The 287,783-nt window shown below is 43.1% G+C and overlaps 8 protein-coding genes, 1 long non-coding RNA gene, 10 other non-coding genes and 3 pseudogenes across 35 annotated transcripts; 15 read left to right on the top strand and 7 right to left on the bottom strand.

The window, feature by feature from the left end:
• Positions 1-631: 631 nt before the first annotated feature.
• LOC112912210 (interferon-gamma-inducible GTPase 10-like) lies at positions 632-2,240 on the bottom strand (annotated as a pseudogene).
• A 9,589-nt stretch (positions 2,241-11,829) lies between these two features.
• Positions 11,830-16,491, bottom strand: LOC112912217 (interferon-gamma-inducible GTPase 10-like). The gene is made up of 2 exons (XM_025988964.2): positions 16,285-16,491; positions 11,830-13,638 (listed from the first exon to the last, which is right to left on the bottom strand). The coding sequence occupies exon 2, from the start codon at positions 13,616-13,618 to the stop codon at positions 12,359-12,361; it is 1,260 nt and encodes a 419-aa protein (XP_025844749.2). The 5' UTR covers positions 13,619-13,638; positions 16,285-16,491; the 3' UTR covers positions 11,830-12,358.
• Positions 16,492-29,291: 12,800 nt separating this feature from the next.
• Positions 29,292-76,402, top strand: LOC140594837 (immunity-related GTPase family M protein 1-like; annotated as a pseudogene).
• On the bottom strand, positions 52,899-57,005 carry LOC140594603 (interferon-gamma-inducible GTPase 10-like; annotated as a pseudogene).
• Positions 76,403-80,075: 3,673 nt separating the features above from the next.
• LOC112912224 (uncharacterized) lies at positions 80,076-151,624 on the bottom strand. The gene is made up of 4 exons (XR_011995623.1): positions 151,572-151,624; positions 85,010-85,179; positions 84,453-84,670; positions 80,076-80,349 (listed from the first exon to the last, which is right to left on the bottom strand). It is a non-coding gene; the product is annotated as an uncharacterized lncRNA (long non-coding RNA).
• On the top strand, positions 85,953-102,709 carry LOC112912222 (immunity-related GTPase family M protein 1-like). The gene is made up of 2 exons (XM_025988971.2): positions 85,953-86,392; positions 97,280-102,709. The coding sequence occupies exon 2, from the start codon at positions 97,301-97,303 to the stop codon at positions 98,492-98,494; it is 1,194 nt and encodes a 397-aa protein (XP_025844756.1). The 5' UTR covers positions 85,953-86,392; positions 97,280-97,300; the 3' UTR covers positions 98,495-102,709.
• On the top strand, positions 139,420-149,298 carry LOC112912211 (uncharacterized). The gene is given in 4 exon segments (XM_025988947.2): positions 139,420-140,044; positions 140,118-140,382; positions 140,384-141,044; positions 145,991-149,298. Coding segments are annotated over 4 exon segments (1,713 nt in total). The 3' UTR covers positions 146,153-149,298.
• Positions 151,625-151,630: 6 nt separating the features above from the next.
• Positions 151,631-156,261, top strand: RACK1 (receptor for activated C kinase 1). Its single transcript, XM_025988972.2, has 8 exons — positions 151,631-152,166; positions 153,104-153,275; positions 153,808-153,955; positions 154,170-154,265; positions 154,685-154,795; positions 155,210-155,350; positions 155,720-155,830; positions 156,154-156,261. The coding sequence occupies exons 1-8, from the start codon at positions 152,058-152,060 to the stop codon at positions 156,217-156,219; spliced, it is 954 nt and encodes a 317-aa protein (XP_025844757.1). The 5' UTR covers positions 151,631-152,057; the 3' UTR covers positions 156,220-156,261.
• On the top strand, positions 152,443-152,510 carry LOC112912229 (small nucleolar RNA SNORD95). The gene has a single exon (XR_003233475.1). It is a non-coding gene; the product is annotated as a small nucleolar RNA SNORD95 (small nucleolar RNA).
• LOC112912228 (small nucleolar RNA SNORD96 family) lies at positions 153,578-153,656 on the top strand. Its single transcript, XR_003233474.1, has one exon. It is a non-coding gene; the product is annotated as a small nucleolar RNA SNORD96 family (small nucleolar RNA).
• Positions 156,262-156,919: 658 nt separating the features above from the next.
• Positions 156,920-169,160, bottom strand: TRIM41 (tripartite motif containing 41). 8 transcript variants are annotated; one of them, XM_072728852.1, is made up of 7 exons: positions 168,066-168,188; positions 165,690-167,429; positions 161,728-161,823; positions 159,822-160,052; positions 159,271-159,293; positions 158,946-158,993; positions 156,920-158,510 (listed from the first exon to the last, which is right to left on the bottom strand). In XM_072728852.1, the coding sequence occupies exons 2-7, from the start codon at positions 166,497-166,499 to the stop codon at positions 158,489-158,491; spliced, it is 1,230 nt and encodes a 409-aa protein (XP_072584953.1). In that variant the 5' UTR covers positions 166,500-167,429; positions 168,066-168,188; the 3' UTR covers positions 156,920-158,488. The 8 variants fall into 8 exon arrangements, 6 of the variants coding, with proteins under 6 accessions (XP_072584953.1, XP_072584950.1, XP_072584951.1 ...); XM_072728849.1 differs by having other exon boundaries at positions 158,946-159,073; positions 168,066-168,181; XM_072728850.1 differs by having other exon boundaries at positions 165,690-169,160.
• TRNAV-CAC (transfer RNA valine (anticodon CAC)) lies at positions 168,307-168,379 on the top strand. Its single transcript has one exon. It is a non-coding gene; the product is annotated as a tRNA-Val (tRNA).
• TRNAK-CUU (transfer RNA lysine (anticodon CUU)) lies at positions 168,766-168,838 on the top strand. The gene has a single exon. It is a non-coding gene; the product is annotated as a tRNA-Lys (tRNA).
• A 2,820-nt stretch (positions 169,161-171,980) lies between the features above and the next one.
• Positions 171,981-172,053, top strand: TRNAV-AAC (transfer RNA valine (anticodon AAC)). The gene has a single exon. It is a non-coding gene; the product is annotated as a tRNA-Val (tRNA).
• A 389-nt stretch (positions 172,054-172,442) lies between these two features.
• Positions 172,443-189,839, top strand: TRIM7 (tripartite motif containing 7). 10 transcript variants are annotated; one of them, XM_072728858.1, is made up of 8 exons: positions 172,443-172,476; positions 182,860-182,955; positions 183,853-184,083; positions 185,051-185,073; positions 185,360-185,475; positions 185,994-186,029; positions 187,461-187,998; positions 188,462-189,839. In XM_072728858.1, the coding sequence occupies exons 3-7, from the start codon at positions 183,859-183,861 to the stop codon at positions 187,970-187,972; spliced, it is 912 nt and encodes a 303-aa protein (XP_072584959.1). In that variant the 5' UTR covers positions 172,443-172,476; positions 182,860-182,955; positions 183,853-183,858; the 3' UTR covers positions 187,973-187,998; positions 188,462-189,839. The 10 variants fall into 10 exon arrangements, 8 of the variants coding, with proteins under 8 accessions (XP_072584959.1, XP_072584957.1, XP_072584958.1 ...); XM_072728857.1 differs by lacking the exon at positions 172,443-172,476 and adding an exon at positions 172,842-172,995; XM_025988969.2 differs by lacking the exon at positions 172,443-172,476 and adding an exon at positions 181,035-181,681 and having other exon boundaries at positions 187,371-187,998.
• Positions 178,133-178,205, bottom strand: TRNAK-CUU (transfer RNA lysine (anticodon CUU)). Its single transcript has one exon. It is a non-coding gene; the product is annotated as a tRNA-Lys (tRNA).
• TRNAA-UGC (transfer RNA alanine (anticodon UGC)) lies at positions 178,655-178,726 on the bottom strand. The gene has a single exon. It is a non-coding gene; the product is annotated as a tRNA-Ala (tRNA).
• A 2,124-nt stretch (positions 189,840-191,963) lies between the features above and the next one.
• On the top strand, positions 191,964-192,036 carry TRNAT-UGU (transfer RNA threonine (anticodon UGU)). The gene has a single exon. It is a non-coding gene; the product is annotated as a tRNA-Thr (tRNA).
• Positions 192,037-194,200: 2,164 nt separating this feature from the next.
• TRNAP-UGG (transfer RNA proline (anticodon UGG)) lies at positions 194,201-194,272 on the top strand. Its single transcript has one exon. It is a non-coding gene; the product is annotated as a tRNA-Pro (tRNA).
• Positions 194,273-194,582: 310 nt separating this feature from the next.
• On the top strand, positions 194,583-194,655 carry TRNAV-AAC (transfer RNA valine (anticodon AAC)). The gene has a single exon. It is a non-coding gene; the product is annotated as a tRNA-Val (tRNA).
• A 45,144-nt stretch (positions 194,656-239,799) lies between these two features.
• On the top strand, positions 239,800-240,747 carry LOC112912214 (olfactory receptor 2V1). Its single transcript, XM_025988951.1, has one exon. The coding sequence runs from the start codon at positions 239,800-239,802 to the stop codon at positions 240,745-240,747; it is 948 nt and encodes a 315-aa protein (XP_025844736.1).
• Positions 240,748-275,020: 34,273 nt separating this feature from the next.
• Positions 275,021-275,971, top strand: LOC112912212 (olfactory receptor 2V1-like). Its single transcript, XM_025988949.1, has one exon. The coding sequence runs from the start codon at positions 275,021-275,023 to the stop codon at positions 275,969-275,971; it is 951 nt and encodes a 316-aa protein (XP_025844734.1).
• The last annotated feature ends 11,812 nt before the right edge of the window (positions 275,972-287,783 follow it).

A 287,783-nucleotide genomic window follows, 5' to 3' on the forward strand; every position in this document is an offset into this window, starting at 1 on the left:
GATTGGTGAAGAGGGTATTGATATGAGGTCTGAGGAAAATCGTTCATAAAAAAACCAGAGACAACAATCTCTTGGTTGTACCTAACGTTTATTATCTGAGTAAATCAAACAAATGTAAACTACCTCATAACAGAGATTAAGGAAAAATGTGGGTGCAAATAGCTAAGGGAATCCACGAAGAGCCTATGGTGAAATCCCCTTTGCATAGCAATGGATTCTCTGTATGGAGCAATGGGTTTTCTCCAATGAAGACATTCTCTCCACTTTAGGGAAGATATGGCCTTGGTGGTAGGTAGATGACCACAGTTCTACTCATAGAACACAAGATCTGAGAAGCTTTTCTTATTTATTTATTTATTTATTTATTTATTTATTTATTTATTTATTTATTTATTTTTAGAGAATCAATTTTTTAAAGATTTTATTTATTTATTCATGAGAGACACACAGAGAGCCAGAGAGAGAGAGAGAGACAGAGAGAGAGAGAGGCAGAGAGACACAGGCAGAGGGAGAAGCAAGCCCTATGCAGGGAGCTCGAGATGGGACTGGATCCTGGGCCTCCAGGATCACGTCCTGGGCTGAATGTGGCACTAAATCGCTGAGCCCCTGGGGCTGCCCAGCTTTTTTGTTATTAGTTAGTCTCTGAACTATGTGTCTGGCATCTTCTGAGACTTATGTTCTCTGAAGTCTTATGCAAGAAAATTCTAGCATCATCAATCACTTTGTCCATGAATTTCAAATGTAGAATATAGATTTTCAAAAGCTGGAAAAGATTGGATGACAGGCTTCCATTCATAAAGCAATGGCCTTCAGTACACTTCATGGCTTTGGCAGCTATGCAGTTATTCTTCAGAAGTAACCAGAAATTTAAGGACTTGATAAAACTCTTAATCTCCTCCACAGACATTACCAGCTTTCTGACAATCCCTTTGACTTATTTCTCATCCAAACCAAAATAGTTCTCATAAACATTCAAACACTTCTCTTGTTGGGACTAATCAAAGTCACTGAAGCAGGCCATAAAGGGGATGGAAGTGAAAGCCAGAGATTTCAGGGAATCCAGCCAAATATTTTCCTTGAATAAAGTTCTCTCCATCTCAATGGAAGCCTCACACAAATTGGGCAACAGAATCACAAAGGTGTAGCACTTATGAACAGGGAGGTCCTTCAGCAGAGTCTCCTCCAGTATTGGGAAATCAAAGTCATCCAGGTCAAACTTGGAGACCAAGAAGTTGCCTGGCTCATGCACTCTGATGTTGCTGAGAGTAGTCAGGCAGCTGTCTCATATCTGCTGAAGCATTCTCTCCCTTTTCAAGGACCTGGCCTTGTTTTTCCCTTCATTATATAAATCATTATCCACCTTGGTTCTATCAAAGTGGAATTTCTTGCCTAGTTCCCTAACATTTTGGTTCAGCAAAACATCATTAAAGTTATACCATGAAGAAGAAACAATGATGAAGAAATCATAGTTAGCAAATCCCACCATTTTGAGATATGTATGCAGAAGGAAATTGGGGGTTCCAGTTCCAGGCAGGTCCCAGAAGGTCATACTGGGATCCTTTGGATGTTGATAGGGGGGTTTCTTCATGGTGGTCTTAAAAATCCCAACAGTTGCAGAATTCTCTTCATGAATATGACCTCAAAGGGCATTGATGAAACTGTACATCCTAGTTCCAGATTCCTCGAATACAGACATATACAGAGGAGTATTCTCTGCTTCCACAAGTAATTCCTGAGTTATATCAGCCACATCTTTTATATTAACCTCTTGATGACTTGCTTGAATTCTAGAAAGGTTTTCTGAAGAGAGGATCCCCCTGTCTTACTGAGTAATGTGATGAGATAGTCACAAGAGAATTTATATGAAGGAGGTAAGGTTAATCACAGAAAAGGAGATGAGATGTTGGAAGCAGAGTTTGGAACGAAAATCCAGAAATACAGAACATGTAAGAAAGGCCACTAACTAGGGAATTCAGGCACCTTCTAATACAAAGAGAAGACATAGAAATGGATTGTATCCTGGAACTTTTTGAAGGAACCAACCATATGGACACCTTTATTTTAGCACCTGTAAGATTCATTTTAGACAACTCACCTCTAGAACTATAAGCTAATAAACCTGTGTTGCTGTCTTAAGTCTTAAGCCAATAAGTGTGTATTAATTTGTTGCACAAAAATGGGAAACTAATGCAGTCTTAATTTTCCTGAAGCCTCAATACAGGAGCCCAATACCTTTCCATTCTATAGGAAAAATCATTCTATAAGAAAAATCAGGCCAGCACATTAGGGAGCACAGAAGAATTGTAGACATAGCTCACTTCCAATCCCCAACAGCAAATAGGGGCATGGATTTTCCTTTGGAGGAGCCTAGAGGCAGAGAAAAGCCCACCAGGATGTATGTTCCACAAGGGGATAGCTCAGCACATAGTCCTTGTGGTAATAATTTCCCTATGGCAGCTTAATATTGATTTACCTCAGCTAATGGGAGAATTTGGGTGGGATTTGGAACATGTGACAGGAAGGACTGAGAAGGTAAATAAGAGCACTAATTCTCCTGATTCAATTCTGCACTTTGTGAAACATAGGTACCCGATTATATCATGGCAATTCAAGGATGCCATTAGATGTTATTTATGGGGCCTCTTATCAACTATGAGTGAGGAAACAGTGAATTAAAAATATTTGTAATAGGAAGGGGGGCAAAATTGTGGAGGAGTAGGCGTCCTCAACTCACCTGGCCCCACCAACTTACCTACATAACTTTCAAATCATCCTGAACACCTAAAAATTCCACCTGAGATTTAAAGAGAGAACAGCCCAAACACTACAGACAGAGGGTTTTTGCTTCTAGCAAGGTAGAAAGGTAGAAACAACCAATACCCACTATTTGCTTCAATGTGGGTAGAACTGGAGGGTATTATGCTGAGTGAAGTAAGTCAATCAGAGAAGGACAATCATCATATGGTTTCACTTCTATAGTGAATATAAAAAAATAGTGAAAGGGATCATAGGGGAAAGGAGAGAAAATGAGTGGGAAAAATCAGAGAGGGTGACAGAACATGAGAGACTCCTAACTCTGGGAAGTGACAAAGGGGTGGTGGAAGGGGAGGTGGAAGGGGCATGGGGTGACTGGGTGACAGGCAAGGAGGGGGGCACTTGACAGGATGAGCACTGAGTGTTATACTATATGTTGGCAAATAGAACTCCAATTTTAAAAATAGTAAAAAAAAAAAATCCAGAATGAAGCCTTGCCATTTGAAATGACATGGATGGAGCTAGAGTTATGTTAAGTGAAATAAGCCAGGTAGAGAAAGACAAATATCATGTAATTTCATTCATATGTGAAATTTAAGAAATAAAACAAATTAGCAGGGGGAAAAAGAGAAAGAGGCAAACCAAGAAACAGACAGGTAACTATAGAGAAATGATGGTCACCAGAAAGGAGGTGGCTAGGGGGATGAGTTAAGTTGGAGATGGCAATAAAGGAGTGCACTTATTGTGATGTTTATGGGATGTTGTATGGACATGCTGAATCACCATATTGTACATCTGAAACTAATATTTACACTGTATCTTCACTAACTCATTTAAATAAAACTTCCAAGAAAAAGAATTTGTGGATTCATAACAGAATGTCAGGAACACCAAAAATGCACTATGTATGCATTTTTTAAAAATTCATTTTTCAGGACCTACTATATGTATTTTCTACTAGTATTTCAGTTATAAGACCAGGGTTTTGTATGAAGTAACCATAACACTGAGTTATTCTCTCTGCTAACTAAAATATTCCAAATTACTGTCATTCCTTTTCACAAGGAGGAAGGATTTTTTAGAGCTGTTTTTCACACTGTCAAAAAAATCACTAAATTGATATTTGGTTCAAGAGTGAGTTATGGAAATGTCCCTGAGTACAGCGTTTATTATCTGAGTAAATCAAACAAATGTAAACTACCTCATAACAGAGATTAAGGAAAAATGTGGGTGCAAATAGCTAAGGGAATCCACGAAGAGCCTATGGTGAAATCCCCTTTGCATAGCAATGGATTCTCTGTATGGAGCAATGGGTTTTCTCCAATGAAGACATTCTCTCCACTTTAGGGAAGATATGGCCTTGGTGGTAGGTAGATGACCACAGTTCTACTCATAGAACACAAGATCTGAGAAGCTTTTCTTATTTATTTATTTATTTATTTATTTATTTATTTATTTATTTATTTTTAGAGAATCAATTTTTTAAAGATTTTATTTATTTATTCATGAGAGACACACAGAGAGCCAGAGAGAGAGAGAGAGACAGAGAGAGAGAGAGGCAGAGAGACACAGGCAGAGGGAGAAGCAAGCCCTATGCAGGGAGCTCGAGATGGGACTGGATCCTGGGCCTCCAGGATCACGTCCTGGGCTGAATGTGGCACTAAATCGCTGAGCCCCTGGGGCTGCCCAGCTTTTTTGTTATTAGTTAGTCTCTGAACCCGCTGCCACGATTGCTGTTCCTCCTGGTGTCACCCTGTGCCTCAGAGGGTCGGGGGTGCTAGGAAATAGAGGCCCCTTGGGATAAACAGCTCCCAATGAGCTGTGCACCTGGCAGCAGGTGGGGCAGCTCCCCCAGGTGCACACACACAGCACAGCAGGCCCCTCCCCCAGAAGACCAGCTGGAAGACAGGGGAAGAGCAAATTCTTGACCCAGTAGTGCTAGAAAGCTCCAGGGGAACTCGAGGGATTTACAGTATACAGAACCGGAGAATAACCCTCCTTGTTTTTTGTTTGCTTGTTTGTTTGTTTTTCCCTTTCTTTCTTTTTTCTCTTCCTTTTTCCAGTATAACTTGTTTTTAGCCACTCTTCATTAAGCAAAATGACTAGAAAGAAGAATTCACCACAAAAGAAAGAATCAGAAATAGTACTCTGTCCCACAGAGTTACATAATTTGGATTACAATTTGATGTCAGAAAGCCAAACCAGAAGGACAACTATAAAGCTACTGGTGGCTCTGGAAAAATGCATGAGGAATTCAGTAGAATTCATGACTGCAGAATTTAGATCTAATCAGGCTGAAATTAAAAATCAATTAACTGAGATGCGATCCAAACTGGAGATCCTAATGACAAGGGTTAATGAGGTAGAAGAACAAGTGAGCAACACAGAAACAAGTTGATGGCAAGGAAGGAAGCTGAGGAAAAAAGAGAAAAACAATGAAAGTATCATGAGGAAAGGTTAAGGGAAATAAATGACAGCATCAGAAGGAAAAATCTAGTTTAATTGGGGTTCCAGAGGGTGCCGAAAGGGACAGAGGACGGGAAAGTGAATTTGAACAAATCATAGCTGACAACTTCCCTAACCTGGGGAGGGAAACAGGCATTCAGATCCAGGAGATAGAGAGATCCCCCCCCTAAAATCAATAAAGACCATTCAACACCCTGACATTTCATAGTAAAACTTGCAAATTCCAAAGACAAAGAGAAAATCCTTAAAACAGCAGAAACAAGAGATCCCTAAATTACATGGAGAGAAGAATTAGATTAACAGCAGACCTCTCCACAGACACCTGGCAGACAGAAAGGGCTGGAAGATTATATTCAGGGCCCTAAATGAGAAGAATCTGCAGCCAAGAATACTATATTCAGCAAGGCTCTCATTCAGAATAGAAGGAGAGATAAAGAGCTTCCAAGATAGGCAGAAACTGAAAGACTATGTGACCACCAAACCAGCTCTGCAAGAAATATTAAGGGGAACTCTGTAACAGAAAGAGGAAGCCCAAAGAAATAATCCACAAAAACAGGGACTGAATAGGTATTATGATGACACTAAATTCATATCTTTCAATAGTAACTCTGAATGTGAATGGGCTTAAGGACCCCATCAAAAGGTGCAGGGTTTCAGACTGGATAAAACAGTATGACCCATCTATTTGCTGTCTACAAGAGACTCCTTTTAGACCTAAGGACACCTACAGCCTGAAAAAAAAAGGTTGGAGAACCATTTACCATTCAAATGGTGCTCAAAAGAAAGGAGGGATAGCAATCCTCATATGAGATAAATTAGAGTTTATCCCAAAGACAGTTGTAAGAGATGAAGAGGGACAGTATATCATACTTAAAGGATCTATCCAAAAAGAAGACCTAACAATCATGAATATGTATGCACCGAATGTGCAACTGCGGAAGGAGCCTCGGTGTCCATCGAAAGATGAATGGATAAAGACGATGTGGTCTATGTATACAATGGAATATTACTCAGCCATTAGAAATGACAAACCCACCTATGCTTCAACATGGATGGAACTGGAGGGTATTATGCTGAGTGAAATAAATCAATGGGAGAAGGACAAACATTATATGGTCTCATTCATTTGGGGAATATAAATAATAGTGAAAGGAAATAGGAAGGGAGAAGAAATGGGTAGGAAATATCAGAAAGGGACACAGAACATGAAGACTCCTAACTCTGGGAAATGAACTAGGGGTGGTGGAAGGGGAGGTGGGCAGGGGGTGGCGGTGAATGGGTGATGGGCACTGAGGGGGGCACTTGAAGGGATGAGCACTGGGTGTTATTCTGTATGTTGGCATATTGAACACCAATGAAAAAATAAATTTATTATTTTAAAAAATGGAAAAAATAAAAATAAATAAAAACATATTATGAACAGCTATACACCAATAAACTAGGCAATGTAGAAGAAATGGACGCATTTCTGGAAAGCCAAAAACTACCAAAACTGGAACTGGAAGAAACAGAAAACATGAACGGGCCAATACCAGGGAGGAAATTGAAGCAGTCATCAAAAACCTCCCAAACACAAAAGTCTAGGGCCATATGGCTTCCCTGGGGAATTCTATCAAACATTTAAAGAAGAAACCATACCTATCCTACTAAAGCTGTTTGGAAAGATAGAAAGAGATGGAGTACTTCCAAACTCATTCCATGAGGCCAGCATCACCTTAATTCCAAAAGCAGACAAAGACCCCACCAAAAAGGAGAATTACAGACTAATATCCGTGATGAACATGGATGCAAAAATTCTCAACAAGATACTAGCCAATAGGATCCAATAGTACATTAAGAAAATTATTCACCAAGACCAAGTAGGACTTATCCCTGGGACACAAGGCTGGTTCAACACTCGTAAAACAATCAATGTGATTCATCATATCAGCAAGAGAAAAACCAAGAACCATATGATCCTCTCATTAGATGCAGAGAAAGCATTTGACAAAATACAGCATCCATTCCTGATCAAAACTCTTCAGAGCGTAGGGATAGAGGGAACATTCCTTGACATATTAAAAGCCATCTACGCAAAGCCCACAGCAAATATCATTCTCAATGGGGAAGCACTGGGAGCCTTTCCCCTAAGATCAGGAACAAGACAGGGATGTCCACTCTCACCACTGCTATTCATCATAGTACTGGAAGTCCTAGCCTCAGCAATCAGACAACAAAAAGACATTAAAGACATTCAAATTGGCAAAGAAGAAGTCAAACTCTCCCTCTTCGCCGATGACATGATACTACATAGAAAACCCAAAAGCCTCCACTCTAAGATTGCTAGAACTCATACAGCAATTTGGCAGCATGGCAGGATACAAAATCAATGCCCAGAAATCAATGGCATTTCTATACACTAACAATGAGACTGAAGAAAGAGAAAATAAGGAGTCAATCCCATTTACAATTGCACCCAAAAGCATAAGATACCTAGGAATGAACCTAACCAAAGAGATAAAGGATCTATACCCTAAAAATATAGAATACTTCTGAAAGAAATTAAGGAAGACACAAAGAGATGGAAAAATATTCCATGGTCATGGATTGGCCAAATTAATATTGTGAAACTGTCAATGTTACCCAGGGCAATTTACACGTTTAATGCAATCCCTATCAAAATACCATGGACTTTCTTCAGAGAGTTGGAACAAATTATTTTAAGATTTGTGTGGTATCAGAAAATATCCTGAATAGCCAGGGAATTTTTAAAAAAGAAAACCATATCTGGGGCCTCACAATGCCAGATTTCAGGTTGTACTACAAAGCTGTGGTCATCAAGACAGTGTGGAACTGGCACAAAAACAGACACATAGATCAATGGAACAGAATAGAGAACCCAGAAGTGGACCCTCAACTTTATGGGTAACTAATATTCGATAAAGGAGGAAAGAGTATCCATTGGAAAAAGGACAGTCTCTTCAATAAATGGTGCTGGGAAAATTGGACATCCACATGCAGAAGAATGAAACCGGACCACTCTCTTTCACCATACACAAAGATAAACTCAAAATGGATGAGACATCTAAATGTGAGACAAGATTCCATCAAAATCCTAGAGGAGAACACAAGCAACACCCTTTTTGAACTTGGCCACAGTAACTTCTTGCAAGATACATCCACAAAGGCAAAAGAAACAAAAGCAAAAATGAACTATTGGGACTTCATCAAGATAAGAAGCTTTTGCACAGCAAAGGATACAGTCAACAAAACTAAAAGACAACCTACAGAATGGGAGAAGATATTTGCAAATGACGTAGCAGATAAAGGGCTAGTTTCCAAGATCTATAAAGAACTTCTTAAACTCAAAAGCAAAGAAACAAACAATCCAATCATGAAATGGGCAAAAGACATGAAGAGAAATCTCACAGTGGAAGACATAGACATGGCCAACATGCACATGAGAAATTGTTCTGCATCACTTGCTATCAGGGAAATACAAATCAAAACCACAATGAGATACCACCTCACACCAGTAATAATGGGGAAAATTAACAATTAGGAAGCCACAAATGTTGGAGAGGATGCAGAGAAAAGGGAACCCTCTTACACTGTTGGTGGGAATGTGAACTGGTGCAGCCACTCTGGAAAACTGTGTGGAGGTTTTTCAAAGAGTTAAAAATAGACCTGCCCTATGACCCAGCAATTGCACTGTTGGGGATTTACCCCAAAGATACAGATGCAGTGAAACGCCAGGACACCTGCACCCCGATGTTTCTGGCAGCAATGTCCACAATACCCAAACTGTGGAAGGAGCCTCGGTGTCCATTGAAAGATGAATGGATAAAGAAGATGTGGTTTATGTATACAATGGAATATTCCTCAGCCATTAGAAACGACAAATACCCACCATTTGCTTCAACGTGGATGGAACTGGAGGGTATAATGCTGAGTGAAGTAAGTCAATCGGAATAGAACATACATTTATTCAGGGAATATAAAAAATAGTGAAAGGGAATTAAGGGGAAAGGAGAGAAAATGAGTGGGAAGTATCAGTGAAGGTGACAGAACGTGAGAGACACCTAACTGGGAAATGAAAAAGGGGTGGTGGAAAGGGAGGTGGGTGGGGTTTGAGGTGACTGGGTGATGGGCACTAAGGGGCAGGGCACAGAGGTATAGAGGAAACCAGTTCTGGTCCATAATTTCCTCGCTACTCCTTGGTATCCCCTTGAAAGAATGAGCACTGGGTGTTATGCTATATGTTGGCAAATTGAACTCCCATAAAAAAAATATACAAAAGAAAAAAAAAGAATCTGTTGTCTAATCCCACTTTCCCCATTATTAAAACTTGTGACATTGAGCAAATGACTCAACAATCTCAGCTGTATTTGAAAAAAGTGGATTATAAAAGTACCCATAACTCAGCTTGTTCTGATAGTCAAATATGATAGCATTAGCCTGCCCACAATTAGATTTCAGTAAAAGTTCTCTATGTTTACAATTATGCAGGAGAAAAGGTATCCCAACAAGGTTTACTAAAGTCTACTACCCCCTTTCTTGTTGATGACTCCCCGGAAACTGATTTCATTTGTCCCTTGCTATGTTCACATAGGGCTGCTACAGTAGGAGAGAAAGGCTCAGCTGGCCTGGGGACTGGACTTTTCATATCACTTGCTCCAAAAATGTTCTACTTCAAGTATCAATATGTCATCTCACAGGCCCTGAACTGTAGAGAACTTAGGACAGGGGCTGTACTACCACTGGCCCAGCTGGTAAAAAAAAAAAAAAACAAACAAACAAAAAAAAAAACAAAACCTGCAGGATGCATTCAGACAAGAGCAACGAGATCAAGAGAAAGGAATTTCCATTTTCATTAGGACCTAAACTCTAGTGATCTGAGTCATGACTTCCAAATTTAGGTCAGGAAAAGGAGTTTTGTTTTCAAGGGATGGTCACAATGAGAACACAAAAGTTCAAAAAAAACTCACAAAAGTTAAGGCACAGAGAAATGGTATTGAGTGTCGTTGAATAATAGGACTCTCCCTAGATGCATAAAATGATGACCAATCATCATGGCACCGCCTGGAGGAGCATCAGAAGCCCACAGACAATGACTGAGTCTTGCAAGGTGAAATGAGAAACACCCAAAATTGCTCACAATCATTGATTGGCTAGGCTCACACATCCTGGATTGCAGACGCCTCACAGCTCTATCTTCTCCTCCTAGACCCTAACATCTCTCTCTTCTTAACAGGTCCCTCTTTCACACTTTGCACTGCCAGGAGAATCTTTTAGGCCTTTCATGAATGCCAGCAAGGCACATGAATGCTCTTGTTAACCTTGGGGTGAGTTTGATAACAGCAAAGCACTAAAATGTTTTCCCCTACTTCTACCTTCTTCTGGGTTTTTCCTCCCCATTGTAAAAGATTCATTTTCCTGTTTCATCTAAAAAAAAATGGAGAACTTTTAAATAAACCCCACAGCTCTAAGTATTTAATAACTCTGCTCTAATCACAAGTGTCTTCATAAAATGACCCATAAAGACCCTTTGGAATTGTCTTTTTCTGTCTTACTTTAAGGCCACTGTATTGGAAAGAAAAGGCCCAGGGAATCTTGAGAAGTTCATGACTTCTGGAGGAGGGCAAGGTTGTCTAAGACCAGTGCTGGCCACATCTGGCTGATGATATGAAAAAGAAGTATTTGTTCACTGTTCATGCTCATTATAAGGATAGATGGGGTCTGGTGGCAAAATGCTAGGCAACCTGGCTCCTGCTAATGTGAATTTTGCACTAGGAATGCATCAAAATCTAAGGCACATTTTTAAATGCAACATGACCATACAAGATTAATAGCTCCTTTGCTTTGAATATTTCACATATCTGTTATGCTTGAGGGAGCACAAACAATCCTTCACTTTATCCATTACTGACTCCCTTCTGCCCTCCCACAGACCTCTACTGCACAGTTGTCGAGCAAGGAGTAGTCAGGAAATTATGGGCCAGAACTGGTTTCCTCGGTACCTCTGTGCCCTTCATTCTCTAGGGTAAGCCTTCAGAGTAATAAGGGGTCTGAGGGATAGCCTCCTCCATGTACATCTGTTACACCATAAAGCACCTACCCTATACCAGTGATGGGGAAGAAGTGAGATCTCAATTACAGTAACAGCAGGAATAACAGTACTTGAGCCTTAAGGTAGATGTTGATTTTTGCTGGTCCCATTTCACAAGTTTGATATGGAAATTTGAGCAAAAGCAAAACACATTATTCCCCTAAATTGCCTAATTGAGTTCATCTTTACTTCCCAGTCTCTTTCCTAATTCACTTTCACTCTCTCATATCTCCTGTCTCTCATTGTCCTGTTCACAGATCTCTCATCCTGTTTGCAAAATCTTAGAAATATGAACTCTTTCTTCCCTTCCCTGAGTTCTCCTGTAGTATCTGAAAATATGACATTCTAGAACATTTCCATAATCCTCTTTCAACCTCCTCCTCCCTGCTACAGTGTGTTACTGCACACTGCAGTATTTGCTTAGACATTTCCCTGGCTCATGCATTTCCATTGGTTTGGTGAGAAGGGTATTGATTTGAGGCTCGTGGAAAATCATTCATAAAGAAATCAAAAGGCAACAGTTATTTTTTTCAATTTTATTTTTATTTATTCATGAGAGACCACAGAGAGAGGCAGAGACACAGGCAGAGTGAGAAGCAGGCTCCATGCAGGGAGCCTGATGCAGGACTCGATCCCAGGACTCCAGGATCATGCCCTGGACCAAAGGCAGGGGCTAAACTGCTGAGCCATACAGGTATCCCAGGACAACAGTTATCTTGATTGTACCATACATTTATTGTCTGAGTAAATGAAGCAAATGTAAACTACCTCATAACACACAGAGATTAATGAAAACTATGGGGTGCTTTTCTGTTATAATTTCAGCAAAATAGCCCAAGCGGTGCAGAAAGAAGCCATGTTCAAATCCCCTTTGCATAGCAGTGGAGTATCAATATGGAGCAATGCTTTTGTCCAATGGAGAGACATGCTCTCTGCCTTAGTGAAGATCTGGCCTTGGTGGTGGATGGAAGAGGACTCCATCGCCACCTATAGAACACAAGACCTGAGGCCCATTTGTTATTCAGTTAGGCATTCTGACCCATCTCTCTGTCATTTTCTGCTACTTAAGATCTCTAAAGTCTTATGCAAGAGAATTTTAGCATCATCAGCCACTGTATTGATGAATTTCAAATGTAGAAAGTAGATTTTAAAAAACTGGAAGACAGTGGATGACAGGCCTCCATTTACTGAGCAATAGCATTCAACACACTTCATGGCCTTGGCTACTATGCTGTCATCCTTCACAAGTAACCAGAAATCCAAGGACTTGGTGAAACTCTTGATCTCCTCCACAGACATGTCCAGCTTCTCTGCAATCCCTTTGACCAACTTCTCATCCAAACCAAAATGGCTCTGGTAAAGGTTCAAGCACTTTTCCTGCTGGGGAAAGTCAAAGCCACTAAAGCAGGCCATGAAGGGGACAAAGCTCAAAGCTGATGATTTCACGGCATCCAGCCAGATCTTTTCCTTGAAGAAAGCTCTCTTCATTTCAATGGAAGTGTCAGATAAATTGGGCAACAGAAGCACAAAGGTGTGGCGCTTATGAACAGGGAGCTCCTTCAACAGGGTTTCCTCCAGTCTTGGGAAATCAAAGTCATCCAGGTCAAAGTTGGAGACCAAGAAGATGCATGGCTCAGGCACTCCAACATTGCTAAGATTAGCCAAGCAGTTGTCTCGTATCTGCTGAAGCACTCTCTCCCTTTTGAAAGACATGGGTTTGCTTTTCTCTTCATTATATAAATCATTGTCCACCTTGGTTCTAACAAAGTAGAACTTCTTGCCTATGTCCTTGATATTTTGGGCCAGCAAAGCATCATTGAGACTAAACCGGGAGGAAGAAATAATGATGAAGAAGTCATACGTAGCAAATTCCACCATTTCTAGATATTCATGTGGATGGAAATTGGGGGTTCCAGTTCCAGGCAGGTCCCAGAAGGTCACCTTGGGATATTTTGGTTGTTGATAGGGCGTTTTCTTCATGGTAGTCTCCACGGCTCCAACACTTGCAGAACCCTCCTCTTCATAACTAAGTCCTCGCAGGGCATTGATGAAACTGGACTTCCCAGTGCCAGATTCCCCAATCACAGCCACATCCAGAGGAGCATTCTCTGCTGCCACAAGTGATTCCTCAATTATGTCAGCCACATCTTTTAGCTTGGCCTCCTTGAGGGCTGCTTGAATTCTATCAAGGTTTTCTGGAGAGATGATCCCTCCTACCTTACTGACTAATGTGGTATAGTGAGGGATAAAGTTGATAGCCAATTGCTGAAAATTCTTTCCTACCAGGAAGTCACATATGAATTGATCCATAGTAGTTAACAGTGGAATGTCTGTAGAAAAAGGAAAGTGAATTAGGAAGACAAAAGGAGCAGCAGAACAGACACATAGTGTCAGCTGAGGAAACACACTGGTCTCAACAGGCCATTCCTGTTCTCTCACACTTACTTGTGTTTCTCTGATTTATTTTTCCTGATGAATTTTGTTTTCATGCTACAGAAGAAACTACTTGTGTACTCTGATGATTCCTATGATACAAGAGTCAGGACTTGTGGAATACAGAATAACAGTACTCAAAGGTATTAACACCTTGGAGCCTGTGATTATGTTGCCTTGCATAGCAAAAGGCATTTTGCTGGTATGATAAAATTCAGGATCTTCAGATGAAAAGATTTTCTTGAATTATCCAAACATCTCAATATAATCACAGAGAACCATATAAGAAGGAGGCAAGGCCAAATGAAGAAAAGGAAATAGGACGATGGAGGCAGAGACTGGAGTGAAAATCCAGAAAGATGTAAGAGGGGCCACTAGATAAAGAATTTAGGCAGGTTCCAAAAGCTGGAGAAGCAAAGAAATAGATTGTCTCCTGGAACCTTCAGAAGGAATCAGCCTTCCTGACTGCTCTTTTTGATTATTTTATTTTATTATTTTATCTTATTTTACTTTCAAGTTTTTATTTAAATTCTAGTTAGTTAACATATAGTATAATATTAGTTTCAGGAGTAGAATTTAGTCAATTATCACTTGCATACAATACCCAGTGATCATCACAGCAAGTGCCATCCTTAATACCCATCACTCATTATCAGCTTGAATTTAGCTCCTTTAAGATTTATTTTTGACAACTTCCCTCTGGAACTATAAGACAATAAATCTATGTTGTTGTCTTAATCCATGGATTCTGTGTTAATTTTTTACATGGCAATGAAAAAAGAATGTAGATAGTCTGCATTTTCCTGAAACCACAATACTGAGCCATACCCCTTTCCATTCTGTAGGTAGAGTCCATCAGGTCAGCACATTAGAGAGCACAGAATAGTAGAAACACTTCAGTTCACATACCCTGCAGCAAATAGGGGCAGGACTTGTCTTCTGGGAAAGACAGGGGGCAGAGAAAAGCCTGCCAGGATGTGTACTTCCATAAAGGAGATAGCCAAGCACATAGTCCTTGTGGTAATAATTGTCCCACGGCACCTTAATATCCATTTACCTCACATAATGGAAGAATTTGAGTGGGATTTAGAACATGTGACAGGAAGTGGCATAGAAAGTAAATAAGAGCTCTAATTCCCTATTCAATTCTGCACAGTCCTTTTTAAAAAAACATTTATTTATTTATTTATTTATTTATTTATTTATTTATTTATTTATTTGACAGAGAGAGCACAAGCAGAGGGAGAGGCAGAAAGAGAGAGAGAGGAACAGGCCTCCTGCTGAGCAGGGGTATGATGTGATGCAGAGCTTGATCCCAGAAGTTTGGGATCATGACCTGAGCAGAAGGCAGACCCTTAATTGACTGATCCACTCAGGTACCCAGTTCTGCACAGTCTTAAAATATAGACATCTTATTAAATCATGGAATTCAAGGAAATCATCACTACATTACTGATGGGGCCTCTTCTCCATTATGAGTCAGGAAACTTTGATTTTAAAAATATTTACACATGTAAGATTGTCTCAGGGACAACCAGTGGGCTGTTAAGAGTAGAACAATGCTCAGTGCTCGTGTCCTTCTACATGTCCTGCAAAGACAATTTTCAAAGAGGAAGTATCATGAGTCTCAAATAAATATAAAATAAATATGTGTTAAATATTTTATTTATCTGATTACTAATGAAGGAACAAGGCAGATGACATTACTGGTTATATGGGTATTCCCAAAGAGACATTTATAGTTCAAGAACATTGAAATTAATATTAAAATGATGCAAGTGTTCTGTATTCTAAAGTGAGGGTGGGAAGTCAGTTGAATGTGCATAGACAGATATTAGCTATATAACTGCTATGGACTGAATGTGTCCTCCACGAAATTCATAGATGACACACGAGCTCAAAGTTCTGATATTAGTCGGTGGATTTTTGGATGGTGACTTAGTCATGAGGGCAGAGGGATCCTGAATGGATTAGTCCCACATACACCACAGATTAAGAGACTGCAAAGACTAGCTTGCACATTCTGCCATGTGAAGTGTCAGGGAGATGTCCACCTCAGAAGTGAGCTCTCACCAAACACTGAAACAAAGGTGCCTTAATCTAAGTCTTCCTATCTTCCAGAAGTTTCATATGAAAAGTATATTTCTGCTCATAAGCCACCCAGTCTATGGTATTGTGTTATAACCTGAATACATGGGAAGAAATTCCCAACAAAAGAATTATTTTGCATTGCTACCAATTATTAAGACTCAGTGAGTTTTGAAATAGCTCTGTGGTATGAAGGGTGAGATTGCATTTAAAGATGACATAGTTTCCAATGGAGACACCCAGTAAAAATTCTGCTTATTACAAATTTTCTTACAAAAAAAGAAGAGGCATCCTCAGACCATGGTTCTCTCTTCTCCAAAGAGGATGGCATAAGAAGCTAGATGAAATATTACCCCTGAAAAATGAAACTTACCCCTCAACCCATCTCTATACCTCAACCCTCCAAGCACAAATCCAATATCCCATCACTGCAAGTACACATTTTGCTCACTCACCAGCTTTGGAGAGAAAAGAGGTTTCTGATGATAGAGTTCAGGAATGTTTCCACTAACACAGCAGACAATGCTGAGTGTTTTCAAGTACTCCCCAGAGCCCCTGGCACAGGAGCAATCCAGAGGCTAATACTTCCTGGAAACTGCAGGCTTTGGGTACTTTCGAGGTCACTGCCCTAAGCATGGGGCCGAAGAGCCTCTGTACTAAGTAAAATGTGAAAGACAAAAGGAAGGATGACAGCCTCTGAATTGAGCCCCTCCCTCAGGAAGACTTGGCTGATAGTTGTGGGACCATATTTATAGGACATGAAAGTGAAACCGTTGTTTCTCCACAAAACAAGCAGTTCCAGGAAAAGAAGCATAAAGTGTTTGTGACTTTTGTGGCTTAGGGAGTGGGGGGAGGGCAGAGAGACACCAGAGGCCATGAAAAGCAGGTCTCTGATGATCCCTGTGTGGTCATCCAGCCAAGATTCCCATGGGAGCCATGGGGATAGGGAGGAAGACTGTGAGCAAATTTTCAAAGCTTCCAGTGAAAGAAGTGTCAGAAAGAAGAGGGAGTATTACATTTCTCTTTCTGTTTCTTTCATTTTTAGGAGCCCTGTTGCTCACTGCCATATTGTCCTACTTAGGGATGACCCTGGCAGGTCATGGGGGTCACATCTCATGAATATCTTAATCTACCAGGAGGCACTCTGAGGAAATTTGACAAGCAGCTTGGAGGGATACCCAGAGGAGGATGAAGGAGACCAGAATTTAAGATTTATGTGGAAGATCAAGAGGAAAATACCAAAATTTCTTTAGAAGAGGAACAGAAGATTGGCTGTATTAGATAAGCTTTATTTCAATGCTATAGTACCTAAGACAGTTCGATGTTGGCACGAGGATAGACCATCTGACCCACAGACAGGGACACAGAGCCCTGTATTGGATTCAGGCATGTGTGGAGTTCTGTGGCATTGGATGTCAGGGACTAGCACTATAATAAATGGAGCTGACAAACCAGTTCTGGTTCTTCATATGGACAGAGGTTACTGAATCTCTGCATACACCACTTATGATAATCAACTCCAGATAGATTTAAGACCTAAATCTCAAATGGAAACTGTAGATGAAAATATAGCTGTTCTTAGAGAAAGATTTCTTAAATGAGATGATACTCATATAGATACCAAGATGACAGATGTATAACACAGATTGACCAATGTGATATCTTTGACTACATAAAAGTGAAGAGTTTGTCTTTATGAAAGGAAATGCAAAAAGAAAGTTAAAAATCTCCACAAATCTGGAAAAGATATTTGCACAAAGGTAGTCAACTAAGGATCAGTGGAAGGAACATACTTAAAAATTTCAGAAATCACTAAGAAAAATGAAACAATCCTGCATCAAAGTGGGCAAAAGACATGACAATAACCTTCTGAGAAATAGAAACATGTTAGGACAAAAAAATATAGATAAAGCACCACAGATTAGGAAGAGGTAAATGCACATCCGCACACTGCAAGATGACAATGTACAGTAATTCAATCAGAAAAATTAAAAGTTGGACAAATTCAGGTATTGATGAGAATGTAGATTGTTAGAATCTCTGAAACATGGCTGCTAGGAATGTAACAGTACAATCACTTTGAAGAAACAATATGTCTGAACCTTATAAAATGGCACATTCATGCACCTCAAGACTCGCATTTGTACTCCTAACACTATACCAAAGAGTCACTCTGCAAAAATGCACAGGAGACATATGGACAAGTGCTCCTAGCAGCAGTCTTCATGACTGATCAAAGAGAAGATAGGCATTGACAGAGAATGGATAAATAAGTTGAGGTATACAATGTTGAAAGGTAAGAACCACAGGTATCTGGCAAGGAATTAATCTTTTAGTATAACGTTGAGATTAAATATTAAGAACCAAAATAATACTTCTTAAATAAAGGTTCAAGAAAACTAAATATATGTGCTATGTAAGCATACATAAGTGGTAACACAAAAAATAAAAGAAAGAAATTATAAACACATTCTTTATGAAATCTTTACCCAAAGGCTGTGGACAGAACTGGAGTGAATAAGAACATAGAAGTACATATGAGTTGTTAGAGTTGTCCTATTTTTTCTGGTGATTTTTCAGTGTGTAAGTGATCATTACAAGAATGTAAAAGCTTTAAAATAGAGGAATATGTCAGATCTTTTCAAATTGTTGCTGTATGTATTCTTTTGTGTGTACTCAGTCCTGAATCTCTCTCTCCTGCTGTATCTTGGGGACATCAGAGAAATATTGTCTGTCTGACATACAGAGACAATCACTGCTGTGATGGGAGAAAAACTGAGAAATCATTCAGGAAGGAAGCAGAGGACAAGAACCTGAAATTCCAGGTAGAAACAAGGCAAAGATGCAAGCTCACACATGAACTTGACACCTAGCTGTGGATGCAGAGGAGCACACGAACACACAATTACAGCTCTCAGTAATAAGGTAGGAAATACCTCTGAGATTCAGGTACCCTGGCAGTGATGAGGCCTTTGTAGTGGGTGACAGAAAGCTCCCACTTGGTGTCCCCCGGTACTGGGATGCTCCCCAGCGGTGTGTGAGAATCACCCTGGGGCTGGTGCTCTGGTTGGCTCTGGTCTGCAGTGTCCTCAGCACCCAGTGGGTGGAAGCCTGATGCCCAGTATGCCCACCTCAGGGTCCAGAGTCAGACTTGCTGCTCCTAAGTCAATGTTAAAAGATCAGGAGGTACGATTTATGAGGACATTTTCTCTGTTCAGAAAAGGAAAATCAACTCTTCTCAGGAATGAATAATCTTGGAAATACTTTCCATCCTGGTCCCCCTCAGATGAATAGAGGTCCAGTCAGTGTAACATACAACCTGCAGAGTTTTTTTTTTTTTTAGTTTTAAATTTATTTTTTATTGGAGTTCAATTTGCCAACATATAGCATAACACCCAGTGCTCATCCTGTCAAGTGCCCCCCTTAGTGCCCGCCACCCAGTCACCCCCACCCCCCGCCCTCCTCCCCTTCTACCATCCCTAGTTCGTTTCCCAGAGTTAGGAGTCTTCCATGTTCTGTCTCCCTTTCTGATATTTCCTACCAATTTCTTCTCCCTTCCCCTCTATTCCTTTTCACTATTATTTATATTCCCCAAATGAATGAGAACATATAATGTTTGTCCTTCTCCTACTGACTTATTTCACTCAGCATAATACCCTCCAGTTCCATCCACGTCGAAGCAAATGGTGGGTATTTGTCATTTCTAATGGCTGAGTAATATTCCATTGTAGGAGCCTCGGTGTCCATCGAAAGATGAATGAATAAAGAAGATGTGGTTTATGTATACCTCCAGAGTTTTGTACAATGGAAATCTCCCCTGCCCTGGCTCAGTCCCTCTTCCAACTGAGCGAGACATCTACATCAGGGACAGGAAAAAAAAAATCAATTTCTTTCTTCCTCTCACTGTCCCCACTATATGGATGAACTTGGATAGGAGACCCACAAAGGTAGGAAAGTATTCACTCAGTAGGATAGGACATTTGCAATCCAGCTGATGGCCTGGTGTAGTGTGAGATCCCCTTCCCACCCCAGGAAGGGGATCTATGGAAGGTTCATGCTGATGTCCCTTCTGGGACCTCGGGGCAGGCATAGTCCAGGCGTTCTAGGCTTCCACCTCCTCTGTGGTGTCAGTAACAGAAGGGCAGCTCCACCTCTTTCTCCTCATCCTACCCAGGAAGACCATGTGCAGCCTTCATTGTAGGGCATGTACCTGTAACAGGCTCACTAAAATGATGTTTGCCTTCCCTCTCCTCAACCTTTCAGCTGTCATTTTCTGCCCCAGGGGAAGAATCAAGGATGACAATGCCAAATTCACAATCTCTAAGCCAAAGAATGATTTCATAACTTGTTATGGACATTTGTAATATTGGGGAAAACTTTGTAAATCAGATCTTCCTTTATTTTTTATTTAAAATCAATTTTATTAACATATAGTGTATTATTAGTTTCAGAGGTAGAACTTAGTGATTTGTCAGTTGCATATAGCACCCAGTGCTCTTTATATCATGTGCCCTTTTAATTCCCATCACTCATTTACCCCATCCCCCGACCCATATCCCCTCCAGGAACCCTCAGTTTGTTTCCTATATTAAGAGCCTCTTATGATTTGCCTCTCTCTTTGATTTTGTCTTATTTTAGTTTTCCCTCCCTTCCGTTATGATCCTCTGTTTTGTTCCTTAATTTCCACTTATGAATGAAATCATATATTTGTCTTTCTCTGGCTGACTTGAAATAAGTCAGTTAGCATAATACCCTCTAGTTCCAACTACATCATTGCAAATGGCAAGATTTTATCCTTTTTGACAGCTGAATAACATTTCATTGTGCATAGGAACATGCCCTGTACACATACACACACCACACCTTCCTTATCCATTCATCTATCAATGAACATCTGGGCTCTTTCCATATTTTGGCTATTTTGGACATTGTTGCTATAAACATTGGGGTTCATGTGCCCCTTTGAATCACTATATAACAGACCTTCCTTATCACCCTGTTGTAATCACACAGCACCCTCCATGGGGCCTCACTCCTAACCACAATCAGCCTGAGTTGCTTCTCCTTCTGCTCTCATGAGAATGTGGACATAGAAATCACTGAGAGGTTAAGCAGATACCCAAAGTCATCCAGAGAATAGTGAGCATGCTGGGACTTGCACTCTCACCTGGTTGGGACAGGTATATTGACACCAGGTAAAGTCACAGCTGGGGTCAGGAAGAGAATTCCAGCATGGAAGTAGCATCTGCACTCTGATCCCCATGGATGGAAGGAAGTTAGCCCCTGAGGTGGGCACACTGGGCAACCTAAAGTAGCAACTTTGTAGACAGGGTCTGCACCCACCTGAGAGGCCAGACTCACAAGTATTGTAAGCAGACTTCTCACTGGTGTGGGCACTGACAACAGAGGAAGCATCGCAGGTAGGTCAGTAGGGCTGGTCTGAGAACACCCCACCTTCTTTCTGGGCCTCTCTACTGAAAATGCTCAAATAATCTTGCATAAGCCTCAGGCAAATGCTGTAGGAGCCCTATCTTCCAGAATGAAGAAAGTGAAGCTGGTTCAACCCCATTTTGAAGAACTGGAGTCATTTACAGAAATAGGAACTGAAAGTGGCCCTCTCCAACTACCCTGCTGGGGCTGTAGCCCTCTTGCCACCTTTATCCAGAAATTACACAGCTCTAAGCAGGAAAGGCACTTGAGAAGAAAACTCTGAAAGACCTTCCTTTCCTTCTCAGCACGACTCCCTGCCTTCTCTTCAGGCTCTTCCTAGGACAATCACAACCCAACACAACTTGCTTCCTTCCTTTTGGAGTATCCTTGGCTGAAGCCAGTTTTGGATAGTCCCAGAGGGAACTGTCTCTGCCCAAGGGCTGGACTCTTTTTCCTCAGGAAAGGGTAACTCATCTCCATGTTCATGCCCATGAGAGTCTTCTAGTAGAGACCCAGTTTGGAAAAGGACAGCACGATTTCCATTTATAGTCCCTTAGAGTCTAAGCAAGACATAAGTCAATGGCAATTTCTGGGGTAACCTAGAATTGGGAGAGTCTATCTGGAGCAGCATTTGGATCTCTTGTGGATTAGGAACTAGGTGTAGGGTTTTAGGACAATGTATAACAACACACACATATATCTGTATTGGAGAAACTGTCCCTATTGCTGGATACCAACTCCATCCTTTACAGATGATGTCAGTGAGGTAGACTCTTGAATACTCTCTTCTCAGACAAGATTCTTTCTGCTTTATGCCCATTAATGATGTGGATGCTTATAATATTTTCCCAGAATAAACCAATATGTTGCTATGTCCCCATCCTTTCTTTATGATAATCAAATGGGAAAAAATGTGGGACTTGGCTCACACTGTGTCAATCTCACAAATGTCCTTGATGTGTTGGATTTCTAGTCTGGTCCAAAGCTGATCCCCACTTCATGACTCAAGATAATTGGGCATGGCACGAACTACATAGGATACTGCATAGGAAATCCACTAACTAATGAGTGTTTTTATTCTACTTCTTATGTTATGAAATCTTTTTGGTGCATTAAAATAAGAATTTAGAAAAATTACCCAGTAAATAGAATATAGTAGATTAAAATGGTAGATAAATTGTTAGTAAAATACTTTTCAGATATATGAATGTGTTTCTTTACATGTGAATTGAGTGTGTACTTAGTTATTATGTGAAGTGCATCTCTAAATGCTGGTCTCATTGAGAAGACATTGAAAGATTTTCTCACAAATCTTTCAATGGTCTGATTGTCTTTGCAAGCGAAACTGTCCTCTAGTTAAATCTGCTCCCTGGGTTCCCTCCATAAAGGCCTGTGTTTCTTTACTCAGGGATCCTCAAACCTTGTTTAGAGAGGGGACACCAGAGGTAAACATGAGTAAGATCAGCAAGTTGGGAGCTTGGGTGAGCCACTTTAATTCTAAGTTGATCTCTGATGGCCTCTCCTCAGCTTCTGGATCAATGTCCTGCAGGCTTATACACACCAACACTTGCACATGGACCACTCCTGGAAGACCTGAAATCTCTCATGGAGTTAATCATGTCCCACCTTGGCCTGACAGTGACATGTGGGAATAATACTGTCTTAAAAAATCTCATGTGCAGGGTTGTCTATCATTAGGAGCAGAGCAAGTAATTAGAAACAGGAATTTGTGGCTGGTGCTGTGTGACTTCAGTCGCTCCCATCAATAGGGCATAGCACAGGTACTCAGGTGAGCAGACATGTGCAAAGTCCACAGTTAGTTGAGATATGGCCTTAGAAATGTCCTGGAAGAGTGTAGGTTTGTGTTCACCACCCACAGCCACCCTGGACAAAAAAGGTTGTACTCTGCTCAAGGGTCAACTTGTTTTGCAAAAGGCTGTGGCAGAGCTGGCTTCAACATTTCAGATGACAGCTTTAGTAAACAAAGTTAATTTATCCATCAGCCAGTAAGGGTAAGACTTGCAGTGGTACACTGTGCTTCATTCATCTAATAGAAATGTGTCCCAAAGCTGCTGGGCACTAAGGGCACCAGGCAGAGCCTAGGGAATTACTTACTGTAAATGCCAAGACCTGCATGTGTACATTTGTGATACCAAGCATCTAACATGGGATGACACAACACTTTCTCAGATTTTAACCTTTGAAGAGATAGGGTTTTTCAGTTGATATTATAGTCTAGAAGTCAAGATGATATTGGTACATGTTAAGGTTATAATGGGATTTAGATAAACCAGGAGAAAGATTCATGGAATGTAGCCCAGTTCCTATGTTCTGGCTGGCTTGGGCCCTACAGGACTGCTGATAAGGACTTCCAGCCTTTTCTATCCTATACTAGGGCAAACTTATAGACAAGCAGATTATAGCATGCTCAAGGGGAGAAGAAAGCCCTCTCTCAACCAAGTCAGTGATCCTGGAATTTATGCAGATCCCCTAGAGTCATGATGGTAATTGAGACCTCCAGGACCCTTCATGTCCTCCTCCCCCCCAAAGAAGAACTCGGGCTATTATTGGGAATGGTCAAGAGAAGTCTCAAATGAAGTTTTGATTACAAGGGCAAAGGAGGGAGACTCTTAAGTATTTCAGTCCAGGATGTTAGTTACTCCATCCTGACCCAGGCCAAGGCTCCATCTTTCTGGATTCTAGTCAGCTTTATCCATGCATGCTTTGCCCAACCATCATGTTATTCACCCCTCTCTGAGCTCAGGGCACATCCACTCTCTGCAGGAAAAAGCACCATCCTCACTGACCTATTGTACCTTGAGTTTGTCACAGGAGCCCCTGGTGTAGAGCCCTGAAGACTTTGTGGGCACATCCCTCAGGGTATTCTAATCATGAAGATGGGATAGTGGTCACATAATATTCCATCAGCTTCCTTACCTCTGAACCCCCAGCATCTCTGATCATTTCATTATTTCATTAGGCATCTCTATTTCTCAATGGGGGTCAAGATCCCTGCAACATTTTCTGAGACGTGGGGACACATTGTGGGATTTCCCCTCACACTTGGAAATCCATGAGATTTCTGTGATGTTAAGTGAGGATGGGAGGACTATGATTTCCATTCTCTCCCTAAATTAGAAAGGGTGCATCCAGGGAAAGGTAAATGGTAGTCAATAGCAGTAAGTGGACCCATGGTCTCAGGAGAAACATCTGAGCATCCAGCAATCCCTCATCCCCTGGAGGTGAAGATTCAGCATTAACTAGGATCGTCCTCCCCTCCTGTCTAGACACAGAGAATCATATTGGGTTTAAATCTTGGATCTCCCAACTTTGCTTTGTAATTCAAGGCTTGTTTCTTGTCTGTGAGACACTCTTTCCTCATTTGTAACCAGTAATAATATTTACCTAATAGAGTTTGGGGAAGATTCATCAAGAAAAGGCAAGCAGATGATCTAGCCCAGACATACTCACAGATCAGAATCTTCATACACTGTGGTAAGAGTTGGGAGGAGTAAGAAGAAACAGAGGAAGATTTTTCTCAGAGATCATAATAGACCATAAATGCTTCACCAAGAGGTTTTGGGAGGCCTTCCCAGAGCTTTGCCTGGATCATACCATGAAGCCCTCTTTGGAGTCCTGTAAAATGGGTAGCATGGCTTCTCTGCTTCACAGGATCAAACACTGGGGCTCGGTTTTCAATAAGAAAATGTTCACATTGCCCTGGGGCTGAGTTGCCCACAAACTCAGTTGGGAAATTTGATAGTTTTCTCAGGATGAGTGTGAGTTCAGGACTTACGTTGGATGAAAGTACTAAGAGAAGTCTGGAGGGCAGTAATACAGGCAGTAGGACCCAGATGAGGAGAGGAAGTGGTAAGGGGTGGGTGGAGGAGGAGAGCAAGAAGCTGGACTTTGGTCCTACTGAGGCAGAAACCTGAGCAGTTGGGTGTGAGAATTCATCTCCAGGAGTATCAGGAGACCCCAAAGATAACCCTGGAAGGGAAACTCTCATGAACAAGTAAGCCTCATGGAGTATACAGGGAAACTCTTCATCAAGGAAGCAGTCTTGAATTATAAAGTGTTTTTAGATTTATATTTGTGCACATAGAAATAGTAGATGTCTTAAGGAAAATTATCACAGCAAATTCTCATAACTTGTGGATTATGAAAGCCCACAAGCCATCACTATGTGTGTAGCCCACAGGAGGAGAGTCCACTAGATAATATCAACCAATTCTCTTCCCCAATCTTGCCTTATAAAATGTTTGCAATCTTACTTCAGAGCTCAGCTTACAAGAAAAAGTTCATGGGAGAACTTGAATTCTTATAATAGTAGTCAAAGCAGTGACAAAGGTAGTCATGTTGTGCAAATATAAGTGCTGACTTTAAAAATCAGTAGGATATTATTTGGAAAGCTTGTATAACTTAAATATTGAAATGCATGAGGGACAAAGATTTCTTAGGTATGCAGTTAGTGGTGAAAGATATGGAAAATGGGGAAAATGCACTTTTCACTGTTAAAAATAATTAAATGGTTCTTAACTCTAAAGCCATATGCAATTGAGGATGTGTGGGTACTCAGCGTTAAAGGACATGGAGAGTTGTCACAAGGTTGCTTCTGCCCTGCAAATATCTCTAGTGGGACATTCTGGTCACTCAGTCTGGGCAGGAGAGTACCTGCAACTGCCTGGCTCCTGACTGAGGGATCCTCATTGTGCTCTTGTGCTCAGTCCATTCTGTCTATATCCTTAGGAGCCAACTATTGGCACCACACGGCAGAGCATTCCTCAACAGTCTTCTCTGAGCCCCTAACAGGTGCACACCTCCTAAATGAGCACATTTGCTACTCTTCTTTAACAATTTTGTGATATAATTTACACATTCTACAATCCATCCCTTTAAAATTTTCAGTAGCTTTTAATATATTCACAAAGTTGTACACCTGCTGTAATCAAATTTAGAACATTTTCATTATCCAAAAGCTATCTGGCACTTCTTGACTGCTACCTCTCATTCCCTTCATACCATTTGCCCTACATATCTAGGAAATCCCAATATATTTACCATGACTGTGGATTTGAATTTTCTGTATATTTTAATATGAATAGAAGAATCATACAATACATGGTTGAATGGGCTGTCTACTTTCTCGGAGCATAATGTTTTGGGGTTCAGCCATGTGGTAGGTATCAGTACTTCATTTATTTTTTCTTGCTCAATACTGATGTCTTGTATGGATTTATCCACTGAACTGTGGGTTGATAACTATGTAAATTCCACCTGAGAGCTATTGTACATAATGCCACTATGAAAATTTGCATGCAAGTTTTACATAGATGTAGGTTGTCCTTGCTCATGGTTATATGCCTAGCAGTGGAAATGTTGGGTCATTTGGTGGCTTGGTTTAAATTATTTTATAGTTTAAAAGAATTTTTTAAAAAGATTTTATTTATTTATTCATGAGAGAGGGGGAGAGAGAGAGAGAGAGAGAGAGAGAGAGAAGCAGAAACATAGGCAGAGGGAGAAGCAGGATTCCTGTGGGGAACCTGATGTAGGACTCAATCCCAGGACTACAGGGTCACACCCTGTAGTGGAAGGCAGATGTGTAAACACTGAGCCATCTGGGCATCCGTAAATTATTTTATAGTTTAATTTGAAAAATAATTGATACTATGGAACCAGAAAAGACCCTAAATAGACAAAGAAAAGTTGAAAAGAAGAACCAAAGCTGGGCACATCACAATTCCAGACTTCAAGCTATATTACAAAGCTGCCATCATCAAGATAGCATGGTACTGGCATAAAAACAGATGCATAATCAATGAAACAGAATAGAGAACCCATAAATGGACCCTCAATTCAATAATCAAGTAATCTTTGACAAAGCAGGAAAGAATATCCACTGGAAAAAAGGCTCTTCAACAAATGGTGTTGGGAAAATTGGACAGCCACATGCAGGAGAATGAAACTGGACCATTCTTTTACACCATATACAAAGACAAACTGAAAATTGATGAAAGACCTAAACATGAGACAGGAATCCATCAAAATCCTAGAGAAGAACACAGGCAGCAATACCTGTGACCTCAGTCACAGCAACTTCATCCTAAACATACCTCCAAAAGGCAAGGGAAACAAAAACAAAAATGAGCTATTGGGACTTCATCAAGATAAAAAGCTTTTGCACAGCAAAGGAAAGTTGACAAAACCAAAGGACAATCTACAGAATGGGAGAAGATTTTTGCAAATATTTTATCAATTAAAGGGTTAGTATCCAAAAGCTATAGAGAACTTATCAAATTCAACACCCAAAGAACAAAGAATCGGTCGAGAAATGGACAGAAGACATGAACTGACATTTCTCCAAAGAATACATACAAATGGTTAATGGATACATGAAAAGCTGCTTAACATCACTTGCCATCAGGGAAATACAAATCAAAACCACAATGAGATAGTACCTCAGACCATTGAGAATGGGGAAAATGAGTAAGTCAAGAAACAACAAAGTTGGCAAGGATGTGGAGAGAAAGGAACCTTTTTACATTGCTAATGGGAATGCAAGCTGATACAGCTATTCTGGAAAACAGTATAGGGGCTTCTCAAAAAGTTAAAAGTAGAGCTACCCTATGACCCAGCAGTTACACTACTAAATATATACCACAAGAATACAAATGTAGTAATCTGAAGTGGCACCTGTACCCCAATGTTTATAGCAAGAATGCCCACAATAGCTAAAATATGAAAAGAGCCCAGATGTCCATCAACAGATGAATGGATAAAGAAGATGCGGTGTATGAAAACAACGGAATATTACTCAGACATCAGAAAGCATGAACTCTTACAGTGCCGTGACATGGGTGGAACTCGAGGGTATCATGCTATGTGAAGTCCATCAGAGAAACACGATTCTCATATGATCGCGCTTATGTGTGGAATTTAAGAAACAAAACAGGATCAGAGGGGAGGAGGGGGGAAAATAAAGATGAAATTAGAGAGGGAGACAAATCATTACGGAAAATCAAGCATGGGAAACAAACAGGTTGCTGGAAGCTGGTGTGGAGGAAGGGGTGACGGGGTGAAGGGCACTGGAGCACGCACGCTGGAACGAGCGCTGGGTGCCGTGGACCACTGAGGAGTCATCCAACTCCACCCTTGGAACTAATAGCTCACTGTGTCAATTGATCGAATTCAGATTCAAAGCGGTGGTTGGGGTTTCGCCAGCACAGAGCGACGTCTCAGACTTCGTCCCCGTCCTGGCAGAGCCCCCGGCAGGGTCTGCGCCTCGCCGCCCGCGTTGGCTGGTCCGCGGCTCCCTCGCCTTCTCGGCGGGCGGCGCACGGCGGGACCAGGCCAGGGTCCCGAGAGACGTGGAATCGATGGGCTCGCGTCGTGGAAGGAGGGAACTCGAGTGCCCGCCCAGCGGCTGCCCCCGGCCCCACGTGGCGGCCCCGGGCGGGAGGGCCGAAGCCGCCGCCGCGCCCCGAACCATTCCCAGCGCCTGCGGGCCCCGCCGCTTCGGAACGAGCCGGGTCGCGGCCAAGGACAAGGACGCGTGGCCCCGGGAGCAAGGCTGGCCCTCGCCGGACCCCCGTTCCCGCGCCACGGCCAGGCGCGGCTCCGCCCGCGGGCCCCGGTGCTCGCCGACCTCCCTGGGGTGTCGGCGCCTGTGGCAGGGCGAGCTGCGGGAGAGCACCCGCGGGCGTCCCCGGGGCCGGCCCCCAGCCCCCCAGCCCCCCGGCCCCCCGGCCCCCGGGCCCCCCGGCCCCCCGGCCCCCCGGCCCCCCAGCCCCCCAGCCCCCCAGCCGGCGGGAGGCGCCGTCCAGCGGCCAGCCCCGGCTTCGCGCGGGCCCCTTCCCCAAGGACGCACGGATCCCTCCGGCCCAAGTGTCCGTGGGGGCAGAGGCAGCAAGAGAGGCCTGCCAGGCTCACGGAGAGGATTAAAGGAGAATTAAAGGAGAATTAAATGCTTGAGCCCCCCCCCCCCCCCCGACAGCGGTCTGAGTCACTGCCGTGCCTGCCCACAAACCGACTTCTCACGGGGTGTCACCCACCGGGGCGCAAGCCTCACTGTTACTTGAACTTTCCGAAACCGAGAGAGGAAAAGTGCGATGCGTGTTGTATACACAGAGGTAACTATCAATATTTAAGTTCGTTGCTGTCAGAAGATTTCTTTTTGTAACTTCAAATATAAAGATATTTTTGTACGTTATAAATTGTATTAAGGGCATTTAAAGACATCGCATTGTCCCCCACCCCGCTTGTTTTAATACGTGAGTGTCTCAGCGAGGTGCAACGTTGTTTTTGCTGCGTTGTTTTAGAGTGTGTGAGTGTGCGTGGGAGACTTACTACCTCTTGTGGAAGAAGGAACTCCGTGTCTCTGCATTATCTATTTACATAAAATGGGTGATATGCGAAAATAGCAAATCAATAATAAACGGCCTTGATGCTGATTAAAATAAATAAGTAAATAAATTTTAAAAGTTTCACAAAGTTCAAAGAACCAAAAATAATTGGCATACATCAGTGTATGAGTTCAAGGCATACAACATAATGATGTAATTTACATATATTGTGAAATGACTGCTGCAATAGATTCAGCTAAATTCACCATCTCATAAATACATAAAAAGAAAAGAAGGAAAAAGATAAAATTTTCCTTGTGATCAGAACTCAGGATTTATTCCCTTAGCTTTCCTTTAAATCATACATCATTGTTATGTATAGTCATCGGGTTGTACATTACATCCATACTACTTATAACTGAAATCTTATGCCTTTTGAACACTTCCTTCAATTTTTTCACCTCTCATCCTGTGCCTCTGCCTCTCCAAAAGTCTGTTTTCTTTTTCTATGAATTTATCTTATTTTACTTTTAGATTCCACACACAGTTGGATCATGCAATATTTGTCTCTGTCTGATTTATTTTACTTAGCATTGATGCTTTCAGGTCCTTCCATGTTGCCACAAATAATAAGATTTCCCCTTTCGATGGCCTAATAATGTGTTTAAATTTTTGACAAACTGCTAAACCTGTTTGCAGGGGCTTGCTGCTTCTATTCTAAATGTCTTTGTATTGAGTTGAATGTGCATCTAACACCCTCAGTTTGGAATAAAAAATCTGATGATTCCTCTGACATTTTGTGTACCTGGTCCTCCTAACTCCCCTGCTTTTCCTATTTATGCAGGTTACTCCACTGATCAGAGATATGACACAGCCCACCCAGTCCCTTCACATCCTATTATCTACATCTTTCACTTCTGCTGTGCCATACAATATGGGCTGGACAATCTAACCTACGGCAACTGCCATAAACATTGAAAAGACTTTGTGAGAACAGAGGTTGCTGGAGGTGATCTCTGTGATCAGAGGGACTCTGGAGACCATATCCAGTGCCCCAGTGAGTGCTGCTGTGACTGGGGACTCTGGAAATGGCATGTCCTCCTTCCTCAAAGGAGGGAATTGGACATGAGGAGGAGGACTCCACTTCCACTGGAGTGGTGAGGGCCACTCAGATTCCCACTTGCTACTCTTTCTCCCACAGTCCCAATGTGGAGCTGTGGGGACCTGCCAGGAAGACAGGCACCAACCAAAGCTTGGAGGATTACAATTTAGCCAGCATGACCTTTTCATCATCATTGTATCCAAATAGTTCAGCATGAATCTCATGAAATTTGACCAGGATACACTGAACACCAGGAAGCTTGGCCACTGGGGATATCTGCTCGGGGGTGGGGTAGGGATTGAGACCACTTAGTTTAACATACAGGAAGCCAAAATAGAAATACAAAGATGAAAGAAGAGAGACGATCAAATGAGACAAGCAGAAGATGAAGTGATCAGAACTTTTGGTATACAGCTTCCCTCACAGTGGAATCCCAGCAGGAGTGGGGCCAAAGAGGAATGGAAAACACAATCTTGACCTACCCCTAGATCATGGGTAGGCATGTTTAAGGTGGCCCCAACATCATCTCCTATTTTATTGGCTTTGTTTAACCCCATTCCCTGGAGTAATTAATGGAATATGGAATCAATAATGGAATGTCCAAGAATTCCAAATTTTTTGTTATGAAAAGTCTGCAGCTTTTGTCTTATAAAGATTCTCTGTTCATTCATTCACCTTCATGGTCTCTTGTTCTCTTTCTCTCTACTTCTGTCTTTATTTATGTTTCTGGCTAATACACATAGAAAGTTCAAACTAACATGCTGGGGAGGCCCTGAAGAATCAGGGGCCACGTGGAGAACAGAGGCAGCCTGCATTAACTGCCAGCCATGTAAGTCATCTTGAGAGCAAACCCTCCAGCCCCAGGCATGGCATCAGAAGATGCAGCTAAGCTGATAACTTGACTGCCACCTCATGAAGGACCCTTATCCATAACCACACAACTAAAACTACTGGATTTCTGACCCTCAGAAATTATAAGCAAACAAACACTTGTTTAAAACCACTAAGTTTCAGGGTATTTATTCCACAACAACAGATAATACCATTAAGAAGCTCCTTATAGAACTGGGAGTTGTGAGTGACCTCTTTCCTCTGTGATACTCACTCCTGCATGGACTCAACATGAAGGAGTCGAACCCTCTCCAATGACAGCCCTTCCATCCTTCACCTCTGGACGTGTACTTCCCTGATTTCTACTGAAGAAACCGCTGCTGCCAACATTCACAGGTCATTTCATCCAGCCTCAGGTCATAGAGAGTCATCCAGTTTGAGGCACAATATGTAAGAATAAAAAGTAGGAAAATAAAAAGAGAAGAAAAACAGAGCAATGCTCAGTACTGAGACAGAGGGTAAAAGATAGCAGAATGTGAGCACTCCCCGGAGGAAGAACAGGCTGAGGTTCTCCCTGAAAGTGTCCTGTGAACACCTATAATCCTTATTCTCACTTGAACTAGTTGCTCTCCTAGTCTGGAGCACAGGCCGCACTCTCATCCATCCATTGCCATGGTGGTGCTGGTACTTCTTGGATTCCCTGTTCATTTATATTGGCTCCATTTTTTTAAAAAGTGAGAAAAAATTTCTCTGAGTGGTAAACTTTCTGAGTCTTTGGATTTCAAATTAATGTCTTTATTTTGTGATCACTTTCAATAAATAGTTTGAATATTGGATTCTGGATACAAAATTATGATCTTTTATAATTCTGAACACTTATCTCTTTCCAGCTGCCCCAATGCCAATTTCATACTCATTCCTTGAATGATCACCTGAGTGTCTCCATGGAAAATTATAGGAACTCTTCATTTCTGGGGTTCAGATGTGTCACCAGGGACTAGTGACCTGAAGCATATTCACTCACCATTCAGCATTCAGAAGGCTCCTTAAATGATAGCTGACATGAAAAGACATGGAGGAAATTAAAATGCATATCATATAGAGAAACCAATCCAGAAAGGCTAAATATTACACAATTCCAGCTGTGCAACATTTTGAAAAATGCAAAACTGTAGAATTGATGAAAAGATCAGTCGTTCACAGAGAGGGGAGGGAGGGTTGAATAGGTGGAGAAAAGGCCTTTAAAAAATATACTATTTATTGGACACAAGACAGCAGAAGAGTAGGGGATTTCATCTCATCTGGTCACTTGAATTTAGCTAGGTAACTATCAATCATTCTAAACACCCATGATTTCAATCTGAGATATAAGAAAAGAATTGCTGGAACGCTGCAAGTAGAAAAGTGACCATTTTTTGCAAGAGAGCTGTGGAAAGCCTTCAAGGAACAAAAGCTACACAGAGAACCAAAAATGGTTTACATTGGAGGGGGCAAGACGGCGGAAGAGTAGGGTCCCCGAGTCACCTGTCCCCACCAAATTACCTAGATAACCTTCAACTCATCCTGAAAATCTACGAAATAGGCCTGAGATTTAAAGAGAGACCAGCTGGAATGCTACAGTGAGAAGAGTTCGCGCTTCTATCAAGGTAGGAAGAGGGGGAAAAAGAAATAAAGACACAAAAGGCCTCCAAGGGGGAGGGGCCCTGCGAGGAGCCGGGCTGAGGCCAGGGCGAGTGTCCCCAGGACAGGAGAGCCCCGTCCCGGAGGGGCAGGAGCTGCACCAACCTTCCCGGGGGGAAAGGGGCCCGCAGGGAGGTGGAGCAGGACCCAGGAGGGCGGGGATGCCCTCGGGCTCCCGGGGACACTAACAGGCACCTGCGCCCGGGAGAGTGCCCCGAGCTCCCTAAGGGCTGCAGCGCGCACGGCGGGGGCGGGAGCGCGAATCCAACCGCGCAGGCCCCGGAGCACAGGGTGCCGGGACACAGCCCAGGATCCGGCCTCCCCCGGGACAGGCAGAGGCCAGGAGGGCCCAGGACAGCAAGGACGCTCCTGCCCCGAGCCGAGCAGATCAGCGGCCCCGTCCCGGAGACTCCGGGCCCTGCAGACGGAGAGCCCTGGAGCTACTGCGGGAGCTGACTCCAGGGCTGCAGACCTGGCCCCGCCACTGGGGTTGTTCCTCCAGGGGCCTCACGGGGTGAAAAACCCCCTCTGAGCCCTGCACCAGGCAGGGGGCAGAGCAGCTCCCCCAAGTGCTAACACCTGAAAATCAGCACGACAGGCCCCTCCCCCAGAAGACCAGCTGGACGGACCAGTTCCAGGGGAAGTCAAGGGACTTAAAGTAGACAGAATCAGAAGATACTCCCCCCGTGGTTGTTGGTTTTTTTTTTTTTTTTTTTTTTTTTTTTTTTTTTTTGATTTGTTTGCTTTGCCCACCCTTTTTTGTCGGGAGCGGCCCCGTGGTGCGAGGAAAGGCCCCAAGTTGAGCTAGAGGTTCCCTGCAGCCCTTAGCCAACCCACAACTCCGCGGTGCCAGGCTGGGGCTCCGGGTTGAGCAAGAAGCTCCTTGTTATGCCTGACCAACCTGCTGGGGTGGCGCCTGACCCTTCCCCTTATAGTACAAGGAAGTGGTTAACAAAAATACTTTAGTAAGCAAACTTATTTTCCTTGATTTAAGACTACGTCGCTTTCGCATGACTGTATAACCTTTATGCACCATTGCTTATATCAATAATAGGAAACCGCGGTATTTTAGCTATTGTTAGTTTTAAAACAATGTATGTTTCTCCTTAGAAAAATAGGTCATATCCTTACAAGAGGCTATATAAACTTTACATGTAAAAATAAAGCTTGTCCATTGTGGCCATCAGCTACATGGAACCTCCTATCCCATGAACTTTTAGCTTCTTATTTGTTTCTCATCCCCTTGCCCTCGGTTCCTGAATCCGGACCTTCTCGCGCCGGCCGCGACAAGTGGCGCCCGAACAGGGACACGAGACAGAGTGAAAGAAGAAGTGCTTACGTTACAGGTAAGGGGATCACGGCGGCTCCGTGAACGATAGGAGTAAAATAATCGTGGGACAAAGGCAATCTGTGGAACATGGGTATTTTTTAAAAGTTCTACAGGCTCTTTTAAGGGAGAAGGGGTTTAAGGTTTCTCATAACTCTTTGGATAAGTTTTTTGATACAGTTAGAATAATATGCCCCTGGTTTCCTGATCAGGGCTCGGTAAATCTTTTGGATTGGCAGAGAGTTGGACAGACTCTGAAAAATGAATTAAAAATAAGAGGGGAACAACTGCCTCCTGATATATGGACTACATGGAATTGCATAAAGGAGGTTCTGGATCCTACAGACTCTATTGAGATCATCTCCTTGAACTCTAAAAGTGAAAAAGAATCTCCACCCTGGATGGGGGAGAGCTTAAAAAATCAAAAAATCCATGCTCCCCCTTTACGTAAACTGTCCCTTAGAATAGATGATGAAGAAGAGGATCCGTTTGATGGTCCCTACCTTGAAGATAGAAGGGAGGAGGTTTTTGTTTTAAATCATACTGAACCTCCTCCCCCACCTTTATTACACTCCTCCGCTGTGCAAACTGAGAAGGCTCCTCGAAGCCTTTTTCCTGTCCAATCAGATGACTCTTACCCAATAAAAGGAGTTACTCCATTACAAAGAACTCTATTTCAAGCCTCACAGAGGGGAGAAGATGTATCTGAGTTTCAGTTATTTCCTGTTACTGTGCAGGGGGGACAAAGAGCATACACTGCCTTAAGCTTTAAAGTACTAAAGGACTTGAAACAAGCATGTACTCAGTATGGCCCTACAGCGCCCTTTACTCTATCTATGTTAGATAATTTGACACGAGAAGCGTTATGTCCTGGAGATTGGAGGGTCATTGCACAAGCATGCCTCTCCCCGGGGGACAATTTGTTATGGAAAACGCAATTCTCCGAAAATGCTGAAAAACAGGCCAGCTACAATAGGAGAACTAACATTCCTGTTGATTACGACATGTTAACTGGTTCTGGTCCGTATTATGACGTAGGCTTGCAATTGGATTTTCCTGAAGTAGCTTATACCCAAATTAATAGTTGTTCTCTGTCAGCATGGAAAAAGCTACCTACCACAAATACAAGGTCACAGGAACTGTCAAAAATCAGGCAAGGTCCCGAGGAAAATTATTCTGATTTTGTGGCCAGATTGTTAACCGCAGTCAGTAGAATAGTCACTGATGTGGAAGCTGGCACTTTGATAGTTAAACAACTGGCTTATGAGAATGCTAATGCCGCCTGTCAAGCAGCCATAAGACCCTGGAAAAACCAGGGAACTCTTGAAGATTATGTGCGCCTTTGCGCAGATATAGGGCCCTCGTATTTGCAAGGAGTCACCTTAGCTGCTGCTTTCAAAGGCATTCCTCCTGCAAAATTGCATACTCAGATGCTAAAACAAAATAAGAACCCGAACATGAAAATAAATCAAAAATGCTTCCTTTGTGGCCAATTGGGGCATTTTAAAAATCAATGCCCTCAGAAAAAGACTTCTCAAACTACAAAAAAACCTCAAAACCTTTGCCCTAGACGCCACAGAGGATATCATTGGCCTAATGAATGTAGATCAAAGACTGATTCTAACGGGAAAACCCTTTCGGGAAACTGGAAGGGGGGCTTGCCGCGGCCCCAACAAACAATAGCGGCCCTCTTTCCCCAACAAACATCACTCCCGTCTCCAACACCGATGACCTCCCTCGAATTGACAGATTATACCGCGGTACCCCCGCCAGTGCAGGATTAGATTTAGCTCCTGTTCATACTCACTATTTGGAGGGAGGCCAATTACCTAGAAAAATTCCTACAGGCATATGGGGGCCACTGCCCAAGGAAACTTTTGGATTACTCCTTGGGCGTTCTAGTTCCACCATGAAAGGTTTAATTGTTTATCCAGGTGTTATTGACCCTGACTATACGGGTGAAATTAATATTGTGGCATCCCTGAAGACTGGTACTCTCTCTCTAGAACCTGGGATGCCTATTGCTCAACTAATATTGCTCCCTATAATAAAAACCTCTAATCAAGCGCTTACTAGGGAGCAAGGAGATAAAGGTTTCGGATCCACCAACATATATTGGACCAAAATGATTTCTCCTGATAAACCTCTTTTTAACCTGGAAATAAATGGAAAGGTTTTTCCGGGCCTTTTGGACACTGGAGCAGATGTTTCAGTTATATCTAATCATAACTGGCCTAAAACTTGGCCCAAGAAGACGGTTGATGTACCTATTCGAGGGGTAGGCTTTGCCTCCTCCCCTGAACAAAGTTCTGATTTACTTACATGGAGAGATTTGACGAGTGATTTACAAGGAGTATTTCAGTCCTTTATATTAGATATAGAATTAAATTTATGGGGCAGAGATGTTTTGTCACAAATGAATCTCTCCCTTTCCAATGATTGGTCTTTTAATCACTTGATACAGCATGGATATCAGCCTGGAAAAGGTTTAGGAAAAAATTTGCAAGGGGACCCAGCCTTTATAGCCCCCATTCCTAATCCGGCCCGACAAGGTTTGGGTTTTCCCCAGGGCCATTGAATCCTCCCCATGCATTGCCTCTCAAATGGAAAACTTCCATTCCTGTTTGGGTAGATCAATGGCCCTTAGTGAAAGAAAAAAGAGAGGCTGCTGAGATCTTGATACAAGAACAATTAAACCTCGGCCATTTAAAACCCTCTACTAGCCCATGGAACACCCCTATTTTTGTCATTAAGAAGAAAACAGGAAAATGGCTGCTTTTACAAGACCTAAGAGCAGTCAACCGGGTAATACTTCCCATGGGGACCTTACAACCTGGCCTCCCTTCTCCCTCTGCCATTCCGCTAAATTTTCAGATGTTGGTTCTAGACCTAAAGGATTGCTTCTTTACCATATCTTTAGCCCCTGGTGACGGGGAGCATTTTGCATTTTCTTTGCCCTCTACAAATTTGCAAGAACCCTACTATCGATATGAATGGACTGTTTTACCTCAAGGAATGATTAACAGTCCCACCTTATGTCAAGAATCGGTAAGAAGAGCTATAATCCCTTTCAGGAAACAATTCCCTGAGGTATATTGTATTCATTATATGGATGACCTATTACTGGCAGCAGAGACCAGTGAACACCTGGCTAACGCCTTTTGGGTTCTTTCCCAATGTCTTAGCTCTGCTGGACTTCAAATAGCTCCTGAGAAAGTACAGAGAGAAGCTCCCTTTGAGTATTTAGGATATCTTATTAGTAAACAGAGTATTAGGCCACAGAAAATCGCAGTTAGAACCTCGCAATTAAAAACTTTAAATGATTTCCAAAAATTATTAGGTGATATAAATTGGCTCCGCCCTTCGCTGTCTCTCACCACTTCTCAGTTACAGCCCCTTTTTTCTATTTTAAAAGGGGACTCCTCCCCTTCATCTTTAAGACAGCTTACTCCAGAAGCAGAGGATGCCTTGGCTTTAGTAGCAAATAAAATTTCCTCTGCGCAGCTTCAACAAAGAGATCTGACAGAAAATGTTAACTTAATAATCTTAAAACTTGATGCTCTCCCTATGGCTGTGTTATGGCAAACCCATGGGCCTTTGGAATGGCTCCATTTAGCTATGCATGTTTTACATGTCATCAACCTGACGATTTCCCTTATATCTTTATTAATTGCTAGAGGACGGAAGAGATGCATCCAATTATTTGGACATGAGCCTCATAGTATTATATGTCCTCTTTTAACCGCCTCAATGGTAGAAGATGCATATCAAACCTCCTTGGAATGGCAAACATCTATGGCAAATTTTCCTGGCCAATTTCTTTTTCATCTCCCCAGTGACAAACTCCTTCAGGGGCTCTCCATCATTCCTACTATATTTGTCTCTCCTATTTCGAGTCAAGCGATTAGGGACGCTCCCATCATATTTTCGGACGCCAGCAAAGACAGGCACATTGCTATTGTCTATCTGCATAAACAACATAAAAATGTTATTCAATTGTCCTATAAGACAAAGTCTGTTCAGAGGGCTGAGCTTTATGCTGTAAAGAAAACTCTTGAAATCTATCAAGAACCCTTTAATCTCTATTCAGATAGTCAATATGTCGCCAGAATATTACCCATTCTTGCTGATTCTTTCATAAACTCTAATGATGAAGAACTCTCGTGCCTTTTTCATAAAATACAACAGCTGCTCTTAAAAAGGGTCTCACCTATATTTGTTTCTCATATTAGAGCACATTCTGGTTTACCTGGGCCTTTATCCTCAGGAAATGATTTGGCTGACAGATATACTCATTTATATTCTGTCATTGCTAATAAGGACTCTGTCAGTATAGCAATGAAAAGTCACTCTCTTTTCCACCAAAATGCTCGATCCTTACGAAAGCAATTCCATATAACTAGAGAACAAGCCAGGCAAATTGTTAAAAATTGCTCCATATGTCCCCAATATGTTAACACCCCTTCTTTTGCCATTAATCTGTGGGGCATTTTGCCCAATGATCTCTGGCAAATGGATGTAACACATTATTCATCTTTTAATAAATTACAATTTGTGCATGTTTCTATTGATACCTATTCTGGCATGATCGTAGCTTCCGCTCATTCTGCTGAAAGTTTTACTGATGTTCAAAATCATCTTTTTCACGCTTTTGCTTACATGGGAATGCCCAAACGATTAAAGACTGATAATGGGAGCGCTTATATATCCCAAGCTTTTAAAACCTTTTGTGAAACATTTCACATCCAGCATACCACAGGCATCCCTTACAACTCTACAGGTCAAGCTATTATTGAAAGAGCTCATCTTACACTTAAAAATACCTTACAAAAACTAAAAAAGGGGGAAATTATGGCAGGAAAAATGAAATATTCCCCCCATATGCACCTAGACTTAGCAATATTCATTTTAAATTTTTTGATTGTGCATGATGATGGATATACACCATCAGAAAAACATTGGGGAAAAAATACTGATCCACCCCTTATGGCAAAGTGGAAGGATCCTATGACAGGACAGTGGAAAGGCCCTGACCCCTTGCTAAGACAGGGTCGAGGATATGCTTGTATCTTCCCACAGGATGAGGAAGCGCAGCGCTGGGTCCCAGCCAAATTTGTTAGAGATATCAAAACTGAGAAGGAAGATGAGTCGGCTGAACTTATGCCCTCCTCGGAGGAAGAGGACTCCTAAGACAGACTTGCCAACATGGGGACAAATAAAGAAGTTAACCTCACAAGCCACAAGTTTGATAAGAAGATTGATTTCAACACAAAGATATTCCTGGTGCAACAACCTCCATATTGGATGATCCCTGTTGATGTGAGAGGACCTTGGTACACGAACTTTGGTATGCAGTTAGCTCAAGAATTGGTGAAGAAGCTAAGAAGAACTCGAAGATTTCTTGGACTTTTAATTGCAGGGATAGTGGCTACTGTTGCTCTTATTGCTTCTGCTACCGCATCTGTTGTGTCTTTGCATGAAAATGCCCAAACTGCTGAACATGTAAATGAACTTGCAAGGAATGTAACTATCGCTCTTGATGCTCAGAAAAGAATCGATGAAAAAATTGAAGCACAGATTGAGGCTCTGAAGGAAGCTGTTTTGTACCTTGGTGATCAGTTTATTGTACTTAAAACTATTACCCAGTTAACTTGCCATGATGCTTATAAACATATTTGTGTTACCCCACTCCCTTTTAACGGAACATGGGAAAATGTACGTGTGCATTTGCAGGGGGTCTGGAATCATGCTAATATTAGCCTGGATCTCTTAAAATTGCAACAAGAAATAGATGCCATTAGTCAAGGTATGTTACACTATTAAGACCCCGGTGATTTAGCCAGAGAGATCTTAAATCAATTGAATGGTTTCAATCCCTTCAACTCACTGAAGCATTCCTTTTGGATATTCTTGGCCTTGATAATTGGGTTGATTATGCTATATGTATTGTTTGCTTGCTTTTATAAGAAGTTTAGTAGTCAGCTAACCTCCTCTAAAATACAGCTTCACTTTTTGCATTTGAAAACCATAGGGGGAGATGTCGGGAGCGGCCCCCGTGGTGCGAGGAAAGGCCCCAAGTTGAGCTAGAGGTTCCCTGCAGCCCTTAGCCAACCCACAACTCCGCGGTGCCAGGCTGGGGCTCTGGGTTGAGCAAGAAGCTCCTTGTTATGCCTGACCAACCTGCTGGGGTGGCGCCTGACCCTTCCCCTTATAGTACAAGGAAGTGGTTAACAAAAATACTTTAGCAAGCAAACTTATTTTCCTTGATTTAAGACTACGTCGCTTTCACATGACTGTATAACCTTTATGCACCATTGCTTATATCAATAATAGGAAACCGCGGTATTTTAGCTATTGTTAGTTTTAAAACAATGTATGTTTCTCCTTAGAAAAATAGGTCATATGCTTACAAGAGGCTATATAAACTTTACATGTAAAAATAAAGCTTGTCCATTGTGGCCATCAGCTACATGGAACCTCCTATCCCATGAACTTTTAGCTTCTTATTTGTTTCTCATCCCCTTGCCCTCGGTTCCTGAATCCGGACCTTCTCGCACCGGCCGCGACACTTTTTCTTTTTTTCTTTTTTTCTTACTTTTTTCTTCTTTCTCTTTTCTTTCCTTCTTTCTCCTCTCTTTTTCTCCTTTTCCCAATACAATTTGATTTGACCACTCGGCACTGAGCAAAATGACTAGAAGGAAAACCTCACCTCAAAAGAAAGAATCAGAAATAGTCCTCTCTCCCCCAGAGTTACAAAATCTGGATTACAATTCAATGTCAGAAAGCCAATTCAGAAGCACTATTATACAGCTACTGGTGGCTCTAGGAAAAACCATAAAGGACTCAAGAGACTTCATGACTGCAGAATTTAGATCCAATCAGGCAGAAATTAAAAATCAATTGAATGAGATGCAATCCAAACTAGAAGTCCTAACGACGAGGGTTAACGAGGTGGAAAAGCGAGTGAGTGACATAGAAGACAAGTTGATGGCAAAGAGGGAAACTGAGGAAAAAAGAGACAAACAATTAAAAGACCATGAGGTTAGATTAAGGGAAATAAATGACAGCCTGAGGAAGAAAAACCCACGTTTAATTGGGATTCCCGAGGGCGCCGAAAGGGACAGAGGGCCAGAATATGTATTTGAACAAATCCTAGCTGAAAACTTTCCTAATCTGAGAAGGGAAACAGGCATTCAGACCCAGGAAACAGAGAGATCCCCCCCTAAAATCAATAAAAAACATTCAACACCTCGACATTTAATAGTGAAGCTTGCAAATTCCAAAGATAAAGAGAAGATCCTTAAAGCAGGAAGAGACAAGAAATCCCTGAATTTTATGGGGAAGAATATTAGGGTAACAGCAGACCTCTCCACAGAGACCTGGCAGGCCAGAAAGGGCTGGCAGGATATATTCAGGTTCCTAAATGAGAAGAACATGCAACCAAGAATACTTTATACAGCAAGGCTCTCATTCAAAATGGAAGGAGAGATAAAGAGCTTCCAAGACAGGCAGGAACTGAAAGAATATGTGACCTCCAAACCAGCTCTGCAAGAAATTTTAAGGGAAACTCTTAAAATTCCCCTTTAAGAAGAAGTTCAATGGAACAACCCACAAAAACAAGGACTGAATAGATATCATGATGACCCTAAACTCATATCTGTCAATAGTAACTCTGAACGTGAACGGGCTTAATGACCCCATCAAAAGGCGCAGGGTTTCAGAATGTATAAAAAAGCAGGACCCATCTATTTGCTGTCTACAAGAGACTCACTTTAGACAGAAGGACACCTACAACCTGAAAATAAAAGGTTGGAGAACCATTTAACATTCAAATGGTCCTCAAAAGAAAGCAGGGGTAGCTGTCCTCATATCAGATAAGCTAAAATTTACCCCGAAGACTGTAGTGAGATATGAACAGGGACATTATCTCATACTTAAAGTATCTATCCAACAAGAGGACTTAACAATCCTCAATATATATGCCCCGAATGTGGGACTCCCAAATATTTAAATCAATTAATAACCAAAGTGAAGAAATACCTAGATAATAATACACTTATACTTGGTGACTTCAATCTAGGTCTTTCTAACCTCAACAGGTCTTCTAAGCACAGCATCCCCGAAGAAACGAGAGCTTTAAATGATACACTGGACCAGATGGATTTCACAGATATCTACAGAACTTTGCATCCAAACTCAACTGAATACACATTCTTCTCAAGTGCACATGGAACTTTCTCCGGAATAGACCACATACTGGGTCACAAATCGGGTCTGAACCAATACCAAAATATTGGGATCATCCCCTGCATATTCTCAGACCATAATGCCTTGAAATTAGAACTAAATCACAACAAGAAGTTTGGAAGGACTTCAAACACGTGGAGGTTAAGGATCATCCTGCTAAAAGATGAAAGGGTCAACCAGGAAATTAAGGAAGGATTAAAAAATTCATGGAAACTAATGAGAATGAAGATACAACCATTCAAAATCTTCAGGATGCAGCAAAAGCAGTCCTGAGGGGGAAATACATCGCAATACAAGCATCCCTTCAAAAACTGGAAAGAACTCAAATACAAAAGCTAACCTTACACATAAAGGAGCTACAGAAAAAACAGCAGATGGACCCTACGCCCAGCAGAAGAAGAGAGTTAATTAAAATTCGAGCAGAACTCAACGAAATCAAGACCAAAAGAACTGTGGAACAGATCAACAGAACCAGGAGTTGCTTCTTTGAAAGAATGAATAAGATAGATAAACCATTAGCCAGCCTTATTAAAAAGAAGAGAGAGAAGACTCAAATTAGTAAAATCATGAATGAGAAAGGAGAGATCACTACCAACACCAAGGAAATACAAACGATTTTAAAAACATATTATGAACAGCTGTACTGGGAGCCTTTCCCCTAAGATCAGGAACAAGGCAGGGATGTCCACTCTCACCACTACTATTCAACATAGTACTGGAAGTCCTCGCCTCAGCAATCAGACAACAAAAAGACATTAAAGGCATTCAAATTGGCAAAGAAGAAGTCAAACTCTCCCCCTTCGCTGATGACATGATACTCTACATAGAAAATCCAAAAGACTCCACCCCAAGATTGCTAGAACTCATACAGCAATTTGGCAGCGTGGCACGATACAAAATCAATGCCCAGAAATCAGTGGCATTTCTATACACTAACAATGAGACTGAAGAAAGAGAAATGAAGGAGTCAATCCCATTTACAATTGCACCCAAAAGCATTAGATACTTAGGATTAAACCTAACCAAAGATGTAAAGGATCTATACCCTAAAAACGATAGAACACTTCTGAAAAGAAATTGAGGAAGACACAAAGAGTTGGAAAAATATTCCATGCTCATGGATTGGCAGAATTAATATTGTGAAAATGTCAATGTTACCCAGGGCAATGTACACGTTTAATGCAATCCCTATCAAAATACCATGGACTTTCTTCAGAGTTAGAACAAATTATTTTAAGATTTGTGTGGAATCAGAAAAGACCTCGAATAGCCAGGGGAATTTTAAAAAAGAAAACCATAGCTGGGGGCATCACAATGCCAGATTTCAGGTTGTACTACAAAGCTGTGGTCATCAAGACAGTGTGGAACTGGCACAAAAACAGACACATAGATCAATGGAACAGAATAGAGAACCCAGAAGTGGGCCCTGAACTTTATGGTCAACTAATATTCGAAAAGAAGGAAAGACTATCCATTGGAAAAAGGACAGTCTCTTCAATAAATGGTGCTGGGAAAATTGGACATCCACATGCAGAAGAATGAAACCGGACCACTCTCTTTCACCATACAGAAAGATAAACTCAAAATGGATGAAAGATCTAAATGTGAGACAAGAGTCCATCAAAATCCTAGAGGAGAACACAGGCAACACCCTGTTTGAACTTGGCCACAGTAACTTCTTGCAAGATACATCCACGAAGGCAAAAGAAACAAAAGCAAAAATGAACTATTGGGACTTCATCAAGATAAGAAGCTTTTGCACAGCAAAGGATACAGTCAACAAAACTAAAAGACAACCTACAGAATGGGAGAAGATATTTGCAAATGACATATCAGATAAAGGGCTAGTTTCCAAAATCTATAAAGAACTTATTAAACTCAACACCAAAGAAACAAACAATCCAATCATGAAATGGGCAAAAGAAATGAAGAGAAATCTCACAGAGGAAGACATAGACACGGCCAACAAGCATATGAGAAAATGCTCTGCATCACTTGCCATCAGGGAAATACAAATCAAAACCACAATGAGATACCACCTCACACCAGTGAGAATGGGGAAAATTAACCAGGCAGGAAACAACAAATGTTGGAGAGGATGTGGAGAAAAGGGAACCCTCTTACACTGTTGGTGGGAATGTGAACTGGTGCAGCCACTCTGGAAAACGGTGTGGAGGTTCCTCAAAGAGTTAAAAATAGACCTGCCCTATGACCCAGCCATTGCACTGTTGGGGATTTACCCCAGAGATACAGATGCAGTGAAACGCTGGGACTGCTGCACCCCGATGTTTCTAGCATCAATGTCCACAATAGCCAAACTGTGGAAGGAGCCTCGGTGTCCATCGAAAGATGAATGGATAAAGAAGATGTGGTTTGTGTATACAATGGAATATTACTCAGCCATTAGAAATGACAAATACCCACCATTTGCTTCAACGTGGATGGAACTGGAGGGTATTATGCTGAGTGAAATGAGTCAATCGGAGAAGGACTAACATTATATGTTCTCATTCATTTGGGGAATATAAATAATAGTGAAAGGGAATATAAGGGAAGGGAGAAGAAATGTGTGGGAAATATCAGAAAGGGAGACAGAACATGAAAGACTCCTACCTCTGGGAATCGAACTAGGGGTGGTGGAAGGGGAGGAGGGCGGGGGTGGGGGTGAATGTGTGACGGGCACTGAGGGGGACACTTGACGGGATGAGCACTGGGTGTTATTCTGTATGTTGGTAAATTGAACACCAATAAAAATTAATTTATTAAAACAAAAAAAAAGAAACGACAAATACCCACCATTTGCTTCGACGTGGATGGAACTGGAGGGTATTATGCTCAGTGAAGTAAGTCAATCGGAGAAGGACAAACAGTGTATGTCCTCATTCATTTGGGGAATATAATTAATAGTGAAAGGAAATGTAAGGGAAGGGAGAGGAAATGTGTGGGAAATATCAGAAAGGGAGACAGAACATAAAGACTCCTAACTCTGGGAAATGAACTAGGGGTGGTGGAGGGGGAGGTGGGCGGGTGGTGGGGGTGAATGTGTGTCGGGCACTGAGGGGGACACTTGACAGGATGAGCACTGGGTGTTATTCTGTATGTTGGTAAATTGAACACCAATAAAAATTAATTTATTAAAAAAATAAAAATAAAAAAAATAAAAATAAAAATAGCAAACATTGTAAAAATAAAAATAAAAAAATAAAAAATCACTGTATATTTATTTTTAATAAATATTTAAAATATTAAAATATATTAAAATATAAACTATTTTAAATAAATAATCACTGTATATTTATATTTATTTATTATTGATTGTATAATTAATCACTGTATTGCAGCTTACATCCCCACAACTTATTTATTTTATAAAGGTTGATTGTACCTTTTACTGCCTTAACCAATTTTGCCCCTCAGCCACCAATCTATCTTCTGTATCTAGGAGCTTGTTTTCTTGTTTTGTTTTGTTTTGTTTTGTTTTGTTTTGTTGTTTAGATTCCACATATAGTGAGATCGTTCAGTATTCTCTTTCTCTATATGACTCGTTTCACTTAAAGCCCTCAAAGTTCATGCACATTATTGCAAATAGCAAGATTTTATTCCTTTTTTTAAAACTGTATTTATTTCAAAGATGCAGAGAGAGAGAGGGTGTCTCAAGTACACACCCTGCCAAGTGCAGAGGCCAACATGGGGCTCAATCCTACAATCCTGAGATAATGACCTGAGCCAAAAACCACGAGTCCAAGCTTCAACCAACTGAGCCACCCAGGTGCCCCTTCCATAAAGGAATAATATTCCAGTGTGTGTGTGTGTGTGTGTGTGTGTGTGTGTGTGTGTGTGTTGTACCACTATTACATCTTTACACACATTTATATGCCACAATTTTATATATCTGCATACCATAATATATATAATTTCCTTTAGCCATTTATCCATTCATGAATACTTAGGTTTTCATATCCTGGCTCTTGTAAATAATGATGCAATGTTTATGAGTTGCTTACATCTCATCAAATTAACACTTTTCATTATCTTTGGTTGAATACCCAGAAGGGGACTTCCTAGATCACATGGTAATTCTATTTTTAGTTTTTTGAGGAAACTCCATGTTTTCCACAGCATCTGCATCCTCACATTCCCAGCAACAGTGCACATGGGCTCCTTTTTCTCCACATCTATATCAATTCTTATTATTTTTAGCCTTTTGGATAATAGCCATAATAAGTGTGAGGAGTATTTCACTCTGATTTTGATTTGCATTTCCATAAAAAGTGATGATGCTGAGGATCTGTTTATGTACCTGTTGGCCATCTGTATAAGCATTTTTCCTTTGGAGAAAATAATACCTATTCAGATCCTCTGCACATTTTTTAATCACATAGTTTAGTTATTGTTATTGTTGTTGTTATTGGTTCAGTTGTATAAGATTTTTAAAAGTAATCTTGGATGTTAACTCCTTATCATATATGATTTACAAATATTTTATACCATACAGTAAGTTGCTTTTTAAAATTTTTTTTATATTTTATTTTTTTATTCATGAAAGACACAGAGTGAGAGGCAGAGATACAGGAAGAGGCAGAAGAAGGCTCCCCACAGGGAGCCCAATGAGGGACTCCATTCCTGGACTCCTGGATCAAGACCTGAGCCAAAGGCAGCTGCTCAACTGCTGAGCCACCCAGTCATCCCCAGTAAATTGCTTTTTATTTTGCCGATGATTTCCTTTGTTGTGCAGTTGCTTTTTAATTCTATGTAATCCTGCTTGTTTATTTTTGCTTGCATTGCCTTGTTTCTAGAGTTAGACCCCAAAAAATCATCGCCAGGATTGATGTCAGGGAGTTTTACTGCATATGTTTTCTTCTAGGAGTTTTATGGTTTCAAGTCTTAAACTCAAGTCTTTGATCCATTTTGAGTTCGTTTTGGTTTGCCGTATAAGACTATAGTCTAGTCTCATTCTTTTGCAAGTGGCTACCTATTTACCCAATATCACTTATAAAAGAGATTTTCCTTACACCATTGTACATTTTTCTGTCCTTTGTCATAAATAAATTGACCATATATTCTTGGGTTTATTCCTAATATGTTCCATATAACTATGTGTAAGTTGTTATGTCAATACCATACTCTTTTGATTACTGTAACTTTGTGATATAGGTTAAAACCAGGAAACATGGCACCTCCAGTTTGTCCTTTGTTAAGATTGTTTTGACTGCTCAGCTTCTTTTGTAATTCCATACAAATCTTAGGATCATTTGTTCTGCTTCTGTAAAAAATGCAAGGATTGATTGAACCCATAGATTGCTTCATGTGGTATGGACATTTTAACAATATAATTCTTCCATTCATGTGCACAGAATATCATACATTTGTTTGTGTCTTCTTCATTATCTTACATCAGTGTCTTAGAGCTTTCAGTGCACCTGATTTACACATGTTCTTGGTTAAATTTATCCCTTGGTATTTTATTCACTTTCCCCCCTTTTTTGAAATAGAACCAAATATCTTTTGCTATTATAGCAGGAGCATATTTTTATTGAAATGTCATTAACATATTAGTTTCAGATATACAATATAATAAATCCACAGTCCTATACATTTTTCAGTACTCATCACTGTAAGTGTCCTTCTAATCTTCTTTATCTGTTTTACCAATCACTGAACTCACCTTCCTTCAGGCAACCAACAATTTGTGTTCTGGGTTTAAGGGTCTCTTTCTTTTTTAATCTCTTTTTTCTTTGTTTAATTGTACGTATGAATGAAATCATATGGTATTTGTCTTCCTTGGTCTGACTTATTTCACTTAACATTTTCCCTTTAGGTCCATCCATGGTGATTCGAATGGCAAGATCCCATTCTTTTTTATGGCTAAGATTTCATTATGTATATTTGTAGTGTGTATATGTCTTCTGTATCCATTCATTCATTTATCTAAGGATGGTATTTTACTTATTTTTTATGCAGTTATACCTGGGATTGTTTTCTTAATTTGCCTTCCAATGAATTCATTTTTAGTGTACTTAAATGGAACAGATGTTTGTATACTCCTTTTGTATCTTGAACCTTTACTAAATTTATTAGTTCTAACATTTATTGCTGGAATCCTTAGGGCTTACTTCTTCCTTTGTGATATGAATGCTTTGTATATTTTCTTGCCTGGTTGCCATGGCTAGAACTTCCAGTACTAGTTAGAATAGAATTGTTGGTAGGTATACTTGTCTTGTTCCTGATCTTAAAGCAAAAGATTTCTGTTTTTCTGTTGAGTATAATATTACCTATGGGCTTGTCCTTCATGGCTTTTATCATGTTGAGTTCCATTCCTTATATAGACAATTTATTGAGCATTTTTATCATGAAAAAGCAGTCAATTTTGTCAAATACTTTTTCTGCTTCAACCGAGATGACCATATTATTTTCATTCTTTGTTCTGTTTTGTGATGAATTATGCATGTTGATTTGCTCATGTGAAATTATGCTTGCATCACAGGGATAAATCCCACTTTATCCTGTTGTGTGATCTGTTATATTTGGTTTGCTAGCATATTGGTGGGGGAAAAATGCATCTATATTCCTTAAGGCTACTGGCCTATAATATTTTCTCTTCTAGTGTCTTCTCTGGCTTTAGTTCACAAGTAATTCTGGCCTTGTACAATGGAGTGTCAACATGTTTTTGGTGTCCAGTGTTTTTTGAAAAGTTAGAGAAAAATTAGTACCAGTTTTTATTTTTAGTATCAGTTTTTCTTTAAATATTTGGGAGAATTTCCCTTTTGATTTCCTGTTGGTCCATGGGTTGTTTAGAGCATATTATTTAATATGCACATACTTGTGAATTTTCTTTCAAAAACCTTCCTCCTTGGGATGCCTGGGGGGCTCAGTAGTTGAGCCTCTGCTCAGGGCATGATCCCAGAGTTCTGGGATCAAGTCCCATATCAGGCTCCCCGCAGGGAGCCTGCTTCTCCCTCTGCCTATGTCTCTGCCTCTTTCTCTGTGTCTCTCATGAATAAATAAATAAAATCTAAAAAAAAGTTCCTCCTCATTTCATTAATTACTTTGAGTGTAAATGGACTAATGTTCCAATCAATAGATATACGTCAGTGGAATGAATAAAAATGAGAGTAATCTACTATACACTGCCTACAAGAGACTCACTTCATACCTAAATACATATGGAGATTCAAAGTGAGGGATGGAGAAGCATTTATCATGAATATGGGTTCAAATAGAAAGCTGGTGTAGCAATGCATTTATAGACAAAATAGATTTAGTAACAAAGACTAGAACAAGAAAAAAAATAAGAACACTACATAATCATAAACAAAATAATTCAACAAGGAAATAAAACAGTTGTAAATATTTACGCACTTAACATAGGAGCACTCAAATACAGAAAGTAGCTAAAAACAAACATAAAGGAAGTAATAGATAATAACAATAATAATGGGGACTTTAACACCCCACTTACATGAATGGACAGATCACCAAATCAGAATACCACCAAGGAATCCATGGCTTTGAATGACACATTGGACCAGATGGATTTCAATGATATATCCAGAGCATTCCATTTTAACATCAGAATACACATTCTTTTCAGGTGCATAGGGAACATATTCCAGAAGAGATCACAGTTTAGGCCACAAAACAAACCTCAACTAATTTTAAAAGATCGAAGTCATACCATGCACCTTTTTGGACCATAATGCTATGAAACTAGAAATTTACCACAAGAAAAAATCTGGAAGGAGTATGAGTACATGGAGGTTACATAATATGCTGCTACACAGTGATAGGATCAACCTAGATATCAAAGAGGAAAACAGAAAATACATGGTGATAAATGAAAATAAGTACACAGTGATCCAAAATCTTTGGGATGCAGCAAAACCAGTTCTAAGAACTTAAGTTTATACCGACACGTCTACATCAGGAAGCAAGAAAAATCTCAAATAAGCAACCTCACTATACATCGACAGGGGTTAGAAAAATAAGAGCAAACAATCCCCCCCCAAAAAAAAAGGAAAAAGAAGGAAATAATATAGATTACAGCAAAAATAAATGAAATAAAACTACAAAACTCAAAGAAAAGATTGATGAAACCAGGAGCAAGTGCTCTGGTCAACAAAATTGATAAGCCTCCAGCCAGACTCATAAAAAGAGGGTGTGAGGGAAAGAGAGGGAGAGATTTTGCCAAAAAGATCATAAATAAAAGAGGAGAAATAGCAGGTGACACCACAGGAATGCAAAGGATTGTAAGAGAATATTATGAAAATTACATACCAAGAAATTGGATAACAGAGAAAAAAATGGATGAATTACTAGAAACATGTGATCTTCCAAAACTGCATCAAGAAAAAAAAATTAGAAAATCTGAACAGACCAATTCCCAGCAATGAAATTGAATTAGTAATCAAAAAAACTCCCAACAAACACAAAAGTCAGGGCCAGACAGCTTCAAATGTAAATTTTTGTAAGCATCTTGGGATTGATAGCATAGCAATATATAGTGTATTACTCACTCCTTTGTATAGCTGTCAAGTCATATGTTTTGTGGCTGTAATATTTCCTATTGAAGCACATTTGAATACTGTGTTTTGCTATTTAAAATAGTGCTGTAATTAATAACTAAATATTTATGTTTTGGAATTTTTCCAGCTTTTTAATTCCTCTCCCCCATCTTTAGGTAAAACTGACAAAATCATATATATTTAAAGTGTACAATGTAATGATTGTATATATATGTGATATATATATACATATAAACATACATATACATATAGAGGAATGATCACCGTAATCAAGTTAATTAATACATCTCTGTGTGTGTGTGTGTGTGTGTGTGTGTGTGTGTGTGTGTGTGTGGTGAGAATGCTTAGGATCTACCGTCTTAGCAAATTTGAAGTATTGTTGTTGTATATTATTATTACACAGTATTAACTATAGTCACCATGCTATACATTCACCTTATAACGGAAAGATGTGTTCTTTCAACAGCATTGCACATTTCCACCACTTTCCAACCCCTGCCAATACCAATCTACTCTCAATTTTTATTGCCTAGATTCTTCAAAGTGAGATCACCAGGGCAAAAAGTAAATGTGTATGTAATTTTCCTAGAGATGGCCTAATCTGCCACATTATAGGCTAGATCATTTTGTGTGAACAGCAACATTGTATGACAACACCTATTTTTCTACAATTTTACCTACATAATGTCAAACTTTGTAATTTCTCCCAATCTAATAGGAAATAAGTGATATCTTAGTGTACATTTCTAATTTGCCTTTCCCTTCTTAGAAGAGGGATTGGATATGTTTAAATTTAATTTCCACTTAGATTCATCACAAACCTCTTGTCTCTTATTCCCTAACCTCTCGAGTTCAGACACAAAGTACACTGAGAGCAGCCAAGGGCTGTCTAGACCTGCAACAGGCAAGCCCTTGGATTATATTCCGATCTTATATACTTACTTGTCCCTCTCATAGTGCACTCCAGATGAAGTTTCTCTTTTTTTTTTTTTTTTGTATTTTTTATTGGAGTTTGATTTGCCAACATATAACACCCAGTGCTCATCCCATCAAGTAACACCTCAGTCCCCGTCACCCAGTCATTCCATCTCCCCTGCCCACCTCCCCTTCCCCTACTTCTTGTTCGTTTCCCAGAGTTAGGAATCTCATGTCCTGTCACCCTCTCTGATATTTCCCACTCATTTTCTTAGCTAATGTTTCTCTTTCATTTCCTGTGACACATGGTCAACTATCTTTTATGTTTTTAAATAAAATGATAACCTTAGAAAGGACAAGGAGAATAATCACTCAACATTAATTGATGATCTATTAATGATCAGAATTTATGCATTCACAACAGTATGCAAGGAATGCAAAATCCAAACTATGTATGTATTTATTTAAAAGTCAGTTTCAAGGTTCTACTGTGTGAACAGCCATTTTTTACTATGTCAGTAGAAAGACCAGTGCTGGGTATGGGTATGTAGTAACCATGACACAAAGTGTTAATCTCTCAACTGAGCAGAAAATTCCAGATTCCTGTCCTTGTGTTACCAGGAAGGAATGTGTGAAAGAATTCTTCAGAGCCAATTGTTCTCACTATCAAATAATAGTCTACTAAGATTGTGGTTTGTTCAAGAGCGAATTATGGAAATGTCTGTGATACACCTGGAGGGCAATGGATCAGGATGTTTGAAGGAAGGCCTAAATCAACTTTCCAGGCACCAGTGCCATGCCAGCACCAAGAATAATTCAGGAGCTGGACGCCTCGCTTTTCCCATTTTTCATTCCCGACATTCAGATGCAGATTGGTTTGCCCAGAGCCCTCAGGGTCCTTAAAAAATCTTTCTTTAAAAGAAGAACTTTCACATCATTTGCCACAATCTCAAGGAAATAATTTTGCAAATAGAAAATCTTCCTAAAGTAAAAACCAGTGGCAATGAGTCCTCCACTAACAGAGCAGAATTTTTCCACATATCTCAACAGTTTTTCCTCTAATGACTCATCCTCCTTCTCAATTGATAGCAAATGGGGAGACATAAGGTTTGCCTTGAGTGTTTCCACTGGCACATGAAAGTCCTTAAAAAAAAAAAAGAAAGAAAGTCCTTGGCCATGTTTCCAGGAATGCATTATCCAACCCCAAGTAAAACCTGTAGAGGTGTAAAGTATCCCCCAGCTTCTCCACCTCGTTATCACTGATCAAGCAACACCCTCAAGGGATGGTGGTTGTTGCTCCAGCCTTCATGGCCTCCAGCCAGATCCTCTGTCACAGGGAATCCCTCTTCCGGCCAATGGCAGACTTGGTAATATTGCATGAAGATGTGAGGTTTGTGGGCTGGGACCTCCCTCAGAAGGGTGATCTCCAGGCTTTGGAAATCATAGTTAAACAACTCAAAGCTGAAGATGAAGATCTGAGCATCACTCATATTGGCCTCCATCAGATGTTTCACATAGTCATTGCAGATCATTTGCAGAATTTTACCCTTATTGAAGTTTTTGGGTTCGCTAATTTTTATATTATGTAAATCACCGTCCACCTTAGTTCAAGGAAGATATTCTTCTTCACTTTTCTAATTGTTGTAGCTAATTGTACATCACTGATTGTGAAGCATGTAGAAGAGATGGTAATAAAGAAATTATACTCCCAATATTTCATTTTCTTCAGATACTCATGTGGTAGAAAGGTAGTGGTCACCATGCCAGATAGGTTTCACAATATCACATTGGGAAAATATTTGTGTTTATATTTGGCTCTCTTCAAGGTTGTCTCCACCATCTTGGTGGCAGCCACTTCTACCTCTTGTCCCATGCCCCTCAGGCATTGATGAAGCTGGACTTCCCTGCCCCAGACTCTCCAGTAACAGCAAAGTTCAGAGAGGTATTTTCAATGTTTCTCAATGCATCACTAATCATAGAAACCACTTTCTGAAGGTCCCTCTCCTCTAGATGTGATTGAATCAAATTGATGGTTTCCTGAGAGACGATTTGGCTTCCCAGCTTGAATTCCCTAAAAAACTTGCCAACTCTGGAGTCCAAACCACCATACACCATGTGACAGAATGTGGTAGAGGAAGAGTGACCCATGGCAGGAACAGTAGAAGGCACTACGGGGAGGAGAAAGGAGGGAAGGAAAAAGAGTTAGTACAACAAGGGGTGGTTTGTGTTGTTAAGGACAGGTGTAACATCAGTCCTGGCCACAATATTTTATCCAGGAGCCCTTCTCTTCCTATACTGGCATTGTGTGGATGTCAGAATTGGATGTAAAGTTTGCCCTTGCTCAGTCTCTTCCCTTATCTTGTAAAGTCTTTTTTCTTTAGGATACTCTTCATTCTTCCAGACTAATTTCAAAGCCTGATGTTTCTATCCAAACTTTCCTGTCACAATTACTCTTTATTTATCTTGCTTTAGTTTTCCTTATCTATAATGTTATGAAAATAATACTTCCTTGTGATGTAAATCTAATAGGACAGCACCAGCATTTACCCCCAAGCCCCTTCCCACCTGTGATTTAAGAACCTCCAGAAATTCCACTTACGATAACCTCCAACCTCATGTCATAGACTTTGGGTCTCATATGAGCAGCTAAATATGGATGAGTGGCTCTTTTCCTTCTCAGAAAAGATGTTGTATATCTTCATTGGGATATAAAAACTTTTAATGATTGTAAATGTGTTTTCTTTTATCTAGAAAATATGTTGGCTCATGAAACGAGGTGTTGAAAGGACTCTTTCGGTTTTTTCTGGAGCTAAAACAGCAGGCGGCATGGATGCCCATGTTCTAAGAAGTCATGTTAGCCTATCCATTTGCTATGAGCCACCTCAACTCTCCTGAGACCCCATCCATCCCCTGCTTCATACCTGTGTTTTAAAGGGGACAGAAATTAAGTTAGGGAGATAATTCACCTAGTGGACTGACTGCCATATAAATTGTCATTGATGTAAAAGATGATGTTAGCAAAAACTGAAGCAGGAGCTGAATGGGATGTAAGAAGTCAGCCATGATAAGGAGATCTCTCGGGATCCCTGGGTGGCGCAGCGGTTTGGCGCCTGCCTTTGGCCCAGGGCGCGATCCTGGAGACTCGGGATCGAATCCCACGTGGGGATCCCGGTGCATGGAGCCTGCTTCTCCCTCTGCCTGTGTCTCTGCCTCTCTCTCTCTCTCTCTCTGTGACTATCAAAATAAATAAATAATAAGTTCCTTTAAAAAAAAAAAGATAAGGAGATCTCTCTGTCACCTTCTCTGATGTCAGTGAAACTGAGGTGGTTTTGGAATCCTGGACCTATTCAATCACTGGAGACTTATACTATGAGAATGGGGCACCATAATAAATCATATACCCAGGTTATGTGAAAGACTTGCATACTGTCTTCTGTGGAGATTGAGAGCAGAGATTTATTTTTTCTTTTTTAAGATTTTATTTATTTATTAATGAGAGACACACAGAAAAAGAGAGAGGCAGAGACACAGGCAGAGGGAGAAGCAGACTCCATGCAGGGAGTCTGATGTGGGACTCGATCCCAGAACCCTGGGATCACGCCCTGAGCCAAAGGCAGATGCTCAACCGCTGAGCCACCCAGGCGTCCCAAGAGCAGAGACTTAGACCAGGAAACAAGTCACTTCAAGTCACCACTGATGTCTGTGCAGCATGCAGGTTGGAGAGGTATGCTTTGGCTAAAAGTGAGGGATCAGACATATCCTCCAGGTGTTTCCTGGTAGCAATAAGCTGCAGAGCAGGAGAGGATGGCAAAAGGTTTTTCGGGAAGACAATATTCAGACCAAGGGTACGTTGTCTGGACTGGTACACATATGAATATAGTGTGCAAACATTCTTAGGAAAGAGAAGTGTGGGAATTTAGTTTGTCAGGGGCAAAGAACACTAAAAACTGTCCTGATAAATACCCCACTTTTCCTTTAGAAGGACAACCTTAACCAAAACAATGGATTCTTTGCTAGAATTATCTTTCTGCTTTCTCTCCTCACTTAAACACCTTTCAATCTCTACATCTTAATGGAGATCCTTATTATTTGCTAGGTGGAACACCACTCAATTAAAAAATTATTTAATAAAGTCAATTAGGTTTTTAAAAATTCACTAGGCTGACTATAATTTTTATTTTTTGTATATATTTTTTATTTGAGTTTGATTTGCTAACATATAGCATAACACCCAATGCTCATCCCAACAAGTGATTTTTTATTTTAATTTTTAATTTATGTGCATGTAGGATAAATTATCTTTGTTTTTTTATAGTTAAATCACCAATTTTTATTTTTTATTTTTTTATAATAAATTTATTTTTTATTGGTGTTCAATTTGACAACATACAGAATAACACCCAGTGCTCATCCCGTTAAGTGCCCCCCTCACTGCCCGTCACCCAGTCACCCACACCCCTGCCCCCTCCCCTTCCACCACCCCTAGTTCGTTTCCCAGAGTTAGGAGTCTTTATGTTCTGTCTCCCTTTCTGATATTTCCTACCCATTTCTTCTCCCTTCCCTTCTATTCCCTTTCACTATTATTTATATTCCCCAAATGAATGAGAACATATAATGTTTGTCCTTCTCCAATTGACTTACTTCACTCAGCATAATACCCTCCAGTTCCATCCACGTTGAAGCAGATGGTGGGTATTTGTCGTTTCTAATGGCTGAGTAATATTCCATTGTATACATAGACCACATCTTCTTTATCCATTCATCTTTCGATGGACACCGAGGCTCCTTCCACAGTTTGGCTATTGTGGATATTTGTGGATATTTGTGGATATATCGTGGATATTGTGGATCTTTGGATTTCTGTTCAGGACAGGAAAGGATGTTATAAAAACTTTGAGTTTTTTCTTTTTATATTGGAGTTCAATTTTCCAAAATATAGCATAACACCCAGTACAGATCCCATCAAGTGTCCCCCTTCAGTGCCCATCACCCAGTCACTCCAACCACCCACTCACTTCCCTTTCCACCACCCCTTGTTTCTTTCCCAGAGTTAGGAGTCTCTCGTGTTCTGTCACCCTCTCTGATATTTACCGCTCATTTTCTTCCCTTTCCTCTTTATTCCCTTTCTTTTTTTTAAAATATTTTTATTTTTTTAATTTTTATTTATTTATGATAGTCACAGAGAGAGAGAGAGAGAGAGAGAGGCAGAGACACAGGCAGAGGGAGAAGGCAGGCTCCATGCACCGGGAGCCTGATATGGGATTCGATCCCGGGTCTCCGGATCGCGCCCTGGGCCAAAGGCAGGTGCCAAACCGCTGCGCCACCCAGGGATCCCTCTTTATTCCCTTTCACTATTTTTTATATTTCACAAATGAATAAGACCATATAATGTTTGTCCTCCGATTGACTTACTTCGCTCAGCATAATACCCTCCAGTTCCATCCACCTTGAAGTAAATGGTGGGTATTTGTCACTTCTAATACTTGAGTAATATTCCATAGACTTGGCCAACAAGCACATGAGAAAATGGTCCGCATCACTGGCCATCAGGGAAATACAAATCAAAACCACAATGAGATACCACCTCACACCAGTGAGAATGGGGAAAAGTAACAAGGCAGGAAACCACAAATGTTGGAGAGGATGAGGAGAAAGGGGAACCCTCTTGCATTGTTGGTGGGAATGTGAACTGGGGCAGCCACTTTGGAAAACGGTGTGGAGGTTCCTCAAAGAGTTAAAAATAGACCTGCCCTATGACCCAGCAATTGCACTGCTGGGGATTTACCCCAAAGATACAGATGCAGTGAAACGCTGGGACACCGGCACCCCGGGTTGTAGGGTAGTTCTATTTTTAACTCTGTGAGGAACCTCCACACAGTTTTCCAGAGTGGCTGTGCAGGTTTACATGCCCAACAACAGTGCAACAGAGTTCCCCTTTCTCCACATCCCTGCATAACCCTTTATCTGATAGGTCATTTGCAAATATCTTCTCCCATTCTGAAGGTTGTCTTTTAGTTTTGCTGACTGTATCTTTTGCCTTGCAGAGGCTTTTTATCTTGATGAACCCCAATAGTTCATTTTTCCTAGTTTCCCTTGCCTTCATAGATGTCTCTTGCAAGAAATTACTGTGGACAAGTTCAAACAGGGTGTTGCCTGTGTTCTCCTTTAGGATTTTGATGGAATCTTGTCGCACATTTAGATCTTTCATCCATTTTGAGTTGATCATTGTGTATGGTGTAAGAGAATGGTCTAGTTTCATTTTTTCTGCACATGGCTGTCCAATTTTCCCAAAACATTTATTGAAGAGACTGTCTTTTTTCCAGTGGATAGTCTTTCCTGCTTTGTCAAATATTAGTTGACCATAGAGCTGAGGGCCCATTTATAGGTTCTCCATTCTGATCCATTGATCTATGTGTCTGTTTTTATGCCAATACCACACTATCTTGATGATCACAGCTTTGTAGTACAACTTGAATTCCAGCATTGTGATGCTCCCGGCTCTGGTTTTCTTTTTCAATATTCCCTTGGCTATTCGGGGACTTTTCTGATTCCACACAGATCTTAAAATAATTTGCTCCAACTCTCTGAAGAAAGTCCATGGTATTTTGATAGGGATTGCATTAAACGTGTAAATTGCCCTGGGTAACATTGACATTTTCACAATATTAATTCTGCCAATCCATGAGCATGGAATATTTTTACATCTGTTTGTGTCTTCCTCAATTTCTTTCAGAAGTGTTCTATAGTTTTAAGGTTATGGATCCTTTACCTCTTTGGTTAGGTTTATTCCTAGGTATCTTATGCTTTTGGGTGCAATTGTAAATGGGATTGACTCCTTCATTTCTCTTTCTTCAGTCTCATTGTTAGTGTATAGAAATGCCACTAACTTCTGGACATTGATTTTGTATCCTGCCACACTGCCGAATTGCTGTATGAGTTCTAGCAATCTTGGGGTGGAGTCTTTAGGGTTTTCTACCTACAGTATCATGTCATCTGCGAAGTGGGAGAGTTTGACTTCTTCTTTGCCAGTTTGAATGCCTTTAATGTCTTTTTGTTGTCTGATTGCTGAGGCTAGGACTTCCAGAACTATGTTGAACAGCAGTGGTGAGAGTGGACATCCCTGTCTTGTTCCTGATCTTAGGGGAAAGGCTCCCAGTGTTTCCCCATTGAGATTGATATTTGCTGTGGGCTCCTTGTAGATGGCTTTACAGACGCTGAGGAAAGTTCCCTCTATCCCTACACTCTGAAGAGTTTTGATCAGGAATGGATGCTATATTTTGTCAAATGCATCTCTGCATCTATTGAGAAGATTATATTGTTGTTTCTTCTCTTGTTGATATGATCTATCACGTTGATTGATTTACAAGTGTTGAATGAGCCTTGCATCCCGGGGATAAATCCCACTTGGTCATGGTGAATAATCTTTTTTTTTTATATTAATTAATTAATTTATTTATTTATTTATTTATGAGAGAGAGAGAGAGGCAGAGACACAGGCTCCATGCCAGGAGCCCGACGCGGACTCGATCCCGGGACACCAGGACCACGCCCTGTGCCAAAAGAAGGCAGGCAATAAACTGCTGAGCCACCCAGGGATCCCCGGTGAATAATCTTCTTAATGTACTGTTGGATCCTACTGGCTGTTTTCTTGTTGAGAATTTTTGCATCTGTGTTCATCAGGGATATTGGTCTATAATTCTTTTTGGTAGGGTGTTTGCCTGGTTTTGGAATAAGGTAATGCTGGCCTCATAGATGACATTGGAAGTACTCCATCCCTTCCTATCTTTCGGAACAGCTTTAGTAGAATAGGTATGGTTTCTTATTTAAACGTTTGATAGAATTTCCCTGGGAAGCCATCTGGCCCTGGACTTTTGTGTCTTGGAAAGTTTTTGATGACTGCTTCAATTTCCTCCCTGGTTATCAGCCTGTTCAGGTTTTCTATTTCTTCCTGTTCCAATGTTGGTAGTTTGTGGTTTTCCGGAAATGCGTCCATTTCTTCTAGATTGCCTAATTTATTGGCATATAGCTGCTCATAAAATGTTTTTTAAATTGTAGTATTTCCCTGTTATTGGTGGTGATCTCTCTTTTTTCATTCGTGATTTTATTAATTTGAGTCTTTTCTCTTTTGTTTTTATTAAGGCTGGCTAATGGTTTATCTATCTCATTAATTCTTCCAAAGAACCAACTCCTGGTTTTGTTGATCTGTTCTACATTTCTTCTGGTCTCTATTTCATTGAGTTCTGCTCGAACATTTATTTTCTCTGTTCTTCTGCTGGGTGTAGGTTTATTTTCTGTTCTCTTTCCAGTTCCTTTAGGTGCAACATTAGCTTTTGTATTTAAGGTTTTTCCAGTTTTTGGAGGGATGCTTCCATTGAGATGTAATTTCCTCTCAGGACTGCTTTGGGATACTTTGCTGTATCCCAAAGATTTTGAATGGTTTTATCTTCATTTTCATTAGTTTCCATGAATCTTTTTAATTCTTCTCTAATTTCCTGGTTGACCCATTCATCTTTTAGCAGGATGGTCTTTAACCCCCATGTGTTTGAATTTCTTCCAAAATTCTTCTTGTGATTGAGTTCAACTTTCAAAGCATTATGGTCTGAAAATATGCAGGGGATAATCCCAATGTTTTGGTATCAGTTGAGACCTGATTTGTGACCCAGTATGTGATCTATTCTGGAGAAAGTTCCATGTGCACTTGAGAAGAATGTATATTCAGTTGCATTTGGGTGCAAAGTTCTGTAAATATCTGTGAAATCTGTCTGGTCCAGTGTATCATTTACAGCTCTTCTTTCTTTGGAGATGTTGTGCTTAGAAGATCTGTCATTTACAGAAAACGCCATGTTGAAGTCCCCCAGTATAAATGTATTATTATCTAAGTATGTCTTAACTTTGGTTATTAATTGATTGATATACTTGGCAGGTCCCACATTAGGGGCATAAATATTCATGATTGTTAGGTCTTCTTTTTGGATATACTATACCTCTTCATCTCTTACTACTGTCTTTGGGATAAACTTTAAATCATCGGATATGAGGATTGCTACCCCTCCTTTCTTTTGAGGACCATTTGAATGGTAAATGGTCTCCAACCTTTTGTTTTCAGGCTGTAGGTGTCCTTAGGTCTAAAAGGAGTCTCTTGTAGACAGCAAATATATGTCTTGCTTTTTTATCCAGTCTGAAATCCTGCGCCTTTTGATGGGGTCATTAAGCCCATTCACATTCGGAGTTACTATTGAAAAATATGAATTTAGTGTCATCATAATACCTATTCAGTCCCTGTTTTTGTGGATTATTTCTTTGGGCTTCCTCTTTCTGTTACAGAGTCCCCCTTAATATTTCTTGCAGAGCTGGTTTGGTGGTCACATATTCTTTTAGTTCTTCCAAGTGCCTATCTTGGAAGCTCTTTCTCTCTCCTTCTATTCTGAATGAGAGCCTTGCTGGATAGAGCATTCTTAGCTGCATGTTCTTCTCATTTAGGACCCTGAATATATCCTGCCAGCCCTTTCTGCCTGCCAGGTCTCTGTGGAGAGGTCTGCTGTTAATCTAATATTTCTCCCCATATAATTTAGGGATCTCTTGTCTCTGCTGCTTTAAGGATTTTCTCTTTGTCTTTGGAATTTGCAAGTTTCACTATGAAATGTCAGGGTGTTGAATGGTTTTTGTTGATTTTAGGGGAGGATCTCTCTATCTCCTGGATCTGAATGCCTGTTTTCCTCCCCACGTTAGGGAAGTTCTCAGCTATGATTTGTTCAAATAAGTTTTCTGCTCCGCTGTCCCTTTCGGTACTCTCTGGAACCCCTATTAAACATAGATTTTTCCTTCTGAGGCTGTCATTTACTTCCCTTAACCTTTCCTCATGGTCTTTCAAATATTTTTCTCTTTTTTCCTCAGCTTCCTTCATTGCCATCAACTTGTCTTCTATGTCACTCACTCGTTCTTCTACTTCATTAACCCTCATCATTAGGACCTCCAGTTTGGATTGCATCTCAGTTGATTGATTTTTAATTTTGGCCTGATTAGATCTAAATTCTGCAGTCATGAAGTCTCTTGAATTCTTTATGCTTTTTCCAGAGCCACCAGTAGCTTTATAATTGTGCTTCTGAATTGACTTTCTGACATTGAATTGCAATCCAAATGTTGTCACTCTGTGGAAGAGAGTACTGTCTCTGATTCTTTCTAGTCATTTTGCTCAGTGCAGAGTGGCTAAAAATGAGTTGTACTCGAAAAAGAAAGGAAAAAAAGAAAAAACAAACAAAAACAAAAACAATGAGGGGTATCCTCTCGTTTTATATACTGTAAATCCCTTGACTTTTCCTGGAGCTTTCCAACACTGCTCAGCTAAGAACTTGCTCTTCCTCTGTCCTTCCAGCTGGTCTTCCAGGGGAGGAGCCTGCTGTGCTGGTTCTCAGGTGTGTGCACCTGGAAGAGCTGCCCCCCCCCCCTGCTAGGTGCATGGCTCAATCTCAGGTCTACTTCATAGGTTTTCAGGATGATTTGAAAGTTATCTAGGTGAGTTGGTGGGGACAGGTGACTTGGGGACCCTACTCCTCTGCCATCTTGCCCCGCCCCCCAACTTTTATTTTTTAACAGATTTCGTGACAATGTCTAGATCCTATGGTAACTTCTGCCTCTTTTTGTGGACAAAAAAAATACAAATATAGTGCCCTATGAGTCCTATGGAGTTCACTATCTTTCAACATTTCCAAGGCCATTTTAAATCAATCTTGCTTTGAGTTCTATTTTTTTTGTTTTTTTTTAATAAATTAATTTTTTAAATTTAGTTACCCTATTTATTTCTTATTTTTTTAAATAAATTAATTTTTATTGGTGTTCAATTTATCAACATACAGAATAACACCCAGTGCTCATCCCGTCAAGTGTCCCCCTCAGTGCCCGTCACACTCCTCCCCTTCCACCACCCCTAGTTCATTTCCCAGAGTTAGGAGTCTTTATGTTCTGTCTCCCTTTCTGATATTTCCCACACATTTCTTCTCCCTTCCCTTATATTCCCTTTCACTATTATTTATATTCCCCAAATGAATGAGAACATACACTGTTTGTCCTTCTCTGATTGACTTACTTCACTCAGCATAATACCCTCCAGTTCCATCCACGTTTAAGCAAATGGTGGGTATTTGTCGTTTCTAATGGCTGAGTAATATTCCATTGTATACATAAACCACATCTTCTTTATCCATTCGTCTTTCCATGGACACTGAGGCTCCTTCCACAGTTTGGCTATTGTGGACATTGCTGCTAGAAACATCGGGGTGCAGGTGTCCCGGCATTTCATTGCATCTGTGTCTTTGGGGTAAATCCCCAACAGTGCAATTGCTGGGTCATTGGGCAGGTCTATTTTTAACTCTTTGAGGAACCTCCACACAGTTTTCCAGAGTGGCTGCACCAGTTCACAGTCCCACCAACAGTGTAAGAGGGTTCCCTTTTCTCCGCATCCTCTCCAACATTTGTTGTTTCCTGCCTGGTTAATTTTCCCCGTTCTCACTGGTGTGAGGTGGTATCTCATTGTGGTTTTGATTTGTATTTCCCTGATGGCAAGTGATGCAGAGCATTTTCTCATGTGCTTGTTGGCCGTGTCTATGTCTTCCTCTGTGAGATTTCTCTTCATGTCTTTTGCCCATTTCATGATTGGATTGTTTGTTTCTTTGGTGTTGAGTTTAATAAGTTCTTTATAGATTTTGGAAATCTGCTATTTTTTTGAATTAGATTTCCTAATTGAATTGTCTTTCCAACCCAGGGTTAATGGATCACAATGTCACTGACACAGAGGCTGTGACAGAGCACCAGTCTTTAGCCTTTGGCTCAATCCACAAGTCCACATTGGTATCCTTTCCCCAGTTCCAGTCCACAGTCTGTATTTACTGCTCTTTGCTGTCTTAGGCTGTTCCCATTTCCTGTCTGCAGTCTTCATTAATCAAACCTGCTGGTTTTGTCCATGATGGACATTGGTGGTGATGTGTAGAGGGCACTCTATAAAACAGTCCAGAGTAACTTCTAAACCTAGCCCTTGGTTCACAACTCAGATTCCAAGGTGGGAACTATTGGTGGCAGCGACAGTTCTCTATGTGTGTGGAATTGTGCTGCAGTCCCCATTCTTGGAGGTAGGCTGATTCAATCCTTGCTCTAGGCCCTAGTTATTTGGTTACTGTTGGTGTCTGTAGTTCCTCTACCTCAGTAGTTTGGTTTCCCTTAATATGTACATGAGGGAAAGGCTTAGCTTAAAGAAAAATAATAAACAAATGAATAAATAAACAAGCAAAAAATAAATGGTATCCTTAAAAACCCAAATAGATAAGTGTTCTACCCTTTATACATTGTTTATTTTATACCTAAGAACTATGGTTCTGCCCCTTACCCTGTTGGTGGGAATGCAAAGTTGAGCAGCCACTCCAAAACACAGTGTGGAGTTTCCTTAAAAAAGTTAAAAATAGAACTACTGCATGTTCCAGCAATTTCAGGACTAGGTATTTACCAAAAATGACATGAAATTACTCATCCAAAGGAGCACCATGGACCCTGAAGTTATAGCACCTTGATCTATAATAGCCAAATTATGGAAAGAGCTCAAATGTCTATCAACTGATAAACGGATAAAGAAAAGTGATATATATATATGTGTATATATATATACACATATATATACACATATATACATATATTACACACACATATATATACACAAACACATATATATAGTCATCCATAAGAAATATTAGCCATTAGAAATAATGAAATTTTGCCATTTGCATAATCATATATGGAAGTAGAGAGTATCATACTAAGTAAAATAAGTCAGTGAGTGAATGAAAAATGCCATATGATTTCACTCATATATGGAATTTCAGAAACAAAATAAATGATCATAGGGGGCAAAAGAGAGAGGTAAACCAAAAAACAGACTCTTAACTATAGAGAGCAAACTGATGGTTACCAGAGGGGAGGCGCGAAAGGGGATGCATGAAATAGGTGATGGGTATTAAGGGGTGCATATTTTGTGATAACCACCAGGTGTTGTATGTAAGTGTTGAATCACTAAATAATACACTTGAAATTAATATTTCACTGTATATTTACTAACTGGAATGTAAACAAACACTTAAAAGGAAAAGAACTATGGTTCTGGAAGACATAAAAACCTACAAGCTTGTTTTATGTCCCAAATAACTTTACTTGGTAACTTTTTGTTTGGGAAGCACAAAATAAAGCCAGATGAAAAATGTGTCAGTTGCCTCCTATTTGCTATTAGATATAGCTGGACAGAAACGTGTGTTAAGGGTGCCTGGGTGGCTCAGTGATTTGGTGCCTGCCTTCCACTCAGGGCATGATCTTGGGGTCCCAGGATCCAGTCCCACATTGGGCAACCTGCATGGAGCCTGCTTCTCCCTCTACCTATGTCTCTGCCTCTCTTTCTGTGTCTCTCATGAAAAAAATAAAAAAAATCTTAAAAAAAAAAAAAGAAATGTGTATGAAACTTCCATTTATGGTTAAGGTTCTACCAAACTGCTGCCAGACCTCAGGGATATTTCAACTGAGAATTACAATGGCCATTATACATAACAGATAAAGGGCTAGTATCCAATATCTATAATGAACTTATGAAACTATGCACCCAAGAAACAAACAATCCAATCATGAAATGGACAAAAGACATGAACAGGAACTTGATGGGATGAGTGCTGGGTGTTATGCTACATGTTGGCAAATTGAACACCAATAAAAAATTAAAAAACTAAAAAAAGACATGAACAGAAATTTCACCAAAGAAGACATATACATGTTTTTTGTATTCCTCAAATGAATGAAAAATAGTGAAAAGGAATAAAGGGGAAAGGAGAAAAAATAAATGGGAAATATCAGAAAGGGAGACAGAACATGAGAGACTCCTAACTCTGGGAAATGAACTAAGGGTGGTGGAAGGGGAGGTGGGCGGGAGGTGGGGGTGACTGGGTGACGGGCACTCAGGGGGGCACTTGATGGGATGAGCACTGGGTGTTATTCTATATGTTGGCAAATTGAACACCAATAAAAATAAATTTATTAAAAAAAAAAAGAAGACATACACATGGCCAACAAGCACATGAGAAAATGCTCTGCATCACTTGTCATCAGGGAAATACAAATCAAAACCACAATGAGATACCACCTCACACCAGTGAGAATGGGGAAAAATAACAAGAGAGGAAACAACAAATGGTGGAGAGGATGTGGAAAAAGGGGAACCCTTTTGGACTATTGGTGGGAATGTGAAGTGGTACAGCCACTCTGGAAAACTGTGTGGTGGTTCCTCACAGAGTTAAAAATAGAACTACCCTATGACCTAGCAATTGTACTGCTGGGGATTTACCCCAAAGACACAGATGCAATGAAATGCCGGGACACCGGCACCCCAATGTTTCTAGCAGCAACGTCCACAACAGCCAAACTGTGGAAGGAGCCTCGGTGTCCATGGAAAGATGAATGGATAAAGAAGATGTGGTTTATGGATACAATGGAATATTACTCAGCCATTAGAAATGACAAACACCCACCATTTGCTTCAACATGGATGGAACTGGAGGGTATAATGCTGAGTGAAGTAAGTCAATCGGAGAAGGACAAACAGTGTATGTTCTCATTCATTTGGGGAATATAAATAATAGTGAAAGGGAATATAAGGGAAGGGAGAAGAAGTGGGTGGGAAATATCAGGAAGGGAGACAGAACATAAAGACTCCTAATTCTGGGAAACGAACTAGGGGTGGTGGAAGGGGAGGAGGGCAGGGGGTGGGGGTGAATGGGTGACAGGTACTGAGGGGGGCACTTGACGGGATGAGCACTGGGTGTTATTCTGTATGTTGGCAAATTGAACACCAATAAAAAATAAATGTATTATTAAAAAGAAAAAAGACATCAGGGCAATCCCACACCTCTAGTTTTCGGGGTTTCATGCAGGCCCCACAATGACACCCACTATGGGGTTCATGCTGGCCCTGAATTCTCCCTGCCGTCTACAACAGATGTGTGTCCAGTGCACCCCTTTTTTGAAAACTGGAATCATTTCCAGGAATAGAAACCAAGCCCTCCCTGAGCTCCCTCCTGCTGGGGCTGGGCCTTGCCATTTTCTTTAACCAGAAATGATGGAGCTCTGCCCAAGAGAGATGCTAGAGCAGTAAAACCTTCAAATTCCACTCTCCTTCCCAGCTTCACTTCCCTCCTTCTCTCTAGTCTCTTCCTCGGGCAACCCCAAGCCAACACAACTCCTTTCCTTCTTTCTAGAGCTACCTGGGGCTAGAACCAGTTTTGGACTATCCCAGAGGGCACTGAGGCTCAGCATTCAATGTGAAAAGGTTCACATTGCCTTGGGCAGAGCTTGCCTATAACCTCAGTGGGAAGGGTGAGTCCAGGCCTTAGGGCTGGTTCAGGCAGAGGAGTCTGGGGGTAAAATGAAGCAAGCAGGATCCATCCCAAAAGAAGTAGCTTGGCTGTCCTGAGAAGGAGAGCATGAAGCTTCATGATGAGGCCTACAGATGACTGTTAAATTTTACCACACAGGAAACAGTTGGATATGATGGCAGAACAGTGGCAGGTGGGTGTGAGGATGGGTCTCCAGCAGCATCATTGGGCCCCACAGGTTGGCTGAGCAGACAGCCCTTCATGGAACAGAAGGGCCTCATGGGGCTCCCAGGGCAACTCCTCAGTCAAGGAGGCAGTCTTGTACTTTAAAAACTTGCATTCATGTATGTAGAAGTGGTAGATTTTTTTTAAGACCTATTAGCTGGTAGGCACTCATAACTTGCGGGATTGTAAAAGCACACAAGGCAAAAGCATTGTGTGTAGCAAGCAGAAGAAACTATGAGGTGATCCCAGCCAATTCTCTTTTCTATTCCTGTCCTAAAAATGCTTGCAATCTCTCTGCAGAGTTCAGCCTACAAGAGAAACTTATACTCATGGAAGACCTTAAGTACTTATAACAACAGACACAATGACAAACAATCATGTGCAAACATGAGTGCTGCTTAAAATAGATGGGAAACTACTTGGGAATTTTGTTGTGACTTAGATGTTCAAGTTAAAAAGGCACAGGCTAAAAAAAAAAAAGGCACAGGCTTTCCTTAGGTATGCACTTTGTATTAAAAGATGTCAGACTGGGGGGGGGAGGGGCAAGATGGCGGCAGAGCAGGGTCCCCAAGTCACCTGTCCTCAACAAATTACCTAGAAAACCATCCAATCATCCTGAAAATCTACGAATTCGGCCTGAGATTTAAAGAGAGACCAGCCGGAACGCTACAGGGAGAAGAGTTCGCGCTTCCATCAAGGTAGGAAGACGGGGAAAAAGAAATAAAGGAACAAAAGGCCTCCAAGGGGGAGGGGCCCGCGAGGAGCCGGGCTGAGGCCGGGGCGAGTGTCCCCAGGACAGGAGAGCCCCGGCCCTGAGGAGCAGGAGCTGCACCAACCTTCCCCGCGGAAAGGCCTCCTGGGGAATTGGAGCAGGATCCCCAGAAAGGCGGGGACGCCCTCGGGCTCCCGGGGACAGTAACAGAGGAACTGCGCCCCGAGAGTGCACCGAGCTCCCTAAGGGCTGCAGCGCTCGGCGGGACCGGAGCAGCTCTGAGGGGCTCGGGCGGCGGCTCCGCGGAGGGGGCTGCGGGGCGGGAGCGCGAATCCAACAGCGCAGGCCCCGGAGCACAGGGCGCCGGGACACAGCCCAGGATCCGGCCTCCCCCAGGGACAGGCAGAGGCTGGGAGGGCCCAGGACAGAGAGGACGCTCCTGCCTGGAACTGAGCAGATCAGCGACCCGCCCCGGAGCCTCCAGGCCCTGCAGACGGAGAGCCCCGGAGCTACTGCGGGGGCTGACTCCAGGGTCCCAGAGCTGCCCTCGCCACTGTGGCTTCCTCCCCGGGCCTCACGGGGTGAACAACCCCCACTGAGCCCTGCACCAGGCAGGGGCCGAGCAGCTCTCCCAAGTGCTAACACCTGAGAATCAGCACAGCTGGCCCCTCCCCCAGAAGACCAGCGACACGGACCAGTTCCAAGGGAAGTCAAGGGACTTAAAGTACACAGAATCGGAAGATACTCCCCCGTGTTTTTGTTTTTGTTTTTGTTTTTGTTTTTGGTTTGTTTTGTTTTGTGCTTTTTTTTCCTCTCTTTCTTCTTGATTTCTGATTGCTTCCCCCACCCCCCTTCTTTTTTCTTTTTTCTCCTTTCTTTCTTTTTCTTCTCTTTTTCCCGTTTTTTTTTCTTCTTTCTCTTTTTTCTTTTTCTCTTTTCTTTCCTTCTCTCTCTTTTTCTCCTTTTCCCAATACAACTTGTTTTTGGCCACTCTGCACTGAGCAAAATGACTAGAAGGAAAACCTCACCTCAAAAAAAAGAATCAGAAACAGCCCACTCTCCCACAGAGTTACAAAATATGGATTACAATTCAATGTCAGAAAGCCAATTCAGAAGCACTATTTTACAGCTACTGGTGGCTCTAGGAAAAACCATAAAGGACTCAAGAGACTTCATGACTGCAGAATTTAGATCCAATCAGGCAGAAATTAAAAATCAATTAAATGAGATGCAATCCAAGCTAGAAGTCCTAACGAGGAGGGTTAACGAGGTGGAAGAACGAGTGAGTGACATAGAAGACAAGTTGATGGCAAAGAGGGAAACTGAGGAAAAAAGAGACAAGCAATTAAAAGACCATGAGGATAGATTAAGGGAAATAAATGACAGCCTGAGGAAGAAAAACCTACGTTTAATTGGGGTTCCTGAGGGCGCCGAAAGGGACAGAGGGCCAGAATATGTATTTGAACAAATCCTAGCTGAAAACTTTCCTAATCTGGGAAGGGAAACAGGCATTCAGATCCAGGAAATAGAGAGATCCCCCCCTAAAATCAACAAAAACCGTTCAACACCTCGACATTTAATAGGGAAGCTTGCAAATTCCAAAGATAAGGAGAAGATCCTTAAAGCAGCAAGAGAAAAAAAGTCCCTGACTTTTATGGGGAGGAATATTAGGGTAACAGCAGACCTCTCCACAGAGACCTGGCAGGCCAGAAAGGGCTGGCAGGATATATTCAGGGTCCTAAATGAAAAGAACATGCAACCAAGAATACTTTACCCAGCAAGGCTTTCATTCAAAATGGAAGGAGAGATAAAGAGCTTCCAAGACAGGCAGGAACTGAAAGAATATGTAACCTCCAAACCAGCTCTGCAAGAAATTTTAAGGGGGACTCTTAAAATTCCCCTTTAAGAAGAAGTTCAGTGGAACAATCCACAAAAACAAGGACTGAATAGATATGATGACACTAAACTCATATCTATCAATAGTAACTCTGAATGTGAACGGGCTTAATGACCCCATCAAAAGGCGCAGGGTTTCAGACTGGATAAAAAAGCAGGACCCATCTATTTGCTGTCTACAAGAGACTCATTTTAGACAGAAGGACACCTACAACCTGAAAATAAAAGGTTGGAGAACCATTTACCATTCAAATGGTCCTCAAAAGAAAGCAGGGGTTGCCATCCTTATATCAGATAAATTAAAATTTACCCCGAAGACTATAGTGAGAGATGAAGAGGGACACTATCTCATTCTCAAAGGATCTATCCAACAAGAGGACTTAACAATCCTCAATATATATGCCCCGAATGTGGGAGCTGCCAAATATGTAAACCAATTAATAACCAAACTGAAGAAATACTTAGATAATAATACACTTATACTTGGTGACTTAAATCTAGCTCTTTCTACCCTGGATAGGTCTTCTAAGCACAACATCTCCAAAGAAACGAGAGCTTTAAATGATACACTGGACCAGATGGATTTCACAGATATCTACAGAACTTTACATCCAAACTCAACTGAATACACATTCTTCTCAAGTGCACATGGAACTTTCTCCAGAATAGACCACATACTGGGTCACAAATCGGGTCTCAACCGATACCAAAAGATCCGGATAGTCCCCTGTATATTCTCAGACCATAATGCCTTGAAATTAGAACTTAATCACAACAAGAAGTATGGAAGGACCACAAACACGTGGAGGTTAAGGACCATCCTGCTGAAAGATGAAAAGGTCAACCAGGAAATTAAGGAAGAATTAAAAAGATTCATGGAAACTAATGAGAATTAAGATACAACCGTTCAAAATCTTTGGGATGCAGCAAAAGCAGTCCTGAGGGGGAAATACATCGCAATACAAGCATCCATTCAAAAACTGGAAAGATCTCAAATTCAAAAGCTCACCTTACACATAAAGGAACTAGAGAAAAAGCAACAAATAGACCCCACCCCCAGCAGAAGAAGACAGTTAATTAAAATTCAAGCAGAACTCAATGATATCGAGACCAAAAGAACTGTGGAACAGATCAACAGAACCAGGAGTTGGTTCTTTGAAAGAATTAATAAGATAGATAAACCATTAGCCAACCTTATTAAAAAGAAGAGAGAGAAGACTCAAATTAATAAAATCATGAATGAGAAAGGAGAGATCACTACCAACACCAAGGAAATACAAACGATTTTAAAAACATATTATGAACAGCTGTACGCCAATAAATTAGGAAATCTAGAAGAAATGGACGCATTCCTGGAAAGCCACAAACTACCAAAACTGGAACAGGAAGAAATAGAAAACCTGAACAGGCCAATAACCAGGGAGGAAATTGAAGCAGTCATCAAAAACCTCCCAAGACACAAGAGTCCAGGGCCAGATGGCTTCCCAGGGGAATTCTATCAAACGTTTAAAGAAGAAATCATACCCATTCTACTAAAGCTGTTTGGAAAGATAGAAAGAGATGGAGTACTTCCAAATTCGTTCTATGAGGCCAGCATCACCTTAATTCCAAAACCAGACAAAGACCCCACCAAAAAGGAGAATTACAGACCAATATCCCTGATGAACATGGATGCAAAAATTCTCAACAAGATACTAGCCAATAGGATGCAACAACACATTAAGAAAATTATCCACCATGACCAAGTAGGATTTATCCCCGGGACACAAGGCTGGTTCAACACTCGTAAAACCATCAATGTGATTCATCATATCAGCAAGAGAAAAACCAAGAACCATATGATCCTCTCATTAGATGCAGAGAAAGCATTTGACAAAATACAGCATCCATTCCTGATCAAAACCCTTCAGAGTGTTGGGATAGAGGGAACTTTCCTCGACATCTTAAAAGCCATTTACGAAAAGCCCACAGCAAATATCATTCTCAATGGGGAAGCACTGGGAGCCTTTCCCCTAAGATCAGGAACAAGACAGGGATGTCCACTCTCACCACTGCTGTTCAACATAGTTCTGGAAGTCCTAGCCTCAGCAATCAGACAACAAAAAGACATTAAAGGCATTCAAATTGGCAAAGAAGAAGTCAAACTCTCCCTCTTCGCCGATGACATGATACTCTACATAGAAAACCCAAAAGCCTCCACCCCAAGATTGCTAGAACTCATACAGCAATTCGGCAGTGTGGCAGGATACAAAATCAATGCCCAGAAATCAATGGCATTTCTATACACTAACAATGAGACTGAAGAAAGAGAAATTAAGGAGTCAATCCCATTTACAATTGCACCCAAAAGCATAAGATACCTAGGAATAAACCTAACCAAAGAGGTAAAAGATCTATACCCTAAAAACTATAGAACACTTCTGAAAGAAATTGAGGAAGACACAAAGAGATGGAAAAATATTCCATGCTCATGGATTGGCAGAATTAATATTGTAAAAATGTCAATGTTACCCAGGGCAATTTATACGTTTAATGCAATCCCTATCAAAATACCATGGACTTTCTTCAGAGAGTTAGAACAAATTATTTTAAGATTTGTGTGGAATCAGAAAAGACCTCGAATAGCCAGGGGAATTTTAAAAAAGAAAACCATAGCTGGGGGCATCACAATGCCAGATTTCAGATTGTACTACAAAGCTGTGGTCATCAAGACAGTGTGGTACTGGCACAAAAACAGACACATAGATCAATGGAACAGAATAGAGAACCCAGAAGTGGACCCTGAAATGTACGGTCATCTAATATTCGATAAAGGAGGAAAGACTATCCATTGGAAGAAAGACAGTCTCTTCAATAAATGGTGCTGGGAAAATTGGACATCCACATGCAGAAGAATGAAACTGGACCACTCTCTTTCACCATACACAAAGATAAACTCAAAATGGATGAGACATCTAAATGTGAGACAAGATTCCATCAAAATCCTAGAGGAGAACACAGGCAACACCCTTTTTGAACTTGGCCACAGTAACTTCTTGCAAGATACATCCACAAAGGCAAAAGAAACAAAAGCAAAAATGAACTATTGGGACTTCATCAAGATAAGAAGCTTTTGCACAGCAAAGGATACAGTCAACAAAACTCAAAGACAACCTACAGAATGGGAGAAGATATTTGCAAATGACATATCAGATAAAGGGCTAGTTTCCAAAATCTATAAAGAACTTATTAAACTCAACACCAAAGAAACAAACAATCCAATCATGAAATGGGCAAAAGACATGAAGAGAAATCTCACAGAGGAAGACATGGACATGGCCAACAAGCACATGAGAAAATGCTCTGCATCACTTGCCATCAGGGAAATACAAATCAAAACCACAATGAGATACCACCTCACACCGGTGAGAATGGGGAAAATTAACAAGGCAGGAAACAACAAATGTTGGAGAGGATGCGGAGAAAAGGGAACCCTCTTACACTGTTGGTGGGACTGTGAACTGGTGCAGCCACTCTGGAAAACTGTGTGGAGGTTCCTCAAAGAGTTAAAAATAGACCTGCCCTACGACCCAGCAATTGCACTGTTGGGGATTTACCCCAAAGATTCAGATGCAATGAAACGTCGGGACACCTGCACCCCAATGTTTCTATCAGCAATGGCCACAATAGCCAAACTGTGGAAGGAGCCTCGGTGTCCATCGAAAGATGAATGGATAAAGACGATGTGGTCTATGTATACAATGGAATATTACTCAGCAATTAGAAACGACAAATACCCACCATTTGCTTCAACATGGATGGAACTGGAGGGTATTATGCTGAGTGAAATAAGTCAATCGGAGAAGGACAAACAGTGTATGTTCTCATTCATTTGGGGAATATGAATAATAGTGAAAGGGAATATAAAGGAAGGGAAAAGAAATGTTGGGAAATATCAGGAAGGGAGACAGAACATAAAGACTCCTAACTCGGGGAAATGAACTAGGGGTGGTGGAAGGGGAGGAGGGCGGGTGTTGGAGGGGAATGTGTGATGGGCACTGAGGTGGACACTTGACGGGATGAGCACTGGGTGTTTTTCTGTATGTTGGTAAATTGAACACCAATAAAAGTTAATTTAAAAAAAAATAAATAAACATAAAAAAAAAAGATGTCAGACTGGGATGCCTAGGTAGCTCAATTGTTGAGTATCTGCCTTTGGCTCAGGGTGTGATCCTGGAGTCCCGGGATCCAGTCCCACATTGGACTCCCTGCATGGAGCCTGCTTCTCCCTCTGCCTATGTCTCTGCCTCTCTCTGTGTGTGTCACTGATGAATAAATAAATGAAATCTTTAAAAAAAAAAAAAGATGCCAGATTTTTATGAAGAAATGTCTCAAGAGGAAAGAAAATGCACTTTTCAATATTAATCAAAATAGTTTATTCTTGACTCTAAAGACAAATGTAATGAGAACATATAGATCCTAAGCACTGAAGGATGTGGACAGCTGGCACAAAATCATCACTGCCCTGCAGGTATCCACCATGTTGTTCTGCTAAATCAGTTTGGGTGGAGGAAGAACCTGCATCTTTTTGAGTCCTGACTGAGTGACCCTCATGATGTTTTGCTGCTTAAATTCTCTCGTCTGTAAACTGCTTTGGCACTGACCCTGGCATCACAGCTACAGAGTATTCCTCAATGGTCTCCTTCCTTACATGTGTGCATATTCCTGAATGAGGGTTTTACTCACTCTGTACTCAAAATATCTTTGTTAGCAGCATGGGTGTGGATCTGATGGCGTGAACTTGATGCTGAGGCTGATATTCTTGTTTCTCTGTTCACCCATGCTTCTAACTCCTCTGTTCTTCTTTCTTCAGGTTACTCCACTGGTCAGCAGTGTAATGTAGCCAGTCCTATCCCTTCACACCACATTACCCACATCCTTCACCTCTGCTCTGCCATGCCAGAGGGTGTTATATGCAGCAGGTGCCATGACCATTGAAAAGGCCTTGGGAGAAGGCACACTGCTGAGGGTGGTTTCTGTGGTCAGGGGAACCCTGTAGACAGCATCCAGTACCCCAGTGAGCATTGCACTGAGTGGGGACTGTGGCAGCTGCCATGTCTCCTTCATCAATCCATTGCAAGGAATTGGGTAGGAGGAGGAGGACTCAGCTCCCACTGGGGTGGTGAGGACCACTGACACACTTGCCACTATTCTCATTTCACCATTGTGGTACTGTGGGATGTGGCAGTCATGCAAAACCTGTATAACTGTGAAGGAGATGCAGGTTAGCTGATACGACTTCACCATCAGCCTGCATCCAAGAGTTCCGCGTGAATCTCAAGAAGTTTGCCAAAATCATATGTAACCTGGAAAAGTGGTTCCATATCATCAGAGCAAGCTGAACAAGGATCTCAGCACAAGTGCATTCTGGGAGGAATGACTCCTGCAGAATATCTGGGAGATTATCCTTGAAACTCCCCCAGAAGAAGTGGGTGTGTGAACCCATCATATCCTAGGTCTCTAGTCTTGACCCTTGATTGCCTGACTTCTAAGAACTTAGGAACACCTTGAACAAGGGTCTCTCTGACATCAGGAAACATGTTCCACTAAAAAACCTGTCTACATCAGTGAGAAGATCCTCAATGACAAGGCAATCTCTCTGCAGATGGGAATCACCAGACAGTGTTTGCAGGACACCCTTGGTGTTCAAAATGAAGATGATTTGGAGTAGTGTCTGAATACCTGCTGTTGTTTCTTTGGAATGGGTGATGAATCTCTCTAGAGTGTGGCACAGAGTCTGGGATGCCCATGAAGGAGTACAGCACCATCATGAAATCCTTAGATCTGTACCCTCTCTATAAAAATGAACTGGGGACTGACTTCATGACTTCTCCACTAGTGAAGTATTCCTTAGTCTTCTTAGGTACATCCACTTCTTGGGTGACCATGGCATTCTCTGCTTTAGCTGACTGAAGAAATGATGCACCCTTGAATTAGATGCCAAGGAAATGAAGACCATCCTGAGGAAATCCTTTCTTCCAGAGCTAACCACCTGGACATAGTCCAATAGGTTCATTCTCAAGTGGAAGTCAGGTTGCCTTCAGATCCTCTTCCAGGAGGATACAGTTTTTTCTCCACTAGAAAGGAATGGATTTAACCTAACACTTTCTTTTATCTCTAAGAGTTTCTTGAAAGCAATTTTTAAAATGATCTGTCTTCCTAAACCCAATCCTAATGCACTGTTCCCTTGAAAAATAACTATTTGTTAAGTCATTAAATAAGTTCTCTGGGTTTAGAATATAGAAATTTTAAGTTGCAAATTGTCATGTATGTCTGGAGCAATCTTTTTAATCTCAGAGCCTATGGCAACAGCAAGCACATCAAAACTACTCAGCACTAGTTTCGTGAAGTGCACTCCCCACATGCCACAGAAGATGTCCACCTCCCTAAAGCTAGTTAGAGTTGAGGATCGGACAGGAGGATGGAGAAACTCTACCAGCATCACCCCAGGGTGGGGGAAAGACATGGAATTTCAGGGTAAAGGGGCATGGAGACCTACACAATTGAAGCCAGTGATGTATAACAGTGGGAGATAATACATTTTTGTTTGTTTATTATTAAAATAATAATAATAAAATAAATGATAATAAAATAAAATAATTTTTTATAAATTTATTTTTTATTGGTGTTCAATTTGCCAACATATAGAATAATACCCAGTGCTCATCCCGTCAAGTGTCCACCTCATTCCCCTTCACCCAGTCACCCCCACCCCCCACCCCCCTCCCTTCCACCACCCCTAGTTCGTTTCCCAGAGTTAGGAGTCTTTATGTTCTGTCTCCCTTCCTGATATTTCCCACTCATTTTTTCTCCTTTCCCCTTTATTCCCTTTTACTATTTTTTATATTCCCCAAATGAATGAGACCATATAATGTTTGTCCTTCTCCGATTGACTTATTTCACTCAGCATAATACCCTCCAGCTCCATCCACATTGAAGCAAATGGTGGGTATTTGTCGTTTCTAATGGCTGAGTAATATTCCACTGTATACATAAACCACATCTTCTTTATCCATTCATCTTTTGATGGAAAGAGAAAATCTTAAGCAGGCTCTATACTCAGCACAGAGCCCAATGCAGAAAAAAAATGCTGCAATTCTACAAAGAGAAAAGCAACCACTTTTTCTAAGGAAGGAGGTACAGAGACTTGAATCTGGGCGATATATTTGAGGATATGGTGAGGGGAGAGATTGGCTTAAGGAAGGTTTAATACCATAAAGTATAAGCATCAGAATGCAAAATTAGAACTTTTAGAAGTCTACTACAGTGAGGGACGTCCGTGGCTTAAAGGTGCTCAGGTGACGAACTGGGGCAGAATCCCAAGTGGACAGCATGGTCTCAGGATCCCCAGGGTCACAAGAAGAAGGGGGTGTCTGAGTGTAGCAGAGCTCCCAGGCACTGGACTGGGGTAGCTGGCTGAAAACAGCAGATCTAGGCACCGCGTTTCTGCTTGGTGTTACCATAAACTGCAAACAGCTGTGCGGTCTCTGACTGCTTTCCTGGGAGGGGCCCAGCAAAAGGCAGAATCATGGTGAGACCCCCCCTTTCCTTCCCCAGGAGGAACTATGCAAGTCTATGCCTCAGGAGTCTGTAAAATTTGGAGACTTGAAACTCAGGTGCCTGAGATTAAAAAAAAAAAAAAAAAAGCTCAGTCACAGGGCGTGTGAACAGAGTAGGGATATGACCTCTCACTCACTGGACAGTGGGGATACGACCTTTCAGATACAGGGCTATAGACCCTGGTGCCTCCGTATTCCTCCCCTCATCCGTGCTGAAAATCTTCAGGGAGCAAAACAGTGCCACACGGTGGATTACATTGAGCCTGGCCTCCTGGCAAGGGAGGTGCATTTCCACAAGTACAGAGGGATTTGAGAATCAGTGCAACAGGCCCCTCCCCCAGAAGACCAGCAGGAACAACTGCTTAGTACCAAGTTTGCCAATCATAGAGAATTGAAAACATCAGCTCTTGGGGAAAACAGTGTATAGTATTTGTGGGTTTTTTCCTTCTTCCTTTAATCTTTCAGTTTTCTTTTTTTCCCCCAGCTATTTTCTTATTTTTTTCAATTTTTTTTATTCTTTGTGTTTTTATTTATTTTGGTTTTGTATATATATATATGCTGTTCTTTCTTTCCTATTTTAGTTCCTAATTTCTTTAAATAAGCAGACCAAAATAAAACCAAGATCTAGTATTTTGTTTTGTTCTGTTTTGTATCTGCTTTGATTTTTCCTATTTGGTTTTGTTTTTGTCTTCTTCTAGTTTGGTTATTTTTTTCTGATGTTGGTAGTGGTGGTATTGCTTTCTTTTCTTTCTCTTCTTTTTGTACATAATGATCAGACAGAAATTCAACAGAAAGGAAAGAACAGGTGGTAATACAGTCAGGAATTTAATCAATACAGATATAAGTAAGATGTTGGAACTAGAATTCCAATGATTATAAAGTAGCTAGCTGTAGGAAGGAGTCCAAAATGGCAGAGGAGTAAGAGACCTTAGTTTTGTCTGGTCCCAGGAATTCAGCTATTGAATCATTCTGAACACCTGCAAACTCAAGCAGAGATCTAAGAAAAGAATTGCTCCAATTCTACAAATAGAAAACTGACCACTTTCTAGAAAGTGCAGAGAAGTGAATCCGAGGTGATATATGGGAAGAAAAACTGGGGGGGGAATGGAGCCTCTATAAGCAGACTACCAGGAAGTGACATAGCACTAGAGCACAAAAGCAGAACTTTTAGAAGTCTGCTCCAGTGAGGGATGTTCCTGCCTGAAAGGTGCTGAGGTGCTGAAAGGGGGCAAAATCTTAGGTGGGACAGTGGTCTCAGGATCCCTGGGATCACAGAAAGAACAGTGGTGCCTGAGTGTGGCAGAATTCCCAGGAATGGGAGCAAGGAGCCTGTCTGTAATCAGTAAGCCCAGGAGTGGGCATTCAGCTAGGTGTTGCCATAAACAAGGAACAGGAGCAGGGTCCAGTGACCGCCCTCCCAGCAGGGGCCCAGCAAGCCTCAAAAATTCTGAGAGACTGCCCACACTCCCCCCCACTCCCAGGAGGAGCGGCAGGGATGTGTAATGCAGGAGTCTGCAGGGTTTCCAGAGTTGAGCTAAGTCACATTCCTGAGAAAGAAATGCTCGGTCACAGGCTGTGTGAGCATGGAGTGCTGACCGAGACCAGGGAGATGGGAATGATTGACTGCTTTTCCCTGAGGGTGCTGAGGAGTCTGGGGGCGGGGCGGGGGGGGGTGAGCTTTTGGCTCCAGGGCTGGAGATTGGGAGGCCACCATCTTTTTTTTTTTTTAATAAATTAATTTTATTGGTGTTCAATTTACCAACATACAGAAAAACACCCAGTGCTCATCCCGTCAAGTGCCCCCCTCAGTGCCCATCACCCATTCATCCCACCCACCCCCGCCCTCCTCCCCTTCCACCACCCCTAGTTCTTTTCCCAGAGTTAGGAGTCTTTATGTTCTGTCTCCCTTTCTGGTATTTCCCACACATTTCTTCTCCCTTCCCTTATATTCCCTTTCACTATTATTTATATTCCCCAAATGAGTGAGAACATACACTGTTTGTCCTTCTCCGATTGACTTACTTAACTCAGCATAATACCCTCCAGTTCCATCCACGTTGAAGCAAATGGTGGGTATTTGTCGTTTCTAATGGCTGAGTAATATTCCATTGTATACCTAGACCACATCTTCTTTATCCATTCATCTTTCGACGGACACCGAGGCTCCTTCCACAGTTTGGCTATTGTGGACATTGCTGATAGAAACATCGGGGTGCAGGTGTCCCGGCGTTTCATTGCATCTGAATCTTTGGGGTAAATCCCACCATCTTTATTCTCATCCTCTAAAGTGGCACAGAAAGCCTTCAGGGAAGAAAGACACGTAGAGCAATTGGGAGCAGATTACCTACCCTGGCCCCCTGGCAAGGGAGGTGCAATTCTGCTTGGGCCAAGACCCCTGAGAATCAGTACAACAGGCTCCTCCCCCAGAAGATCAACAAGACCACCTGGCTAAAACCAAGTTTACTGATTACACAGAACTACAGAACTTCAGCTCTAGGGGTAAATAGTATATAGAATTCATGGGTTTTTTCCCAACTCTTTCCATTTTAATTTTTTTTCTCTTGCCTTGTCAACCAACTTCTTATATTATCAACTCTTAAGTCTTTTTTAACTTTCATTTTCCAGTTACATGCTATCCTTTCATTGTATTTAATCTTATTTTTGTACATGTATAAATTTTTCTTTCTTCAGAATCTTGGGATTCAGTTACTTCTAACAAACAGACCAAAATACACATAGAATCTAGTGTAGTATTCTGTTCTCTTTACCAGTCTTATTATATTCTCATTTCTTTTTAAAGTCTTTTTTGGGATGCTAGGGTGACTCAGTGGTTGAGTGTCTGCCTTTGGCTCAGGGCATGATCGTGGGATCCAGGATAGAATCCCACATCAGGCTCCCTGAGCAAGCCTGCTTCTCTCTCAGCCTATGTCTCTGCCTCTCTCTCTCTCTCTCTCTCTCTCACGAACAAATAAATAAATCTTTTAAAAAATAATAAAATTAAAAAGGCTTTTTTAATTTTCATCTTTACAGTTACAATCCTTTCAATGCATTTATTTTTATTTTTAGTTTAGTTTTTCTTTCTTTACAATTTTGGAATGTACTTTCTTCTAACAAACAGACCAAAGTAAGCTCAATATTTAGTGTATTGTTCCATTCTGATAGCCTGTTTATATTCTTTCTTTTATCTCTTTAAATTTTCATTTTTACACTTATATACTATTATATACTATTGTATTGTCTTATGTTCTACTTAGACTCCAAAAGAATATGAATGCCAAATCCTACTGTCCTTTTCCAAACCTGGTCCCATTAGAAGATCCCCAGAGTCCCTTCTGCCATGGGAGGTGACAGGAGGAAATGTTCACCTTGGATATGAGCTCTCAGTAAATACCTAAATCTATACATGCCTTTAACTGGTTCTTCCTAACTTCCAGAAGTATGAAATATAAATTTCTGTTCATAAGCCTTGAGTCTGTGGAATTTGTTAGGGCCTGAACAGATGAAAAAAGTGTCCAACTAAGGATTGTTTTGCATTGCTATCATTATGAAAACTCACAGAGTTTTAAAATAACTCTATGGTATGAATGGCTAATTTCCATGATAACATGGCTTAGTTTCCAATTGTAGTCATCTAGTACACATTCTGCTTACTTCAAATTTTCTTACAACATTCACATTTTAAAAATGAAGAAGAAAAAAGACATCTTCAGACAATTGTACTCTCTTCTCCACAGAGGTTGGCATGAGCAGCTGGATGAAATCTCTGCTCTCCACTTGCCAGCTTTACTGCTCAGTTCTCCAAGTTCAAAGCCAGTATCTCATCATTGCACATGCATAGTTTCTTCACTCACCAGCTCCAAAGAAAAAAATAGGTTTCTGATGTCAGAGGTCACACATATTTCCACTAACACAACAGAAAATGCTGAATCTCATGAAGTATCCTCAGAGCCTCTGACACAGAAACATTGCACAGACCTGTCCTCCCTGAAATGCAGGCCCTGAATGCTCCTGAGCTCACCACACAGACAAGGGGTTGGAGAGCTTAAGTCCTGCCTGGGTAGAGCGTGAAAATAACAGGAAGAATGATAGCTTTTGACTTGGGCCCCTCCCTCTGGAAGAGTTAGGTGATAGTTGTAGGCCCACATTTATAGGATGTGAAAGAGAAACTGTTGTTTCTCAACAGAACAAGCAGTTCCAGGAAAAGAAACATGAAGATCTTGTGACTTCAGTGGCTCAGGGAGCAGGGGAGGGCAAGAGAGACACTGGAGCCATGAGAAGCAAGTCTCTGATGATCCTGTGTGGTCATCTAGCCAAGACTCCCATGGGAGCCCTGGGGATAGACAAGAAAGCTGTGAGCAAGTTTCCAAAGCTTCCAGTGAATGAGAGAATTACTTCCCAACAGGAAGAAGAAGGACTTACTTTTCTGTGTCTTTCTGTTTCTTTCATTTTTAGGGGCCCTGTTGCTGGCTGCCACCTCACCAGACTTGGGCATAGATTTCCCTGGTAGGTTATGGGAACAACTCATGAACAAAATACCAGGAGAGGCTCTGTGGAAACTTGGTAATATACCAAGGAAGGGGACACAAGCAGGGAGAAGGGTGCCTAGATTCTAAGATTTATGTGGAGGATCAAAAGGAACATACCAAAATTTCTTTAGAAGGACATAGGAGGAATTGCTGTATCAGACAAGATTTATTTCCATGCTATATAGTATCTAAGACAGTTGGGTGCTAGCACAGGAGTAGACCATCTGACCCACAGAAAGGGACACAGAGCCCTGTATAGGATTCAGACATGTGGGGGAGTTCTGAGACATGGGAGAAGCACATGGAATGTCAAGGATATGGAAGGCACCATCTAGTAAATGGAGTGGACTAACCGGTTCTCCATATGGACAGAGGTTACTGAATCTCTGCTTACATCATTTATGATAATCAACTCCATATGGATTTAAGATCTAAATTTCTAGTGGAAACTGTAGAAAGAAATATAGGTGCTCTTATAGAAAGATTATTTAAATGAGATGATACCTGTATAAAGATAGAAAGATGACAGCTGTATAAAACAGACTGACCAATGTGATACCTTTGACTCTATAAAAATGAAAAGTTTCTCTTCATGGAATCAAATGTAAAAAAAGGCTAAAAATATTCACAAATCTGGAGAAGCTATTTGCACAAATGTAGTCATCTAAGGATCAATGGAAGGAAGGATTTTAAGATTCCAAAAATCACTAGGGAAAAGGGAAAAAATTCAGCTTGGAAGTTGGCAAAAGATGAACAGAACTTTCTCAAAAAAAAAAAGAAATATATTTGGGCCATAAAAATAGAGAAAATACTGCACATTACTACTAAGACAAATGCATCTCTCTTCACTGTGAGATGATATTATTATTAGTTCTATTGCAAAATTTTAAAAGGTAGACAAAATCAGGTATTGGTGAGAATGTAGATTGATAGAAATCTGAAACATGGCTGCTGGGAATGTAAATCAGTACAATCACTTCGAAAAAACCATACAGCTGAATCTTATAAAATGGTACATTCATGCACCTCAGGACTCAGCATTTCCATTAGTAACACTATACCTAGGAATCACTTTGCAAAAATGTGCAGGAGACACGTAGATGTGTGTGCCTAGCAGCAGTCTTCATGACTGTAAAAAAGGAGAGGATAGGCATTTATAGAGAACAGATAAATAAGTTGAGCTACACAGTATTGAAAAGCATGAGCCATACATTCTTTTAGTATAGTGTTGAGATTAAATATTAAGAACCCATAGAATACCCCTAAAATAAAGTTTCAAGAAAACTAAGCAATATATTATATAAACATGCATATGTAAGTGATAACATCACAAATAAAAGAAAGGAATCATAAACATGTACAGCATGAAATTGTTACCCAGGGGCTGTGGACAGAACTGGAGTGAATAGGAACACAGAGGGAGGCATATGTTGTTAGAGATGTTCTATTTCTGGGATGATTGTTCAGTGTGTAGGTGGTCATTGTATTACACAAGTAAGTAAAAGATTTAAACTAGAGAAACATCTCAGAGATAAATAAAGAGAAAAATCTCTTTCAGATTATCGTTGCATTATTCTTCTGTGTGGAGTTGGTCCTGAATCTCTCCCTCATGCCATATTTTGGAGACATCAGAGAAATAGTCTGTCTGACATACAGAGACAATCACTGCTATGATGGGAGAAAGACTGAGAAATCATTCAGAGAGGAAGCAGAGGACAAGAGCCTGAAATTCCAGGTAGAAACAAGGCAAAGATGCAAGCTCACACATGAACTTGACACCTAGCTGTGGATGCAGAGGAGCACACACACATACACACACACACACACACACACACACACACACACAATTACAGCTCTCAGTAATAAGGTAGGAAATACCTCTGAGACTCAGGTACCCTGGAAGTGATGGGGCCTTTGTAGTGGGTGACAGAAAGCTCCCACTCGGGGTCTCCCCAGGGTTGGGCTGCTCCCCAGCGGTGTGTAAGAATCACTCTGCGTCTGGTGCTGTTTGGTTGGCTCTGGTCTGCAGTGTCCTCAGAACCCAGTGGGCTGGAGCCTCAGGGTCCAGAGTCAGACTTGCTGCTCCTAAGTCAACACTAGGAAATCAGAAAATATGATTTATAAGAATATTGTTATGTTTTCTCTGTTTAGAGAAAAGGGAGATCAATTCTTCTTGGGTATGAATGGCTTAGGAAATCCCTTGTCTCCTAGTCCCACTCAGATAAGTACAAATGCAGTCAGTGTAACATACAACCTCCAGACTCTTGTACAATGGAAATCTCCCCTGCCCTGGTGCAGCCTCTCTTCCAACTGAGTGAGACACCTGCAGTAGGGACAGGAAAAAAGTAGATGTCTCTCCTCTTTCTTCCTCCTACTGCCTCTATTACATGGAGGAGCATGGCGTAGGGGAACTACAAGAATAGGAAAGGACTCACTCAGGACATTTGCAATCCAGCTGAATGTCCCTCAGGTAGGAGTGTCCAGTGAAGGCTCATGCTGATGTCTCCATTGGGGTGATGGAGCAGGCATAGTCCAGACCTTCTAGGCTTCTACATCCTCTGTGATGTCAGAAATAGAAGGGCAGCTCCACCTCTTTCTCTTCACCCTACCCAGGAAGACCATGTGCAGCCCTCATTGTTGGGCATGTCCCTTGAAACAGACTCACTAAAATAATCCTTGCCTTCCCTCTCCTCAACCTGTCAGCTGTGCTTTCCTGACCCAGGATGGGAATCCAGGATGGCAATGATGTATTAACAATTTCTTAGCCAAGAAGAGACATTGTTATGAGAAGAGACATTGTTAACTTGTTATGGACATTTACAATCTTGGCAGAAACTTTGTAAAACAGATCTTCTTTTTCACCCTGTCACAGTCACATAGTCCCCTCCCTTGGGCCCCTCTCCTGAACACAGACACCCTGGGGAGCTATCACTGCAGCTCCCACATGAGAATGAGGACAACATAATCACTGAGAGTTTAAGCAGCTGTTAGAGTCACCAAGTCAGTAGGGAGCTGTGTTGAGTTCAGACCCTCACCTGGTTGGGGCAGGTGCATTAACTCCAGGGAAGGTCACAGCTGGGGTCAGGAAGAGAACTCTACCACGAATGTAACTTCTTCAGTCTGATCTCTGTGGGCAGAAGTGAGTTAGCCCTTGAACTGGGCACTTGGGCAACCCAAGGAGCAGCTTTGCAGGCAATGTCTGCACCCATCTGAGGGGCCAGCCTCAAGGGGGCTGAATGTGGACTCCTCACTGGTCAGGGCACTGGCCTCCAAGTAAGATTATCAGGTGTGAGGCGGCTGGTCTCAGAGCATTCCCACCCTACCCTGGGCCTCTGGGCTGAAGGTACTCAAATAGCCCTGCATAAGTCACAGGCAAATACTGCAGCACCCCACTCACTAGAATGAAGAAACTGAAACCGGTTCAGGCCTATTTTGAGAACTGGAGTCTTTTCCAGGAATAGAAACTGAAAGTAGCCCTCTCTGTGGTCCTTCGTGCTGGGGCTGGGATCCTGCCACTGGCTTTATTCAGAAATTGCACAGTTCTGAGCAGGAAAGGACTAAAGCAGAAAACACTGTAAGATTGCCTTCTCCTTCCCAGTTCCTCTTCTCCCTCCTGTCTAGGCTCTTCCTAGGCCAACCCCACGCAGCACAACCCCCTTCCTTCCTTCTGGAACAATCTGGGCCTGGAACCAGTTCTGGAGAATCTCAGAGGGAACTGTCTCTGACTGAAGGCTGGACTCTTCCCCAGGGAGGGGAAACTTGCCAGGAGGACCACTGACATCTGCCTGATCACGGTCACCCTGTGCTTCCTGGAGCAGGTAAGTGAGAGAGCTCCTATAACCCAACCTGGCTAATAACTCTGCTGCAGTGAAGACATGAAGGATGGAGCCTGAAACCAGGGCAGGGGAGCTCGGGGACTGGCTTACCCAATTTAGTGGTATTCACAGCAGGGCCCTCTCTGACATTCTTCAGGGACAAAATTCAGCACCCCTACTCTTTGTTTGCTCCAAACCAATTCTACCTTCCGGTGTGGAAGCAATGGGCCTTTCATCTCCTTGTTCATGGCAGTGGGGGTCTTTGATGGGACCAGGTTTGGAAAAGGAGAGTAGGATTTGCCATTCATATCCTCTTGGAGTCTAAGTAGAACATAGGACAATGGCAAATTCTGTGCTAATCTGGGATTGGGAGAGTCTATCTGGAGCACCACCTGGACCTCCCTGTAGATTAGGGACTAGGGGTGGATTTTCAGGGACAAAGTACCTAACAGACCTTAGGCAATGTGTAACAATGCACATGTATATCTGCATTGGAGAAACTGTCCCTGTTGCTGGACACAAGCTCCATTCTTCACAGATGAAGTCAGTGAGGTGGACTCTTGAATACTCTCTTCCCAGACCAGGTCCTTCTATACTTCATGCCCATTGGTGATGCAGATGTCTATTATACTTTCCTAGAATAAATCAGTATGTAGATTTTTTTTTCCTCATCCTTTCCCTATGATGATAAACTGGGAGTGGGGGGTGAAATATGGGGTTTCACATTGGGTTCAAACTCACAAAAATTCCTGATATCTCAGACTTCTAGTCTGGGCCATGGCTGATCCCTACTTCATGGCTCAACATAATTGGGCATGGCATGAACTATCATAGGACCCTGTGTGGGAATTCCACTAATGAGTGCTTTTCATTCTGCTTCTTAAATCATGAAATCCATTTGCTGCATTATAATAAGAGTTCAAAAAAGTGATCCATTTGGAATAGATACAGTAGATCAAAATGGAGTGTAGGCAAATTGTTGGTAAAATATTTCTTCATGTGTATGCATGTGTACTAAATTGATACTTAGTTCCTATGTGAAATGCATCTCTCACTGCTGGTCTCATTCGGAAGAGTTTGAAATATCTGCTCACAGGATCTGGTTCTCCTTGCAAGCACAACTGTCTTTTCTTGTTGAACCTGCTCCCTGGGTTCCCTCCATAAAGGCCTATGTTCCTTTATTCAGAGACCTTCAAACTCTGTTCAGAGAGGGGAGATCAGAGGTATAACATGAGTATGATCTGCAAAAAAGTGAGCCTGTGGGCCACTTACATCCCAGGCTGATTTCTGATGGTCTCTCCTCAACTTCTGGGTTATCCTCAATGCCCTAGAGGCTCTCGCACACCCCAACACTTGCACACTGACCATTCTTGGAAGACCTGCATGGTCTCATGGAGTTACCCTTGTCCTCGCCTGGGCATAGTACTGCCTAAAAGGATCCTGACAGGGTCCCACGTTCAGGGTTGTCTAGCATGAGGTGCAGGGCATGAACCAGATGAGCAAGTAGTGGGGGGACAGGGAGCTGTGGATAGTGCTGTGGGGCCTCAGTCACCCCTACAATAGAGTCCAGCACAGGTGCTCAGGTGAGCAGACATGTGAAAGTCCATGGTTGGGTCGGATATGGTCACAGAAATGGTCTGGAAAAGTGTAGGTTTATGCTCATTTCCCATGCCTACTTTGGGGTGAGGGGGGTCATACTCTTCCCCAGACCCTGCTTGTTTTCCAAAGGGATGTGGCAGAGCTGGGTACAACATTTCAGATGACAGCTTTAGGAAACAAAGTTAATTCATCCATCAGCCAGTAAGTGGGAGATATGCAATGGTACATTGTGCTTCATTCATCTAACAGAAATGTGTCCCATATCTGTTGGCCACTAAGGGCACCAGGCAGAGCCTAGGGAATAATTTACTGTAAGTGCCAAGACCTATGTGTATATTTTTAAGATACCAAGCATCTAACATGGGATAACAAAATACTTTCTGGGACTTTAACCTTTTGAAAAGACAGGGTTTTTTTTCAATCAATCTAATACATAAGAAGTCAAGGTGAAATGGATACATGTGGAGGTTGAGATGGGATTTAAACAAACCAGGGAAAGGATTGAAGGGCTCTAGCCCAGTTCCTATGTTCTGGATCTCCTAGGCCTCACTGGCCTGCCAATTAGTACATCCAGCTTTCTCTATCCTATACTAGGGGCAAACTTACAGGCAACCAGAATCCAAAGTATGCTCAGGGGCAGAAGAAAGCCCTTCACACAATCAACTCAGTGAGCCTGGGATTCATCCAGAAGATTGTCTCCCTGGAGCCATGATGGCAGTTGAGGCCTCCTGGAACCTCTATGTACTCCATAAACTTGGGCTATTGTTGGGAAAGGTCAAGAGAGGTCTTAAAGTAGGCTTTGAGCATAAGGGCAAGGGAGGGCTACTCTTAGGTATTCTTATTCCAGAATGTTCCTCCAGCCTGTCCCAGGCCAAGGCCCTATCTTTCTAGCTTTTAGCCAGCTTTGTCCATGCATGTTCTGCCCCCACCACCATGTTGTTCACCCCCTCAGCCAGGTCAGGGTGCCTCCACTCCTGCAGGAGTAGACATCACCCTCACCAACCTATTGCATTTCGAGTTTGTCCAGGGGCCGCTGGGGAGCCTTGAAGACTTTATGGGCAGAGACCTCAAGGGATTCTGGTCTCCAAGCAGATGAGAAGGTGATCACATCATAATCCATCAGCTTTCCTCCCTCTGAACTCCCAGCATCTCCTTATCATTTCATTAGGGATCTGTCTCCCAAGGAGGGGGTGGGGTTCAAGTTCCTTGCAGCAGTTTCTGAAAATTGGGGACATTTTGTAGGACTTTTCCTCATACTTGTGAGGCAGTAAGTTTCCCTTAACGTGTAGTGAGGATGGGAGGTGACAGAGGACTGTGATTTTCATTCTCTTCCCAAATTAGGAAGGGTGTATTGAGGTAGGGGTAAATGGCAGTTGATAGCAGTTGATAGCAATAAGTGGACACACATCCCCAGGAGAAGCACTCAGCATCCAGCCAACCCTCAGCCCAAGGCTGGAGATTCAACATTAACTAGGACCATCCTGCCCTATACATAATGTATTATTAATTACAGGGATAGGATTTTGTAATTCACCACTTGCATATAATACCCAGTGCTCATCCAAACAAGTGCCCTCCTTAATGCCCATCAAAGATTTAGCCCATCCCTCCACTCCCCTCCCTCCAGCAACCTTTAGTTTGTTCCCTATAGTTAATACTCTTATGGTTTGCCTCCCTCTCTTTTTTATCTTATTTACTCTATTTTATTCAAATTCAATTAATTAACATATAGTGTATTATTAGTTTCAGAGGTAGAGTTCAGTGATTTATCAGTCTTTTAATAACACCTAGTGCTCATTACATGCCCCTCTTAATGCTCATCACCCAGTAACTCCATCCCCTTACCCCTCTTCCCTCCAGCAACCCTTAGTTTGTTTTTTATGGCTAAAAGTCTTGGTGGGTCTCCCTCTCTGATTACATCTTGTTTTATTTTTTCCCTCCCTTCTTCTATGATCCTTTCTTTTGTTTCTTAAATTCCACATATGAGTGAGATCATAGGACAATTGTATTTCTCTGATTGACTTATTTTACTCAGCATAATACACTCTAGTTCCATCCACGTCATTGCAAATGGCAAGATTTCATTTTTTGATGACTGAATAGTAGTCCACTGTGTGTGTGTGTGTGTGTGTGTGTGTGTGCGTATCATCTTCTTTATCCATTCATCTGTCCATGGACATCTGTGCGCTTTCCATATTTTGGCAATTGTGGGCATTGCTGCTATAAACATTGTGGTGCAAGATACATCTGTATCTTTCAGATAAGTAACCAGTAATGCAATGGCTGGGTTTTAGGGTAGCTCTATTTTTAACTTTTTGAGGAATCGCCATACTGTTATCCATCGAGGGTGTACCAGCTTGCATTCCCACCAACAATACAAGAGGGTCCCCCTTTAGGCACATCCTCACCATTTGTTGTTTCCTGTTTTGTTCATTTTAGCTATTCTGACAGATGTGAGGCAGTATCTCATTGTGGTTTTAATTTATAATTCCCTGATACTCAGTGATGCTGAGCATTTTTTTCTGTCTGTTGGCATTGGTATGTCTTCTTTGGAGAAATGTCTGTTCATGTCGTCTGCCCATTTGTCAACTGGATTACTTGTTCTTTCACTGTTGAGTTTGCCAAGTTCTTTTTTTTTCTTATACATTTATTTTTATTGGTGTTCAATATACCAACATACAGAACAACACCCAGTGCTCATCAGGTCAAGTGCCCCCCTCACTGCCCGCCGCCCACTCACCCCCACCCCCCGCCCTCCTCCCATCCACCACCCCCAGTTTGCTTCCCAGAGTTAGGAGTCTTTATGTTCTGCCTCCCTTTCTGATATTTCCCACACATTTCTTCTCCCTTCCCTTCTATTCATATTCCCAAAATGAATGAGAACATATGTTTGTCCTTCTCTGATTGACTTATTTCACTCAGCAAAATACCCTCCAGTTCCATCCATGTTGAAGCAAATGGTGAGTATTTGTCATTTCTAATGGCTGAGTAATATTCCATTGTATACATAGACCACATCTTCTTTATTCATTCATCTTTCGATGGACACCGAGGCTCCTTCCACAGTTTGGCTATTGTGGACATTGCTGCTAGAAACATCGGGGTGCAGCAGTCCCAGCGTTTTGCTGCATCTGTATCTTTGGGGTAAATCCCCAGCAGTGCAATTGCTGGGTTGTAGGGCAGGTCTATTTTTAACTCTTTGAGGAACCTCCACACAGTTTTCCAGAGTGGCTGCACCAGTTCACATTCCCACCAACAGTGTAAGAGGGTTCCCTTTTCTCCGCATCCTCTCCAACATTTGTTGTTTCCTGCCTGGTTAATTTTCCCCATTCTCACTGGTGTGAGGTGGTATCTCATTGTGGTTTTGATTTGTATTTCCCTGATGGCAAGTGATGCAGAGCATTTTCTCATGTGCATGTTGTCCATGTCTATGTCTTCCTCTGTGAGATTTCTCTTCATGTCTTATACGTCATTTGCAAATATCTTCTCCCATTCTGTAGGTTGTCTTTGAGTTTTGTTGACTGTATCCTTTGCTGTGCAAAAGCTTGATGAAGTCCCAATAGTTCATTTTTGCTTTTGTTTCTTTTGCCTTCGTGGATGTATCTTGCAAGAAGTTACTGTGACCAAGTTCAAAAAGGGTGTTGCCTGTGTTCTCCTCTAGGATTTTGATGGAATCTTGTGAGTTTATCTTTGTGTATGGTGAAAGAGAGTGGTCCAGTTTCATTCTTCTGCATGTGGATGTCCAATTTTCCCAGCACCATTTATTGAAGAGACTTTCTTCCAATGGATGGTCTTTCCTCCTATATCGAATATTAGTTGACCTTAAAGTTGAGGGTCCACTTCTGGGTTCTCTATTCTGTTCCGTTGATCTATGTGTCTGTTTTTGTGCCAGTACCACACTGTCTTGATGACCACAGCTTTGTAGTACAACCTGAAATCTGGAATTGTGATGCCCCCAGATATGGTTTTCTTTTTTAAAGTTCCTCTGGCTAGTCGGGGTCTTTTCTGATTCCACACAAATCTTAAAATAATTTGTTCTAACTCTCTGAATAAAGTCCATGGTATTTTGATAGGGATTGCATTAAACGTGATTAGATTAGATTAGATTAGATTATTAGATTGCCCTGGGTAACATTGACATTTTCACAATATTAATTCTGCCAATCCATGAGCATGGAATATTTTTCCATCTCTTTGTGTCTTCCTCAATTTCTTTCAGAAGTGTTCTATAGTTTTTAGGGTATAGATCCTTTACCTCTTTGGTTAGGTTCATTCCTAGGTATCTTATGCTTCTGGGTGCAATTGTAAATGGGATTGATTCCTTAATTTCTCTTTCTTCAGTCTCATTGTTAGTGTATAGAAATTCCACTGATTTCTGGGCATTGATTTTGTATCCTGCCACACTGCCGAATTGCTGTATGAGTTCTAGCAATCTTGGGGTGGAGGCTTTTGGGTTTTCTATGTAGAGTATCATGTCATCGGCGAAGAGGGAGAGTTTGACTTCTTCTTTGCCAATTTGAATGCCTTTAATGTCTTTTTGTTGTCTGATTGCTGAGGCTAGGACTTCCAGTACTATGTTGAATAGCAGTGGTGAGAGTGGACATCCCTGTCGTGTTCCTGATCTTAGGGGAAAGGCTCCCAGTGCTTCCCCATTGAGAATGATATTTGCTGTGGGCTTTTCGTAGATGGCTTTTAAGATGTTGAGGAATGTTCCCTCTATCCCTACACTCTGAAGAGTTTTGATCAGGAATGGATGCTGTATTTTGTCAAATGCTTTCTCTGCATCTAATGAAAAGATCATATGGTTCTTGGTTTTTTTCTTGTTGATATGATTTGTCACTTGATTGCTTTATGAGTGTTGAACCAGCCTTGCATCCTGGGGATAAATCCCACTTGCTCATGGTGAATAGTCTTGTAAAAATACTGTTGGATCCTATTGGCTAGTATCTTGTTGAGAATTTTTACATCCATGTTCATCAGGGATATTGGTCTATAATTCTCCTTTTTGGTGGGGTCTTTGTCAAGTTTTGGAATTAAGGTGATGCTGGCTTCATAGAACGAATTTGGAAGTACTCCATCTCTTTCTATCTTTCCAAACAGTTTTAGTAGAATAGGTATGGTTTCTTCTTTAAACGTTTGATAGAATTCCCCTGGGAAGGCATCTGGCCCTGGACTTTTGTGTCTTGGGAGGTTTTTGATGACGGCTTCAATTTCCTCCCCAGTTATTGGCCTGTTCAGGTTTTCTATTTCTTCCTGTTCCAGTTTTGTTAGTTTGTGGCTTTCCAGATATACATCCATTTCTTCTAGATTGCCTAATTTATTGGCGTATAGCTGTTCATAATATGTTTTTAAAATCATTTGTATTTCCTTGGTGTTGGTAGTGATCTCTCCTTTCTCATTCATGATTTTATTAATTTCAGTCTTCTCTCTCTTCTTTTTAATAAGGCTGGCTAATGGTTTATCTATCTTATTAATTCTTTCAAAGAAGCAACTCCTGGTTCTGTTGATCTGTTCCACAGTTCTTCTGGTCTCGATTTCGTTGAGTTCTGCTAGAATCTTTATTAACTCTCCTCTTCTGCTGGGTGTAGGATCTATCTGTTGTTTTTTCTCTAGCTCCTTTATGTGTAAGGTTAACTTTTTTATTTGAGTTCTTTCCAGTTTTTGAATGGATGCTTGTATTGCAATGTATTTACCCCTCAGGACTGCTTTTGCTGCATCCCAAAGATTTTGAACGGTTGTATCTTCATTCTCATTAGTTTCCATGAATCTTTTAAATTCTTCTCTAATTTCCTGGTTGACCCTTTCATCTTTTAGCAGGATGGTCCTTAACCTCCACATGTTTGAGGTCCTTCCAAACTTCTTGTTGTGATTTAGTTCTAATTTCAAGGCATTATGGTCTGAGAATATGTAGGGGACAATCCCAATCTTTTAGTATCGGTTCAGACCCGATTTGTGACCCAGTATGTGGTCTATTCTGGAGAAAGTTCCATGTGCACTTGAGAAGAATGTGTATTCAGTTGAGTTTGGATGTAAAGTTCTGTAGATATCTGTGAAATCCATCTGGTCCAGTGTATCATTTAAAGCTCTCGTTTCTTTGGAGATGTTGTGTTTAGAAGACCTATCGAGTGTAGAAAGTGGTAGATTGAAGTCACCAAGTAAAAGTGTATTATTATCTAAGTATATCTTAGTTTTAGTTATTAATTGATTGATATATTTGGCAGCTCCCACATTCAGGGCATATATATTGAGGATTGTTAAGTCCTCTTGTTGGATAGATCCTTTAAGTATGATATAGTGTCCCTCTTCATCTCTCAGTACAGTCTTTGGGGTAAATTTTAGTTTATCTGATATAAGGATGGCTACCCCTGCTTTCTTTTGAGGAAACCTTTTTTTTAAGGCTGTAGGTGTCCTTCTGTCTAAAATGAGTCTCTTGTAGACAGCAAATAGATGAGTTATAGCCAAGTTCTTTATAGATCTTGGTTACTAGTTCTTTATCTGATATGTCATTTGCAAATATTTTCTCCCATTTTGTAGGTTGTTGCCTGTTAGTTTTGTTAACTGTTCCCTTTGCTGTGTAGAAGCATTTTATCTTGATGAAGTCTCAATCGTTCATTTTTGCTCTGGTTTCTCTTGCCTTTGGAGATGTGGTTAGCCAGAAGTTGCTGTGACTGAGTTGAAAGAGGTTACTGCCTGTGTTCTCCTCTAGGATTTTGATGCATTCTTGTCTCACATTTAGATCTTTCATCCATTTTGAGTTGATCTTTGTGTATGGTGTAAGAGAATAGTCTAGTTTCATTCTTCTGCACATGGCTGTCCAATTTTCCCAACACCATTTATTGAAGAAACTGTCTTTTTTCCAATGGATATACTTTCCTGTTCTGTCCAAGATTAGTTGACCATAGAGTTGAGGGTCAGTTTCTGGGTTTGGTATTCTTTTTTTAAAAGTTATTTATTTAGATTCCTTAACAAAGATGGCAACGAAGGCGAAGAAGGAAGCCCCTGCCCCTCCCAAAGCTGAAGCCAAAGCAAAGGCTTTGAAAGCTAAGAAAGCGGTGCTGAAAGGTGTGCACAGTCACAAAAAAAAAGAAGATCCGCACGTCACCTACATTCCGAAGACCCAAGACCCTGCATCTCCGAAGACAGACCAAATATCCTCGAAAGAGTGCCCCCAGGAGAAATATGCTTGATCACTATGCCATCATCAAGTTCCCCCTAACTACTGAGTCAGCCATGAAGAAAATAGAAGACAGCAACACACTTGTGTTCATTGTGGATGTCTAGGCCAACAAGCACCAGATCAAACAGGCTGTGAAGAAGCTCTATGACATTGATGTGGCCAAGGGCAACACCTTGATCAGGCCTGATGGAGAGAAGAAAGCATATGTTCTACTGGCTCCTGACTATGATGCTTTGGATGTTGCCAACAAAATTGGGATCATCTAAACTGAGTCCAGCCAGCTATAAATCTAAATATAAATTTTTTCACCATAAAAAAGTTATTTATTCATTCATTCATTCATTCATTCATTCATGAGAGACACAGGAGAGAGGCAGAGGGAGAAGCAGGCTCCCCACGGGGAGCCCAGTGCAGGACTTGATCTCCAGTCCGGGGAGGTCAAGTCCTGAGCCAAAGACAGATGTTCACCCAGGCATCTTGAGAGGAAAGAAGATGTACTTTTCACTGTTACCAAAAGTGATTAAATTCTTCTTGACTCTGAAGACATATGCAATGAGGATGTGTGGGTCCCCAGGATTGAAGGATATTTAGTATTGTCACAAGCTTACTTAATGCCCTGCTGACTCCCCAGTGGGACATCCTACTCATTCAGCTGGAGCAGAGGAGTACTTGCACCTGCCTGACTCCTGACACAGAGACCCTCATAATGCTCTTCTGTGCAAGGCCACTCACATCTGTAACCTGCTTTGGTGCTACCTACTGGCACCACAGCTGCATGGCATTCCTCTTCTGAGTCACTAACATGTACGAATCTCCTAATATGGGGATATAATTTACACATTCTTCAATTTGGGCCTTTAAAGTTTTTCATAGCTTTCAATATATTCACAAACTTATAATGCCATCATAATCAAATTCAGAAGTTTTCATTATCCAAAATATATCCTGCATTTCTTGACTGCTGCCTCTCAAATCAATGTCCTACGTATCTAGGAAATCCCCAATATATTTTCTATGTCTATGGATTTGCCTTTTCTAGACATTTCACATTAATAGAATCATATAATACATGATGCAATGGGCTGTCTGTTTTCACTGAGCTTATAATGTTTCTGGGTTCATCCATGTTGTGGCAGGTATCACTACTTCATCTTTCTTTCGTTTTTCTTTTTCCAAATGCTGTTCTCTTGTATGGATAGACCACTTTTGTTGATCCATTGAACAGTGGGTGGACAGCTGTGCTTTTTCCACCTGAGGGCTATTATGAATAATATTGCTATGAATATTTGCATGCAGGTTTTTCATAGATGTATGTTGTCACTGCTCTTGAGTATATATCTAGCAGTGGAATTGCTGCATCATTTGGTGACTCTATTTAAACTATTTTATCAGTTCTATGGGGATATTATTGACATACATCTCTCTGTAAGTTTAAGGCATACATCATGTTGATTTTATTTACATATATTGTGAAATGATTACTACAGCAGGTTCACCTAACATCTATCATCTCATAAAAATACAAAAAAAAAAAAAGAAAGAAAGAAAAAAGAGAAGACGCTTTCCTTGTAATGAGAACTCTTAGGGTTTATTCCCTTAACAACCTTCCTATAAATTATCCTGTGGTGTTATCTGTAGTCATCAGGTGGTAAATTACATCCCTGGTACTTACTTTTCTTAAAACTGAAATCTTGTACCTTTTGGACACTTCCTCCTATCTCCCCTTCTCTCACTCACTTCCTCCACCTCTCCCCAAGTCTGATCTCTTTTTCTATGAATTTATTTTATTTTATTTTATTTTACTTTTAGATTCCACACATCAGTTAGATCATTCAGCATATATCTCTGTCTGATTTATTTTACTTAGTATGATGCTTTCAAAGACCATGTTGTCACAAATGATAGGATTTGTTTTCTATGGCTGAATAATATGCTTAGATTTTTGAGACACTATCAAACACTTTTGCAGAGCCTTGCTGTTTCTCATCTGAAGGTCTTTACAATGAGTTAAATATGGAACTGTTACCGTCCATTTGGGATACAAAATCTGATGATTCCTCTCTCACCCTGTGTGCCTAGCCCTCCTAACTCCCCTGTTTTTCCTATTTCTGCAGGTTACTGCACTCATCAGATACATGGCACAGCCCACCCAGTCCCTTCACACTCCATCACCTACATCCTTCACTTCTACTGTGCCATACCATAAGGGTGGGAGCATCTTATCTGAATCGGGTGCCATGAATATAGAAAAAGCCTTGGGAGAAGGGAAGTTGCTGGACATGGTCTCTGTGGTCAGGGAGACCCTGGAGACAGCATCCAGTGTCCCAGTAAGCATTGCAGTGACTGGGGACTCTGGCAATGGCATGTCCACATTCATCAATGCATTGCGGAAAATTGGGCACAATGAAGAGGACTCAGCTCCCACAGGGGTGGTGAGAACCACCCAGATTCCCACTTGCTACTCTTTCTCTGACATCCCCAATGTGGAGCTGTGGGACCTGCCTGGCACAGGCGCTGCCACCCAAAGCCTAGAGACCTATCTGGAGGAAATGCAGTTTAGTAAGTATGACCTCTTCATCATCATTGCATCCGAACAGTTCAGCATGAATCTCGTGAAGCTTGTCAAAATCATCCAGGGACAAGGAAAGAGGTTTTACATCGTCTGGACCAAGTTGGACAGAGACCTCAGTACACGTGTCCTTTCAGAAGAACAACTCCTGCAGAATATCCGGGAGAATATCAGGGAAACTCTCCACAAGGAGGGAGTGTGTGAACCCATCATATTCCTGGTCTCCAGCTTCAACCCCTTCTTGCATGACTTCCCAGAGCTCAGGAAAAGCTTGCACAGAGACATATCTAACATTGGGTACCGTGATCACCTAGAGAACCTAACTCACACCTGTGAAAAGGTCATTAATGGCAAAGTGACCACTTTGCAGGGGCAAATAGGCTCAGAGTCTTTCCAGGAGATCCTTGGCATCCAGAATGCAAATGATCTTGGGGAGTTTTTGAATGCCTACCACAGGCTTTTTGGTGTGGATGATGACTCTCTCCAGGAGGTGGCCCAAAGTATGGGAAAACCCAGGGAGGAGTACAAGGCCATCATGAAGTCTCAGGATCTGCACACTGCCCTAGCCTGGGACTGGGCATTATCATGGATGAATTGTAATGCAGCCTCTTACTTATATTCAGTTCTGAGCTACATCCCAATCTTAGGTACCACTGGTATCCACTACCTTAAATGGTGGAGTCAGGGACACCTCCTTGAAATAGTTGCCGAGGACACCAAGACCATACTGAAGAAAATTCTGGCAGATGCCATCATCTAAACAGTGAGGTCTCAGAAGATCCTTCTTGGAGAAAGTCAGGACATCTGAGGTCCTCTCCTCACACTGTACCCTTTCTGAATTCTCAGTCAAGCTCAGTTACTTCCACTTTTATCAGTTCTTAGTTCTTTAATGTAAATGAGCTGACTAGATCATTTTGAACCCATATCTCAGCAAACTTTCAAATACGCCCTACTTCTTATCATTTATTAAATGAGCTGGGATCCAAAGGTGGAAACAAATTGCACAGTGTGACATACAGTCTCATTCTGACATCCCCATAGCACTTAATGTTAGGATCATTTTTCCCAGGCCTCTTGGTTTGCCCCTGTTCCTTCACTTCTCACCTCTCGGTCCATGGACTTATAGAGGCACACCTAGAGGCAGAGGACAGAACATCCTTTGGGATATTCCCTTTAGGGAAACATGATGGAGAGTATCTGTTTAGCTGTTCTCTGAAAAGTATTGTGTAATGGTGCCAGGATCCAAGGCCAGTCTGGTATTCTCTAAAGCTCTGCCCTTATAACTCCCCTCAGTAGATGCCCATATCACTTTATCCAAAAAAGGATACAGGAGATAGACTGAAGGGTCGCTATTACTGGCATGGGAAAATTGTTGAGTGGAAAAGTAAACCTGACTATTGTAAATACCAAACACTGACCCTCACACCTCTGAGAGGTCTCATGCTCTTCACTTACACATGCTGATAGTAGGCTTGTCATAGGAAGTAGTACCTATTAAATTATGTTTGCTAAGGAGAAATGCTTTTTCACTTAAGGTTATCTGTTATGTTGTGTTATTTGCCAAAGTTACCCCCAATGTGGTCAAAGGAAACTAAATCTGACCATCAGTTTTGAGGGAACTAACCCATGGTCTATGATCTCACTATTTATACAGTTAACCGAAACTATATAGACTCTATGAAAATTCTCCTAATTGGAAACCATTCCAGACCCTAGATCTAGATTTTTCTCCTTGCTGGGCATATAAGTAATAAAAATGGCTTTTTATAACAATTTTTTCAGATAAAATTTGAAACCTCATTCTCCACCTCCTGGTGGAGAAGTATCATAACTGGGTTCTCACCACTGTGGGAATTATTCAGTCCTCACAAGAGCAACTGTCCTTCCCTGCATCATTCCCCATCACCACCATCACCTTACTCTATTTACCTGGGAATATTTCCCCTAGTGTGGAGTCCAATCTGGATTTGGTAGACATCTGAACTAGCCCAATGTGTAAAATTTTGGACAATCTTCAGACTTCTGCTCAAAAAAGAGTGTTTATCAGAAGTTATCATAAATATTCACTGGGATGGAGAGTGAAATTAGCATTGAATGGAAGTGAACTGAAAGAGGCATAATGGAGTGGTTAAGAATCCTATGGTCAAATCCTGGCTCCAGCATGCCCTTGCTGTGTGACCTTAGGCAAGTCAGCTGACATTTCATTGTCTTAGTTTCCCAATAGTTAATATGGTGATAATGTATCCATCCACATCCAGGCAATGTGAAGATTTAATGAGTTAAAGCATAAAGGACTTAGAATGGTGCTAAGCATGTAATTCTATATATGTTTGGTATTATCATTCCTTCTTTTCATGGATAAGAAGGGATAACACTGAAAGACAGCTTCACCAGAAAGTGAGTGTCCTCAGATTGTCCATCCAGTGGAAAAGGAAGAGTCTGCTGGGAGAAACCTGCAATCACATGAAAGCCTTGAAGGCATAGTTGCATCTTTCTTTTTCAATTCACCTTGTTCAGTTTTCCTTTAGAAAATTCAGGAAACAGATTACAGTCCTATACACAGCATTATCCTGCATCCTGAGATCACCAGAGAATGAGGTAAGAGGGAGAGAATTGTAGATGAGTGGTCAAAGGATTTTAGAGGTCACAGTGGTTATAGGTGCAGAGTTCTTAGAGTAAACCCAACCCTAACCTGCTTCTCCTGGATGATCATGATGAGAGGGGGTAAAGAAGAACTCAAACCCACTGGAGCCTCCCATAGCTGAGCCAAGAAGAAAACCAGGTCAACACCAAATACCAGAAAGCCTGAGGTCTACTGGGGAATTTGAGACCATGTATTTTACCACATAAGAAGCTAACATAGAAAAGCAGTCAAAGACAAATTAGGAGAGATAATCAAGAAGACAAAGTGATCAGAACCTTTGATGAAAGCTTCCTCCTCAGTGTCACAGGGAATCTCAGCAGGGGTGGGATCAAATAGAAATGGAAAACACAACCTAGACCTGCCCTTAGGTCAGTGATAGGCACTTTTAGATGGCCTCCAACATTATCTCCTATTTTCATGGCTTTGTTTAATCCTTCCCTGGAGTGACTAATGGAATATGGCAGCAAGAATGGAATGTCCAAGAATTCCAAAATTTTGTTATGAGAAGTCTCCAGCTCCTGTCTTATAAATACTCTCTGTTCACACACTCACTTTCTTTTACCCCTGTTACTACTCTCTATCCCCCAATCTCACCCTTTCTTTCTCCCTCTTCCTCTCCCTCTCTCTCTCTGTCCAGTAACCATAGAAAGTTTAATCACTTGCCATCAGGGAAATGCAAATCAAAACCACAATGAGATACCACCTCACACCAGTGAGAATGGGGAAAATTAACCAGGCAGGAAACCACAAATGTTGGAGAGGATGCGGAGAAAAGGGAACCCTCTTACACTGTTGGTGGGAATGTGAACTGGTGCAGCCACTCTGGAAAACTGTGTGGAGGTTCCTCAAAGAGTTAAAAATAGACCTGCCCTACAACCCAGCAATTGCACTGCTGGGGATTTACCCCAAAGATACAGATGCAATGAAACGCTGGGACTGCTGCACCCCGATGTTTCTAGCAGCAATGTCCACAATAGCCAAACTGTGGAAGGAGCCTCAGTGTCCATCGAAAGATGAATGGATAAAGAAGATGTGGTTTATGTATACAATGGAATATTACTCAGCCATTAGAAACGACAAATACCCACCATTTGCTTCAACGTGGATGGAACTGGAGGGTATTATGCTGAGTGAAGTAAGTCAATCGGAGAAGGACAAACAGTGTATGTTCTCATTCATTTGGGGAATATAAATAATAGTGAAAGGGAATATAAGGGAAGGGAGAAGAAATGTGTGGGAAATATCAGAAAGGGAGACAGAACATAAAGACTCCTAACTCGGGGAAATGAACTAGGGGTGATGGAAGGGGAGGAGGGCGGGGGGTGGGGGTGAATGTGTGATGGGCACTGAGGGGGACACTTGACGGGATGAGCACTGGGTGTTATTCTGTATGTTGGCAAATTGAACACCAATAAAAAATAAATTTATTATAAAAAAAAGAAAGTTTAAACTAATCCCCTAGAGAGGCCCTAAAGAATAGAGACTATGTGGAGGAGAACAGAGGCAGCCTGCATTAACAGCTACCCATGTAAGTCATCTTGAGAGTAAATCATCCAGCCCCAGCCCAGCTAATAGTTTGACTACCAACATCTCAGGAGAGACCCTTATCCAGAGCCACACAACTAAAACCGCTCCTAGATTTCTGACCCCTAGAAACAGTCAGCAAATAAACACTTGCTTTAAGCCACTAAGTTTGAGGGTATTTGTTCCACAACAGATAACAGATAATACCAACAAGAAGCTCCTTACAGAACTGGCAGTTGTGAGTAACATCTTCCCTCTGTGATACTTACTCCTGCATGGACTCAGCATGAAGGAGGACTTCAATCACAGCTCTTCCCTCCTTGACCCCTGGATATATCCTTCCCTGCTTTCTACTGAAGGAGCAGCCACTGCCAACATTCACAGGCCATTTCATCAAGCTTCAGGCCACACAGAGTTATCTAGTTTGAAGCTCTATATTTAAGAATAAAAAGCAGGGAAAAAAGGAAAGTGATGCTTTGTAGTGGGAGGGAGAGTAAATGACAGTAGAATCTGAGCACTTCCTTGAGGAAGAGCAGGCTAGGGTTCTTGCTGAAGTTGCTCTGTGTAACGCATCCAATGCCCATTCTCACTTGGACTAGTTGCTCTCCCAGCCTGAAGCACAAGCCTCACTCATATCTGTTCATTACTTTGGTGGGGCTGGTGCTTCTTGGATTCTCTGTTCATTTACATTGCATCCATTCTCAAAGTGAGAAAAAAGTTCTCTGTGTTGTAAACTTTCTGAGTCTTCATATTTCCAATTAATGTCTTTATTTTGTGATCACTTTATCAATAAATAGTTTAACTGACTATAGGATTCTGGATACAACATTATTTTCTCTCAGAACTCTGAAGATCTATCTCTTTCCAGCATGCCCAATGCCAATTCCATACTCATTCCTTGGATGGTCACCTAAGGGTTCAGAAGTGTCACCAGGGACTAGTGACCTGAAGGACTTCCACTTACCATTAAGCATTCAGAAGGCTCCTTAAATGACAGCTGATGTGAAAAGACATGGAGGAAACTGAAATGCATATTACCAAGTGAGCGAAACCAATCTGGAAAGGCTATATACTGCATGATTCTAACTGTATAACATTCTGAAAAAGCCAATAGAGCTTTTATTAGATAGAGTCAATAAAAATACCAATGGTTCCCAAGGGTTCAAGAGAGGGAGGGATAAATTGGGGAAGCACGGAGGCCATTTGGAGCAGTGAAACCACTTTGTGTGACATGATAGTGGTGGATCAGTGGTGGATAAATTATACTTTTGTCAAATCCCATTGAATATACAACACCAAGAGGGAACTCAATGTAAACTATGGGCATAGAGAAATAAAGATGGGTCAGTTTTGATTCATGAATGGTACAATGGTGTGAGTTGTTGACAGTGGGGAGATTGTACTTCTGTGAGGGCGAGGGGTACATAACCTTCTGCTTGATTTTGCTGTTTACCTAAAACTGCTCTAAAATATAGTCTGTTGAAAAAGATAATGTCTGCTGACAATGTTCTTCACCCTTGGCATTGTCTTTTATTACATTTTCTAAGTGTTTATGGATTCAGCAGCTAGCTACAGTAGGATATATATTACTCCCATACATACACACAGAATAAAGCAAGATATAAATACCTGTGAACTCAACTCCCAAATTAGGAAGTAGAGGTTTCTTATATCACTGAATATTCCCACAAGCTTCACCTCATATCCTGTCTCTCTACATCTATTCTCAGAAGTACAAATTCTTCAAATTCCTATGTTGAAGCCCTAACTCCCATTGTGACTGTATTTATAGGAGGTTCTTTAAGGAGATAATGAAAGTTAACTGACCTCAGATGGATGGGACCCTATTCAATAGGACTGGCATCCTTAGAAAAGGGAGAGACACCAGGGATGCACACATAGAAAGGCCATGTGAGGACACAGCAGAAGGTGGCCATCTACAAGCCAAGGAGAGAGGCTTCAGGAGAGGCGAAAGCTAGTGGTGGGTGACTGGGTGATGGGCACTGAGGGGGGCACTTGGCGGGATGAGCACTGGGTGTTACGATATATGTTGGCAAATTGAACTCCAATTAAAAAAAAAAAAAAGGAGTAAGAAAAAAAAAAGCTAGTGGAACCTTGATCTTAAACTTCCAGCCTCCCTAAGAGTGAGAAAATCCACTTCTGCTGTGTAAGCCCCCCCAGTCCATGGTATTTAGTTGTGGCAGCCCTGGCAAACAAACCTCCTGAAATTAGGAACAGTTTCCAGAATACAGTCTGACTCCCAGTAGGTTTTTATTCCATTTCAGTACCTCCCTTCCCCATTTCATTGGATGTGTGTTTTTACTCAAGTTTGAGGAGGGATCCAAAGAGCTAACTCCCTATTCCTTTGTCATCGAAGCCTTGAAAACTCTCTTTCTCTGCCTGCTAGCACCATGGCCAGTCTTGGGGAGCTGCACCCTTGGGTGTATGGGTTCAAGAGGCACCTGGCTTGCCTCTACCCAACTTCCCACAGAGGCTCTACCATCATTCCTTCACCATCACCATCCAACACTGGTTGGGCTCCTATGTGTGACAGAGCCAGAGTGGCCCACTGAGACCCTGAGTGTGCTCTGAGTGCTGAGGCCACAGGGCTGAGTTTATGGCTCTGGGCCATCTCTGGAAGCATGGTGAATGCAAAATACCCTGACAATGGCAGCTATCATTTGATTTGACCAAATAGTTTGTGATTCATGTACCATAAAAGACATTTTATGTCTTTTGCCTCCTGCCAATTTGAGAGAATCCAAAAGTTGACTACCCAAAAGACATGACATCACCTCATATTGAGTACCATTTTCAAATTTAAATATAGTTAAGTCCCATGAAGTCAGCAATAGGAAAACGAGTGTGTGATCTGAAAAGGAATCTAAATGACTCAAGAAGCCCACAGAAGCAAATGTTGGTAGTCTAATTGCAAGATAGGTATGGAGTGGAAATGTTTCCTATCCTTCCTAAGGTCTGAATAGAACTTTATTTCAGACCACCACATTTGCCTTCATTTCATAAACCAGCATGTAACTGTGATCCTCAGCACCTCTGTATAAGGGAAGATGGTGACAATGGAAATATTTCCTGCCCTCAGTATTCTCAGAGGCCAGTGGGAAGAAGTAGACAATAGAAATGTACACAAAACATTCAGAATGAGGTTACCCAAAGCAAACTCTGCTGTTCAGGGGAGGAACATATCTCTCAGGTTAAAATTGTCTCAGGACTAATAGTAGTTGCAGTGTATGGAAAATGGTCAATGAGATTGTAGTAGTGGTGTATGGTGTCATCTTGTAGCTACACTAATAATAAGCACAGCAGAATATATAGAGTTGCCAACTCATTATGTTGTACACCTGAAACTAGTGTAACATTATGCATCAACTATATCAATTATGGAAAAAGTGTGTTGCAGCAATTTAATTAAAAAGCAAAATGAGGGAAGACCTGGCTTTGGGGATATGTGAAGTCCAGATGAAGCCTATCTCCTTCCCTGCTCTCTACAGTGATCAATCCTCCAATAATATAGGACCTAGAGGTCTCCTGGCTACCCCCAAAAGCAGCTGCCTCTTACTCTCTTTCCTCTAACACCAGATTCTGGCTCAGGTCCTTCACTGACCAGGCCGGTCATAACACCACCTCAGATTTCATTACTTATGCATAAAATAAGGAATTGGAGGATTAAGCTATTTGAGAATTCCTCCTACATCAAAGATTTTTTGTTCTGTGACTCCTGAGACCACAAGAAGACAGTTTCCCTGTACACCTGGGTATAGATTCACATATCTGTTGACAGCAGGCTGGACTCAGTCAAGGGCTTCAGCTGCCCTTAAGGGCCTGACACTTTACAGCTGGAACATACAAATACCTAAGGACTGACTTGAGATTTTCTTTCAAGTCTGTGGATCCAGAGGCCTGCTTCAAACAGAGCAGCCTCCCTCCTAAGGTCAACTATAAGGGCACAGGGAGTGATGACAACCGCTCCCTTCTGTACAAGCAGCAGTAAGACCACCCCCAATTCTTTTCCTCCTTCCTCATTTGGCTCCAAAAATCCTGTGTCCTTGTATAGACATGGTTTAGCTGGTTTCACTCTTACAAGTGGGTTCACCTCAGCCTGATTACCAGACATCAGCACTAGTCCTTTCATCAGTATTATTCCTGTTGCAAGAGCTTTGTCTGCTCAGACTGCCATAACAAAATCTCACAGTTTGGGTAGCTTAAACAATAGAAGTTTATTTTCTCACAGTTCTGGGGCTAGAAGTCCTAGATCAAGGTGTTTTCAGGGTTGGATTCTTTGCGGCCTCTCTCTTTGATTTGCAGAGGGCAACCTTCTCCCTCTGTTCACATGGTCTTTCCCCTGTGTACCTGCTTGTCTGTGTCCAATTTTCCTCTGATTGTAAGGAATCATACTGGATTTGGGACCATCCTAAAGATCTCATTTTAACTTCGTTGCCTCTTTGAAGACCTTATCTCAAATTTTGTTACACTGTTTTGTTTTAAAATATTTTGTTTTTTCAAAGATTTTATTTATTTATTCATGAGAGACAGAGAGACAGAGAGAGAGAGAGGCAGAGGGAGAAGCAGTCTCCATGCAGGGAGCCTGATGTTGGACTCGATCCCAGGTCTCCAGGATCAGGCTCTGGGCTGAAGGCGGCGCTAAACCGCTGAGCCACCTGAGCTGCCCTAAAATGTTTTATTTATTTGGTCATGAGAGACACAGAGAGAGAGGCAGAGACACAGGCAGAGGGAGAAGCAGGCTCCCTGCAGGGGAACCCCAGGAACCCCAGGATCACGTCCTGGGTTGAAGGCAGGTACTGGACCACTGAGCCACGCAGGCATCCCAAAATATAGTTACATTGTAATGTATTGAGGGTTAGGATTTCATCACAGGAGTTGGGTTGGGAGCAGGGACACAATTCAGCCAAGAATGGCCTTCAAGTAACTCCAACGGACTAAAGCACAGAGGAACAAATGGGGCTACCTCATTGTCATGTTAGGGTTTTGCTTTCTTAGACTAACTAAATCCCTTACCACTCACTCATCTGTTTCCCAGCTTCCCTCATTGTCTTTTTGCTGTCTTCTCCCCTGGATAGTGTGTGTCTGTGTGTGTATGTGTGTGTGTGCGCGTGCACGTGCACATGCATGTCCATGTATCACTATTTATTTGGAATGGCTTTGTCTGTGTATATAGGAAAGGGAAGTCAAGGATCACAGCCTCTGATTAAAGCCCCTAACAGTGATGGCAGCAACACAGACTGCAAGGCTGTTGCAACTCAAGAGGTATCAGAGGTAAATGAGGGAGCAAGAGGAAAACAAACCTCTCATTAGTGTCAGAGAGATAAGAAATTACTACACTATCCCCACACTGAAGTCATTGTCTGGCACATAGTAGCCATTCAGTAAATACTAGCTGGTTAAAAATTATATCCACAAAAATCAGAGGCCATACATAAGGAACATTCTGAGAACAAGAAAAAAACCCTTGAAAATACAAAAAGGAGAATCAGAAGGAAAGAAACTGTACAAGGCTTGGAAAATCAGGGAATCCTCCTGAAGGTAAACATAAAGTTCAAAAACAATGGCATTTTCCAGGCCTGCCAAGTCCAGGTTGAGCCTTCAGAGCATTCTTTTGATAACTAATGTTGCATTGATGGGACAACTATGCCTCATACCTCTGGCCCATGAAGTGGGATTTCCATGCATTCTTCTGAGTGCTCATCCACTCCTTCCTCCTTCCAACAAAGGTGTTTGGAGAGAAACAGTCATTGGTTCTTTATCTAATGAAATATCTTTTAATCAAAGGCCTTGGGTTCATGGAACTAAGGGTCTCTTTTCCTTCTCTTTCACCAGGACTGGCAAGAGGCAGGACTTTATCTCAAGAGGACTCTTCCAGTTACACATTGGGAGGCAATGGATAGCAGGTTCTCTTTAATTCTCACATGAACTTACCATCTATAGCCTATTCAGTATCTACAATTACTTAAATGATCTATTTCTACAGAACAAACTACCCCAAAACTTGGTGGCTTAAAACTAGGAACAGGTCATTACATCTTATAATTTTGGGATCAGTAACTCAAACAGGGATGAGCTGCTCCATGCAGCATCAATGGCAGTCACCAGGTGTTCAGCTGCAAACATCTGGTATAGAGAGTCCAAGATATCTGCACTCATGTGTCTGGCTCCTTGGCTGGCATGACCAGAAAGCTTTACTCAGCCAGCACTGTTACAGAGGCATCTACATGTGCCCTCTCCAAAACACCCCACATGGCAGAGCAGGCTCCTAGAGAGACTATGCAAGAGATCCAGGTGGAAATATTTCATGCTCCAACCCCAGAATCCCCAGAACATCACAAACATCACAAATCACTAAGGTGAGACCAGATTCAAGGTGGTGAGAAACAAATAACTTGTTGGCATGTTAGTTGAACCAAAATTTGCTTCGCTTGGAGATCCCAATGAGATAGATGAAAGCTAATGCAACTAATGATCTATCCTATTTTGGTGAATTGAAAGATATATTCCACCATCATGCAAAGCAGATGTCAAGACACATCTGATTATAGTATAAGAAAAGGATTTACATTCTGTGTTTCTAAATTAATATGCTATAAACATATCTCTGATTTTTAATTTTACAGCTAGAAGTTTTGAGGCTAAGATTTAAGGAATTTCCTGATTACATACTTGATGTAGCCATGATTACATTAAGTTCAGATCACCCAGTGGTCTTGTCACAAAGCTTGGGAGAAAATGTGATTTTTTTGTCATGCATCAATTATTACATTAAATATAATAGTAAAAATCATCCAAAACTAGAATTAGTGCAGAAACATGATTACATGTCCTTTCAATATCTGCTAGAGTCATCTGACTTGGGAAAGTAACTTACACAGTTAATAAAGGCTCAGATATTTTATGATTAAATTGATGAGGAACAATAAAAAGTAATAATAGATTCATTTGCTTTACACTCAAGAAAACACAACTCCAGATTTAAAGTTACATATCAAAGCTGTAGTGATCAAAATAGGACGGTACTGGCACAAAAATAGATACACTGATCACTGAAACAGAATAGAAAACCCAGAAATGAACCCACAAGTATATGGTCAACTAATCTTCAACAAAGTAGGAAAAACTACCCAATGGGAAAATGATAGTCCCTTCAATAAATGGTGTTGGGGGGAAGCCCCGGTGGCACAGCGGTTTAGAGCCGCCGGCAGCCTGGGGTGTGATCCTGGAGACCCAGAATTGAGTCCCATATCGGGCTTCCTGCATGGAGCCTGCTTCTCTCTCTGCCTGTGTCTCTGCCTATAAATAAATAAATAAATAAATAAATAAATAAATAAATAAATAAATAAATCTTTAATAAATGGTGTTGGGAAAATTGGACAGCAACATGAGAAAAATCAAACAGGATCACTTTCTTACACCATACACAAAAATAAATTCAAAATGGTTTAGAGACCTAAATGTGAGACCTGAAAAAACCTAGAAGAGAACATAGGGAGTAACCTCTTTGACATTGGCCTTAGCAACTTCTTACTAGATACCCTCCTGAGGCAAGGAAAACAAAAGCAGAAATAAACTATTGAGACTTTGTGAAGATAAAAGGTTTCTGCACAGTGACAGAAATATAATTAACTACTTCAAAAGACAGCCTATGGAATGAAAGAATAGATTTAAAAATGACATAGCTGATAAAGGGTTAGTATCCAAAATATGTAAAGAACATATAAAATTCAAACAATCTGAAGAAAACAAATAATCTGATTAAAAATTGGACACAAGACATGAACAGACATTTTTCCGAAGTAGACGACCACATGGCTAATAAACAGATGCTCATTATCACTTATCATCAGGGAAATACAAATCAAAACTACAATGAGTTATCACTTCACATTCGTCAGAATTGCTAAAATCAACAACACAATAAACAAGAGGTGTTGGCAAGGATGTGGAGACAAGGGAACCCTCTTGCACTGTTAGTGAAAAGTCAAACTGGTACAGCCACTATGGAAAACAGTACAGAGATTCTTCAAAAGTTAAAAACTATCTCTATGGTTAGGAACATGAGAGGGATGTCCACTATCACCTCTGCTATTCAATATAGTACTAGAAGTCCTAGCCTCAATAATCAGACAATATAAATAAATAAAAGGCATCCAAATTGGCAAAGAAGTCAAACTACCACTCTTTGCAGCTGAAATGATACAATATATGGAAAACCCAAAGACTCAACCCCAGAAATGCTAGAACTTATAAAGCAACATAGCAAAACATAAAATCAATGCACAGTAATCAGCTGCATTTCTATACACTAGTAATGAGACAGAAGAAAAAGAAATTAAGGAATCAATCCTATTTACAATTGCACCAAAAACTATAAGATACCTAGGAATAAACCTAACCAAACAGGTAAAAGATTTGTACTCAGAAAACTATAGAATACTCAAGAAAGAAATTGAGTAAGGCACAAAGAAATGGAAAAATGTTCCATACTCATGGATTAGAAGAACAAATATTGTTAAAATGCCATGCTACCCACAGCAATCTATACATTCAGTGCAATCTTTTTTTTCCTAAAGATTTCATTTATTTATTCATGAGAGACACAGAGAAAGAGAGGGAGAGGCAGAGACACAGGCAGAGAGAGAAACAGGCTCCATGTAAGAAGCCTGATATGGGACTCCATCCCAGTACTCTGGTACCATGCCCCGAGCCAAAAGCAGATGCTAAACCACTGAGTCACCCAGGCATCCCTCAATGCAATCTTTATCAAAATACCATCACTTATTTCACAGAGTTTGAAAAAATAATCCTAAAATTTGTGTGGAACCAGAAGAGACCCCGAATAGCCAAAGAATAATTGAAAAAGAAAACCAAAAAACTCACAATGCCTGACTTCAAGCTATATTACAAAGCTGTAATTTTTTTTTTTTTAACATGTCTTCCTCGGGTTTATTATTTTTTTTTTTAAATAAATCTCTTTTTCCGCTCCGTAGCTCCGCCCCCACCCGCCCCCAGCTCCCCCACCATCCAGAAGGGTCAGCCCGGCAAGAGGAGCTGGCCTGGCTAGCCAAGCAGGACCTCCTGCTCTGTGGCCTCAGGCTAGGGCCAGGCCTGCAGCTGCCGCTGGTCATACTCGGCAATGAGCCTCTTGATGTGGGCCAGCTTGCTGTGCAGGTACTCGCAGCGGTGCTTCTCCTGGCTGTAGTTGGTATTGGTCTTTTTGATTTTTCGATATTCCTGCAAAATCTGACCCCGAGTAGTCTCGTATTCCTCAGAGCCCTGGGAGAGCTGCCGGAGTTGGGCATCCAGCTGCGTGAAGCGCCGTGTGATCTGCTCAATGCGAGCGTGCAGATCGCGGTACTCGCTGTACTCAGCATTAAAGTCATTCTTATAGCTTTGGCGCTGCTCCGAGGAGGAAATGGTGGCATATTTTAGCAAGTAGTCGGGTGTCTCTGAGGTTGATGTGGGGACGCTTGAGCTGTTGCAGGTCCCATTCAAACCCGGGGCATCTGGTGGGGCTCCAAGGGGGTTGGGAAGTACTGGCACAAAAACAGACCCATAGATCCACGGAACAGATAGAGAACCCAGAAATGACCTCAACTCTCTTTAAAAAAGCAGAAAAGAATATCCAACGGAAAACAGTATTCAACAAATGGTGTTGGGAACATTGGACAGCCACATACAGAATGAAACTGGACCATTTTCTTACACCATACACTAAAATAAATGCAAAATGGATGAAAGACCTAAGTATGGGACAGGAATCCATCAAAATCATAGAGCAGAGGGGAGGGGGCAAGATGGTGGACGAGCAGGGTCCCCAAGTCACCTGTCCCCACCAAGTTACCTAGATAACCTTCAAATCATCCTGAAAATCTACGAAATCGGCCTGAGATTTAAAGAGAGACCAGCTGGAATGCTACAGTGAGAAGAGTTCGCGCTTCTATCAAGGTAGGAAGACGGGAAAAAAGAAAAAAGACACAAAAGGCCTCCAAGGGGGAGGGGCCCCGCGAGGAGCCGGGCTGAGGCCAGGGCAAGTGTCCCCAGGACAGGAGAGCCCCGTCCCGGAGGAGCAGGAGCTGCACCAACCTTCCCGGGGGAAAGGGGCTCGCAGGGAGTTAGAACAGGACCCAGGAGGGCGGGGATGCCCTCGGGCTCCCTGGGACACTAACAGGCACCTGAGCCCCGGGAGAGTGCGCCGAGCTCCCTAAGGGCTGCAGCGCTCGGCGGGACCCGGAGCAGCTCGGAGGGGCTCGGGCGGCGGCTCCGCGGAGGGGGCTGCGGGGCGGGAGCGCGGATCCAACAGCGCAGGCCCCGGAGCACAGGGCGCCGGGACACAGCCCAGGATCCGGCCTCCCCCGGGACAGGCAGAGGCCGGGAGGGCCCAGGACAGCGAGGACGCTCCTGCCACCGGGAGGCCCCAAGCTGTGCAGATCAGCGGCCCCCGCCCCCCGAGCATCCAGGCCCCTGCGGACTGAGAGCTGCGGTAGTTACTGTGGGAGCTGACTCCAGGACTGGAGAGCTGGCCCCGGCCACTGTTGTTCCTCCTGGGGCCTCACGGGGTAAACAACCCCCAGTGAGCTTCACAGTGGCCTCACAGGATAAACAGGATAAACAACGTACACTGAGCAGGGCACCAGGCAGGGGCTGAGCAGCTCCCCCAAGTGCTCACACCTGAGAATCACCACAGGAGGCCCCTCCCCCAGAAGACCAGCTAGACGGACAGGGGAAAAGCAAGTTATTGACCAAGCAACACTGGAAAGTTCCAGTGGAAGTCGAGGGATTTACAGTATATAGAATCAGAGGATACTTCCCCCTCTTTTTTGTTTTCTGTTTGCTTCCCTTCACCCTTTTTTTTCTTTTCTTCTCTCTCTCTTTTTTTAATTTCTTCCTGTTTTTTCTTTTTTTCTTTTTCTTTTTCTTTTCCTCTTTCTCTTCTCTCTTTTTCTCCTTTTCCCAATACAACTTGTTTTTGGCCACTCTGCACTGAGCAAAATGACTAGAAGGAAAACCTCACCTCAAAAGAAAGAATCAGAAACAGTCCTCTCTCCCCCAGAGTTACAAAATCTGGATTACAATTCAATGTCAGAAAGCCAATTCAGAAGCACTATTATAAAGCTACAGTGGCTCTAGAAAAAAGCATAAAGGACTCAAGGCACTTCAACACTGCAGAATTTAGATATAATGAGGCAGAAATTAAAAATCAATTAAATAAGATGCAATCCAAACTCCAAGTCCTAACGACAAGGGTTAATGAGGTGGAAGAACGAGTGAGTGACATAGAAGACAAGTTGATGGCAAAGAGGGAAACTGAGGAAAAAAGAGAAAAACAAAAGATCCTGAGGATAGATTAAGGGAAATAAATGACAGCCTGAGGAAGAAAAATCTACATTTAACTGGGGTTCCCGAGGGCACAAAAGGGACAGAGGGCCAGAATATGTATTTTAACAAATCATAGCTGAAAACTTTCCTAATCTGGGAAGGGAAACAGGCATTCAGATCCAGGAAATAGATCCCCCCAAAAATCAATAAAAACTGCTCAACACCTCGACATTAAATAGTGAAGCTTGCAAATTCCAAAGATAAAGAGATGATCCTTAAAGCAGCAAGAGACAAAAAGTCCCTGACTTTTATGGGGAGGAGTATTAGGGTAACACAAGACCTCTCCACAGAGACCTGGCAGGCCAGAAAGGGCTGGCAGGATATATTCAGGGTCCTAAATGAGAAGAACATGCAACCAAGAATACTTTATGCAGCAAGGCTCTCATTCAAAATGGAAGGCGAGATAAAGAGCTTCCAAGACAGGCAGGAACTGAAAGAATATGTGACCACCAAGCCAGCTCTCCAAGAAATACTAAGGGGGATTCGGTAATAGAGGAAGTCCAAGGGAACAATCTGCAAAAACAGGGACTGAACAGGTATCATGATGACATAAACTCATATCTGTCAATAGTAACTCTGAACGTGAATGGGCTTAATGACCCCATCAAAAGGCGCAGGGTTTCAGACTGGATAAAAAAGCAAGACCCATCTATTTGCTGTCTACAAGAGATTCATTTTAGACATAAGGACACCTACAGCCTGAAAATTAAAGGTTGGAGAACCATGTATCATTCAAATGGTCCTCGAAACAAAGCAGGGTTAGCCATCCTTAAACCAGATAAAGTTTATCCCGAAGACTGTAGTGAGACATGAAGAGGGACACTATATCATACTTAAAGGATCCACTCAACAAGAGGACTTAACAATCATCAATATGTATACCCCGAACGTGGGAGCTGCCAAGTATATAAATCAATTAATAACCAAAGTTAAGACAAACTTAGATAATAATACACTTATACTTAGTGACTTGAAAGTAGCACTTTCTAAAAGGGACAGATCTTCTAAGTACAACATCTCCAAAGAAACAAGAGCTTTAAATGATACACTTGACCAGATGGATTTCACAGATATTTACAGAACATTCCATCCTAAGGCAACTGAATACATATTCTTCTCAAGTGCACATGGAACTTTCTCCAGAATAGACCACATACTGGGTCACAAATCAGGTCTTAACTGATACCAAAAGATTGGGATCGTCCCCTGCATATTTTCAGACCACAATGCTTTGAAATTAGAACCAAAACACAAGAAGTTTGCAAGGATTTCAAACACATGGAGGTTAAGGACCATCCTGCTAAAAAATGAAAGGGTCAACCACGAAATTACAGAAGAATTTAAAAGATTCATGGAAACTAATGAGAATGAAGATACAACCATTCAAAATCTTTGGGATACAGCACAAGCAGTTCTGAGGGGGAAATACATCGCAATACAAGCCTCCATCCAAAGACTGGAAAGAACTCAATTACAAAAGCTAACCTTGCACCTAAAAGAGCTGGAGAAAAAAAAACAGCAAATAGATTTTACACCCAGCAGAAGAAGAGAGTTAATAAAGATTTGAACAGAACTCAGTGAACTAGAGACCAGAAGAACTGTGGAACAGATCAACAAAACCAGGAGTTGGTTCTTTGAAAGAATTAATAAGATAGATAAACCATTAGCCAGCCTTATGAAAAAGAAGAGAGAGAAGACTCAAATTAATAAAATCATGAATGAGAAAGGAGAGATCACTACCAACACCAGGAAATACAAACTATTTTAAAAACACATTATGAACAGCATACGCCAATAATTAGGCAATCGAGAAGAAATAGACACATTTCTGGAAAGCCACAAACTACCAAAACTGGAACAGGAAGAAATAGAAAACCTGAACAGGCCAATAACCAGGGAGGATATTGAAGCAGTAATCAAAAACCTCCCAAGACACAAACGTCTAAGGCCAGATGGCTTCCCAGGGGAATTCTATCAAACGTTTGAAGAAGAAACCATACCTACTCTACTAAAGCTGTTTGGAAAGATAGAAAGAGATGGAATACCTCCAAACTCGTTCTACGAGGCCAGCATCACCTTAATTCCAAAACCAGACAAAGATGCCACCAAAAAGGAGAATTATAGACCAATATCCCTGATGAACATGGATGTAAAAATTCTCAACAAGATACTAGCCAATAGGATCCAACAGTATTTTTACAAGACTATTCACCATGAGCAAGTAGGATTTATCCCCAGGATGCAAGGCTGGTTCAACACTCATAAAGCAATCAAGTGACAAATCATATCAACAAGAAAAAAACCAAGAACCATATGATCTTTTCATTAGATGCAGAGAAAGCATTTGACAAAATACAGCATCCATTCCTGATCAAAACTCTTCAGAGTGTAGGGATAGAGGGAACATTCCTCAACATCTTAAAAGCCATCTACGAAAAGCCCACAGCAAATATCATTCTCAATGGGGAAGCACTGGGAGCCTTTCCCCTAAGATCAGGAACACGACAGGGATGTCCACTCTCACCACTGCTATTCAACATAGTACTGGAAGTCCTAGCCTCAGCAATCAGACAACAAAAAGACATTAAAGGCATTCAAATTGGCAAAGAAGAAGTCAAACTCTCCCTCTTCGCCGATGACATGATACTCTACATAGAAAACCCAAAAGCCTCCACCCCAAGATTGCTAGAACTCATACAGCAATTCGGCAGTGTGGCAGGATACAAAATCAATGCCCAGAAATCAGTGGAATTTCTATACACTAACAATGAGACTGAAGAAAGAGAAATTAAGGAATCAATCCCATTTACAATTGCACCCAAAAGCATTAGACACCTAGGAATAAACCTAACCAAAGAGGTAAAGGATCTATACTCTAAAAACTACAGAACACTAAAAACTACAGAAGATGTGGAGAAAGGGGAACCCTCTTGCACTTTGATGGGAATGCAAACTGGTGCAGCCACTCTGGAAAACAGTGTGGAGGTTCCTTAAGTAGTTAAATATAGAGCTACCCTATGACCCAGCAATTGCACTACTGGGGATTTACCTCAGAGATACTGATGTAGTGAATCGCGAGGACACTTGCACCCCAATGCTCATAGCAGCAATGTTCACAATAGCCAAACTGTGGAAGGAACCACAATGTCTTTTGACAGAAGAATGGATAAAGATGCGGTAGGTATATACAAAGGAATGTTACTCAGCCATCAGAAAGGATGAATTCCTACAATTTACATTGACATGGATGGAACTGGAGGGTATTATGCTAAGTGAGATAAGTTGTTCTGAGAAAGATAATTATCATGTGGCTTGTCTCATATGCAGAATGTAAGAAATAGTGCAGGGGACCATAAGGGAAAGGAAGGAAAACTGAATGAGAAGAAATCAGAGAGGGAGACAAACCATGAGAGAGTTTTAACTCTGGGAAGCAAATTGAGGGTTGCTGAAGGGGAGGTGGGTAGGCGGAATCGAGTAACTGGGTGTTGGTCATTCAGGAGGGCTTGTGACATGATCACTGGGTGTTATATGCACTGATGAATTATTGAAAACTATAATGTAATAATGTAATGATGTATTATATGTTGGCTAATTGAATATAAATAAAAATTTTTGAAAATAAAATAAATAAAAACTATATATGAATGTATAGTTATCTCAAAGTAATGTTTTATAAAATAAGATAGATATTTTTTTTAAGATAGATATTTTTTAATCCATAAACCAAAAACCCAGAAACCACCCAGGTGAAAACTATTATCCAGAATATGAGCGTCTCTGGTGAGCATTCAGGGGGTCTGTGAACCTGGACAGGAAAAATAACCTTTATTTTCACTAACCTTTAGCAGAAATTTAGCCATTCTTCCCCTAAGGAATGGAAGTAGCAAAACTCAGCAGTATTAGCAAGATTTGTGTTTTTGTCTCCAGTGGAAACCTCAGGTATTTTTCAGTCACATGATAGTTATTGCAGACACCTGCCTAAGTTTGCAAATAACAGTAACCTTAGATCCATCTCTGGGTGTCATTTCATTAGAAAGTGAAACATCATAAAAGCTATATTTGACAATTACCAACAAGTCTGCTTTTCATATATATAAATATATAAAATAGTATATAAATATATAATATATATCTTATTTAATATATTATTATTCATATTATATATTATTATTTATATTATGTATATTATTTTTATATTATTAATCTATATATAATGTATATAGGTATATATAATTTCTCTTTTTTTTGGAGAGGGGAGCGGTGTTCTACTTCGGGCCCAGCAAAGGGGACCGTTGAGGAGCTGTGCGGTGGGGGTGGGGGAGCCGGAACCCAGAGGGAGCCTGAGTCGGGCGGGGCTGGGCCGCCAGCGGGGCCTGGTCGGCTGAGGTCGCTGGTACGCCACCTGCGTAACACCGAGCGCTGCCTCGGGGGCTGGCGCCGAGCCCACCCCCACCCCCACCCCCACCCCCACCCCCGGGGAGCTGAGGACCCACTCCGCCGAGACCTACGTCCCGGGCTGAGCGCAGGCCGGCTGAGCCTGGACGCCGCTGCGGGCCAGGCTGCTGCTGCTGAGGCTGCTCCATCAGTGCCGGAGCGCGCAGCAGGTGACAGGGCAGAAACCAAGGAGTCGCCCACCAGAGCGCTGGTGGGGCCAGGGGAGGCCAGGAGCGGTCGGAAGCCACCGGGTTTGGGGAACCGGGATGGCGAGTTGGAGAGCCGACCCAAGACCGCAGGAGGTGCTGAGCCCTAGCTGAGAGCCCCCATCCCACTGTGCACCCGGATCCGGCTTAGTCCTGCGGGAAGCCGGCGGTGACCCCAGCCTGGATGCAGCCGACGCCGTAGCTTCTCGGGAGTCCTCGGGCGCCGCTCAGTTCCTTGGTAGGGGTCTTCCAGGCAAGCCCTGGGGAAGTTCTGTGGGGCAGGAATCTAGGGAGCGGGCAGGTCTCCTGGCATCTGGCTCGGGCAAGCGCCCGCTCTTCACGGTGGGTGTCCCTGGAGCCTTGGCCAGGGTCTCTCGGGTTCCCAGAGCGTCCCCTGGCGTAGTTGCTGGGCGAGGAGGTGCAACGAGGAGGGCTCTAACCTGGCCCGGAATTTCCATTCTTTCCCGTTTTAAATTCGTTGGGCATTGTAGCTGGTCCTGACCTCATGGGGATTCCCCCACCGCTGCCATGGGGCCCCGCCCCTTCCGGACCCACAGATGCAATAACATTTATTAGCACAGACAGGGAAGTGTCCACCATCACCTAGTAACAATTGCTGGTCACTCTCACGCCAGTCTCTGTTGTAAGTGCTTCACATACAAGAAGCCAATTCAACTCAGAACAATCCTCAATTTACCACTTATAAATTTAAAATAGGGCCCTGAGAGGACGCTTCGTGGCAGGATCTAAAGTCGAAGTTCTTAACCTTTTCTATGCCTTGGACCCGGTCTCAGAATATTTTTTATTTTATTTTATTTTATTTTATTTTATTTTATTTTATTTTATTTTATTTTATTTTATTTTATTTTATTTTTATTATTATTTTATTTAGAGCAAGCACAAGCAGGGCGGAGCTGCAGAGGGAGAGAAAGAAGCAGGTTCCCCAAGGATCAGGGAGCCTGTTGCTGGGTTCCATCCCTGGACCCTGGGATCATACATGACCTGAACCAAGGCAGACCCTTTACTGACTGAGCCACCCAGGCGCCCTCAGAATGTTTTTAATACATAAGATGAAATACACAGGGGGGTGTCTGGGTGGCTCAATCGGTAAGCTTCAGACTCTTGATTTCAACTCAGGTCATGATCATAGGGTCCTGAGATGGAGCCCCTTAAGATTCTCACTTTCAGAGACTGGGTGGCTCAGTGGTTTATGCCTTGAGATTCATATTTCCCTCAGCTGGTTAAGCATATGCCTTCAGCTCAAGTCATGATCCCAGGGTCCTGGGATTGGTCCACTTCAGCCTGGAGAGTCTGCTTCCCTCTGCCTTTTTTTTTTTTTTTTAAGATTGTATTTATTTATTTATTTATTTATTTATTTATTTATTTGAGAGAGAGAGATAACAAGCAGGGGGAGCTGCAGAGGGAGAGGGAGAGGGAGAAGCGGGATCCCCACTGACCAGGGAATCTAATGCAGGTCTCCATTCCAGGACTCTGGGATCATGACGTGAGCTGAAGGCAGACACTTAACTGACTGAGGCACTCAGGTACCCTCCCCCTCTGCTTTTTCTCTCTGCCTGTGCTCTGTCTCAAATAAATAAATAAAATCTTAAAAAAAAAAAAAAAGATTCTCACTCAACCCTCTCTCTCTGCCCCTCTCCCACTACTGTGCTCTCTAAATAAACAAACATAAATAAATAGAAATACATAGGATTACAAAGAAATATAATTATGTTTCTATAAAGCTATTAAAAATATTTAACTAGAAATATGAATGTGTGAGATGTACTATGTATGCTTTTAAGGTAATATTAGATAATGCACTAAATAGCAACAATTCCCAGAATTTGGAAGTAGTAAAGTGTATTTCCAAGTGTCTGCAACAACTGTCATGCGATTCAAAAGCACCTGTGGCTTCTGTTCAATTCCAAAGCACAGGTCCTGCTAATTCTGCTGAGCTTTGTTGCTTCATTCATTGTAAAAGAAAAGCTAAATTTCAGCCAGAGATTAGTGAAAGTAAAGAGGTTCTTTTTTCCCCCTAAGCTGATGCTCCTGAAGTCAACAGGATGGACCTACAGGAGGATTCAGCCCTCAGCTCCCCATGGAAAACACTTGAAGGAGAATCACCTTGGATGTCTAGAAAGAAGATTAGAGGGGGGTTGGTTCTTGGAACAGGACCCAGGGGCATGAGCCACTGTATCTCTGGGCCAAGACTGTATTGGTTTTCAAGTTCATACAGCCCCCCCCAACCCTTCCTGGGTGTAATATTGGGGCTTATCGGTGATTCTGATTCTGTGTGACAGGGATACTTATGGATGTTTGCACATATACCCTATAGTCTTGTGGAGAGAATGGCCAGGGTTGACCTAGGGAGTCACGACCCCAAGCCAAGAAGGAGGGGAGGAGTGGAGAGATAACCCCAGAGCGTACCAAACTATAGAAGAGAGATGGCACATGGAAAGGAGGTAGCCAGGGGTTTGGGGCAGGCACCATCACAACACTCTTGGATGCCAGGCTTTCCCTTCAGAAGCTAGGGAATGAGGAAGTGGCTTTCATGGGGCAGTTTGAAGTGGCTCAAACTTCAGAATCACCTAGATGGCTTGTTAAACTACAAAAAGCTGGACCCCACCCCCAGAGCTTCATATTCAATAGGGCTAGTTTTGGTCCTGTGAATTTGCATTTCTAGCAAGTTCCCAGGTGATGCTGATGCAGCTGGTCCTGGAACCACACTAATTTCACTAGCCTAGAATGTGCTTTCTTCCTTACCCACCCCACTGCCTCCTAACTCACAGCTGGTGAGGTCCCTTCCAGGTTTCAGGCCTATAAGGCCCCTGACCCCAACACCTTCTCACCCCAGGGTGTTCCTGGTACCTGGTACTTCCTGCACCACAACATTCATAAACCTTGCTCACCTTATTGGACCTATTTATTTATTTGTTCAATTATATCCTCCCTATCAGACCTGAGCTTTTTCAGCCCATGACTGTCTTGGTTTCTCTGTCCCCACATACGCCCCCACCTAGCTCAGTGCCTGGCTTGTAGTAGGTGCTCAACAGATGTTTGCCAAATAATATTGCAAGGGCCGGCACAGCTGAGCAAGTGGACAGAGCTGGGCAGGACCAGCAGAACCAAGTGGGCTTGGACCCTCCACCTGGCAGCACATGAGCATTAGCTGGGAGGTTTCAGTGCCTGCTTGTGTCCTCTCCTCTTCCCTCCAAACCAACTAAATCCATGTCAATAGCAGAATAGTCACGGCTGCCAGGAGGTGCTGGAGCAGCTGGATGGAAAACTCTGACAGAGGTAGGGGGCAAACCAGCCCTGGCTTCCCTCTTAAATGAAAACAGTCAGGGCCTACCTCACAGGAATGCAATAAAAAGCCATGAATGGATATTTCTAAAGCTCTGGCACCAAGACCCAGAACTCAGCCCTGTTGGTTTTACACCCACATGCTAAAGAAGTTTCCAGTCATTCTTGAGACGCTCCCTGGTGGTCTAGTGGTTAGGATTCAGCGCTCTCCAGTCATTCTTGAGACAAGGCTCCCATGTCCCTCTTCCCTTCCAACACACCTCTCCTTGTCATTTCATACCATCTGTCCAAGCAGAGATGAGGATGTGTAGGATATTTATGCCTTGAGATTCACATTGCCCTCCTCCATTTCCCCCTTACAGGGAGTCCTTGGGGACTGCCTGAGGTAGCCAATGGCTCAGCTTCCTTAGTGAAGGTGGTGATGGCAGAACTAGCCAACCTGAAGCTAGAAGATAAGCCATGACCTGGAGGTAAGGCACTGCCTATCTTCTGAAAAGGGGGTAAGATGGCAGAGGCCAGGAGCCCCCAGCATACAAGAGGGTACCTCAGTCTGGGCATCTGGTAGACTGTCTTTGCTCAGGTGGGGGACAGAGAGGCCAGACCCACAGGGGGGTGCCCTGGGGGGCTTTACTCAAGTATCTTTCCCTACCCTCACCCCCCCCCACACACACACACACACACTCCAATTCTCTTTTTCCCATGCCCACCTCTCCCTTCCAGATAGGAAAGGACTAAAGCTATGCAAATCACATCTGCTGCACCCTTCCTCCATGCCTATACCTTCTTTATTTTTGTTACCTCACTGAATCCTCCAGTGCTGTGGAGCAGGTCAAGTAATTGCCCTCTCTTACTGGTGAAGAAATCAAAGCCTGGAACTGTGGAATAAGTCCACACAGCTAGAAAGTGACAATGCCACATGGATTGTAGGGAGGTAGATCACAAAAAGGTCTTCTGCACAGGGGTGGGGGGTAGACAGGAAAGGGGTGGGGCACCTCACTTCCCCACCACAGTCAAAGAGAGAAGCTGTGCATAAGAGGGCAGGACTACCCCTTTTTGAGGGGCTGGTGATGTGGCTCAGTGACCAGGATGCAGCAGTGAGGAAGGAAAGGGTGGCTGAGGCAGGGCCTGAGACAGCAATGGACATGTGGCTACTTAAGCCATGTCACAACAGGAGCAGATTCCTCTGGACACCTGCCATATGACCCCCATCTCCCCCTGCTGTGGTCTCACAGTGCCTGGCACTGATCCCAGCCTGGCAGTGGTGTTACCTCCAAAACTACAGAGGTAACCTGATGATGGCTCAGCTGCTTTTACCTCACTCTGGGCTGGAGCACAAGGCATGAGGATCTCTTTTGGATCTAATTAGCAGGTAGGAATCTAGTCTCAGTTCACAGCTAATGCTCATGTGCTGCCAGGTGGAGAGCCGGCCTCCTGGAGCAAAAAGACAGGTGTGGGCAGCATATGAGTCCCTACAGAGAGCAAGCTGAGCTCCCAGGATCATCCAGTAGGTAGAGTAGACAGCAGTAGGATTTTCAGGGAAGAAGGGATGGTGGCCCCCTCACTGGCTATGTGGGAGGCAGTACCTGGAAGCCAGCTGAACGAGGGGCCACAGTCATCAACCTGTCTTTAAATAGTTTCTAACTCCCAGGATGGGCACCAGATGCCAGGGTATAGACCATGGGTGAAACAATCCAAGGCAGAGCAGATGCCTGAAACCAGAGCCCCCATGGTAGGGGGTGGGGGAGGCCAGAGACTGCATCCAGGCCATCCAGATACCATCTGGACAAGTCTAGGAAGGATTTGGGATTTAACCCTTTCTCTCACCCCTACTGATACCATCTACAGCTACTGAGTCATACTACCATTTTATTTTTCTCCTACGTTATTGCAAAAGCCTCAGAACACCAGAAGAATACTACTGCCTCAGGACCCTTCCACTGGCTTTCCCTTCTGCAGACCTAGAATGCTCTTTCCTAGACCTTTACATGGATGGCTCCTTCAGATCTTTAGTCAAGAGCTTCCTTGGGGAGGGGGTCTTCCCTGCCAATTCTATCTAAAATTTTAAACTCCACCCCTAACATTTTGTATGTCTCTGCTTTATTTTCTTTCCACTCAGAACTTAGCACTGTCCAGTGCATCATACATTTTATTCATTTACCTTGCTTATCCTGTTCATATAAACTTCCTAAGAGCAGGCACTTGGAGCTGTTCTGCCTTCCCAGCGTCCCAAGAACCTCCAAGAGGGCCAGACAAACAGCAGGGGCTCAGAAAGTCCTTGCTGAGTGGAGCAACAAGGAGGGCCCCACCTGGCCATCTGGGCGAGGGTGGGCAGAGCTGAGCTCATTTAAGCCATGTCCAGGGTGGTCTGTGGAGGTCAGAGAGTAGGGAGATGCCATGGGGAGAGGGCTGCTCATGTGTCCCCAGCCAGCCACACAGTGTCAGCCTTTTGTGGCCTCTCATGCCACTTTGCTCACCATGCCAAAGGGCGGGTACAGGCCAAGGGACATCTTGAGAATCTGGGTGTGCACTCTGGCCCTTTTCACTACTGGTGTGAGCTTGGCAGGTGACTCTCCCCTTTTGGGGCTCAGCTTCCCCAACTTGCATAGATTAGCACAATAGTACCTGCCTGATAAAATTGTTGTGAGAGTTACCTGAGCTGAAATTTTGTAAAGTGCTTGAGACAGGGCCTGGCACCTAAGTGCTTTAGAACTATTTTGTAACTTTACAAAAAAAACACATTGATAGAATTCCCTTCCTTTTTAACCAAAAGTAACTGGCCATTAAAGCAGCTAACATTAATAGTGATATTACCTAGCAAGCAAACTGTGTACCTGCCCCAACAGAACAACCAGATGTGTGTGTTCCCTTTCCTGCAGGCCCAAACTTGGATTACTTGCTCTCTCCCACCTTCCCACACCAAAGGAAGAGCATCTCAGCACCTTCGTGGCCTCTTTGCTTGGGCAGTGGGAATACCAGGGTCCTTGCACCCTTACTCTGCAGCCCTCAGGCCTCAGGCCTCCCTCTTGGTGGCAGCTTGAAGACTGACACAGCTTTCCGAGGACGTTGTCCTTCCCAGGCTGTGCATCCTCCTGTCTCAGGATGGCAGGACCTCCAGAACCCATGGGTTAGAACTACCCACCAAACTCACAAGACACAACAATCTCATATGATGTATATTTGTTTTCAATACCTGCTGTAACAAGAGGATCACAACTTGGTAGCTTAATGATAACATACATTTATTTTCTTATGGTTCTGGAGTTCAGAAGTCCAAAATGGGCTTCTCTGGGCAGAAACTAAGGTACTGCAGGGCAGCTCCCTACAAAGGCTCTCGGGAAGAACCCATTTCCTTGCCTTTTCCAGCTTCTAGAGCTGCATTCCTTGGCTCATGGCACCTTCCTGCCTTTTTCTCTGTTACATCTTCACATCATCTTCTCTGATAGTCATGGAATGTCCCTCTGTTCCCTTTCATAACAACAGATTTAGGGCCTGCCTAAACAATCCAGGATAATCTCCCCATATCAAGATCTTTAATTTAATCACATCTCCAAAACCCCTATTACCACATAAGGTAACATTCATAGGTTCCAGGGATATCTTGGGGGCGGGGGGGACAGAATTCAGCCTACCACACTGTGCTCCCTTAGCTGTGGAAGAGACAGGATAGAAAGTACAACATCCATGGCTTCCCCACCACCCAGGAGGCAACTACCCAAGGACACAGGCCCTTTCCCACCCCCACACCCAGGACAGATAGCTGCCACGGATCAGAGCCAAGGAGCAGGTGGGTCACTTTAGCACAGAGAAGCCACAGCCTCTGTTCCTTTCAAGACCTTCATGCCTGTTCACAGCTCCCAGTCCAGGAGCACCCCCACTAATCTTAACTCTGGTTTACAAGGAAACAGCACCCTGAGCGTCAGTCATTTCCCAGAACACCTATATCAGGTCTGATATCAGCCCTTTAGTCAAACACTTTCAATGTTGATCCCTCTTGCCTCACAGAAGGTTTCACCAGTGCAAGAAGAGAGCTCCTTGTCCTTTTCCTAAGCTTAGAAAAAACAGGCTTTGGGGAGAGAATCCAGGCTCCTTTCTTTCTAGTGCATGACTTTGGATGCTTTACTCGTCCTCCCTTGGGCCTCAGTTCCTTCATCTGTGAAATGGGGTCAATTACACACCAACTTCATAGGATCATCTGAGATAGTGAATGAAAAGCACTTAGTACAAGGCACACAATGGTTACTCTGCAAACATGACAGCTGCAATCATCACCATTGCCTTTCATGCTCTTGGGTTTTTTTGTCCAACTTGATAAATGCAGTCAGTGTCCTCTGTGTGCCAAGCATGATGTTCTTCCCAAGACCCATGGAAACAGTGGTGACAGGTGTATTGCCTGCCCTCACTCAGTCCACAGTTTCCCAGGGAGCACAGAGATTGTTCTGAGGGATATCAGGGTGGAATCAGGAGAGTGCCCTGAAGGAAGGGACACCTGAGCTGCAACCTGAGGGATAAGACAAATTGGTTGAGAGAAGAGGGAGAAGCCTAAGGCAGAAGGAACTGCAGGTACAAAGGGCCTAGGCAGAGTTTGCTGTGGTTACAATGGAGCTTAAACTGAGCTATGAGTGTGGAAATGCATTTGACTCCTCCTTTCACACTTGAATACTCAAATGTTGAGCACCTATTGTGTTCCAGAAGCTGTTCTAGGCTGGGAAGGCACAAGGATCCTTAGAGAAATCTCTGCCCTTAGGGAACTGACATTACAGGAGAGAGACAGAGAAAAACTGGGGAGTGCTGGGGGTGTAAATATTTAATAGAGTGGCCAAGGAAGGCTTCACTGAGAAAAGAGCATTTGAGAAAAACCTTTTTTAAAAAGATTTATTTAGGAGGGGCGGGGCAAGATGGCGGAGTAGGGTCCCCAAGTTACCTGTTCCCACCAACTTACCTAGATAACTTTCAAATCATCCTGAAAACCTATAAATTCGACCTGAGATTTAAAGAGAGAACAGGGGATCCCTGGGTGGCGCAGCGGTTTGGCGCCTGCCTTTGGCCCAGGGCGCGATCCTGGAGACCCGGGATCGAATCCCACATCGGGCTCCCGGTGCATGGAGCCTGCTTCTCCCTCTGCCTGTGTCTCTGCCTCTCTCTCTCTCTCTGTGACTATCATAAATAAATAAATAAATAAATAAAATTTAAAAAAATAAAATAAAATAAAGAGAGAACAGCTGGAATGCTACAGTGAGAAGAGTTCAGCCTTCTATCAAGGTAGGAAGACGGAAAAAAAAATAAAAAAGAATCAGTGGGGGAGGGGCCGGGCTAAAGCCAAGCAGCAAAGGCCTCCCGGGACAGGAAAGCACAGAGAAGCAGGAACTTTAAAAATCCGCACTGGGTTCTTCCCGGACAGAAAGGCGCTCAGCAGGGAAATCGGTCAAAATCGCAGGAGGGGCAGAGGAGCCTCCAGTCTCCCAGAGTCACTAACAGGAGGCGGGGCAAGATAGCAGAAGAGTAGGGTCCCCAAGTCACCTGTCCCCACCAAATTACCTAGATAACCTTCAAATAATCCAGAAAACCTACAAATTCAGCCTGAGATTTAAAGAGAGAACAGCTGGAATGCTACAGTGAGAAGAGTTCAGCCTTCTATCAAGGTAGGAAGAAGGAAAAAAAAAAAAAGAAATTAAAAAGCATCCAAGGGGGAGGGGTCCCGCGAGGAGCCGGGCTAAGGCCGGGCAGCGACTGCCCCCAGGACAGGAAAGCCCAGTCCCGGAGAAGCAGGAACTTTACCAATCTTCCCGGTCGGAAAAGTGCTCACAGGGAACTCGGGCAGGATCCCAGGAGGGGCAGAGATGCCCTCAGGCTCCCAGGGGCACTACCAGAGGAACTGCGCTCCGGGGGAGAGCGCGCCACACACCACAGGCCGAGCTCCCCAAAGGGCTGCAGCGCGCTCCCCGTGGGGCCGGGAGCAGCTCCAGGGCGGCTCAGGCGGCAGCTACGCTGGGAGGGGGCTGCTGAGGCCTGGAGTGCAATTCCAGCAGTGCAGGCTCCGGAGCCCAGAGCGCTGGGGGATACAACCCAAGATCCGGTGCTCCCCCGGGACTGGCGGAGGCCGGGAGGACACAGGACAGCAAGGATGTCCTGCCGCCGGGGGGGCCGAGCTGTGCAGATCGGCGCCCCACCCCACCCCGCCCCCGGAGCATCCAGGCTCCTGCGACTGGGAGCTGCAGTAGTTACTGCGGGAGCTGACTCTAAAGCTGGAGAGCTGGCCGCCGCCACTGTTGTTGCTCCCCCTGGTGTCACCTTGTACCTGGGTCTGAGCAGGGTCGCCAGGGAGCAGGGGCCTCACAGGATAAATAGCCCCCCCTGAGCCGTGCACCTGGCAGCGGGCTGGGCAGCTCCCCCAGGTACACACACCGGAGAATCAGCACAGCAGGCCCCGCCTCCAGAAGACCAGCTGGAAGGACAGGGGAAGAGCAAGTTCTTGACCAAGCAGCGCTGGAAAGTCTCAGGGGAAGTCGAGGGATCTACAGTATATAAAATCAGAGGATACTCCCCCTTGTTTTTTGTTTTCTGTCTGTTCCCCTCCCCCCCTCCCCCCCCCCCCCCCCGCTTTTTTTCCCTCTATCTCTTTTTCTCCTTTTTCCAGTACAACTTGTTTTTGGCCACTCTGCACTGAGCAAAATGACTAGAAGGAAAAACCACAAAAGAAAGAATCAGGAATGGTAATCTCTCCCACAGAGTTACAAAATTTGGATTACAATTCAATGTCAGAAAGCCAATTCAGAAGCACAATTATAAAGCTACTGGTGGCTCTAGAAAAAAGCATAAAGGATTCAAGAGACTTCATGACTGCAGAATTTAGATCTAATCAGGCTGAAATTAAAAATCAATTAACTGGGATCCCTGGGTGGCGCAGCAGTTTGGCACCTGCCTTTGGCCCAGGGCGCGATCCTGGAGACCCGGGATCAAATCCCATGTCAAGCTCCTGGTGCATGGAGCCTGCTTCTCCCTCTGCCTGTGTCTCTGCCTCTCTCTCTCTCTCTCTCTCTCTCTCTGTGTGACTATCATAAAAATAAATTTTAAAAATATATCAATTAACTGAGATGCAGTCCAAACTAACGACAAGAGTTAATGAGGTAGAAGAGTGAGTGACATAGAAGACAAGTTGATGGCAAAGAAGGAAGCTGAAGAAAAAAGAGAAAAACCATTAAAATACCATGAGGATAGGTTAAGGGAAATAAATGACAGCCTCAGAAGGAAAAATCTATGTTTGATTGGGGTTCCAGAGGCCGCCAAGAGGGACAGAAGACAAGAAAGCATATTTGACAAACCATAGCTGAGAACTTCCCTAACTTGGGGAGGGAAACAGGCATTCAGATCCAGGAGATAGAGAGGTTCCCCCACAAAATCAATAAAAATCATTCAACACCTCGACATTTAATAGTGAAACTTGCAAATTCCAAAGATACAGAGAAGATCCTTAAAGCAGCAAGAGACAAGAGATCCCTAACCTTTATGGGGAGAAGTATTAGTTAACAACAGACCTCTCCACAGAGACCTGGCAGGCCAGAAAGGGCTAGCAGGATATAGTCAGGGTCCTAAATGAGAAGAACCTGCAGCCAAGAATACTTTATGAAGGCTCTCATTCAGAATAGAAGGAGAGATAAAAAGCTTCCAAGATAGGCAGAAACTGAAAGAATATGTAACCACCAAAACAGCTCTCCAAGAAATATTAAGGGGGACCCTGTAACAGAAAGAGGAAGCCCAAAGAAATAATCCACAAAAACAGGGACTGAATAGGTATTATGATGACACTAAATTCGTATCTTTCAATAGTAACTCTGAAGGTGAATGGGCTTAATGATCCCATCAAAAGACGCAGGGTTTCAGACTGGATAAAAAAGCAAGACCCATATATGTGCTGTCTACAAGAGACACATTTTAGACATAAAGACACCTTCAGATTGAAAATGAGGGGGTGGAGAACCATTTAACATACAAATGGACCTCAAAAGAAGGCTGGGGTAGCAATCCTCATATCAGATAAATTAGATTTTATACCAAAGACTGTAGTAAGAGTTGAAGAGGGATACAATATTATACTTAATCAGTCTATCCAACAAAAGGACCTAATAATTATGAATATTTATGCCTCTAATGTGGGAGCAGCCATTATATCAACCAACTGATAACCAAAGTAAAGAAACACAACTATTAATGTAGTAGGAGACTTCACTCCAGTCTCAGAAAAGAACAGATCTTCTAAGCAGAATATCAACAAAGAAACAAGGGCTTGCTTTGAATGATACAGTGGACCAGATGGATTTCACAGATATATACAGAACATTCCATCCTAATGCAACTGAATACACATTCTTCTCAGAAGTATATGGAACTTTCTCCTGAATAGACCACATACTGGGTCAGAAATCAGGTCTCAACTGATACCAAAAGACTGGGATTATTCCTGCATATTTTCAGACCACAACGAGTTAAAACTAGAACTCAATCACAAGAAGAAATGTGAACAGAACTCAAATGCTTGAAGATTAAAGAGCATCCTCCTAAAAAATGAATGGGTTAACCAGGATACTAGAGAAGAATTAAAAAGACTAATAGAAACTAACAAAAATGAAATCACAACTGTTCAAAACATTTGGGATACAGCAAAGGCAGTCCTAAGGGGTAAGTACATAGCAATACAAGCCTCTCTCAAAAATTAGAAAAATCTCAAATATGCAAGCTAACCTCGCACCTAAAGGAACTGGAGAAAGAACAGCAAATAAAGCCTAAACCAAACAGGAGAAGAGAAATAATAAAGATTAGAGCAGAACTCAACAAAATAGGGCAATTTACACGGTCAATGCAATCCCTATCAAAATACCATCAACTTTCTTCACAGAGTTGGAACAAATAATCCTAAGATTTGTATGGAACCAGAAAAGACCCCGAATAGCCAGAGGAATGTTGAAAAAGACAACCAAAGCTTGAGGCATCACAATGCTTGACTTCAAGCTATATTACAAAGCTGTGATCATCAAGACAGCATGGAACTGGCACAAAAACCAACACATAGATTAATGGAAAGGAATAGAAAACCCAGAAATGGATCCTCAACTCTATGGTCATCTAGTATTTGACCAAGCAAGAAAGAATATCCAATGGAAAAAAGATAGCCTCTTCAATAAATGGTGTTGGGGAAATTGAACAGCCACATGCAGAAGAATGAAACTAGACCACTCTCTTATACTATACACAAAGATAAACTCAAAATGGATGAAAGATCAAAATGTGAGACAAGAACCTGTCAAAATCCACAGTCAACACCTTTTCTGAATCTGGCCACAGCAACTTCTTGCAAGACACATCTCCAAGGCAAGGGAAACAAAGGCAAAAATGGACTATTGGCACTCCATCAAGATAAAACACTTCTACACGGCAAAAGAAACAGTGAACAAAACTAAAAGGCAATCTATGAATTGGGATAAGATATTTGCAATAACATATCAGATAAAGGGCTAGTATCCAAGATCTATAAAGAACTTAGCAAATCAACACCCAAAAAACAAACAATTCAGTCAAGAAATGAGCAGAACAGACATTTCTGCATAGAAGACATACACATGGCCAACAGACACATGAAAAAATGCGCCACATCACTTGTCATCAGGAAAATACAAATCAACCACCATGAGATACCACTTTACACCAATGAGAATGGCTAAAATGAACAAGAGAGGAAACAAATGTTGGCAAACAAACAAATGTTATACTCTTAAACACTGTTGATGGGAATGCAAGCTGTTGCAGCCACTCAGGAAACAGTGTGGAGGCTCCTCAAGAAGTTAAAAATAGAACTACCCTACGACCCAGTAATTGCACTACTAGGTATTTACCCCATGGATACAGATGTAGTGAAACGCCGGGACACCTGCACCCCAATGTTTGGAGGAGCATTGTCCACAATAACCAAACTGGCAGGAGACACATTGTCCTTTGACAGATGAATAAATACAGAAGATATAGTATATGTATACAATGGAATATTAGCCATCAGAAAGGATGAATATATACCATTTACATTGGCATGGATGGAAGTGGAGGGTATTATAGTGAGTGAAATAAGTCAGTTGGAGAAAACAATTATCATATGGTTTCACTCATATGTGGAATATAAGAAATAGTGAAAGGACCATAAGAGAAGGAGGGGAAACTGAGTGGTGAAAAATCAGGAAGGAAGACAAACCATGAGAAACTCCTAACTCTGGGAAACAAAATTGTGGAAGGGTGGGGGATAGGGTAACTGGGTGATGGGCAGTAAAGACGGCATGTGAAGCAATGAGCACTGGGTGTTATACTAATGTTTGCAAAGGTAATTAAATTAAAAAAAAAAGAGAGAGAGAGAGAGAGAGTATGTCTGGGGATGGTCCAGGTGCCTCACCTCCGAAGTTTCAGTGATTCAGAAACCCCATGTCTCCTTTGTGAACAAGAATCTCCTAGGCACACAGATTATCGTTTATTGAGAAAGCAGTTCCAGTCTCATGGCCACCTGATGTGCTAGGAAAGAAGACTCCAGAACCACAGCAGCAGGGCCACTCCACTCTCAAAAAGGACCCAAGGCTGGAGCCTCTTTTGGGACTTCTAAAACCTACATGTCTGCATCCCTGTAATGCCCCAAGCCCAAGAATATGAAAGATTTGTGATACTAAGAAATAGTTAAACCTGCCCTGGTGGCCTGAATGGCCTCAGCAGTAATCTAACTATATGATTGTACTCAAAATGTGTATTAAATGTCTGTCTGCCAAGCTTCATGAGGCCATGATAATCCGTGCATACAAAGCAGCGTTCTTAACACTTTACATATACTAAGCTTTCAATCATCATGGCACTCCTGTACAGAATAATCCTCTACTATAGGAGAGGAAATTGAAGCCAAAGGTCCTATGGCTGGTTCATGCCAGAGCCAGGACATGAGGTCAGGAAGTCTGGCTACCGTCTGGGCTGGGTACCTCACCATTGCACCGAAACAGTGTCATTCTGTAAATGGGCATGTAAGTAAAGGTCTGCAATCCCTTATTTCAGTTCTGAAATCCAAAACTCAAAACCAGAAGTTTCTCCCTAATTCTGGAATCAAAACCCAACCAGTGTGCCTTTTCACAATTTTCCATGTAAGTCTTTGATTATGGAGTGTCACCCCAGACAACTTCTGGAGATGTTATGTAATGTTCAGCATCTGCACCTTGGCACTTTCTAAAGCCCAAACAATTCTATATTCTTAAATATGTCTGGCCCCAAGGGTTTCAGGTAAAGGCTGTGGACCTGTATTAAGGTTTTGTGGCAATAAAGGTTTTATTTTTACAGTTGTCTTACAGTACAGTGTAAAAGTTGGAGCACAAAGTGGGTCTGGCCCTCACCAATAGAAGGGCATGAGTGCCTGTAATGGTCCCCAAAGATGTACTTAGGGCCTCCTGAGCAAAGGTCAAAACTTCCCAGAGGCAGGGTGAAGGCCTAGTCTATTTGTGGAGAAGCAGATGGTGGAGAGGCTGTTCTCCCCTTTCCTGAGTCCTGTTTGTCCTTCCTCTGCTAGAACAGTTCACACCCCTGGCAGAATCTGGTCTTCCTGCTGCCAAAGGGAGGGATCTTCAGGGAGTATCTGCTCTGTAACTGGATTATGAGATCTTGGAAACTGAGCATCCCTATGGCTTTATCTTGTTTCATATTTCTCTTACAGGCTACTTCAGTGTTTTGCCCATGGAACCATAGAATACATTTTAGACCTTAAGGTCTAGATGTAAAGCATCTCTACAAACCCCTGCTAATTTGATACTCTCAGTCCCCTACAACCCCCACCATCATACTGCCTCCCTCTGCCTCTCACATTAGAGTTCCTCCTGTCCAGGATATCCATTCTCTCCACTGCACCTCTCTCCCTCTCACCCTCACCTTCCACCCATACCCCAAGCATAAATTTGTTCAACTGTGGCACCTGCAAAAGCGGAAGCAAAGGAACATCCTTCAATCAGCACTCCATACCCCACAGCCAGATCAGAAGTGAACTTGAGAATCCTGAGTCTAATTTCACAGAGAGATGAACAGGCCCAGAAAGTATGGCAGTCTGCTCTAACCCAGGCCTTGCTCCTATCCTGAGCAATGGCTGGTCAGTGATCTCAACCAAAGACAGGGTCCCTCGGCCCAGCTGGACCAGCCCAGATGCCTGCCTGCCTCCCTGGTTCTTTCCTCAGCACTCCTGCCAGGAGAGAAGCTTATGACAGGACAGAAGGCAAACACAGAGGGAGTTTGTTTTAGCCTTGAGTATTCCTGGAAGCCCCCAGATAGCTGCCACAGTCTCTTAGCAGTGGACAGAGGCAGGAAGGAAAGTGAGGAGGGCTCTGGGCACCCTTGGAAGCAGTAAAGGGGCTTACAAACCTGGCAGGGGCAGGATGACAGCTTTGCAAAAAATTGCAGACCTGCAGGAAAAGCATCCTTCTCACCCAGCAGGACATCACTTCCACTAGCTGCTCCTGAGAACTGCTTCCCTCTCTCAGCCCACACTGGGCTGGCCTTGGCTCATAACCATGGGATCTCCACCTGCAGACCATCCCCTTGCTCACAGGGACCAGGATGTCTCCCCTGTGGGAGGAATGCTACATCAGACTTCTAGTCCTCAGGATTCCCTGACATACCCCTACAATGAGACAAACCCTACATGCTAACCCTCTGAAGTCTGGTCCCAGACCACAACGTTTTTTAGGCCACCATATTTAGGACAGAATTTATTGTACCCTAGCTGGAACCATGCTTTGTGATGATATGTCAAAGGAATGAATGCATTGATTAATAAATAATTAATATTCAGTGAATGATATTAGATTCTATGCCCACCAAACACAAGGCTTTCTCTTTTCTTTTTTTAAAGGTTATGTATTTGAAAGAGAGAGAGAGAGAGCACATGAGCAGGAGGGGCAGAGAGAGAGAAAATTTGAAACAGACTCCACACTGAGCACAGAGCCCAATGCAGGGCTCAATCCCACAACCCCGAGATCACAACCTCAACAGAATCCAAGAACTAGATGCTTAACCAACTGCACCACCTAGGTGTCCCCAAATATAAGGCTTTCTTACAAGCCATCTCCAATGCAGCCTTAGTCTCCTCAAGTAACTGCACTGCTCCAAACCCAAAATGCTATGCCCATGCCCCTACAGCCTCCAGGAACTCTCTGAAACTTGTGCTCAAGCCACCCTCCTAGAAATCCCTGCTCTGAGGTCCCACAATGCCCACAGCATATGTCTCTGGGGTATCTCCAGAGCATGTCCAGGCAGTCAGGGTCTGGCCAGCAACAAAGGTCAGCAGGAAGGGTTAGTCTTTTTTTTTTCTTCTAACTTCCTGAAGAAGCTCACGACCAAAGTAAATATTGAAGACACGGGCTGTTTCACTGGTGTCTTTTTAGCCTCGTCCCTATATTGCCACACAACTGAATAGAAAGTTCCAGAATGGAATCACACAGCGTCACCTCAAGGCAAACAGCGGGAGAGAAGGGAATCAATCAGCCTACCAGCTCCCTATGTCAAATGGCTGACCATCAGCCAGGCTTCTCCAGGCCTGCTTGTGGGCTGTGTTGACAAAGCCACATACTAGAGCAAGTCCAGGACAGGAAGAGACTCAGAGAGTCAAAGCATTGCTGTGGGGATGGAAGAGAAGTTGGTCCTGAGTTAAGGAAGAGGAAGGCTGTACAAAAATCCACTTTCTGCTCACAGCACCAACTCAGAGAGAAGGCAGAATAGATCCTTGCAACCACGTCCTGAGGCATTTGCCTGGGAAGAAACAGAGAAGACAGACAGCGGGAGGGAGCTGGGGAGTGTCTGGGAATATTGGTGGGGCAAGAATCCTGCAGGCTCCCAGGTGAGTCTTTTACCCAGGTTAGGCCCCTGCCTGACCATGTATCAGATGGGGCTGGGTCGGGGGCCAGGGAGGTTCTTCTCAGGAGCTCTCCAGCAGATTCTGACACACAGCCTCCCTGCTTTTCTCTGCCTGAGCACCAGGGAAGAAGGCACAGGGGAAACTGTCCTGAATCACCTGTCCTCCATCCAGCCTTTATCCCCATCAGGAGATGAGGTGCCTGGAACTCATCATCTTCAATTGTGAAGGCTAGCTAGGCAGAAGGTGAGGAGAAGAGAAGGCCCTTGAGAGAAATGAGTTGGCGGATGGGCTAAATTTGAGGTCTCCCCTAAAGTTTCTGATGATGAGAACATGCTGCTCCTGAGATCCTTGAGTCTGCGTGCTGCCTGAGGTATGGTGTCTCATGCCAGCTGGCCTGGTCTACCCTGGGGAAATGTCCAGCAAAGAGAGGCCTGGGGTAGCACTCCAGTGGCCTAGTTATAGCCTCTCACTCAGCCTCAGTGTCCCACTCTTGTCCAGCCCAACCCATCCCAGTGAAATAACCAAAGTGCAGGGGGCTCTTAATTCCAAAGTTTAAATAATAGTTAAGTCAGATGTACTAAAAACATATGTATCTCTTTGACTCACTAACTCCACTCCTAAATCTTATGCCCAGGAGAAGAAAATGCAAACTTATGTTCACCCAGTGACAAATTCAAGTGTTCAAAGCACTGTTCATCATAGCCCCAAAATGAAATGCCCATCAGTGAAGAACAGACATACAAATCCGCTCTACTTACACAATGGAATGTTTGTAGCAAATTGGAATGAAGAATTTATTACAATGGCATGGATGAATCTCCTGGACATTAAGTAAAATGAAAGAAGCCAAGCATAAAAGCATATACTGTATGTTCCATTTCTGTGAAGTTCACAAAAAAGTCAAAACTAATCTGTGGCTAAAGAAGTGAGGATAGTGCTTGCCTGCTGTGGAGAATGAGTGGAAGTGGACATGGGATTCCTAGGGGTGCTCCATTTCTTGCTCTGCATGTACACTTTGAAATTTTTGAGGACTATAAATTTATGATTTATGCATTTCTGTATCGATGTTACATTTCAAGTGGAGCAGAGAGAAAGAACCAGCAGTTATTTCTGGAGTGTATAACGGGAAAACCACCCACTACTAGACTCAAGGCAGATCCACTGGTTACATTCATCCTGTCCAGCCAGTAATTTTGGAATCTGACTCAAGAGGGGAGTGCTGAGAGTAGAGGAAAACCCTGACTCTTGAACCCAGGTGGAAGAAACAAGCCAGAATCCCAACATCAAAAGGCACTCTGGAGGTCCTCTATTCCATGCCTCCTAGTCCAGACATCAGCAAATTCTTTCTGTAAAGTATGAGATAGTAAATATTTTATATTTTTCTGGCCAGTTACAGTCTCCATTCACATATTCATCTTTATTTTTTTACAAATCCTTTAAAATTTAAAACCATTTTTAACTTCTTAGGACTTACAAAAAGAAACTGAGGGCCAGATTTGCCAACCCCTACACAACTTAGCCAATGCTAAACTGCCTATTACCTCTGACAGATGGTCCCCAGTGTCTGTGTGGCAAGGGCTTTGCCTCATCACCATAAACTAGAATTTAATTATCTGCAGCTGAACTCATCTGTGCACTTCTCCAGCCTAAAAAAAGCTGATGTGAAGGGTGTCTGGCTGGCTTGGTGAGAAGAGTATACAACTCTTGATCTTGGCGTTGTGAGTTCAAGCCCCACCTTGGGTGTAGAGATTACTTAAAGATAAAATCTTTAAAAAAAAAAAAAAAAAAAGCTGATGTGAGTTTCCACAGATAAATTTTCTGAAAGTCCTGTGAAAAATACACAGGCAGCTACCAATATTGCTAAGTTCCAGCTCCTGAGCACCCCCACTGCTGCCATTTCCCCAGTAGCCCAAAGCCCATGGCCTGATGCCCTGGGTGTGCCAGGTGATCTGCTCTGACAACCTACAGCTCCAACTTGGATTCAGGAGATGGCTAGCAGTCCTCCTAGCTATTTGTTGCAGCAATGCTTGGTTCCAAGAGGTCTTAAAACCAAGGCTCTCTTCTATCCTGGAAAAGATCAGATAAGCTTTACAACAACCTGAGGGAATATGAAGAAAGCCCCTTCCAGCTTGTACTTGGATTTGAGGAAGGATCATCTAGAAGAGAAAGAAAGGTAAAAGAAATAGGTATTAAAGGTTCTCTTATACACCTATTCTTCAGAATGGGTGCCCACTATATGCTCCTTTTCAGTCTTACCAGTTCCTCCAAGACACCTCCTCCAGCCTTCTCTCAGCATCCTCTCCCTGTACATGTTCCCCCTTGCTCTTTTCCTCTTTCAGCTCTCCTTCTTCCTGCATAGGTTCAGCCTCCCCCACCCCCAACCCTCACCCCCAGGGCAGGCAAGAATTTGCTCCTGAGCAGCGCCCTCTTTTCTTGTTCTGCTCCCCAGCTGCTTCCTCTATGGTTCCATGTGTAGGGGAGAACCTGCATTCAGAAATGGGAAAGTATTCCAGCCCCGAAACATAGTTCCAGTTCTTGTTGCTCAGACTTCCCCTCATGGCTCCTCAGACTCAGTCAGGACCTCTAGGAAGGCTCCCAGATTGTATACTGGGAATTTACTTGTTAGTTTCCTAACAAACTCTCCCAGTAGGTATCCCCCTGTAGTCAGGTCAGGCCTGGGTTTCAACTTCCTCCCTCTCCAAGAAGGCTCTCAGAACCACTAAACGACAGATACTACTTTTCACCACAGGGTCCTAATCTAGTGATCCTAACAAGAGATGGGGTAAGTTTATTCTATGGTTCATCTACTACAGGAAAGGAATATTATATGGTAGGTGAGAGGAATAAAAAGAAAACCTCACTGGGTACTGTTCTAATTACTTTACAGATGTCAACTATTCCAGCGTCACAGCAATCCTAACGTGTGTGCTACCGTCTTTATTTTGCAGATGGAGATGTGGCAGCACAGTTATTAGAAAACTAATCCATGGTCACAGAAAAGTGACAGTTGGGGTGCTAACACAGCCTGGGCCCAGCCCAGATTATGCCTGGGCAGAGACCTGAACGATAAGTAAATCTGAATGAAGAAGTGAGACAAAACCTTTCCAGGTGAGAGAATATGCCCAAAGGTATAGAGGCAACAGCCTGGCACAAGTGTATCAAACTTCCATTTCAGGCAGATGGTTCTGGTGGCTGCAGGATGGACTGAAATGAGTGCAAATTACCCTTTAGGAAACTTTGTGTCCAGTTGAAAGCTGATGGGGTCAGATCTGGGATGGCAGGAACAGAGATAGAGAAGGTTGCTTAGATTTAGAGATAAAAATCAGCAGGGGACAGCCCCGGTGGCTTAGCGGTTTGGCGCTGCCTTCCGCCCGGAGCGTGATCTGGAGACCCAGGACTGAGCCCCGCGTCAGGCTCCCTGCATGGAGCCTGGTTCTCCCTCTGCCTGTGTCTCTGCACCACCACCACCCCTCTCTCTCTCTCTGTATCTAATAAATAAATAAAATCTTTAAAAAAAAAATCAGCAGGACTTGATGGCTGCAATTTGTTGGGTTTGTTCATTCGCTATCTACTCAGCAGAGATGTAAGTAGGTGCTGTATTCAGCACCATGATAAAAGAGCTGCTTGCACAACGCCGACAGCACACTTACCATCCTTCCTCTGCGGGATCTATGGTTCAAGTTCAGGACCAGAGAGGGAGGGAAGGGGTTCCACGGTGCCTTGAAGATCCCATTAGGGCAGGCGGTGTTCCTCAAACCAAACAATGACCAGCTAATGACGGGTTAATGAGGGCTGCGATCACACCAGCAGATCTTGAACAGCATTTTACTGAAGCAAAATGGAACAGAACATATCGGGGTGCCTTGAACGCCATAAGGGAAAGAATAATTTCCAGAAATTCTGTTTGTTGTGTGTGTGTGCAAGTCTGTATTGCATCAACATGTGCAAAGCATTTCTGTGAGGGCCAAGTACAAACAGGAAAACGAACCTTGTAAAAAGCCCGAGTTAATGATACTACACGCTCATGGCTCTTAACTCCTCACCGGGACGGAGCACGCCTTATTCAGGGTTTTGCTCCTGTGAACTGGACGAGTAAATGGACGGGTTGTGCGTGTACATGACGGGTGGGTGACTAGGATGAATGCCGGGATAAGGGAGCGGACAGCGAATGGACGTTATTTCGATGAAGGCAACGAGATCTACAGACTAAGTCCGTGTAGGGCGCGCTGAGCCTGAGGTATCCGAGGGGTCCCCGGACAGTGCAGATGGACAAAGAGGTAGAAGTCGCGGCGGATGCAGGCTGGGAAGCTGGGGCCGTCCGCTGGGGCCGTCCACGCAGCAACACGGGGCTGGCGGGGCCGAGCTCAGGAGGTAGGGAGACGCAGGCGCCCCCACGCCAGATCCCTCACCTCACGGCCGCGGCGCCCCCGGAAGCCCCGCCCCGCGGCGTCCTGCGGGCCACGCCCCCGAGCGCGGTCGCGGAGGGCCCGGGTTCTCGCGGCCACAGAGGTCTCCGGCTGGAGCGGCCGGAAGTGCGCGGGGGCGCCCGCGCGGCCTCCGTGGGCCTCGTCCGGGTCGGTTCCCGGCTCCTGGCTCGGCTGAGGGACCCCGGACCTTCTGTGTCGGGCTGGCTGGAGCGGCGTAAGCGCCGCTCGGTGGCTGAAGTTGACTCCCTTTCCACGTCTGCGTCCTCTCCGGCCGGCTGCCCTGTCCTGAGGCGTCGTAGGGAACGTGGCCGTGCGTCAGCTCAGCCTTCCCCTTCCCGACTGTGGTTGCGGCGCCTGCGTCATCCTCTTTGCCTCAGGCTGGGTGAGAGGTGCCGACCCCAGAGGACGCCGCTGGGTCGGGCAAACCCGGAGGGGGGCGAGAAACGAGTCTGGATCCGAGTTTGCAAGCTGAGCCTCAAAGGAAAACAGAAGCTGCAGCCCGGTCCTGCCCTCACCGCCCTTGGAGGGCGGCTGAGTCGGGACCGAGGGCTTCCGCGCCCTGAGCTGGGAGAAGCCTGTGGAGGAGAGGAGCAAAGCATCTCCGCGGGCCCGGGGGAAGGAGCGCGGCTGGGAACGGCCTGGGGTCACACGCGTCGCGGGGAGGCCGGCCGGCCAGCGGGCCCCAGCTCCTCGGCTCCGGGCTGACGCGCCCACGTCCTCAGGCTGTGCCACTGCTCCCAACGCCACAAAGACGCTTCAGGAGGAGGCGGCGTGCGCCATCTGCCTCGATTACTTCACGGACCGTGTCCATCGGCTGCGGGCACAACTTCTGCCGAGTGTGTGTAACCCAGCTGTGGGGCAAGGAGGACGACGATGTGGAGGGGGCCATCGGCGGACGGGACAACTCTATTCGAGAGGTTTTGTGCCAGCGTAATGGTGATGAGGCAGCGTTCCAGGACCAAGAAGACGATGAACTCTGGGTTGGTGACGGTGGGGTCAGGAATCGGGACAATATGGACTATGTGTGGGACCCGGAGGAAGAAGAGGAAGACCGGCACTATTACCTGGGAGGCTTGAGACATGACCTGAGAATTGACGTCTACTCAGAAGAGACATTGGAAGAATACAACGAAGACGACCAAGAGCTGTATCCTGACACCCATCTGCCTCCTCCCACCCGTCCACGTCAGTTCACCTGCCCCCAGTGCCGAAAGAGCTTTACCCGTCGCAGCTTTCGTCCCAACTTGCAGCTGGCCAACATGGTGCAGATAATTCGCCAAATGTGCCCCACTCCTTATCAAGGAAGCCGGGGGAATGAACAGGGCATCTGCTCTAAACACCAGGAAGCCCTGAAGCTCTTCTGCGAGGTAGATAAAGAGGCCATCTGTGTGGTGTGCCGAGAATCCAGGAGCCACAAACAGCACAGCGTGGTGCCATTGGAGGAGGTGGTGCAGGAGTCCAAGGTGAGAGGCAGGAGGAAAAGGCGCTGAGGGGTTGAAGGGAGTGGAGAGAAAACAAGGGGAGCTGGGAGAGATAGGTACTCACTAGTTGAACCTTTTTTTTTTTTTCTTTGTGAGATGAGTGCACAGTAGTGGAGAGACATGGGCATATGTCCACCAAGGAGACAAATTGTTCGAGGCTGTTCAGCTTCCCCAGGAGAAACTGAGCAAAAACACAACAGTCACTAGAAGCTGACTACTTTTGTTATTCCCTTTCAATCTGACTCTATGTAACATATCCCTAGTACTTAATTTCCCTCTGTTGAGTCCTGAGTCTGTACCTAACACCAAGACTCCAGGACCCGTAACACATAGGAATGGAAAGCCATAGTACTTGAAGATAATATGACATTTGGAATCTCAGAGCACAGTGTCAAAACATGACTGGGGAAGAAACACACACACACACCAAAAAACAGATGACTGTATTGGTAGGGTGAAATGCTAGGTGTGAGTCCTGTACTGACAAGTGCAACTGGCCTTACCCCCTTCCCAAAGTCTGAGGTTGCTTCCTCATGTTCAGTATGGTTAGTTTTCCCTATAGAGGGAGACAGGCAAAAATTCATCTTTTTGATGGATCAGAATAAACCTCATGTCCTGATCACTCTCCTTTCCTGTATTTTATTACAGTGAAAGGAGTGAGGAATTTAGTTCAGGTGACCTAGCTCTGCCACTTACTGTCTAATCTTGGGGAGGTCCCTACCTCTTGGCTTTACTTTTCTCCCAGGTTTAAGATTAAGAGATCATGTATGTGAAAGTATTTTATAAGCCATAAAGCACTAAACAGATATCTGCTTTTTTTTTTTTTTTAACTTGATTTTCCTCTAACTCGTCTTTTTTTCTTTGAGTTCTGATTTGGTAAATACAGTGCTTTCCTGATCTGAGGATTACCGAGTTGTCTCAATGACAGCCTGAATATGGTCTTCCTTACCAAAAGCCTAGGTGAAAGTGAGTCCTAGCAGTAGCCAAAGAAGGGAGAGGATGTCTCAGGCCCATAAGTCTTATCCTGGATAGTCATTAGCAGCTGCTCACATCTCAGGGTGCTTTATAGTTTACAAAATCTATTTCCTCATGTTCTCCTATAGCAGTGGTTTTTAAATTGTGGGTGTTGACCAATTAGTGGGTCTTAAAATAAATGGGTCATGCCCAGCATTATTTTAAAATTAAACAAAACATCAGAGTGCATGGAACAAAACCAAGGTAAACACTGTCTTAGGAAATTTTCAAACTATATGTGCATGTATGTGTACCTGGTCTGAGAGTAAAATGTATTGCTTACTCTGGGTTTCAGTCAAAACATAAACAGAACATTGTCCTAAAGCATCGTAAGTTAGCTATTATCATCGTCCTACAAGTAAGATGCAAATCTTAACTACAAATTACTGCTAATTTCATATGAGCCTGACTTTAAGGACACACTCTAGCACCATGCTTTCCCCAGGATAACAAAGTTTGCCTCCAGGAGAAACTGTGTCCTATACTTCTGGGGTTTAGTATACTGAAGTTGAAGTAAGAAGGTAACCTTTCATTCCTCTGTTAGAACTTTTTGTAAGGATTCTCAAACTGAAATTTTAATTGAAAGCCAACTTAGCCAGGAGATTGTTTTTTCTTTTCTTTTCTTTTTGTATATTTTTTATTGGAGTTCACTTTGCCAACATATAGTGTTGGCACACACCCAGTGCTCATCCCATCAAGTGCCCCCCTCAGTGCCCATCACCCAGTCATCCCGTCTACCCGCCCACGTCCCTTTCCACTACCCCTTGTTCGTTTCCCAGAGTTAGGTGTCTCTCATGTTCTGTCTCCCTGACTGATATTTCCCATTCATATTCTCTCCTTCCCCTTTATTCCCTTTCACTATTTTTTATATTCCTCAAATGAATGAGACCATAAGGAGATTGTTTTTTCAACTGGGGAAGCCAGATGACACTCATTTGAAACTTGAGAAGTTACTTAATAAAGCACACCAGTAAATATAAACACCAAAACCAAGTAGAACAAATTGGAGATAATCCCTTTCAAAATATAGAATATTTAAAAAGAAATAAAACTTTTATTTTTAAACATACACCAGAAATTAGGTAGATGGTATTGCCAAACATAGGAATTACACTGCAGAGGTAAAAACTTTTACGTATGTATAAACTTAGTAATTCATGACATAGTTTTGTTACTGCCTTTCATTGGTCAACAGATACATTACAGTAGTATAACTTAGAATTTTACTGAATAAAACTCATAATAATAGTTAAAATTATAAGGAACCAATTTGGTATAATGATTTATTTAATGTTAAGCATTAGCCATCACACGGTTCTGGTTACAAAAAATTCTCGTCAGCTACCAATTCAACACTTTTTTTAATCTATTTTGGAGGTGAGCAGGCTTTTTAATTTTAGGGACTGAGTAGGGGGTTGTTACTCAAATTCTTAAGGAGTAGTCCGTGATTTTCAGGAATAGGAGAGAAAGGCATTTTCTCCCTCCACAAATTATATTAGCATTGCAGGTATGGGAATTTATAGTTTATAACATTATATTTAGTGTTATAATGTTAAAAATAAAAAGTATTTCCTAAGAAATAAAGTTGTTTAGAACTCTTTGGCTGGTGGGAATACAAAGATAGAACAAGAAGCATTCAGAGTAAGGCCTATAATTAATGAGGTATGACAGGCTGGGTAGCCATAGATGTTTACTGTGGGTATAGTGCTATTTATACTGCTATTTTTATAATATATCCAAGACGATTAATGTTGTTTTGAGGTTAATATTCTTTTAAAGTTTAATTTTGTATAAAAAGAGGCTTTTTAGCTCTGAAAAACTTATTTACATCTTCCATTTTGTCCATCCCATGAGAGTTCATCTTGACTCTGAAATTCAAGCTAGAATCAGAGGATTATGAAAGTAAGATCATTTAGATTTGACCAAGGACACCATTAAATGGTGTCAGGTTTTAGGCAGCAGATGGATGTATAAAAAAGAAATGAACAACGATTTCACTTCTTGGGGCACAGGCATAACTGGATGCCTGTACTTCTCTGCCACCAATAAAATCATTCATCGTTTGGCAAGAAGGACCAGATGCTTCCATAATCAATACTCCTCCTTTTTCTGTTTTCTCCTTTGAGGTAGCTAGAGATGGCAACCAAAAAAAATTGTTAAGGCTTTTATCAAATATACATTCACATTATGATGCAGAAGATAGGGTCAACTTCTTCAGTTGAGTTACCTGAAAATGTTGGGCAGTGACACCATGCCAAACACTGTTAAATTTATGACATAAAAACAGTGGCATATTCTGCAAAGCACAATTCTCTGCAGCTTTAAGACTGGACAGTATTGGAATACTAACAGCAATCTTCAAAGGCTATGAAAGCATAATATTAAATAGCCCTTCTAACTGCAAGGGAGAAAAAAATGGAGAAACTTGCGAAGTGTTGCATTCCAAGTGCCGCCACAACGTTGAGAGCAAATTGAGGAATTCCAGACTTTGTTCATCTACTTCTATAATCTTAACTCTGAATTAATGACTGAGTATATGAAAACTCAGGTTTTAAAAACATTAGCTCATCCTTCTTTGCTTAGTTGAGAAGAATATCCTGATAAAAATGTGCTTTGCTTATGTTTGAAATAGGCTTTAAAAACTGTGAGTGTGCTGGTTTCATAAGCCTAATACTTGTTCACTAAAGACAGTATTTTTGAAGCTATAGCAAATGAACTGATGGAGGAAAAAAAGGTATATACATTGGTAGTGCTACAGCAGTGGAATGCTTTCGACCTTGGTTTTTGGCAAAGAAACTAAAGAAAACTGTATTTAAGTTGTACTGTAGCCATCACCACCAAGCATCAACTTCCATCAATAGGCCAGTAATCTACTGGAAATCCTCACCTTGCTGTCAGCGTAACCCTGGTTTGATCCCAGTTTGCCTTGATTTTTGAAGATCAGTTTAGAATGCCTTTGAGAGTATTTTCTCCTACAAACTGAGGTTCCTTGGTTGTCAAAGAACTGTATTCAGCTGAATTTATGGACAGAACTGATTTTGGAACGCCAATGACAAAATAACCCTCTGATTTTGGAACATCATCTAAAGAGAATCTATACTTTAAAATTTAAAAAATTAGAACTCAGCAGAATTTAATTGAAGCTTAAGATACCATGACCATGAAATGTCAAAAAGCAGGCACCAACATCACTGCTTGTTACGAAAAACTTTAAGCAAGATTTGCCAGAAATCCAGCTACCATAGCAAACTCATACTAAATATGTCTAATTTGCTTGGCCAATCTTTCAAGGACTAGATTGACTAGATCATAAATGTTATTGCAAAAAAAAAAAAACTTAAATAGCCAGAGCTATTTTGGGTTACTGTTCTTAAAACCTACTTGTGGTGTTTTAAGAAAGAATGTTTTCACTGATATTTTGTTCTCACTTAAAGAATTTCAAGAGGAGTATGCAGAACTCAAAGTCTGATTGTTTTGACTAGAAACTTCCATATAAGTACTCTATAGAGAAACTGGGATGTAAAATGTCTAAACAGATGAGAAGAGTTTATTCCATTTTCTCTTTACATCTTAAAAGCTCTTATGGGGGGGTATACATCTAGCTGCGGGGAGAAAACAATACAAGATTATTGTAAAAGCCGCTTGTGTTTTGTTACATCTTATATATCACCAAGGAAAGAAAAGTTAAAGCTTAACAGTAACATGGTTATCACATCTTCTGAATAAATTTTGCCTTCCAAAATTATCATTGCTTTGATACTTAATTGTGAAATTTTAAATAACACTGAAGGTGACAGAATGTGAAATTTTTTAGGTGTATGAAAAGTAGAGGTATGCGTTACAGAAACATTGAGAAAAACTGGTATATCCACATTCACCAGATTCTAATGTTTATTGAATATTTTTCCTACTAGGTTCAGCTGTTGACTGCTGTATCACAAGTCAGAGTGTTTAAACTTGCTACTCGCTGTTCCTGTGGGTGTACCTGGGACCTCATCTTTACACAGACTTGCTACACATCTGAAATCCTCACCTCCAATTGCACTATGACCTTAGCTCTTAGCCTTCTAGTGTAGTCAAACACACTCCAATTATACCTGCCCTTCGGTTTTATGGAGGCCACAGTTCCACTGATTGCTAATTTTCTTCCTTCTCAATTTAACAGACATTTGCTGGCCCTAATTATTATCTCACTGAGCCTGGACCTTATGAGTACTCTTGGCTTTAAGAACTTCCATGCTGTAGTCTAGACCAGTGTTTTTCAGCCTCAGCACTACTGACATTTTGAGTAAGGTAATCCTTTGCAGGGGGTGGGGGGGCATCCTGTGCATTGCAGGATGGCTCACAGCATCCTTGGATAGAGTAAGATGGAAGTCAGATGTAAGTAGCACCTCTCCACCAGCTGTGAAAACCACAAACGTCTCCCAGCATTTCCAGATGTCTTGTGGAGAGGGTTGAGAGGAGCAAAATCACCCATGTTTGAGAATCATTAGTCTAGACTCAGGGTTAGTGGTCAAATCCACAGATGTGCCATTACCAGCTTTATTTATGCCCTATAGCCAGTGACTGAGACCTAGGTGTTTAAAAGTGTTCAATGGAAGAATAGCTCCACCTAGCTAGAACCTTATTAAATGCAGTCTTAGTAAATGGATTAATTGATAGGACTCCTACTTCTCTGAGCTCTTGGCAGGCAGGTGTCAGAGTCAGCAAACCTTTTTTTAAACCAGAGCTGCCTGTCACTGCCATTTGGGGGAAAAGGACTATGACAGATAAAGCAGTATATGAAATGAAGATCTAGAAATGAATGATGAGTAAGAAAAGGAAATCAGCAAACATCAGTTCCAGCAGGGTCATAGAGCAGTTATTTTTTTTGCTTTGGTTTTTAAGCATTATGCAAAACTTATAAAACCAGAGCCTGTCTGCTCCTGTTAGAGTGGGGTAGTCCTGGGTTAATACATATAACATCAGCCCCTAAAGCACTTCCTTGAAACCTAAGTCTCCTCTGCCACTGGCCTCTATGCCATGCCTCCAGAAACCTTTACAGGACCTACAGATTCTATGCTATTTCCCAATCCCTGACCCACTCTGAAAGTTACCCTGTAACAGTGAAGTTATTACAAACATTTATTGACTGATAAAATAGGATAACAAAAAGGGGGACACAAGACAGCCTGCCATACCAGGTCTAAAAGGACTTTGCAACAACGGAAGTGTTCTAAATCTGCTGTTTGATATAGTAGGTACCACTAGCTACATATGGCTTGAGCTCTTGAAATATGCCTAATGCAATATGGAACTGAATTTTTCATCGTATTTAATTTTAATTAATTTGAAATAGCCATATATGACTGGTGGCTGTCAAATCACATTTAATTGTACAGTTCCACAGAAACAAGGCAGGTTGAATTCTGATCCTTTCTAGGATTCCCAGGAGTAGAACAAAGTCTGAAGGGGAAAATGAAAAAGCAATGAGACAACTCTCTTTTCCCAATCGAGAGGTAGGCTCTGGGATCCCTGGGTGACTCTGCGGTTTAGTGCCCGCCTTCAGTCCAGGGCGTGATCCTGGAGTTCCGGGGTCCAGTCCCATGTCGGGCTCCCTGCATGGGGCCTGCTTCTCCCTCTGCCTGTGTCTCTGCCTCTCTCTCTGTCCTCTCTCTCTGTCTCTCATGAATAAATAAATAAAATCTTTAAAAAAAGAGAGAGGTAAGCTCAAAGGTGGTATTTTTAGGCAAGAAGAAAATATTTAAAAGAAGGCCTTCTTGTATTTTTTTTTTAAATCTGACTAAAACAGTCTTGAACTAGCTCTACTTGTGATTCATGTGGATCACATGTGGGAAATATGATAGGGGAGAATTCTAATAGGAAAAAGCTAAAAAACAAGCTGCATTACCCTCTTCCCAGAAAAAGAGCCAGGCTGGGGCCTCAAAATAGGAGGAATATAAGTATAAATAATTAGTTATTTGGTTCCTGACTTTTTGACAATGGGATATGGGGGAAAATCTAGCATTAAAGTAGGTTAATGGGTTCTTCCCTTTCTCCTCTCACACCTAAATCCTGACAGAGGGTGGTGGTAGAGAGATCATGGAGTCCTAGAAAGGAAAGCAGTTTGCTAGCAGTGATAATGAGAAAAGAGAAAGTGAGAGGTTGTAGGAATAACAGGACTGAAAAGGAGGAGACTGTGAGAGCTAAAAGTGGTGACAAACTTAACTTTTAATGATACAGTCTTTGCCCACAAACCAGAGTCCTCAGAAGTACAGAACGAGAACCCTGGGTATGGGGAAACAGCTCATCTAAGCATATGAGTTGTAGGAAGAGATGTGACAGTAGACAAGCAAAGGAAGAAAATGGCTCTCTTGGCTCTCTAAGTTACTACTCTTCTCCCACCTCTATCCCTCCCAAAGGAGGAAGAAAATGGCCTTAAATAGATTTGAACTAGAAATAGCCTTAACAAACAAGGAGGGGCTTATTCTTCCATAGCTACTGAAGTTCATGCTTACGCCTTCATAATCTTTTACTTCATCCTAAAGGACTCAGATGCAGAGTTGGTCAGAGACTTCTGATTGACAATTCCACTTGGTACCCAGCAGGGCCCCACAAAGATGAAGGACCAAGGTCACCTGGAAGAGGATCCCAAGAGGTCACACCCCCTTTTAATCTGCCATTTCCTAAGTACATAGAATCCTCTCCTCCTCTACCAAAGGACGGAATTTCTCAACAAGCTCTGGCTATTTAACCTGAGTATGAGCAGGAAGGATTATTTCCTCTTCAGCCCTCTTATCTTGTGGTAAGTTGGCCAACCTCATAGTTCCGTTTCAACATATTAGAATATGTTCTATCAATAGAACATATATCAAATTCTCTTCCAGGTAAAAAGTTGAAAAAAGGCACCTTGTGTCACCTCTTGTTTCTCCCTACCACCTAATGCTGTTTTAAATCTTTTAACGAGCCAGAGGCTTGCATTCTCCTAGCATATCTTATAATTCTACCTGGACTACGGTCCATACCTGCCTGGATCATGCCCACCTCCACAATCTTCGACTGCTTACCTGCTGAAGCACTGAAGGCCCGGGGGGAATCCTACAGTCCATCTCCCAGGGAAAACCCAACAGAGTTCCTTAGCAGTTTTCCAGGGGACTGTTAGAAAATCTGACTGCAGATTCCTGCCTAAGATGGACACTAAATATTTACTAAGAAACATAAACGATATGTGATTTCTTTGTAACATCTGTTTCTGGCATTGATTTAATATCATATCCCACCTCACCAGGATAATGGAACAGGACCTACAAGAAGAACAGAACTTTCTGTTTCCTTCCAACCTTTTTGAGCTTAATTCTCTCTGGCATCTCAGGCATGCCATCCCTGCCCCTAGCTATACCCAAAGTGTCCCCAGAGTCAGGGTCAGGCCTCCCTCAATTCATGAATACCCCTCAGTGGTTTTGTGGCTTGCCAGAATCTTCTCCAAGAGAGGAGACCAGGTAGTGGTGATTGGAGAAAAACTCCGAGGTGGAAAAGCCCAAATCCTACAGTCTGGTCATCTGGGAAGTCCACTATATTCCATTTCTCCCTCTCCTCTGCTGACATTGCCAGATGGGTATTGGTGGGCTCCAGGGGAAAACCCGAAATCCCCCCCTTGGCCCCACAGGAGGGGGCACTGCCAGGGGCCAGTACAGGGAGACGCCCATGGAATTGCGGGAGGCCAAAGACACCTACAGAAATCTTGGTCTCTGTGGCCAGAGGACTCCGGGAAAGGGCTGTGCAGAGGTGAGCCTGGGGAGGAAGAGGCTAGCCGAGGAACGGCCCCCTTCTGGAAAGGGGCCTGGTGGTGACGACAGGTCGTGTCCTTGAGCATGCGTGAGAGACCTGGGAGGCTTGTTTTAAACCTGTCCTCTGGGCCCTCTTTCAGAGATGTTGATTCCACAGGGGCTCCTTAGCAAAATTCAAGAATACAGAGGACCAAATGAGATTTCTCGAGAGGAGTAAATATAATATGATTAACCAAGGATCTCTTGGGTGAAGGCAGAAGATGAAGGAACGTGTATTCTTGAACTAAGAGGAAATCCTCTGCATGTACAGGCCAACACAGGGGAGTGTTTGCTCTGTGCATTTCCACAGCGTGGAAATCTCTCACCTCTCCATTTGTCGCAACCGCCCAGGGCACTGGGATGACCCGAGCTATGAACAGTGAACTGGATACTGGTGTGGGTGAAAGTAAGGGTCTCCCATGACCAAAACAGGTCAGGGTTGGGGTCGACTTCGAGTTTAGTGTTAGAAGAAAAAGCTAATTGGGGGTGCTACGGAGGCATTTAAATGACCTTCGCAACTGGAGCCCCTGAAGCCTAGTCAGAACAGCAACCACCCTGAGGAGCCATGTTCTTTCCCCCGCCTGCTGGCCCTCTGTCAGCTGCCCCTCACGTCTATCTCACTGTTCGGTTTTCAGCACTTCCAACACCTCCAGGACATTTTGCACTGAGCATCCCTGCCCCCAGAACCTTATCGTCCCATGTATCCACAGGGCTGTCTCCTTCTTCCTATCTTTGCTCCAATTTCCTTCCCCCTCACTCCATCAAATGTAAACTCCAAAAAAAACCTGGTCCTCACCCCCCTCTTGCTCACAGCTGTATCCCTCAAGACCTAAAACAGGGCCTGGTACCCAAGAGGTGCTAAGTTTGCCTGCATTTATTCTGCCAAGCATTGTTCTGGGCCCTTTACCTATCATAACTCATTTACTCTTTTCAACACCATTTTGGGTGGGTACTATTATTTCCAACCTCATTTCACAGATATGAAACTAAAATTAATACATGTTACAAACAGAAAATAAATACAATACTTATTATGTATAATCCCCTCCCCCTTATTTTGCTTAGATGATAGCGAATGGTACCACCCTGGTCTGACTCTCTCCCTTCAAAAAATGTGTGACAGGAGCGCTGCCTGCCAGCACCGTCTCTCAGGTATCAAGGAGGCACTACATATTCACGTACCATGCGGCTAAATAGGAGGCCGGTAGGCAACCTGGGAACCCTGATCCACGGTGTCCCAGGCAGGGGGAACCTCCTTAGGGGCACGCCTGGGCTCCCCAGACCCGCAGACCTGCCTGAGAGGCGGTGAGGCTCAGAGCCCGCTTTCACTCGAGAGCCTTAAGTCAGAACCCGGAGGCCTTTGCCCTCGGGGTCTCTCCGTCTCGGCGTCGGCTCTCCGCGCTCCTGCCCAGGTGGGAGCCGGGGACGGACATGCAGCCCACGGGCCGATTGTTCGTTCCTCCCCGGTTTTCCGCTCCGTAACCTGTTCCTGTGTTTACTTCTGCCTGGACTAGGTCCTTCCGGACAGGGAGTGCCTCAGCCAATTCCCTCGAAGCAAAAACCTCTCCAGGGAGGAGTTGCCCTCCGCGAAGGGAATCAGTCAGAGTTTACTAGCTCACCTAAGTACGGTGTATCCCAAAAACTGAATACCATGTTTCTCATATTCCTTACCGTTACTCGCAGTTCTCACCTCGAAATTGAGCTCCCTCAGCCCGGCCCTCCAGACCAAGCGGAAAAGGCGGGGCTCGCGCTGTGCCACCTGGGGGCAGGGAAGGCGCCGGACGGTCCTTCCGGGAACATGCTGTCTGTGCCCGCCCCCTCTTCGTGTTATACATCACGCCTCAGTGGAGTTTGAGGGGCCTTTTTAAACACCTGGTGGAGTTGGTTTCAGAACGACTTGGCATGGCACTGCCAAATTATGTTGCATGGCGGAGGTGACCGTGAAGTTTTGCCATTTCATCTCGCCTTTTGACTTACGTGGCGCCGCCATCTTAAACAGGAGTCAATAACGGGGGCCGCCATTTTTGCTCGAACGGGAGGGTATTTCCGGTTCCGGCGGGGACCTTTTCCTTCTTTTCCTCTGGAGGGCATTGTCGGGAGCGGCTGTGCTGCTAGTCTTTCTGAACTATCCATCTCCATCCTTGTCGCCGCGGCGACACTCGCTCTCGCCGCCGCTATGACTGAGCAGATGACACTTCGTGGCACCCTCAAGGGCCATAATGGCTGGGTGACTCAGATCGCCACCACTCCCCAGTTCCCAGACATGATACTGTCTGCTTCTCGAGGTACGGGCTAATGTGCGGGGCAAAGGATTGAGGGATAAGTGGGTTGCGCGTGTCGCTTGGCATCTTGGAATACTCCGTCCGGGTGTGAGTTGGGGCATGCGGACCCGGGCCTCGGCCTCAGCTTGGATAAACCCGCGAACCATCCCCGCTTGGCAGAGACGGAGACCTAGGTCAGCTCGTGGTCGCCAGGAGGATTGCAGGGTTGGGGTTTTATTTCTTGCCCATCTTCTCGCAGATGTGTGTAGCTGAGTGTGCTCAGGAGATACGGGGTCGGGCGGAGCGGTGATGATGCCAACATGCCATCTGAGTGCCTGTGCTGAGAACCAGAGGCTGTTTCTGAGCTCCGGCCCGTGCTTAGTGGGTAGTGGATAGACTGCAAGAACTCCCCTCGTTTCTTTTCATTCACTGAACCTGGCAGCATTCGGAGGCTTCTTGTGCCTTTTGCTGGCCCCCACACTATTAAAAAAATAGTCTGAGGCTAGGATCATGTTTGGAGAGTAATTGGAAAGCTTGTTGTTACTAACACGTTTCAGTGAAAGCATCCAGTCGGGTAGGATGTAAAGCAATTTTTCCGAATCCAGCCATTAATTATTGTAGGAATCCCACAGCCAAGCAGCAGTATTTATGCTTTTTCACCTCAGATCAGACTCCAAGATGTTGAATTGATCTGTCAGAAAGGGGCGTCCATAATATGCTAAAGTTCTGCACACCAGAGTTTAATTTTCGTGGCATTGCTTAGTTCTACTTGAATCTTTTTTGAATAGCCAATCACCTTGGCCTTGACTAGTAACAGCCCTCACCCTGTAGTTCTTCCCCCTTGAGAGTCCTTAATTTGTTACTTTTAAGTCCACCGGTGACACTGAGGGATCCTGGATTATCCAGTAGGTCAGCAAGTGGGCTGTTAACTCACTGGGTTTTCTTTTTTACCTCTCCTTAGATAAGACGATCATCATGTGGAAGCTGACTAGGGATGAGACTAACTATGGCATCCCACAGCGTGCTCTTCGGGGTCATTCCCACTTTGTTAGTGATGTGGTCATCTCCTCAGATGGCCAGTTTGCCCTCTCAGGCTCCTGGGATGGAACCCTTCGTCTCTGGGATCTCACAACGCAAGTAGCTGCTCATTTAACTCTGGGACACTGGGCAAAGGCTAGGCAAAAATGAGGTAGATGCTGTTGGGCGGTGGTTTCCAAGGGAGATTGAGGTTCATTGTGGGTACTTAAGGCAAGAAAGTACCTAGAAAAGGTAGTTGGGATTGTTTGGCTTCTGTCCTTGCTGGTTTAATTAGTTATGCAGAATTGTTAGAGGAGTGGGCTGGTTGAGTTTTACCACATATTGTGGTTGGGAGTAGGCAAGTGTTGAACATGTTTTATCTTGGGAGCTCAGTACTTGGATGGCCGGGCATAATGAGCATCCCAGTGATGACAGATGACATTGTCAGCCAATCCCTACGTGGGAGTGAGGACATGTCCTGCAATTCTGAAGGGATACTCTCACATATGCTCAACCATGGGCCTGTTGTGATCAGACCCATGTCCAGGGTCATGTGAGTAATGGCAGCTCCAGTGAGACAGGAACAGACCAGGGAAACATTCTGATGTGTTTGAGGCATCTAGAGACTGACCACGTCCTCCTCCTCAGGGGTACCACCACACGCAGATTTGTAGGGCATACCAAGGATGTGCTGAGTGTGGCCTTCTCCTCCGACAACCGGCAAATTGTTTCTGGGTCGCGAGATAAAACTATCAAGCTGTGGAATACCCTGGGTGTATGCAAGTACACCGTACAGGTAACTGAAGGCACATGTAGAAACTTCTCTCCCACCCTTCTTAACCTTGGCCTTAAGGTGATTTTAAGCCTGGCCTGGACTCTATAAAGGGAGTTCTTGATATTAATGGTTTGGGTTCTAGGGTTGTGAACACTTCCATGTAACTGAGGGAAGGTGAGGTTCTGGTTTCATGGAGACAGGATACTTTCTCTAATTTCTTTTCCATCCTCTGCAGGACGAGAGCCATTCAGAGTGGGTGTCTTGTGTCCGATTTTCACCTAATAGCAGCAATCCCATCATTGTCTCCTGTGGTTGGGACAAGTTGGTCAAGGTGAGCTTGGAGCCAGGGTATAGGGCCTATACCAGCCAGAATGTTCTCCCACTGCCTCTCAGGTGGTCATAGGATCTAAGTTTGAAAGCTTTGTCCCTCGGTTCACTTTTCCTGTTGCACTCTTCTAAGTACAGGCCAGTGGTTTTTGATATTTGGTCTGAAGAAGCTCATGAAGCCCAGTGTCCCTCGTAAAGCAACACATAGAACATTTGTTACCTTTTTTAATCTTGATTGTCCCTTAGGTGACCAAGACAAATTCTTTTTAACATTTTTGTTACTGAGAGAATGAAAAATGGTCACCCTGTCCTGGAATGCTTTTAAATTAAGTAAATCATGCCCTTTTTGTCCTGAGCAGTCCTGACCCCAGTTGGTTCAGAGCCAGATTCTTCACCTTTTACCCCCCACACTTCCAAACCTAGGTATGGAACCTGGCAAACTGCAAGCTGAAGACCAATCACATCGGCCACACAGGCTACTTGAACACCGTGACCGTCTCTCCAGATGGATCTCTCTGTGCTTCTGGAGGGAAGGTATTCAGAAACTGGAAGTTTACTACTCAGTGAGGGACTGTTTTAAAAAGAATACTTAAGATATTGAGGTAGCAACCAAGAATAAATATCTCTTAAGATTGCTTCCTGGAAATGACAGAGATAAGGCATACTGTTTTAAAGAAAAAGATTGTTTTCAGTAAAGCTGGTTTCTTGAAACTGTTCTTTTCAGAACTGATTTAGAAGTTGTCAGAGACATCGTAGGGTTGGTGAGGTGCCCTGCATTAAAGGAAAGGCATTCAGAGATAAATATTGGTATTTGAATCATTCATTAGCTTTTGGGAAGTTTGCAGGGGAAAGGGGACTGTTAAGTAATAAAAGAATTTTTGAGGCAGTTGAGATTAACAACTGCAATGGGTTTCATATTGCCCTGACTCACCTTTCCTGTCTTCCCAGGATGGCCAAGCCATGCTGTGGGATCTCAATGAAGGCAAGCACCTTTATACACTTGATGGTGGAGACATCATCAATGCCCTATGCTTCAGTCCTAACCGATACTGGCTATGTGCTGCCACGGGCCCCAGCATCAAGATCTGGGTGAGTGTGGGCTACAGTTAAGGCTGAACACCTGGCTGTACTGAGTCCTGGTAATGTTGTGATTTCCTGATCCGTCACTGCTGGGATTTGAGCTTTCTGAATACCTGCTAACCATGTGGCTAGCAGTGGAGATCCAGGAAGAGCAAGGTAACAGCTTTCCAAGATTGGGATCTGCAGTGGTGGCAGACACTTGTCTACTAAGGGGGATGACAACTTACTCAACTTAAGCACAAGTTGATCTAGACTGTTCTGGGAGCAGGGGGAAGGCATTCCTGTATTTTAGGCTGTTCAGTAACATACTCAGCCTCTACTCCCAACTGGATGCCTGTAGCAGAGTCCCTCCTTATCCTGATTTTGCCCATTCCCCAGGACTTGGAAGGCAAGATCATTGTAGATGAACTAAAGCAAGAAGTTATCAGTACCAGCAGCAAGGCAGAGCCACCCCAGTGTACCTCTCTGGCCTGGTCTGCTGATGGCCAGGTAAGTGAGTCTCTGAAGTGACTTGGCTTCTACCTTTTCTCTCTTCCTTTATTCTTGGTGTGTCTTTGCCATAAAGTAAAATGATAAAATTAGCCAGGTTGATTTGGGAGGACCAGATTAACTGTCAGTGAACAGAGTACATGACCTGGCATTGGAAGGAAAATTGATTGATCTAGCAGTGATTAGTTCCCTTCTCTTGGAATACATACCACCTACAACCTGATGGTTCAAGGATTGGTGATCTTAAAAGGCCATCTTTATTACTAGAAATGCAGAGTTCTATGACTCTGACATGACCTGTCGCTGTCCTTTCTCCCTTGCAGACTCTGTTTGCTGGCTACACCGACAACCTGGTGCGTGTGTGGCAGGTGACCATCGGCACCCGCTAGAAATAATGGCAGAACTTTAGGAATAAAACATTGGTTTTCTGACTTGTTTGTTTTTCTCTGATAAGCTACCTTCTAATGCTGTATTGCATCACAACGACTTGTGTCTCAGGTATAAATCCTCTAAGTTTGCAGAAAATGTTCTTTAGGAATAGTAAAACCTCAGTTCTAGCTTTATGACATAAATAATTGAACAGATAATTCCTCAAAGCAGTATTATAAAACACAGTATTTTGAACTCTTAATCACACCTGGCTTTTGCTCAAGTGGTGGCTAGCTAAGTAATATACTCTTGAAATAGCCTATAGAGATCTTCCATTTCCTTTTCCTTCAATTTTATCATGGTATTTCAGCAAGATACAATCTCAGAATTGGGAAATGTCAAGAGTCTTGGGAAAACTGTAGTCCTAAAGCCTCAGAGCATTAATATACACAAAACAGCAGTGATCAGCAGATGATCTTTAACTGTATCCTGAAGAGGGAGGGTGCCAATTAAAAAACTGGGTCACTCAGAGGGGTGTGTGTGTGAATATCACAATATGGAAATAAGATTGCACTAGGTTAAAAAAAAAAAAAAGGACTTCCCAAATGTGACCAGTGCAAAAGGCAGTTATCACTGAAATGCATCATTTATTAGGCCTGGCTTATGGAAGAAATTGTTCTCATTCTTTTTTGCTCATCTAAAAGAAAGGACTCCACAAAAGAAGCAAATAAACTTTTTTATTTCCACAACACAACCCCTCTTCCCTTTTCCCCAGGAACATAAATTGACCTCTACCATCAAAGTAGAGGACAAAAGCTGACAAGTGACAGAAGGTAAAGGGTTACTAGAAAAATATATTATACCCAAGGCTCTTCTGGGGATCCAAACCCCTGTCCCCAGGCTCCTGGTCAGGGCTCACCAAATGGAGAGAACTAAAGACATGAGGCTGAAAACTGACACAAGGAACTCCACTGAACAAAGGGGAAAGGAGCCTGGCAGTGAAAAAGACCTAAAGGAGTTGGGTGGGGTGAGCTTTATTCCTAGTTTGAGTGCTGGAAAAAAAGGAAGGGGGAGAAAATAATTTATTGGGTGATACAATGGTATCTAGTTTCAATCATGTCAACCAATCTATATCTCAAGCTAAAATGTGGCCAGTCTATGGAGGTAGAATTTGGGGATGGAAGGCATTTTGAATCCCTCCTACTTCCCCTAGAGTAGACATTTATTACCCAGCTCTACCCTTTTGCCCAACCTGCCTCCCCCCAAAAAGCTTCCAAATCCCTCAGTTAAAATTTGCATCAGAAAACGGAATTGGAATAGGGGCAGACCTGAATCTTGCCCAAGTACCCCATTCTGGGCACTAAGGTTGAAGAGCAGGGAAAGGGAAGTTAAGTAATGGAGTTAAATCTCCCTTCATCCCCTACTCAAAACTCAGACCCCTGGGTGGACAGAGGGAAGGAAAACCAAGCAGCTGTTCTCATCAGGGACCCATGCAGACCTGTTGGACAGACATTGCAGGTGAAAGAAGGCCGAGCTGCAGGCCAGGAGGGTTCTTTAGGCTCCTAGAGGGAGAAGCGGGCCTGGGTCAAAGGAGCAGGAAGCAACAAACATTGGAAGGAGCCTTTGAGCCCCCAAACTTATGGGCCACCCTCCACCACCACCCGCCCCCCAAGTGCTAACCAGAGGGGCCCTTGCGGGTGGCAGGCTAATCAAGGGCAGAGCTTGATACGGGTGCCCTTGGAGAGCACCCGAAAGAAAGGGAAGACACGCTCGCCCAGGAAAGCAGCTGAGAAGGTATGCACATGGGCTAAAGTCTCCGCATTGTAGAAGCCCAGGCGCCCAGCCTCATAGTCCAGGTATACACCAAAGCGCCGTGGTTTCTCACTTGGGCTCAGCAGTGTCTGCTCCGTTGAGCTCTGTGCCTGGTAGCGTTTGCCGTTGGTGCCCACACACCACACTTCCCTCTGGAGCAGGGGCTGTTGGGGTAGGTGGAGGCGGCGGCGGCGATGGTGATGGCGCGAGGAGCTGGCATCCCCACTGCCCACAGATGACCCCCCAGAGCCCACCTTCTCCTTATGATGGGTCGATTCACGGGCAGCGCCCACCGCCCAACCCCGCCGCCCGCCCACCTCTACCTCCCAGTAGTGCCGGCCAGAACGGAAGCCTTGGGCCCCTAATACACAGCAGTCGGCTGAGAAGCGTTTGGAATGGTCAGCAACCTCCTGCCGCCGCTCTGCCAGACGAACCCCCCGGCGGTCAGGGGACAGCATCAGGGCTGGGTGAGCCGTGTCAGGGTCCAGCGTCAGGTCCACTTGAGAAGGGGGGAGGACAAATATGCCAGGGCTGGAACAACTTGTTCCCCAATCAATATAAACTCTTTAAGATTCGGCCTTTCCTGTTGTCCTCCCCTCTGCCTTCCTGCCTCCTTCCTGCCTTCCCCCTCACTTTTTCTCTCCCCCTTCTAGCTGACCTCACCCCACCCCATCCTAAGAGGCCAGAATTGAGTTCCTATGGACAGGTCCTCCCTCTGGCCCTGGCTCTTCTTGCTACCCCTCCCCCTCTTCCCCCACCACTACCTACCTGGACTAGGACAAAAGCTACTCGTGGCTTAAAGCCCCATATGGCCTGCCTGTACCCTGCTCCACCTCAGCCCAAGCTTCTGTCAGGATCCAACTTCCCCCTCAGAACCTAGTCTCAGGTGTGTGAAGTGAAAGGCAAAGGAAGGTCGTACAGGTGACCTCCCTACCTCGGGCAGCCTGACAGAACATCCGGCTCATTTTCCTCACGATGGCATCTGTCAAGAAGTCATGGCTATGGGGTTGACACGGGTCAGGGGACCAGACCTCTGGGGGCTGCAGCTGTACCTCTTCACACCTGGAGGAAGGGGGACGGGGCAGGGGGTGGGACCATGATATTCCCAGAGGGAAGAGCAGAAGCTGAGGGGAAGGAGAGGAGGGTCCAGGAGGCAGAAACTCGGGTCCTGGGGAAGGAAAGGAGCGGGATATCCAACAGAAGTAGGGATGGGGAACCAGATGCCACTGGGTCACAGAGGATAAAGGGTGGCAACACACCTATTGAAAGTCTCCTTGATGTCCTGGGAATAACAAAAAGAGGGAGAGGGAAAAAAGAGACAAAGAGAGAGTCAGCTGCACAGAGACAGCTCCTTTCTCCCAATCTGATTCCAGCCAGAGAAACGACTGAACTTGAACAGGGAGTAAGAAAAAGCACCCTAAGGCCCTCAGTAAGCATATAGCTCAATCATCCTTATGTCTCAACACAGCTGATTCATTCAGCAACTCTTGCTCCAAAACCAATGGCATAATTTTCAACCCCAGTAAAACAATGTTCACAAAGTGACTTGGTCATCTTTTTCAGGATATCTGTCAAAAATTCTTCTTAACTCTCCTTTAAAACCCTCATCTACAATTGAAACTTCTTTCTTTTCTCCTGCCACATACTTGGCATTAACTCTCTCCCCAGCCTCAAAAAAACCTTTTGGTCATTGTGGGTTCCTCCCAATGAGAAGAAAGGCAGTTCTGGACAGATGTTTAGTAAGCACTGCCTGACAGAGTAACTACAGGGTTTGGTGGGAGGGGGAGAGAGGGAAGGGAGCACTGCTCACCTGGAGCAGCCGTAGACCCCCCTGCTGGCTCCGCTCCTGGGCCTCCGCCAGCAGGCGGCTCAGCTGGGCAGCCTGCTCCGCCAGGCGGCTGGCCGCTGCTCCTGCACGCCCTAGCTGGGCTTCATGCATCTCCCGGAGGCGCCGCTCCAACCCTGCCTGTTCTTCAGCCAGAAACCGTGTCAGCCGTCCAAACTCCGAGGCCACAGCTGCCAGCTCTGACTTCATCTGGCTCTGGGATGATGCAAAGGGGATGGTGGATACCACCTCAACACACAGAAACATAAACTTCCAATTTTACAACTGCTGCCCCTCAATCCAAGGTATCGGAGCCCTACATCCCAAATGGAAAGTAGCCCCTAAACCCTTCCCCACCTTCCAGCCTTACCAGGCACCACTCCCACACCCCCAGCACACTAGTCTCAAACTCAACAGAACTCCTGCTTCCAACTTATCTCCACACTGGCTAATTAACTTGATTTGTTCGTCTGGTCTAAGCTTAAAAATATTCCCTGAGGGAAGTCTTCCCTTCCCTCCATATCTAAATTAGGGCCATGCCCATAAATATCATTGCATATCATGGCATTAATCTTAATTTGAAATGTTATATTTAGCATCCTTTTCCACCACTGCATAATCTCTATCTCTATTTGTCACAGGGTCCTCAGACCTGGAAGAGTGCCAACCACAGAGTAGGTACTTAGAATAAGTCACCTAATCCTTCTAGATGAGGAGTCTGGCAACTTTTCTTGTAAATGGCCAAATAACATTTTATACTTTTAAGAGCCAAGAGACAAAAATCATGGGTATCATTGTAGGTACTTCTATTTGTAAGGAAAGAAAACGTCTGCCCACTCACACCCTATCTGCCTGGACTGGGCAATCCCAGATAGTGGACACACATTCCACCCAGATATCATCAGCTAAAGACATTCTTGGGACAAAGAGTGACAGGCCAGAGAGGGGAAGGAAGTCAGTTTCACCCTCAGTGACACTCAGATCCTGACAGCTCTCTGTAATTCAGGACCCCAGGAGTCTCAATCTGAGCATCTGGCTAGAGGCAAGAAGACTCCTTGACTCCTAATCTCAGATGCCACCACTCAGTGCCTGGCAGTTGCCAGCAACAGAGTTCCTAACATGTAGGTGACAAAGATAAGCACAAGACCTAGGAAGTGGCAAGACCCCCCTCCTACCTCCCCCACTCCCTCCCCTGCACTGGCCAGGGTGGTAGGCATGGGAGTAATGAGGAAAGAGGTCAGATAAGAAGGACATCCTGCCTTGGTCTCCAAAGCTCAGTGCCAGGCCATTCTCAGTGCCTGCTGACCTTACAAAAACAGGTACAAAGTTGGGGGTGGGGGGTGATGTTTGGGGAAAAAATATCTAAAAATACTCCTTGGAGAGGAGTAATCAATGATGAAAAACAGCTGAGAAACACTGGACCAGAAAAGACTAGGTCTCTGCAATGCTAACATTCACAAATTTCTATCCTCCATGAAACACCCTGGCCCCCCTTCTTCTGCTCAGGGCTGCTCTGCCATCTATTCTGGGACCTGGGACTTCTCTGACAGCTGTTATGTGGATTTTCCTTGTCCATTTCTGTCCTCTGTGCTATCTGGTGTGGTGGGCACTAGGCCTGGAGTGAGGTGTCTGGGTGGTAAGCCTGCTTTGCAGCCTTGGGCCAGGGCCCCAACCTCTCTGTACCAGATCTAAATTAGGCATTTTGGAACCTAGGAACAAACACGCCCCCTACTTCTAAAGCCCCTCTCTCTTCAGGATTCTGAGAAGGTGTCTACTTCTCTCCTAGACTTTGGTTGCCCGTTTCAGGGAATCTAGTCACTACTTTTGAGAGTAGGTAGCCCAACTTCCCTGCCCACAGAGCCAATCAGCCCTATCAAGGACATCCACCCACCTTCAGCTCTGTCACCCGCCTCTCCTCCTTGGCCTTCATCTTCTGCACAGCCTCTAGGTGCTTCCTCAGTGGTTCCACATGCCCCTGCAGTTTGGCCTGAGGGAATGGGAAAAGGAGATTAGAGGCCTGGGAGGGGATGGCACCTGCTTTCAGAGCCCACCTCCCCCACCCCCTACCTGCAGTGCACTGGGGCCCAAACCCTGATCCCCAGCATGGGCATCAAATGAGCATCATACTCCCTTCCTCTCCTTGCTTCTCTTTAGATGATAATGAAGGCGTCCAACACTCTGCCTGCACTTGTGTGCAGAAGCCCCAGGTGTGTTCTCTAAAGGTAGGATCCCATACTCAGGGTGGACCTGGCTTGAGCCCCTCACCACACAAAGTCCTTCCAAATGAAGGTTCCTACCTATGGTTCCCTCCCGCTCATAAGCAATCTTCCTTGTGACTTTCATCTCTAAATACTTCTCTGATGATTTTGTGCCTGTGCTAAAGATCCTTCATTGGTTCTCACTACCTCTAGCCTCTTCTCCTATATTTACCCTTTCTAACACAAACTCTTGGTTTTAACCACATAAAACTACCTGCCTTTTCCCCAAGTGTAACTCCATATTTTTACCCATGCTGTTCCCTCTGCCTGGGATTGCCTTTCTCCACTTGGCCCAAGGCATTCTTCCTTTATTAAATTTTTTTTTTTTATTTATTTATGTATTATAGTCACAGAGAGAGAGAGAAAGAGAGAGAGAGGCAGAGACACAGGCAGAGGGAGAAGCAGGCTCCATGCCCCGGGAGCCCGACGTGGGATTCGATCCCGGGTCTCCAGGATCGCGCCCTGGGCCAAAGGCAGGCGCTAAACCGCTGCGCCACCCAGGGATCCCCGGCATTCTTCCTTTAAAACCCAGCTACCTGACCACGGTCCAGATCCTCCCTGCCCCCAACTTCTTGTCATCCCAAGGAACATGAATACAGCCTTTATAAGACTTCCTAGGCACTGTAATGATTTTCCAGTATGACTCCCCACAACACACGTTCCCCCTGCCCCCAGGAACCCCACTTAATTTCTATGCCTGTTCATCTGCTTTCTCTCCCAATTACTTACTAAATGGAAACCCAAACCCCTGTCTTCCTAAGGTTTTAACCTTCACAGCCAATATGCACTTCACCTCTTGTTCTAATCACTTGTAACAGAATCTTTTTCTTTAAAAGGCTGTTAGAGACCAGAGATGGGCTCAACCTGTTTTCTTTCCTTTTTTATGTCTCCTACTACTTCTGCCTTTCTCTTTCCTTTTCCTTGAGGGGCAATACAGGGCAGGAGAGCTCAAGCCTAGACTTCAATCTAAACCTGACTGTAGCCAGGTGACCTAAGGAAAGCCACACTTCCAATTTTCATCTTACATGGGAATTGGAAATAACAGAATCTAGCTTATGGACAGTATGCTTCACACAGTGTCTGGCATGTAGCAAGGATCAATAAATGTTACCTAGTATTCTCTACCTCTGTCTAAGCTGCCCATGACAACCTTATAATGACCCCTGAACCACAAGGTTACTGACCCAGGGTACAAAAGGCTGTTGTTACACAGGATAAGTGGTTGTAGAAAAAATTATATTAAAAATATTACAATCAATCCCTAATGTTAAAATAACATAAACTACAAAAAACTTTGTCTTTTAATATTACTCTCTACTTTACTCCAACTCTATTCAGAATTTATGATGCTTAAATTTCTCACTTTTTCTTCCTAAATAACTGACAAAAAAATTAATGAGCTCAAATCCAATAGAGTACTATTTAAAAGAAATTTTCAAGGACTCTCAACTTTTTAGGAACTTTATTTGTACCTCATTTGTATTATTATCTGTTCAATAAAGAAATATTTCTACATAACAACAGTGTTCTAAGCTAGTGCTAGTTAGTGTACATACTTGAAGGGAATAAACTACCTGCCTATAAAATAGCCCATAAGTTAGAAAAGGAATCACTCAAATTAATTCTATATAATGAAACTTATGTATTTATATTTGCTGATCACCTAATAGATTATTTGCATCTATGTGGCCTCCTCAAACTGCAGAGCTCTTCTGGGCTGGCATACAACAGATGTGGCTAACACAAATTAAAATCCAGTTTCAGAAACCTCTTCACAAGAGTCCTGTAGGAGGAGGGTGAAGAAGTAGTGGAATGCCCATGAATACTCCACACCAACATTCAATTAACAAATTGCCCATTGATGGGTACAGTTAACTAAGAGCCAAAAGGAGATGAAAAAAAATGGACAAAAGGAGATCACAACCTCCCCAAACAACTCAGGGCCTACAAAGCAGGTGATATTACCAATGCAGTGATTCCCATGCTAGGCTGGACTTCCTTAAAGATACTCTGATATCCTCCCTGTCTCTGACTCAGAATCTCAAGTGGTAGGGCCCACTGTACTTTTGAAAACTCCCTTAGTAATGGGGACAATCACTGTGTGGATGAAATAGTTACTTGTCATTAGAAGACCTTACATCTGTCTTAGCTGTACTCTAGCTCTAGACTCTCTACTCTAAAACGGGGGTAACGATAAGATTCCCTAAATGACGTTACTGTGTGAGAAGGTGTGGAAATACAGATCATAAAACAAAAAAGTTCTGCACAGGCCACATAGGAGCTACCCCTTCTTCCTCCCGGACTGTTGCAAACCTGTCCGAGCCTTCCCTAAGTAGTGCTAACTGTGCTGTCTTACAGGCAAATCTTTACCCATATCCCAAAAGAGTAAGGGCCAGAAGTAGGGTGCAAAGTATTAACCAAACTAGAATCACATATCAGGAAAGTCAAACTAACAGATATCTAAATGGTGGTGACATTGTTAACAGTGTGCAGGGATGCAGGGGAAGGGGTCATAACCAAGCCCATCTGTGTGGCCCTGTGTATATTACTTAAATCTGTTTCCTAATCTATAAGATGGGGATAGAAACCACATCAAACTTAACAGGATTGTTTTGAGTTTTAAATGAGACAGTTCCTGAAAAGTGCTTGGTACAGTGCCTGGTGTACATAGCAAGTGTTCAGTAAATATTAACTTTTAATCCTTGAGATATTAAAGTTCCAAGACTTTTAAAGATGCCTGAGTGAATAAGTGTAGAGCCAGCCCAGTCTTCTGACTTAGAAGCCTCTCCCTTGGGGATCCCTGGGTGGCTCAGCGGTTTGGCGCTTGCCTTTGGCCCAGGGCATGATCCTGGGGTCCCAGGATCAAGTCCCACATTGGGCTCCCTTCATGGAGCCTGCTTCTCCCTCTGCCTGTGTCTCTGTCTCTCTCATGAATAAATAAATAAATAAAATGTTAAAAAAAAAAAAAAAAAAAAAGAAGCCTCTCCCTTTTTCCTGCATTCTCAGGAAAGGTTAAGTTCTAGTCAGTACATTATGCTGATGCAGATCCAACAAAAGTCTTTGATAAGAGAACCAAGCCAAACCATGGGGTAGATGAAAAATCCATTAAAAGGCAAGTGGCAGAGCACCTGAATCTGACACTAGTCATTCCTTAAGGCCCTTTCCTGTTCTTTGAGGCCCCAAGTCCTTCCCATCTCCAGGCATCTGAGTCAAGGACAGGCTGAAGGAAAGGAAAATGAGACTGGTGGTAAAGCCAGAGGGGCCTGCCACCTGCACACCTACACTTAGGGGCAACGGAAGTGTGAAACAGCAGTGGCTTTGCCCAAGAGATGCAGCCCAGTGATGTGACATCACCTGGGCTTTGCCCAATTTCTCTAGAGGAAACCAATCTTCCTGCTCTTCTTCACTGGTCTGCTTCGTCTGTGTACAGGATCCTCCTTAATCTAACCCACCTTGATGCCAATAAGTGCTTAGAGAAGAAGAATAAGCTCATCAGTGCAGGAGGTTCTGGGGGTAGGAGGGGACAGGTTTCCTTTCCCAGCTCCTCTTACTTCCTCTCCACCCCCACTAAACTCCCATCTTCTACTCCTCTCACCTTGTACTCCTGCACCACCTCCTCCAATGGCACCACGCTGTGCTGTTTGTGGCTCCTGGATTCTCGGCACACCACACAGATGGCCTCTTCATCCACCTCGCAGAAGAGCTTCAGGGCTTCCTGGTGTTTTGGACAAATGCCCTGCTCGCCCCCACGGCTCCCTCGGCCAGGAGTTGGGTGCATCTGCCGAATCACCTGGACCATGTTGGCCAGCTGCAGGTTGGGGCGGAAGCTCCGCCTGGGAAAGCTCTTTCGGCACTGGGGGCAGGTGAAGCACCTCCGAGGGGCTGGAGGCGGGGGCAGTGGGGTGACGGGGTCTAGCTCCTCTTCCTCGTCCTCCTCCAGTACTTCCTCCTCGTCCTCCTCATCCTCCCCTCTCAGGTCCTCCTCCATGTCCCCCAAGTAGTAGTCCAAATCTTCCTCCTCGTCCTCCTCCTCCCACACGTAGTCCATGTTGTCCCAGTTGGACCCGCCCATGCCACTGGTCCAAAACACACCCTCCTCTTCCTCCTCGACCTCCTCCTCCATGTCGCCCTCATAGTCTTCATCCCGCATGGGGGTGTCCCACCCCCCACCGGCCCCCACTGCCTCCACTTCCTCCTCCTCTCCGTCCTCCTCATCCTCCTCCCGGTCTAACTCGTCCCTGTCCTCCTCATCCTCCCCTCCCCACAGCTGGGTTACACACACTCGGCAGAAGTTGTGCCCGCAGCCGATGGACACGGGGTCCGTGAAGTAATCGAGGCAGATGGCGCACACCGCCTCCTCCTGAAGGGTCTGCACAGGGTTGGGTGCCATGGCAACGGCAGCCATCTTAGTGTCCAGTCAGCCAGTGTAGATGGGCGGAGGGGGGCGGGGGGGCGGGGGTCTTCCCTCTCAGACTCCCTGACGACCCGGCCCCACCCCCACCCCGCCTCTCCACACCTTGTCTCTAGCGCAGAGGAAGGTCCTCCGACAACCCACCCTTCTACACAGAGTTTCCTACTCCTAGACGACAACCGTGTCTCTGCGAGGGGAGGGGACAGAGCGGAGCGCTACAGCCAAGTCCCTCAGGTGGCCCTGAGTGCAAATCTGTCCCAACGCTCCCTTGGCCTCCTCATAAGCCCCCGCCCCTCCTCACTTCCTGGCTCCTCCCCCTCACTTCCGGCCTCCCTGCCAACACTTCCGGTGTCTGAGCGTCTCCCAAGCTCGCAAGTTCCCTCCGTGGTAGCGCTACGCCCCCTTCTTTCCTCCCGGGCCTCTGGGCGACAGGAAACGACGAGGAGACGCTCTAGCAGGCACACGGGAACAGGGCAGGAGAGCTAGAACGATGGAGGCCCACATCTCTGTAATAGGAAGGAGCAGGGAACGCGGACGACCCGGAAGAACCGGCCTCCCCCATCCCTCGCCACTAGGGATAAACTTTGGGGGAGGATGGAAGCGCTTAGCGGCCGTCCGCCCTCGGTACTATGACCGCGTCGGCCTGGCGCCATCCTACTAACCGAACACGGAGTACTGCACCGGGGACTCCCCACAGCCGATGCCGGAAGCGGAGGGGCGGGCTCCGCTGAGCGCCCTCAAGTACTTCCGGCCCTTCTAGGCCGAGGACTTTGTTGTTTGGCCCCTCGGAGTTCCTCCGAGACGGATGGGGGCCGGGGCAGGAGACCTTCTCCATCCTCCTCACTGCGGCGGGCATTTCCATACGCATTCCAGCGCTGTCGTCTGGTCACTGTCGCGTCCTTTGGATGAGCCTCTCTAGCTGCCCTTCAGCAAAGGAATAGTAAAATTACACGAACCTCCACACAGTGGAATACTCGTAGCTGTAAAATGGGGGTCCTCTCCAAGATGTTGTGGGCTGAGAAAAGCAAGATGCTGGGAAGTGTGAGCTACACTACCATCTGCAAAAAGAGGAGGAGGTGGTGTGTACTGGATGACCTTATGGCCCTGTATTCACTCATTAAAGTAGGGGTTACCCGATCCGAGGTTTTTGTGAAAGGAGGGCTAGTAAAATCTCAGGGCGCTCAGTGTGCTTGCTGCCTGGCACGCGGTGGGCTCATTCACATCCTCCGAGCTGCGCGCCACGCTTGCTCCGCGCCCAAACTGCCTGGAGGCCCGGTCAGGGCAGGGGCTCAAACTGGGTTTGTCTTACTGGTTTTACTTGAGAGAATCACTGTAGAACTAACTCTGTTACCGAAGGTTCCGCTTTGGTAGACGGAGACGCAGAGCATCTCTGCCAAAGAGATTATTTGGGCAACAGAAATAACACCTGAGACTTAAAAAAACCATCTTTAATGAAAAAAAGGAAAACCTGCAGGGGCAGCTCGGGTACGTAATTCAGGTACAGAACTCCCGGGGTGTGCGGCCTCTGCGGGTTGGCTGCGCTGCGGGCGCGGAACTCACCCTGCTCTGGAGGAACTCTCCTGCCTCGCGGGGAGCCCCGCTGGACGCCGGCTTCCTCGGAAGGGTGCCGACCCGCAGGCACCGCCAGCCCCCGTCGGGGAGCAGCCACGTGAGGCCATGCCGCGCGAAGAGTGGCCGCTGGCGCCGGGAGCGCCCGCCCCTGGGAGCTCTGGCCTCGTTCTGCCTCGTGGCCTGGCCCAGTGCGGCCTCAAGCTGGTATTCGCCGCAGGCCGCGCTGTCGGTTTCCGTAGTGTAGTGGTTATCACGTTCGCCTCACACGCGAAAGGTCCCCGGTTCGAAACCGGGCGGAAACACCTTTTGGCCTAGGTCACCTCATCCCCGCCCCTTCGGCCCCCGGAGAGCTCTGGCTGCAGTCGCGCGGAGAGCAGTGCGTTGTGTGTCTGTTTCCATTTCTTGGGGACCGCAGCAGGACAGCTCACCAGCGCGCTCTCCGTGAAGGTTCAGTGTAAATCCAGGTTTCGCAGCTCAGTTCAGCTGTTGTTCTTCGCCGGTAGGAGCCTCCAGAGCCACCTCTCCCGTGTTGGGGGGTCGTGGGGCTTCGATCCTCCAGCTCCAGTCATCAGGACACTCAGACACACAGCGGGTGCTCCATGTTTGCGCAATTCTATTTCAAAGTGTTCTTTCATCCCTACATATGGATTTCAGTCTTCTAAGATAGAATAGGCTGGGCTTTCCGTGTGCCCGGCTAGCTCAGTCGGTAGAGCATGAGACTCTTAATCTCAGGGTCGTGGGTTCGAGCCCCACGTTGGGCGCAGCTCTCTTTTGGGGACGGGGGAAGAATTTTTGAGAGGATTGTAAAAATATCCTTTATTTTGGACCCTCCCAACATGAACATCCTCAGTTTACTGGTCTTGTCAGGAAGTTCTTCCATCACTTCAATTTAAATTCGTTCCTTAATATCAGAAACGGAGACAACATGAGAGACTCCTAACTCTCATGGTGGAAAGGCAGGCGGGCAGGGGGTGGGGGTGACTGGGTGACGGGCACTGAGGGGGACACTTGATGGGATGAGCACTGGGTGTTATGCTCTATGTTGGCAAATTGAACTCCAATAAAAAAAAAAAAAGAAAAGAAAAGAAATTCGTTCCTTTATGTGAACTGCTTTTTTAGTTCTGCAAAATCAGCCCGTTTTCTGTTTTCCGAATGTAGTCTCCCTCCTGTACATGGCAGACCACAGGATAAGTCTACTGGTCATGTAAAGCTGGTTTATTCAACTTGCTAAGCAAAGGACTGAATCACCTTGTCTCAGAAGTGTGTGGAAGGCGAATTAGGGAGAGTCTAGTATGACACCCTGTAAGGGCAGTCTGGACAGGAATTGGACAGTTTATAAAATAGGCGGATTTGCTGGTACAGTCCTAGCATCCAAGCTCACTCAGGCCTCGCTGGACAGTTACTGCTACTATGGCTCTTATATGGTCTTATCTTAAAATTAATGGGTCTAAATAAGCTTATGTGCCAGGAGTTTCAACTTTGACATTTTCTCTTGCACAAATACTGTGGATTCGTTTGCAAATTACGGTTTCATTGGCAAATTGTGGTTTCAGGGTATTTATTTATTTTACCACCTTCACTGGAAATGGAAAACATTCCTAAAAGATCCTGTGGCATTTCATTAAGGGGAAGCCAAAGAGAACAGGCTTCTTGTTGCCATCTCCCAACAAGCTTAGGGTCATCCCTGCTGGAGCTTTTTGCTACAATTCCTGCTTCTCTTTCATCTTCCACAATTGCCCCTCCAGCCAGGCCCAGTTTGGAATCCTCTCTGGTAAGTGATCCACTGCACTTAGCACAAAGGAGTGGAGCATTGATCAGTTCAGACATTCACAAGGGAACACAAGGAAACAAACACAAGGGAAGCTAGTAGGATCCCTCTTTGGTGATGGAGGCTGTGGAGGGAGAAGGACTCTGATTTATATTTCAGGAGGATTCCTTCAGGAACGATGAGCAAGACATATGATGGGAGTGAGACTGAATCAAAGAGAGGAACTGGAGGTACACAATCAGTCTAGACAGGAAGTGGCTAGCACTGCAGTGGGGAGGCAGCAGCCAGATGGGAGAAGTGGGTGAAGGAGCTAGGTGCACGTTTTATAACTGGGCAAGAGAGGGGGCTCCCGGGTCTCTGGTTTAGATGGTTTAGTAACAGATAAAAGATAGTGTAGGAGTATGGACAAACTTGACCCTCCCTTTGGTCCTCCATCCTCTTCAACCTGGAGAAATGACCTCTCTCCCAATAGGTGTTCCAGGCCTGTGAAGGTTAATGCATGCCGTGACATGGAATGTAGGAAGACTTGTTCTGATCTTTCCTAAATTGGCACCACTTTAGGTAACTAGGAGAGATCCTTTGGCTCACACATGGCACCACTTTAGGTAACTACCCTATGCCTCAACACCAAACCCCTCATTGCATAACACCTAGATTAAGGTCTGGACTGGGCACAGAATAGCTGTGGAGAATGGCCCAGCACCACTTGGATGGTCTGTCCACACCCATACTCCCTGTCACTAAGTTACCCTGAATAAAACCCTGTGTGAGCAATATGGAGAGTCTTGCTTCCTTTTCCCCCTTTTAACGTGCCTTCTCAGTCTAAAGAATACTTTACTGACTCTCTTCCACCTTCTAACTGAGGAGTGGGATGAAAAGTGAGAGAGAAGTAATGAGTTCAATCTTGAACAGGTTGGGAGATGTCTAAAAAGACATGTCCAAGACACATGGATCTGAAGCTCAGGGACAGCGGTGATTGCTGGAGCCACAGGTAGGGAAGGGGGTAAAGGTTGGGTCAAGCTGTCAGTCTCAATGTGACTCTCCAGGGAGATAGCCTTGGATAGAAAGAAGGAAGAGTTAGAATGGGAGTAATGCCAGCAGCGAAGCTTCCATCCACTCCTAGGGAGTTAAGATGTGCAAAAAAAGAGGGACAGATCAGTCAAATTCTGTATATGGTCTAATAAAGGAGGATAGTAAGGAATCTATGGATTGGGCCACCTGTGGGCCCCTGGTGACCTTGATCAGAGAACTAGACTTGGACAAGAGGACCTCCCGCCCTGTGTTCTGGTGGAGAGGGGCTTACAAGTTGCAGATCACATCAAGGATCCCTCATCAGCAGTACTCAACCTCCTCCTCAGGTCTTCCAGAATCAATCAGCGTAGGCCACTGAAAAGAACTTTTTTTTTTTGCAATATTAAATCATAGATACTAATTTTACATCTGTAAATATAAAGGTCTACATATAACCATGCATTAAGCCTCATCCCAATTCTGGACGTTCAGTGCAAGAATTGATTAGTTTTATGTTTAGAAGATACTTAAAAGATTTGATTACATTTCAAAATTTCACTTTTCACCTCAATTTAAATGACATTGACTTAAAATTTGATATAAATTTCCATTCCCCTTTTATTTTTAGTAGATAATTTCACATAACTTAGAAGAAACACAATTATTTTGAAAGCATATGTAAAACTAATTTTATTTTTGGCTTCTTTACATCTACATTTTGACAAAATATATTCAAATCTTGTATTCTTTGAATGTATTTAACATTTCTTTAATCCTTTAGATCTTTAGTATCAGTCCAGCACAAAATTGGTGAAAATTTAAACCTTCCAGCTGTTTAAAAGAGATAAAATGTCGAGAATTATCTGGTCTCAAACCTCCAAAGCCACATTTGCCTTCCTTGCTGGGAGGCCCGTTGTTTTCCTTCACTGTTTTGCTTTGATTGCTGAATGTGACTGGTTTCACCACCTATGTAGAGATTACGCTCGGCAGTTAGACAACACCATTACCCAAGGCCAACGTGGAAGGGTTCCCAGGGCCCTGCCTCGCAGGTCGAGCGCAGGAGCCCGGGCAGAGCCCATGACTGCACATCTTACAAGGATCAGGGAAGAAGGCCCAGCCAGCGTGTTTCCGTAGTGTAGTGGTTATCACGTTCGCCTAACACGCGAAAGGTCCCCGGTTCGAAACCGGGCGGAAACAGCAATGGCTGCTGCTCTTTTTAATTCAATCTACTTAAGTTAATTCGTCTGCTTCAGCCGTCCGCCTTTGGAATGTATGTACGTATATGTATGAATACTATTTACAGTTTTCCAGTACTCTTGTCTTGTCCCATGAGGGTTAAAAGGCAACAAAAAGCAGGAATGTCCCGCATCCATACACGAAATGTTAAAAAGTGCAATTAGGAGTAAGCTGGAAATACATGGTCGAAGTCAGGTCCTGTCGAGGTATTGGCAGCGACAGACGGGGGTAATGCAGGGGCCGCCCCGCGTACTACGCATGTGTCTGCGGCGTCCGCCTCCGAGTTAGGGGTCTGCCTGCACGGCACCGAACGGTCCTGGGATGCACCTAAAACGGCCGTTCCCAGCTTCCAGACGAGGCCGCTGACGCGCAGAAACATCACAGGTGAGGAAACAGAGGTCGCAGATAAAGGATGGAAAAGAGGGAAAGACGCCGGCCACCGAGGGTAAGCACAGCGGGAACGCGGCTTGGTTCCGCCCGCGCGACGGTGGCACCTCCGCAGCCCCGACACCAGCGCGGGCGAGTCTGCAGGTTTGCGCCCTGACTGGTCTCGCTCCGGTGAAACCTGACTCGGGGCCTCCCCTCCGCCCCAGGGGGGCCACCTCCGCTCCTCGCGGCGGCTCCTGCTGTCGCTCCCGCGCTCCCGCGCTCCCGCGCTCCCGCGCTCCCGCGCTCCCGCGCTCCCGCGCTCCCGCGCTCCCGCGCTCCCGCGCTCCCGCGCTCCCGCGCTCCCGCGCTCCCGCTGAGGCAGACCCGCCCGAGTCTTCCCGGCCTTCCTCCCCTTGCCCGGGCCTCCCGCGGCTGGCTCAGTCCCGGGACCGGTCTCTCCAGGTGAGGGGGCAGCCGCCTCTTCCCGGATTCCCACGCGCAGCCTGTTGCTCTGGAGCCTAGAGGATCCCGCAGGTGAGCTGGGAAGTAGGGTCTAGAGTTCACGGCGAACAGGCAGTGAAGGCTTCAGAGAAGCAGCCCAGGGACGCTCGGTGGGGAGCCCCAAATCAGGGTTTAATAGATGCTGGTAGAGACGCACATCTGTGGACCTCAGTAGTGCAGCTTGCTTTCACGCCTGGAAAATAGGGCTCAGGTTTTCGCACCTGCTGGGGCTCACTTACACATTTGACAAGCACCTTCTGTCAGAGCGGGAAGCCAAAGAAAACATCAGCGTTGTAAATCAAATTGTCTTTAAACTTTCACACATCTTAAATGCAGACGGAGCATAACCAAAAATAGCATAAGGTACTAAAAAAATTAGTATGTCCATGTATCATTGGTCTTTCATACGCATTTGTTTACTTTCCCAGAATTTACAGATGTAACTCACCCAACCAGGAAGGCTTAGGGATTAGCTTGGAATTTAGAGACCCAGAGGAGTGAAGAGTGAATTCTGGACCTCACCTGAAAATTCTCTCTCTCCTGCTGACCCAATTGTGTGTGTGTGTGCGTGTGTGTGTGTGTGTTTCTTTTCTTTTCTTCATGTTTTACTGAGTTGAAGTGACTCAGTCAGTACATGCCTCTCACCCCAGGCTCCATACTGCTTAGAGTATCCCTTGCACCCCCTCCAAACTGACTTTCTTGGTGGCCCCAGAACTCTGGGAGGTCAGCACTATCAGTCAGTCAATCTTGCCAGGTGGATTTTGGTTTGTGCCTCAGCTAACCTAAGAGTTTTCATCCCAGCTCCTTGTGGAGACAGTAAACAAATCCAAAGCAATATAATTAACACCAAAAAACCAGCTGGGCTGGGCAAAAAGCCCAGCTGTCTGATTTGAGTCATATTTCTTTTAGGTTATACTTAATGCTAACTTGTCATTCTGGTTTTAAAGCTTTCCAGACCTCATCTTGTTTCAGGTACTGCTATTATTCTTTTTTTTTAATTTTTATTTTAAATATATATACAATTAATTAACATATAATGTGTTTACTGGTTTTGGAGGTAGAGGTCAGTGTATTATTTATTCTCTTTTTGATGCTTAAATTGTAGCTGCTTGTCAGTGGGTGCCCCTTCACATTGGCCCTTTTAACTTTTCAGCATAGTCCTGACAATTTTTTTAAAATTTCATTTTATTTTTATTTATTTATTTTTTTTAGCGTCCTGACAATTTGAAAGTATCTTTGTTTCTTGGCAGGTATTTCTCCTGCCTTAGGACAAAGGAGAATGTACAGGGATCTTCATTTTTTTTTTTTTTTTTTTTTTTTTGGAGTGAAGAGTAAATAAAAAAGCCAATGTAAGTGCCAGGCCAGTGCATGGAGTCCAAGGTCTCTGGCTGCCCCACTTCCTAGTACCCTAGGGTAATAGTTTAAAGGATGTGAGTTAACACTAAGGGTTTATTTAATTGTAGCTTTGCTAGATCTTTACATTTTTCAAATGAGGCTCAACATTATTACTCCATACAAAATTATCTACCGAATTTTTAAATCTGTCACTCATAAGTAATTATATACCCTTATGCTTTATTTTTTTTAAGCTTTTTATTAGTTAATTTAAAGTTGAGCTAATGTTATTATGAAAAACCAAGTACCTATTTCCCAGTTTCATCAATTTTCTCTCTTACACAATTCCAGTTTTATCTCTAACTCCATCACTTCCCACCCTACTGGCTCTGTCTCAGAGGGTAACAAGGACTATTTAACAAGGACTATGAGAAAATTAACGAGGGAGCTCTGGTAGAGTGGCAAGCAAACAGGACAGATGAGCTAAGATGTATCAGAAGAAGAGAATGAACTAAGTCAGGAAGATCAGAAGAAGCCAGCCTTTCAAAGATCCTGGGGAAAAGCCTTTGGGAGAGGGTTCAGACTCTGAAGTACGAGGGTGCTTGGTGGGCTCAAGGAGGAAGGGAAGAGCAGGGACTTGGGGGATAAGGAGCCACAGCGATACCTCCTTGGCTCTGCATTCTGCTTACTCCATCCCCACCAGTTGCTGTTTTTGTTTACAAGTGTATAGAAAAAATTATGGAGGACACCGGATCTGTGTCTGAGAGGACTCTCAATAACAGTGTAATGAGAAATACAGCAGTACCTCAATGTGGAGTTTTAAAGGACAGATGAATGAACACATAGGTTCATTCAGAAGATTGCAAATAAAAACGCACCTGGTGTTTCTAACTGCTTGAGTTGCTGCTTAAAGCAGAGAGACTACAGCAGGAACCAAGGTTCAGGTACTGGCTCTGCACTCCAGCTGTGACCTAATCAGTGCCTCCCTCTCCTCCACACTCAATGAAGGTCCAGACAGATAAGTCTGTAATTGTCACCTGGAATGTCTAAGAGAAAATATCACCAGTGGCTTGGATGTTCAGAGTGACAACTTTTGATAACCATAGTTCATGAAGAAAGTAGTGAAAGGAACTAGTGATTGTTCCGGTCTAAAAATCACTAACTTTATAAGAAAAACAATATTTGTAATTTGAACCTAAAACCTTGAGAAAAACTAGGCTTTCACCTTTACAACTGTAATAAATTGAATATTAATCACAAAACAAGTTTGTATTCTTTTCCATATTCAAAAGCCTCTCTTGTCTTTAGACATTAAACATCTCAAATGGTAGCAGAGAAGGTTTCCCAAACTATCTAGTGGTTTCAATCCAGTTGGTCCTGACAAAGAATGGAGGAGCACGTCATTCTCGGTCATCTATTTGGCCACTCTTCCTTTGGCACACAGTCCTCCAGAATTAGGTTGCTCTGGTCAATATTTTATCTTTCTACTTACCCCAAATTTACATTTCCCAGGACACCAGCATGTAACGGACACCAGCCTTTAATTGGGGGGCCTTTGTATCCTTAAACAAATGTGATCTAAAATAAACAGCAATGAAATAACCAGGTAGCATTTGATGGTGGTTGAGCCATTTCACCTGATGTTACATGGACCCTTAGAGAATGACTTTTTCAAGTCTAGTAAAGGGAAACCACCAACTGTTAAAGAAAGAGCTGAAAGTGGATTATTTTTAGACTAGTTACAAAATAGCCACAAATATCTTAATAAATATTTATTTATTAATAAATATCTTAAACCTGGAGATAATTTTCTGTTTCACCTGAGGTTTTATTTTTTTAAAGATTTTATTTATTTACTCTTGAGAGACACAGAGAGAGAGGCAGAGACATAGAAGGAGAAGTAGGCTCCCTGCAAGGAGCCCAATGTGGGACTTGATTCCGGATCCCAGGATCATGCCCTGGGCCAAAGGCAGATGCTCAACCACTGAGCCACCCAAGCATCCCTAAAGTGATGTTTTAAATGAAAATATTCAAGTGCATGGTTGATTAATAAATTTATATGTAAATTATATATAATTATTATCATACATGCATGATTTAATAATTTATATATGCCCCATATGACACCAAGATCAAAGAGAAAATCACATACAAATTTAATTTCTTGTATTTCGTCGAATTCTTCCTAAGTAAGCTCCTGTGAGAGACAAAACGAGGGTCCCTCTTCCTGTCAGACAGTGCCCCATAGGCCCTGCAATGGGCATCACCTTGTCTTGTGGCACAGGCAGCAGGGGACTATGGCGATTTTAAGGGGGATAGAGTCATATTAGATTTGTTGAAGTGGCCCATTGCCACCAAAGCAGTGAGGAAACAGGCAATCTGATTCATGGCTGGTCGGAAGGAATAATCAGCCTGTAAGGTCAACAGTGATCTGTCTGTTTCTATAAAGTTATACTCCGTATACACCTTGACCCAGCAATCTCACTTCTAGGAATTTGCTCCACAGATATGAGTGCGAAAGTGCAAAATAACAACACTACATACTTCTTAACTGCAGAATTGATCATAATAACAGGAGTTTGGAACCACTATAAATATTCATCAGTAGGTGATCTGTTAAATAAACTGTGATTTATCTATAGGGGAATATTATTCAGCTGTAAAAAAGATTTAGAAAATGTCCTGCATCTTGAGATGGAAAGATCTTCAAATTAAAGAATTGTAATTATCTTTTTGTATAAAATAAAGGAAAATAGAAATATATTTGCATCAAAAATATATATAATTGTGCAAGAATATGTATGCAGGTATAAAAGTTGTTACCTAAGGAGGGAAGGTGACAGATGGTTTTCACTGAATATTTTTATATATGGTTCAGTTTTTGAACAGTACAGTGTATAAACTACCCAAAAGATGTTTTAAAAGCTCATTTTGTGAAACTATGGAAAATGGTATGGTGGTTCTTCAAAAAATTAGACATAGAAATACTATGTTATGCTGGAATTAAAATTAGAAAGAAAAATAAGAAAAAAATAAATATAATGTTCTGCAATTCCACTTCTAGGTATATATTCTCAACAGAATTGAAAGCAGGAACTCGAACAGATACTTGCACATCCATGCTAATATCACATTATTCACAATAGCCAAAAGGTGGAAGGAACCCAACCAAGTGGTTATAGACAGATGAACTATTAAAAAGAAAGTACAGTATATATATATATATATATATATATATATATACTGTATATATATATGTAAAAGGACTGTAATATTTATTAAAATTAACATAGATTAATTATATATTATAATAATATATGATAATTAATATTGTAGTATTTGTTGCAATATTTATATGCATATATAATATATAATATTTATTAATATATATATATATAATGGAGACTAGTCATAAAGATAGTAGAATGGTGGTTGCCAGGGGCTGGAGGAAGGACAGAATGGGGAGTTAGAAATTTCTTGGGTAGAATTGCAGTAGGGAAAGATGAAATAGTTCTGAGATGGATGGTGGTGATGGTTGCACAACTGTGTGAATGTGTGAAAAGCTACAGAACTGTACATGTAAAAATTATTGAAATAGTATATAGCACATATTTTAACAATTTTTAAAACTAAAAATTTACATATACCTAGATAAAATTCATTTTGTTAGCAGTAATTCATAAATTAATTGATGAACAAATGTAAAGCCACAAAAACATACCCAACTGAATAACACACACACAATAAAACTCCAGAATGGGATCTTTTCATTTGTAAAACCCAGAGTGAGTCAAGTACTGAACCAGTTGTTATTGTAGAAGAAAAACAAACCTTGCGCCCAACGTGGGGCTCGAACCCACGACCCTGAGATTAAGAGTCTCATGCTCTACCGACTGAGCTAGCCGGGCACCTGGACTTCCTCCTCCAATAATTCTTACTTCAAGGTAGGATTCAGGCTATGTGTAGCTTCAGATTTAAAGGTTGATTCATTTGCAACATAGACCCGGCCGCTAAACAGCCCGGAAATTCAAACTTCGCAGATCCTACCTGACCGCCCCGCCCACCTAGGTCTGTTTAGTGCTTGCTCTGCCCTGCCATCCAGCTAACATTTTTCCATTCCCGGAAAGCGCAGGACGCGAGGGAAGGAAAACAAGAGCCACCTAACGCCACTAGCAGGATCACTTTGTGAAACTTTAATCAGGAGTTTAGATGTAGGGTCTGGGGATTGGAGTGGGTGGGTCCCGCCGCCTCCCCTTCCCATCTGGGAAAACTCAAAGATACGGGATTTCCGGGCTCTGCAAACATTTGGTGTTTGAAAACTTAGGAAGAGGAAACTAAAAGCAACGCACACCCGCGCTGGAGATGCCGGGGATCGAACCCGGGGCCTCATACATGCAAAGCATGCGCTCTACCACTGAGCTACATCCCCATGCCGCTGGGAGGCTTCTCAGTCTGTTCCCTTGGCTGTTTATTAGCGTAGATCGCTGCAGATACCCTGGCAAGACCATCCAGCTACTGCAAAGCCGGTCTGGCAAAGCCTGTCCGGCAGCGCCAGGAGCCGTGTTTGGATCTCTACTGACTGCAGGCGAGCGGATTTCCACTCGCCGGGACAAGCGAGCTGGAATAAACATCTGGAGGCAGCAGTGGAAAGTGTAGGAGAAATCATCAGGCACCATGCCCAAAATGAATTCAGCGGAAGAAGGCAAGTAAGGAAGACTGTGCAGCCTGCTACCGTTTGTTAAACAAGAAAAAGGAGAGTGCACCAAACTATACAATATCTGTATAAAATGATTCAGAATTGCAAAGTTGTTCTCTTGGGATGGAGAGGAGACTGGAACGCAGACGATGGGCACACTTTTCGCTGTGAACCTCTTTGTATATCTGAATTTTGAACAACGTTTAAATCAGTTCAATCCAAGAAAAGTTTACCAGTCTCTTACTATGTAACAAGAACCGCTTTAGAAGTCTGAGGGGTCCAACCCGTAACAAAACCAACTCAGTCATCCCCTTAACATCTCAAATTCCAGAGGAGGTAGAGTGTTATAAAACAGAGCTAGGTTGAAGGACAATGTGTTAAGATGCAATTTTAAACAATGTGGTTAGGGCAGGTTCTGCTGAGAGGATGACATTTGAAACAGGACTTGAAGGAGGTGGGAAGTAAGCCAAGCAAGTATGGGAAAAGAGAAGTGCAAGTACAAGTAAAAGCCAGTTCAAAGGTCCTGAAGTAGGAGCTTGTTGGCATGTTGCAGGAATAGCAAGGAGGTCCCTGTGGCAAGAGAGGAGTGGATCAACAAGGAAGAGTGACAGGAAATGTAGGTAGAGTCTGGGTGCAGGGGATGGGGTCAAAGAATGGGTAGGGCTTTAGGAGGATTACAAAGACTTCAACTTTTACTTTGAGCAGTGGGAGCCAATGAAGGGTCTGAGCAGAGGGGAACCTAACATTGCTCTGACTTAACATTTCAACAGGACTGTTCTCACAGCTCGATGGAGAAGACAGGGTAGGGCAGTGTGACAGAAGGGGATAGAACTGTTGTGATCATCAGATCATGGAAGGTGGTACACTGGAGGGTGTGAGAGAGTGAGGACACACAGGGGACTGAAGGTGGAGTGTGTGCAACGTGTTCCTCTTGGGAGTCACAGAGGACTCCCTGGTTTGGCCTGAACACCTGAAGGTATAGAGTTGCTGTTAACTGGGGTTGGGTGGGGAAGGCTCTGGAAAGAACAGGTGGAGGGCAGATTTGAAGTATGGTTTTGTTTATGGTGAGTGTGTGATATTCCACAGAACATGCTGCTGGGACTTGGATGTGGAAGCCAGACACAGTAGGAGATACTGGGTGGAGATGTGTATTGTGGCTTCAGCAAGAATAGGGTCTTTCAGGCCAAGAAAATGGAAGAGATCAGTAGTATAGGACTGAGCAAGTGGAGGAAGAGGAGGAAGAAACCACAAGAGTGGCCAAGAAAAAGGTAGGAGGCCACAGATGCAGTTGGAGAGCCAGGCACTATGGCATCCTGGAAGGTGCCAGGGAAGTGTCAGCAAGGAGGAAGCATTGGAGGAAAGGGCAAATGAAGTGAGGCCTGCGAAAGAGCCTTTGCCTTTGAGTTAGGATCTCTGAGGTCACTGGTGACCTTGACAAGACCGGTTTCTGAGGAGGGTGGGGTCTAAAGCCTGCCCTGAGTGACCTCAGTGAGGAAAGAAGCGGAAGCCAATATTCCTGGCAGTTCTGGAGGGACCGTAAAGGGCTGGGTTATTTTGGTGGAGATTACAGTAGGGAAATGTATTGTAAATGTTTTATTTGTTCAAAGCCAAAAATTGAATAAACAAGGAGGGGAGAACCACCGTAGGAAAAGTAGCCACAGACGTGGTTACAAGCCAGGATTGGGGGTGGGGGCAAGAGCCACCTTCCAGACACTAAATTTAGCTCGCCCCCGGGTCAGGACAAACCTGGACTGAGGGAACCTGACACTGCGGCCAGGGCGCTGGGCCCCTGGACATCCCGGCAACCGGGAGTGGCGCCCAGCTGGGTGTGTGCGCCCACCTGTCCAGGCCCGTTTCCCACGTCCGACCGATCCAGGCAGGGGGTGGACAAGGAGAGGTTCGCGGGGGGCTGGGCAAGGGGGCGCCGGGAGGAGCTGCCGGGAGACGGGGAGCCGCAGACCGCAGCCGGGGTTCGGGCGGCCCAGGGCGGGGGCGCGCGGCGCTGGCCTGCCCTCCGCCCGCCTGCAAACTCGCTCCCGCGCTCCCGTGGCCCAGCCCGGCCAGCTCGGGCCGCGTCTCCGCCAGCCCGACTTCAGCCCCGCCCTTCCTCGCCCGGGGGGTGCTCGGAGGCCTCATCGGGCCTCTGCACCCTCGCGCCTCGGCTTCCCCGGTACCGCCCGACCCATGGCGGCGGTGGGGCTGCGGACGGACCCCGGGGCCGGGGCCGAGGCGCTGGCCCTGGCGGCAGAACTGCAGGGCGAGACCACCTGCTCCATCTGCCTGGAGCTCTTCCGCGAACCTGTGTCGGTCGAGTGCGGTCACAGTTTCTGCCGCTCCTGCATAGCGCGCTGCTGGGAGCGCCCCGGCCCCGGCCCCGGCCCCGGCCCCGGGCTGCCCTGCCCGCTGCCCTGCCCCCAGTGCCGGGAGCCAGTGCGGCCCAGCCAGCTGCGGCCCAACCGGCATCTGGCCTCGGTGGCCACGCTGCTGCGGCGCTTCAGCCTACCTGGGGCCGCGCCCGGCGAGCGCGGACTCGCGGAGGCGGCCGGGCCGGGCTGCGCCCAGCACGGCGAGCCGCTCAAGCTCTACTGCCAGGACGACGGCCGCGCCATTTGCGTGGTGTGCGACCGCGCCCGCGAACACCGCGCGCACGCGGTGCTGCCCCTGGACGAGGCTGTGCAGGAGGCTCAGGTAGGCGCCCGCGCCCGCGCCCGCACCGGCGCCCGCGCCTCGCGCGCACGTCCCCGGGGCCCCAGCTCGGGGTCGGCCTCCCGGCGTAGGCAGGGCCGAGGGCTCGCAGGCAGGCCTGCGGGGGGCCCAAGTGAGACCTGCCTCTCCTTTCCTCCGCCCTGGGACCCAGTGCAGCGCTCTCCGTGTCACCGCTACATCGTTAATACCATCCTACCCACCACCCCGAGTTTCCCTCTGGGCTCCTTCCTGGACCACCTTCGCGATACCTCTGCAGACTTGGCGATTTTCATCCTGCTTGTCAGCCCCTGGCTTCTAGCAGCGCTGCCATCACACCCGCACTTCCCCGGTCCACCCTCTCGGCCCTTTCCCTGGGCGTGGCTCTGTGCTACGTCCTGGGCCGAGTGGGGCGACTTTTCCAGGAGACTGGGGTAAGGCAGCGGCTGCCTGCTGCCTGGTTTGAGTGGAGCAGCAAAAGCTGTCGGTGCGCCGTGTCAAACATGTGGATCTTGGGCACTCTCTTTCCTGCCTCCTTACTGCCCCAGCACACAGCCCCCAGTCCTTTACTCTTTATTCCACTTCAGCCCTCCCACCCAGATGGCTTTCTGGCTCTGGGAGGGGTTTAGAGTTTTTCAAAATTTAAATTCAATTAGCCAACATATAAGTACATACTTTGTTTCCGATGTGGCATTCAATAATTTATCAGTTGCCTATAACACATGGTGCTCATCACATCCCATGCCCTCCTTAATGCCCATCCCCCAATTACCCCATCTCCCACCCACCTCCCTTCTAGTAACCCTGTTTGTTTCCAATAAGTAAGAGTCTCTCGTGGTTTGTCTCCCTCCCAGACAGCTTTCTGATGGTGAGGAGGAAAACAGAGGGGAAAACTAGGTAGGCTGGGCTGCTACAGGGCCTGCCTGCATCTTGGCTTGGATTGTGCACAGATGGTCTGGAGAAGTGAGACTTTGGAGCCTTAGGAGTCACCCTTCAGTTGCCCCGTACACCTATGTACTTCTGTGCAGGCGATAGCCATCTGGATGTCCAGATATGGCTTCAGCCCTGACTCCTACTCTTCAATGAAGAGGGTCTTCTCTTTCTCCTAGATGGCTCCAGAAAGGCACATGTAGGGGTTTCCAGAAGCCTCTTCCCATAATGTCTCCTTTCTCACCCTTTTGCAGGAACTCCTGGAGTCCAGGCTGAAGGTCTTGAAGAAGGATCTGGAGGACTATGAAGCATTTCGTTCCACTGAAGAGAAGGAGAGCAAGGAGCTTCTGGTGAGTGGGCATCCTCCAGGTGGATCCTCTTTGGGTGACAACAGAGGACCACCCACCATCCTGGGCCTGTGTGTGCACTCTTTAAAAAGAAGTGAAGAGTGAAAGTCGGAGGAATAACAAATGTTAAAGGACAACATTTAGCTGAGTAAAATTTGCAGGTATTATTGGCTTTATTCAGCAATTCATGAATTGAGCAGCATTCCATCTGGCAGATAGAAAAGAACTCTGAAAAGCTATACAAAGCAAAAGATTTTGTAGGCAGACATGAGCAGGAACAAGGAATTTATACTAGGCCAAAAAGCAGATTGGTTATTGCAGTTACTTTCCCTGTTGGGGAGGGTAGAAGTTTATCAGGCAGTTACTTAACCAATACTGATCAGGTAACTCCTGATTGGCTGATGTGAGATTCTCTTTCTGAGAAAACTGAAACTGTGATTAAGTCTCTGTTTCCTAATGTGGGACTTAGCATCAGTGACTCCATTTTGGGCCTCTTGTGTAGTTTCTAACTCAAAATAAATGTGTTTGGGGGTGGAGAGGAAGTGACCTCAGTTTAATCTTTACAGTGGCTCTGGGAGACATTAAGTAATGTCCTAAATATTCCTCCTACTTTTCAAGTGAGACAGCTGCATCCCTGGGTGGTTCTGGGGCAAATCTGAAGTTGCCCTAGGTAGGTGGGAGAGCACATTTGTGACAGGGAACTCGAGAGCATTTGTTGAAACTGCTGTGTTAGGATATCTAAACTAGAGGATGTGTGTGGTGGGTATGTGTAGGTGAGCCTCTGACCCCTGAACAGTGAGGTGAGTGGAATTCTGTCCTGTGGAATGGCTCAGAGGCTACTGTCCAAATGCTACATCTTGACATCCCATTGCCTATCCCAATTCTCCCCTCCTGAGACAGAAGCAGATGGCAGCTGAGCGAGAGAAGGCGGGCGCGGAGTTCCAGGCACTGAGGGCCTTCCTGGTAGAGCAGGAAGGCCGGCTCTTGGGCCGCCTGGAGGAGCTGTCCCGGGAGGTGACACAGAAGCGGAATGAGAACATAGCTCAGCTTGAGGGTGAGATCACCCAGCTCTCCAAGCTCAGCAGCCAAATCCAGGAGACATCTCAAAAGCCTGACCTTGAATTTCTCCAGGTGAGTCTGGATTGGCCAAGAAGTATGAATCATTTATCCCCAGGCATCACAAATGGCAAGTGAGAACAGAGTCAGGTTCTGTGAATTTAGTAGAATCACATACTCAAGCAGAAGGGGACTGCAGAAAAGTGCCCTTCTTCTTCTGGGTTTAAAGGTCTAAAAAGATGTGGTAAAACTGTCTTGACCTTGAGCCGCAATAAAGATCTTATTGGCTTTACTCAACAATTCATGAATTGGGCTGAATCCAATCTAGCAGACAGAAAGGAGTTCCAAAGAGCTATATACAAGGTGTACGTCATATTCCAGTATATAAACCTTGTGACAAAAATCTCAGAAAATAATACTTTAGTACATGTAATGCATTTTTTGACATTTTCTATTTTATTTCCTTTTAAAATAGTCACAGGGACGCCTGAGTGGCTCAGTGGTTGAGCTTCTGCCTTTCGCTCACGGTGTGATTCTGGGATCTGGGATTGAGTCCCACATCGGGCTCCCTGCAGGAGCCTGCTTCTCCCTCTGCCTGTGCTTCTGCCTCTCCCTCGTGTTTCTCATGAATAAATAAATAAAATAAATAGTCACAATCCACAAATAAACTTCACAAGGCACAAATGGGTCAAGCATACTCATTTAGAAGATACTGGTCTGAGTGGCCAGTCATTGCAGAAGGGCTATGACTTCCCTGGAGTGGTGTCGGGAGCAGAGACAACACTGGATACCAGCACATGGCTCCAGTGATGATTCAGTAATGAAGGGAGCATTTGCAAAGCCCTGGGAAGGGAGGTGATGAGACACCCAGCAATCAGGCACAGCAGGAAGCCACTGCCCTCTGGGCCACATGCAGGTGGTTGGGGGTGGTACACTTTATTGCTTACTCTCTAGAAGTAGGGCAAGAGGCCGGTTTTATTTTCTCAGAGGTGACTGGTGGTTACGTGATGCTGAGTTGGTTTTCTTTCATCTTTCTCACCAGGAATTCAAAAACACCTTAAGCAGGTGAGTGGACCTAGGAGTGCCTTAGGCCTCTACAAGCTGGCTCTTCTTTTCCACTGAGGTCTCTCTCTCTTCAATTCCTCACTGCTGACCTCTCACCTCCCAACTCCCACACCTCCTTACCTATGTAACTTCTAAGGCAAATGTCCACCTGCCTGGCTGTGGATATTCTGTTGTAAGACCAGCCTCTTCTTTCTTTGCCTCTCCCCACCAAAGAGGACCTTGCCATCCTCAGTCCGGTGGGAGTAGGACGGTATTTGTGGGCTTCCTCTGGGTCTTTGTCCTGCAGGTGCAGCAATGTGCCTGGCCCCAAGCCAACCACAGTCTCTTCTGAGATGAAAAATAAAGTCTGGAATGTTTCCCTCAAGACCTTTGTCTTAAAGGGGCTGCTCAAGAAGTTCAAAGGTAGGGGCCTGTGCTTGGGGCTGGGCCACTCAGTGCTGGAGGCCATGGTGTGTTTTGGTATTTTGGGGTCCCAAGGATGTGCCTTTCCAAAAACTTGTGAGAAAATTGGAGCTAGGGTGTGTCAAGGCCAGATTGGTGCACAGAGATGAGGGTGGCAAATCTATTCAGCAACAATCCCCCTCAATCCACCCCCCTAACCTCCTCAACACAAAGATACCCCCAGGGACAGTTGGGGTAGTGGGGTATTAGGGGCAAAAAGAGGGATGAGGAGGAAGAGTTCAGGTCAGACTAGCTCAGGCTAAAAAGAGGGGACATGGGAGAGGTAGAGTTAGGATACTGCCCCTTCCCTATCCCCTACACTTGACCCAGTGCCTGCACATCAACTCTCAGCCTCTGGGCTATCTGGGGAGTGAGTGAGCGAGTGGGGCTGTAAATGTCAGAGGAGGTGGTATCACCGTCATTGCCAGAGAGATAATCTCCTAAGCCATTGACGCATACCCTGCTTTGTTTCTCCTCAGAGGATCTTCGAGAAGAACTGGAGAAAGAGGAGAAAGGTATGATGGTTGCTCTGATAGTGAGTTCCCAGGATTTGTCCATGTAGGGAATCCATTCCCTGCCCATGGCTGTTTCTCTGGGCTTTGCGCATGGTTGGTTCCTTCTGCTGGTATACGGCCTACGTGTCTGCCTTCTGTTGTCTGCTTCCTTTTCTCCCTCATCCCTGCCTCCCAGTTCTGGCTCCCTCAGGCTGCAGGGGGACCTACAGGCCTACAAACTGTGGGTCAGTCTCCCCTCCGGGACAGGCTCTCTCCCCTATTCCTGCTCCCAGACAGAGACCTCTTCTGGGGACAGTGGTTGTGTGCAGGGGTCAGGGGAAAGCAGAGGGAGGAGGCTGAAGACAGGAAGGGAGGTGGTTCTTACTATTGCAGAGCTCTGGGGTGAGTGAGATCCAACCCCACAGGAAGGCAGGGGAAGGGAGGGGGAGTCTCATATTCCTGATGCTCTTGACTGAACAAGCTAAGTCAGAATTTACCTTGGAAATTGGAAATCTAAACCAAGTCAGATCATGCCACTCCTCTGCTCAGGACCCTGGGACAGCCCTTTCACTCAATATAGTCCTCACTGAGGTCTTCCAGGCTTAGGGATCTGGCCTCACTGCACACACACTCTTCCCCTGGTTTACTCTGTGCAGCCACAACAAGCCCTCCTTGGCTGCTCTTGAAATGCACCAAGCACACACTAACCTCAGGGCATTTGCACTGAGCTGGCTGGGCCTCAGCCTGGTATATGTGTCCTCCAGACAGCTGAATATCTGGCTTCCTCATTTCCTTTATGTGTTTGCTGAATTACATAATGAGACCTTTTTGCCTTCCCTGGCCACTCTAGATGAAATTGCAGCCTTCTTTCCTGATTCCTCATATTATCTATGTCCTTTATTGTCTCTCCTTCCCTTTGTCCCAGAAAGGAAGCTGATGGAGGACAGGGATACTGAACTGTGGGATTCCTGGGGTCTGTGACAGTCCTGGAAGATAGTACTTAGGACAAGTGTGCATATTTTAAGTTTTTATTATGAAAATTTTTAGCATACACAAAAGTAGATCATAATGAATAATTACGTCATCATACAGCTTCAGCTAATATTTTTCATAAACACTCGTGCCCACTTCTTCCCACTGGAAGCAAATCACGAATAAGTTATTTCTGTAAATATTAGCACGTCGTCTCTAAAGATAGACTTTTAAAACCCCCACAAAACCATAGTCACAATTAGAAAAATTAATGGTTCCTTCCAATATTTAGTGTTCAATATTTTGCAATCGTCTTTTAAATTGGACTTGCCAATCTGTTTGAATTGGGATTCAAACTGGGTTCATTCTTCCTCCGGCCTGACCTCGCAGTGTGCTCGTGGGGGATCGGTGGAGGGGAAGGAGCCGACAGAGCTGTGCCAGGGGCTTGCGTGGGACGCCTCTCTCTGTCTCTGCCTTCAGTGGAGCTGACCTTGGACCCGGACACCGCCAACCCCCGCCTCATCCTCTCCCTGGATCTTAAGAGCGTGCGCCTCGGGCAGCGGGCGCAGGACCTGCCCTGCCACCCTTGCCGCTTCGACACCAACACACGGGTGCTGGCGTCCTGCGGCTTCTCGTCCGGCAGGCACCACTGGGAGGTGGAGGTGGGCTCCAAGGACGGCTGGGCCTTCGGTGTGGCGCGGGAGAGCGTGCGCCGCAAGGGCCTCACGCCCTTCACCCCGGAGGAGGGCGTGTGGGCGCTGCAGCTCCACGGCGGCAAGTACTGGGCGGTGACCAGCCCCGAACGGACGCCCCTCGGCTGTGGCCACCTGTCCCGAGTGCGCGTGGCCCTGGATCTGGAAGTGGGGGCCGTGTCCTTCTACGCCGCGGAGGACATGCGCCACCTCTACACCTTCCGCGTCAACTTCCACGAGCGCGTGTTTCCCCTTTTCTCTGTCTGCTCCACCGGCACCTACTTGCGAATTTGGCCTTGAGGGGAGGCGTCCGCTTCCCAGGGAGGGTGAGTCACTCACAGGCGCCTTCTTGCAAGTTCAGGCCGCCCAGGGGAAGCTCTGTTGCGCCGGTCGGAGCCCCCAGTTCCTTTGGGCCTGCCCTCCAGACATGGCCCTGGAGGCCCTAGGAGGGCTCCCGCAGCAGACCACAACCTTGGAGTGTGCAGAGTGGGCGCTCTGCCCTCAACCCAGCAGGGCAAGAGATGCCTTGGACCCTGGGGGCCTGTCCTCTACCCGTTGTCTGCATGTGTATCTGGCATGAGCTGTGAGGCAGTGGAGGCTGGTGAGGACCTGAGCCCAGCTCCTGACAGAGGTACTTCCCATCACCGGGGCTTCCTGTCTGGTCTTAGCAGGTCTCCCGTTCTGTGGAGCAACACCAAGCCCAGTGCTGTCCTCAGGGCATGCAGAAGCTTGCGGCCCAGACAGCCAAGTTCATGATCACTTCTGCTTTCCCTTCTTGTCAACTGTCAGCTCTGCCTCCAGACACCTGGATCCATCTGGCCTGTGGTCTCTACTCAGGAAGGAGCATTGTACTCCCAGCTGAAACAGCCTGAGCCAGAACTGGAAGGAGATTCTTGTCTTGACCTGTACGTAAGAGGAAAGCCCAGGACATTGGCGTTTGGCGGGGCTAACTTCCAATACCCTTAACCCAATGATACAGAATGATATGTTCATTCTTGGCCACAGTGACACATTCTTGGCCTTGTGTTCTCACAGATGCCTAAACCCCTTTCAAATACAAAGTATAGTCTCCCTTGAGTAAGGAGACCAAAAGTTAGGGAATTTTGAAACACAGAACAGCACTTAAATTTTTACAAATGTGACTAATATGATCATGGGAATTCACAGAGCACAAATAGCCCTCTCACATACCCTTTCTGGAACTTGCTAAATGTATGCCAACAGCAGAGGACCCTGCTGTCAAGGTCTGCTCAGCCTATGCCCTGCTTGGGGGCGTTACTCCCTTGGCTAATTGTTCCCTAGCTTTTGTTTGGGTGGGCTTCTGGGAGCAGATGTCGGGTTGTCCCCTGCTTGGTGCTTCCCGGGGAAGTGGGATGAGGAGATGGAAATATAGACTGAGCTCATTTCTAGGGTGGCTTAGCTCATTCTTGACTCCCACAGTCTGAGTGCAAGAGCACAGTAGGAGCAAAGGTTTCTGCTAGACTGGGTGAGGAGACGTGTTTAAGTGTGTGAAGAATGTGTGCATGTGTGTTTGTATCTCAGATTGAAGGGGCAGGGGTGTGTGCGGATTTTGGAGAGGGCATTTATCAGCATGTGCCTAGGGTTTAGGAAAATAGACCCAGATGAGTTTGGTAATATCCTATTTTTCATTTGTTGTTAAATATTGACCAACCCATATTTAGGTGAGGGCCATAGTTTCCTCCCCCACTACCTGGCTACTTGGCTAGATGAAAGCCAGTCTCAGACCTATTCTGTCCTGCACAGGTTGTTTAGACAAATGTGTCGGCATGTAGGGACAGTGACAATTGAATGATCTGGTCTGCAAGTGTCATGGAGTTTTTGTACTCTATCCCCGAGATGCTTCAAGCTTCCATACAAGGATCTTATAGGGTAGGCATAACACTGTGCTAGAGGCAGACCCAGTGGACATAGCATGGTAATCAGAATCCAGTGTCCTATGGGCTGGGGACAGGATCATACAAGAGTCCAGCCTACAGGGGTGGCTCAGTCAGTCAAGCAACTGGCTCTTGATTTTGGCTTGGGTCTGTCTGCACTGGGCATGGAACCTGCTTAAGATTCTCTCTCTCCCTCTCCCTCTGCACAACTTCCCTCACCCCAGCTCATACTGTCCCTCTCTCCAATAAATAAATAAATCTTTAAAAAATGAGTCCAACCTACAATATCATTGTATCATTCCACAGGGTGAATCCTATATTGTGTTCATACACAGAGAGTAGGGTTGGAACACTGTAGCAGGTGTTTGCATATCACTAATTTCCACAAGGAAAGCCTATTTTTAACATTCACTTGCTATTTAAATTGGCTAGTGTTATCATCAAGCCCTAATGTTATCTGGGCTTGTATGGCTTTTGAATTGAGTATCACAGTTAAAGTCACACAACAACTGTGTCGAAATACTGCAATGCATATTACAGGTCACAGAAAGTGGATGTCTGGTGGAGAAGCTTGTAGGGCCAGGTCTGGGGACTGCTGGGGTGTCTGTCTGTGTGTATATTTTCAGCTTTTGTGTTTGTGTTTGTGAATGTGATTGTGTGTCTACCAGACTGTGTTTTGCAGAATAACTACATAGATACTATATATCTGAAGAAATATAACAACAGTTACAGTAATAATCACACACTGAGGGTAAGAGATGTTCTCTTTTTGCCACTAGGGCAGTGCAGTGACTTCAGATGACACAGTGCTGGTGTGAGGACATGTGTGATTGTGTGCATTTTTCCCTACCAACCTTTGGGCATCCTAAGATCTGTGAAATGTTTGGATCTCTGAAAGCAATGACTGACTTAACTTGGGTCTTCCTGATCCCACCTATTAGTCCCAGATCCTTGTGATCTGCATGAGGAACCGACAGTTTGCTGACAACAGACCCTCACATGGCTCCTCAGCTTGCAGACTGAGGGGGCACCCCCAGACCCAAGTCACCTGGCTTTGCAGGGACCATAGGGCAGGTCGGGCCACCAGGTCAAGGCCCGCCACTTACAGCCACCACTTTCTTTTTTTTTAAGTTTTTATTTTAATTCCAGCTAGTTAGCATACATTGTCTTATTAGCTTCAAGGGTACAATATAGTGATTCAACACTTCCACACATCACCCTGTGCTCATCATGACAGGTGTACTCTAATCCCCATCACCTATTTAACCTATTTCCTCACCCCCTTCCCCTCTGATAACCATCAATTTTTTCTTTAGAGTTAAGAGTCTGTCTCTTTTATTTTTTCTCTTTGCTCATTTGTTTTGTTTCTTAAATTCCACACATGAGTGATATCATATAGTATTTGTCTTTCTCTGACTTACATCCTTTAGTATTATACTTTCCAGCTCCATCCACATTGTTGCAAATGGCAAGATTTCATTCTTTTTTTTATGGCTGAAGAGCACTGCACTATATATATATATATATATATATATATATATATATATATATATATATATATATATGACTTCTTTATCCATTCATCAGTGATGGACACTTGGGCTGCTTTCCTAGCTTGTACAGCCGCCACTTCCTGACCCTTGCAGGGCAAAGGTTTCTCCTGTCCCTCACCCGGGCTCTCACCCTCCCCATGCCTTGCATCCCTGTGCCTTCAGGGATTCTTAGGGAACCAGCTCCACAAGAGTCAAGGCGGGCCCCAAGGGTTGCCTTTTCCTAACTTGCTGAAAGGTGCAGCAAGGGCTAGGGACCCACAGCCCTGACCCAGTCCTTCTCTGCCCAGCTTCTCCTCACGACGGACCTTCTGAGTTCTCCGACACGCTCTCGCAGCCTCTCCCTCTCGGTCCCTCGGTGCCCACGGACAGCCCACCTTAGCAGCTGTACCTGGATTCCTTCAGGACAGGCTTATTGATACCCTTCCCCTAACTCCTCCCTTGGAGCCCTGACCTCGCACCCTCATTCTCATGCACTGCAAGACGGTGACCTCTCTGGCCAGCGGGTCTTCACCCCTGACCCTAAGCCCCGAGAACCCCGGGTCCCCTAAGGCTCCGCCCCTGGAGGCCCCGCCCCTGCCGCGTAGCGTTGTGCCCGCCCCATCCCCCCGCCGGGGCCGCGCAGCGTCCGCCGTCTCTCGGCGGGGTTTCCTCCTAGGATTCGCGGTTCGGTCTGCGGCAGGGACGCTGGTCGACGTTGCTGGCGAGGCGGCGGCGGCATTAGGCTTCTTCGGCCAGAAGGCGGCGGCCCCCTTCTCTGCTTGGCTCATCCTCGCGGTTGTTTGCGGCTGCGCGGCGGACGGCAGCGCTGTCAACTGCCCTTGCGCGGAGCGGGAGGCTGTGGCTGGCTCCATAGCTCAGGGGTTAGAGCACTGGTCTTGTAAACCAGGGGTCGCGAGTTCAAATCTCGCTGGGGCCTGCCTTTGTTTTTCCGCCCCCCCTGAGGGACGGAAACGTGGAAGACGGGCGAGCCAGCACGAATTTCCGTTCTTTCTGCGAGGTCGGGCCCCGGTCCGTGGCCCCCGGGTTCCCGCCGACGAGAAGCGGCGGTATTTGGGAAGAGCTGGGCTCCCGGTGGCGGCGGCCTTGCGGCCTCAGGCTCCGCCGGCTCCCGGCGACTTCCGCACAGCGGCCCCTCGCTCCTTCGCGGGCTCCCGGAAGGTCCGTGGCAGATCCCTCCTCTCGCCACGCGCGGGCCAGACGCGAGTCTCCGTCGCTTTGCTTCTTCGGCTTAGTGGGGAACACCTGTCCCCGCCCACCTCCGCACACGGCGCCCCAGGCATCTTCGGTCGGGAGGGGGCTGGGTTCAAGCCCCGCTGGGTTCGCCGTTGGTCCCCGCACGGAGCGGCAGCAGTGAGGGGGCCGCGCAGTGGGGCAGGCGCGGAGGAGCCCGGGAGCCCGGTAGCCCGGGACGCGCAGGTGTGTGGGCGTGCGGTGCGCTCCTGGCTCATCCCGGCTCGCGTGTTCCGGTCTGCTCGGATGCAGCGTGGCCCTTCGGCCGCGAGCGGCTCCCATCTGACACGCTCCCACCTCTGCCGAGCCAGGCCGCCGGCAGGTCGTGCGGGCGCAGGCGGGGGCTGGAGAGGCCTGCAGACCGCGGGCGAGCCTGGCCCTTACGGGGCAGCGCCCCCACTGCTCTCTGGGGATTTAATTTCATTTCGCACACTTGACTTCTTTTGACGGCATAAATGAATCAAAGCCAGAAGGTCACCATATATCAGTTGTGTTTTTAGTGTCTAAGAGAAAAACTACATGGTTAAAAGAAGAAGAAGAAAGAAGAAAGAAGAAGAAGAAAAGAGCAGAAGCAAATATGGCAGTTCTAGCCTTTTGGGCAGGTGTTACCAGTTGTGGACTGGTGGACTGGTGGACCAGTTCGCACTTTTCTTATACGATTCCATAGAGAAGAGAAGCAGACGCTCACAACACAGAGGGGTAGTAACCCGCCCGAGGATACTCGGGGGCCTAGGACAGAGCCTGTGCAACACGGTGTGCGCGACAGCAGGCGAGGACAATGCAAGGTGAGGAAGAGGCTGGTGAGCATCGTCTTCTCCAGGGAAAGAGCTTGGAAGGGAGCAGCGAGTGAAGCAGGGGGCTGAGCGAGGTCGTGGGGTGGCAGTGGAAAGATCGCCACTTTCTTTCCTGGAAGTGGGTTAGCCACCATTCGTCTCCCACTCTGCTTTTGAAGTCATCCGTGTAGGGAATTTTTCTGCTGGCGGCACAAAAATGAACCTACGAACCAGCTGTGAGTGGATATTCGTGAATTTTACATCAGGGAATAAGAATCGCTGTTTTGGGGTTTTTTTTCTGTTTGGTTGGTTGGGTTTGAGTTTGGATTTTTGTTTTTTCGTTTTATTTTACTACTGCATAACTCAGTACAATTAAAGCCCTTTTAGGGAAAGTAGGTCCGAGACGAGGGAGGAGGCCGCCCTCAAGTCCGGGACCCCGGTTCACAGGAGCGGGGGCGACCCCCAGCAACCCCAGGAGCCCCCAGTGCGCGCAGCGAGTGCGCGCGGGCTCAGGTGCGGGCCCTCGCGCTGCGCACCGGCCGCCGCAGCCCGTCGTCGCGTTTCTGCCCTACACTCCCCCGAAGCGTTTTCTGAAGCTTTTGCGAGTACGAACGTGTTGCTTGTCGTGCTTCCATTAGGAAAATAAAGCCCTCGTCCTTGTGCCAGGAGCCCCGCCGAAGGGGCCCCTCGGGCTTTGTTTGCGGCTCAGGATCCAGGCTCCAAACCCCGCTTGCGCTTCTCCCGGGAGCTGCACCCGGACCCTGGGCCTCCAGACTCCGGCCTTCCTCGGGCTGCCTCGCAGGGCAGGCGCTCCCCGTTTTGTTGCCCGCTGCCGGAGGCGCGCCAGCACAGACACGTCCCTTCGGATTCCAGGTCGCAGAGCCGGGCCGAGGGATGCGACCTGCGGACGGGGGAGGTTAACGGCGGACGCGAAGCCCGCGGAGCAGGGACTAACTGGGCACGGACACGGAGCTCCAGGGGACAATCCCAACGCGCCCGAAGCGAGATCTCCCGTCAGTGACCACGCCCCCAGGCAGACGCAGATTACAGGCTGCACCAGGCACAGAGGCACCGCGCGGCTCGTTGGTCTAGGGGTATGATTCTCGCTTTGGGTGCGAGAGGTCCCGGGTTCAAATCCCGGACGAGCCCGCCTTTTCCCCCGTTTTTTTTTCTTCGTGCTTTCTACCTACATTTTTTAGATGGACGGTTCGCGTCTTGGACGAGCAGATGGCGTACGCGAGGGCTCCGAGCGGCTGGAGCTCCGGAAGACGAGCAAGCAGAAGTGTGAGTCTCCTCGGAACCGAGGGTCGCCGATGAAAGACGACGCAGAGCCGCTGGCGGTTGCTTTTTTGCCAGTCTGAGGGATGAGGCCGTTCTAGCCGTGGAGCCTTGTATCCGCGGTGCCCAGGGGAGGCTTGGTTAACAGCCAAGGCCATGAGACGGCGAGCAGCGCGCGCGGGTTTCCGTAGTGTAGTGGTTATCACGTTCGCCTAACACGCGAAAGGTCCCCGGTTCGAAACCGGGCGGAAACACCGAGACTTGGCTCCTATTTTTCTTTTTCCCTGGTATTTAAAAATTGGAGACTACGAGCCAGTGTGGCCCTGTTTAGAACATCACCCGCCAACTAGTATTTGAAGTTTATTACATTGGGGTACATTTGGAGACTCTGGAACAAACCTGGCTCCTGTCCAGGACATCCACCCACCGTCCTCTCTGCCTGGATACAGACGTGGGCGGTCTTCCAGGACGGAGAAAGAGGTGGAACACCGCCAGTTTCCACCTCAGCCACCGACCCTGTAAATACTTGATCCCAACCCACTTGCTGCCTAGGAGGTAAAACTCAAAAGTTAGCGGAGGTGGAACTCGAACCCACGCCCTCAAAGAGACCAGGGGTTTAAGCCAGCACCTTAGACTGCCCGGTCACATCACGCTGCTTCAGTAGGGTTTGGGATGCCTTCCTTCACGGCTGATAACTTTCCAAGGGTCTTCAGGAAAAGAAAGTGTTGGGAAGAATCTATAGGTTAGAGAACTACATCCCAGCCAACAGGATTAGTTTGACCGGAGCCACTGGGCTCCATGAGCACGCAGAGGGAAAGATTCGTGCAGTGCACACCTCATGCCTTGGTTTTAGTAGGGATTCTCAAGTCATTCCCACCTTTCACTTTGGAGAATGCACGTGAATGCAGAGGAAGTCTTCTATAATTTCAACTTTTTTGTTGTTTTAAAAATTTTTTCCAAATTAAACCGTGAATGTGTATTATTTTTAGAAATTAAATAAAGGAGAGGGAAACCTTCCACCCTCCTCTCAATTTTTAAAAAAAACCCATAGCTTCCCCCCGCCCCCCCCCCCCCCCCCCCCTGCAAATAGCACCAGCACTTTCAGAAGTGGCTGTGATCTCAGAGGCTTCCACCAGTGCAATTCTGCTGCCTGAGTTTTCCATCTTTTTAAACAAGTGTTCTAACTGGAGATAACAAATCTTGACAAAACACACTTGACTGAATATCATATAGAGAATCCTCCCTTCCCTTCCCATTATAAAAATCCACTTTGAAGAAGAGGAGAAGGAGGAAGAGGAGGAGGAGGAAGAGGAGGAGGAGGAGAAAGAAAACAACATATCCAGGAAAAAAATAGAAAAAAAAATTGATGGAAAACCCACAACTTAGAGATAACTACCAATATGTGGTAAATTAACCTCGTTTGTTTTTCTGTTAACTTTCCCCTGCTGTAGTATATCTATCTGTTATAGATACAGATTTGAAACGTGCTTTTTAAACTTAGATTATAAATTATTAAGTCTTCCCAAACCTCATTTAAATGGCTGGCTCTAAATTCTAAAAGATGAAAGTAGCTTGAATTCCATCCCTGGGGCCTGACTTACCTGGGGCATGATTTGAAGACCGGTGGGTAGCCAGCCAGTGCTAGAGAGTACAGGATTACTGCAGCATCCCAGTAGATTTATTTTCTCTTGCTTAGTTTCTTAATATGAAGATTGCTGGTGATTCTTATAACTGTATATAGCTATGTGTTTTCAAGCCAAAGTGTGTATCTTTCAGGCCTCATGGGCATTTAGAGATGGTTTCAGCTGAGTATCTCCTGTTTTAGTAACAGGACCTCCTGCTTAATGAAGATCATCTCTTTCCCATATAGGAAATACCATATCCTCAGTGTAGATTAGAAAATGTGCCCCCCCCCAAAAATGTGCCCGCAAAACCACAGGGAATTGTAAATTGACCACAGCCCCTGCTATTAGCAGGTCTCTGATGGTCTATACATCTCCCCAGCTTAGAGTATCAAGTTCTTAGAAGAGAATGCCAATCAGTTTGGAATCTGGGATCTTCAAGACAAAAAACAACCCTCCCTCCCATCAAAATTTTGGAATATAGATTTCACATAGAATTGCAAAAAAAAAAAAAAATGTGCAGGAAAGTCTCATGCCACCCTCACCTGTCCTCCCAATGATGACATCTTTCTTGCATTCTATAGTACAGTAAGAAAACTGGAAATTGACTTTGGTACAGCCCACCAGTCTGAGTTTATTCAGATTTCTCCAGTTCTCCATAGGGCAATTTTGTCACATGTATAGCTTCCTGTGACTGTCACCACAGTCAAAATACAGAAGAGTTCCATCACTATAAGCCTCCCTTGGGGTATCCTTTTCATAGCCACACACAACCTCTTCTAATCTCCCCAGGCCTAGTGCCTGGCCACCACTAATCTGTTTTATGTTTCTATAATTTTGTTAGGACAAGAATTCCATATGAACGAAATGAGTATGTAGTCGCTAGGGATTGGTTTCTTTACTCAGCATCATTCCTTTGGGATTCATTCCATGTGTCAATAGTTCATTTCTTTTTATTGTTCAGTAGTACTCCTTGGTATAAATGTACCAAAGTTTGTTCAACCATTCAACTGTTTTCCTTTTATTCCTAGTTTGTCAAGTATTTTTATCATGAAAGGGTATTGAATTTTGTCAAATGATTTTTCTGCATCAGTTGAGATAATCATGTGGGTTTTTCCCCTCTCTATTCTGCTAACATGGAGGATTTTTTTCAATGTTGAGTTTTGATAGTTCTTTGTATACTTCACCTTTGTCTTTTGTTATACGTATGTAGTTTGCAAATAATTTCTCCCCAACTAATTTTTGACAAAGGTGCAAAAAAGCAATTCAATTCCTCTTAGAAAGAATAGCCTTTTCAATAAATGTTGCTAAAACATCCTATGGATGGACAAAGAATATATGTCCCTAAGCAAAAGAATGAATCTCAGCCAAAACTTCCCAGTTTATATAAAAATTAATTCAAAAGAGGGATCCCTGGGTGGCGCAGCGGTTTGGCGCCTGCCTTTGGCCCAGGGCGCGATCCTGGAGACCCAGGATCGAATCCCACGTCGGGCTCCCGGTGCATGGAGCCTGCTTCTGCCTCTCTCTCTCTCTCTCTCTCTCTCTCTCTCTCTCTCTGTGTGTGTGTGTGTGACTATCATAAGTAAATAAAAGAAAAATTAATTCAAAAGAGATCACAGTCTTAAATGTAAAACTATATAATTTTTAGAAAAAAAAAAAACAAAACTTCTTCATCTTAGAGCTGGGTGTAGAGTTCCTAAATTTGATACCAAAAAGGAAAAATTTATAAATTGGACCTCATCACAATTAAAAATTTTTCCCCTGTGAAAAATTATGGTAATAGGATTTAAAATTTTTGAAGAAAAACAAAAGGCCTACATAATCATACTGTTTTGCAAAAACAGCAATCTTCAACCTGTCCTTCCAGATGCCTGGAACCACCTTTCTATTTATGAGTCAGAACTCAGAATCTACCAAATGAGGGTACCTCAAAATACCTCTCTCCCCCACCATTTCCACCTTCTACACTTGTAGGGTTTTTAAAATATTCATTTATTTGAGAGAGAAAGAGAGAGAGAGAGAGTACACGAGTCTGGGGACAGGTTAGCAAGGTCCTCTCCTCATGTTTTGCCAGGTGAAATCATGTTGTTGACACTGCTGCCATATTCTCCAAGACTTAGGATTCTCTCCCCTCTCCCAACCTTACTAGCTGTTGGCCGAATCCAGTTCCTTGTGATTGTAAAACTGAAATTTCCATTGCTTTGCTGGCTCTGAGTTAGATGCTACTCTCAGAGTCTCAGAGCCCCCTGCTGACTCACGGGCCCTGGAATAACAGTTTACTTCTCCCTTGAGGCCACAGGGCAACCTCTTTCCAGTACTTAACCTTTGCCTGAAGGATTCACCTGGTTAAGTAAGGCCCACTCAGCCTAATTTGCCTTTTGACCAGTGAAAAAAAGCCAACTGACTAGTGACCTTAATGACATCTGCAAAATTGCTTCTTCCATAAAACGTATCATGATCATAGGCATGATATCCTTTCATACTCAAAGGAAGGGGAGTATACAGGGCATGTACACCGGGGAGGGGGGTGCTTTTAGGGGCCCATCTTTGAATTCTGCCTGCCACAGTTACGGACACAAGAACCAGATGTGGGAGCAACTTCCAGCAGAAGAGACTTTCCAACTTCCTTCAGTCTTTTTGTTTTAGTAACTTGTTAAAAACATGAGTGAGAGGGATTTCTGGATTTCCCTCCTTCCTGTGTGTCAACTCTAACTTTCTGTTTTCACTTGGCCACATGACATTAAGTGGGCTTGCTGTTACATTGCACCAGAGTGGCAGAAACAGAGGCACCCTTGGCCAGGATGCACAGTGGGGCTCTCCCTGCTGCAAGTGTCATGTGGGTGGTCAACTTCCTCCAGTTCCTTAGGACTTCCCATTTGTGGGTTTTTTTTTTTAACGTATTTTTTAAAGATATTATTTATTCATTTGACACAGAGAGAGAGCACAAGCAGGCAGATGGAGTGGCCTGGAGTGACAGGCAGATGGAGAGAGATAGGGAGAAAGCAGGCTCTCCACTGAGCAAGGAGCCCGATGCTGGGCTCAGTCCCATGACCCTGGGATCATGATCGAGCTGAAGGCAGAGGCTTAACTGACTGAGCCACGCAGGTACCCCCCACATTTGTATTTTTAGACACTTAAAAATTATTCCATTAATATACGCACACTATAGAAAAGATAAGCAGGCATAAGAATAATAATTAGTATGAAGAAGCATAAAGAAAATGAAAATCACCCTCAACCATGCCACCCAATTGTTAATATTTTGCTTTAGAGCTTTTCAGATTGTCCGCATATTTTAACATATGCACCATTTTAACAAAAATACTTTGCATTGTTTCATAACTTGCTTTGTAAAAATACTCAAGAAGTGTAATTATTGTAAATTCATGCCATAAATTCTTCTACATCATTTCCCCCCACTTTTATGAAATTTTAAACAAGAGCAATAGACCAAGGAGGTGGGGCAGGAGTAGCCCTTAAGAACTAAAGCAAGAACATTGGAGTGATGCAGTCCGGTAAGCATCCAGCTCCTGGTTTCAGCTCAGGTCCTGATCTCAAGGTAGTGGTATTGAACCGCAACCCCCCAGGCCCCCAGTTGGGCTTTGTGCTCAGCATAGAGTCTGCCTGAGACTCTCTTTTCTTCTCCCTCTCCCTCTTCCTTATTGTGTGCACTCTCCCTTCCGTCCTCTTTCTCTCTCAAATAAATAAACTAAAAAAAAAAAAAAAAAGAACTAAACCAAAGAAGCTCATTTAAAAATGTTTTTTGGTAAGTTAGACAGAGAAAGACAAATATTATATGATTTCACTCATTTGTGGAGTTTAAGAAACAAAATATAAGCAATAGGGAAAAAAAGAGAGAGAGGCAAACCAAGAAACAGAGAGCACTAACTATAGAGAGCACACTGATGGTCACCAGCATGGAAGGGAAGGGGGTGGGGAGCGACGAGGGAAACAGGTAACAGGGATTAAGGAGGGCACCTGTGCGAGCACTGGGTGATGAATGGAAGTATTGCATCAGTATATTATATACCTGAAACTAATATTATACTCTATGTTAATTAACTGGCATTCATTCATTCATTCATTCATTCATTCTCCAGAGAGAGAGAGAGAGAGGCAGAGACATAGGCAGAGGGAGAAGCAGGCTCCCTCCAGGGAGCCCGATGTGGGAATAGATCCCAGGGTCCTGGATCATGACCTGAGCTGAAGGCAAACACTCAACTGCTGACTCACCCAGGAGTCCCAACTAACTGGAATTTAAATAAAAACTTAAAAAACAAACAAACATGCTTTTGGTACTTGTTCACAGCTACTTATAAGAAACTTCAGATGGTTTTAAAAAAGCCTTTTCCCTTTTACCCAGAGGCTAGTCTAAGGAATTACTGCAAAAGAGTCAGGAAATAGCTCCAACACTCACTTGCTGAGATTGCTGAGATTTCCTTGCGCATGAACATGGCAGAGACCAATCAACTGATTTTCTCAAATAAAGGCACATGTAGGATTTATAAGAGGAAGAGAAAGGAGAGAAACATCACAGCCAGTCTTGAGACTGAATCTTTTTTTTTTTTAATTTAAAATTCAATTTGCCAACATATAGGATAACACCCAGTGCTCATCCCATCACATGCCCTTCTCAGTGCCTGTCCTCCAGTTATCCCCCCACCTCCCCTTCCCCAACTCTTTGTTTGTTTCTCAGAGTTAGGAGTCTCTCGTGGTTTGTCTCCCTTTCTAATTTTTCTACAGTCAGTTTCACTCTTTTCCCTTATAATTCCTTTCACTATTTCTTATATTCCACGTATTTTTGAGACCATATGATGATTGTGTTTCTCTGATTGGAGAGTGGGTCTTTTTTCTCACAGGTTACCTGCTTAGTGGGAGGCTATCCCAAGCAGGGTTCTAGATTGAGGGCCTGCCCCCAGAAGGGGCTGGTTTAACTCCTGGGAAAATGATTCACTTATTTCCAGTTTCTCCAAAAATCAAAACCAAACCAAACCAAACCTTGAGCACTCAGCTGAGAGGCATGCTGTAACTCTGTAATGCCTGCAAAATTCAGATTGTGTCTGCACCATTTTCTTCATTATAATTCTTCAGAAACTATGGCATAACTTTTTGTTTTTTCAATTATGTCTAAAATCAGCATAACAGAATTCAGCAGTTTCTTTTATTTTTAAAAGACAGTTTCCCATCATTCATAGCTAGTATATAGAAATACAATTTATTTTAGCATATTGATCTGCTATCTTGCAACCATGCTAAACACATATAGTTCATATAGTTCTAGTATTTTGGGGCGTGGTGTGGGTTGAGAAGAGTCTGTTGGATTTTGCCCACAGATATTATGTCATTGTGATGAATGAAAATTTTACCTCTTCCTTTCCAATCCAGATGCCTTTAATTACTTCTCTCACCTTGTTGCACTGGCTAGAATGTCTAAAACAATACTGAATAGAAGTAGTGAGAGTAGAAATCTTTGCTTTTCATTTTTTGGGGAAAACTCTCAGTCTGTCAACATTGAGTATGTTAGCCTTTTCTAGGGTTAGAGTCAACTCTACTCCTAGTTTGCTGAGAGTTTTATATAAAAAATGGATATTAGACACAAGAAAAAAAAACCAAAAAGATTTGTTACTAAGTTGGTAACAGATTTTGACTTATTGTGGTAATCATTTTGCAATACAGGTTTTCCTGCTTTCCAAAAATAGAATGTTCCTATGAAAACTTTGGCAAACCAAAATGGCATAAAGTGAAGAGTTTGGAAAATTGCCCATTTTCCAAAAGTTCAAGTCACAGAACTTTGCTTTTACAAAAGACCTTTGGTATCATGGTCACGGCTTTTTCCTTAAAATAAAAATCTTTCAATTTCTTTTGGTTAGTGAAAACAGGTACAAACATAGCATATACCACATTATCAAATATACAAATACCAAATCATTATGTTGTGCACCTGAAACTACTATGACATTATATGTCAATTATACCTCAATAAAAAAGTTAGAATCCAGAAAATGTTTTGCATAATCTTTACATCTTGCTGTTTAACCATAACATTATGTAAGTTTTTATTGCAGAATAAGTAAAGCTTTTAAATGTGCCTTAAAAAAAAAAAGGATATTAGATTTTATCAAATGCTTCTGCATTTACTAGGATAATCAGATGGTTTTTCTTTTTTTTTTAGTTTGTTAATATGGTGAATTATATTGGTTGATTTTTCAAATGGTGACTCAGGCCTTGATCATTCTGGCTCTCCCCTGTATATAAGCGCCTGAATCCCTGGACCCAACAGAGAGAGCTGTTCCGTAACCTAGCTGGAACCCCAGCTTTATCAAGGCAGGATTGACAACTAAAAATTGTACATATTTAAGGTATATAATGTAATGTTTGATATACAAATACATTGTGAAATAATCATCACAATCAAGATAATTAACACATTTATTGCCTCACATAATTAACTTTTGTGTGAACACATAAGATCTACTCTCAGCAAGTTTTAGGTATACAATGTATTATTATTAATTATAGCCATTATGCTGTACATTAGGTTTCAAGAATTTATTCATCTCATAACTGAAAGTTTGCACCCTTTGACCAAGAATTCCCGTTTCCCCACCTCCAGCACTTGGTAATCACCATTATACTGTCTGTTTCTTTGAGTTTGACTTTTTTAGGTTCCACATATAGGGGAGATCATGCAGTACTTGTTTTTTGGTGTCTAGCTTATTTCACTTACCACAATATCCTCCAGGTTCATCCATGTTGTCACAAGTGGCAGGATTTCCTTATATTTTAAGGCTGAAAAATATTCCACTATAAATATATCATATTTTCTTTATTCATTCATCCATCAATGGGCACTTAGGTTGTTTATACATCTTAGCTATTGTGAATAATGCTATGATGAACTCGGGTATGCATATATCTCTTGAAATAATGATTATATTTCCTTTGAATATACATCTAGATGTGGGATTGCTGGATTGTCTTGTAGCCAGGTAGGTAGAAACAGGCAGCATATCTGTTGGATGATGAGTGAATCACCCAACGCAGCTTTCACAGCAGTTGCCAGTGACCTTCATGCAGTAAAAGCCATGAACACTATACAGTCATCATGTTTTTCAGTTCTCTGAATCATCAACACACTGATGTTGGGATTCTGCAGGGCATGTGCCTAGTCCTCTGCTCTTCCCATGCCCACTGCCATGGTTGCCAGTAGGATCAACACCTCTTGATTTTTAACTGTTGCCCAGATCTGTCACTTGGCTTCCTCTTTCATTTCTACTCCAAGTCTCTCCTGGCCCCCAAGCTCCAGATCCACACCAGAACAAATGCATAACTTTTCCATTGTCCAAACAGCTACTCCTGCACATTACCCCTCTCTGGAAATGGTGCCAGCTCCTGGCTATTCAAATCACATGCCCACCAAGCAGCTCCAGACAACTCCACTGCCACCATCAGCTCTCTACAGGATCATTGGCACACCCTTTAGCCAGGACTCTCACACGCCCTACCACAGGAACATTGGAAAGAGGTCATTTCTTCTGTGTTCATTGCATTAACCAAGCTCAAAGGGATGTGTAAACAAAGCCCAGAATTTGCAGTGAGAAATAAAACAATAGACACTCATGATGAGTGTTAGGAAATAACGAGAAACCAGAGGTAGTAAGTAAGCAAAGACTAGGCACTGCTTACCCTCTTGCCGGGACACAGCAAGGAGCTGGTATGTGGACAGACTTAATTCCTCCCAACCTTGCGAATAATTTCCTATCTCAATGCATGTATTTTGCAAAATACGACCAATTTTCTAGAGAAAAAATTCTTTGTTATACTCATAATGACAATCCTAGTCATGTAAGCTCTTTAATCGTAGCTTGCAGGCTCTAATTTTGCAGGTTTTAAAAAACTTTTATTTATTTATTTTTATATTTTATTTAAATTCAATTTGCAACATATAGTATAACACCCGGTGCTCATCTCATCATGTGCCTTCCTTAATGCCCACCGTCCAGTAACCCCCTCCCCCTCCATCCTCCTGCTCCTCTGCAACCTTTGTTTCCCAGAATTAGGAGTCTCTCATGGTTTATGTCCCTCTCTAACTTTCCCCCCTCAGGTTCTCCCCTTTCCCTTAGGGTCCCTTTCAGTATTTCTAATATTTCCCATATGAGTGAAACCTTATGATGATTGTCCTCCGATTGACTTATTTCACTCAGCATAATACCCTCCAGTTCCATCCATGTGGAAGTAAGTGGTAGATACTCAGGTCTTCCGGATTCTATTTCCCCACAGGCCATGGGCGCGCCTTGCTGCTGGCGCCCTCCACTGTGGAAAGGCGGTAGTTGCAACTTTGGAGGGGAAGGACTAACTGACCGGTAGAGAGGTTCTTCCTGTGGGGGTGGTGGATGCAGTCACGGGGTCAGATGACCTGACCTGGATGGGAAAAAAATAGCAGCACTTGTATTTTTCCTAACCACTAACTGGAACTGAGCCTTTCCTTTTATTATGAATGCAGGCTACAGACCCCAGTAAGATTAACAGGACCTGTAACTTCATTGCCAGTAGAAATCTCAGCCATTTTCACATCACGCCATTGTTGATACAGATATCCTGAATTACCATTTATGCTCCTTAGTATTTAGAAAATTACAGTAGTTGTTAAATAAGCTTCTATATATTATTTTGATGTGTGTCGATGAAACTGCATTTCTTTCTTTCTTTTTAAAGATTTTATTTATTTATTTGAGAGAGAGAGAGAACAGAAGAGAGTGATCAGAGGAGGAGGAACAGAGGGGGAGGAGTAAAGGGGAAGGGAGAGTGATGAGCAGATTCCCCCCTGAGCTGGGAGCCTGACATGATGCTCCATTCGAGGACCCCATGATCAGGACCTGAGTCAAACCAAGAATTGGATGCTCAACTGACTGAGCCACCCCAGTGCCCTGCAGCACATTTATTTCTATCTTGCAAATTGATTCTTAAAAATATTTTTGATAACTTTTCAATAGAAATGAGTTCCTTTGCAATTTTATGTATTTTGTACATATAAAAACATTTTGAAAAGATGCTCATAACTTTCACCAGACTTCACAAGGGGTCCATTGTTGAAAAAATGGACCTCAGGAGTATGTGACCTGCTCCTTCTCTGGTATGTTCTGGGCTAAATCCTTAGGGTATGAAGAGTCCTTCATTCAGGAAACCAACTCATGGATTCCTGGGAAGGACAGATTTTCAGATTGAAAGACAGGGATGCCTGGGTGACAGTGGTTGAGCATCTGCCTTTGGCTCAAGGTGTGGTCCTGGGGTCTCTGGGTCGAGTCCCACATCAGGCTTCCTGCAGGGAGCCTGCGTCCCCCTCTGCCTGTGTTTCTGCTTCTCTCTCTTTTGTCTTTCATGATTAAATAAATGAAATATTTAAAAAGCAAAAAAGATTGAGAGACAAATGAATGTGCATGTTAGGTTTTTCAGTAACTAAATGGAAATGAGACCGCCAAGGCAAGCGAGGGTCCAAGAACAGATTTTATTGCAGGCACCCTCGGGCGAGGTTCCACGACTCACGGAGGGAAAGAGTGAGTCGGGGAAGTCGCGCCAAGACAAGGTGGCAGGGGGTTTACATAACGTTGTAAGGCAGAACGGTTTCCTATTGGTTGGCTCATATGCAAAGGAAGGATTGCAATTCGGTCAGTCAAAGGTGACTTCCTCCTCTGGGGTTTGAAGGGCATTGGGTCCGGTTGGGGAAGTCCAAAGGAGAGGTCTAAGGGTCTGCGTCAAGCTGTCAGCAGGTCATTGGTCCATTGACGTCCCAAGTGGAGGTGGTGACAGGAACCTCAGCCATTTTGGGGTCTCCGCCATCTTGAGGAGTTTCTCTTCCCGCCTGGCGCCAACAGTGCCCTAAGTAGAGAATGGAGAGGCAGGCAGCTACAAAGGGAGAAGGACAAGTTCTCAGGGACACAGGAAGGTCAGAGTGTAGCATCAAGGCAGCCTGCCAGACCCCAGGCCCCAGTGCCCTGGATTCTATAGAGAAGGCAGATTAAAGATAAAGCTGTAGCTGGCAAAGAAGGAACAGTCACTTATTTTGGTTGGGAGGGGGTGTTTGGTCTTTTATGAGTGGCACAGGGACCTTGTTTTTGTCTTTGCTTGTAGACATAATTAAAAATGCCCTTGCTTTGTTTCATTTTATCATGGTCTCAGAATAATCTTGTCTAAGGTTAGTATTCCGTAGACTTGTTTATGCCTGATAGGAGAGCAACAATGTCTAGCTTTGAGTGCTTGGCCAGCTCCTGAATGTCACGGCTTTTGCTGTGTGTGTGTGTGTGTGTGTGGAATTTCTCAGAAGTTGTCATGGTCCCTTTTTACTCTCTGTGTCCAGTGTCTTAGATTTCCTGATATAGCCTCAATGTGAAATATTTTCCTCTTTGTTCCATAGGTCAGAATGAATGTGCTGGCGTTGTAACTGAACCAATGTGAGTTTGCTCCTTGGTGAGTCAGAAACTGCACCAGGTTCCTTTGTGTTGTGCCCAAGATCGGGAATCCGAGAAACCACCAAGGAGCCGACACCGATGCAAACACACGAGGGTTTATTTACAAGCTCGAGCTTGGGTCCAAGTGCACCCGACACAGCAGAGCAGGGACTTGGACCCCGAGGTGGGTTTTAGCTTCGTTTTAAGGGCTGGTCTAGGGGACCTCCAGAAGGGCTGGAGCAATTCCTCAAGTTCTGTTTACATTCTGATATGGGGCTTTTGAGAGCATTGAGCTCTGTTCTTATTCTAATAGGGGCTTCCTGCCCTTGGCTTGGGGTCTGTTCATACTCTAATATGGAGCTTTCTAGGACATTAAGCTGTAAGCTGTTTTCTTCCTGTAACTGAAGCAAGGTAAAGTTCAGCTCTTATTCACAGGGGCCTGGGATGGCTGTACTTGTACTAACGCTGAACTTAAAGTGGAATGGCCTTAATTTTCTTGGCCTCCACACTTTGTAGTACAAAGCAAAATTTATTTGCAGCAAATGAGATCACAGGGAATACCTTCCAAAACCAGGACTGCCTGAGCAAAAGTGGATGGGTTTCTTTTGTTAGGGTTGGATGAATATTTAGATAGTGAAACCTTGTCATTGTATGTAGATAAAGTTACCCGGGAGCCTTAAGCAAACATGCCTATACATAAATTATGTTATATAAATGAGGCTTGAGCTCCTCCTTGGCTGATTTTAGTATTATAATGAGGTAAAGGTAGTTCTTGGTCATTATAGAGGGCACTCCGTGGTCCATTTTCACACACATGAGTCCGGGGTTAAGCTCAAACTGATCTAGATGGTCTGGGTCAAGGCAGTCACTAAAGCTCGAGGGGCAGTCTCTCTGTTGGCCTGAGCTAAGAGGTAAACTAGAAAAAAGAGCTTAAGGAAAAATGTGGAACAAAGGCCAGTGAGTATAAGCAGGTGGGCAGCAAAGATCAAGTCTGGGGGTCTTCCTGGTGACAATATTTGGATTTAAAAATGTTTATCCAAGAGAAAATTCCTGGTGCTTTTTTTTTTTTTTTTTTAATTTTATTTATTCATGAGAGACACACAGAGAGAGATAGAGGCAGAGACACAGGCAGAGGGAGAAGCAGGCTCTATGCATGGGACTCCATCCTGAGTCTCTAGGATCACGCCCTGGGCTGAAGGTGGCGCTAGACCGCCGAGCCACCCGGGCTGCCCAATTCCTGATGCTTTTTAACCCCAGCTGCTGTTTATTTAAGTTCCTGCTACATGCTGGACATTCACAATAAATATTTAAACTCTAATCTTAATTAAAAGCCCATGGAGTAGGGATAGTTTTCTTATCATATGCTTGATAGAGGGATTAAGTAACTTGCTGTGGTCATACAGCTAAAAAGTGACGTAAGTAGGGTCCCGGTTTAGTGCTGCCTGCAGCCCAGGGCGTGATCCTGGAAACCAGGGATCGAGTCCCACATCAGGCTCCCTGCATGGAGCCTGCTTCTCCCTCTGCCTGTGTCTCTGCCTCTCTCTCTCTCTCTCTCTCTCGCTCTCGCTCTCGCTCTCGCTCTCGCTCTCACTCTGTATTTCTCTTGAGTAAATAAAATAAAATCGTAAGAAAAAATAAAGTGACATAAGTAGATTAGGTCTAGGCCCTAGTGTTCTTGATGTGGGAAACAAAGGCAGAATGGAAATTTAGATAAAATTAAATCTCCTCATAACCGGTAGCCCATTGACAAATACTTGAGATAGGCAGATTATAACATTCCTCCAGGATCCTGTGAGTCTTTAGCATATGAAAGCCCTTTTGGAACTTCCTTTATCTTTACTTCTCCCAATCCGGAGGTCTATGATCATTTGCTCTTCACAGTCCTGGCTGGGGCAGCAGAGAGCAGCAGGTAAGCAGGTGCAGCAGCTCTTCCACGGGTCCTGTCCCTGCGCTTTAATAAAACCACCTTTTTGCACCAGAGATGTCTCAAGAATTTTTTCTTTGCTATTGGTTCCAGACCCACCAACACAAGAACATTCCAAAACTACATCATTCTGACTTCAAAACTTACGAAGTTTTCACCATTAGCTCTTCTGAGAGTTTGAGCCCCAAAGACACGGTTGTATGCTGACCTATTTCTCAACTGCCAAATTGGGTCCCATCAACTCCTATCATCCCTCTAGTAGATCTAGGCCGGATAGAATACTAGGTGCATCCAGTGCCTATCCAGATACTGTCTGACTTAAGTGAGTGGTCTGCACTTCTGAGGCCCTCCCAATTCTGGGACACACCTTTACCCTTGTTAACAAGACAACAGGCCCCAAGTGGAGTCACTTATGCTAAGCCTTGCATCACTGAACTGAGACTAAATTATGTAGTTTTGGCTCTCCCAGAAATGGAATCTTAAACCAGCCAACCGGAATGGCCTGATCAGCACTAGTTAAGTAATCTGACTGATAGACCCTCTACCATCTCCTAAGGAAAAGTGACCTTGTCATAATGAATTCACTTTTTTGCTTAGTGTAACTTCCTTGTTCCCTCTCTCCTTTGCTTACCAATATTTTTCCTTTTGGGATGCCTGGGTGACTCACTGGTTGAGTGTCTGCCTTCGGCTCAGGGTGTGGTCCTGGGGTCCCAGAATTGAGTCCTTCATTGGGCCTCCCTCAAGGAGTCTGCTTCTCCCTCTGCCTATGTCTCTACCTCTCTATGTCTCTCATGAATGAATAAATAAAATCTTTAAAAATATTTTTTTCATTTTATATTGCTCCTCAGAGTGCGTTTCTATCCACTAGATTGAATGCTACCCAGTTCATGAATCTTTGAATAAAGCCAATGAGATCTTTAAGATTCATTCAGTTGAATGGTGTTTTGTTTTAAAATTTTTAAAGATTTTATTAATTTATTTGACAGAGCTAAGAGTACAAGCCAGGGAAGCAGTAGAGGGAGAAAGGGAGAAGGAGGCTCCCCTCTAAGCAGGGAACCCGATATGGGGATAGACATGGGGATCGGTTCCAGGACCCTGGGATAGTGACCTGAGCTGAAGGCATTTAACCGGCTGAACCACCCATGCACCCCTGAATTGTTTTGTTTTTTTTTATCATCCTTGGTAAAGGCTATCCTTTACCAAGCACTCAATATCTCATGTTTTCCTCTCACCCATTGACTTGGATCAACCTGAGGCAAGAAAATTGAAGGACCCCATAAAAAAAAAAAAAAGAAAAAAAAAGCTGGTTTTTCCCTTTGCTCCTTTTCTAGCTTTTCTTCTTACCAGGACCTGCACCCTCACCCCACTCTACACATTTTGTATTTGTAGTGCAAATAGCACATGTCCTCCTAATACTGGAGGGAGGTTAATGATGTCTTTGGGGTCTTCTAGAGCAATAGATAACACCTAAGGAGTGAGAGGGCAAGGTCATCATAAATATTCTCTAAGACCACTGACTCCAAGCACCTTGACACTGAGACCCCTGGCTTCAGGGAATGAGTGACTTTTGGCGGACACCTGGATTCTGTCCTTGTTTTGACTAGTTCCCAGATGCCTTAAAAGGATACACGTACCAGATCCCAATCGACAATAGAAATCCCAGACCCCAAGCAAAGATGAGATTGATGCTCTTTTCCTTTTTGAGTCTCCTGTATGTTCTGTCTGCATCTCTCTATATATATCTTCAGTCTGCTTTCACCTCCTACTGGCTCACATTTGATTTCCATCCTATATGAAGACAAGGACCCTCTTGGCTGGTCATGTGAGACTTTGCCTCTCTGGGTCCTTGAACCTGGCCCGATGGCAACAAACTCACTTAACTATTGTCACAGCCCTAGAAAGTAAGTTCTATTATTAGCCCTAGTTTATAGATAAGGAAACTGGGCCAGGAAGAGGTTAAAGTCATGTGGGAAGTGCTGAGAGGATCTGACCAGCAGATACTGGGCACCAGAGCCCTTCAACAGCACACAGCAGGGTTAACTGTTCAACAGCATCCATATTACTGGTTATCAGGGATCATTACTGCAATCATCAGTCATTATCTGGGGGGTTCTATTCTGTTTTACTGTGAAGATGCTCAGGCTCAGAGCAGGTATGTGATTCTGCAGGGTGGTGACTCAAGCCCTGACCTCAGGCTGAGGCCCAAATGCCACACCTGGGGTATACCCATGAAAACTCAACTCACACTTGTGGAGGCTGAGAAAAATCAAGGCCATTCCACCTCAAGTTAAGCATTAGCACAAGTACAGCCATCCAGGCCCCTGTGAATAAGAGCTGAACTTTACGGGAAAAACTGCAGAATGCCCTCAATGTCTTCGGCAGAGAATCCCACATCAGAAAGACAACAGAGCCCATACCTGTGGTAGAAAGTCCCATCTTAGAATGAGAACAGAGCTCAATGCCCTTGAAAGCCCCATATCAAAATGTAAACAGAACTTGAGAAATTCTTCCATCCCTTCTGAAAATCCCCTAGACCAGCCTATAAAAAATCCAGCTGTACAACACACTTGACTCCTAAATTGCATCCCATGCAAACAGGTCATGAAGCAAAGATTTGCATGCAGGAGGATTGTTCGTTTGTGCTCCTGGGATTAACCCCTCTAAGGGCAGCAGACAGGCAGAAAAGGCAGAGGAAGAAGCTGAGCTGCAAGGCAGTTAGGTCTCCCTATCAGGAATTCACTGACCATCTTGTGACCCACACCAGAGTCTCCGTGCAGAGGACCCAGGCTCCAGCTGTGGCTACCGCATAGTTTTATACAAGAAAAATAAAAGTGAATTAAAGCTTGTTTGAGGCCTCAGCTGTTCCACATGGAGCTGTGGGACTGGGAGGAACCTGTAGAAATGTCCCAGTTGAGGTAAGGCTGAGGTGGGTGGGCCAGGCATCAATCAGTCTTTGGATTCTGGGTAACCGTGAATCTTCCTTCCCCCAGGCAAATCCTACCAAGAGCCTCAGCTGCAGACCATGGCTGACCACAAAGAAAAACATGTTCTGTTCAGCTAGATCACTCCACCCTCTCACCTTGCTCACCCACAGGCAGTTCTTTAGAGCTTTCATCATCAAAAAGTCCCTTTTGCCTTACCTTTGAGACACTTAAAAATCTGACAGGTCTGAGCCTTCCCTCTCCTGTAATAGATCCTTCCCTTATTACAATGGTCTTTTTGAAGAAAGCCTCTCCTTACCTAAATCAAGATGTTTTCTATTTGGCAGTAAATTTGTACAGGGCAGTATTGATGAAGGATAATTGGAAGAATGGCAGGCACGGATAAGGGGGCCCCACCCTAAGAGGAAACCACCCTAAAAAGGATCTTACACTACCCTGGAAAGGAGCCCTCCACCCTTTCCCATGTGACAAATAGGTGGGAAAAATCTGATTGGATGACAGGCACAGAGAAGGTAAATCAGATTAAACAGCCCACTAACAAGCCCATAAAAACCCCTAGACTTAGAAACTCTGGGGGGCAACCCTCTTGGGTACCCTCCCTTTTTGGGAGTTTTGTACTCTTATTATTCAGTATTGCTCAATAAACCTTGCTTTTCTGCTCACTACTTTGCCTGGTCTACCTCTTTATTCTTTGAAGCAGAATGACAGAAAACTATGGGCACTGAAGGAGAAAAAATCCTGTAACATTATGATATAACATTGACGGTGAAAAACTACTACAAATGGCACCCAGCGGCGTGGATGGATCTCACAGGCTTTATGTCAGCCACCCGAAAATGCCACATACTACATGAGTCCATTCACCTAGAGCTCAGACAGGTGAAACTCATCATTGGTCTGGAAATTCAGGCTGAGGTTACATTTGGGGATAGCCTAGGGTTGGGTTGTACATGAAGGATCTTCTGTGATGTTGGTAATATGTTCTTCATATGAGTTTTTGGCTACATAGTCTGTTCCCTTTGTGAAAATTTAGTAAGCTGTACACTAGGACTTGTGTGCTTTTCTGTATGTGTCAGGCTTCAATAAAAAGTTTACAAACAACAAACAAAAGACAAATGACCTAATCCACTGTGTATGTTGGACACAGATAGTCAGGCCTTGACTTTGCCTCTCAGAACTGCTGGGGGAGAGAGAGCCGTTCTGTGTAACTGTCATGAGGGAGCACGTGTGAGCATCACTTCCTCCACTTGAGGAGGAAGTAGCATTAGGCCAGGACTAGGGGAAGTGCCTTTCATCTGAGAGTGTGTAGGAGGTGGGAGGGTGAAGAGGCTCCTACAGAAGAGGCTGGATTTGTACCTAATCACTGCATGGTTCTGAATCCCTTGGTATTTGTCCTTTGCCTTAGGAAGGAAGGAATAAAAGTTGGTGACCTGGGTGCTCAGTGGAACTGAGCCATCAACTGAGGTGAGACCAAGGAGGGCTGGGTAGTAGGAAGCATTTCTGAATAGAAAGTAGGGGAAAGCAGGACAGGTGGCCCAGGGAGATAAAGAAACCATCCTCGAGTATGTTTTGGATTGAGGAGAGGCCTCCTTAGTGTGGCAGGCCTGGATGGTGGCGGAGGGCCCAAAAAGAGAGGGTCTTTAGTATTTCTGACACTGAACTTTACCTGATGGAGGGTTCCTGGAAAACAGCATCAGTTAAGAAATCCTCCTACCCACCTGTGTTCTAGGAAGTAGCTCATTGCAAGGAATCAGCCTTCTCCATGTGACTTGAGATGACCTTCTGATGTGTATGTGAATAAGGCCCACCCAGACTCAGAAAGACTAGCTGAACTGACAAATCTGGACAAAATGCCTGTTAACTTGAGTTGACTAAACTTGTCAGCTTTCCCTCTCCCTTCAGGCCCTCAGACCTTGAATAACCTTGAGCAAACATTGAAATGGCCCTTCCCCAGAACCAGCATCCCCTGATGAAGGGTTCTATTGTGTCAACTCATCCCACTCCCATACCCAGCACTTCTTCAGTGCTCATCCCCCATCCCCCACCCCATTCCCAGTTATATCTAGTCTTGTCTATTTCTGTCTATGAAAGAAGAACTCTGGGGGTGCCTGGGTGGCTCAGTCTGTTAAGTGTGTAGGGCTCTTATCTCCACCCGGTCTCCATCTGAGGGTCATGAGTTCAAACCCCACTCTGGGCCGCATCTTGGGTGTGCAGCTTATAGAAAGGAAGGAAGGAAGGAAGGAAGGAAGGAAGGAAGGAAGGAAGGCAGGCAGGAAGGCCTCTCAACAAAGTAGAAATGGAAGGGAACTTCCTCAGTCTGATGAAGTGCTTTGCATGTACAAAAGACTACAGCAAACTTTATGCTTATGGTGAAAGACTGAATGTTTTCTTCTGAGTCTTCAACATTTCTTTTCAATATAATACTGGAGGTGAGAGAAAAGGCTGAAGGCATCAGACTAGAAATGAAGAAGTAAAACAGTCTTTTTTAAAGACAGTTTTTATTTATATTTCAGTTAACATACAGTGTAATATTAGTTTCAGGTGTACAATTTAATGAGTCAACACTTCTATACATCATCACAGGTGAACTCTTTAATCCCTATCACCTATATAACCCATCCCTTGACCGACATCTCCTCCTGTAACCATCAGTTTGTTCTCTAGAGTTGAGTCTATTTCTTCATTTGCCTCTCTCTCTTTTTACACCCTTTGCTCATTTATTTTGCTTCTTAAATTTCACATATGAGTGAAATCATATGATATTTGGATTTCTCTGACTTATTTTACTTGGCATAATACTCTCCATCTCCAACTGTCTTTGCAAATGGTAAGATTTCATTCTTTTTTTTTATGGTTGAGTAATATTCATATATATATATATATTTACCAGTGTGGAGGCTGAGAAAAATTAAGGCCATCCCACCTAAAGTTTAGCATTACCACAAGTACAGCCATCTTAGGTCCCTGTGAATAAGAGCTGAACTTTACGGGAAAAACTGCAGAATGTCCTCAATGTCTTCCACAGAGAATCCCATATCAGAAAGACAACAGAGCCCACACCTGTGGTAGAAAGTCCCATCTTAGAATGAGAACAGAGCTCAATGCCCTTGAAAGCCCCATATCAGAATGTAAACAGAACTTAAGAAATTCTTCCACTCCTTCTGAAAATCCCCTAGATCAGCCTCTAAAAAACCCAGCTGGGGATCCCTGGGTGGCGCAGCGGTTTGGCGCCTGCCTTTGGCCCAGGGCGCGATCCTGGAGACCCGGGATCGAATCCCATGTCGGGCTCCCGGTGCATGGAGCCTGCTTCTCCCTCTGCCTGTGTCTCTGCCTCTCTCTCTCTGTGACTATCATTTAAAAAAAAAAAAAAAAGTCTCTCAGATTAAAAAAAAAAAAAAAAACCCCAACTGTAACCCACTTCGGGGTCCAAGTCCCTGCTCCGCTGTGTCGGGTATACTTGGACCCAAGCTCGAGCTTGTAAATAAACCCTCGTGAGCTTGCATCGGTGTCCGCTCCTTGGTGGTTTCTCCGATTCGCAATCTTGGGCACAACAAATGGACACTTGGGCTGTTTCCATAATTTGGCGATTCTTGATAATGTTACTGTAAACTACCCTACGATCCAGCAATTGGACTATTAGGTATTTACCCAAGGAATACAAAAATACTAATTCAAAGGAATACATACACTCCAATGTTTATAAAATAGTCTTAATTAGCAGACAATATGTCCTTGCATTTATAAAGTCCTAAGGGATCTTTTAAAAAACACGTACACACAAACCTGTATGAGAACTAATAAATGAGGGGTGCCTGGGTGGATCAATTGGTTAAGCGCCTGCCTTCAGCTCAGCTCATGGTCTCAGGGTTCTGGGGGCAAACCCCTACATTGGGCTCCCTGCTCAGTGGGGCGCCTGCTTCTCTCGCCCTCCCCCTGCTTGTACACTGTCTCTGTCAAATAAATAATCTTAAAAAAAGCAGAAAACTAATAAATAAGTTTGGCAAGATTGTAGAATATAAGATCAATTGTATTTATGCTAGCAATAAATAATTCAAGAGTGATATTGGGGAATCAACCGAATTCAGAATAACATCAAAAAGAAAAAAATGCTTAAGAATAAATATGAACAATAACAAAAATGTAAACAAAGAAGTGCAAGCCTGTGCTCTGAAAACTACAAAACATTATTGAGATAAAGGTCTAAAATATGAAGAGACAGTCCACATTCATAGAATGGAAGAGTCTAGTTTTTACGGATGCAGTTCTGCCCAAACTGTTCTAGAGATTCATCACAACTGCTAATAAAATCCCAGCTGACTCTCCTGTAGAAATTGATCAGCCTTCGAAAAATGATATAGAAATGCAATAGACCTTAGATTACCCAGAACAATTTTGAAAAAGAACAAAGAGTACTACTTGATTTCAGTATTTTTCATAAAACTATAGTAATCAAGATGGATAGTATTGGCATAAAGACAGACATATCATAGAAAGTGCAGAAACAGACCATATGGTTAGGGTCAATTGATTTTTTTCTCTTGATATTTTAATATACTTTTTAATTCATGTAATTACCACCCAGCTCAACAAATAGAACACTACCAGTAGCCCAGAGGCTCCCCCTTGTGTTCCCTCCCAGTCAATATGCCCACTATTCCTCAAATGTTATCACAGTCCTGATTTCTAGCACCTAGAATAGATTCTGAGCTTTACATATGTACAATCACCAACTATGTATTCTTTGGTGTCTGAATTACTTACCTTATTACCGTTATCATTATTATTTTAAAGATTATTTATTCATCAGAGACTCAGAAAGAGAAAGAGAGAGAGAGGCAGAGACATAGGCAGAGGGAGAAGCAGGCTCCATGCAAGGACCCCAGTGTGGGACTCCATCCTGCATCCCAGGATCATGCCCTGAGCCAAAGGCAGCCTCTCAACCACTGAGCCACCTAGGCATCCCTTAATATTATATTTTTGAGATTTATTTATGTTGTTACATCTAATAGTATGTTTTCTTTGCATTTTTAAATTGAGATAAAATTTGTAGATCATAAAATTCACCTTTTAAAAGTGTACAATTCAGTTGTTTTTTAGTATATTTTATATATAGTATATATTTAGTATATCCATAACATTGTGCAAACATCACCGCTATTAAATTCCAGAACATTTTCATCACTTCAAAAAGATACCCTGTCACCCTCCCCATTAGCTGTCATTCCCCACTTCCTCCACTCTCTACCACCTCCCCACCTGCACCCCCAGTCCCTGGCAACCATTAGTCTACTTTCTGTTTCTATGGATTTGCCTCTTCTGGATATTTTATATAAGTAGAATCATACAATTCTTTGTGTCTGGCTTGTTTCACTTAGCATAATGTTTTTAAGGATTATTCATATTATACTATATATCAGTTCAGTCCTTTTCATGGCTGAATAATATTTCATTCTATGGATATACCACATTTTGTTTATCCATTTGCTTTTTTACTATTATGAATAACATTACTATGAACATTTGTGTACAGGTTTTTAGGTGAACACATGTTTTCTATTTTGGGGGGAGGTATATACCTGGGAGTGGAATTGCTAGCTATAGTATAATATAAACTCTATGTTTGACGATTTGGTATAGCAAAGTTAAGCTTATGACCTAGCAATTCCACTCTTACTATTTATTTACATGAAATTTCCAGAAAAGGCGAATCCGTGGAGACAACAGGTAAGTAGTGTCTGAGCCTGAGGAAGAAAGCCAGGATTGACTGCTAATGGGTATGCAGGGAATGTTTATTTATGATAATGGAACTGTTCTAAAAGTGGATTTAAATGATGCAGGACTTTTTTTTTTTTTAAAGATTTTATTTATTCATGCCAGACACAGAGAGAGGCAGAGACATAGGCAGAGGGAGAAGCAGGGTCCCCGTAAGGAGGTTGATGCAGGAATGATCCCAGGACCCCAGGATCATGACCTGAGCCGAAGGCAGATACTAAACCACTAAGCCACCCAGGTGTCCCTGGTTGCAGAACTCTGAATGTTGATTAAAAAATTATTGAACTGTACACTTAATAACAAATGAAATTTATTGCATATAAATTATACCTCTATAAAACTGATATGAAACACTAAAACAAAACAAAACAGGAAAGTCAAAACACAGGGCACCTGGGTGGCTGGCTCAGTGGTTGAGCATCCTTTGGCTCGGGTCATGATCTCAGGGTTCTGGGGTCAAGTTCCACATCAGGCTCCCCATAGGGATGCATAAAATAATTGACAAATTTATTGTGAAAATAAGTATGTCCACCCCATGCTGTGTCTGTATGAGGTATGGAGGTAGAGTGGGTGGGGAGGGCTTTCCCCTTTTACTTCATGTATCTGTCTTTTTATTTATTTTTTATTTTTTAAAAGATTTTATTTATTTACTTGAGAGAGAAAAGCAAGAGAGAAAGAGCATGAGCTGGGGGCGTGGGTAGAATGAAGGAGAGGGGCAGAAGGAGAGGGAAATGTAGGCTCTCCATTAAGCAGAGGGCTGGATACAGGGCTCAGGGCTAGCTCCCATGACCCTGAGATCATGTCCCAAGTTGAAGGCAGACGCTTAACCTACTGAGCCACTTAGGCTTCCTGTATCTGTCTTTTTAAATTAGAAAAAAAAGGTTTTGCGTATGAACACTCAGGGTTGCAGAACATTTGTGGTGTTGAAAGTATGTGGTTTCTCACTGTCCTGGGCTCCTCATCTGTAGAAAGGATGATAGTACCTTCCTTTTCTTCTTTCTTTCTTTCTTTCTTTCTTTCTTCTTTCTTTCTTTCTTTCTTTCTTTCTTTCTTTCTTTCTTTCTTTCTTTCATTCTTCTTTCTTTCTTTCTTTTTTAAAGGTTTTATTTATTTATTTGAGAGAGAGATATAACAAGATAGAAGCAGGAAAGGGGGCAGAGGGAGAAGCAGGCACCCGCCTGAGTAGGGAGACCAATGTGGGGCTCTGGGCCTGGCAGGGCTCAATCCCAGAACCCTGAGATCATGACCTGAGTGGCAGACGCTTAATTGACTGAGCCACCCAGATGCCCTGATAGTACTTTCCTTATAGGGTGGTGCAGAGGGTTACAGGAATAGTATGTGCAAAGCACAAGTCAGGGCTGAGAAATACTTACTGAATCAGCAGATGTGTCAGGGAAGGAGGCCCTGTTCTAGGTCTAGGGGATATAGCAGAGAGCAAAGGAGACAGGAGGACCCTGCTCTCCTGTGTTTACATGCAAGGAGGAGGAACAATGGAACACAGTATGCATCCCCAAAACAATGAAGAGTGCTCAGTGATAAAGCAGAGGTGGGAGGGGGAACATCTGAGGTCTGACCAGATCAGAGGGGTAGTAGAAGACAAAAGGTAGAGAGACCAGGAATGCTGGGTTGAGGTTATTGTGATTATCAATAACAATAATGACAAAACATGAGAGACACCTAACTCTGGGAAATGAACAAGGGATAGTGGAAGGGGAAGTGGGCGGGGGGCTGGGGTGACTGGGTGATGGGCAATGAGGGGGGCACTTGGTGGGATGAGCACTGGGTGTTATGCTATATGTTGGCAAATCGAACTCCAATAAAAGAATTTTTAAAAAAAGAGAGAAAGAAATGTTTAATAAAAAAATAACAATAATGATACTAAGAAAAAATAAAAGTGTTGGGAGTTGACTCATTTCTTGCAGCCTAGATTTGTGTTTTTCTCTTAACTGATAGAGCATATGTAAAGCAAGTAGCCAGAGCCTGGCACTCTTGAAGCTCTTTTAGGAGTTTCCCAGGTGTGATATGATGCCCAGGAGGATAAATGTTACCCTGGGTTCCCTCTGAAACTTGTTCCTCAGGCTTCAGCTCCTGCCTTCCCCCACCACTTGCCCCAGCCCTTTCTGCACCCTGCCTCCCACCAGGGCTTGTTAATGCCAACGTTTATTTTTTATTTTTTTATTTTTTTATTTTTATTATTATTTTTTTTAATGCCAACGTTTCTAACAAATGCGCTGCCAGGGAGGCAAGGATCCCTCAGGAAATATAACAAGGCCCTTGGTTGTGCCAAGAAACTTATTGTGCCTGCAAGTCCACTGGAGCTCTTTGGCTGCTCCCAGTGGAAGAGGTCTCTGAGCCTCCAGCTGGCTTGAAGATAGATGTCCTTGACAACAGCTCCAGGGAGACCTGCCAGGACTCCAGGGCACAGTGTAGTGATACTGTTCCCACTGCAGGAGCAGAAACTGCACTTTTCTGTTGGACCCCTCCTCTGCTGGCCTGAAAGATCCTCTCGCATTCCTTCCTTGGCTCATATCCCACAGCCCTTACTTTTCTCCTGGATGGGCTGTTAAGTGAGGGTATGTACGACCCAGCAATTGCACTGCTGGGGATTTACCTCAAGATACAGATGCAATGAAATCCCGGGACAGCTGCACCCCAATGTTTCTAGCAGCAATTTCCACAATAGCCAAACTGTGGAAGGAGGCTCGGTGTCCATCGAAAGCTGAATGGATAAAGAAGATGTGGTCTATGTATACACTGGAATATTACTCAGCCATTAGAAACGACAAATACCCACCATTTGCTTCCACGTGGATGGAACTGGAGGGTATTATGCTGAGTGAAATAAGTCAATCGGAGAAGGACAAACATTATATGGTCTCATTCATTTGGGGAATATAAAAAATAGTGAAAGGGAATAAAGGGGAAAGGAGAAAAAATAAGTGGGAAATATCAGAAAGGGAGACAGAACATGGAAGACTCCTAACTCTGGGAAACGAACTAGGGGTGGTGGAAGTGGAGGAGGGCGGAGGGTGGGGGTGACTGGGTGGCAGACACCGAGGTGGGCACTTGACGGGATGAGCACTGGGTGTTATTCTGTATGTTGGCAAATTGAACACCAATAAAAAATAAATTTATTATTAAAAATAAATAAATAAATAAATAAATAAATAAATAAATAAATAAACAGAATCTTAAAAAAAAAAAAAGAAAAAGAAAAAATAAATGAGGGTATGACCTTGGTCATCCACTCTCAGGGTTGATCTAGGGATGGAAGGGAGCTTGGTGTGTTCATTGGTTCCCAAAACTTAATTGAATGTAAGTACTGGGTATTCGGTAGGATAGAATGAAGCAGTTGCCAAAAAAGGGACAGAAAAGATGCTGAAAGAGTGGAGCGAGTGACATCTTCCACCTGGGGACTGCAGGCAGCTTTCCGGAGAAAGTTTCAGACCAGCTCCCCCTGTACCCACTTCATCTGACCTGGAGGTGGGTTCTGGGTTCAGGTCCCTCAAGGTTTCTCTTGGGCCTTGGGCTACTCTAGGAATGGGCCTGAGTGTGTTAAGATCTCTTGAGGAAGTGACTTTTGTTCACCAGTGCTCTAGCTCAGCACAGAAGCAGAGCACAGACTTGGAGAGGCCCATCACAAATCGATTGTCCAGGGGGAAGCCAGATCAGCTTGGTCATATGGAATTTCCATATGATCACATGGAAATCCACGAGAATTCAGTTCCAGGGCTGCATGGTTCTGAGAGATCATAGGCAGACCTCTGAACAGAGGGAGGACCTGCTCTGTGACATGGGCCAGTCATACCCATCTGAGCCTATTTTTCACATATAAACGAGAAGGTAGAATAGGGTGACCCCCAAAAGGTCTCTTCTGATTCTGAAATCAGAATGGCACTTAGATTTGTCCTGTTTCCATCATCTTTGCTGAATATTCTGCCTATCATCAGGGTGAGTTAAGGCCAAGATAAAAAGTGTATTTTCCAGACTGCCTTTAGTACAGTTGGGAGAAGATGGCCCATGTGACATGCGAGGAGTCACCCAAGTGCCCCTTCCTGCCATTGTTCTTCCTACCTCCTTGATCTCTGAAACCCTTGGCCTGGATGTGGGACATTACAGGAGTTCAGAGAAGGAGCTGTTTGTCATCAGAGCTCTTTTAACCACTGGCTCCCTTGCCCTGGATTGGGACAAAGCTGGCAATTATCTCAGAAGGACCCATAAGGTCATCCTTGAAGACAGGGAAAACATGAAGAGACTGGGCCTCTACCTACTCCAATTATGACAGTTGGAGTGAGTTTGCCAGAAAAGTCCTTCTCATCAGCCAATTCAAAAAGGCAGGAATGCAAGGAAGCAAAATGAATGGTGTGAAGTACCATGGTAAACAGGATGGGACTCTAGAGGTTCCTTTTTCAAATGCCTACAGCATACCCTGGTTCCAGTTTTCACAAGTGAGGAGACAGGAGTAGAATGAACACTAGGCTGATCATGGACTACGTCTCTTCTCTAGTCTCTGTGAGGATGAAGTGGTGGTAATGTTCCTAATCTGGGTCATAACGGATTTATTTCCTTCTTGATCACCTGCCTCCATGCCCTGATTTAAGTACACTAGTTTGGGACTTCATGCCCAGAGCTGATCAGACTCCACAGTTCATTTCTGTTCATGGTCAGTCTGTGCAAGTCCCTTTTCTAGTATTTAAATTTATTCATTTCATCAGATTCAATTGTTTATTCTCTGTTATGCCCATGGTCTACTCACTTCCCTCTCTTGACATTTCTGACATGTTAGCAGATTTGTATGCTGGTCTGGAGTGCCTGGATTTGTAACATGTGCAAATGGCATGTGCCTTCAATCTTTTCCTATTTCTCCCCTTTATCTTGTCTGCATCTTTCAGAAAGAAAGATCTTTTTGCATCCACACAGAAAGAATCAAAAAGGATGGACTTTTCTGCATGACCTTGGAGGTGGGGCCTGCTGAGAGTGAATATACCTGCTCCACAAAGAGCCCCAGAATTGTCCTGCCAGACTGCTCTAGGGGTAGGTCTCCAGCCCTGAGACAGCTACTATGGAAGATCTTTAGGAGGTACATGGACATGTTGCAGTCCCAGGAAACTCAGAAATAGTGGTGACTGTTGGGTGGAGAGAGGAGATCCTTATCCCATTAGGAACTCTCAGCAGCATTCAACAGTACTCCATTCCAGCCCCTTCCTCACTAGCTTACCCTGGCTAGACTCCTTGGTTTCGCTTTCAAGATTCCAGTAATCATGACACATCCTCTCTGCCTGCATGTTTCCTATTATCCTCCAAAGTGCCCATTCCACCAAGTCTCATCACACTTACCTTTATGTGTATGTCTTTGCTAAGATTAATAACAATAGGCAAGGACTAACATCTAGTCTTGCTACAAACCAGGCCCTATGCCTACCTTCATAGACTTCACTCATTTTACTGCTACAGCAACCTTCTGAAGTAGGTTTGTAGATCACAATACTGATTCACAGAGAAGTTAGGAAGCTTGTCAAGTTCAGAAGATAGGAAGGATGGAATTCTAGACTCCCCTTTCCTCTTTGTTTCACCAAACAGTAGATTTACTTTTCCAGGCCCAGCTCAAATTGCCATGAAATCTTCCCTATCCAGTTCAAATTAATATGATAACACAAGGTTGCATTTTAATGGCTTTTTGATCTTTTTTTACATTAAAGACATTTTTTTGGTATATTTTTTATTGGAGTTTGATTTGCCAACATATAGTATAACACCCAGTGCTCATCTCATCAAAGGCCCTCCCCATTCCCCCACCCACCTCCCCTTCTGCCACGCTTTGTTTGTTTCCCAGAGTTAGGAGTCTCTCATGGTTTGTCTCCCTCTCTGATTTTTCCCACTCAGTTCCCTTCCTTTCCCTTATAATCTCTTTCACTATTTCTTATATTCCACATATGAGCCTGGACCCCAATGTCCATAGCAGCAATGTCCACGATAGCCAAACTGTGGAAGGAGCCAGATGCAGGTTTTTGAGGGGTCAGACAATGTGATAGAGTGTGAACATGACAGATTCTATCCCTGCTTTTTAGTAAACTACTTTAATAAACTAAAACACACAGTCTCTGCAACTGCATATGTAAATCAAATTTTATATTCTTTAAGGAACCCAACCAGGCCAGACATTAAAGGGTAGGTGCTGGTTTGTGTTTTTTTTCTCTTGACCTGTCTGAATACTATGGAGATTGGGTATTGTGCTGTACTTGTGCACAAAAGTCCCCCAGTGAGCTGAAGGAAACTTGATGAGAAAGGAGTTGATAAAGTAAAACCCACTGGCCTATGAGAATTTTAAACTGTTTATTAAGAAAATTTCAAGCATACACAAAGGTCGATATCTTAGACTTCCATGTTTTTCCTAAGCCAGATTCTTGTTTCCTCTATTCTCCTACCCATGAAATGTATTCTCTCTCTCATTTCCTTATTTTAGCACATTTCTAAGTTTGGAGTTGGGCACAGCGAGACTAGTTATGAGATTATCACAACTCATTTTATAAGAAGTATCAATTAGTTAATTGAATTATGTGTCTGGGCATTAGAGCACCCCTGTGTGAATCTTTTGTAACCTCGACTTACCACAGGGTCCTAAATGTTCAGTAGGCATTTGTCAATGGAAAAATCTAGTCCTTGTGCAAGGAAATGAATTAAAGAAACTAGTCCATTCCAAGAAATGAAAGTAAAATGAAATAGGAATCTCCTATCACCAGCAAAGGCAAAAACTGTAAAACATGTGTTTGGGTGATAGTAGTGCAAATTCCTGCCTCCCTGGATTTGGCTAAGTTAAATGTTCTCAGAATTTTCTTCCAGTCTAGAAGTTCCATGATTATAGATAAACAGTCTTGTTTGCACACTGATGATGCAGGAGCGCAAAATCCTAGAGAGATATGAGTTGGCATGGGCTTAGTCAGGGAATGCTTCCTGGAAGAGAAGACTTTGGACCAAATTGAAATTTGGACAAGGCTCAAAAAGGGGATAAAAATAAAGACTATCATCAGAAAGACACTTAATATTAAGGAGCTTAAAATTAATTTGGTAATTGGGCACTACATAAATAACTATAAGTAGAGGGGTAGTAAAATAAATTATGGCTCATCCACATGGTGAAAAACATCAACTCTTGAAAAGAACGAGAGGAATTTGTAATAGTGGTTGCTTTGGGAGGTGAACTAGGCAGCAGCAGGAGGAAGTGAAAAGGAAATACACTTTTCAGGATGTATCCTTTCCTGTTTTGGATTTATTACATTTTAAAAATGCATACAATAATTTATGCTTAATAATTAATTTGGAGAAATGCTGGCAAAAAGAATGGAGGGTTTCATAGACAAAGCCAAAACTCTTCTTTCACTATAATTACTCCCTAAGTGATTGTAAAGTGATATACTTGATAGTTAAAGGAATGATTTTATTCAGGCTATTGTAATAGGGAGAACATTTAGTGATAAGGGAAGTCTTAAAGAAGAAGAGGGAAACTTGGGGGTTTATAAAATTAGGGAATTCATTGAGGAAGGGTAGAGGTAAGTCTTATCTTAGACTATGTGTGAGCAACATGGTCTTTTGTGGTTAGCCCTTTAGTTGTTTCTGGGAACACAAAAAGGTGATGGGATTTCTTAACCATTTCTGTTTTTAGGCAACACATGGCTCATGAAGTATCTCATCCAGTCTCATAGCTTTAAATATCATCTGTATTCTGAGTTAAGAAAAATTACTCCAAATTTGGAAATAATGTGGATGAATGCATATTCTTTTAATGTCATTGTTTTACAGGCTCACCCTCAAATTATAAATACTCTAGGAGATTATGCCCATGTTTGTCTTTGCTACTTACTGTTTGATCAGAGCCCAAGCACTGTGAGGTTGCATCATTAACTTGTAAATTTCCATCTGATGAAAAAATAATCTCAATGATTTAATTAATTACTCTGAGTACATTAACCAGTTTTGTGTCTAACCTAGCAGTTAGATAGAATGAACTATCATTTCTTTATTGAACTGTCTATAAACCCCAACACTTCAAGTGCTCTTTGAACCAACTTTATCATCTTATTTGTTAATTCATTAATGAATATCAATTGAATAAAATCTTTGACACATATTTATTTTATATTTGTATGAGAGTCAGGTTTTTACCTTTATTAAAAAATAATTGTTACTTGTGTGAACTCACTTGAGAGAACAAATATACTTTGCTGAAGAAGTGTACCTCACAGAGTACCTAAACTCAAGCACGTGTTATGCAGGCACCCAGAACGATTCCCAAAGTGTTGAGAACTTTATTTTATTGAGGCTCTCTTTTTCTTCTTTGGTGTTGTGTGTTTGTGCCCTTATGTTTGTTTCTGATTATTGGTCAAGTTTGGTTTAGGCTCTGTGCAGACGCAGTAGATATTTATTCCCGTTGGTGGAAAATTGAAATTATTTTTGAGAATCTGGTTTCATGGTCTGTTTGGTGATGATGTCTGTCAGATGTATGCTGAGGAAAAAAGTAGTCTTTTTTATGATTGAATCTGCAATTTTTACCTGGTTTGAGCCCAAACATGGAGAAGTTCCATGTTATGTGGATTTATGTCTAGTAGAAAACACAATTGCAGAGTTTTATGGCCTGATAGGACATTAAACACTTTTATATCTTGGAAATCTTACTTGAACATGATTTTGTTTTTATTTAATTTTATTTTAATTCTGCTATACTTAACATGCAATGTTATCTTAGTTTCTTGGTGCAATACAATGATCCACTACTTGCATCTAATACCTGGTGAATGAATTTTTATTGTTGGATTCTGTTTGCTAATGTTTTCTTGAAATTTTTGCATCTAAGAAAGAGATGGAGTACTTCCAAACTCGTTCTATGAGGCCAGCATCACCTTAATTCCAAAACCAGACAAAGACCCCACCAAAAAGGAGAATTATAGACCAATATCCCTGATGAACATGGATGCTAAAATTCTCAACAAGATACTAGCCAAGAGGATACAACAATACTTTAAGAAGATTACTCACCATGACCAAGTAGGATTTATCCCCGGGGTGCAAGGCTGGTTCAACACTCGTAAGACAATCAATGTGATTCATCATATCAGCAAGAGAAAAAACAAGAACCATATGATCCTCTCAATAGATGTAGAGAAAGCATTTGACAAAATAACAGCATCCATTCCTGATCAAAACTCTTCAGAGTGTAGGGATAGAGGGAACATTCCTCAGCATCTTAAAAGCCACCTACAAAGAGCCCACAGCAAATATCATTCTCTCTCTTTTTTTATTATTTTTTTAATAAATTAATTTTTTATTGGTGTTCAATTTACCAACATACAGAATAACACCCAGTGCTCATCCTGTCAAGTGCCCCCCTCAGTGCCCGTCACCCATTCACCCCCAACCCCCGCCCTCCTCCCCTTCCACCACCCCTAGTTCGCTTCCCAGAGTTAGGAGTCTTTATGTTCTGTCTCCCTTTCTGATATTTCCCACTCATTTTTTTCTCCTTTCCCCTTTATTCCCTTTCACTATTTTTATATTCCCCAAATGAATGCACCATTTGCTCTGACGTGGATGGAACTAGAAGGTACTATGCTGAATGAAGTAAGTCTATTGGAGAAGGACAATCATCATATGGTTTCCCTCATATGGGGAATATAAGAAATAGTGAAAGGGATTATAGGGGAAAAGAAGGAAAATGAGTGGGAAAAATCAGAGAGGGTGTCAGAACATGAGAGACTCCTAACTCTGGGAGACGAACAACGGGTAGTAGAAGAGGAGGTGGTTGGGGGATGGGGTTACTGGGTGATGGGCACGGAGGGGGTTACTTGATGGGATGAGCACTGGGTGTTATTCTGTATGTTGGCAAATTGAACCCAATAAAAAATACATTTATTATTGAAAGAAAAGAATAGAGAATCCAGAAGTGGACCCTGAACTTTATGGTCAACTAATATTCGACAAAGGAGGAAAGACTATCCACTGGAAGAAAGACAGTCTCTTCAATAAATGGTGCTGGGAAAATTGGACACCCACATACAGAAGGATGAAACTAGACCACTCTCTTTCACCATACACAAAGATAAACTAAAAATGGATGAAAGATCTAAATGTGAGACAAGATTCCATCAAAATCCTAGAGAACACAGGCAATACCCTTTTTGTTTTTTTTTAATTTTTTATTATTTATGATAGTCACAGAGAGAGAGAGAGAGAGAGAGAGGCAGAGGGAGAAGCAGGCTCCATGCACCAGGAGCCCAACGTGGGATTCGATCCTGGATCTCCAGGATCGTGCCCTGGGCCAAAGGCAGGCGCCAAACCGCTGCGCCACCCAGGGATCCCCACACCCTTTTTGAACTCAGCCACAGTAACTTCTTGCAAGATACATCCAAGAAGGCAAAAGAAACAAAAGCAAAAATGAACCATTGGGACTTCATCAAGATAAGAAGCTTTTGCACAGCAAAGGATACAGTCAACAAAACTAAAAGACAACCTACAGAATGGGAGAAGATATTTGCAAATGACGTATCAGATAAAGGGCTGGTTTCCAAGATCTACAAAGAACTTATTAAACTCAACACCAAAGAAACAAACAATCCAGTCATGAAATGGGAAAAAGACATGAAGAGAAATCTCACAGAGGAAGACATGGACATGGCCAACATGCACATGAGAAAATGCTCTGCATCACTTGCCATCAGGAAATACAAATCAAAACCACAATGAGATACCACCTCACACCAGTGAGAATGGGGAAAATTAACAAGGCAGGAAACCACAGATGTTGGAGAGGATGCGGAGAAAGGGGAACCCTCTTGCACTGTTGGTGGGAATGTGAACTGGTGCAGCCACTCTGGAAAACTGTGTGGAGGTTCCTCAAAGAGTTAAAAATAGATCTGCCCTATGACCCAGCAATTGCACTGTTGGGGATTTACCCCAGAGATACAGATGCAGTGAAACGCCAGGACACCTACACCCCGATGTTTCTAGCAGCAATGTCCACAATAGCCAAACTGTGGAAGGAGCCTCGGTGTCCATCGAAAGATGAATGGATAAAGAAGACAGGGTCTATGTATACAATGGAATATTCCTCAGCCATTAGAATCGACAAATACCCACCATTTGCTTCGACGTGGATGGAACTGGAGGGTATTATGCTGAGTGAAAGAAGTCAATAGGAGAAGGCCAAACATTAGATGGTTTCATTCATTTGGAGTCATGAAAAATAGTGAAAAGGAAAAAAAGGGGAAAGGAGAAAAAATGAGTGGGAAATATCAGAAAGGTAGACAGAAAATGAGAGACGCAAAACTTTGGGAAACGAACTAGAGGTGGTTGAAGATGGGTGGGGGGTGAGGGTGACTGGGTGATGGGCAGTGATGTGGGCACTTGATGGGATGAGCACTGGGTGTTATTCTATATGTTGGTAAATTGAACACCAATAAAAAATACATTTATTTTAAAAAATATAAAAAATCAAAACAAAACAAAACAAAACACGGGGGAGTATCTTCTGACTCTGTATACTTTAAGTTCCTTGACTTCCCTGGAACTTGTCCGTCTAGCTGGTCTTCTGGGGGAGGGGCCTGTTGTGCTGATTTTCAGGTGTTAGCACTTGGGGGAGCTGCTCTGCCCCTGCCTGGTGCAGGGCTCAGTGGGGGTTGTTTACCCCGTGAGGCCCCAGGAGGAACAGCCATAGTGACGGGGCCAGCTCTGGAGCCCTGGAGTCAGCTCCCGCAGTAACTCCGGGGCTCTCCGTCTGCAGGGCCTGGGGGCTCCGGGGCGGGGCCGCTGATCTGCTCAGCTCGGGGCAGGAGCATCCTCGCTGTCCTGGGCCCTCCCGGCCTCTGCCTGTCCCGGGGGAGGCCGGATCCTGGGCTGTGTCCCGGCGCCCTGTGCTCCGGGTCCTGGGCTGTTGGATCCGCGCTCCCGCCCCGCAGCCCCCTCCGCGGAGCCGCCGCCCGAGCCCCTCCGAGCTGCTCCGGGTCCCGCCGTGCACGCTGCAGCCCTTAGGGAGCTCGGTGCACTCTCCCGGGGCGCAGGTGCCTATTAGTGTCCCTGGGAGCCCGAGGGCATCCCCGCCCTCCTGGGTCCTGCTCTACCTCCCTGCGGGCCCCTTTCCCCCCGGGAAGGTTGGTGCAGCTCCTGCTCCTCCGGGACGGGGCTCTCCTGTCCTGGGGACACTCGCCCCGGCCTCAGCCCGGCTCCTCGCGGGGCCCCTCCCCCTTGGAGGCCTTTTGTGTCTTTATTTCTTTTTCCCCCCCCGTCTTCCTACCTTGATAGAAGCACGAACTCTTCTCACTGTAGCGTTCCAGCTGGTCTCTCTTTAAACCTCAGGCCGAATTCGTAGATTTTCAGGATCATTTGAAGGTGATCTAGGTAATTTGTTGGGGACAGGTGATTTGGGGACCCTACTCTTCCTCTGTCTTGCCCCTCCTCCGGATCATATGGTTCTTGCCCTTTCTTTTCTTAATGTGACATTTCACATTGATTGATTTGCAGCGCAGGAATCAATCCCAATTGGTCGTGGTGAATAATCCTTTTAATATATTGTTGGATGCTATTGGCTAGTATCTTGCTGAGAAATTTGGCATCCATGTTTAACAGGGATATTGGGTATAATTCTCCTTTTTGGTGGGATCTATATCTTGTTGGGGATCAAGGTAATCCTGGCCTCATAGAACAAGTTGGAAAGTTTCCCTGCCATTTCTATTTTTTGAAACTGCTTCAGAAGAATAGTATTAAAATTTTTAAAAATGTGTTATAGAATCCCCCTGAAGTCTTGATTTTTTTGGGGGGTTAGTTTTTTGATTACCGCCCCCGTTTCCCTAATGCTTATGGGTCTGTTCTGTTCAGATTTTCTATTTCTTCCTGTTTCAGTTTTGGTAGTTTTTATGTTTCCATGAATGCATCTATTTATTCCAGGGTGCCTGATTTGTTGGCATATAGTTGCTCATAATGTATTCTTAAAATTGTTTGTAATTCTTTCCTGTGGTTTTGATCTCTCCTCTTTTATTCACGATTTTATTCCTTTGGGTCCTTTCTCTTTTCTTTTTGATAAGTCTGGCTAGGGGTTTATCAATCTTATTAATTCTTTCAAAGAAGCAGCTCTTAGTTTCATGTGTTCTACTCTTCTTTTGGTTTCTCTAACATTGATTTCCCTTCTAATCTTTATTAATTCTGTTCTCCTACTTGGTTCATATTTTATTTGTTGTTTTTTTCCCTCAGCTCCTCTAGGTGTCAGGTTAGCTTGTGTGTTTGAGACTTTTCTAGTTTCCTGAGAAAGGCTGTATTGTTATGTACTTCCCTCTTAGGGCCACCTTTGTTGTATCCCAAAGGCTTTGAACAATTGTGATTTCATACTCATTTGTTTTCATGAATTTTTAAAATTCTTCTTTAATTTCCTGTCTGTCCCATTCATTCTTTAGTAGGATGTTCTTTAACGTCCAAGTGTTTGAGTTCCTTCCAAATTTCCTCTTGTGATTGATTTCAAGTTTCAAAGCCTTGTGGTCTGAAAATATGCAGGGACTAATCTCAATCTTTTGGTATCATTTGAATCCTGATTTGTCACCCAGTATGGGATCTGTTCTGGAGAAAGTCCTTGTGAATTTGAGAAGAATATGTATTCTGTTGTTTTAGGGTGGAATTCTCTGTATATATCTGTGAAGTCCATCTGGTCCAGTGTGTCATTAAAGCCCTTGTTTCCTTGTTGATCTTCTGCTTAGATGATCTGTCCATTGTTGTGAGTGGGATGTTAAAGTCCCCTACTGGTATTGTATTATTGTCAATGTGTTTCTTTAATTTTGTCATTAATTTATTTATATAATTGGCTACTCCTAAGTTAGGATCATAAATATTTCCAATTGTTAGATCTTGTTGGACAGACCTTTATCTTCATCCTTACTACAGTTTTTGTTTTCATATCTAATTTGTCTAATATATGGATGTCTGCTCTAGCTTTCTTTTGGTGTTCATTAGCATGATGAATATTTCTCCACTACTTCACTTTCAATTTGGAGGTGTCTTTGGTTCAAAAATAAGTCTCCTGTCAGCAGTATATTGATAGGTCTTATGAGTCTTGTTTTTTTTTAATTTATTTTATTTTTTTTCTTGTTTTTTTTTTTTTTTAAATCCAATTTGATACCCTGTGTCTTTTGATTGGAGCATTTAGCCCATTTACATTCAGAGCAAGTATTTAAAGATATTAATTTAGTGTCTTTTTAGTACTTGTAAAGTCATTGTTTCTGTATATTGTCTCTCTTTCTTTCTGGTGTGTGTTACTTCTGGGCTCTCTCTTCACTTGAAAGATCCTCTGTAGTATTTCTTTCAGGGATACTTTAGTGATCACAAATTCTTTTAGTTTCCCTTTGTCTTGAAGCTCTTCATCTCTTCTTCCATTCTGAATGACAGTCTTGCTGGATAATGTATTTTTGCCTGCATATTTTTCTCATTTAGCATCCTGAATATATCATGCCAGTCCTTTCTGGCCTGCCAGGTCTCTGTGGACAGGTGTGCTGCTAGCCGTGTGTTTCTACCCTTGTTGGTAGTCACTAAGGAGCTCTTGCCTCAAGTTACTTTCAAGATTTCCTCTTTATACCTGAAATTTGCAAGCTTAACGATTATATGTCAAGGTGTTGGTCTATTTGTATTGATTTTGAGGGGAGTTTTTCTGTGCCTCCTGGATGAATGCCTATTTTCTTCCTCAGATTAGGGAAATTCTCAGCTATATTTTGTTCAAATAAACTTCCTGCACCCTCTCTCTTTCCCATTTCCTTGGGACCCCCCCCCCAATTATTTTAGTATTGTTTCACTTTATGGTAATGCTGATTTTTTGAAGTCTCCCCTCATGATCTTTCTTTTTCCTAGCTTCCTTATTGTCTACCATTTTGTCTTCTATATGACTGCATCTCTCTTTTGCTTTTTTATTATAGCAGTTAAAGCCTCCATTTTTATCATATTTTAGTAAGTCTTTTTGATTTTGACCTGATTAGATTTTAGTAGTTTTATTTCTCCAGTAAGGGATTCTCTAGTGTCTTCTATCCTTTATCAAGCCTAGTTAGTGTCTTTATAATCATTGTTTTGAATTATAATTTCAACATCTTATATCCATATTGATTAAATTCCTAGCAATGAGTACTGTCTCTTATTCTCTTTTTTGGTTTGAGTTCTTAATCTTGTCATTATGTCCAGAAAAGAGTAGATGAAAGAAAGAGAAAATACAAAAACAGTGACAATGACACCAGGAAAATATACACTACACAAATCAGAAGAGAGCAGAAACCAAAGGCAGAAGAAAAGGAAAAAATGAGAATAAAGTCAAAGAAGAAGTTGAATAGAACAGACTATTAAACTAGATACTTGGTATATTTTGTTACATTTGTTAGAAGGAACTAGATTCCAAAATAGGAAAGAAAAACTTATATACTTACAAAAATTAAGTTGAATACAATGAAATGAAGCCAAAAATGAAATATATACATATAAAATATAAGTATAAAAATGAAAATTAAAACAGACTTTTAAAAAGCATTGATACATAAGAAAGTAGCTGAAATGGAAAATAAAATATAAAACTGACTAAACAATAATAATAAAAACCATGAATGCTATATGCTTCTTTCTCCAAGAGCTGGAGTTCTGAAGTTCTGGTATTAGCCTTCTAGTTCTTGCTAGTCTTCTGGGGGAGGGGCCTGTTTCACTGATTCTCAGGTGTCTTTGCACAAGCACAATTGCATCCCCTTTGCCAGGGGCTAGGTTCACTGTAAGTGGCTCTGGAGCCAATGTGGGGGATGAAAATGGTGGTGATATCTAGCCTTGAAGCTGAAATTGTGATCTACCACCTGCAATCTTCAGTGAGCCCTCACAGAAAAGCAATAACTCTTATCTTTCTGGTTTCCATTGGAACTCTGTTCACCTAACCTATGACTGAGCATTTTTATCTCAGGCAATAGATCACTTTTCAAGTCTACAAACTTTAGAGACTCTTGTGGCACCCCCCTGTGTCCCTCTTCCCTGGGGAGGTAGGTGAGTTTTGCTGTATTTCTGTCTCTTGCTGAGCCCCTGCTCAAAGAGTGGTTACCTGACTGTGCCGTGGTTCCTGGTTTATTGGCAATACCAAGCAGACAGCTAGTGCCTGGGATCGCTGTTTGCAACCAGATTCCTCATTCTGATATTTGGGAACACTGCCCCACTCTGGCATACCAGTTCCTTTTGTGACCCTACGGATCCTGAGACCATACTGTCCCACCTGGGATTCTGCCCCACTTCTCCTCCTGAGTACCTTTCACGCAAGGATGTCTCCCACCAGAATAGACTTCTAAAAGTTCTGATTTTGTGCTCTGCTGCTTATAACACTTTCCAGTTCCTGGTTTACAGAGGCTTCCTGCCCCCACAGTTTATCTTCTATGTCTCTATACCTCCTACCTTGCAAAGTAGTCACTTTTCTATTTGCGGAGTTGCAACAATTCTTTTCTCAGATTAATGGTTGATTTCACGAGTGTCCAGAATGATTGGACAAATATATAGCTGAATTCCAGGGACTAGAAGAAAATAGGGTCCCTTTCTCCCCCATTATCTTATTTTTTTTCACTATCATAACAGAATCTAAAAGTTTCCCTCCTCAAGTACACCCCTAGAAGTAAAATTGGCACTTCAAATCCTGCATGGAAGTTCATTAACTTAACTATAGATATAGATACTTACGGCCCCAATTCCACAAAGTCAAGGCAGGTGAGAGGCCTCTAGGGAGAGCCTGGCTTATGTTTTCCAGGGAGACTATGGACATAAGCAAATATAGAACTGGTGCTTTAAGAATTGTAGATTGTGAGACAAGCTGGAGTAGCTCATGTTGACAAGGGAAGAACAAAGTGCAGCAAAAGTGGAGGACCAAGATGACTAGATCACATATTTGTAAAGTAGATGCGTTGTGAGATCACTATTTCAAAGCTTCTTGAAAACTCTGAGAATGATCAGGGTGAAGGGCTAAAACCAAAATTCAAGGATGAAATGGGAGGGGGTCACAATAAGTCAACTGGAGAGTGTTCACTCATGTCAGAGAACTATGACTGAAGAGTTCTCAGAAAGTCGGGAGAGCATTCAACATCTATCAACATGAAGAGATCATAGATTATAGATTAGATATAGATAGATAATAGATGATAGATAGATAGATAGATAGATAGATAGATAGATAGATGATAGAAGACATATAGATAGATTGATCATACATTAGGCATTGGATATCTCAATACAGAAAATACTTTAAATCCTCAACAGATTACCCCCATTGGGCCACATCTATGATCCTTCTTCTAACCCCAGCAAACCAAGGAAGGAAGAGGGAAACATAAGTATCAAAATGAAAGAAGCAGGAGGAATAATGAAAGGAAAGATTCTTGCCTCTTCCCATAGTGGGTCACCAAGCCCTGTCATGTCTGAGCTAGGCAGATGTGATCAGATAGATTTTGAATTAGATGGGAGATTCAAATTGTGACTTGGATGAGGGCTGGATCACAGACTACTGAAAGCCAGTCTTGATTAGCTAAGTGGGATGAGACTTACACCTGAAGTTGACCAGACAGCTCTGCAATCAGCCTGATATCCATTAAGAGGTGGACAAGAAGATTCCAGGTATGAAGGTGGTCCTAGCTTAAAGTAAAGCTATTTTTCTTTTTCACCCAATAACTATGTGGGTTAGATATGGCAATATAACATATTTCATGTGACAGAACAGGTATAATTGCAAACTATATAGACAATAGTCCAAAGGGGCTTACGGAGGCTGAAATGGTGTGGATTGAATCTGTGGAAGGTGAGAATAGTAACAATGAGCTTTAGATGAGTCTTTACAGAATGAAGTTTCAATAGGAAATGCAAAGCTGACAAACTAAGTTCCGATGGGACAATAACTTGAACAAGAATGTGGAGTAGGAATTCTTCAGTTAACTATTGAAACCAGAGAGATCAGTGGGTAGTAGATAATAAGTAGAAAAGGAATCTGGAAAAGAAGAGGGTGAGATGACTATAGATAGTTTATTCAAAAGACAATTTGAATGTGCCTAGAATGTTTGGCAGCAGGTCTATTTTTTCTAAGTGCCTCTATCTGCACCTCTTGGTGTCTTCTAACATCTCCCATCAATCCCCTTTCTACTAGCCCCCTGATTCAATCTCTCTTCTCTGTGCATCAGATTCCAAAGCCTCAAGAGCTTTGTATGGCAGATAAAACATTTTTTTTTGCTATTGTGAAAATAAATTAAAAGCAGTCAAATAAAACTAAACACTCAAGAGATAAATTAGTCATTTGGCCAATTAGTTTCCAATGAATTGGCCATTTGGAAAATTGACTTGCTTTTATGGTAATAAGGCCAAAAACAGTGTGAGTGTAAAATTATCATCCAACCTGGGATACTCTTCAGATGGTAAGAGAGTGTTGTCCATGATTACACTGGGAAGACAGGCATAGTATCTGTAGACCACAGGGCTATCCACAGCAAACTATGAAGGGCACTGACTTTAGGAAAACATCTGACAGTTTGGGGATGACAACCAGCTCCCTGCCACCATCTTACTCTCCTGAATGTGGGTACTCTTCTTTCCTTTACACTGGGGTATAATGTCCATAAGGCCAGATTATGTTAAGTCCCCATTCAAGTATAATATCTCACCTATCATTATGTGTATCATGGGCTTCGATAGATATAGGCTGACCTCATAGGACAGGTAAAGAACAGGTGTGGATTGCGTGGCACAGGTACAGCCACAGATGGAGACCTGTGAGGGCCCTCAGAGTCACTAGGGAAGTATAGGTCTGCAGTTGGAGATAGAGCACCAAAAGCAGCTTCCCTCCCCTGACCAAATTTCCTCACACTATCGCAGCTGGCCCTTATCTAGTCTTGTTCCCAAGCTCCCCATTTGTTTTTTTTTAATTGTGAGCTTGGGAACTGTTCCAGAGCTGGCTTGTGAGTTCCCCTGGGAGTGATCAGCTTCACCCTCCTTGTTCAGGTTCAGTGTTAAGTGCCTGCATGGGCAGTAGGAGACAGCTGCAATCTGGGCTAGAGGCAGCTTGTGGAAGGTGGATGGGTGTCTGTGGGTGGGCTGGATGCACAGGTGCTGGTTCTGTGGCCACATGCCCACGACCATCTCCTTGACTAACTCTCCTTTCTTTCTTTTCCCTTTTGCTGAGAAGAAGCTGTTGTCTATCTGAGCCTTACTGTCTGAGATAGAGAGCCTCAGGAGGGCTAATGGTGACAAGAACTTTGGTAGCCTGTTTGAAAGGTGATTGGGGGGCTGGGGAAGTGAGCTTGAGGGCTCCTCCTTCTCTCTTCTGACCCCGTAAGTACAAACCCAAGGAAGGACAATGAAGTTATTTTGCTGTTAGAAATTCCTCCACAGGATATCTGCTGGGTTTTTTTCTTCCAGATATCCCACTCAAAGGTGAGTGAGGGTTTCTCTATCACATCCTTACTCTTCCTTGAAGTTTCTATTACTGATTGCAGGTAATTTCTCTATTTCTATCTGTTTATCAGCATTTCATCTTCCTCCTATTGTCTGTCTCCTTCAGGTTTTCTTTTTGGGAGGGGGAATGAAGGGCTTGAGTATATTCTTTCTAGTATTGTTCCTCTCTCTGATCTTTTTTCTATTCCCCTTCTTTTGATCTATTTCTTTATCCCTCTGTCTGGATTAGGGGACTCAGTGATAGGTTCCTTGGTTAGATAATGATCTAAAGCAGAAAGGCAAAGAATAAGTGGAAAGAAGTGCTAGCAAAAGAGAGGCAGAAGGAGTTGTTTGCATATTATAGTTAATCATTCAACAACATTTACTGAGAGTAAAATATGTGCATGTATACGTTATAGGTTCTAGCTGGGAAAGTAGAAAACAAATCCATGTGAATTAAATGTGGCATGCCTGATGGTGTTAAGTGTTCTGAGAAGCACAAGGGCAGGAAAGAAAGATTTCAACTCCAAATAGGTGTTGAGTAAGACCTGGTTGAGTAGGTGAGAAGAAGGTGAGGGAACGATGTTGACCATATCTGGGAAGAGCCTCACATGAGGAAGTTAGGGCATGTACCAACTCGTCCTGAAATGCAGGGAGGCCAGTGACACCAGAGTGGAGGAAATTCCAGGGAAAGCAAAAGAAAAGGAGGTCTGGGCGATGATGGAGGGCTATCTAGATGAGTCTTCCTTTATTCTTAAACCATTTCATCTTTTATTTTACAGAAACAACTTCACTCTAGTACTATGTACATAGAATAGGGTGGGAACAAGGACAGAGGGAGAGGCAAATACAATTAAGGGCCATTGCTATCATCTAGGGAAGCAGCAATGACAGCATAGTCAGCTGGGATCTGCAGGAATGAGATGTGGACAGAAGTGATTACATTCTTCAGGAAGAGCCAGCAGGGGTTCTGATAGGATGTGTGTGAGAAGAGAGGATTCAAGGACACCTCATGTTTTGCATCCTGGGCAACTGACAGAGATACCATAAGTTGAGCTGGGAAGAGAGGAAACAGATATTTCTGCAGGGGAGACCAAGGGTTCTGTGGTCAGTTTAGGTAGGAAAAGCTCATTGGACATCCAATGGAGGTGTTGAAAATAAGCAGATACAAGAATCAGAGTTCAGAGGAGCTGTTGAGGAAGGGCGAAAAATGTCATTAATCACCTAGGTAGTATTGTATTATAAAACTTGGGAGGAAGGAAAGGTATGGAGTGAATCTCTTTGAAGATGCATGTGGCTGAATGCCTCTGCACACAGTTGGTAAGGTTGGTTGTCCTCAGCACAGGAGGAAGAACTTCTGATGTGTGGTCTGGTGGACTTGGTTTGTTCAGTTTATTGGTTCAGTCTGGAGCTAATATATCCCAAATGGTATTTGAAGGCTATGGGAACAGTGGTTTACTCTTGTAGAACAGCCCTCCCCAACATCACACCTGGATGTTAGTCGTGGCAAGGATACTTGGGCACATCTTGATGGGTACAAGCCAGACCATAGTCCATTATGTAGGTACAGCTCATGGAAGCCTGCCTTCCTGGTGGTGAATCTATGTAGGCCCCATCTAGTTTAGGAAATTACCAAGTCTTTACACAGAGAGCATGTCCTATGGGGTTGTCTCATTTCCTCTTTGTAGGGAGGTAAGGTAGATATTAATACACCCCACATAAACAACTGCTAGATGCTGCTACCATGCATTTATGGAAAAATCTTTATCTTTTAAAAATACCTGAGATATTTCTTACTAGATCACTCACCCTTAGAGGAAGGATCTCCATAGTGAACTAGTACATTCAGGTCAAGAACAGTGCTCTTGCAATTAAAAGAGGAGTCTTTCTGAAGACTGAAAATGAAAATTTCAGTCTTATATCACTTCATCATGTATTATTCAGTCACCACATATGTATTGAGGTTATACTATGACCTGGGAAACCATTCTAGAATCTGCCAATTTCACTATGAATAATAAATGGTGCCTATGTTCCAGTGGGATGAGACAGACGATAAAAGTAGAGAAATGTAAGCAATGTGTGTTAAATGGTGTAAGTGCTATGGGAAAAAACAAGAGCAAGGAAAGGCTTGTGAGTGCAAGACAGTTTTTTTTTTCAAGATAGTTTTAGTCTTAATATGACCTTCACAGAAGTCATCTCTATGGAGGTAGACATTTGAGTAAATATCTGAAGCAGGTGAGAGAAGTCTGGGGAGAGAATATTCCAAAGAGAAGTAAACAACAAAATCCCAAAGGTGGGAGTGTATCCAGTTTGTCCAAGAAAATTCAAGGAAGCACAGTGAGCAAACGGGGGCATGGTAGGAGATGAGGTTGGAGGTACTGGTGTGTGTGTGTGTGTGTGTGTGTGTGTGTGTGTGTGTGTGTGTGATACACATAGAGCCTTGCCACTTCAAGGAATCATTTTTATTTGGAGTAATTTTAGTAGACATGGACATACTATCAGCAAGAGAGTTATATCATGTGACATATTTTTAAAGGTTCATTTAAATTGCTACAAGAATAGACTCAAAAGATTTAAGGACAGAAGCCAGAAAACTGGGAAAGAGCCTATAATAATCCACCTGAGACAGGATAGTGGCTTGGACCAGGGCACTTGCAATGGGGATGATGGGAATCAATTGGATTCTGAGTATTCTGAATGTAGAACCAAAAGGCTTTTCTGATGGTCTAGATCTAGGGAACTAAAGACATAGAAAAATTTTAAATGATTCCAAGATGTTAGGCCTGAGCAAAATAAGAACATCTCAAGTCTCTGTTAATTTCCCTTATTGTTAACACATGTAAATTATCTCTTGGACATGAAATAGCCCCACTCCTATTGGAGATAGTTTCTTGAGTCTGGATAATCCCAGCTAAAAAGAATCATGCCATATAAGGAAAACCAATATTTTCCTGCTAAAGGAGGATTGCCCAATCCTATGACACATAAGATAATTCAGTTCCTATTATTTTTTATATGAACATATGCAAATATAGATATGTAGCCCAATTCTATGATCTAGCAAATAGCCTATAATCCACGTCACAGGAACATGAAAGAGCACTCTCTTTTATGTACCAAAGCACATGTTGTTCAGCTGTGATGAATTACAAAAGATACAACTGACTGAAGAAGAAGTCAGAGATAAATAAAGACATGCCACTCAATCTCAGAATTTCTCTATTCATGTTCTCAGGTGACGGTGAACAACTGGGCCATGGAGATATGGTTGAACCGAACATCTATAGATGGCTTCATCCTCTTGGGCATCTTTTCACATAGCCAGACTGATTTTGTCCTATTCTCTGTGGTTATGGCGGTCTTCACAGTGGCCCTCTGTGGGAATGTTCTCCTCCTCTTCCTCATCTACATAGATCCTCGGCTTCACACACCCATGTATTTCTTCCTCAGTCAGCTCTCTCTCATGGACCTCATGTTGGTCTGTGCAAATGTGCCAAAGATGGCGGTCAACTTCCTGTCTGGCAGGAAGTCCATCTCCTTTGTGGGTTGTGGCATACAAATTGGATTTTTTGTCTCTCTTGTAGGATCTGAGGGGCTCTTGCTGGGGCTCATGGCTTATGATCGCTATGTGGCCATTAGCCACCCACTTCACTATCCTATCCTCATGAGTCAGAAGGTCTGTCTCAGGTTTGCTGGGAGTTCCTGGGCCTTTGGGATACTAGATGGAATTATCCAGATGGTGGCAGCCATGAGCTTACCTTACTGTGGCTCAAGGATTGTGGATCATTTCTTCTGTGAGGTGCCAGCTTTATTAAAACTGGCCTGTACAGACACATCCCTTTTTGACACTCTTCTCTTTGCTTGCTGTGTCTTTATGCTGCTTCTTCCCTTCTCCATTATTGTGGCCTCCTATGCCCATATCCTGAGGGCTGTGCTCCACATGTGCTCTGCTCAGGCCCGTAAAAAGGCCCTGGCCACCTGTTCCTCCCACCTGACAACTGTCTCCCTCTTCTATGGGGCAGCCATGTTCATCTACCTGAGGCCTCGGCGCTACCGGGCCCCTAGTCATGACAAGGCGGTCTCTGTCTTCTACACAGTCCTTACTCCTATGCTCAACCCCCTCATTTATAGCTTAAGAAACCAAGAAGTGATGGGGGCCCTGAGGAAGGGGTTGGACCATTGCAGGATTGGCAGCCAGCACTGAGCACAATGGCACCTGGTGCTTGGTGTTGCCATTACTTGGTTGCATTACATTGGTAAGTCACTCACTCTGTTTGTTTCCTCAATAAAACAGAATCATGGGCAGCCTGGGTGGCTCAGCAGTTTGGCACCGCCTTTGGCCCAGGTTGTGATCCTGGAGGCCTGGGATCAAGTCCAACGTCGGGCTTCCTGCATGGAGTCTGCTTCTTCCTCTGCCTCTCTCTCTCACTCTGTGTCTCTCATGAATGAATAAATAAAATCTTAAAAAAAAGAGAGAATCATGACACCTGCACTACCTCATAGGGATCACGACATGTAAATCTAAAGTCTCACGAAGAAGCAAGGCATAGATATTACTGTCATTATTAATAATTTTGAAAGTTTTAAATTAAATTTACCTATTTCTTAAATCTTTTTGGTTATATTGCCGGGCACTGTAATTGAATATTTAGCCTAACAAATATGGACAATTTAAGTGGAAACTTCCTAGAGGGCAGAAATTGAGTTTTTATAATTCTTCATGGTTAGTTCCTAGTGTTCTCCCATGTTACATTAAAGGATTGATAAAGCTTTCTTTAGGAAATGTAAAAGTATCCCTACAGTTTAGAAATTACTTGCATATTTCTATTAAGAAACAAAACAGATGAACAGAGGGGAAGGGAAGGAAAGATAAATTAGATAAAAACAGAGAAAGAGGCAAATATAAGAGAATCTTAACCTTAGGAAGCAAACAGGTGGCTGGAGGGGAGGGAAGGAGATGCAATAATTGGGTGATGGGCATTAAGGAGGGCACTTGATGTAATGAGCACTGGGTGTTATACACAAGTGATTGATCACTTAATTCTACCCCTGAAACTAATAATATACATGCATTAATTAAATTGAATTAAAAAAATTTTAATTGGTGACATGCACTGAGGGGGGCACTTGATGGGATGAGCACTGGGTGTTACACTATATATTGGCAAATTGAACTCCAATAAAAATATATATATATACAGTGTGAGACAAGAATCCAAAAAATCCTAGAGGAGAAAACAGGCAACACCCTTTTTGAACTTGGCCGCAGCAACTTCTTGCAAGATACATCCATGAAGGCAAGAGAAACAAAGCAGAATGAATTATTGGGACTTCCTTTATTTTATTTTATTTTTTATTTTAAGTTAATATTTTATTGGTGTTCAATTCTCCAACATATAAAATAACACCCAGTACTCATCCCGTCAAGTGCCCACCTCAGTCTTCCTCAAGATAAGAAGCTTCTGCACAGCAAAAGAAACAGTCAGCAAGGAGAAAACATAAGTGGGAAATATCAGAAAGGGAGACAGAACATGAAAGACTCCTAACTCTGGGAAACGAACTAGGGGTGGTGGAAGGGGACGTGGGCGGGGGGTGGGGGTGACTGGGTGGCGGGCACTGAGGTGGGCACTTACGGGATGAGCACTGGGTGTTATTCTGTATGTTGACAAATTGAACACCAATAAAAAATAAATTTATTTTAAAAAAGAGAAACAGTCAAGAAAACTAAAATACAACCTACAGAATGGAGGAATATATTTGCAAATGACCTATCAGATAAAGGGCTAGTATCCAAGATCTATAAAGAACTTATTAAACTCAGCAGCAAAGAAACAAACAATCCAATCATGAAATGGGCAAAAGACATGAACAGAAATTTCACAGAGGAAGACATAGACATGGCCAACATGCACATGAGAAAATGCTCTTGCATCACTGACCATCAGGGAAATACAAATCAAAACCACAATGACATACCACCTCACACCAGTGAGAATGGGGAAAATTAACAAGACGGGAAACAACAAATATTGGAGAGGATGTGGAGAAAGGGGAACCCTCTTGCATTTTTGGTGGGAATGTGAACTGGTGCAGCCACTCTGGAAAACTGTGTGGAGGTTCCGCAAAGAGTTCTAAATAGATCTGCCCTACGGCCCAGCAATTGCACTTCTGGGGATTTACCCCAAAGATACAGATGCAATTAAAACGCCGGGACACCTGCACCCCGATGTTTCTAGCAGCAATGTCCACAATAACCAAACTGTGGAAGGAGCCTCGGTGTCCATCAAAAGATGAATGGATAAAGAAGATGTGGTTTATGTATACAATGGAATATTACTCAGCCATTAGAAACGACGAATACCCACTATTTGCTTCAATGTGGAGGGACCTGGAGGGTATTATGCTGAGTGAAATTAGTCATTTGGAAAAGGACAAACATTATATGTTCTCATTCATTTGGGAAATATAAAAATTAGTGAAAGGTAATAAAGGGGAAGGAGAAAAAATGAGTGGGAAATATCAGAAAAGGAGAGAACATGAGAGACTCCTAACTCTGGGAAATGAACTAGGGGTGGTGGAAGGGGAGGTGGGCGGGGAGTTGGGGTGACTGGGTGATGGGCACTGAGGGAGCACTTGGTGGGATGAGCACTGGGTGTTATGCTATATGTTGGCAAATTTAACTCCAATAGAAAATAATAAAAAAGAAGACCTACACATGGCCAACAAGCACATGAGAAAATGCTCCGCATCACTTGCCATCAGGGAAATACAAATCAAAACCACAATGAGATACCACCTCACACCAGTGAGAATGCGGAAAATTAATAAGACGGGTAACAACAAATGTTGGAGAGGATGTGGAGAAAGGGGAACCCTCTTGCACTGTTGGTGGGAATGTTAACTGGTAGTACAGCCACTCTGGAAAACTGTGGAGGTTCCTCAAAGAGGTAAAATCAGAACTACCCCCAGACCACCAATTTCACTGGTTTTCTTTTTCAGTATTCCCCTGGCTATTCAGTTTTTTTCTGATTGCACACAAATCTTTCTTTTTATTTTATAAATTTATTTTTTATTGGTGTTCAATTTGCCAACATATAGAATAACACCCAGTGCTCATCCCATCAAGTGCCCCCCTCAGTGTCCGTCACCCAGTCACCCCCATCCCCTGCCCACCTCCCCTTCCACCACCCCTAGTTCATTTCCCAGAGTTAGGAGTCTCTCATGTTCTGTCTCCCTTTCTGATATTTCCCACTCATTTTTTCTCCTTTCCCCTTTATTCCCTTTCACTATTTTTATATTCCCCAAATGAATGAGACAGTAAAATGTTTGTCCTTCTCCTATTGACTTATTTCACTCAGCATAATACCTTCCAGTTCCATTCACAAATCTTAAGATATTTGTTTCAACTCTCTGAAGAAAGCCCATGGTACTTTGAGAGGGGTTGTATTGAATGTGTAAATTGCGCTGGGTGGCATAGACGTTTTCACAATATTATTTCTGCCAATCCATGAGTACGGAATATTTTTCCATCTCTTTGTGTCTTCCTCAATTTCTTTCAGAAGTGTTCTGTAGTTTTTAGGGTGTAGACCCTTTACCTCTCTTGTTAGGTATATTCCTAGATATCTTCTGCTTTGGGTGCAATTGTAAATAGCATTGACTCCTTAATTTCTCTTTCTTCAGTCTTATTGTTAGTGTATAGAAATGCCACTGATTTCTGGCATTGATTTTGAATTCTGCCACGCTGCCAAATTGCTGCATGAGTTCTAGCAATCTTGGGGTGGAATCTTTTGGGTTTTCTACGTATAGTATAATGTCATCTGCAAAGAGAGAGAGTTTAACTTCTTCTTTGTCAATTTGAATGCCTTTTATTTCTTTTTGTTGCCTGATTGCTGAGGCTAGGACTTCTAGTACTATGTTGAATAGCAGTGGTGAGAGTGAACATCCCTGTGTTGTGTGTTACTGATCTTAGGGGAAAGGTTTTTTACTTTTCCCCATTGAGAATGATATTTGCTGGGGGCTTTTCATAAATGGCTTTTAAGATGCTGAGGAATGTTCCCTCTATCCCTACACTTTAAAGAATTTTGATCAGGAATGGATGCTGTATTTTGTCAAATGCTTTCTCTTCATTTATTGAGAGCATCATATGGTTCTTGTTTCTTTCTCTTGTTGATATGATGTATCACATTGATTGTTTTATGAGTGTTGAACCAATCTTGCATCCCGGCGATAAATCCTACTTGGTCATGGTGAATAATCTTCTGAACATACTGTTGGATCCCACTGGCTAGTATCTTGTTGAGAATTTTTGCATCTGTGCTCATCAGGGGTATTGGTCTATAATTCTCCTTTTAGGTGTAGGTATTTGGTTTTCAAATTAGGTGATGCTGGCCTCATAGAATGAGTTTGGAAATATTCCATTCCTTTCTATCTTTCGGAACAGCTTCGGTAGAATAGGTAATTGTTTCTTCTTTAAACGTTTGATTGAGTTCCTGCTAGGAAGCCATGTGGCCCTGGATTTTGTGTCTTGGGAGGTTTCTGATGACTGTTTCAATTTCCTCCCTGGTTATTGGCCTGTTCAGGTTTTCTATTTCTTCCAGTTCCAGTTTTGGTAGTTTGTGGTATTCCAGAATTGCCTCCATTTCTTCTCGATTGCTTCATTTATTGGTGTATAGCTGGTCATATTATGTTTTTAAAATCTTTTGTATTTCCTTGGTATTGTTTGTGATCTCTCCTTTTTCATTTATGATTTTATTAATTAGAGTCTTTTTTGTTTTTAATAAGGCTGGCTAATGCTTTATCTCTCTTATTAATTCCAACCGCTGGTTTTGTTGATCTGTTCCACAGTTCTTCTGGTCTCTACTTCATTGAGTTCTGCTAGAATATTTATTCACTCTCTTCTTCTGGGTGTAGGATCTATTTGCTCTTTTTTTCTCCAGATCCTTTAGGTGCAAGGTTAGCTTTTGTATTTGAGTTTTTTCCAGTTTTTGGATGGATGCTTGTATTGTGATGTATTTCCCCCTCAGGACTGCTTTTGCTGTATCTCAAAGATATTGAACGGTTGTATCTTCATTCTCATTCGTTTCTATGAATCTTTTAATTCTTCTCAAATTCCTGGTTGATCCTTTAATCCTTTAGCAGGATGGTCCTTAACCTCCATGTGTTTGAAATCCTTCCATACTTCTTTTTGTGATTTAGTTCTAGTTTCAAAGCATTATGGTCTGAAAATATGCATGGGATGATCCCAGTCTTTTGGTATCAGTTAAGACCTGATGTAACCCAGTATGTGGTCTAGTCTGGAGAAAGTTCCATGTGCACTTGAGAAGAAGGTGTATTCAGTTTAATTTCGATGTAAAGTTCTGTAAATATCTGTGAAGTCCATCTGGTCCACTGTATCATTTAAAGCTCTTGATCTTTGGAGATGTTGTGCTTAGAAGATCTGTCAATTACAGAAAGCACCGTGTTCAAGCCCCCCAGTATAACTGTGTTATTATCTAAGTATGTTTATTATCTAAGTATGTCTTAACTTTGGTTATTAATTGATTGATATACTTGGTAGCTCCCATATTCGGGTTATCTATATTCATGATTGTTAGATCCTTTTATTGTGATATAGTGTCTCTCTTCATCTCTTACTACTGTTTTTGGGATAAACTTTAATTTTTCTGCAATGAGGAATGCTGCCCCTGCTTTCTTTTGAGGACTATTTGAATAGTAATGGTTCTCCAACTTTTCATTTTAAGGCTGGAGTTGTCCTTAGGTCTAAAATGGGTCTCTTGTAGACAGCAAATTGATGGGTCTTGCTTTTTTATCCAGTTGAAACCATGCACTTTTTTATGGGGTCATTAAGCCCATTCACATTCAGAGTTACTATTGAATGATATGAATTTAATGCCATCCTAATACCTATTAAGTCCCCGTGTTTGTGGATTATTTCCTTGGGCATCCTCTTTCTTTAACAGAGTCCCCCTTAATATTTCTTGCAGAGCTGGTTTGGTGGTTACATATTCTTTCAGTTTCTGCCTATCTTGGAAGCTCTTTATCTCTCCTTCTATCTTGAATGAGAGCTTGCAGGATAGAGTATTCTTGGCTGCATATTCTTCTCATTAGGACCCTGAATATATCCTGCCAGCCCTTTCTGGCCTCCCAGGTCTCTGTGGAGAGGTCTGCTGTTACCCTAATTCTCCTCCCCATAAAAGTCAGGGATTTCTTGTCTCTTGCTGCTTTAAGGATTTTCTCTTTATCCTTGGAATTTGCAGTTTCACTATTAAATGTCGCACTGTTGAACGTTTTTTATTGATTTGGCGGGGGGGGGGGATCTCTCTATCTCCTGGATCTGAATGCCTGTTTCCTTTCCCAAGGTAGGGAAGTTCTCAGTTATTATTTGTTCAAATACACTTTCTGGTCCTCTGTCCCTCTTGGCACCCTCTGGAACACCAATTAAATGTAGATTTTTCCTTCTGATGCTTTCATTTATTTCCCTTAACCTTTCCTCATGGTCTTTCAATTGTTTTTTTCCTTTTTCTTCAGCTTCTTTCCTTGCCTTCAACTTGTCTTCTATGTCCCTCACTCTTTCTTCCACCTCATTACCCTCGTCGTTAGGACATCCAGTTTGAATTGCATCTCTTTTAATTGATTTTTAATTCCAGCCTGATTAGACCTAAATTTTGCAGACGTGTGGTCTCTTGAATCCTTTATGCTTTTTTCCACAGCCACCAGTAGCTTTATAATTGTGCTTCTGAATTGGCTTTCTGACATAGAATTGTAATCCAAATTCTGTAACTCTGGGGAGAGTGTACTGTTTCTTTTCGATTGCTTCATTTATTGGTGTATAGCTGGTCATATTATGTTTTTAAAATCTTTTGTATTTCCTTGGTATTGTTTGTGATCTCTCCTTTTTCATTTATGATTTTATTAATTAGAGTCTTTTTTGTTTTTAATAAGGCTGGCTAATGCTTTATCTCTCTTATTAATTCCAACCGCTGGTTTTGTTGATCTGTTCCACAGTTCTTCTGGTCTCTACTTCATTGAGTTCTGCTAGAATCTTTATTCACTCTCTTCTTCTGGGTGTAGGATTTATTTGCTCTTTTTTTCTCCAGATCCTTTAGGTGCAAGGTTAGCTTTTGTATTTGAGTTTTTTCCAGTTTTTGGATGGATGCTTGTATTGTGATGTATTTCCCCCTCAGGACTGCTTTTGCTTATTCTTTTTCAGGACTGGTTTCTTATTCTTTTGTGGTGAGTTCTTTCTAGTCATTTTGCTCAGTGCAAAGTGGCTTAAATGAGTGGTACTGGAAAAAGGAAGGGAAAAAAATAAAAAGAAAAAAAGGAGGGTTATCTTCTTGTTCTATATACTGTAAATCTGTTGATTTCCCCTGGAGCTTTCCAGCGCTGCTCGGTCAGGAACTTGCTCTTCCCCTGTCCTTCCAGCTGGTGTTCTGTGGGAGGGGACTGCTGTGCTGATTCTCAGGTGTGTGCACCTAGGGGAGATGCCCTGCTCCCTGCCAGGTGCACGACTCAGTGGGAGCTCTTTACCCCGTGAGGCCCCTTTTCCCTGGTGGCTCTGCTACATCCCAGGCACAGGTGACACAAGGAGGAACAACCACACTGGTGGTGGCCAGCGCTCCAGCTCTGGGGTCAGCTCCCGCAGTAACTACTGCAGGCTCCAGTCCGCACTGGCCTGGATGCTCCGGGGGCGGGGGTTGCTGATCTGCACGGCTTGGGGGTGCCCAGCGGCAGGAGAGTCCTCACTGTCCTGTGCCCTCCCCACCTCCTCCTGTCCTGGGGGGAGCACAGGATCCTGGACTGTGTCCCCTGGCGCCCTGGGACCTGGGACCTGTGCTGCTGGAATCGTGCTCTCTGGGCCACGGTCCTGAAGGCAGCTGGGCACAGCCCTCTCCGCCGGAGCCACCACCTGAGCTTCTGCGAGGCCCTGCCGTGTGCTCCAGCCCTTTATGGAGCTTGGCCCACAGTATGTGGCATGCTTTCCCCCAGGGTGCACTTCCTCTGTTAGTTACTCCGGGAGACTGGAGGCTGTACTGCCCCTCCTGCGATCCTGCCCAAGTTCCCTGCTAAGTGCCTTTCCATCCCAGAAGAATCCAGTGTGGATTTTTAAAGTTCCTGCTTCTCCGGGACTGGGCTTTTCTGTTCTGGAGGCTCTCCCCACCCGGCCTTAGCCCAGCTCCTCGAGGGGGCTCCTCCTCCACTTGATTCTTTCTTTTTATCCCCCACCTTCCTACCTTGTTAGAAGCGCAAACTCTTCTCTCTGTAGCTTTCCAGCTGTTCTCTCTTTAATGTCAGCTCAAATTTGTAGGTTTTTCAGGATGATTTGAAAGTTATCTAGGTAAGTTGGTGGGGACAGGTGACTTGGGGACCCTACTCCTCCACCATCTTGCCCCGCCCTTCCTCTCTTTTCTTGTTGATAATTTGGCTAGGGGTTTATCAATCCTATTAATTCTTTCAAAGAAGCAGCTCTTAGTTTCATTGATCTATTCTACTCTTCCTTTGGTTTCTATGACATTGATTTCCCTTCTAATCTTTATTTTCTGTTCTCCTACTTGGTTCATACTTTATTTGTTGTTTTTTTTTCCCCCAGCTCCTTTAGGTGTCAGGTTAGCTTGTGTGTTTGAGACTTTTCTAGTTTCCTGAGAAAGGCTGTATTGTTATGTACTTCCCTCTTAGGGCCACCTTTGTTGTATCCCAAAGGCTTTGAACAATTGTGATTTCATACTCATTTGTTTTCATGAATTTTTAAAATTCTTCTTTAATTTCCTGTCTGTCCCATTCATTCTTTAGTAGGATGTTCTTTAACGTCCAAGTGTTTGAGTTCCTTCCAAATTTCCTCTTGTGATTGATTTCAAGTTTCAAAGCCTTGTGGTCTGAAAATATGCAGGGACTAATCTCAATCTTTTGGTATCATTTGAGTCCTGATTTGTCACCCAGTATGGGATCTGTTCTGGAGAAAGTCCTTGTGAATTTGAGAAGAATATGTATTCTGCTGTTTTAGGGTGGAATTCTCTGTATATATCTGTGAAGTCCATCTGGTCCAGTGTGTCATTAAAGCCCTTGTTTCCTTGTTGATCTTCTGCTTAGATGATCTGTCCATTGTTGTGAGTGGGATGTTAAAGTCCCCTACTGGTATTGTATTATTGTCAATGTGTTTCTTTAATTTTGTCATTAATTTATTTATATAATTGGCTACTCCTAAGTTAGGATCATAAATATTTCCAATTGTTAGATCTTCTTGTTGGACAGAGCCTTTAAGCATGATATTGTGTCCCTTCTCATTCGTTACTACATTCTTTTGTTTCATATCTAATTTGTCTGATATAGGGATGTCTATTCCAGCTTTCTTTTGGTGTCCATTAGCATGATAAATATTTCTGCACTACCTCACTTTCAATTTAGAGGGTCTTCGGTCTAAAATGAGTCTCTTTTAGACAGCACATAGATGGGTCTTGTTTTTTTTTTTTTTTTGGCCAATGTGATATCTTGTTGTTGTTGTTGTTGTTAGAGCATTTAGCCTATTCACGTCCAGAGTAACTATTGAATGATATGAATTTAGCTCCATTGTACTACTTGTACTTGTTTCTGTATATTGTCTTTATTTCTTTCTGTTCTGTATTAGTTTTGGGCTCTCTTTGCTTAGAGGATCCCTTTTAATATTTCTTGCAGGGGTGTTTTCGTAATCACAAATTCTTTTAGTTTCTGTTTGTCCTGGAATTTTTTCATCTCCTTCCATTCTGAGTGACAGCTTTGCTGGATAAAGTATTCTTGGCTGCATGTTTTTCTCATTTAGCACCTTGAGTATAATTATGCTGGTACTTCCTGGCCTGCCAGGTCTCTGTGGAGAGGTCTGCTGCTAGCCTTATGTTTCTACCTCTGTAGGTTAAGGACCTATCATGGACTGATTTCAGAATTTTCTCTTTGTCTTTGAAATTTGCAAGTTTCACCATTAATATGTCAAAATATTTGTTGGGAGCCGCGTGCCAGGAAGGGGTTAATGGATCGAGCAATGGCTCTCTGTTGACTCTTCCAACCGCGGCCCACCTGTCTCACCTTTGTTGTTGAAGGCTTGTGGCTCAAGATCGCATACTATAGCTATCTATTCAAGGGTGCATACTGTTGCTGTCTACTGTGAAAGGACATGTCTGGAGAACTAAGCTTAAAATATCCTGCTTGTTAAACAACCCTGCTTTATAAAAGAGTGAATAATACAAATAAAGTTGGCATTGTGGCTGAATCCGGCCATATGTCCCTCCTGCTCCCACTCTGTTTATGTCTCTTTTCTTTTCCTCATTCCCTTACCCTCATCCCTGGATGGTTGTCGCCCCCAGCACATGCGACAAATATTGATCTATTTTATTGTTTTTTGAAGGGAGTTCTTGCTTCTTGCACTTGAATGCCTATTTCCTTTCATAGGTTAGGAAAGTTCTCAGCTATAATTTGCTCAAATATAGCTTCTGTCCCTCTCTCTTTCTTTCCTCTTTCTCTGGGAGCCCTATTATTCTAATATTGTTTCACCCCAGTCCTGCCTTTTGTTGGGTCCCTGCTCAGGGAGTTGTTGCCCAACTGCCCAAACCAATTCATGGTTTATGACATCATCAAGCTGAAAGCCCACTTCTGGGCTCACTAATTTCAGCCAGCCTCCCTCCTGCAATGCTTGATTACTCTGCTGCCCTCAGGCACCCCTGTTCTTTCTGTGACCCTGGGGATCCTGAGACTACACCGTCGCACCCTAGGATTTTGCCCCTCTTTACCACCTGAGGACCTTTCAGCCAGGAAATTCCCTCACTGGAGCAGACTTCTAAAAGTTCTGATTTTGTGCTCCTCTGCTATGCCACTTTCTGGTAGCCAGCTTATGGAGGCTTCCTCCTCCTATGGTTTATCTTCCAACGTATCTCCTTAGATTTGCTTCTGCATACCTCCACCTTGAAAAAAAGTGGTCACTTTTCTATTTGTAGATAGCAGCCATTCTTTTCTATGAATGCAGGTTGAGTTCACAGTTGTTCAGAATGATTTGATAGCTATCTAGCTGAATTCAAGGGACCCAGTGAATGTAGGGTCCCCTACTCCTCCATCATCTTCCTTCCTATCACCTTATGTCTTTTAATTGTTTAGTGCATTTACATTCATAGTAATTATTAACAAATATGTATGTAGTGCCATTTTATAATTTGATTTTTATTGTTTCTGGAGATTTTCTCTGATCCTTTCTTTGTCACTTTTGGTCTCTCCACACACAAAAAGAGTACACTTTAATATTTCTCTCAGGGATGGTTTACTGTCAAAAACTCCTTTAGTTTTTTTCAGCTAATCTGAATGATAGATTTTCTCATTACAGTATTCTTGGTTGCATCTTTTTCCCATTCTGCACTCTCTTGAAATATATCATGGCACTCCTGTCTGGTTTGCAAAGTTTCTGTTGAGAAACTTGTTTTGTGGGTTTTTCTTTGTGCACTTAGGGACTTCTTTTATATTGCCACTTTTAATGATGAAGTTCATTATATTTTACAAATTTAAATACAGTATGTCTTGGTTTTGATAGGAGTTGTCTGTTCCTCTGGGATCTGGATGTTGGTCTCCTTGCCTAGATTATGGAAGTTTTCAGCTATTTATTCAAGTAAATTTTCTCCACCCTTTTATCTTCTCTTCTGAGACTCCTGTAATATGAATGTTATTTTGTTTCATGGAGTCACTGGAGTCCCTAAGTCTATTCTCACATTGCATAATACTTTCTCTCTTTTGTTCAGCTTCATTATTATCCAATAATTTATCTTCTCGGTCACTAATTTGTTTCTCTGCTTCTTTCAGTCTGCTATTCATTGCATCAAGCCTGTTTCCAATCAGGTTTATTGCACTCTTTGTGTCTGATTGATTCTTTTTTTATAAATCTATTCTATCTTTGTAAGGGTCTCATTGATGCTTTCTATTTTTTTTCAATCCCAGTGAATATCCTTACGATTGTTGTTTTAAATTCTCCATCAGGTATGTTACCTATCTATATCTGTTTAGCATAGATATCTGTCTATAGACACTTCTTGTTCTTTCATTTGGCATAAATGATTCTGTCTTGGTATTTTGTATAAGCCTCTGCTTTCCTACTGGGTTAGAAAAGCCAGGCATGTCTTCTGCTCCTTAAAGTAATGGCCTTATGAAGAAGAGGTCATGTAGTTCCCAGGGCCTCGCACTCCAGGGGTTGCCTGTGGCATATGCTGCATGCAACATGCTGTTGTGTTCTGGCTGTTCTATCTTTCTTGCCAGTCATCTGGAGAGGCTCTCCTTGCCTGTGTGGGCAATGTTGGGGGCTTGGCCTGAATGTGGTGGGTTTTAACTAGGTGTTCTCTGGTCTGCTTCTTAAATGAACCTGATACTACTTCCACTGGAACCTAAGCCCTGTAGGACTGACTCTCTGGTTTGGGAAATATGGTGTGGGCAGGAGTTTCTTCTGGTCTTCTGGGGGAGGGGTCTGCTCTGTGGGGACTGAGGCAAGTATGACTGGGAAGGACATTCTCACCAAAGGACAGGGGTGTAGAGCTTGGTGTAAGCAAGTTATGCAGCCATCATGGTGCTGTGCTGCTTTCCATTGGTGGTTCTGTTTTTGGTGAGGGATAAGGGAAGGAAATGGTGACAACCAGTTCCTTTGTTCCTAGGGAGTCATCCCTGTGAACACTGCTTCTCAGAGACAGCTTCCAAAAAGAGAAACACTCCTACATGTGTACTCCAGGCATTCTTCAGATTGCTATTTTCATGTCACCTGCCTCTGGGTTGTTTTCCTGCCTTCTCTCCAGGTGTAGGGCAGTACCCTCAGGGATCTATCCTGGCCATGTATGCCAACCTTTACAATTCCAGTCATGAAGCTGCTCTGGTTTTAAGTCATGAGATTCAGCTCCTCTCATTTTCTAAACTAATGGCTTTGGGGAAATGTTTTTCTTGTGCATTCCCCTGTGTGCTCCTTGATCTTGCCTTTCTCTGTGATCATTACTTCCTTCTCTCTGCAGCACCCATGATCCATTTCTCACTTAAGCCTTGTCTCTGTACTTCCTACCTCCTTTACTGTGACCTCTTCTCTCCATTTACTCTTAGAGTCTGTTATGCCAGCCTTCAGGTTGGTTTTTGGGATATTTAGAATAATTTGTTAGTCATCTAGTTGTATTTGTGAGATGAGGCAAACCTAGGGTCCTCCTATTCCAGCACCATCTTCCTATTCACATATCCAGACTCCCCTCCTTTAGCTCTTATTTATTTTTATGCTTTGTAATTTACATAGAAAACTGGACATTTATGGGAGCACCTGGGCTCAGTCAGTTAAGCATCTGACCATTGAATTCAGAACCTAACAGTCATGAGACTAAGCCCCATGTTGAGCTCTGTGCTCAGTGCTGAGTTTGCTTTAGAGTCTCTCTTTCCCTCTGCCCTCCCTCAAAAAAAATTTTTTTAAAGCTTAAAACAAGGAAAACTGGACATTTAGAATACTTTAATGTGGTAACTCTACAAATCAGATCAATTTCCCAGCCTCAGCATTTGTTTCATTGCTTGCTATAGGCTTCAGTTATTTTTTAGTGAGTCTGACTATTTTTATAAAGTGTGTATTTTTGTCTCTGCTTTCTAGCTTTAGAGAGGTGGGAGAGCAGTGACACTAGTAACTAGAATTTTTAGAACTTGTGACAGGGAGAACACTTTTGCTATTTTATTCCATTTAATTCTCACAACAAATATTTGTAGTGAACATAATCATTCTCATTTTACACATGAGGAAATGGATTCAGATGAGTCCCTTGCCCAAGGTCAAATTTACATGAGATTCCCACCAGTTCTGTCTGACTTTGAGGTCAAGTATCTGTGCTATGTTTCCTTTGCTTGTGTGAATTTCTTAATGTGAAAGAAAGTCAAGTGTGTGGGAGCTTACAGGAGAGTGGGAGGAGGTGGTCAGTGCCAGGGACAGATGAACTGTTGGTCATAGTAATGTTTGTTGAATCCTTGGCTTCTTAGAGACTGCTTTGAATTTCAGTAGAACTGAGCTCTGAGCTCAGAAAGGTCAGTGTGATCTTGGATGGTTGCCTCCTTATTAGGCTGAGGTTCTGGAGGAAGCAGAAAGATGCAGAAGGGTGATGATCTAGAAGTCACTGGAAGATGCCCTTTGCTTACAATATGGTATTTAGTGGACATTCTGAAGATGAGCCACAACACTGAACAAAAACCAATGTTTCCTATTCCATTTTGGAATAGAGGGAGAGCCAGTTCCTCCCATATTGATGAGAGCCAGTTCCTCCCAGATTGACCCATAGCAATCCTCCTAAATTTTCTTCTCCTCCTTCTCCTGAGAGAGAATTTGTTTGTTGATATAGCTGAGATAAGCAGAGAACTTTGCAGGAGGCTCCTTTCCCTGGGAATTTAATTGCCAGAGACTGGGGACAGAGATGTGACAGAGGAGGGGTCTCTAAGGATTTGTGAAAATAGAAGCAACTTTCCCTAGTCACAGAGGGGGAGGAGAACAATAGGTAGTAGTGGGGAGTGAGGGAATAAAACCTCACACTCAGGTGTTGGTCCTGGCCCAGTGAGGGGTTTCAACCATAGGTAAGAGGTTCTTTTCTGAGTCCCTGCAAGATTCTCTCTTCTCCTGGCCCAGTCCACTGCCAACTTGCCTTCTATTTGGATAAAACCTATATTATCTCTCTGTGCTACAATTATTGTTTCTGGAAGACTATTTCTTAATGCCTAAAGATTCCACCAAGGTTTTTGCATGCAGCTAAGACTTCTAGGTGTGTGTTTCCTCCTTTCAGAACCTGTTTTCTTCTCATTTTAACCAATTTTAATGCATTTGTTCAAAACCTTTCCATAACCCTCATGGGAGGCATCTGGTATTTCCTGTCTGTAAAAAGGGAGTGCCTCAAGCCCCACAGTCAATTCCCATTTTCACAATGTAGGAGAGATTATGAAGGAGCTCGGACTACACAAGTCTTTTTTTTTTTTTTTTAATTTTGGAAACATGGCTCCTCTAAGAGAATGTCCTTCCTTTTTCCATTTCAGTTCCATTTCCTTCTAAGGAGATGAAGGCTCACTGGCTTCCCTGTACTGAATGAGACTCATTGCAGATCCAACTGACTGATTAGAGCATCCTGCCCTTGGTGGTGAAGTTTATTTTCCAAGGGCATAGGGCTCCAGACTCCTGATCTGCCCTTTCACTCTACAGCACTTCCCGGTATCATTGATTACATGATTTTAGGTAAGGTTCTTCCTTCTATGTGTCTTGCATTTCTTCTCTCTGTTATCAAATGCTTAAAATGTTTGTTCATCCAATAACTACCTTTGCCATTCTATTGCTTACTATTTCTCTTGATGTACAGGCCTCTTGTGTGGTTAGATTTTGTTTCTGGAATGTCATTTTGCCTCCTAATTATTCTGTAGAACTAGAGATGACCTCAGGGTTATTTCATCCAACCTGTCATGTTGCTCTTTGGAGACTGAGACCCAGGGGAGGAAGTGAACTCCTCAGGGTCTCACCAGAGGTTTTAGGAACGATGGACACTCTTTTATCTTTTCAAGTCTAGGGAGGATGTGACAATGGCTGGACCTTCTGAAACTGGCCCCCTGAGTGACTGGGAAAGCTATCTGTTCCTGATGACATCTGGCTGTTGAATTTTTTTAGAGGTGTATTTATTTATTACTGAGAGACACAGAGACACAGGCAGAGGGAGAAGCAGGGTCCTTGCAAGGAGCCCAGTGTGGGACTCAATCCTGGATCCTGGGATCACGCCCTGAGCCAAAGGCAAACGCTCAACCACTGAACCACCCAGGTGTCCCTGGTTGTTGGATTTTGAATGCTCCTTCTTTTGAAGGACAGTTAAGGCCCTGCTGTTATTTTGAAAAGCATACTTTGGTGCCTTTGCTCCTTTCTCTTCCTATTCTAGTTGTGTTTCTCTTTGAGAAAGTTGCCACCAATTGACTTTTCCCCTTTCTCTCTCTCTCTCTCTCTCACTCTCTCTCTCTCTCTTTTTTTTTTTGGATCTACAAGAGACTCACTTTATAGTTTTTTAATTTTTAAAAATAATAAATTTATTTATTTTTTTAATAATAAATTTATTTTTTTGGTGTTCAATTTGCCAACATACAGGATAACACCCAGTGCTCATCCTGTCAAGTGTCCCCCTCAGTGCCCACCACCCAGTCACCCCCACACCCCGCCCTCCTCCCCTTCCACCACCCCTAGTTCGTTTCCCAGAGTTAGGAGTCTTCCATGTTCTCTCTCCCTTTCTGATATTTCCTACCCATTTCTTCTCCCTTCCCCTCTATTCCCTGTCACTATTATTTATATTCCCCAAATGAATGAGACCATATAATGTTTGTCCTTCTCCGATTGACTTATTTCACTCAGCATAATACCCTCCAGATCCATCCATGTTGAAGCAAATGGTGGGTATCTGTCATTTCTAATGGCTGAGTAATATTCCATTGTATACATAAACCACATCTTCTTTATCCATTCATCTTTCTTTTTTTTGTGGATTGATATTTTATTTTTATTTATTTATTTTTTTAATAAATTAATTTTTATTGGTGTTCAATTTACCAACATACAGAATAACACCCAGTGCTCATCCCGTCAAGTGTCCCCCTCAGTGCCCATCACCCATTCACCACCACCCGCCCCGTCCTCCTCCTCTTCGACCACCTCTAGTTCGTTTCCCAGAGTTAGGAGACTATGTTCTGTCTCCCTTCCTGATATTTCCCACACATTTTTTCTGCCTTCCTTTATATTCCCTTTCACTATTATTTATATTCCCCAAATGAATGAGGACATACACTGTTTGTCCTTCTCCGATTGACTTACTGCACTCAGCATAATACCCTCCAGTTCCATCCACGTTGAAGCAAATGGTGGGTATTTGTCGTTTCTAATGACTGAGGAATATTCCATTGTATACATAAACCACATCTTCTTTATCCATTCATCTTTTGATGGACACCGAGGCTCCTTCCACAGTTTGGCTATTGTGAACATTGCTGCTAGAAACATCGGGGTGTAGGTGTCCTGGCGTTTCATTGCATCTGTATATTTGCTTTTCCCCTTTCTCTTGAAGGGATCCTTGACAAAATTCTCAAGGAAAGCTCTGCAAGAATCTCCGCTGCATAGCTTAGGGCCCTGGCAAGACTGATCTGAGAGGTATAGAAAGACCTTCCTGCCCTAATATCTCCCACTGTTGCCCAACAGAAACTAGGTGTGTTGTAGTCACCTGGTAAGGCTTTTTCATGAGGAATTTGCATCTGAATTGGTAGCAAGGTCTGGATTACAAGGATTGGTGAAAGATATGAGTTTAGTGTCATCATGATATCTATTCAGTCCCTGTTTTTGTGCATTGTTCCATTGGACTTCTTCTTAAAGGGGGATTTTGAGAGTCCCTCTTAAAATTTCTTGCAGAGCTGGTTTGAAGGTCACATATTCTTTCAGGTGAAAAGGGAACCCTCTTACACTGTTGGTGGGAATGTGAACTGGTGCAGCCACTCTGGAAAACGGTGTGGAGGTTCCTCAAAGAGTTAAAAATAGACCTTCCCTATGACCCAGCAATTGCACTGCTGGGGATTTACCCCAAAGATTCAGATGCAATGAAACGCCGGGACACCTGCACCCCAATGTTTCTAGCAGCAATGTCCATAATAGCCAAACTGTGGAAGGGGCCTCGGTGTCCATCGAAAGATGAATGGATAAAGAAGATGTGGTTTATGTATACAATGGAATATTACTCAGCCATTAGAAATGACAAATACCCACCATTTGCTTCAACGTGGATGGAACTGGAGGGTATTATGCTGAGTGAAATAAGTCAATCAGAGAAGGACAAACAGTATATGGTCTCATTCATTGGGGAATATAAATAATAGAGAAAGGGAATAGAAGGGAAGGGAGAAGAAATGGGTAGGAAATATCAGAAAGGGAGACAGAACATGAAGACTCCTAACTCTGGGAAATGAACTAGGGGTGGTGGAAGGGGAGGAGGGTGGGGGGTGCGGGTGAATGGGTGACGGGCACTGAGGGGGGCACTTGACGGGATGAGCACTGAGTGTTATTCTGTATGTTGGCAAATTGAACACCAATAAAAAATAAATTTATTATTAAAAAAAAAGGATTGGTGACTTTTTCCATTTGCAAAGATTAGTTTATCTGATAAACTGAAAATCAATAGATGCCTCTGATAGGAGTCAGAGTAAACAATATCCAAATTCCCTTTCAACTTGAAATTTCTGATTCCCAATTGAAAGAGTATTTAAAAAAAAAAACTTCCCTCCTCCCTTATATTCTTACCCCATTTGTACAAAACATAAGTGTTGGGGATCGTAGATTTCATAATAGCTGTCACTTTGTATTGGATACTTACTATGTGCCAGGTATTAAAGTAGGGGTTTTTACATGCATAATCATATTTTATCCTCATAACCATTATAGATGATGAAACTGGGTTTCAGAATGTTTAAAGACCCTACCCAAAATCAGACTGCTGTTTGTCCATTGCCTGTTTGGGCCATCACAACTGCTTTTCAGTACTTTTCCCCTTGTCAGGTACCTACACCTGTCCACTGTTCTGTGAACAGCTGTAGATCTGCTCTTTCACTCAGCAGCAACAATGACCAACATTTGTTGAGATTTTTAAGGGTGAACCATGCAAATGCCTGGGTTTTTAAAAAATTTTATTTATTATTATTATTTTTTTTATTGGAGTTCAATTTGTCAACATAACATAATGTCAACATAACACCCAGTTGTTGTCAACATAACAATAATGTCAACATAACACCCAGTGCTCATCCCGCCATGTGCCCCCCACAGTGCACATCACCCAGTCAGCCCAACCCCCCCGCCCACCTCCCTTTCTACTACCCCTTGTTCATTTCCCAGGTTAGGTGTCTCTCATGCTTTGTCACCTTCACGGATACTTTCACTCATTTTCTCTCCTTTCCCCTTTATTCCCTTCACTAATTTTTATATTCCCCAAATGAATGTGACCATATAATGTCTGTCCTTCTCTGACTTATTTCACTCAGCATAATACCCTCCAGTTCCATCCACAATGAGGCAAATTGTGGGTATTTGTTGTTTCTAATGGCTGAGTTATATTACATTGTATACATAAACCACATCTTCTTTATCCATTCATCATTTGATGGACACTGAGGCTCCCTTCACAGTTTGGATATTGTGGACATTGCTGCTAGAAACATCGGGGTGCAGGTGTTCTGGTGTTTCACTGCATCTGTGCCTTTGGGATAAATTCCCAGCAGTGTGATTGCTGGGTCATAGGGCAGTTCTATTTTTAATTTTTTTTGTGTGTGTGTGTGTATCCTCTTGAATTAGTGTTTTCTATTTTTGGATAAATACCAGTAGTGTGATTAGTAGATCATAGGATACTTCACTTTTAACATTTTAAGGAAACTCCATACTGCTATCCAGCCTGACTGCACCAGTTTTCAGTGTCAACAGTGCTCAAGGTTTCCTTTCTTTCCACGTGCTCACCAACACTTGCTGTTTCTTTTGTTTTTGACTTTAGCCATTCTGATAGGTTTGAGGTGATATCTCATTTTATTTTTGATTTCCATTTCCCTGATGATAAGTGATGCTGAGCATCTTTTCATGTGTCTGTGGGCCATCTGTATGTATTCTTTGGAGAAATGTCTGTTCATATCTTCTGCCCATTTCTTAATTGGGTTATATGTTTTTTGAGTGTTGAGTTCTATCAAGTCCTTATGTATTTTGGACAGTAACCCTTTAGCAGATATGTCATATGCAAATAACTTCTCCCATTCTGTAGGTTGCATTCTATTTTTTTAAATAATAAATATATTTTTTATTGGTGTTCAATATGCCAACATATAGAATAACACCCACTGATCATCCCATCAAGTGCCCCCTTCAGTGCCCGTCACACAGTCACCCCCATGCCCCGCCGACCTCCCCTTCCACCTCCCCTAGTTCGTATCCCAGAGTTAGAGTCTTTCATGTTCTGTCTCCCTTTCTGATATTTCCCCCTCATTCTTTCTCCTTTCCCCTTTATTCCATTTCACTATTTTTATATTCCCCAAATGAGTGAGACCATATAATGTTTATCCTTCTCTAACTTATTTCACTCAGCATAATACCCTCCAGTTCCTTCAACATTGAAGCAAATGGTGGGTATTTGTCAATTATAATGGTTGAGTAATATTCCATTGTATACATAAACCACATCTTCTTTATCCATTCATCTTTCAATGAACACCGAGGGTCCTTTAACAGTTTGGCTATTGTGGACATTGCTGCTAGAAACATCGGGGTGCAGGTGTCCCGGCGTTTCATTGCATCTGTATCTTTGGTGTAAAACCCCAACAGTGCAATTGCTGGGTCGTAGGGAAGGTCTATTTTTAACTCTTTGAGGAACCTCCACACAGTTTTCCAGAGTGGCTGCAATTTCACATTTCCACCAACAGTGTAAGAGGCTTCCCTTTTCTCCGCATCCTCTCCAACATTTGTTGTTTCCTGCCCTGTTAATTTTCCCCATTCTCACTGGTGTGAGTTGGTATCTCATTGTGGTTTTGATTTGTATTTCCCTGATGGCAAGTGATGGAGAGCATTTTCTCATGTGCATGTTGTCCATGTCTATGTATTCCTCTGTGAGATTTGTCTTCATGTCTTTTGCCCATTTCATGATTGGATTGTTTGTTTCTTTGGTGTTGAGTTTAAGAAGTTCTTTATAGATCTTGGAAACTAGCCCTTTATCTGATACGTCATTTGCAAATATCTTCTCCCATTCTGTAGGTTGTCTTTTAGTTTTGTTGACTGTATCCTTTGCTGTGCAAAAGCTTCTTATCTTGATGAAGTCCCAATAGTTCATTTTTGCTTTTGTTTCTTTTGCCTTCGTGGATGTATCTTGCAAGAAGTTACTGTGGCCGAGTTCAAAAAGGGTGTTGCCTGTGTTCTCCTCTAGGATTTTGATGGAATCTTGTCTCACATTTAGATCTTTCATCCATTTTGAGTTTATCTTTGTGTATGGTGAAAGAGAGTGGTCTAGTTTCATTCTTCTGTATATGGATGTCCAATTTTCCCAGCACCATTTATTGAAGAGAGTGTCTTTCTTCCAGTGGATAGTCTTTCCTCCTTTATTGAATATTAGTTGACCATAAAGTTGAGGGTCCACTTCTGGATTCTATTCTGTTGCATTGATCTATGTGTCTGTTTTTTTTGCCAGTACCACAGTGTTTTGATGACCACAGCTTTGTAGTACAACCTGAAATCTGGCATTGTGATGCCCCCAGCTATGGTTTTCTTTTTTAAATTCCCCTGGCTATGATTTAGGGTATTTTCTGATTCCACACAAATCTTAAAATAATTTGTTCCAATTCTGTGAAGAAAGTCCATGGTATTTTGATAGGGATTGCATTAAACGTGTAAATTGCCCTGGGTAACATTGACATTTTCATAATATTAATTCTGCCTATCCATGAGCATGGAATATTTTTCCATCTCTTTGTGTCTTCCTCAATTTCTTTCAGAAGTGTTCCATAGTTTTTATAGTTTTATAGTCCTTTACCTCTTTGGTTAGGTTTATTCCTAGGTATCTTATGCTTCTGGGTGCAATTGTAAATGGGATTGACTCCTTAATTTCTCTTTCTTCAGTCTCATTGTTAGTGTAGAGAAATGCCACTGACTTCTGGGCATTGGTTCTGTTCCTGCCACGCTGCCAAATTGCTGTATGAGTTCTAGCAATCTTGGGGTGGAGTCTTGGGTTTCCTATGTACAGTATAATGTCATCGGCGAAGAGGGAAAGTTTGATGTCTTCTTTGCCTATTTGAAAACCTTTTATTTCATTTTGTTGTCTGATTGCTGAAGCTAGGACTTCCAGTACTATGTTGAATAGCAGTGGTGAGAGTGGACATCCCTGTCTTGTTCCCTATCTTACGGGAAAGGCTCCCAGTGCTTCCCCATTGAGAATGATATTTGCTGTGGGCTTTGTGTAGATGGCTTTTAAGATGCTGAGGAATGTTCCCTCTATCCCTACACTCTGAAGAGTTTTGGTCAGGAATGGATGCTGTATTTTGTCAAATGCTTTCTTTGAATCTATTGAGAGGATCATATGGTTCTTGTTTTTTCTCTTGCTGATGTGCTGAATCACATTGATTGTTTTACAAGAGTTGAACTAGCCTTGTGTCCCAGGGATAAATCCTATTTGGTCATGGTGAATAATTTTCTTAATGTATTGTTGTATCTTATTGACCAGTACCTTGTTGAGAATTTTAGCATCCTTGTTCATCAGGGATATTGGTCTATAATTTTCCTTTTTGTTGGGGTCTTTGTCTGGTTTTGGAATTAAGGTGATGCTGGCCTCATAGATTGAGTTTGGTAGTACTCCATCTCTTTCTATCTTTCCAAACAGCTTTAGTAGAATAGGTATGGTTTCTTCTTTAAACGTTTGATAGAATTGCCCAGGGAAGCCATCTGGCCTTGGACTTTTGTGTTTTGAGGTTTTTGATGACTGTTTCAATTTCCTCCCTGGTTATCAGCCTGTTCAGGTTTTCTATTTCTTCCAGCTCCAGTTTTGGTAGTTTGTGGCTTTCCAGATATGCGTGTATTTTCTAGAGTGACTAATTTATTGGCATATAGCTGTTCATAATGTGTTTTTAAAATCATTTTTTTTTCCTTGGTGTTGGTAGTGATCTCTCCTTTCTCATTCATGATTTTATTAATTTGAGTCTTTTCTCTTTTGTTTTTAATAAGGCTGGCTGATGTTTATCTATCTTACTAATTCTTTCAAAGAACCAACTCCTGGTTTTGTTTATCTGTTCCACAGTTCTTCTCGTCTCTATTTTATTGAGTTCTATCTAGCTCGAATCTTTAACTCTCTTTTTCTGCTCGTTGTATGATCTATTTGCTGCTTTTTCTCTAGCTCCTTTGGGTGTAAGGTTCGCTTTTGTAATTGAGTTCTTTCCAGTTTTTAGATAGTTGCTTGTGTTGCGATGTATTTTCCCCTCAGGACTGCTTTTTTGTATCCCAAAGATTTTGAATGGTTTTATCTTCATTCTCATTAGTTTCCATGAATCTTTTTAATTCTTCCTTAATTTCCTGGTTGACCCTTTCATCTTTTAGCAGGAAGGTCCTTAATCTCCACGTATTTGAAGTCCTTCCAAACTTCTTCTTGTGATTTGCTTCTAATTTCAAAGTATTATGGTCTGAAAATATACTGGGACGATCCCAATCATTTGGTATCGGTTAAGACTTGATTAGTACCCCAGTGTGTGGTCTGTTCTGGAGAAAGTTCCATGTGCACTTGAGAAGAATGTGTATTCAGTGTCGTTTGGATGTAAATTTCTGTAAATATCTGTGAAATCCATCTTTTCCAGTGTATCATTTAAAGCTCTTATTTCTTTGGAGATGTTGTACGTAGATCTGTCGATTATAGAAAGTGCTGCGTTCAAGTCAGCCAGTATAAGTGTATTATTGTCTACATATATCTTAACTTTGGTTATTAATTGATTGATATACTTGGCAGCTCCCACATAGGGGCATATATATTGATGATTGTTAAGTCCTCTTCTTGGATAGATCCTTTAAGAATGATATAGTGTCCCTCTTCATCTCTTAGTACAGTCTTTGGGATAAACTTTAATTTATCTGATATAAGGATGGCTACCCCTGCTTTCTTTTGAGGACCATTTGAATGGTAAATGGTTCTCCAACCTTTCATTTTCAGGCCGTAGGTGTCCTTATGTCTAAAATGAGTCTCTTTTAGACAACAAATAGATGGGTCTTGCTTTTTTATCCAGCCTGAAACCCTGTGTCTTTTGATGGGGTCATTAAGCCTGTTCACTTTCAGAGTTACCATTGAAAGATATAAATTTAGTGTCATCATGATACTTATTCAATCCCTGTTTTTGTGGTTTGTTTCCTTTTTCTTTTACAGCGTCCTCCTTAATATTTCTTGCAGAGCTGGCTTGTTGGTCACATATTCTTTCATTTCCTGCCTATCTTGGAAGCTCTTTATCTCTCCTTCTATACTGAATGAAAGCCTTGCTGGATAAAGTATTCTTGGCTGCATGTTCTTCTCATTTAGGACCCTTAATATATCTTCCCAGCTCTTTCTGGCCTGCCAGGTCTCTGTGGAGAAGTCTGCTGTTATCCCAATACTTCTCCATATAAAGGTTAGGGATTTCTTGTCTCTTGCTGCCTTAATGATTGTCTCTTTATCTTTGGAATTTGCAAGTTCCACTATTAAATGTTGAGGTGTTGAGAGGTTTACAGTGATTTTAGGGGTGGGGGACCTATCTCCTCGATCTGAATGCCTGTTTCCCTTCCCAAGTTAGGGGAGTTCTCTCATATGGTTTGTTCAAATACACTTTCTGGACCTCTGTCCCTTTTGGCATCCTTGGGAACCCCAATTTAACATGTATTTTTCCTTCTGAGGCTGTCATTCATTTCCCTTAAGCTATCCTCATGATCTTTTAATTGTTTTTCACTTTTTTCCTCAGTTTCTCTCCTTGCCGTGAACTTGTCTTCTATGTCACTTACTCTTTCTTCTCCCTCATTAACATTCGCCGTTAGGACCTCCAGTTTGGATTGCATCTCATTTAATTGATTTTTAATTTTAGCCTGATTTGATCCAAATTCTGCAGTCATGAAGTCACTTGAATCCTTTATGCTTTTTTTTCTAGAGCCACCAGTAGCTTTATAATAGTGCTTCTGAATTGGCTTTCTGACATTGAATTGTAATCCAAATTTTGTGCCTCTGTGGGAGAGAGGACTGTTTCTGATTATTTCTTTTGAGGTGAGTTTTTCCTTCTTGTCATTTTGCTCAGGGCAGAGTGGTCAAAAACAAGTTGTACTGGAAAAGGGAGAAAAAGAGAGAAAAAAATTTGGAGGGGGGGCAAACAGAAAACAAAAAAGCAGTGGGAGTATGCTCTGATTCTATGTACTGTGAATCTCTCGACCTCCCCTGGAACTTTCCAGTGCTGCTTGGTCAATAACTTGCTTTTCCCCTGTTCTTCTAGCTGGTCTTCTGGGAGAGGGACCTGATGTGCTGCTTCTCGGGTGTGAGTACCTGGGGGAGCTGCGCAGCCCTCTGCCAGGTAGTTGCACGGCTCAGTGGGAGCTGTTCATCCTGTGAGGCCCCTGCTCAGTCCCAGGTACAAGGTGCCACCAGGAGGAACAACAACACTGGTGGCAGCCAGCTTTCCAACTCCGGAGTCAGCTCCCACAGCAAACACCGCAGCTCCCAGTCTGCAGGGGCCTGAATGCTCCGGGGGGCAGGGGGAAGGATCTGTACAGCTCGGGGTTGCCTGGTGGCAGGAGCATCCTTGCTGTCCTGTTTCCTCCCAGGCAGCGCCGGATCTTGGGCTGTGTCCCCCAGTGCCCTGGGCTCCGGGGCCTGCATCGCTGGTATAGTGCTCCCGGGGCCTCGCAGCCTCCTCCGCGCCAAGCTGCCACTTGTGCCACCGCCCTAGCTGCTCCCTGGGCCACACAGCCCCCTCCACGTGGAGCTGCCGCCTGAGCCGCTACCGGAGCTGCTCCCTGGCCGCCGGGTGCGCTCCAGCCCTTTAGGGAGCTCGGCCTGCAGTGTGTGACTCATTCTCCCCTGGGGCTCAGTTCCTCTGTTAGTGCCCCTGGGAGCCTGAGGGCATCCCTGCCCCTCCTGGGATCCTGTCTGAGCTCCCTACGAGTGCCTTTCTATCCGGGAAGATTAGTAAAGCTCCTGCTCTTCAGGGACTGGGCTTTCCTGTTCTGGGGGCACTTGCCGGGTGGCCTTAGCCTGGCTCCTCACGGGGGGCCCCCTCCCCCTTGGATGCTTTTTTATTTCGTTTTGTTTTTCCATCTTCATACCTTGATAGAAGCACAAAATCTTCTTACTGTAGCGTTCTAGCTGTTATCTCTTTAAATCTCAGGCCAAAATCGTAGGTTTTCAGGATGATTTGAAAGTTATCTAGCTAAGTTGGTAGGGATAGGTGACTTGGGGACCCTACTCTTCCGCCTTCTTGCCCCGCCTCTCCTGTTTTATGATTTTTGCATTAGGGTTCTTTTCTATATACTTTAGAGTTTTTGTTGCAATTGTGAAGATGATGTATAGTTTTTCTACTACTTTTAGCAGTAATGGTATTGTATGAGAAAGTTGCTGTTTTTTGAGAATTGATCCTATATATATTATAACCTCACTTCAAAAAATTAAATTACCTTTCTACATTCTTTATAGAAAATGTGTATAATACAACAAAATTGGGGAAAGTAACTCTTAATCCCACTCAGAAGGAGCCACACTGATAATATCTGACATATGTTCTGAGTCTTTAGAAATACTTTAAAATACTGACCAGCTACATTTTTTTCTCAGTATCTTTTAAAATGTCATGTGCTTAAAACAGTATTTGCTGGGGATCCCTGGGTGGCTTGGTGGTTTAGTGCCTGCCTTTGGCCCAGGGCACGATCCTGGAGTCCCGGGATCCAATCCCACATCAGGCTCCCAGCATGGAGCCTGCTTCTCCCTCATCCTATGTCTCTGCCTCTCTCTCTCTCTCTGTGTCTATCATAAGTAAATAAAACATTTTTTTTTTACTTAAATACAACATTTAAAAACAGTATTTGCTTAGGTTTATCTTTGTGTTGGACATTTGAGTTGCCAAGAGTTTCTCATTTACAAAGCTTCTTAGGAAACACTTCAAGCTTTTATATTTGAAAAAACTGTGAGTTTCCCCATTTGTGAAATGAGAATAATGATGAGTCTTTCAGGGTAGTTAATGAGGATTAAATGTGAGGAAATAGTGGATTGCTCATTGTAATGCCTGGCACATAAGAAAAGCTCAAGTATTTTCAGCTTTTGTCACTTATAAATTTCTGTATGTTACTTATATATCTTCTGTAATCTTTACTATCACCCTCTATGATGATATTGTCGTCTCCATTTAAGATAAGAAAACTGAGGTTCAAAATTTTTGCATAAATGACCAGTTTGCAAAATTGGCACATGTCTTGGTTGCCTTTGTACTTTTTCCTGAAAAAGCAACTCTTTGAGTGAGGCTTACCTTTGTAGGAGAAGCAACTATGAGGGCTAGAAAATAGCCCAATTCCTAGAAGAGGCAGAAGCAGTGATCTCTTAAGCAATAAATAGTTCAAAATTTGCTTCTCAACTATGTGAAGAAAGTCCTAGGAGTTAAAAAACGTCAGCAGCATCAGCCTGCAACTTTATTTTATTTGAAAGGTTTCCCTGTTTTTAAAAAACTGTATTTAATTCCAGTGTAGTTAGCGTACTAGTGAGACATTAGGTTCAGGGTTTTTTTTTGTTGTTAGAAAAGAGTATGACATTTATTTTCACTTAAGGATGTACAGTACATGAATTTAGAAATAAAATCACGGCAGGTTCTGAATACGGATACTTTAGGCTCTAACACACCAGCATGAGTCCATTTGCTGCAGAGCAGCCACAAGAGCCACACGAGCGGCTCCCAGCTGGTCTTTGCTGTGGTTGTGGAAGTCAGTTCTTCACGTGAAATGTCCAGTAGCAATTGAGTAATATATTACAGTAGACAGGAACCAAGTTTCAAATGTTTCATCTTTGGAACAAATTATGCTTATTTACATGTTAAGAATAGGTAGTTCTAATTACTTACCCTATTGTGAGTTTTAATGACTGATTTTAAGCTACAGAGGGCTTCCAGCTACTATCTCCTTTAGAGTTTCTAGAAGCAATGACTCTTTATTAACGTTTATAAAAGATAATGTTTGAAAAAAAAAAGTCATGTTGAAATAAAGGCGCTTTGAGAGATTTAAGGACAACAGAAGGTCTTACTATTGAAAAAAACTGTACATATTTTCAAGCACAACACAAATATTGTAGCAGTATTTAATTGACAGTTTTAAAATAGTGGCAAGTATGCTACCCTACACACTTTCCTAATATTTGTGTGATTCCAACACAAATCAGTACTCATCACAACAAGTGCACTCCATTAACCCTATCATCTATTTCACCCATCCCCCACTCACTTCCCCTCTGGTAACCATCAGTTTGTTATCTATAATTAAGAGTCTGTTTATTAATTTGCCTTTTTTCTTTGTTCATTTGTTTTCTTAATTTCCATATACAAATGAAATCATATGGTATTTGTCTTTCTTTGACTTATTTTTTTCGCCATTATACTCTTTAGCTCCATTCATTTCATTGCAATGGCAAGATTTCATTCTTTTATATGGCTGAGTAATATTCCATTGTGTGTGTGTGTGTGTGTGTGTGTGTGTGTATACCCTCTAGATCTACCCATCTTTGCAAATGGAAAGGTGTTATTCTTTTTGCTCTCTGATTAATATTGCTATATATATATATATATATATATACACACACACACACAATGTATACACAATATACATAGATCACATCTTGTTTATCCATTCATCAACCAATACTGTTTTCCAGAGTGGCTCTACCAGTTTGCATTCCCACTAAAGTATAAGAGTGCTCCTCTTTCTCCAAATCCTCTTTAAGAAAAAGAATCCCTAAAAAAGATAAAGGATGTTCACTGTGGAAAAGAAAGTGGAGCTTCTTCAAAAGTTAAAGAGAGCTACTGTATGATCTAGTAATTGCATTATTGGGTATTTATCCAATAAATACAAAAACCCTAATTCAAAGCGATATTCGCGCCCCTGTGTTTATAGCATTATTAGTTACAATAGCCGAATTATGGAAGCTGAATGAATATATATACATTCATATACCCAAACATTCCTACATATATATATATATATATACACACACACACATATATATGACAGATGAATATATATACATTCATACCCATACAGATGAATATATATACATTCATATACCCGAACATTCCTACATATGTGACCCACATACTGGGTCACAAATCAGGTCTCAACCAATAGCAAAAATATTGTCCCCTGCATATTTTTAGACCATAATGCTTTGAAACTTGAACACAATAACAAGAAGAAATTTGAAAGAAACTCAAACACGTGGACGTTAAAGAGCATCCTGCTAAAAGAATAATGAATCAACCAGGAAATTAGAGAAGAATTAAGGTTCATGGAAACTACAGACAATGAAGATACAACCGTTCAAAATCTTTGGAATATAGCAAAGGGAGTCCTGAGAAGGAAATACATCGCAATACAAGCATCCCACAGATATGGAGAAACCTTAAATACACCAGCTAAACTCACACCAAAAGGAACTGGAGAAATAACAGCAAGTAAAACCTACACCAGGCAGAAGAAGAGAGTTAATAAGCATTCGAGCAGAACTCAATGAAATAGAGACGAAAAGAACTGTAGAACAGATGAACAAAACCAGGAGCTGGTTCTTTGAAAGAATTAATAAGATAGATAACCTATTCACCAGCATTATAAAAACAAACACAGAAAAGACTCAAAACAATAAAATCAAGAATAAAAGCGGAGGGTTTCCAACAAATACCAAGGAAATATAAAAGATTTTGAAAACGTATTATGAGCAGCTATACACCAGCAAATTAGGCAATCGAGAGAAATGGGTGCATTTCTGGAATACCATGAACTACCAAAACTGTAACAGGAAGAAATAGAAAACATGAAAGCCAATAACCGGGGAGGAAATTGAGGCAGTCATCAAAAAAACATCCCAGGACACAAAAGTCTAGCGCCAGATGGCTTCCCAGGAGAATTCTATCAAACATTTAAAGAAGAAACAATACCTATTCTACTAAAGCTGTTCTGAAAGATAGAAAGGGACAGAAAACTTCCAAACTCATTCTGTGAGGCCAGCATCACCTTAATTCCAAAACCAAAGACTCCACCGAAAAGGAGAATTATAGACCAATATCCCTGATGAACACACATGAAAAAATTCTCAACAAGATACTAGCCAATGGGATCCAACAGTACACTAAGCAGATTATTCACCGTGACCAAGTGGGATTTATCCCCAGGATGCAAGACTGGTTCAACACTCATAAAGCAATCAACGTGATAGATCATACCAACAAGAGTAAAAACAAGAACCATATGATACTCTCAATAGATGCAGAGAAAGCATTTGACAAAGACAGCATCCATTCCTGATCAAAACTCTTCAGGGTGTATGGATAAAGGAAACATTCCTCAGCATCTTAAAAGCCATCTACGAAAAGCCCACAGCAAATATTCTCAGTGGGGAAACACTGGGAGCCTTTCCCCTAAGGTCAGGAGTACGACAGGGATGTCCACTCTCAACACTGCTATTCAAAATAATACTAGAAGTCCTTGCCTCAGCAATCAGACAAAAAAGGAATTAAAGTCATTCAAACTGGCAAAGAATAAGTCAAACTCTCCCTCTTTGCAGATGACATGATAATGTACGTAGAAAACCCAAAAGACTCCACCCCAGATTGCCAAAACTCATAGAGCAATTCATCAATATGTCAGGATACAAAATCAAATGCCCATAAATCACTGGCATTTCTATACACTAACAATGAGACTGAAGAAAGAGAAATTAAGGAGTCGATCCCATTTACAATTGCACCCCAGAGCATAAGATACCTAGGAATAAACCTAACCAAAGAGGTAAAGGATCTATACCCTAAACACTGCAGAACACTTCTGAAAGAAATTAAGGAAGGCACAAGAGATGGAAAATATTCCATACTCATGGACTGGAAGAATCAATATTGTGAAACTGTTAATATTATCCAGGGAAATTTACATGTTTAATGCAATCCCTATCAAAATACCATGGACATTCTTAAGACAGTTGGAACAAATCATCTTAAGGTTTTTGTGGAATCAGAAAAGACCCTGAATAGCCAAGGGAATACTGAAAAAGGAAACCAGAGCTGGGGGCATCATAATGCCGGATTTCAAGTTGTACTACAAAGCTATGATCAAGACAGCATGGTACTAGCACAAAAACAGACATATAGATCAATGGAAAAGGATAGAGAATCCAGAAATGGGCACTCAACTCTATGGTCAACTAATATTCGATATAGGAGGAAAGACTATCCACTGGAAAAAGGACAGTCTCTTCAATAAATGGTGCTGGGAAAATTGGACATCCACATGCAGAAGAATGAAAATAGACCACTCTCTTGCACCAGACACAAAGATAAACTCAAAATGGATGAAAGATCTAAATGTGATACAAGAATCCATCAAAGTCTCAGAGGAGAACACAGGCAACACCCTTTTGGAACTTAGCCACAGTAACTTCTTGCAAGATACATCTATGAAGGCAAGAGAAACAAAAGCAAAAAAGAACTATTGGGATTTAATCAAGATAAAAAGCTTCTGCACAGCAAAAGAAACTGTCAACAAAACGAAAAGATAACCTACAGAATGGGAAGATATTTGCAAATGATATATCATTTAAAGGGCTACTATCCAAGATCTATAAAGTACTTATTAAACTCAACACCCAAGAAACAAACAATCCAATTGAAAAGGTCAAAAGACACGAACAGAAATTTCACCAAAGAAGCCATATGCATTCCAACAAGCACATGAGGAAATGCTCTGCATCACTTGTCGTCATGGAAATACAAATCAAAACCACAATGAGATACCACCTCACACCAGTGAGAATGGGGAAAATTAACAAGGCAGGAAACCACAAATGTTGGAGAGGATGTGGAGAAAGGGAAACCCTCTTGCACTGTTGGTGGGAATGTGAACTGGTACAGACCCTCTGGAAAATTGTGTGGAGATTCCTCAAAGAGTTTAAAAAGAACTGTTTTATGACCCAGCAATTGCACTGCTGGGGATTTACCCCAAAGTTACAGATGCACTGAAATGGCAGGACACCTGTACCCCAATGTTTATAGCAGCAATGTTCACAATAGTCAAACTGTGGAAGGAGCCTTGATTTCCTTCGACAGACGAATTCATAAAGAAGATGTGGTATAAAGAATGGAATATTATTCAGGATTAGAAACGACAAATACCCACCATTTGCTTCAACGTGTATTGGACTGGAGGGTATTATGGTGAGTGAAGTAAGTCAAATGGAGAAGGACAAACATTATATGGTCTCATTCATTTGGGATCAATAAAAAATAGTGAAAGAAAATCTAGGGGAAAGGAGAGAAAATGAGTGGGAAATATCAATCAGGGTGACAGAACATGAGAGACTCCTAACTCTGGTAAACAAACAAGGGGAGGTGGGCAGGGAGTTGGGGTGACTGGTGACAGGCACTGAAGGGGGGGGCACTTGACAGTATGAGCACTGGGTGTTATGCTATATATTGGCAAATCAAACCCAATAAAAATATACAAAAAAAGACAATCTACAGAATGGGATAAGATATTTGCAAACCACATATCTGATAAAGGGTTAGTATCCAAGATTTATTAAGAACTTATTAAACTCAACCTCAAAGAAATAAAAAAAATCTAATCATGAAATGGGCAAAATCATGAATAGAACTTTCACCAAAGAAGACATAGACATGGCCACCAAACACATGAGAAAATGCTCTGCATCACTTGCCATCAGGGAAATACAAATCAAAACCACAATGAGATACCACCTCACACCAGTGAGAATGCAGAAAATTAACAAGGCAGGAAACCACAAATGTTGGAGAGGATGCGTAGAAAGGGGAACACTCCTGCACTGTTGGTGGGAATGTGAACTGGTGCAGCCACTCTGGAAAACTGTGTGGAGGTTCCTCAAAGAGTTAAAAATAGACCTGCCCTACGATCCAGCAATTGCACTGCTGGGGATTTACCCCAAAGATACAGATGCAATGAAATGCTGGGACACCTGCACCCCGATGTTTATAGCAGCAATGTCCACAATAGCCAAACCGTGAAAGGGGCCTCGGTGTCCATCAAAAGATGAATGGATAAAGAAGATGTGGTTTATGTATACAATGGAATATTACTCAGCCATTAGAAACGACAAATACCCACCATTTGCTTCGACGTTGTTGGTACTGAGGGTATTTTGCTGAGTGAAGTAAGTCAATCGGAGAAAGACAAACATTATATGGTTTCATTCATTCGGGGAATATAAAAAATAATGAATGGGATTATAGGGGAAAGGAGAGAAAATGAGTTCAGATATCAGAGAGTGTGACAAAACATGAGAGACTCCTAACTCTGATAAATGAACAAGGGTAGTGGAAGGAGAGGTGAGCAGGAGGATGGGATGACTAGGTGATTGGTACTGAGGCGCCTGCTTAATGAGATGAGCACTGGGTGTTATGCTCTTTGTTGGCAAATCAACTCCAATAAAAAAATATACAAAAAAAAATTTTTAAACCCCAGTCTTGGCTGATGCTCAGTCAGAGGAACACGTGACTCTTGATCTTAGGAGCCATGAGTCTGAGTCCCATGTTGGGGGGCAGAGATTGCTAAAATAAATTAATTAATTAAAATTATTTATTTATTTATTTATTTATTTATTTAATAATAAATTTATTTTTTATTGGTGTTTAATTTACCAACATACAGTATTCTGTATGGGTTCTTAATTGGAGAAGGACAAACATTATATGGTCTCATTCATTTGGGGAATATAAAAAACAGTGAAAGGGCATATAGGGGAAAGTAGAGAAAATGAGTGAAAATATCAGTGAGGATGACAGAACCTGAGAGACTCCTATCTCTGGAAAATGAACAAGGGGTAGTGGAAAAGGAGGTGGGCGGGGGGGTTGGGGTGACTGGGTGATGGGCACTGAGGGGGGCACTTGATGGGCTGAGCACTGGGTGTTATGCTATATGTTATCAAATTGAATTCCAATAAAAAAAGACAAAAAAATAAAACTCCTCAATAGCTTCTTATCCCTGAGGTTTTCTCATCTCACAGCTCTGTGGGAAAAAAAAAAACTTAAAAAAATGTCCTTGGGGGTATTTTGCTGAGTGAAGTAAGTCAATCGGAGAAGGACAAACATTATATGGTTTCATTCATTTGGGGAATATAAAAAATAGTGAATGGGAATAAAGAAAAAGGAGACAAAATGAGTGAAAATATTAGTGAGAATGACAGAACATGAGAGACTCCTAACTTGGAGAAACAAAAAAGGGGTAGTGCAAGGGGAGGTGAGTGGGGGGGATGGTATGACTGGGTGTTGGGCACTGAGGGGGGCACTTGACAGGATGAGCACTGGACGTTATACTCTATGTTGGCAAATCAAACTCCAATTAAAATAAAAGAAGAAAAAGGATCCCCACAGTGAACCTGCTTCTCCCTTTGCCTGTATCTCTGCCTTTCTCTCTGTGTGTCTCCTATGAAGAAATAAATAAAATCTTCAAGAAAATGAGGGCAGTTTATATAATGAGCAGTGGGTATTGTTGCAACTGATGAATTACTACTCTCTACCTCTGAAACAAAAAGTGAGAGAGAGTGAGAGAGAAACTTGAAGAGTTTATTCTAAACCAAGTAACATTTAAAGAGGACAACACATTGGGCACAGTTTTGATGCCCTCAGTATTGTGCCACTAAACATATGCCTCCTGCTTCCAGATTCCAACCCTTTGTCTGGCACATTTCTCTGCAGGAGCAATGGTCTGGGCGGGAAACCAGACTCTCATCTCCCAGTTCATCCTCCTGGGCCTTTTCACCCACTCCCCACTGCACCTCCTCCTTTTTTCCATCATCATAATAATGTTCCTGGTGGCCCTCTCTGGCAATGGACTCATGATCCTCCTCATCAATGTTGACTCCCGCCTGCACAGCCCCATGTACTTCTTCCTCAGCTGGCTGTCACTCATGGACCTTATGCTCATCTCCACCATTGTGCCACGGATGGCCACCAATTTCCTCCTGGGCCATGGATCCATCTCCTTCACAGGCTGTGGGCTCCAGATCCTCTTCTTTCTCACTCTCCTGGGGGATGAATGCTTCCTGCTGGCCTTCATGGCCTATGACCGCTATGTGGCCATCAGCAACCCACTGAGGTACTCAGTGGTCATGAGCCGCCGTGTCTGCTGGCTTATGGTGGCAGGGTCCTGGCTCTTTGGCCTGGTGGATGGACTGATCCAGGCCATTTTTACCCTGCGTTTCCCTTACTGTGGCTCACAGGAGATCGACCACTTCTTCTGTGAGGTCCCTGTCATACTGAAGTTGGCCTGTGCTGACACCTCCCTCTATGAGACCATGATCTATGTCTGTTGTATCCTAATGCTGCTCCTGCCCTTCTCTGTCATCTCGGCTTCCTACCTGCGGATCCTGGTAGCAGTGCTCCACATGCATTCTGCTGAAGGTCGACAGAAGGCCTTTGCTACCTGCTCCTCTCATATGGCAGTGGTCTCTCTCTTTTATGGGGCTGCCATGATCACCTACATGCGGCCTCAGGCATACCACTCCTCCAAGCAGGACAAGGTGGTCTCGGCTTTCTATACAATGGTCACCCCTATGCTCAACCCACTTATCTACAGCTTGAGGAACAAGGAAGTGGCTGAGGCTCTCAGGAAACTCCTGGGGAGGTGTCCCTGTCGTGGGGGGCAGGGGTAGTTGACATTAGCACCTGTGGATATGGGTTCTGGGGCCTGGAACTTGGAATTAGCCTCTGTTGTTGACTGGAAAGAAAACAGATATGCTGTACTGAAAATAAAAGTCATTCCCTATATAAATAATAGTGAAAGGGAATATAAGGGAAGGGAGAAGAAATGTGTGGGAAATATCAGAAAGGGAGACAGAACATAAAGACTCCTAACTCTGGGAAAAGAACTAGGGATGGTGGAAGGGGAGGAGGGCGGGGGGTGGGGGTGAATGGGTGATGGGCACTGAGGGGGACACTTGACAGGATGAGCACTGGATATTATTCTGTATGTTGGTAAATTGAACACCAATAAAAAATTAATTTATTAAAAAAGTCATTCCCTAACCAGAGTTAATCAGATTAATACATCAATGTAACCATGCATGTCTATGCTGAGTATGGATTGCATGGAAGGAGGGTTGTGCCAATGGGTTTACAAAGAATAGGATTCATGGGGGAGTTGAGGAGATGGCGGAGGAGTAGGGATCCTTAACTCATATGGCCCCACCATCTTACCTAGATTACTTTCAAACCATCCTGAAAACCTATAAATTCGACATGAGATTTGAAGAGAGAACAGCTGGAATGCTACAGAGAGAAGGGTTTTCACTTCTAACAAGGTAAGAAGGCGGAAAAAAAATAAAAAAGAATCAAGTGGGGGAGGGGCCCCGTGAGGAATCAGGCTAAAGCCAGGCAGCAAAAGCTCCGAGACAGGAAAACCCAGCCCCAGAGAAGCAGGAACTTTAAAAAGTCCGCATAGGATTCTTCCTGGATGGAAAGGCACCTGGCAGGGAAATCGAGCAGAATCGCAGGGGAAGGCAGTGGAGCCTCCAGTTTCCCGGAGTCACTAACAGAGGAAGTGCACCCCAGGGGAGAGCAAGCCACACACCCGGGCCCAACAGGGAACCCGGGAGAAGCCTGTTGGTCAGGCGGGGGATCTAGGTGGAGGTGTCTGTCCCCTGGTGCCTTTGGGAACCACGCCCCCGGAGCGCAATTCCAGCAGTGCAGACCCTGGATCCCAGGGTGCCAGTGGACACAGTCCATGATCCTGCACCCTCCCCGAGAGGCGGGGAGGGCACAGGATAACGAGGACTCTCCTGCCACAGGGCACCCCCAAGCTGTGCAGATCAGTGCCCCCCGCCCCCGGAGCACCTAGGCCAGTGCGAACTGGGGGACTGTGGTAGTTACTGCGGGGAGCTTACTCCAGAGCTGGAGACCTGGCCACCCTCAGTGTTGTTGTTCCTCCTTGTTTCACCTTGTGCCTGGCGGGTGGGGGGCAGGGCTGTCAGGGAACAGGGGCCTCACGGGGTAAACAGCCCCCACTGAGCCCGGCACCCAGGAGGGGGCGGGGCAGCTCTCCCAGGTGCACACACCTGAGAATCAGCAAAGCAGGCCCTTCCCCCCAGAAGACCAGCTGGGAGGACAGGGGAAGAGCAAGATCCTGACCAAGAAGGGCTGGAAACTTCCAGGGGAAGTTGAGGGATTTACAGTATATGGAACCAGAGGGTACCCCTCCCATTTTTTCTTCCTTTTTCCATCATAACTCGTTTTTATATCAGACTGTAAATTTCAAATTTTTTTCTCTTTTCCCACCTTAACTACAATATTTTACCACCTGTTCATTTTCAAGATTCTCCCTTTTTGACTCTCATATTTCTACAATTACAGGTTCTAGATATATGTTCCACTTCTAGATTCCCTTCAACACACTCAACTTAATTTTGGGAGGTATACAAGATATGTTTTTTGTTTTGTTTTGTTTTGTTGTTTTCTCTGCTTCATTTTGTTCTACAGTGGCGAAAGTTAATACATTCTAAAACATGACCAGTATGTACCCGGAACCAAGTGGTATACCATGCTGGTTTATTCTGTGACATTGCTCAATTCCATTCTGCCCCCACTTTTATCTCATTTATGTTTTGGTGGTCAATGTTGGGGCCTTCTACAAGTATTTCTGGTTTATATAAATATCGGACTGAGCATCTTCTAACATATAGAACTTAATATACGCAGAACCATACTCACCCTCTAGAACCACTCAGGTAGGCTACATTCTCCCTCCACTATGCTTTGTCACCACCACCATCTCCCAGTCCTCCCCTTTTATTTCTTCTCCTTTTTTTCTCTCTTCTTCTTTGGGATTCTTGGCCTTTTATTTTTTACTACTTGGTTTTAAATTTTGTTTTTCACTTTAGTGGTCCTTTTGTTTTTTGTTCTAATCTTTGTTTTAATTTTATAGTCTTTGAACTCATCAGAATCCTCTAGGGCGAAATTCACGTAGATCATGGTTGATATTCTTGACTCTTTCCACTCATACAGCCACTCTGCACTGAACAAAATGACTAGAAGGAAGAACTCACCACAAAAGATTCAGTAGTCTCTGCCACAGAATTACAGAATTTGGATTACAATTCAATGTTAAAAAGCCAATTCAGAAGCACAATTATAAAGCTACTGGTGGCTCTGGAAAAAGGCATAAAGGACTCAAGAGACTTCATGACTGCAGAATTTAGATCTAATCAGGCTAAAATTAAAAATCAATTAAATGAGATGCAATCCAAACTGGAGGTCCTAACGGCGAATGTTAATGAGGGAGAAGAGTAAGTGACATAGAAGACAAGTTGATGGCAAGGAAGGAAGCTGAGGAAAAAAGAGAAAAACAGCTAAAAAAACATGAGGAAAGGTTAGGGGAAATAAATGACAGCCTCAGAAGGAAAATTTTACATTTAATTGAGGTTCCCAAGGATGCCAAGAGGGACAGAGGACGAGAAAACATATTTGAAGAAATCATAGCTGAGAACTTCCCTAATTTGGGGAGGGAAACAGGCATTCAGATCCAGGAGATAGAGAGATCCCTCCCTAAAATCATTAAAAACCATTCAACACCCTGACATTTAATAGTGAAATGTGCAAATTCCAATGATAAAGAGAAAATTCTTAAAGCAGCAAGAGACAAGAAATCCCAAACTTATATGGGGAGAAACATTAGATTAATAGCAGACCTCTCCACAGAGACCTGGCAGGCCAGAAAGGGCTGGCAGGATATATTCAGGGTCCTAAATGAGAAGAACATGCAACCCAAAATACTTTATCCAGCAAGGATCTTATTCAGAATAGGAAAGATAAAAAGCTTCCAAGACAGGCATAAAGTTAAAGAATATGTGATCACCAAACTAGCTCTGAAGGAAATATAAAGGGGACCATGTTAAAAAAAAGAGGAAGCCCAAAGAAATAATACACAAAAACGGGGACTGAATAGATATTAGGATGACACTGAATTCATATCTTTCTATTGTAACTCTGAAGGTGACTGGGCTAAATGATCGGTTCAAAATATGCAGGGTTTCAGACTAGATAAAAAAGCAAGACCCATCTATTTGCTGTCTACAAGAGATTCATTTTAGACTTAAGGACACCTCCAGCCTGAAAATGAAAGGTTGTAGAACATTTACCATTCAAATGGTCCTCAAAAGAAAGGAGGGGTAGCAATCCTCATATCAGATAAAGGTTATCCCAAAAACTGTAGTAAGAGATGAAGAGGGACAGTATATCATACTTAAAGGGTCTATCCAACAAGAGGACCTAACCAATCATGAATATATATGCCCGTACTGTGGAAGCAGCCAAGTATACCAATCAATTAATAACCAAAATAAAGACATAGTTAGATAATAGTACCCTAATAGTAGGAGACTTCAACATGGTGCTTTCTGCAAATGACAGAACTTCTAAGCACAAAATCAAAGAAGCAAGAGCTTTAAATGATTCCCTGGACCAGATGGATTTCACAGATATAGACAGAACTTAGCATCTGAACCCATCTACACATTCTTCTCAAGTGCACATGGAACCTTCTCCAGAACCACATTTGTGACCACATACTGGGTCACAAATCAGGTCTCAACCAATACCAAAAGACTGGTATTGTCCCTTGCATATTTTCAGACCATAATGCTTTGAAACTTGAACTCAGTCACAAGAAGAAATTTGGAAGAAACTCAAACATGTGGAGGTTAAAGAGCATTCTGATAAAAGATGAATGCGTCAACCAAGAAATTAGAGAAGAATTAAAAAGATTCATATAAACTAATGAAAATGAATACACAACCATTTGAAATCTTTGGGATAGAGCAAAAGCAGTCCTAAGAGGGCAGTACAACACAATACAGGCCTCCCTCAAAAAATTGGAAAAAACTTAAATACACAAGCTAACCTCGCACCTATGGAACAAAGAAGGAACAGCAAATAAAACCTACACCAAGCAGAAGAAGAGAGTTGATAAAGATTTGAGCAGAACTCAATGAAAGAGAAACCATAAGAACTGTAGAACAGATGAAAAAAACCCAGGAGTTGCTTCTTTGAAAGAATTAGTAAGATAGATAAACCATTCACCAGCATTATTAAAAAGAAAAGAGCAAAGACTCAAATCAATAAAATCACGAATGAAAGAGAGATCATGAATACCAAGGAAATACAAATGATTTAAAAAAACATTATGAGCAGCTATACACCAATAAATTGGGCAATCTAGAAGAAATGGACACATTTCTGGAATACCACGAATGACCAAAACTGGAACAGGAAGAAACAGAAAACATGAACAGGCCAATAGCGAGGGAGGAAATTGATGCAGTCATCAAAAACCTCCAAGACACAAAAGTTCAGGGCCAGATGGCTTCCCAGGGAATTCCAGCAAACGTTTAAAGAAGAAATAATATCTATTCTACTAAAGCTGTTCCAAAAGATAGAAAGGGACAGAAAACTTCCAAACTCATTCTGTGAGGCCAGCATCACCTTTATTCCAAAACCAGACAAATACTCCACCAAAAAGGAGAATTATAGACCAATATCCCTGATTAACACAGGTGCAAAAATTCTCAACAAGATACTAGCCAATGGGATCCAACAGTACACTAAGCAGATTATTCACCATGACCAAGTAGGATTTATCCCCGGGATGCAAGGCTGGTTCAACACTCATAAAGCAATCAAGTGACAAATCATATCAACAAGAGTAAAAACAAGAACCATATGATCCTCTCAATAGATTCAGAGAAAGCTTTGACAAAATTCAGCATCCATTCCTGATCAAAACTCTTCAGAGTGTAGGGATAGAGGGAACATTCTTCAGCATCTTAAAAGCCATCTACGAAAAGCCCACAGCAAATATCATTCTCAGTGGGAAACACTGGGAGCCTTTCCCCTAAGATCAGGAACAAGACAGGGATGTCCACTGTCACCACTGCTGTTCAACATAGTACTAGATGTTCTAGCTCTGGAATCAGACAACAAAAAGAAATAAAAGGCATTCAAATTGTCAAAGAGGAAGTCAAGCTCTCCCCTTCGCAGATGACATGATAAGCCCCTACTGTGGTTCTCTGGAAATGGATCACTTCTTCTGTTAGGTCCCTGCTCTGCTGAGTCTCTCCTGCGCTGACACCTTGCTCTTTGACGATCTCATGTATGCTTGCTGTGTAGTCATGCTGCTGCTGCCCCTTGAGGTCCTTGTGGTTTCCTATGCCTGAGTCCTCACAGTTGTCATTAGGTTGCCTTCCACAGATGGTAAACAGAAGGCTCTGACCACTTGCTCTTCCCCTGTGGCTGTGGGGGGCCTGTACTATGGAGTAGCCATGTTTAGCTACATACAGAGGACCTCCAGTAGGACACCAGTGAGCGACTGAGCCACCTCCATCTTCTACACAATCCTCACTCCAATTCTCAACCCACTCATTTACAGTCTGAGGAACAGGGAGGTAACAAGTACCCTCAGGAAGGTGCTGGGGAGATAGGGAGTATAGGCATGCCTATACTTCTGAGGATTCCTGTCTTGATCTTCCCCTTCCTCTGCAAGCTCAGGCTCTTCTGTGGTTCATCCTCTTCCTGTGTACTCATTGGGCATCTCTGACTGGTTGGGGCAAGGATGTGAGTTGAGTAATCAGAAAATTATTTGGATGGAAAATGCCAGGGTAATAGATGGTACATGACCAGTTGCATGATGAATCTTTCCCCTCAATTCCACAGTTTCCATGGAATGAAGGCCGACAGATGCATTAGTTATACTCTCCCTAGGGTTGATAAGGACAGTCTTTATTTTGAGTTGTATGTTGAAAATGAGTGAGGAGGAGGAACCAATTCAGAACTCATTTGTGCACTGAAATGTGTACATGATGGCAGAGTCTGGCATACAGGAACTGTGCTACCTTGGGCAAGATTTTTTCTCTCTCTGGAGTTCGCTTTATTATCTGTACCCTCAGAGCTACCAGTAAAGTAAGTTCAACATTTCTGGCACTAATTACTCACTGGAACACAAACTCCATTTCTGTGTATCTTATGTTATTAAGAACATAAGACTTTTTTGCCTTCTTGCCATTGTACTTTGCATACAAGTATCAAAGTGTAAAATCTCAAAGAAAAATTGCCAGAACATTATGCTGACAGCATCACACTGCAGAAAGTACAGAGGATACAAACTTGTCACTCTATGTAATGAAGGAATTTTGGGATGAGATTGATTCTTGATCATTGAGACTAAAGATGAAATGGGAGTAAGGTGTGAGAAGACCTTGGCAGGAGCTGGCTTCTATAGTTTCTATCACAGGGGTTCTGGAGGGGTTTGTGAAATAATCTCTTGAAATATGTCTTCTACGAAGATATTTTTTAACACACTGGACCTAAAATCTCCCCTCCATCCCTCTATCACTCATTCACACTGCTCCCAAGAGACCTACATTCATTTCCTGAGAGTCCCCAGAAATGTCAAGCACTATATGGGGGTGCACACAGAATTGGTGAGGGAAAGGGCATCATCCAGCCCTGTGGGATTCTGGCCACAGATATAAAGTGTTTTGGGCAGAGGGGACAGTATTCTTGGGAAGAGAGAGCCAAGGATAAAGCTAGAGAGAGCTTGCCAGAGGGAATGGGGCCCACACTGCCTAGGGCCCAGTAGGTCAGTGTAAGATGGTCAGACTTTGAGCAGAGGGGAGATATAATCCACCCTAAGGTTTCATAGAACCACTGTGGCTGTTTTGTAAGGTTCATAGTGATGCTGACATAGTAAGTCAGATGAGAAATAATGGCACTTGGACCAGGGTAGAATTCAAGGAGGTGGCAGAGGGTGACAGTTTTCAGATACATTTTGAAGGTGAAGCCCATAGAATTTTATACCTTACTGGAGTTGAAGATATTTTTAGTTCACAAAACTTTATGAAGGATAAAATGAGAAATTACATTTAACTTGCTTGGCACTCTGCGCTCTTTGTTAGCTTCTTTTATTAAAATGCCCAAGTGCTTCAGTAATCAATCTTTTTCTTTAAAAACATATACAACTTTCACAACACAATTTGTTGAAGAGACTGTCTTTTTTTCACTGGATATTCTTTTTTGCCTTGTGGAAGATTAGTTGATGATAGAGTTGAGGGTCCATTTATGGGTCCTCTCTTCTGTTCCATTGACCGATGTGTCTGCTTTTTGGCTCGTTTCATACCGTCGGGATTAGGACTGTAATAGTTAAAGTTGAAATTCTGATACGTCCAGCTTTGGTTTTATTTTTCAACATTCCTTTGGCTATTCAGGCTCTTTTCTGGTTCCATACAAATTTTGGAATTGTTTATTTTTTATTGTTTTTTATAAATTTATGTTTTACTGGTGTTCAATTTGCCAACATACAGAATAAAACCCAGTGCACATTCCATCAAGTGCCCCCCTCACCAGTCACCCCCACCCCCCACCCACCTCCCTTTTTACCATCCCTAGTTCGTTTCCCAGGTTAGGAATCTCTCATGTTCTGTCTCCCTTTCTGATATTTCTCACTCATTTTTTCTCCTTTCCCCTTTATTCCCTTTCACTATTTTTTATATTCCCCAAATGAATGAGACCATATAATGTTTGTCTTTCTCCGATTGACTTTTTCACTCGTAATAATACCCTCCAGTTCCATCCACGTCGAAGCAAATGGTGGGCATTTGTCATTTCTAATGGTTGAGTAATATTTCATTGTATACATAGACCACATCTTCTTTATCCATTTATCTTTCGATGGACACCAAGGCTCCTTCCACAGTTTGGCTATTGTGGCCATTGCTGCTATAAATATCAGGGTGCAGGTGTCCCGGCGTTTCCTTGCATCTGCATCTTTGGGGTAAATCCCCAGCAGTGCAATTGCTGGGTTGAAGGGCAGGTCTATTTTTAACTCTTTGAGGAACCTCCACACAGTTTTCCAGAGTGGCTGCACCAGTTCAAATTCCCACCAACAGTGCAAGAGGTTTCTCCTTTCTCCACATCCTCTCCAACATTTGTTGTTTCCTGCCTTGTTAATTTTCCCCATTCTCATTGTGGTTTTGATTTGTATTTCCCTGATGGCAACTGATGTGGAACATTTTCTCATGTGCTTGTTTTGTTGGCCATGTCTATGTCTTCCTCTGTGAGATTTCTCTTCATGTCTTTTGCCCATTTCATGACTGGATTGTTTGTTTCTTTGCTGAGATTAATAAGTTCTTTATATATCTTAGATACTATCCCTTTATCTGATAAATCATTTGCAAATATCTTCCCCATTCTGTAGGTTGCTTTTTAGTTTTGATGACGGTATCTTTTGCTGTGCAAAAGCTTCTTATCTTGATGAAATCCCAATAGTTCATTTTGCTTTTGTTTCCCTTGCCTTAATAGATGTATCTTGCAAGAAGTTGCTGTGGCCAAATTGAAAAAGGGTGTTGCCTGTGTTCTCCTCTAGGATTTTGATGGAATCTTGTCTCACATTTAGATCTTTCATCCATTTTGAGTTGATCTTTGTGTATGGTGTAAGAGAATTGTCTAGTTTCATGCTTCTGCATGTGGCTGTCCAATTTTCCCAGCACCATTTATTGAAGAGACTGTCTTTTTTTAGAGTGGATAGTCTTTACTCCTTTATTGAATATTAGTTGACCATAGAGTTGAGGGGCCTTTCCTGAATTCTCTATTCTGTTCCATTGATCTATGTGTCTGTTTTTGTGCCAGTACCACACTGTCTTGATGACCACAGCTTTGTAGTACAACCTGAAATCTGGCATTGTGATGCACCTCGCTATGATTTTCTTTTTTAATATATCCCTGGCTATTTGGTCAACTAATGTTCGATAAAGGAGGAAAGACTATCCATTGGAAGAAAGACAGTCTCTTCAATAAATGGTGCTGGGAAAATTGGACATCTACATGCAGAAGAATGAAACTAGACCACTCTCTTTCACCATACACAAAGATAAACTCAAAATGGATGAAAGATCTAAATGTGGGGTCTTTTCTGATTCCGCACAAACCTTAAGATTATTTCTTCCAACTCTCTGAAGAAAGTCCATGGTATTTTGATTGGGATTGCATTGAATGTGTAAATTTCCCTGGGTAGCAGAGACATTTTCACAATATTAATTCTTCCAGTTCATGAGCATGAAACATTTTTCCATCTCTTTGTGTCTTCCTCAATTGCTTTCAGAAGTGTTCTATAGTTTTTAAGGTATAGATCCTTTACCTCTTTAGTTAGGTTTATTCTTAGGCATCTTATGATTTTGGGTGCAATTGTAAATGGGATTGACTCCTTAATTTCCCTTTCTTCAGTCTCATTGTTAGTGTATAGAAATGCCACTGATTTCTGGGCATTGATTTCATATCGTGACATATTGCTGAATTGTTGTATGAGGCCTAGCAATCTTTGGGTGGAGTCTTTTGGTTTTTCTATGTACAGTATCATGTTATTGGCAAAGAGGAAGAGTTTGAATTCTCCTTTGTCAATTTTATTTATTTTCTTCTATTTTATTTTAGTTCAACTTGCCAACATATAGCATAACACCCAGTGCTCATCCTGTCAAGTGCCCACCTCAGTGTCCGTCACCCAGTCACCTCCACCCTCCGCCCACCTCCCTCTCCACCACCCCTTGTTAGTTTCCCAATGTTAGGAGTCTCTCATATTCTGTCTCACTCTCTGATATTTCCCACTCATTTTCTTTCCTTTCCCCTTTATTCCCTTTCACTATTTTTTATATTCCCCAAATGAATGAGACCATATAATGTTTGTCCTTCTCCAATTGACTTATTTCACTCAGCATAATACCGTCCAGTTCCATCCATGTTGAAGCAAATGGGGGGTATTTGTTGTTTCTAATGTTCTATGCCAATTTGAATGCCTTTTATTTATTTTTGTTGTCTGATTGCTGAGGCTAGGACTTCTAGTACTATGTTGAAGAGCAGTGGTGAGATGGACATCCCTGTCTTGTTCCTGATCTTAGGGTAAAGGCTCTCAGTGTTCCCCATTCAGGATGATATTTGCTGTGGGCTTTTTATAGATGGCTTTTAAGATGCTGAGGAGTGTTCCATCTACACTACACTCTGAAGAGTTTTGATCAGGAATGGATGCTGTATTTTGTCAAATGCTTTCTCTGCATCTATTGAGAGGATCATATGGTTCTTGTTTTTTCTCTTGTTGATATGATCTATCACATTGATTGCTTTATGAATGTTGAAATAGCCTTGCTTCCCAGGGATAAAAATTCCACTTGGTCATGGTGAATAATCTTCTGAATGTACTGTTGAATCCCATTGGCTAGTATCTTGTTGAGAATTTTTTCATCTGTGTTCATCAGGGACATTGGTCTCTAATTCTCCTTTTTGGTGGAGTCTTTGTCTGGTTTTGGAATTAAGCTGGCCTCATAGAACGAGTTTGGAAATATTCCAATCCTTTCTATCTTTCAGAACAGTTTAGGTAGAATAGGTAATTGTTTCTTCTTTAAACGTTTGATAGAGTTCCTGCTGGGAAGTCATGTGGCCCTGGATTTTGTGTCTTGGGAGGTTTCTGATGACTGTTTCAATTTCCTCCTGGTTATTGGCCTGTTCAGGTTTTCTATTTCTTCCAGTTCCAGTTATGGTAGTTTGTGGTATTCCAGAATTGCCTCCATTTCTTCTAGATTGCCTAATTTATTGGCATATAGCTGCTCATATTATATTTTTAAAATCTTTTGTATTTCCTTGGTATTGGTGGTGATCTCTCCCTTTTCATTCATGATTTTATAATTTGAGTCTTTTCACCTTTTTAATAAGGCTGGCTAATGGCTTATCTTATTAATTCTTTCAAAGAACCAACTCCTGGTTTTGTTGATCTGTTCCACAGTTCTGGTCTCTATTTCATTGAGTTCTGCTCAAATCTTTATTAACGCTCTTCTTCTGCTGGGTGTTAGATCTATTTGCTGTTTTTTTCTCTAGCTCCTTTAGGTGTAAGGTTAGCTTTTGTATTTGAGTTCTTTCCAGTTTTTGGATGGATGCTTGTATTGCAATGTGTTTCCCCCTCAGGACTGCTTTTGCTTCATCCCAAAGATTTTGAACGGTTGTATCTTCATTCTCATTAGTTTCCATGAAACTTTTAAATTCTTCCTTAATTTCCTGGTTGACCCTTTCATCTTTTAGCAAGATGGTCCTTAACCTCCACGTGTTTGAAATCCTTCCAGACTTCTTATTATGATTTAGTTCTAATTTCAAAGCATTATGGTCTGAAAATATTCAGGGGATGATCCCAATCTTTTGGTATTGGTTGAGACCTGATTTGTGACCAATACGTGTTCTATTCTGGGGAAAGTTTCATGTGCACTTGAGAAGAATGTGTATTCAGTTGCAGATGGATGTGAAATTCTGTAAATATCTGTGAAATCCATCTGGTCCAGGTCTCTTGTTTCTTTGGAGATGTTGTCCTTAGAAAATCTGTCATTTACAGAAAGTGCCGTGTTTAAGTCTCCCAGTATAAGTGTATTATTATCTATGTCTTTACTT

This window comes from Vulpes vulpes, chromosome 12 (assembly GCF_048418805.1).
Source record: "Vulpes vulpes isolate BD-2025 chromosome 12, VulVul3, whole genome shotgun sequence".
In the NCBI taxonomy this organism is placed as follows: domain Eukaryota; kingdom Metazoa; phylum Chordata; class Mammalia; order Carnivora; family Canidae; genus Vulpes; species Vulpes vulpes.

Excerpts from the sequence above, each read along its gene's own strand:
- LOC112912217 (XM_025988964.2), bottom strand. The coding sequence starts at position 13,618 with ATGGATCAATTCATATGTGACTTCCTGGTAGGAAAGAATTTTCAGCAA.
- LOC112912222 (XM_025988971.2), top strand. The coding sequence starts at position 97,301 with ATGGCACAGCCCACCCAGTCCCTTCACACTCCATCACCTACATCCTTC.
- RACK1 (XM_025988972.2), top strand. The coding sequence starts at position 152,058 with ATGACTGAGCAGATGACACTTCGTGGCACCCTCAAGGGCCATAATGGC. Across the intron at positions 154,266-154,684 it reads GTTGGGACAAGTTGGTCAAG|GTATGGAACCTGGCAAACTG; the intron begins GTGAGCTTGGAG and ends TTCCAAACCTAG. Across the intron at positions 155,351-155,719 it reads GCCCCAGCATCAAGATCTGG|GACTTGGAAGGCAAGATCAT; the intron begins GTGAGTGTGGGC and ends CCCATTCCCCAG.
- TRIM41 (XM_072728847.1), bottom strand. The coding sequence starts at position 166,499 with ATGGCTGCCGTTGCCATGGCACCCAACCCTGTGCAGACCCTTCAGGAG. Across the intron at positions 161,824-165,689 it reads AGGTGGTGCAGGAGTACAAG|GCCAAACTGCAGGGGCATGT; the intron begins GTGAGAGGAGTA and ends CCATTCCCTCAG. Across the intron at positions 158,511-158,945 it reads GTTCTGTCAGGCTGCCCGAG|TGGACCTGACGCTGGACCCT; the intron begins GTAGGGAGGTCA and ends CCCCTTCTCAAG.
- TRIM7 (XM_072728854.1), top strand. The coding sequence starts at position 181,178 with ATGGCGGCGGTGGGGCTGCGGACGGACCCCGGGGCCGGGGCCGAGGCG. Across the intron at positions 182,956-183,852 it reads AGGAGAGCAAGGAGCTTCTG|AAGCAGATGGCAGCTGAGCG; the intron begins GTGAGTGGGCAT and ends CTCCTGAGACAG. Across the intron at positions 185,074-185,359 it reads TTCAAAAACACCTTAAGCAG|GTGCAGCAATGTGCCTGGCC; the intron begins GTGAGTGGACCT and ends TTTGTCCTGCAG.
- LOC112912214 (XM_025988951.1), top strand. The coding sequence starts at position 239,800 with ATGGAGATATGGTTGAACCGAACATCTATAGATGGCTTCATCCTCTTG.
- LOC112912212 (XM_025988949.1), top strand. The coding sequence starts at position 275,021 with ATGGTCTGGGCGGGAAACCAGACTCTCATCTCCCAGTTCATCCTCCTG.